The 288,358-nt window shown below is 40.6% G+C and overlaps 11 protein-coding genes, 1 long non-coding RNA gene and 1 other non-coding gene across 31 annotated transcripts in view; 6 read left to right on the top strand and 7 right to left on the bottom strand.

Annotated features, from left to right (window-relative positions):
• Positions 1-48,799, bottom strand: part of LOC101740483 (uncharacterized) — a 50,684-nt gene extending 1,885 nt beyond the window's left edge. The window contains exons 1-43 of one of the 2 annotated variants that reach the window (XM_038013734.2): positions 48,309-48,799; positions 43,542-43,670; positions 42,338-42,473; positions 41,924-41,991; positions 40,982-41,092; positions 40,003-40,079; positions 39,311-39,393; positions 38,661-38,778; positions 37,749-37,885; positions 37,086-37,211; positions 35,932-36,049; positions 34,599-34,665; positions 33,452-33,584; positions 32,162-32,246; positions 31,547-31,619; positions 31,060-31,127; positions 27,386-27,471; positions 26,241-26,517; positions 25,557-25,677; positions 25,338-25,475; positions 24,547-24,641; positions 20,826-23,656; positions 20,237-20,340; positions 19,222-19,320; positions 18,543-18,656; positions 17,576-17,719; positions 16,895-16,966; positions 16,186-16,314; positions 14,127-14,245; positions 13,580-13,715; positions 11,798-11,957; positions 10,942-11,039; positions 10,125-10,229; positions 9,338-9,455; positions 7,954-8,070; positions 6,597-6,736; positions 6,158-6,280; positions 5,812-6,025; positions 4,494-4,669; positions 4,147-4,218; positions 3,367-3,453; positions 2,021-2,129; positions 39-805 (exon numbers count right to left, since the gene is read on the bottom strand). In XM_038013734.2, the coding sequence (XP_037869662.1) occupies positions 39-805; positions 2,021-2,129; positions 3,367-3,453; positions 4,147-4,218; positions 4,494-4,669; positions 5,812-6,025; positions 6,158-6,280; positions 6,597-6,736; positions 7,954-8,070; positions 9,338-9,455; positions 10,125-10,229; positions 10,942-11,039; positions 11,798-11,957; positions 13,580-13,715; positions 14,127-14,245; positions 16,186-16,314; positions 16,895-16,966; positions 17,576-17,719; positions 18,543-18,656; positions 19,222-19,320; positions 20,237-20,340; positions 20,826-23,656; positions 24,547-24,641; positions 25,338-25,475; positions 25,557-25,677; positions 26,241-26,517; positions 27,386-27,471; positions 31,060-31,127; positions 31,547-31,619; positions 32,162-32,246; positions 33,452-33,584; positions 34,599-34,665; positions 35,932-36,049; positions 37,086-37,211; positions 37,749-37,885; positions 38,661-38,778; positions 39,311-39,393; positions 40,003-40,079; positions 40,982-41,092; positions 41,924-41,991; positions 42,338-42,473; positions 43,542-43,670; positions 48,309-48,608 (8,580 nt within the window). In that variant the 5' untranslated portion in view covers positions 48,609-48,799. The remainder of the gene's footprint in view (positions 1-38; positions 806-2,020; positions 2,130-3,366; positions 3,454-4,146; positions 4,219-4,493; positions 4,670-5,811; positions 6,026-6,157; positions 6,281-6,596; positions 6,737-7,953; positions 8,071-9,337; positions 9,456-10,124; positions 10,230-10,941; positions 11,040-11,797; positions 11,958-13,579; positions 13,716-14,126; positions 14,246-16,185; positions 16,315-16,894; positions 16,967-17,575; positions 17,720-18,542; positions 18,657-19,221; positions 19,321-20,236; positions 20,341-20,825; positions 23,657-24,546; positions 24,642-25,337; positions 25,476-25,556; positions 25,678-26,240; positions 26,518-27,385; positions 27,472-31,059; positions 31,128-31,546; positions 31,620-32,161; positions 32,247-33,451; positions 33,585-34,598; positions 34,666-35,931; positions 36,050-37,085; positions 37,212-37,748; positions 37,886-38,660; positions 38,779-39,310; positions 39,394-40,002; positions 40,080-40,981; positions 41,093-41,923; positions 41,992-42,337; positions 42,474-43,541; positions 43,671-48,308) is intronic. The other variant, XM_038013735.2, reaches the window with a different exon arrangement.
• A 1,883-nt stretch (positions 48,800-50,682) lies between these two features.
• On the top strand, positions 50,683-60,990 carry LOC733042 (Erg28-domain containing protein). Of its 3 annotated transcripts, XR_009974149.1 has the most exons (6): positions 50,683-51,106; positions 51,912-52,002; positions 54,237-54,355; positions 55,587-55,819; positions 59,712-59,848; positions 60,771-60,990. XR_009974149.1 is itself a non-coding variant. In NM_001047034.1 (4 exon segments), coding segments are annotated over 4 exon segments (525 nt in total). In that variant the 5' UTR covers positions 50,764-50,964; the 3' UTR covers positions 55,760-56,091.
• LOC101736385 (calmodulin-like protein 4) lies at positions 56,979-62,333 on the bottom strand. 3 transcript variants are annotated; one of them, XR_009974202.1, is made up of 7 exons: positions 62,121-62,333; positions 62,012-62,042; positions 61,092-61,205; positions 60,114-60,205; positions 59,555-59,662; positions 58,423-59,234; positions 56,979-57,763 (listed from the first exon to the last, which is right to left on the bottom strand). XR_009974202.1 is itself a non-coding variant. In XM_004922155.5 (6 exons), exons 1-6 carry the CDS (start codon positions 62,121-62,123, stop codon positions 59,133-59,135), a joined length of 450 nt encoding a protein of 149 aa, XP_004922212.1. In that variant the 5' UTR covers positions 62,124-62,316; the 3' UTR covers positions 56,979-59,132. The 3 variants fall into 3 exon arrangements, 1 of the variants encoding a protein (XP_004922212.1); XR_009974203.1 differs by having other exon boundaries at positions 58,438-59,234; positions 62,121-62,317; XM_004922155.5 differs by having other exon boundaries at positions 56,979-59,234; positions 62,121-62,316.
• Positions 62,334-62,616: 283 nt separating this feature from the next.
• On the top strand, positions 62,617-70,508 carry LOC101736254 (solute carrier family 25 member 44). The gene is made up of 8 exons (XM_004922154.5): positions 62,617-63,178; positions 64,354-64,848; positions 65,103-65,254; positions 65,975-66,064; positions 67,007-67,129; positions 68,034-68,217; positions 68,573-68,700; positions 69,874-70,508. Exons 2-8 carry the CDS (start codon positions 64,680-64,682, stop codon positions 70,066-70,068), a joined length of 1,041 nt encoding a protein of 346 aa, XP_004922211.3. The 5' UTR covers positions 62,617-63,178; positions 64,354-64,679; the 3' UTR covers positions 70,069-70,508.
• Positions 70,509-72,766: 2,258 nt separating this feature from the next.
• Positions 72,767-75,802, bottom strand: LOC101736119 (phosphatidylserine decarboxylase proenzyme, mitochondrial). The gene has a single exon (XM_004922153.5). It carries the CDS (start codon positions 74,138-74,140, stop codon positions 73,004-73,006), a length of 1,137 nt encoding a protein of 378 aa, XP_004922210.1. The 5' UTR covers positions 74,141-75,802; the 3' UTR covers positions 72,767-73,003.
• A 53-nt stretch (positions 75,803-75,855) lies between these two features.
• Positions 75,856-83,125, top strand: LOC101735986 (zinc finger protein 62). Of its 2 annotated transcripts, XM_062670952.1 has the most exons (3): positions 75,867-76,070; positions 76,259-77,407; positions 78,510-83,125. In XM_062670952.1, exons 1-3 carry the CDS (start codon positions 75,996-75,998, stop codon positions 78,924-78,926), a joined length of 1,641 nt encoding a protein of 546 aa, XP_062526936.1. In that variant the 5' UTR covers positions 75,867-75,995; the 3' UTR covers positions 78,927-83,125. The 2 variants fall into 2 exon arrangements, with proteins under 2 accessions (XP_004922209.2, XP_062526936.1); XM_004922152.5 differs by having other exon boundaries at positions 75,856-77,407.
• LOC110385620 (uncharacterized) lies at positions 77,661-79,037 on the bottom strand. Its single transcript, XR_002430862.3, has 2 exons — positions 78,913-79,037; positions 77,661-78,709 (listed from the first exon to the last, which is right to left on the bottom strand). It is a non-coding gene; the product is annotated as an uncharacterized LOC110385620 (long non-coding RNA).
• Positions 83,126-84,135: 1,010 nt separating the features above from the next.
• Positions 84,136-111,279, top strand: LOC101735854 (cytoplasmic FMR1-interacting protein). The gene is made up of 28 exons (XM_038013959.2): positions 84,136-84,549; positions 85,558-85,694; positions 85,948-86,127; positions 88,100-88,281; positions 88,780-88,907; positions 89,459-89,556; positions 89,817-89,921; positions 90,467-90,552; positions 91,060-91,180; positions 92,022-92,213; positions 95,086-95,300; positions 96,253-96,383; positions 96,855-97,025; positions 97,770-97,852; positions 98,567-98,709; positions 98,975-99,148; positions 100,315-100,453; positions 100,935-101,021; positions 101,108-101,307; positions 101,956-102,089; positions 103,420-103,611; positions 104,318-104,442; positions 105,156-105,234; positions 106,489-106,589; positions 107,095-107,267; positions 107,866-107,928; positions 108,657-108,804; positions 109,536-111,279. The coding sequence occupies exons 1-28, from the start codon at positions 84,474-84,476 to the stop codon at positions 109,689-109,691; spliced, it is 3,819 nt and encodes a 1,272-aa protein (XP_037869887.1). The 5' UTR covers positions 84,136-84,473; the 3' UTR covers positions 109,692-111,279.
• A 599-nt stretch (positions 111,280-111,878) lies between these two features.
• LOC101735722 (segmentation protein cap'n'collar) lies at positions 111,879-255,195 on the bottom strand. 12 transcript variants are annotated; one of them, XM_062670948.1, is made up of 23 exons: positions 238,334-238,489; positions 218,417-218,517; positions 216,332-217,797; positions 203,118-203,192; positions 202,608-202,763; positions 201,479-201,524; positions 164,980-165,113; positions 164,492-164,587; positions 138,069-138,193; positions 136,933-137,078; positions 136,128-136,210; positions 135,374-135,476; positions 124,583-124,663; positions 123,786-123,897; positions 123,261-123,360; positions 122,765-122,873; positions 121,849-121,946; positions 121,098-121,206; positions 119,248-119,343; positions 117,419-117,549; positions 115,693-115,866; positions 115,500-115,605; positions 111,879-115,008 (listed from the first exon to the last, which is right to left on the bottom strand). In XM_062670948.1, the coding sequence occupies exons 3-23, from the start codon at positions 217,415-217,417 to the stop codon at positions 114,944-114,946; spliced, it is 3,231 nt and encodes a 1,076-aa protein (XP_062526932.1). In that variant the 5' UTR covers positions 217,418-217,797; positions 218,417-218,517; positions 238,334-238,489; the 3' UTR covers positions 111,879-114,943. The 12 variants fall into 12 exon arrangements, with proteins under 12 accessions (XP_062526932.1, XP_037869944.1, XP_037869936.1 ...); XM_038014016.2 differs by lacking the exons at positions 216,332-217,797; positions 218,417-218,517; positions 238,334-238,489 and adding exons at positions 239,175-239,280; positions 254,716-255,195; XM_038014008.2 differs by lacking the exon at positions 218,417-218,517 and having other exon boundaries at positions 238,191-238,492.
• On the top strand, positions 191,287-191,412 carry Mir3356 (microRNA mir-3356). The gene has a single exon (NR_107634.1). It is a non-coding gene; the product is annotated as a microRNA mir-3356 (primary transcript).
• A 4,458-nt stretch (positions 255,196-259,653) lies between the features above and the next one.
• On the bottom strand, positions 259,654-261,565 carry LOC110385608 (uncharacterized). The gene is made up of 2 exons (XM_038014007.2): positions 261,393-261,565; positions 259,654-259,957 (listed from the first exon to the last, which is right to left on the bottom strand). Exons 1-2 carry the CDS (start codon positions 261,541-261,543, stop codon positions 259,731-259,733), a joined length of 378 nt encoding a protein of 125 aa, XP_037869935.2. The 5' UTR covers positions 261,544-261,565; the 3' UTR covers positions 259,654-259,730.
• An 8,075-nt stretch (positions 261,566-269,640) lies between these two features.
• On the bottom strand, positions 269,641-276,972 carry LOC110385619 (uncharacterized). The gene is made up of 3 exons (XM_021349447.3): positions 274,951-276,972; positions 270,874-271,077; positions 269,641-269,897 (listed from the first exon to the last, which is right to left on the bottom strand). The coding sequence occupies exons 1-3, from the start codon at positions 274,970-274,972 to the stop codon at positions 269,653-269,655; spliced, it is 471 nt and encodes a 156-aa protein (XP_021205122.1). The 5' UTR covers positions 274,973-276,972; the 3' UTR covers positions 269,641-269,652.
• A 4-nt stretch (positions 276,973-276,976) lies between these two features.
• LOC105842013 (uncharacterized) lies at positions 276,977-286,551 on the top strand. Of its 2 annotated transcripts, none has more exons than XM_012692453.4 (4): positions 276,977-277,020; positions 284,804-284,968; positions 285,543-285,759; positions 286,258-286,551. In XM_012692453.4, exons 1-4 carry the CDS (start codon positions 276,990-276,992, stop codon positions 286,448-286,450), a joined length of 606 nt encoding a protein of 201 aa, XP_012547907.2. In that variant the 5' UTR covers positions 276,977-276,989; the 3' UTR covers positions 286,451-286,551. The 2 variants fall into 2 exon arrangements, with proteins under 2 accessions (XP_012547907.2, XP_021205111.1); XM_021349436.2 differs by lacking the exon at positions 276,977-277,020 and adding an exon at positions 281,999-282,136.
• Positions 286,552-288,358: the final 1,807 nt, after the last annotated feature.

Here is a 288,358-nt window from a genome sequence, read left to right as displayed (position 1 = left end):
ACCAGTAAAATAGCTACGAAACTAAATTCAGTACTAACCGGAGTCTTGAAGAACTTGGAATCGCTGACGTGATGAACGGATATTTCGCTGTTCAGCTTCGAGCCGACCCTCAAGCGCTGGAAGTACGGCAGCGAGTCACCGTTGGCCAGGTGGTGCTGTCCGGGGTCGTCCGCCTTGAGGTCGGGCGCGTCCCTCGAGTCCGTGAAGAGGGCGTTCCGGAACAGATTCCCGTCCTCCTGACCGAAGGGCGTGTAGAGTGGGCCGGCGTAGTCCGCCGCGCGCACCGGGTCCGGGCGCTGGTTGGCGAATAGAGACGCACCGTTGGACTCCGGGCGCGTGCCGATCGGGTTGGGGCTCGTCTCTAGCCTGGACTCCGGCCGGGGGAAGCTCCTCAGCCTCCCCTCGTCGTTGCTCCTGAACAGCGAGTACCCCTCGTCGTTGCCCTGGGTGAAGGAGGACAGGCTGAGCATCCTGTCGTGCAGCTGGTCGGGGCGGGGGTGGGGCGCGCGCTGCTGGTGCATCATCGACATGAGCGGGTTCCGGATGGTGTACATCCCGTTGGAGGTGGGCGTGATGGTTGCCTGGCAGGCGGCCGGCGGCATGGGTATGGGCTCCGGTATCCGCAGCTCGCTCTTCTGCTGCTGCGGCTCGGCGCTGATCTGCACGGGCGGCAGGTCCGGGTGGAACATCGGGTTCCTCAGCGTCACCATTTTGGTGCCGTCCCGGGACTCGGGAAGTTCGGTGGCGTTCTTTTTCGCCTTCTTCTTGGACTTCTTCGACTTGGTCGCTTGCGGAGACGGTGCTTCTGGAAACCATAGTATAATATTAATGTTGTACACTGTACCGATGGAGAATGAATTATTTTAATTTTACTGTATACAATCAAACAATACTCAAAGTGACAGCGTGTCTAAATCTTAATTGTAATATCTAACGATTTCCTCACTCTTCAAACTGGAATGCAGGAATGTTTCGTGGTAATTATAGGCAGAACAGGGTTACCTACCCGTGTCGCCCCACGGAATACACTACTATACCAGTGCTATAAAGTGCAATCCGATAATAATGTTGAAATGTGTGTATATAAATATTTTTAATATACCAATAAAAACAAAACAGTAATTTTTGAGTTATTCTTAATAAAGCACATACTTGATACAATTAATTGACTTCACCTACATTGCTGATAATCTCCTATTAAATTTATAGTTATACTAGCTGGCTCGGCAAACGTTATCTTGCCATATAAATTATTTCTAAGAAAGATAAATAACCTAGATACCGACTGCAGCGCCGTCTGACGGACCGATTAGTGAATCTAAGCCATCCAGGGCGCCACACAAATGCATACAAAAAAATCATTCAAAACGGTCCAGCCGTTTAGGAGGAGTTCAGTAAACGTACAGAAAGTAACGTACGTATCAAAGTTTTGTTTGTTATATCGAAGGCTGAAAGGAAAGCTGGATTAAGCGACATTTTTAAAACTTTACATTCAAGTCTTTACTTTATAGAAAAACTTTCTTCAGCTATTTGAACGGAGTAAGCTTAATTGAAGTTCAATTAAAAACCATCGAACTGGAACCATCGTTCTGATACCGAACTGATGCTGATACTGAATAAAACGGATCTTTAATTACAAAGATAAATGTCGCTTATACCAGCCTTTCACCCTTCAATATGTTAGAAAAGTTTTGGATAATCTACGTATAATATACTACGGATAATATATAACTAGCTGTACCCGTCCGCTTCGCTGGGCATTTAAAATTAACATTATTATTTCTCACCCCCGCAAAGATTCTCATCATTAACGCCCCCGCAACTGGTGTAGGGAATCCAACACTCATAAATATTAGCCTATCCATTAAGTACATGTATTTTCTACGTGGATACTAAGTTTCAAGTCAATCGGATGCATGGTTCAGTAGTCATAACGGAACATCCGTAAAAATCACTGTAGATTTATATATTAGTATAGATTTTTATTGGCTCATAGGTCGACACCATTAGGCGTTGTTACCTGGTTGGCTGGTGGAGAACATCATGAGCGAGGGGTCCGCGGTGATGAGGGGCGGCGGGCGGGCGATGGGCGTGGGCGTGGCGGCCAGCTGACTTCCTTTCCACAGCGGCTGGAATTGACAAAGGAAATGCTAACTTAATTGTTTAAATGGGTGGACGAGCTCACAGCCCACCTGATGTTAAGCGGTTACCGGAGCCCGTAGACATCTACAACGTAAATGCCGCCAACCACCTCGAGACATGAGTTCTTAGGTCTCAGTTTTTAAAGTACAACGGCTACCCACCCCAGCTTTCAAAGCGAAACGCATTACTGCTTCACGGCAGAAATAGGCGGGACGGTTATATATTGTAATGTCACTTCTGAGATGCCAATAAAGGAAAGATCTCGCTCTGAGCTGGTAATCATCAGACCATCAGGCATTAGACCGACCGACCATTATTTGAGTATAACAATAGATTGGTTTTAATTAATTTTTCAAACGCGAAACATCCTACTAATATTATAAACGCGAAAGTCTGTAAAAAATATGGATGTCTTTTTCTGTTACCCTCTGCTGGGGTGTAGGGCTGGAATCAAATCCTACCATTTACATCAGTCCTGGACAGTCCGTTTTAACTTCTCCCACGTCATGCCCAAGACGCCCACTTCTTGCTCCAGACACTGTTTTTATTGCCCTTGTAGGCAGACTAGCATACGGCCCACATGACTGTGAGTGGTTACCGTCGTCCATGGACTTCAGCAATGCCAGGAGCAGAGCCAAGCCGCTGCCTACCGCTGACTTTCCACTTGCTCTCTTGGATAAATGGATGTATGTTTGTCATATCTACTGATATAATATCTACTGTGATAAAAACACAGGTGAATAGATTGATACATTCTAATTATTTTTTTAAAAGGATTTTATTACCTGGTAACTAAGACCTTTAGGTCAAGTCTTATTTTAATTTTTAATCTTATTTTTAATGTTTAATGATTAAAAATGATAATATCAGTGGACTTTTTGGAGAGGATCCCGAGAAGTTACGTCCAGCGGCTTTGTTTCATTTTCCCACATTTGTGCACTTTCACAGATATTAAACAGTTAATAAACCACCGTTATTACACATTTAAACCTAAAGAAAAAAAAAGCCGCCAAAAAGTCGATACAGTTTAAGGACTAGGAAGTGATACAGACAATCCTTTATGCTTATACTGCGACATGTCTTCAAGTTAGTGCAGCGGTGGCTTCGTGATGTCTCCGGGCCACATGAGGCCCGCCAAGGCTCACGTCGGGCAGTTATAGTCGAAGAGTATGCTCCGATGTCAGCACGGCAGGCGTCCCGAGTCGGTTCCTTGCGTTGACTCACCACAGATTTGATGGGAGTGGGTTCTCTCTTCTCGCTGGGCTGAACGCGCGTCAGGGTTATGCCGGGAGGGAGCTTCAGATCGGCAACCTGAAATTATATTGTAACGCCGATAAGAGTAACGCCATCTATCGCCGAATAGTCGAACGAATATCGAAGGACCTAGAACGCTCGAAAAGTACAACGCCATCTATTGTCAGATAGCGGAAACTACTACTAGAGATGTGTGAAATATTCTCTATATTTCTAGGAAGGAAGTATCGGCTATAAAAGCGTTGTAGGGATGGCACTTTGTATCGAGCCATTATAATATATTGTACAATTTTTTTTATATTGCTTAGATGGGTGGACGAGCTCACAGCCCACCTGGTGTTAAGTGGTTACTGGAGCCCATAGACATCTACAACGTAAATCCGCCACCCACCTTAAGATATAAGTTCTTATGGTAGGCAGCGGCTTGGCTCTGCCCCTGGGATTGCTGACGTCCATGAGCAACGGTGACCACTTACCATCAGTCGGGCCGTATGCTCGTCTGTCTACAAAGGCAATAAAAAAAATATCTATACAGTTACAATGGCTGCCACATCCTTCAAACCGAAACGCATTACTGCTTCACGGCAGAAATAGGCGTTGTTAAATGTATTATAATCTTATCGGGATTGTCTCGTGCCATTTAGACAATTGAACAAGTATTGGCGCGGTAAAAGGTCATCGCGGCGTTAAGTTCATGGACCGCATCGTGGGTGGGCATCTAATACGTTATCCTGGCCGCGTCCTATTCACCTGCACTCCGCTGCTGAGCTGGTCCATGATGCTGCACGACGGCGGCTTCTCGAGCTCCGACGCAGCCATCACCTGTGGAACAGGACCCATGGTGATAAGCGTAATGCTCATAAATACTCACGTACGTTTTTAGAGTGTATTGACGCTCACGCCATATACAAATGCTAACGTTGACCCAATTAAAAGTTTATTCACATAACGTATATTATGCTCACGAGTGCTCATGGAATATTTAATGAAATACCGACGCTGCTCTGATTAAAACATCCAGCACACGCCCCACATAGTAGCTATGTTCACGACACGTAAATGCTCACGAGTGCTCATGCCATAAAAAAAATACCCACCTTCTTATTAACAGCCTCTATCGTTGTGTGCGCGGTGATGTTGATGACTTGCTGTCTCGGCTGCTGCTGTGTTTGCTGCTCCCTCTTCTTAGCTTCCTTCTTGTTGCTGCCCTGTGGCGCTGGTTGCGTAACGGCCTTCTGCTTGTTGTTGACCTTGGACGGCTGCGGGGCCGGAGCTTCGGAACAAACGCACCACATTCAACGACCCAAGTGAGAACACAAGCAGCACCGATGAGCAACTCCAATAAGCATTTAATCATATGGAGTAGCTACTTCAGAATGAATAAACAATAAAATACTTAATTGAGTTTTCTGTTATACTAGTGTACCCCTAGTAGTCTTGGTTTGAAGGGTGGGGTAGCCGTTGTAACTATACTGAGACCTAAGAACTTATATCTCAAGGTGGGTGGCGCATTTACGTTGTAGATGTCTATGAGCTCCAGTAACCACTTAACACCAGGTGGCCTGTTAGCCCGTCCACACATCTAAGCAATAACAAAAAATCGACTATAATTAATTGAAATTATAACTTTGAACATTACTATGGTTTTATTGTCAAAGACTATTATTATCTATGCTAATAAAAAGAAAAAGATTTGTTTGTTTGTTTGTTTCGAATAGGCTCCGAAACTACTGGACCGATTTAAAAAATTATTTTTCCATTAGAAGCCGACATTGTCCCTGATGAACATAGGCTACTTTTTTTTTTTTTTTTTGTTTCATGTGTGTTTTGATGTTTCCGAAGCGAAGCGAGGGCGGGTCGCTAGTACTTCTATAAACACAGATTTCGCCAAGAATACACTATACCCAAACAATATTAATCAAGCAATACAACAATAAACATTAAACAATGAACTGTATTAATAAACTATACAAATCTGAACTCTCTTTTTTTACTCAATGATATTGAAGAAAAATCTTATAAATAAACTAAAATTTTAAATAATAAAGGTATTTCTTTGCATACATATATGTTGCAAAATCGGTACTTTTTAATTAGGTTCGAACTGGCACACTAGAACTATTTTAGAATGAGAAATAAGATAAATGACAGTCATCGCTTGACATGACGATGTTACACGAGTTTTTTTTTTTTGAAAAATAAAAGATTTTGGTATTAAACTAAAAAGCCACTATATTTCGCCCTACCTCACCAGATATGTATTGAAGTATACAAATCATAAAGATTCAAGTTGAAAGCTCAAATGTACTGTGTGCATAGGCGCGTTTCACCATAAGTGACCACATGGCGGGTGAGCGATCACCAAGCCGCCGCCTACCGCTAGCCTAACAAGAATCTAACTTAAGCTATACTAACTTTTTTCTTGTCTATCTCTATTTTTTTCCGCTTCCCTCTGTTGTTTCTTCTCTTTCTTTTCTTCCTTCTTCTTGACCGGCTCCTGTTTCTTCTCTGGCTTCTTATCCTCGTGCTTGGGCGCTTCAGACTTTCTCGTTTCACCCTTTTTGCTCTTCGCTTCTTTTTGGGCTTGGAGTTGTTTCTGCTGCAGAGCCTTCCTTTCTTCTTCTTCAGCCTGGAAGTCAATATAGAAGGTCGCTTTTATCAACGATTTTGTTGGTACATATGTAGACCTCAGTGGTGGTTGGGTGTCTTATAAGCCCGCACGGGTAGGTTCCACCACCCTGCCTATTTCTACGAGACCCACCTGCTGCTTGGCCAACAGTCTCCTCTGCTTCTTAGAGAGCGGCTGCGTGTCCGCCAGCCTATCGGGTTTCTGTTCTTCCTTCGCCCTCTCCTGTTTGCTCAGCTGAGATTCTTTGCTCTTCTTCTGCAAATAAATTAATAAGTACATAATTGGAATGTTGCTACGTTGCGTATAGCGGTTCATTTGACGCGGTGGACTATTCAACGGCCTGTTCCACCATTTAAACCAGAAAGCGTGACTATATTGCGGCAAAAATGGGCGGGGTCGCGGCACCCACCTGACTTCGAAATAAAGTTCTTAAATGAATTAAGTACGTATTTTATTAATCCTTTGATCGTGAACTCTCTCTCTGTCTCTCTCTCCCTCTCTCCCCTTCCCTCTCTCCATATATCTCTCAGCACTAAATGAGTTGAGCATGATCGCTCGCAAGACTACTTGCCTTCTCCTTGTTGGAGCCCTTGGCCACTTGGTTCATCTGCGCTATGGCCTGCTCCCAGGTCAGCTTGCGATGCCCCTCGGGCTTCGGCGCCGGCTTGGGTTCCGGCGCGCGCCCCGGCGGCTCACCCCGGACCTGCGCAGCTGTGGAGCAGCAAGACTATCAGTTAGTATTCGAACGCGAACTTATTTAATATTTATATACTAGCTGACCCGGCAGACATTGTAGTGCCTCAATTGATAAAAAAAAAGACCTAAGCTTTTGTATAAAATAAACTTAAAACAAACAAAAGGAATCCGTCCAACGGGGACCCATCAAAGGGAAAACAAAATTGTTATTTTTTATTTAATTCCGAGCATTTTCATATTTATCTACCTTTTAAACCTTCTCTGGACTTCCAAAAATAATTCAAGACCAAAATTAGTGAAATTGGTTCAGCCGTTCTCGAGTTTTAGCGAGACTAACGAACAGCAATTCATTTTTATATATAGAGATTTCTATTTTAAAGATGAGAACTCCTGAATGAGTGATATAAAAGACATATATCACTCGCACTAGCTCCGAATGTATCAGTAGCTCAGTTCTAGCCCACTAGATCACTAGCTCATTTGTCTCATGACATTGTTATGTATCGTTAATTAATGAGCGAATGAAAAAAATGAATGAGTGAGATAGACGCATTCTGTGGCCGGCTGACGAGAATGACCGTTCACTACCCGTTAATTTCGTTTCGGAGTTCTCGGAACACAGCGAGCGTTTGATTGATTGCTTCGATCTAAAGATTTTACAAGCAAGGACCAGGGGGGAGTGGTTATAAAGCATATCAGTGTATCCAAATTACGCAGGGACCCCGGGTTGCCAACCACTGTACCGAAAACCACCACAATCAGGCCTCGGGAAAGTACGGAAAACCTTCGTCAAACTCTTACTGGTGAAATTGTATCCTGAACCAGTGGTACAATCATGAGCTAATCAAAAGCTGACCGAGGTGTTATTTCTGATAAACAAGCTCAATGCTCAGCTAATTTTAAGCGGTTGCAGGAGTACACACTCACCCATATTGAGATATGAGTTAAGAGTCTAACTTTTACAACGGCTGCCCCACCCCTCACGGTAGGACCTCTTGTGAGTCCGCACGGGTAGGTACCACCGCCCTTCCTATTTCTGCCGTGAAGCAGTAATGCATTTCGGCTTGAAGGGCGGGGCAGCCGTTGTAACTATACTGAGACTTTAGAACTCGTATCTCAAGGTGGGTGGCGCATTTACGTTGTAGATGTCTATGGGCTCTGGTAACCATTTAACATTAGGTGGGCCGTGAGATCGTCCACCCATATAAGGAATAAAATAAAATATAACCCACGGGTGGTGCGGTGCGGTGCGGAGTGACTGGCGGGCACGGTGAGGGTGACGGCGCCGTCGCCCGGGGACCGCCGCACGCACACCACGCCCCCGGCCCCGCCGACCGCCCCCGCCGCCTCTGCAACATGCCCCGGGGGGGAAGTGTGAGTATGGATCCAACTCTTTCAACAACACTTTAATATATATAGAGAACTATATACTATTTCGATAATATTTTTAATTTCAATTATATAAAAAAAACAAGTCGTATATATATATATATTACTAGCGGCCCGCTCCGGCTCCGCTCGGGACTTTAACAAAAATTTCAACGATATTCGACGGTGTTTTATTTTTTGAAATAAAAGAACAGTTATTGCGGCATAAATATAATAGTTAGAGATACGCTGTCGCGATACTTTTTGTAAATAATAATGTGTTCTACAAAAGTACATTATCTTATTCTATCATCAATAGTTTTCACAGGGCACGCGACGTAAAGAATATTTTAGGTAATTTTTTTACACCTTGGGTTACATTATTGGAGTTTTAATAAGAATCCCTAATTTTTTTCAAAAAAGATTATATCCTATGTCACTTGGGAATAGTGTAACTTCCAAACAGTGAAAGAATTTTTCAAATCGGTGTAAGAGTTTCGGAGCCTATTCAATACAAACAAACAAATCTTTCCTCTTTATAATATTAGTATAGATATAGATGTCATGTCATATCAAGACGTCTAAAGAAGTTTCACTTCCAAAAAAAAAACAACATTCAAATGTGTTTTTTTTACTGATATCATAACGACGCTTGAAAGGCAAACTTGACTAAGGGACAACGCGTGAACTTTACAGTAGACTAATTTAAAGTTGAGATTAATTTAAAATATACATGGAAAATACCTGAAAAAAAAAAAAATTTTAACGAATCTAGCTGTAGGATTGAAATGATTTTAATAGACCTAGAAATATATATTGTTACCGAGTCCAGGCAACCCCCGACCGAGAGTCAGCGCTAAAACTATAAAAACGATCCCTCGCTGCGCCTTTGCCTCTTTTTGGTGCGTGGCGTTCGTGCGTGCGGTTCTTGTTGAAACATGTTTGATTCTTGCGTAATTTTAACAGTTTTCGTTAATAGTAAATTGAAATCATTTTGTTAGAAGTTTTGTTAATTCAGTGAAATATAATTAGGCCAGTTCTGTGTTATTTATTAATTTTTGTTAACTACCTCACTTCTGGTCGATAATAATATGTTTTTGCGCATCGACTATGGTTATTGCCTATCATTTATGTACAAAGCAGTTATTGTCGCTTAGTCACGTTTGTCTTTCAAGCGTCGATATAGTTCCTCTATCGCGGGCACCGATTCGGGTAAAACAGACTCATAGTTTAACGAGATCAGCTCACTGATGTAGGCGTCGTTCTGCTTCTGCTTCTCGCTCATCTGCCTCTCCAGCTCCTTAAGCTGCAGCTGCCTCTCCAGCTGGAGCTGCTGCTGCTTCTGCGCCGCGAGCGTCTCTTCGTCCTGGAAGCAACACACTGCGCTTTTATCGTGACGAATATATGTACAGGCGAAACGAATGAATTTTCGACATTCTTTTTTTTTATGGCTTAAATGGGTGGACGAGCTCACAGCCCACCTGGTGTTAAGTGGTTACTGGGGCCCATAGACATCTACGACGTAAATGCGCCACCCACCTTGAGATTTAAATTCTAAGGTCTCAGTATAGACAACGGCTGCCCCACCCTTCAAGCCGAAACGCATTATTGCTTCACGGCAGAAATAGGCAGGGTGGTCGTACCTACCTGCGCAGACTCACAAGAGGTCCTATCACCAGTAAGCCGGGCGGGTGATATTGCTCGATAGACCGACGGCCCAAAATTCTTCTTCTTCATCATACCCTCACTGCTGAGGATCGCACATGTGATGTTCCACCACTTTTATTATTATTATTTAGACATTAAGAGACGTATGTATATATATATATATATATATATATACATATGTGTGTGTATGTGTGCCCATTATTACAAAATTTTATTTTGCAAATAGTAGAGTAGCAGTGTGCTTAGTTCGAGTATTTTAACATTCTCGATAACGTAAAAGTTAACTCAAACTCGTATGAAGTTAATAGACGGTAGTTGTGAGACGGTAATGGAACGGACGAGTGGAGTGGGGGTTGGGGGGTCGTACCTGGGGCTGTGGGGGCGCGAGGGCCCGCACCTCTGCCAGCTGCCGCTCGCACTGCTCCAGCTTGAGGCTGTACTCCGACATCTTCTTCTCTGCCACGCGCAGCTCCTGCACACACCACACCCGTCATGGATCTCCGTGCGAATACTCCTCTTAAAGAATTCTTTATTCAATCAATAAGAATTGTCGCACAGTTTAAAGGCATTCTTACAGATGTCCATGGACATTACAACGTTAATTCCACCACATATTCCGAGACTCGTATGTATAAATTCATTGTGTAATTATTTTACGAACTGCAGTTAATTCCACGTTTAAATTGCGTGACCTCAAATGACGTCACGCAATGAAGTTGCGCTCAGTCTTATTTTTATTGCCCTCGTAGGCAGACGAGTATACGACCCACCTGATGGTGAGTAGTTACCGCCGGCCATGGACTTCAGCAATGCCAGGGCAGAGCCAAGTCGCTGCCTACCGCTTAATACTCTCCACAAGGCTCGTTTGAAGAAGGACATGTCATAGCGCTCGGGAAACACCGTGGAGGGGAGCTCATTCCAAAGCCGGATGGTACGTGACAAAAAGACCTCTGGAAATGCACTGTCGATGAACGTAGTGGTCCCAGATAATATGGATGAACTCTGCTCCGATGGCGGGAGGTGCGATGATAAAAAGGGGATGAGGAGATCATCTCAAACAATTCCTCAGAGCACTCCCCATATACGGTACAAAATAGTGAGGTAACCGAATTTCCTCCGCAGACCCAGAGGTTCCAACACATGAGGAGGAGCAGTCCCCGCGCAGACCGGTCCCTCGACAGTACCTTGGCAGTCGTGTTCATGACGGTGGTGAGCTCCCCGATTTTTTCAGTGACCAGTTGCATCTTCGCCTGATGCGCCGGATTGATCTTCTGTTTCTTACCTGAAACGTGATGATATAGCTTCAGATTACGTCACAGGATGAGAATACCAGGTGACCTCATCTTGTGACCTTAACTTGTATTAGACGGGAGCAGGTCCTAGAAGAGCACACACCCCAGGGGAAGACCTCCTGGGAGTCTTAAAGCGACTGGAGATTCGAATGGGCGATGGCGTTTTGCGATCGAGCGCGGTTTAGTGTGGTGCTGCTACACGGATGAGTTGAACCCACATAATTCTGCATGAAACAGATCAGTGTTCCAATTCGTAGGGGGGATAACCATTACACAGCGAATTCTCTAAGATACCCTTTAGATCAACAAATAAACTAAACTTGGCATCCAAGAACCCTATTCCTGACCGTCTATTCCTAATCGTCACCTAAGAGTACTGGTGGATATGGTCTCTCGAGACCATCAGTTTAGGTAGAAACAAAAAAGTTAGTTTCACGGGATTGGGTATGTATGAATGCTGTTGTTCAAAACTTGTATACATGCGAGCTCCTCTAAGCGAGATTCAGGCGTTGTGTTCTGTGATGGGTACCCGCCACACAGTGCCATGAGCTCCCCTCCACGGTGTCTCCCGAGCGCTATGACATGTCCTTCTTCAAACGAGGCTTGTGGAGAGTACTTATCGGTAGGCAGAGGCTTGGCTCTGCCCCTGGCATTGCTGAAGTCCATGGGCGAGGGTAACCACTCACCATCAGGTGGGCCGTCTGTCTGGCCGGTCCGCTCGCTAGTGGAGGGTGTGCGGGTCCCGTACCCTTCCTGCGCACGGAGTGGTAGTGCTGCAGGGCGCGGCGCGCGTCGCGCACGTGCTCGGCGGCGGTGGCGAGCGACACGCTGAGCCCGTCGCGCTCGCCGCACGTGTACGAGTACGCGAAGTGCAGCCGGGCCTGCTCCTCCATCAGACGAGTCTCCAACTGAAATTTACAACAAAAAAAAATTATTACTTAAATGGGTAGACGAGCTCACAGCCCGCCTGGTGTTAAGTGGGTACCGGAGACCATGGACATATACAACGTAAATACCGCCGCCCACCTTGAGATATGAGTTGTCTTGGTATAATTACAACGGCTGCCCTTCAAACCGAAATGCGTTACTACTTCACGGTAGAAATAGGCAGGGTGGTGGTACCTACCCGTGCCGACTCACAAGAGGTCCTACCACCAGTAAAACATGTCATTCATACATAGATGTGTGACTTTCTAATGTATCGAAATAGTAGATGGGTATATTTTAAAGCTTTAAAAACTGGTTTTGTTATAAAACATAAATAAATATACAAAAATAAAATAGTAAATAATAAACTACTATTTAAGCAAATTTAAATACAATTACATGTGTTTATGTATGTGTATATGTATATTTAAATGCAATATTTTACTATATATAGGTTTATAACTACGAATTCAAATTTTATAAATATGATACAGCTGTGTCTGGCTTGTTGACCAAAAGAGTCAAATATAGATAACACAATTGTTTTTATTTATAGGCTTGTGTTTGAAAAATGTTTACTTTTTTTTCCTACCTATGCTGATAGCCTTGAGAGGTGTAGGTGAGCTCACGGGGCTCAAACCGGGAGTGTTGCTAACACTGGCCCTAACAAGAGCAGTGCTTCGCAAAGTCTACCACCGGATCGGAAACGCGACCCACTGAGAAGATCCGGCGAGAAACTCAGTGGGCTGTGTCTATGGGATCTTTATCAATTATCACTGTCTAGTTTAGATATTTGAAAAGGCTCACGGGTGATTCTCATGGCCCAACAGGTTCAGTAAGATAAGGCTTGTGGGTGAGCACCGCGGCCTGAATGAACACACTCCAACTTTCATATAGCCTTCAGCGTGTTAAGATAACATTTGCATGAATTACTTTATTATGTGGGCAGTTAGTTTTGATGTTATATACAGATATTATTATTATTATTATTATTATTTTTTATTGCCTTTATAGGCAGACGGGCATACGGCCCACCTGATGGTGAGTGGTTACCGTCGCCCATGGACTTCAGCAATGCCAGGGGCAGAGCCAAGCCGCTGCCTACCGCAAGCCAAGCCGCTGCCTACCGAGCCAAGCCGCTGCCTATTCATCCCTTACTATATAATAAGTACTATTTCGTGAACTAAACATTTCGCGGAAGAACCAGAGTCAAAGAATAGTCAAATAGCCAAAGAACCGCGGGTTATCGACTCTTGGACTAACAGAATACCAACCCGGGACAGCATAGACCAGTGGTCGGGGAACTTTTTTAATTATTACCCCAAAATATTTTTGTGTAAGTTGATATCACCTCATGGCGAAGAACAAAAAAAAACGAAATCGCTTCTTTTTAGTATCTTTCATATTTATAGCTCCCATGATAAATTCGAAAAAAAAAAAAAAATTTTTCGTTACGTTTCATTTCGTTCCATCGAGTTTGAAATCACAAAGATTCTAAAAAAGTTTCACTTCAATATATACTTTTTACTCACAAAAGTTTCATTTTACCCCATTTGGAGTAATTTACCCCGGCTCCCCGACCGCTGGTATAGACCAAAAGTACCTTTTTCGTTTTCTGCCGTTGTTTCTTGGCTCGCTTCTTCCCCCTGTCCACGTTCCTGCTCGGACCCTCGATGTACTGCAGCAGCGCGTCCAGGTCCCGGGTGTCCTCAGGCCGGGACTCGCGCCAGCACGACCCTCTGGAATTCACACAGTATGGCATATACAGGGTGTTTAAATCAAATCCATTTTTTACTGGCGGTAGGACCTATTATGAGTCTGCACGGGTAGGTACCACCGCCCTGCCTATTTCTGCCGTGAAGCAGTAATGCGTTTCGGTTTGAAGGGCGGGGCAGCCGTTGTAACTATACTGAGACCTTAGAACTTGTATCTCAAGGTGGGTGGCGCATTTACGTTGTAGATGTCTATGGGCTCCATTAACCACCTAACACCAGGTGGGCTGTGAGCTCGTCCACCCATCTGAGCAATAAAAAAAAAGCCATGGTGCCACTCAAAGGACCTCTCCTCCTTGCGTCGATAATCCTCAGTGCTGAGGGTCGTAGCCTCCTCTACGGCAAAGCACGGGCTCGGTATAATGGGGAGCAACTCACCCGGAGCAGCCCGAGGACGTGGAGAAGACACTCGTGTCCCGACTGGACAGCGACACGGCGCCGTGCTGCCGCTGCTGCGCCGCGAGCTGCTGCTGCATCTGTAGCTGCTGCTGCTGGAGCTGGACAGGAAACGACAACGGGCCGTCAGGTTTAGAGCACCACATACCTCCCCCCCCCTTGACCGTTTAGCTCAATTTCGATTCACGGATGATGACCGGCGGATTATCCTAGGTATTACACCGGTGAACCATATCGTGGTATTCATACGAATTCATTCCTAAGGATATATTAATGTGGGAAACGGAGCGTTTAGAGCGAAAGTGATGAAGGTACGAGGAAGAAAGGGACGGAAGAGGGATGGTTTTAAGATGGCGATCGGGCATCAGAAGTGCGAACATTTTATGACGTGTGCTTAATATAATAAAGGACAATGCCCAAAAGTGGGCCAACTTTATGTCAAAACTATTTGTACTTGAAAAACTATGCCTTATTTTTTATGTATCAACATTTCTTTCAACCTGGCATTGTTTTACATAAAAATAAATTACTTATTTGATAACATCCCAAAACCGAGTGCCATAGTTTTTAAATTCGCCAATAGGCAAAGGGCTTAGCCCATAAAGCCTTATAGTAAACCTTTAAGCTGCCAAACGAAAGAGTTGTCTGTGACTTGAACAACAAATAAAAAAAAAAAGCTAATGGTTATAATTCAGACTTTTTAGTTTATTTTTGTTCAATTCAATATTTATATATTGTAATAATAATTATTACTTAAAACCATGAATTATTTAATATTTTTAGATATTATTGATTTCATTAGTAAAAATCTTAATGGCCTACCATTACTCTATTCTTATTATATATGATCAGAGAGTTTTGGCAGCAACCCGAGTGAAGCGTCACTTGAAGTTTTATTTTAATGTTTTTTTAATAGTTTATTGTGATGTATAATATCTAAATTGAGTGTTGTTTTGTGTATTAAATGTCAACAATCGTTGTTCACGATTATTAAGGCATTGGAATAAAACTGTGGCTAACATAGCAGTGACTGTTTTTTTTTTTTTTCAAAATAAAAGGTCTGCGGAAATTTTCGCTCACTCAATGTGCTATTCATCGAGTTGACGTCAAAACTCCCAAAAAGCAATAAAAAGAGATACACCAGCTTTTTATTGAAATAAAATTATATATAACTACGACAGACTAGGCTGTATAGGCTACGCTCTTTGCCTGCTTATTGGTGAATTTAAAAACAACAACAACAATATCGTTGCCGGTTTCCGGATTTTCATTTCATTTTATTATTATTATGAGGATATAATAATAATAATAAAATGTACGTAAGGGCTTATTTCTAGCAACATTAACCACAATTAACTTATTTAATACTGTAAATAATGACGAGGGCGATTATTGATTTCGAAGAAAACAATTAACAACTTAATTTTAGCTGCAGAAAAAAACAGATTTCTCTTAAACCTGGGTGAGAATATAAAAATCGTTTCCTGAATATGAAACGATATTTCTTTGTCTATCAAATTAAGTTAAAACCATCATGACCCGACAACTTTTTTTAGGGGCCCAAACGCCCTAAGAAAAAGGGCATTGTCCTTTTGATACTTTTTTTTTTATTGCTTAGTTGGGTGTACGAGCTCACAGCCCACCTGGTGTTAAGCGGTTACTGGAGCCCATAGACATCTACGACGTAAATGCGCCACCCACCTTGAGATATAAGTTCTTAGGTCTCAAGTAAGTTACAACGGCTGCCCCACCCTTCAACCCGAAACGCATTACTGCTTCACGGCAGAAATAGGCGAGGTGGTGGTACCTACCCGCGCGGACTACCACCAGTATTTTTTATTTATTTACTTTGAGCTATTACATTAATATCCGTATTCGGAATTGCAATACACGTAATCACTGTGCAATTGAGACATAAGCCTCAAGCCTCAAGGTGGGTGTCTGCGTGACGCGGTAGACACCTCGATCCCTCGTCTGTGCAAGACCAGATCTGAGCACCCTGGCTCCGACTCCTGTTAACGTTCGAAAATCAAACCGAGACCTGTTGCTGCTGCCGGATCTGCTGCTGCTGCTGCGGGGTCAGCGTTAGCCTGTTGTGTATCGGCAGATCGTAAATGGGCTCCGGCTTGCTCTGCTGCGCTGGCGGGTGCTGGGCGTGCTGCTTCAGTTGCTGTCGATGAGAAATACAAGTTACACTACGAACTGCCTGCCGTTTGCCTGCGTGGCTAAATTATAGAATGTCAAGGAGCTATTTAAACCCCTATTTTGAAATATTCTTTATTGGTGCTCCGCTTGCATTGGTCTTACTGTAATGTTATATAGCCTTATAGCCTTCCCCAATAAATGGGTTATTTAACACTGAAAGAATTTTCAAATCGGACCAGTAGTTCCTGAGATTAGCGCGTTCAAACAAACAAACGCTTCAGCTATAATATTAGTATAGATTATAGATGTCTCTTAACGTCTAAATAATAATAATAAATGTGGTGGAACATAACATATGCGATCCTCAGCAGTGAGGGAACGATGAAGAGGAAGAATGTCGAAAATTCACTCTTTTTTTTTATTGCTTAGATGGGTGGACGAGCTCACAGCCCACCTAGTATTAAGTGGTTACTGGAGCCCATAGACATTTACAACCAGTGTCAAGCAACTAATGCATTGTGATGTCCATGGGCAGCATCGCTTGAGCTCCAGCAGTCTTACTGAAGTCTGTTTGCAGCTTACTTTTAATTACAAGCGTTCCTCACCTGCAATCGGATCTGTTCCATGGCGTTAGGGTTGACCTTTCCTTCCGTGTTTACAGCAATCGGGGGATTCACCTGTGAACATTTAATGTAATCTATGCTAATACATAAATCTACAGTGGTTTTTACGGATGTTCCGTTATAACTACTGAACCTTTCATCCGATTGACTTGAAACTTGGTATCCATGTAGAAAATACATGTACTTAATGGATAGGCTAACATTTATATGAGTGTTGGACTCCCTAATAATAATGGCAATAAATAAAAGTACCCAGCGAAGCGGGCGAGTACGGCTAGTAATAATATACAATCTGCGTCCCATATAATTATAGGATCCCTTACTATGGAAACCAGAGACTGATTTCCACACTTATATATATTTAAATATATACATATACACATAATAAATACTGAAATTTATCTTATATATTAAAATCAAGATCGTAATCCGAAATTAAGCCGCGACCCACACATATTTCTCGACAAAGAATGGTGGTGGTTTTCACAAATTGATAACTAAACACAATCCATGCATGACCCGTCTGATTTTAGACCTTATGTCTAAATTTTAAGTGTCGGCTGTCCTTTCCCTCAAAAGGGAATGCGGTCCAGTCCCCCGGGGGAGACCCATCAGATGTACCATCAATGCTTCGTAGATTCTGTAGAACGGACGCCTATTCACCTTTGGCCTGACCACGGGTTGTTCGTCAACGGTGATCTTCGCCATTTTGTCGGTCAGAGCTTTTTGCTGAGCTTCGACGGCTTGACGCTTTTGCTGTTGAGCTTGTACTGAGGGCAAAGTCGGCGGGAGGGTTTTTGGTAACGCCTGTAAAGAAATATAAAAGTTATACGGCAATGCAATACGAAGTGACAGGAGGTCGTCGACCCGGGCCTCATCAGACTAAGTTGCAATGCTTGTTCTCTATTTTTAACTCCATTTTGTGCTTAACTTAATTAGACATACTTTACAGAAATTTATAAAGTATATTTGAAAAAAAAGAGGACATTTTAAAAAAAATCAACTTAAAAGAAATACAAAAATCAATGCTACAAAATTAACAGCAAAATAATTTTAAATTGGTTAATTAAAAATTAGTTAAATAAGGTTTATTAACTTATAAAAACATACGTGCGCGCGCTAACCATCCGCACAGGTCGACACTTAATACCTAAGTCTAACTTCACAATTGTTAGCGATGCGTTAAATATAAATTTGGAGCTGTGATTGGTATATTTGGTGTATGTTTGTTTGTGTGGTGAATTCGTTTTGTTAAAAGAAGTTAGCAAATTTTTAGCTTAGTTTTAAATTAACAAGATTTGTAAGAGGGAGTGCGCGGGGTTCAACGAGAGGTGAGGGAGCCTCGGACCGGTGACCTGAGGCGAGCGAAGTCAGTGCTGTCACCCAAGCAACGAACGCCGCGCGCTTCCTAACCACTAAAGTTTTGTCATCCGACGCCACTATAGGAAATAAACATTTTTCTCACAAAACACCTCTGTTAGTGCATTCCACGAACCTACGAACCAACATAAATTACAACAATAATATTCCGACGTTCCGCACTTTATATGCATCAACAGAGTCGATATATCGACGGTTCTCGCTAAAATCGTTTGCGACTGCGGTCCGCCTGTGACGGTCTCACACTCACGGGTGGCTTTGGGGTCGGCTGCTGCGCCGGCTTCGCTGGTTTGGGCGCCGCCTGAGTCTCGACCGGCTGCGGCTGACCCGTGACCTGCTTCCTCTCAGGATTGTCCGATTCGCTCTGAAAAACAAACCAACTGTACTCCTCAAGACGTTCACAACAACGATACGGTACCATCTAGCCGCGTTGAACGACGCCTCATAACTTGTCCAGACTCATTATTTTTATCTCCATCCCACCTGTCAATGGGAACAGTCACTTGGATCATCTCAACACATACCCACATTTACCGTTTTATCATTATTTTTAGAAAATCGTTTTCGTTCTATGGAGATGGTAAATGTTACCCACAAAAAAGATCAATCTCAGAAAAAGGACTTAGTTAAAAATTATACAACCCTCTACAGGACCTCTTGTGGGTCCGCACGGGTAGGTACCACCACCCCACCTATTTCTGCCGTGAAGCAAAATGCGTTTCGTTTTGAAGGGTGGAGCAGCTGTTGTAACTATACTGAGACCTTAGAACTCACATCTCGAAGTAAATGGCGGCACTGACATTATAGATGTCTATGGGCTCCTGTAACCACTTAACACCAGCTCGTCCATTCATCTAACTAATAAAAAAAAATGTAATAAAAATAAATTAAATTATATTATTAGGTAACTACCCGCTCGTTCAACTCACGTTATTCGATTTGCATTGCTGTTTCTTCTTGTTCAATATAGAACGAAGCCTTTCTCTGGTTTCATTGAAATTCCGAGGGACCGGAGTCGTCAATGGTGGCTGTAAATAGTTAAGCACGCATTTTACTGATGAAAATTATACAAATATAGTCAAAATACAAAATAACGACTGAATTTGAGAAAACAGAAATTCCATTTTTATTCAATTAAAATTAAATAGAATTTCAAATTTATTGTCAGTTAGTTATATAAATTAAAATCACCATGGTATTGTAAAAGTAATAAAAACAATACATCTTGCTATAATCCGAATACCCGAAGTTTTTGCACCTATAACGAACTAGCAAAGTCGTCAACTGAATTGGATTTTTCTACTCACAAGTTAGAGATGTTTATAAAAAAAATTTTTTTTTTAGGAAAAACGCACAGACGTACTGTAACAAAAATTCTTAAATAAAATTTATCTAGACATTTTTTTCCGATTGGAGGGTCGCTTCGAGGTTGTTTCTCTAAGTGGATGGCGGCACTGAAATGTTCATGTCAAGGACGGATCGTTTGGAACCTCTGGGTCTGCGGAGGGACTTCGGTTCCCTCTGTATTTTGTACCGTATGTTCCATGGGGAGTGCTCTGAGGAATTATTCGAGATGATACCGTCATCTCGTTTTTACCATCGCACCGCCCGCCACCGGAGTAGAGTTCATCCATACTACCTGGACCATCCGGCTATAGAATGAGCTCCCCTCCACGCTCTCCCGAGCGCTATGACATGTCCTTCTTCAAACGAGGCTTGTGGAGAGTATTAAGCGGTAAGCAGCGGTTTGGCTCTGCCCTTGGCATTGCTGAAGTCCATGGGCGACGGTAACCATTCACCATCAGGTGGGTCGTCTGCTCGTCTGCCAGCAAGGTAATAAAAAAAAGGATCGGGTGTCCTGTGACCGGGTGTTCATACGCTCAGACCAACAAGTGATATTTTCTGGGTAACAAGATTCACGTGGGAGCCGCCTCCCGCACTGACCGCGTGCCCGAAGACGGTGCAGTAACAGCACGAGCAGGGCTGGTCCGAGGCCGCGCCCTCGCCGGCGCAGTTCCCGTTTCCGTTTCCGTTCGCGGTGTGGCCAACTGAGAACCGATAAAAAAAAACGAAATTACTTGTGTTCCATTGCGAATGGGAATAGTTCATGATATACTTTTTTTCTTATATTTCAAAACAAACCCGATTATGGCATTTAAGGAGTCATAGTTTATTGTAAATGTCAGTATTCTTATAGTCGGATTTGTTGTGACTGTCTAGTCAGAAGCTGGCACTAGTATACAAAAGCTTCAAGAGCGCTGGTACAGGCCAAGAATAGCACGGCCCATCTGATGGTAAGTGGATACCATGGCTCATGAAAGTCAGCAATGTCAAGCTGCTGTCTACAAATCTTAAAATTATCTTAAATTATACACCCGTATACCGTAATGGCGACAATGGAAGCCGAAGCACACATCTCGGGATAAAATACTGTGATGCCCATGGGCACCAATAACGGCCACTGAGATCCGATCATAGGAACAACCTACACAAACTATACGTGAACATAAAGCTTCACTAGATTAAAGCTCACCTTTACAAACGTGCGACTGTCGGCTCGCCGTCTCGCAGACCTTCGGCTGGGCTTTCGGCGGTTTCGCGACCGGCTTCTTCCCGTATTTGGAAGCGAAGAACTCCTCGACGGACTTCTTGGCTTTCTCGAAGGCCTTCCTACCGGTGTCGTCCAGGGTCGGGCTGCAGGTGTCGCATACGCAGTCGCTCGTCCACTTGCAGTCCGTCCTGGGGGTGTCGCAGGCCTCACCATCAGCTTTCTGCGCGGGTTTGGTCATCGTCTTGAAGGCGACGGCGTTGAGGGTCTGCTTCGCGTTCCTCAGCGCCTGAGCCGAGTACTTGGCCAGCTCCTCAGAGCTCTGAGTCTCGAGGACGATTTGCTCGCCGTCCTCGAAGGCCGCCTTCAGCGTCTCGACCAGTTCGCAGTCCAGCAGCTTGGCGTCGACGTTCGAGCAGATGGCGACCACGTGCTGCTTGTAGCTCTCCGGCACCGGTATACCCTTGCTGATGTACGACTTTATCGTGTTGAAGCTGTCCAGTAGAGCCTTCTCCCCCTTCGTGGTCAGTACGGCTTCGCATTTCGACAGGACCACTTCGTTTCTAGTCTTGTTATCTTCCGTCACTGGTTTCTCTGGTTTCTCTTCTCGCTTCGGTTTGGGCTCGACTTTGCTGGGCGGCTTGGCGCTGGACTTGCCGATTATCTTGCTCAGTCCCCTGGCCGCCACGATTTCCGCCTCGTTACTCTGACTGGGTTTCGTTGGTGGGTTGATTTTCGTGAAGGAATCCTTCATCTTCTCCTCGAAGTTGTCCAGCATGTACAGCATGACGAGCCACTCTTCGCTGGTGATGCTCTCCTTCGGAAGGGACTCCATGTAGGCTCGGTTCAGAGCCTTCAAGCGCTGCAGGAAGTACTGCCTCTTCTTTTTGTTTGTCTGGTTCTTCAGCTCGGGATTGCTGTCCGGCTTCTCGGCTTTCAAATCGGACATGTCCAGGATGATGTTGGCGGCGGTTTCCGGGTCGTTCTGTATCCAGGCAGCGAGCTGAACCGATTCGGAGCACCGTTTTACGACATCGAGATATTTGAATTTTAGACTTTTTACCGCGAAATCCTTCTCGGCCATCTTGGATAGCTTCATTATTAACAAGTCGAACGTGTTGCCGGCAGACGTGCTCAACAGCTTCGTGATCTGCTTGAGGGACTCCTTGGAGGCGGGACAGGAGTCCGGATCCGAGTCCTCGTCCATGTCCGCGTTCCTGCGGTACTCGTCGATTTTCTCGACTATCTTGTCGGCGTCGTTCTCGCATTGCTTCACCGTCAAGTCCTGGATGAAGCCGTAGAACTTGTCCAGAACGCTCTCGATCTCGTGGGCGAGCAGCTCGCTGACCGGTATGCTCTTGACCTTGGTCGCGGCGTACTGCTTCCAGGCGTTGAACCGCGACTTGGCCATTTCGCGCATGAGCTCGTCCATGCTGAGCGCCTCCTTGACTGAATTCCCAAACGGCACCGTCGCTTCCGCCGGCATCTCCGAATTGAAGTACTTCTTCTGGAGCGACAGCAGGTCCCTGCTCTCCTCCAGGCCCCTGGACGGCTCGGGGCTCTTGTTCTGTTTGCTGTCGAATTCGAAGACATTGTTGGCGACGAACTGTGCGGAGACCGACAGCAGCATCTCCTTGTAGTCGTCCCTGCCGCCGCGCTTGAGGCAGGCGACGCCGCCCTCGTCCTTGAGCAGCTGCGTGATGTCGCGGCCGTCCAGCTCGACGGTGAGGGTGCTGACGTCATCGCTCCGGAGTCGACGCGTGGTCTTGCGCTTGGCGGTGTTCTTTGTGACCTTGACGCTGTCCCTTATCTTGTTCAATTTCAATTCGCGTATCTGCTTGAGCGTCTCCGGCGTCAGCTGAGCGTCGCTGCCCAGCTCCGGCAGGCTGCTGACTATGGAGGCCAGGCCGGGTATCTCGAAGGGCGAGTTCGTGAACTCAGACAGTTGGCAGGCTATTGCCGGTGTGTTGGCCAATATTTGCGGCATGCTCTCGACCAGCTGGACGAGCCTCGCGTTGTGGGCGCCGGGATCCTCGCCGGGGCCGCCCGCCGGCTCATCGTTCAGCCTCAGCATGACCTCGCACATTTTCTCCAAGGACACATTATCGTTGCCGGGATCACTCTCGGTGCCCGTGTAGGAGTCTATTATATTCTGACATTCCTCCATGGCCTTCTTGATTTCCTGACCAAAGCTTCCATATTTCCTCTCGCCTTTGTCCGCGTCCTGTTTGGGCTCGGCCTGAGCTACGTCCACGTCCTGTGCGGTCGGAGGAGGCTTTACATCCGCAGCGCTCTCGTTGGCAACGTCCTCTTTAATCTCATTTTTCTGCAGAAACTTATTGACCGGCAGCAGCCTCTGGGTCGACTTCGAGAACACCGGCATGGGGCCCGCCGAGGTGGGCGACGGTTCCTGCAGCGGCGGGCTGACCGAGTCGGGGAACTTGACCTCTGCTTCCTTATCGTTAAGGGCGAAATTGGCGAACTTGGCCAGGCACTCCTTCATGTCCTTGCAGAGCTCCGTCTCCTTCTCGCCTACAACCGTCTCGGTGTCGGTGTTCTCCTCTCTCTCGAGCGGGCACGCGTCGGGCGGCTCGGCTCCCGGCTTGGTGGCTTTGTCGTCATCGTTTTTGAGTTCCATTGCGCGCGGACTTTTGTGCTTCAGCATGTGGAGTATTTTATTCGGTTTCGTGATTGATGGCGAGATCGGCTTCAGTTTGCGTTTCGGCGCGGTGGCCAGGCGCGGCAGCCGGGGGCTGGCCGGGCGGCGCTTGCGACGAGGCACCTCCTCTAGCAGCGTCACGTTGTTCTCTGGTAGACTGTGAGAAACACGTACGAGTTTAATTACATCGTCCACAGTAGCGGGTAGGTACCATAGACCCGGGTTCTGCGGCTAAGCTATAGCCGACGAAATACAACCTGACATTATCTATGGGCAACGATAGCCACTTAACGCTTCGGTGGAGCAACTCAAGTTAACTTTTCAAACTATGGTAAACTCTTATTTATTTATTTAATTAGTTTTACCGACAAAGAGATCATAAATTCAGAACATCGTCAAATCGACAAGAAGGTAACATACGTGGTGAATGTTACTTCAATGATGACAAACAATTATAAAAAACAATGTTGCAATAATTCTAAAATACTAAAAATAGTACCTTGAAATGAAATTACAAAAATTGTAAAATCCATGATAACATACAATTTGCAATTTGAGTATGTCTGATTGGATTAATTTTTATTAGGTTTTATTTGGTTAGATAATCACACCGGAATTTTCCGGTATAAGAGTTTTCCTGTAAGATAATTAGAAAAAAAAAATGTATGCGTGCAGCTTGGTGCAGGTGAAAGAAGTGTAACTTCTTTTGCGGTGTGTAGTATTGTGGTTTTCTTCATTTTTCAATCCTTAAAATCTCTCTTGTAATAGGGAATGCTGTGTATAATAGCTCGCTCTCTCCCTCTCTCCACGGTCGAGCGGTCTGCGAGACGCTCTGTTTATTTTCTTACTCTCGCTCTTCCTAACTTGTATCTTATCTCTCTAGCCATAACGAGTCTGTCGCGAGTTAAGTTTTACTCTAAGCGCGTCTAAAGAAGTTTCACTTCAAAAACACCCACTTCATGGCTTCTCTTATATTTTTAGTAATGAAATTGAATTCTATATTTTTAGGAATGAAATAATTATAACAATAATAAAATGACAACCCACCTCCCCTTCTCCTGTTTGAGCTGGTCCTCCAACCACATCCTCAGCCGGTGGTAGTAAAGCTGCTGATCCCGCATGTGCATCACTTTCCGTCGGACCTGTCCGAGGAATAGCGAACGTTTAGGGGATCAACATTCCAATGCTTCGGATCCACAGTTGACGGCTGTCAAAACTGACAGCAGTCAAATGTGAATTAAAAGGCGGGCCTTATAGTAACGACCTTGAACTAGACTTCAGATCGCGTCATCGGTGAAGTGGATGACGAAACGGAATAACAGCACCCCGCGCCTCTTCCTGTGGGCGTCGTAACGCCACCAAATGATTCGCCACAGCCAACGTCACAGGGAAACAGCGCAGAAACAGAAACACTTTCTGTCCCGCTCTCGCATCGACCATATTCTCCCATCAAAACGGGGATCAGAATGTAATCCTGGCAATCCTGAATACCCGAACCCATCCAAACTAGAACCTCGATATTTAATATTATACCTTACACCGTTCGCAGAATGACGCTAATCGAATGACACTTAAATGTGGAAATCGCTCAAAAGATTTAGACTAAGTAATTTGACAGAGATTTGCGCATACACCCCTCTTTCGACTATCAAGTAATAAATAAAACACCGGTTGGGAATAACTAGTCTGTGCGTTGCAGTTTGGAAGTTGGGCACAACATCACCGGTTCAGTGCAAGAATCGTTCCGACAGCACGCAATGGAATACAATTAATTAACCGGCGTGCGGGTCGTTGACCCTACACGGCCCGCGCCGCTAGATACGTCATAGAACCGGTACCTCTTTGAACCTTTGCAGATGGTACTCGGGGCAGAGCGCGCGGCTGGCGGTGCCGGTGCTGGTGTTGGTGGGGGAGGGCGGGGGCGAGCAGGGCGCGGGGGGCGCGGGCGCGCGGCCTCCCACCAGCTGCATGCACACCTGCAGACGACCAGAACAGATCACGGCCTGCCGACATTTCAGAAAAAAACGAAACGCGCTCTACGTCTAGTGCACGCTTACCGTCGATAGTTTTTTCTGCTTCCTGTACACCTGCAGCTGTCTCCGATGCACCTCGGGCAGCCTCCGGTACATGGCCATCAGCTTCCGGTCGACCTCGGAGAGGCCCAGGTCAACTCGCTTCCTGCATTTAGATTTTCAACTTTTACAACACTTTCCGACACTTTTCAACTTGTCCTTTATACAAGATGGATGCTCCTTAGCTCTACCCTCCATACAGCTTTTTTTTTTAAATTAAATGTTTATTTTTTTACTGTTGGTTTCCCAAATAAATAAATAAAAAATCATTCATTTTACAAACACGCCTTATGACAAAAACATTCTTTGACCGTTCTCTCTGTTCTCTTTACTTCCGCTGACAATGCAAGCTGGCGCCTGATGCTTGCAGTCTACGTCATACATCCCACCTGGAGACGACTATACAGCTCACACACTTTTTTACTAGTTGTAGGACCTCATGTGAGTCTGCAGGGGTAGGTACCACCACCGCGGCTATTTCTGCCGTAAAGCAGTAATGCGTTTCGGCTTGAAGGATGGGGCAGCCGTTGTAACTATACTGAGACCTTATAACTTATATCTCAAGGTGGGTAGCGCATTTACGTTGTAAATGTCTATGGGCTCCAGTAACCACTTAACACCAGGTGGGCTGTGAGCTCGTCCACCCATCTAAGCAATAAAAAAACACACCTGGCCTCCTGGTCGCTCCTGCTGGGCGGCGCCGGCCACTCGTCGCAGTGCTTCAGCACCCGATCCATCAGCCTCTCTATGGAGGCTATCGACCGCATCAGGTGCCTGACGGTGCGGCACAGCTCGCCGGGCGCTTCGCCCTCCGAGCCGCCGGACTCCACGGCGGCGGCGGCGGCCAGCAGCAGCTCCGAGGCGGAGTCCAGCGACGACGAGGTGGAGAGTCCCAGCGACGCGGTCCCGGAGTTCGCGTCCGAATCCGTTACAGTCAGAAATGAACCTGTGACGTAGCACGCGTGAGTCGATAACCTTAATCGCGCTAACAATATTAGAAAGTAATTTTTTTTTTTGCGATTGCTCTTACACTGCAGATGAGTGTTTTTTTTCCTACCTAAGCTGATGATAGCCTTGAGAGGCTATTTCAGCGTAACCTTAACGAGTAGGTGAGCTCACAGCGCTCAAACCTGACGACGTTGCTAACACTGACCCTAGCAAGAGCAGTGCTTCGCAGAATCTACCACCGGATCGGAAACGCGACCCACTGAGATGATCCGGCGAGAAACTCAATGGACTAGACGAGTGTACGGCTCGCCTAATGACTAGTAGTACTACTCACTATATACTACTACTGGCAGACCCGACCACACGTTGCTGTGGCTAAGGTTTTTGTTTCTAAATAACACGTGGCCGGCTATGCTAATACCAAGTAAGAACAATTGGATTTCACTGTATTGCGGTTACTACGAAATAAATTTCACTTATACTTCAGCCTCAGCAACACGTGGTGTTTATGCCATTCAATTGTAGCTTATGTGAAACGTTGGTATTTTTAACACAGCGCCATCTATGAGATATTAATGTCAGACATTATTACAATTGTCTGTAAAAACTGATTTAAGGCGCTATCTGTTTTAGACTTATGAAACTTACAATCAATAACAATAATCAACATAAGAAATCATTTTATTGTTAATTAATAAATATTGCGACCATTAATCGAAATAAAAACCATCCTATGGTCTAAGTTGGAACAAAACACATATTTAAAATTTAAAAAAGTTAAAATAGGTTTAGTAGTTTAGGTGTCTATCGCGGACAAACAACATGACACGTAATTTATATATATTAAGATATATAATTATACTCACTATCGTCTAAATCGATCATATTCGAGTCGCTGCGTTCCGCTTCGTACTCTTTCTCCGAGTGCCTCGCGTCCACGTCACCGGGCGACCTGTCAACAAGACCAAACTCCGCTGAACCCTGATCCGGTCTACCGAGGCTCGATACCGCGGTTCTCCGACAAACAGTCGGTCTGAAACTGAACTGCATTTCGCACGACCGCATTTCGGATCGGATTAGACAAGCCAACCATTGAGAACTCAATGATTACTAACATGTGACGTCACGAGTTGTCTTTAACTTTTGACGTTACCTTACCTACTAATTATGAGTGCGTTCCACTAAGCGCCCACAACGATCAAAATGCTCCTTTAGTCGTTCCACTTAGCGACCGCGGTCGTTGTGGTCGCGGCGAAAACGTCACTTATGACGTCATGCCTTACGCTCACGCGAAGCTCACGACGACCCATCTAAAAAGGTGGGTTGAAGTGATCGTTGAGAAAATTAGCGGAATTTTCAAAACTCAAAGCATCAAAAATGGCGACCCTTAAGCTTACGTTAGATACTATCTGGAGCATTATTGCGATCTCTTACCAAATATCTAAGTGCCGCCGCAAAAAACATTTCAATTACATTTGAACGTAAATTAATTAAATACACCACTAATATTAAACATAAAAAATTAAATTATAAATTTTTTCAATATAAATCGATTTAAACAATAATGAATTAAGTTTATTTTCAAGGCTTACAGATTATAACCTAACCTCTTAAATCTTATTATTAATTCGCCGTTTGTATTTTTTACGTCTGCGCTCATAACGCTCTATAATCCATTCCACTTGAGTTTACGACAGTAACGCTCACAAGCAAGTGGAACGGGAAAAATTGCGGTCGTGAGCGTGATCGTTGTGAACGCTTAGTGGAACGCACCCATGTCTTTATGGGCGCAAACGTCACTATTCGCAGTGATTGGCATGGTGATGTATGGTTTGGTTTATTCTACGTTATTATTTACTTGTTGAAACTGTTATTCTGCCATGTTTCAATGTTTGGCGGACACTGTTTTGGTGTGGGAGTGTTCGGGGTGTGTTTAATGTTTATAAACACAAAGGACTGGATAAATAAATAAGTATTGGTAAAGCATAAATATTAATAATAATTTATCCGGACTATATATGTACAGTGGGGGGTGAAGCTGGTTATAGCTATGGGTGGGAACATGCGGGAGCCGAGCCTGTATGGCCTCTATAAAATGCCCAAAAACCTCCCTGCATAACTTTGGTGGTGAAGTATTCAAGAATGCAGGGACCAGCCAGTCCGATGTGTCCACGTCCCCGTCGTACCCCCTGGAACCTTCTGTGACCGGGCCATGTGCACGTACACCATCCAAGTTCTGATCACAGATGCTAAGGACAAAGGGCGAAAGGCGAGTGGCCGGCGCCTTAAAACCGGTCCGAACTCGGTAGGGACGATACCCGATACATAACGGAGTGAGGTTTCGCACTCAAAAGTGGCAGCCCCACTAGAAACCTAGGGTGCAGAGGGTTAATCACCCACTCATCCAAAAATTAAATGATTATGAAAGGAAAAGTAATATTACCGGACCGGATTTTTTCAAAACGAAATGGCGATGTTAAAACGGCAAACGAATTTAGCTTATGCACATGGAATGTTAGAACTCTCTATAGACCGGCAGCCTTCCAGGTCTTATGCCAGCAACTGACACAACACAGAGCCGATGTCACAGCCTTACAGGAGATTAGATGGGTGGGACAAGGCGTAGTTAAAAGGGCAGACTATACAGCGTACTTGTTTGGAACAGGGTTCGTCGTCGGCAAGCGGCTTCAACCCCTTATCATTGACTTCCAGCCAATTAACGAGCGTATGTGTTCAATTAGAATAAAAGGTAAATTTCAAAACTACACAATTATTAACGTACATGCCCCAACGGAGGAAAGCGCCCCAGAAGAGAAAGAGAAGGGGTACTATGATGTGGAAAGTGTATACTCTAAAGCGCCCAAAGGTGACGTTAAAGTAATAATAGGAGATCTAAATGCGAAAATTGGCCGAGAAGAGGTATACCGCCCAACAATTGGACTACATAGTCTCCACGAAACCTCCAATGATAACGGCACCCGACTTATTGACCTTGCTTCATCTTTGAATATGGCTATTGAAAGCACATGTTTTCCGCACAAGAACATACACAAAGTTACCTGGTTTTCCGCTGACGGGGTTACCCGTAACCAAATTGACCATATTTTGATTGACCATAGACATTACTCAAACCTCCTGGACGTTAGGAGCCACAGAGGTGCCAACATAGATTCGGACCACTATTTAGTCGTTTGCAAAATGAGGGCAAGAATATCGCAATACAAGTACACCAAGACTGTTAGGACAAGAAAGTTTGATACCTCAAAGTTAAAGCGACGGCCAGGGGTGAACTCTGAGTACATTGAGTGTGTGGGCCAAGAACTGGATAAGATAACAGATAATAGAAATAGTAATGTAGATTCTGATGAAATATGGCAACGCCTGAAATATGCAGTTACAACGGCAGCTACGAAAGTTCTTAGACACGAAGAAAAGCGAAAACGGAATGGGTGGTTCGACGATGAATGCCAAAAAGTCACAGATGCGAAGAATAAGGCTCATAAATTATTGCAGCAAAAACTCACTCGGTGTCGTAGAGAGGATTACAGAAACCTTAGGATTAAAGAAAAACAGCTACACAAAAGGAAGAAACGAATGTTTGAAGAGCAACAACTTAAGGAAATTGCAAATAGTTACTCAAAGCAGGAATCCAGGATTTTCTACAAGCAAGTGAATAGCGGAAAGAAGGAATTTAAACCAAGAACCTCAGCCTGTAGAAATAAAGATGGCCAACTGCTTAATGACAGAACAGAAGTCATTAAAAGGTGGGCAGAACACTTCCAAGAACTACTAAACAAACCATCAGTTGCTACTCATATCGATGAAGTCGAAGCTCCACTTAATCATCAGTGGCTAGAAGTGTCCCAACCGTCTCTGGAAGACACCAGAGCTGCCAGCCAAAAACTCAAAAACAATAAAGCTCCAGGGAACGACAACATCCAGGGTGAACTGCTGAAATACGCTGGGTCCCAGTTTGAAGAGGAATTCCATAAACTAGTACTGCAGATATGGAATTCTGAAGTTATGCCTGAGGAATGGAACACAGCGGTTATTTGTCCTCTCTACAAGAAGGGCGATGTTCTCGACTGTCAGAACTATCGAGGCATTTCACTCCTCAATACAGCATATAAGATATTTGCGAACGTTCTCTTTGGCAAATTAAAACCTTTCGTGGAGCCTAGACTAGGAGAATATCAGTGTGGTTTCCGACCTGGCAGATCAACCATCGACCAAATCTTCTCCCTACGACAAATACTTGAAAAAACGATGGGCAGGATGTGGTTCGAATGGAGAGTACCAGAATGCCGAGACAATTGCTCTATGGCAAACCAGAGGGCCGCAGAAGTCGTGGCAGACCCAAACTCCGATGGTTGGATGGCGTGGAGCACGACCTCAAAAATATCGGCGTCAAGAACTGGAAGGAGAAAGCCCTGAACAGAGCAGTCTGGAGAGACATACTGGACCAGGCTAAGGCCCACCCTGGGCTGTAAGGCCTAAGATGATGATGATGATATATGTACAGTATAATCTATCGCCTCACTTGACTTCGATGACGTCTTCGTTCTGCACTTCCCCGCCTCCCGTCTCAGGCGGAACCTCCTTTGGTGTCTGCAAAAAAAAAAAAACTTAACTTCTTATATTTCATTCGTGAATATTTGTCATTTAAGGATGGCAGAACGTCTTATGAGTCCGTACGGGTAGGTACCACCGCCCTTGCCTGTTTCGGCCATGAAGCAGTAATGCCTTTCAGTGTGAAGGCTGGATCAGCCGGTGTACTGTAAAAACTGAAACCTTAAAACTATTATTCCAAGGTGGATTTCGGCATATACGTTGTAGATGTCTATGGGCTCCAGCAACCACTTAAGACGAGGTGGGTTGTGAGCTCGTCCACCCGTCTAAGCCATATAAAAAATAAAACTTCATCCGTGAATGCCAACTCAATACGTGCACACTGCTAATCTTATCTGAGCCACAGACGCTACTTACATTTTTGTATTATTATTATAAAATGAACATCTGACAATTACCTCTAAAACTTCAACATTATCCTTTTCGTTGCTCGCCTCGTCGACAGCCTGCATCATTCCAAAAAACGATATCCTGAAAAAGGACTAAGCTTTAATGAAAGTTTCAAATCTAATGCTAGACACGGAGAGCAATAGTTTGTCACGTCATTTCGGATCCTCCCGATCCACTAACGGTGCTTTTAGGTACCTCAAGCACCGGTCATCGTTCTCGTCGAACCCGTCGCTTGCGACGAGGGGCTCGACGAGTAAATTAACCCACAGAGACAGCCCACTGAGCTTCTCACCGGATCTTCTCAGTGGGTCGCGTTTCCGATCCGGTGGTAGATTCTGCGAATCACGGCTCTTGGTAGGGTTCGTGTTTGCAACGTCGTCAGGTTTGAGTCCCGTGACCTCACCTACTAGTTAAGATTACGCTGAAATAGACTCTCAAGGCTATCAGCTTAGGTAGGAAAAAAAAGTTTGTATAGTGACGTCATAGTTCCCGTAGACATTGCAAAGTAAATTCGAGATGGCACGACGCCTCATCCGTTCAGACCTGGGCCGTACGCCCGTCTGCCAGTACGGCAATTAAAAAAAAATGTATCGAATAATATGGCTAAGAGATTGTTTACTAACTTGAGCAACTGTTTCCTTTGCTGAGCACAGAGCGTCCTTGGCGTTAGGCAGTCACACTTGTGCTTATAACTGGCCCATGCGCTTACTGAAAAAAAGACAATATTAATATAATTACAATGCGAATATAATAAATATAGTCAAAGTCAATTAAATATGCTTTTTTTTTTATAGCCAAGATGAGTGGACGAGCTCACAGCCCACCTAGTGTTAAGTGGTTACTGGAGCCCATAGACATCTACGACGTAAATGCGCCACGCACCTTGAGATATAAGTTCTAAGGTCTCAGTATAGTTACAATGGCTACCCCACCCTTCAAACCGAAACGCATTACTGCTTCACGGCAGAAATAGGCAGGGAGGTGGTACCTACCCGTGCGGACTCACAAGAGGTCCTACCACCAGTAATAACGCAAATTATAATTTTGCGGGTTTGATTTTTATTACACGATGTTATTCCTTCACCGTGGAAGTCAATCGTGAACATTTGTTAAGGACGTATTTCATTAGAAAAATTAGTACCCGCCTGCGGGATTCGAACACCGGTGCATCGCTTCAACACGAATGCACCGAACGTCTTATCCGTTAGGCCACGACGACTTCCTATGCATTATTAAGGACAACCCAACACCTAATGGTCGGGTCTTGATAAGATTTAAAGAGGACCAAATGAGAATCGACAGCCTCAAAGTTATAAAAATGAATCTTGAAAATCGGTTCACACAGAAAAAACTTTAGAGATCGATGCCTTTTATATTTAAAGTACCAACTCCACCATAAAGGATATTTGGAAATATCACCGCTTGGTAGTGCAATAAGAGACAGACGGTTCTGTTGAAGGCAGTTGAAACTTCAAAAAGAACACTCCTAACAAGATGAATGGTGATAAATACGTATGATATACTTTCCACACGATATCTTGTTTAATGCAAGACAGCTTGGGTTGAGAATTTGAATATAAAGTATAATATATGTGAATAAATGTTTATCTGAATAAGATAAGTTTTAATGAATAATGTTAACTTCTTTTTACAATCACCCCGCATCGGAGCAGAGTTTACTTAAAGTACATTTTAAGAATACTTGCCACCTATAGTACGGTGACCTTATACGGTAGGCAGCGACTTGGCTCTGCCCCTGGCATTCCTGAAGTCCATGGGCGACGGTAGCCACTCACCATCAGGTGGGCCGTATGCTCGTCTGCCTACAGAGGTAATAAAAAAAAAGTGAGCGCTCCTCTGCTGTTCTCCTATAACGGAGGCTTATTCGCTATCTTAGTAACAAGTGAACGTACGGTCTTTGGGCTTGGTGGTGGCGGCCATGTGCTGGAGTCGCGCGGCGGCGGCGGCTCGCTGGTGCGGCGCCAGGTAGCGCGCCAGGCGGGCCCGCGCCCCCCGCACCCACCCGCCGCTGCCCAGCACCTCCACCTGCACACACGACACGGCTACACGCTCTAGCCCACATACATGGACATCACCAGCCGACCCTACAGGACAGGGTACTGTTACGGGGTGGGTCTTGGTGGGGTAGGTCTAAATTTTCTCTTCACTACATAGTATAAAACAAAGTCGCTTTCTCTGTCCCTATATCCCTATGCTTAAATCTTTAAAACTATGCAACGGATTTTGATGCGATATTTTTTAATATTGTGATTGAAGAAGAAGGTTTATATGTATGATAAAGTCCATTAAATAGTGGAGAAATCAATAATAAATGACAGTTTCCGAAGCGAAGCAAGGGCGCGTCGCTAGTTTTAAATAAATAATAGTTTAAAAAAACTAACAAAATACGCTTTTGTAGAAAATAAAATAAAAAAATAGAAAATAACTTTTAATAAATTTAAATTAAAAATAGCGTAAGAAAAAATGATTTTATTGTAAAAAAAAAGCGTGGGGTGCATGATATCAGTAGTTATATTTTATGAACAAATTTGAGTAGAAGGGTTATCTTGATAACATCCTGAAAAGCTATTATTATCCTATTATTTATTTTTCATTTTTTAGTTGAATTTAAATTTTTTCAATGTTTAATATTCGAAAACGAAGTCCATATCAGAGGAAAATTGCTATGAAATTTTGAACATAAATATATTATTTACATTTAACAAAAACTGCTTTTATATGAAGCCATGTGAAGTTCTCTTTGTTTATGCGAATACTTTTAAATAAATTATGGAAACTAAATTTTTGAATACATTATATAATAACACTGATATAAAAATTATCATGAAGAAGTCATCTCGCCATACTGCACGTGGTCAATGACCTCTCTCGTCAGCTGTTCCAGTGCGTGTCATTGACCCTCCTCGTCAGCTGATTCCGTGCGGGTCATTGACCCTCCTGATTAGCAGTTCCCCTGCAGGTCATTGACCCTCCTCATCAGCTGTTCCCGTAAAGCCCTACATAATGCTTTGTAAAGCTAATCTCTAAAGCTTTACTCACCTTGAACGCAATTGTGGATGCTATTTTAAAATTTTCTAATATCTTACAGAAACGATCCACTGCATGTCTGGAACATAATAAGATTCGGTTTGCATATTTATTATATCAAAGATTATTAATATTATATAAGACGCACGCGCCAGACGAGACCAGAACATTAGTTGTTATCGTAAGATTATAGATTCCCCCCAAGTAGTCATTCGGTTTGAATTTTAGGGCCAAACAGTCATTATAATATACTCAATTGCAGAGAAACAGACGTCAATTGGCGTTTCACTCCTTCGTTCGTCGCGTTTAACCTGTGAGCTTCGATAATTACTTAACAATAGGAGAGAGTCGCATTCAGCCTATGGGGTTCAATAATCACTTAACAATAGATGAGTTGATTCAACCATGTGCGCAAATAGAACTTATATCAAGGCCATAGGATACCTTTGAATGATTTTTTCATCCATAAAAACAATCGTACCTTCACAGTGTCAGAGAACAATGGGCTGTCTGTGAGTTACGGTGACTACTTACCATCAGGTAAGCCATGTACTTGTTTGCCTGTCAATCGCTTGTCAAGACACGGGTAATCTAATCACACATTTCACTGTTTCTCTTGTCTATACTAATATTATAAAGAGGAAAGATTTGTTTGTTTGTTTGTTTCGAATAGGCTCCGAAACTACTGGACCGATTTGAAAAATTCTTTTTCCATTAGAAGCCGACATTGTCCCTGATGAACATAGGCTACTTTTTTAATTTTTTATTTATTTATTTTTTTTGGTTTCATGTGTGTTTTAATGTTTCCGAAGCGAAGCGAGGGCGGGTCGCTAGTATATTAATAAAATAAACACATTTGACAGTGATAATGTTACTTAACTCTGTTCATACATACAGGTCGTATATTTTTCTAACATGTTGACTTCCGTGTAGGCCACCGGTGCCCTACGCGGCGCACTAAAGTAATTAGGTAGTTAGTATTTAGGTCGATTTCTGTTACTAAGTTCTTCTTTTTTGCTAATATTTTAGTCTTTTAAGCCTCTTAGAAATAGATTCATTCTTAGTATCTTCAGATTCATTTTTCCCAGAGTCTACTAGATATTCCGTGCTTTAGTAACATGATCGAAAAGAGAAACCGATATAATTACTTTAGTGCGCCACGTAGAGCACCAATGACCTACATACATGGCAGTCACCATGTTAACTCTTGTTTTTCAAATCTGGTCCCAGCCTACGTGCGGACCGTGGACCACACTCGAATTCGTAGTATCGTCGCTTCACAATACTCATTAAATTTTCAATAACAATACCATTCCCTGACATACATATATAAATTTATACGCACTCTTTGTCCATTGGCTGATCGTAGCTTCGACACAGACATATCTTGTCGACTATCTGTTCTGTTGTCTTGCTCTCCTTTGCCAGACGTATCAACTGCTCGTACACAATGGTAGCTCCGGCTGGAATTAGACTTTTTTTTTATACACAGCAAAGAGACTAAGACGATTTTCATTTTAAGAAACAACTAAACGATAATCTTATTAGTGAAAATTATTATCACAAAATTGATTTTCATAGGGACGACATTGAAAATAAATGGATTTTTTAATTATTAGTTGAATTATGTATGAATTAATGGCAAATTATATAATATTATAACATCTTGCAAAATACTGACAGTTACGTAACCAAACCCGAAACTAAACATTACCGATATTCACATTTAAAAGCGTTCACTAGTTCCAGTTTGAAGTATGTCACAGTCGCTGAACTATCCAAAGTCGATTGACAGTGACAGTCGAAACAGTGACGTCACAGACGATTAAACACGTCACCCCAGATAAACATACAGACATGCTCGGTCGGTTGCGGCATCAACAATTACTAGCGCACCATTAGACAGGTACGTATAAGCGGTCCAAATCTGACGGTGTTTCGTAACAAATGTATTGAAGTTCTAAGGAGACACACAATACTAACGCCTGTAGAAGTGCCTCGTGCTTCGGCATCCTTCGGCACCCTTCATCCAATATCAATAAGACGTAATACATGATGGTATTTGTACTAAATGTACCCGGCGTAAAATTTATAAGCAAAAAAGTTTTTTTTTTCATTGCTCAGATGGGTGGACGAGCTCACAGCCCACCTGGTGTTAAGTGGTTACTGGAGCCCATAGACATATAAGTTTTAAGGTCTCAAGTATAGTTAAAACGGCTGCCACACCCTTCAAACCGAAATGCATTACTGCTTCACGGCAGAAATTGACAGGGTGGTGGTACCTACCCGTGCGGACTCATAAGAGGTCTTACCACCAGTATCATATACGTTTAATTTTCTCAAGATAAAGAAATATTTGCGTCCGTAAACTGCCAGTAATTGATTACATAGCAGATTTACCGGCGTTGCTCGTGGCTTGAAACAACAAGGATAAGTGTTCAGATGAAAAATCATCAGAAATGTATTTTACACATTTTCAGCCACCTTCAGGTCACTTACCGTCCTCGTGGGACATGAGGACGGCCCTCAGTCTGGGCAGGTCCCAGTGAGCGAGATGGCACGTGGTCTGTCCCGCTTGCACGCCCAGCGACCTGACCACGCCGACCGCAGCAGCGCTCAATCCACCTGGATTCAGATGCATTACAATATTATATTTAAGGTTCAGGTCAGCTAGGTAAGGTAAGGCCATCTGTCAATTAATGTGAAACAAAATAAAATTTATTAGCTTGGGCGTGAGAGTAGAAATTAACTATATATTATCTATATATTATTACATGAAGCAAAAACTGTGTACCCCTTTTTACCAAAATTATGCAGACGGAGGAGTATGTAATTTCCCACACTTATAGAAAATATAGACGAGTGCACAGTGCTAATATTTTTTTAAAAATAATGCATACAAAATAAATTAACCAACAAAGAAAACATTACACAACTAACATGTATTTCTCACACACACACTCTTAAAGACTATTATATTTTGTTTATTGTTAAAGCCTGTGGTCAAGTGGAGAATAGATTAATATTGATTTCTTTAATATTATTTGTTTTAGCGAAATCTGTGATTAAAGAAGTTAAAGTCTTTGACGTCTTATCCTTTAGGCCACGACGACGTCCTAACACCACCAGTAAGACTAGTATATATATATATAGACGGCGTACCGTGCGCCAGCGACCAGACCAGGTCTCGTATGAAGACTGCCAGAGCGGCGCTGTTGTTGGCCGTGCAGAGGCACAGGCGGCAGTGACACCCGAACCTCGCGCGGTACACCCAGTCCTCAGACACTCGCTCCACGGACCTGAAGTACAAAATGTACAAATTTAAGTATCTTAAGACATCTAAGCGATAGGCAGCGGCCTGGCTAGGCCCCTGACATTGCTAAGGTCCATGGACGACAGTAAACACTCACCATCAGGTGGACCGTATACTCGTCTGCCTACAAGGACAATAAAAAAAATTGTGTGACGCCAGAGCTAGAGAGAGATAGCTATATGACAACACGAGATATATGATAGATGCCTGAATCTCGCTTGGGACAATTTTAAGATAGGCTTACATATATACAAGTTCCGAACAACATCATTCGATTAACCCACAGACACAGCCCACTGAGTTTCTCGCCGGATCTTCTCAGTGGGTTGCGTTTCCAATTCTCTGGTAGATTCTGCGAAGCACTGCTCTTGCTAGGGCTAGTGTTAGCAACATCTTCAGGTTAACGCCCCGTGAGCCCACCTACTCGCTCAGTGATGCTGGTATAACCGCTCGAGGTAAGCGGCATAATTAGGAAAGAAGAAAAAATAAAAAACATTCAGACAGTCTGTCTATTGTGCAATCTCACCGGCTCAAAGGAAGATCTTCCTTTCGTCATGAATACTGACAAATCAAATGGAAGTAGCATTGGTCAATAGACTGATTGTTTATTTTTATACTTATCTGTCAAACCTATCTCGACTGAAATAGGCAGAATAGCCCTACAAATATTAACTTAGGAAAATTAGTATACATTAAGATCCGGACGCAGACTTCTCGCTCATGGTCACTGGCCCTGCTACCTACACATGCCGAGTACTCACATGTCGGCACCGATGAGCGTGTAGACCAGGGCGCTGATCTCGCACCAGGAGTGGTAGACCCCGAGCAGCCACTCCGGGACCGGCTCGAACTCGCGCACCGCTACATCCGTTTCCGCTTCTGCAATGTCAGCGCGAGCTTACACTTGAGCACTTAAAGCTTTAATTTAGCGTCCCCCTCCTATTTGCGTTGATAATCCACAATGCTGAGGGTCGTGGCTAATAACTTTCTCCTGGGATATTCTGAGCTAGGCCTGTCTATCATCAGCTGCACGGATGGCATTCTAGACTAAGGGGTACAAAAAAATAGGTATCAACCAGCGCATTGGATTTCTGTCTCAAGGGCCTTCTTCCATGAACGTTTAACATTAATTACATTTAACATCCATAATTAGGTAATTTGAAGATATCCTTTATGACATCAGACATGATACAAACATAGTCTAGCTTTTATGCCGAAAAAATTCTCTCTCATCGAAATCTCATTCACATGTTTCTAATATGTATGCATTCTAGAAACATGTGAATGAGATTTATTTTTCATATATATGCAACATATGTATCATATGTATGATATGTATGTATTCTTATACACGCGTTTGTGTATTTTTATTTATATAGAGAGAGATATTTATATTTATGTATATACAGACCGCATATGTAGTGAAGCAGGGCTGCTTCCTCATCAGGCGACACCGGCGGCTCCTCGAACTCAAACGAATCCATGTGAGACAGACTGTAACGAAAAAAGTGTATAATATGAGTCACAATAGCAAGTCGGACTAAAAAAAAAACAAAAATATTTTATTTTATCTTAGCTGTCTCCTATATTAGGCCAAAGTGATATAATTATTGTGAAGTTATATATTCTTGGTGTGTGTGAAAATTTACAAGTCAATGGGACATCCCGAAGCCGGTGAAAATGAAATACGAAGTTTTTTTTTTTTTTTTTATTGCCCTTGTAGGCAGACGAGCATACGGCCCACCTGATGGTGAGTGGTTACCGTCGCCCATGGACTTCAGCAATGCCAGGGGCAGAGCCAAGCCATATGTATATTCAGTCATATACATAGCTGTGGGATTTATAATCTATCTGAATGGTAGATGAGCATGCTAGATGTATCAGAAAGCAAGAATGAGTTAAGTGATTTGTAATTGGTAGATGGATGTACTGGAACAACTGAAGAAACAAGTGGTATGAGAGCATATTGAGGAATGAACGGTTTAAGAGGCATTTATCTTCGTAATTAAAGGTCCCTTTAATTTGGTATGAGCATCAATTGTTCGACCTTTTTAATTTAAGTTTACTCCCGCACAATAGCATCATAAGGCAAGGAAAACTTACGCATGATGAGGCTGCAAGGGAACTTCGTCAGCTAAAGGATTACTGTCGCGGGCGTTCTCCTCCGCTGAAGCCAGCAACTGGAAGATAAAGAAAAGTTATATTCAAGCATCTTCAGCAACTCAAAAAGGCCGTAGCCGACTGAGATGTTTTTCGTGCAAACTACCGCCTATTTAAAAAAAAAAAAGATTTGTTAACTTTGACCCTTGATATCACATATAACGAACTAATAGTATCTGAAATAGTTTGATACATTTTACATATGGATAAGTTTACATATGGACTTGTTTTTGCCTGAAATAAATAATAAATAAAATAATTAAAAATACTAATAGTTTCTTATCTATCTCCAGTCCATAATGAACAAGCTAAGAAGTATGTTATGCATTTTATTTTCTGTATTTATCAGGATGGTAGGTAATGAAAATGTGTGAACCAACACTACACGCCTGCTTATTCAAAGATCTGACCCGTGCAAGGTAGTAAATTTAGGTAGAAAATCAATAATAGTGTTTTGCGAGTACAACCACCTTTGGTAGTAGTGGAGAGTATTATGAACATGGACTTTTTTTATTGCCTAGATGGGTGGACGAGTTCACAATCCACCTGGTGTTAAGTGGTTATTGGAGCCCATAGATATCTATGACGTAAATGCGCAGAGATAGGCAGGGCGGTGGTACCTACACGCGCAGACTCACAAGAGGTCCTGCCACCAGTAATGACGCAAATTATCATTTTGCGGGTTTGATTTTTATTACACAATATTACTCCTTAACTGTGGAAGTCAATCGTGAACATTTGTTGAGTACGTATTTCGTTAGAAAAATTTGTACCCGTCTGAGATTGCAACACCGGTGCATTGCTCAACACTAATGCACCGCACGTCTTATCTATTACACAACGATCCCGCCTATTTCTGCTATGGTTTAACTACCACCACAGTTAACATGACCACAGTGCTGACACCTATAATGTATATCACCTGCAGTATATCCTCGTGTCTAATCAGGAATCGCTCAGGGGCATTGTTCGCTGATGAGACCTGCTCGCTCAGCAGTGGAAGCAGGTACTGTCCCAGCGCTGGTGCCTCCACCTGAAAAACGTAACAGCGATCTTTGAGCTCATCAAATATAATGCAATTTTTTTTTTTTAAGTGAAACTTCTTTAGAATCGTTGTGGTTTCAAACTCGATGAAACGAAAAAATAAGTCCATAGAGACAGTTTAATACAGCGCCATCTATGAGATTTTTTAATACTAACGTGCGTATGAAACCTCTTGTAATGAATTTTAATTTAGGATTATACGTAAAGTTAAAATATCAATTCACAGAGGGCGCTACCTCATACTATAAAAGATGATTTACAATTATTTACTAATGACAAAATTTTACATATACTTAGACATTTAGGATGATTCTATTTTAATTTTTGAAGGTTTCACTTCTACCACGTGTGAATTGCACACATGTATTTTTATCTTTATTTAAGGAGATTATTCACCTATTGAATATGTAACTCCATTGTGCAACAAAAGAGAGTAACAGAATCATTATATAAAAAAATAAAGGAATCTGTTATCGTCTCTGAAGGCCCACCAAAATGCCCACCTGATGTTAAGTGGTTACTGGAGCCCATGGACATCTACGACGTAAATGCGCCACCCACCTTGAGATATAAGTTCTAAGATCTCAGTATAGTTACAAGTTAGCTGTTTCCTTATTGTTAAATATGTCAACAATTGTTTAAGACTGTATTCAAGTGTATTCATGACTAAGTGTGGGTACACTTTCTACTATAAACACGAGTGACTATTGTCGCACAAAACATTCTGGCTCGAACAGTCGAACGGAGCGGAGCTCTCTGTTGATATGCTGTACACTTGGGTTGCATCTATCATTTAAATAAATTAAAACATTATACATACCCCTTCTTTGTACTCTAAATCAATATTAGTGGGATGTGATTCTGCAACAGATGAACTGTCTGATGAACCTGAAATGATTTTTTTATATTGACAATCTCGCTTTATTTTTATTATGAAATGAAAGAATAGGCTCACAGCCCACCTGGTGTTTAGTGGTTACCAGAGTCCAAGGACAACAACAAGGACATTAAAGCCATCACCCACCTTCAGACATAAGTTCTTTTGTTCGTTATGTTTTAGTCTTTTAGGTCTCTTAGAACTAGATTCGTTATTAGTATCGTTGGGATTCGTCTCTCCCAGAGTCTACTGGATATTCCGGTGCTTTAGTAACATAAATTAGATCAGTGCGCCGCCTAGGGCACCGGTGATCTACAAGACAGTCAACTGTCTTCGAATCAAAGCCGGTTCACTCACATGCATCTTCTAGTTCTGTCCATTGATCGTCGGAGTCCGAGTCGGCGCCGACGTCGGACGCGTCAGAGGCGGGGTCGGCGCCGCGCCGCCTCACGCCAGCCGCGCGGCGCGCCGCTTCGCTGCGGCGACGCGACATCTGCACGACAAGGCCACGACAACGTCACGACAACATTAGACACGGGTTCCCGATATTCAAACGATATTTAAAACGATAAGGAAGGTGTGAAGTGACAGGAATGGGCAAGATAAAGAATGAGTATATCAGAGGAAGTGTGAAAGTAGCCCAGGTGATTGACAAATTAAAGAGCGGACGGTTAGTGTGGTATGGGCATGTGATGCGTAGAGGGGGGATGCATGTGACTAGATGTCTGGCAATGGTAGTGCAAGGTAGAGATCGACCGAAGAAGGCATGGATGGAGTGTATGAATGACAATTTGAGAGAGAAAGGAGTGAGTGTTGAGATGACGGCTGATAGAAAAGAATGGAAGAGAAAAATTAGCTGTGCTGACCCCACCTAGTGGCATAAGGTGGAGAAAAAGAAGACTTAAAATGTGATATTATAAGCCCGTTTAATAGTGTCTGTGTTAACATCGAGAGGTGAAGAAAGGTTGTTTGGTTTAAGCGACTTTTTTTTCTTCCTTTCTAAGCTTGAGCCTTGAGAAACTATGTCAGCGTAACACTAACAAGTAGATAAGTTCACGGGGCTCAAACCTGACGACGTTGCTAACACTAAACCTAGCAAGAGCAGTGCTTCGCAGAATCTACCACCGGATCGGCAACTCGCCGAACCCTTCGTCGCAAGCGACGGGTTCGACGTGAACGATGACCAGTGGTTGGGGTACCAAAAAGCACCGCTAATGGATCGGGAGGATCCTAAACGGCATGTTTATGACGACGTCAGCTGTTTGTTTACCGTTCGGTCCGCAGGATCGGGAATGTTTAAACGACATTTTTGAGAGCGATTTAAAGTTTAAAATTTGGAAAAAAATATCATTAACAAATACACTTCTTTAGCTGGGTATTTGAACAGGGTTAAACTTAATTGAAGTTCAATTGAAAACATCGAATTGCTGATACTGATACTAATAACAAATAAAACGGACCTTTAATTACAAAGATAAATGTCGCGTATTTGGCGAAATGCCGCTTCAACCAAATAACCTTTCACTCCTCAATATGACGTGTTGTACAAATTTCCACTTGCCTCTTTGCCTTTAGCTATAGGTCGGCGCCGGGGTAAGCGTTGCGGCCTCGTGGGGGCTCTCTGTCGGCCTCTGCTGCAAGACCATGATGATGACGAGGACCCACTGCCGGAACCACGATGGCCCATCAGCTGCAAAGTTAAAAAAAACAACGTGTTAGTTTGATAAAACAAACCCTGATCTTAGTGGATAGAACATAACAGCTTCTAGACGCTGCGGACTTCACGTAAACGCCTCAAACAACACAGAAACATATTTAACCGACTTATAAAAAGGAGGTGCTCAAATCGACTCATTTATTTTTAATGGCTGTTAACTTAGAACTAAAAGACGTACACTGACCAGGCGACAAAGTACGAACCGACCGCTCACATGTGTACATGAAATAGATGACAAACGAATGAAACGAAAACTTTTTTACTGGTGGTAGGACCTCTTGTGAGTACGCGCGGGTAGGTACCGCTGCCCTGCCTATTTCTGCCGTGAAGCAGTAATGCGTTTCGGTTTGAAGGGTCGGGCAGCCATTGTAACTATACTGAGAGAACTTAGAACTCATATCTCAAGGTGGGTGGCAGCATTTACGTTGTAGATGTCTATGGGCTCCGGTAACCGCTTAACACCAGGTGGGTCGTGAGCTCCTCTACCACACTAAACAATTAAAAAATAAAATATTTTAAAGCCTGAGTAAGGTTTACGACCTTATCATTAAGTGGCAGTTGACTGATATTGGATTTAACGCTAAACTCCCCACAGTTCTCTTTTTTGTCCAATTTACCAGTAGATTCAAGGGGGTGCTCAGGTGTTATAATTATAATATCAATATTACCGAACGTGTAGGTAAGCTCACAGGCCTGCCTCAGCCTAGTCGACTTTGATAACATCTAAATACAATTTTATTTATTGGTGGTACGACGTCTTGTGAGTCCGCACGGGTAAGTACAACCACCCTGCCTATTTCTGCCGTGAAGCAATAGCGTGTTTCGGTTTCAAAGCGGGTGGCGGTATTTACATCGTTGATAACTATGGGCTCCGGTAACCCGGTTAATACAAGTTTGACCGTGAACTCTTCCAGCCATCGAAGCAAAAAAGAGGTACCAAACTCGAAGCGCTTATAGCAAATTCGTCGTTGATGTTGAGTTGGACGACCACGGGCGCGGTCTGGAGGGATATTGATATTACATCTACGTGCAATGTAAGCGTAGTCTGGATAGAGCTACGGCATGACCTAGGTCATCGGGGCGCCGGGACCACTAGGAAATCGATTCGCAGCCTGACCTCGGGCAAACCGGCGAGGTCAGTCATTTAACAGCAGACAGTTATAGAAAACACATTGCCCGATATATTTTCTCAATTCCATCAGTGCTGCTGTGGCTTTTAAAACAAATCTTTCGCTATGACACACTGAGTTTCTCGCCGGATCTTCAAAGTGGGTTGCGATTTTCCGATCCGGTGGTAGATTCTGCGAACTGTAACTATACTGAGACCTTAGAACTCACATCTCAAGGTGGGTGGCGGCGTTTACGTCGTAGATGTCTATGTAACCACTTAACACCGGGTGGGTCGTGAGCTCGTCTATCCATCTATGCAATAAATAAAAAATACATTTTAATTGACGAAAAAAGAAATCGGATAAGTTTCGTCCTTAAAGAGGTCCTCAAAAATTCTACAAAGCACTGCTCTTGCTAGGGCTAGTGTTAGCAAATTCTCTCAAGTTGAGCCCGTGAGCTCACCTATCTACCTGTCGTAGGTAGAATAGACCGCTAGGCTACCAGCGAATCGATAGGGACACACATTTCGTATAATTAAAACATTCAGCCGCAGATTTCCGAGTAGTTATCGAGCGAGTGCAAGTCTTAGCTTATATAATTATTACGCAGGCGATCTGGGTGAACCTAAGTGCCTGTGTTTTAATAACTAAGATTCCGGAAGTGTGTAGTCATAATATAAAAAACACTAAGCTCACTATTTCGATCGCATTAGATTTTGGGAGAAAGGGGAATCCCCGTGCTTCGTTGCCATATCGTAATATAATCATTATTAAATGCAAAAAACATGATTTTTATGGAATCGTATTTCCAGGTATTAAAATTTATTCAAAATGTAATGTAATATGTAATGTAATGTTTTTTTTAAAGCAGATTGACGAGAAAGCTCTATGCCTCTGACTATTGAGTTTACCATAAGAATGACCTTTAAATCAATCACCTTAAAGCCTAAACTCCAAAGCACTATTTACTGTAAACTTAATATTTATTAATTACGATCTTATTATGATGACATTAGAGACTAAGTTTAATAACCAATTTTGTAAGATTTGTCCTTTAAAAGATTACTACTGTCTCATTTTTCATTAGTGATAATAAGCCGTACTTTATTTACTTGTAACTTGACTGTTAGTTAAGGTGTAGAAAAGCAAAGTATTAAAACATATTTGTGTTGGATAATTAAAGGACCCTATAACCAATACATTTTACAGTATTTTTAATGTTTTCAAGTTTTTTGTTGCATATTATTAAATTATTCATTATTAGTATTATTATCTACTGCAATATTTACTTTTGAATGTGTATTATTTTATGGCTATATCAGCACTTAAACTGGATTACATGATCTCTGCACTGAACTAAGCTGAATAATGTTAGCTATTGTTCTACATCTTACCACATCTATATCCCTATTTACACTTATCCAATAAGTTCGTAACAATACTGTCAAATAGAAAATTGATATATAAAACTGTGTAAAAGAAAATAAACTCCCAACAAATATTTAATTCAGTAAAACAAAGGTAAAGTATCTTACAAACTTAACTGAACCCATCTATGAATATTTCTGCTTTATTCATGGAAAATAATAATTTGTTAGCGATTCAATTTGTTTCCAAAGATATTACTTTTCTATTCTCTTCATTTTTTGTCAATGTTTTTTGACACATATGACGCATAAAGACTCACATTGATAACTTATAAGTTCTAATACCTTAACTTGCACTCGTAGTAAAAACTATCAAGTGTTTTTCAGTAGCTTTCACAGTACTCTGCGGTTGCATAGGTACATATTATTAAGGGCACATATCGTCTTTCCACATTGAAAGTGTTCAATTTCCAAAAATATTCGAAATTGAGTTAATATGCGGAATCATTTGGTATCACCAGTATTTATCTCATAAATACTGTCAAAAGAGCTTAGTTTAATTTTAGCTTTTTTTAGTTTACCTGTTTTGACTACTATTAATAAAATTAATAAATAGTTTTATCTTACTTTAAAAGACAGATAATGTAATTGGTAAATAATAAAAAATAAATGTTGCAAAGATGATAAATATTAAAAATAGCTGACCCGGCAGACATCTTAGTGCCTCAATCGATAAATAAAAGACACATCAAAGGAAAAACAAAATTGTTTGTTTTTATATAACTCTGAGCTTTTTTATATTTTCTCACCTTTTAAACCTTCCCTGGCCTTCCACGAAAAATTCAAGACCAAAATTAGTCAAATCAGTCCAGCCGTTCTAGAGTTTTAGCGAGACTAACAAACAACAATTCATTTTTATATATAGAGATATCACATGTTAAGCCTTTAAAACACTCTCCTGTGAAATTATTAAGTTTTGAGATTATACAGTTTTAATACGAGAAGAAAGATATTTCCCTGAATGTATAATGTATTTCACAATACAGGAGGTCCTATATTACTGCCATCCATGTTGTCAAATGAATATTTGACAACATGGATGGCAGTAATATAGGACCAAAAATATTTTTAAAAACATGTGTCACTAAGCAACTATACTCTTTGATAAATGTACCGAATTTGCAGATTATTTAACTGTGTAAAAGCAATATTATGTAAAACCGTGTAAATAAGGGGGATAGCTTATTGACGTTCACCTCAAATAGAGCTGCAACTCTACTCAGCTAAAGGGAGAAATTTTTTAATGGCTTAATGGTAAATAATCAACAACAATGATGTCAGCAGTGCCCGGCATAAAGTCAATGCCTACTACTGATGACTCTGCAAATCATGTTTGAAGAAAGACCTGTCAGAGCTCTTGATTTTACTGAGACTATCGGAAAGCTTACATATTATTGTCAATGTATGGAAACCAGCTTGTTATTGGAGAACATTTATGTTCATGTCGGAAACAAATATTGTATGTCAACTATTTAGTTTTTTGTATCACTTCTCTGTGACTCCTGCTACTATGAGGATAACAATTATAGGTGTTTTGCATAGCCTGATTTTTTCTGATTTAAGTGGGTGATATTTACCAAATTTTTTCTGTCTATTGTCCTAATTATTTTTCAAATATTAAATAAATTTTTCTTTTAACAAAAGTCACTTGTTCATAGTTTTAGAATTCGTAATTTTACCTTCTGTGTTATTTTCTATTCGATTCTATCCAAAGTGATCATTTTAAATGGTAAATTGCACATTAAATTGTATGCAGGCTTTTGCTGAAATTCAGATTTAAGCAATCAATACATTTTATGAGTGTGCAATACCTGGTGTGTGTATGTATAAAAATACACTGTATATTTTGTTAGGTTTTTCTTTTACCATTTTCGGGAATTCCAAATATAATAGAATAAAAATGAGCTGATTTTAATAGAATAGGAAAATCTATGTAATGTGTTGTATTGATTGTCGCAATAACATCAATTAGCGAATGCCCGAGGTCAATGACTTTGAATAAGAGGCGAAGAGGAGTCAGTAAGGATACATTGTGTGATCTATCGAAGTGGAATAGGCAGCCATGTTGGACTCACAGCTATTTCGTAGAGGGAGGGGAAGTCCTGCTGAGGCTCGTCTGCAAGACCGGCGAGGAGCCCGAGCTCGGCGCTAAGGTCTGCAAGCTCCGCGCCTATGCGGTCCGCACGATCGGCATCACCCAACTCGTCTTTCAAGATGTCACCTATCTCATCAGACACTGCCGCTACAGCAGATGCCACTTCGTCCGTGGGCACACCCTCCTTGCCATTGCCTTCGCCGCCGCCGGCAAACAGCTCCGATTCCTCGGCAATACCAGTCCCGTTGCGCCCTAAGCATTTCTCCACAGAAAACATCATTCACGGTCAAATAAACACAAATTACACGATAAACGAAACATCTAAAGTCACTGTTCTTCGTTTCTAATCACTTGTTTGAAAAGAAATCTGTAAACCGGAGACAAAAAACCATTTTATATCTACACCGATTTATTCCGAAGTTTTTGACAATACCAATATGGCGACGGTATTTTTAGGAATTTGTGACCAGTTGCAGCCGGATAACGTAACATTATTTCTTATAGCAACATTACATGCTGTATTGAAATATAATAAAACAGGCTACAATCAATAAAATATGTGTTTCCAACTCTCTATGAAATGGAATTAGTTTTAAAGAAGCAATTTGAATAAACCAACCAAAACCAAGTGTTCAAGTTAAATTTAAAGTTAAACTGAAGTTCAGCCGAATTTTTATAACAAAAAAAATGTTTTGATCAAATTACCTTTCCAAAATTGAACTTAATAGTTAGTTAAATGAGTATTTTCGTAATGCAGGTTGATGTGACTTTTAAAATACTATCGGGAAAAGTATCGAGAGGAATTTGCAAGAGCGCGAGAAGCAAAGTACTGTGAATTTTTATGTACATTTAATATTTCAACCGGTTTAAACGTATAATAAGGGTAGTTTATTAATTTTTTAACATCTGTCAATGTGTACAAATGTGAGAAAATTAAACGAAGCTGTTGGACATAAATTGTAGAGATTTTTCAAAAAGTCCACTCAAAAGTCTCAGTAAATAACCACCTTTTTATACTGAAACTATACTTCATCCATCCCATATTATCAATTATCAACTCGTTTCGTTTAATTGCATCCCAATTGATTAATGTCTTAAATTAATCAATTTCTTTCAATTTGGCTCCATATTACATATACTTTTATACTTCTATACTAATATTAATACTTAATACTATAATATAATATATATGTCGGCGGCGGTTAATACTATAATATATATAATATTATAAAGAGAAAAGATTTGTTTGTTTGTTTGTATTGAATAAGCTCCGAAACTACTGAACCGATTTGAAAAATTATTTCACTGTTTGGAAGCTACACTATTCCCGAGTGACATAGGATATAACCTTTTTTGAAAAAAAATAAGGATCCTTACTAAAACTCTAATAATGTAACCCTAGGTGTAAAAAAGTATCTAAAATATTCTTTACATCGCGTGCCCTGCGAAAACTATTGATGATAGAATAAAATAATGTACTACAACTTTGTAGAACACATTATTATTTACAAGAAGTGTCGTGACAACATTTGTCTAACTATTATAGTTGTGCTGCAATAAGTGTTCTTTTATTTAAAAAAAAGTGTGTGTGTCCGCTCCGACGCACGACTGGAGTTTACTGGATATAATAAAAAAGTGTGTGTGTCCGCTCCGACGCACGACTGGAGTTTACTGGATATAAAAAATTAAACGAAACAATACGAGAAATAGTTCTATATTACGACAACACGATACACTACAGATTATTAACAAATTAACGAGACACAAAACAAACGACTAACAAATATATGAAAATACAATAATGAGAGAAACGCGCGATCAGTACGAGGCTTTGTGGCGGACTGCCGGCGCAGCAGCCCGGCGTCACCTGCGATAACGCATTTCGTGTGACATGCGCAATCAGGCGCATAACGCATTTCGTGTGACATGCTAGTACGATTTTGGTCCCCATAATTTTCATACCCCGGGCCTATATATGTAAATCGATTCTAAAGGAGTAAACTCCAAAAAATAAAACGACGTTAAATATCGTTGAAATTTTTGTTAAAAACCCGGGCGGAGCCGGAGCGTGCCGCTAGTTTTTCATAAAACAGAATATACAACAGTCCATACATGGTTCTGCGCCATACATAACAATATAAAACAGCTGTATGGTGTGTTACCTTATTTTCTTTTATATTGGCGGTCCTTTTTGATTTCGCCAAAGTCAAGTTGTGTTATCTTATCTTGCCAATGTGATAGCTGTCCAACTGGATATTTGGAAAAATGTAATTTGACTGTAATTTCTACTACTGTCAAAATTGACATTTCTAAATCGACTGACATTGAAGTTTGACGGAGGGTAAAATTTGAAATGTGTGGATTCTGCATAGACCATAGACCTTGGTTTCCTACTTCATTGGGATTCTGCGCGTAACACACCGGAATCATTTTATCGAAATTTCATTATAATTTTAGTATAAAAAACTATAATGCAGGTAAAATGCTGCATTACGAGTCACGTTAGAGGTTTCCGTTTTAATACGGACCAGAAATACAAGTGACTTAATTTAATTAACTCGTAATTTTTAACGTTTTGATGTCACTTTACGAAAGTAAAACTTTAGCTTTTACTTTATATAGTGTTTAACGTTATAATGGCTGTACAGAACAAAGTTTTATACGCTTTCCGGGGATGGATAGCGTTCGTCGCGTTCATGGATTTGGGGACGGCCGGTCGATCGTATATCGAAGGAAGATCATTTCTCAATAACAATGGAGAGACTGAGCACTTAGACGGTAACACACTGTTTATTTATTGGTCATATATTCAGTTTACTTAAAACACACAAATTACATTAAACAGATCTATAAATTTTGACATTATTTTTAATTAAGACTTGTTACTTGACTTGTAATATGTTGCTCTGTAAAAACAAGGAAATCTGATTTAAAATCTATTTATTTTCATAGAAATTCGTTCGCAATTCTATATAGAATTTGATTTTCTAACTTCATATTTTTTCATCTCTGTCACTGGTGTTTTATTGACATACTACATTATTTTGTACTGGTTCTCGACAGCTCAAGCATGGGAAAAGTTAATATTAAAAGGAGTACACTTTCTTCACTTATAGAATAGAATAAATATATTGTACACAACACAACACATATTTGTGCAAATAATATCATGCAATAAAAATTCAACTGTAAATTATATAGAATTCTGTAATTAGGCAGCGGCTTGGCTCTGCCCCTGGCATTGCTGAAGTCCATGGGCGACAGTAACCACTCACCATCAGGTGGGCCGTATACTCGTCAGCTTACAAGGGCAATAAAAAAAAAAGTTAAACTATTTCTACATTTAAGGTCTTATTTTCTATTATTTATTTTTATTGAATAAAAGGATAGTAATCAAAATTAGATTATAAAAATACTATTTTTCAATATTGAGTAGTAAACCCACCAAATGATGTGCATGGGACGTTGTGATTCAGCCTGTCTCAATGATACACCCAGAGCTATATCTAGCTGTCAATGTTGTCATAACATTGTGAATATTCTAGAATACTAGATAACACAGTTCAATTTTGTTGAATTCCAGGTGACTTCACGATATCGAGAATATTAGGAATGTATTCAGTTCTAAAAGCTCTAGCGCTCATACATTGCACCTTATACATACATTACAGACCGTAAGTGAATAAATAATTTTATTTGATTTATTTGAAATGAGAAAGCCCGATACCCACCTATCAAAGAGAGCACTGACCTGGAAAGTTTCTGGCAAAAGGAAGAGAGGCCGCCCCAGAACAACTTGGCATCGCTCGGTGTAGCAGGAGCTAGGGGTCTTGGGCATGACGTGGGAGGAGCTAGAACAGACTGCCCAAGACCGATATAAATGGAAAAATTTGATTCAAGCCCTACACCCCAGCAGAGGGTAATAGGAAAAAATGATGATGATGATGATTTGAAATGTAATGCAACTCTATAACCCTCTTATCCAAACAATTCTTACAACATGCATTTTTCATTCTTTACTTATTTTTTCTCCTTTTTTTTGAAACCATTTATCCCTTATTGAGTAATGAAATCGATAACTTTTGTAAATTACTCTTTAATTAGATCCGACAAGGCACAAATTTGTGCAAAAGAACTGTCAGTATGCTTAGTGTATACATAGACGCAAATGTTTGAACAGTTGTAAGTTGGTTCTTATTTTTGTAGTTTGATGGAAAAGCTCACTGTACCCTTGTATATAAGTTACAATAATATAGCCCTTAGATATCATATTGAGGTGGTTTATGCGACATTTATCTTTGTAGTTACAGGTCCAATTTATTTGGTATAAGCATCAACAGTTCAATGTTTTTAATTGACCTTCAAAAAACTTTTTTTTTGTTATGTTTTTTCCAAATTTTAAACTTGTAAATGGCTCTCTGGTAAAGGGGAATGCCCACTTTCCATAGTGTGCTAGGCCCAAGGTGGACATCAAATATTACTATAAAAATGGACTGATTCAAGTTCTTAAATGTATTAGATATCTAAAAAATATATTAAAATTGACGCCATTATTATAAAAAATATAATAAAAATAAAAAATTCGTTTTGAGGTTAATTTTCTATATAAATACCTCAAGAACTTTTCTTTTTTTAATGTTTAAGATGTTCCTAATGTATTTTTATCCAATTGTAGTTATTAGGGTATAAAAAACACACATACTTCTTTAAATATCTATATTATTCTATTTTTTCTTCATCTTCATACACAATTAGTAAATCATCTAAAAATAGCACAGGAGAGCATATACACGGTTTCAAATCTCGGTCAGGTTAAAACCACAATTCACACAATGGTTTTCAGCCGTAGTATGAAACGTTATTGATAAAAGCAAAATAAATCGAAGAAAAATCAAAACACATCCATTTTGAACGCAAGCACAAGCAGCAAGCGAAGTCCCAATCAGTCAGATTAAAATCAGTGTTGTCAGTATAAAGAAAAATAATTACATGAAATTCATATATCGATCATTTTTTTAAATAACCGATATTGGATTTATTTCTTAATCTTTTTTTTACGAGTATACATTATATTTTATTTTTAATGTTTTTGTTTTAGTTGTACATATTTAAATAACAATACAAGTTAAGTTTTTTTTTATTGCTTAAATGGGTGGACGATCTCACAGCCACCCTGGTGTTAAGTGGTTACTGGAGCCCACAAACATCTACAACGTAAATGCGCCACCCACCTTGAGATATAAGTTCTAAGGTCTCAAGTATAGTAACAAGTTAAAGTCCAATGGGTATGTCTTTGATGTTATTTTATGTGCTTAAAATCGATTAAAATCGATTGATTAATGATAATATTTAAAATGATTTATTTATGTTTTTTTATATACTTAAAATGTTTACTTAATACGTAAAAGGTTTTGAAGCTGGCAATATTTTTCCCGCAAAAATAAAATTCTTGTTTTTTTCAATAGAGTTACTTTTTTTAAACTACTTATTGTAAACTGTAGTGGCGCTTATTTGGAAGAAAGTAAATGCATATTTATTTATGACAAAATTAATGCACTAAGTATTTTTTCTCTAATCTATTGTCCGCTTTGGGCCTGAAATGGGCCGTCCCCTTTGCAAAAATGTCGTTTAAAACAAATAGCTTTTCGCCCCTCAATATTGTGAATTTTCCACTCATGCTCATGGTGATTCATTGTGAATTTGTCACTCCTCCTGATGGGTGAAACTGATTTTATTTGTGTCACAGCTGTTCTACTTTAAGCCATACGCTACCGGGGTCGCCTATGGACTATTTGTGTATACAAGCGAGCGAAATGTGCAGATCTCAAAACTGTGTAATGCCTTCCTCACTCAGAATCAATAAGTAAAACAACATAGCTCTCAATAATATACAATTTAATTTTTTCAGTGTCGTCTCAATGGGTTACTGGTCGTTGATTCTAACGATAATATTGTATTTCACTGAAGCATTTTACTTTAGATCAACGAATCTAAATTTCTATGTGGTGTTTCCGTGCGTTTTGAACAGTAAGTATTATTTTTTCATACATACTCAGTAGAGTATGGTATAATACCATCGAGATTTTGATCTTATGTCTAATTGGTGGTAGGGCCTCTTGTGAGTCCACAAAAGTAGGTACCACCGCCCTTTTTTTTTTTTTTTTTTTTTTTTCGGGTAGAGCGCTGAACCTCCTACGAGGTCCCCGCGCAAAAGGGGCGCGCGGGGTATGTGAGACTCTACGATCTGCATAGTGTTGTGAGCAGACCGCGGGCCCAAGGATTTTAGGGCCCACCCACTAAACGACTCCCCTGCACTCTTACACCCGACGTCCGATCCCCTCCGAGGTCAGAACCCGGATGAGGTAGGGGGGCTACCGCGGTCAACACTACAACCAGACGGCGCGGCTCACCCCAAGGACGCCCAGCCGACGGAGCCTTCGAGGCGAATCGAAGGCTCTGAAACGTCGGCCGTCTCGGTACGGCAGCCCGTCGGGCCGCCCGGACGGTACCGCTGGTGTCCCGGAATACCCCGCTGGACCAGAACCAGCCTGCCGGGTCGGGACGCGATACACCGTCGACCGGTCGCTCTATTTACTCCACGGCAGCGCGCTAGTGCTGGTAGCGCGCCGCGCGGCCTCACCCCCTCAGGTCGCCCCTTGACCTTCACCGGGGGGAGGCCGCTACCTACAGGGGCCGGGACGTACGGGCGTATTCCCGCCTCCGGCCCCCGGCTCGACGGCGACGGATCGGTGCGGAAAGGGAAGAGCTCTCCCTCTCTCGCTCCGCCGCCTCCTTCTGCGAGATGGTGGACTCGCAGAAGTCGAGCATCGCCTTCCAGGACGCGTCGCTGCCGAGCATCGTAGCCACGACGCGCGGCAGCGAGAGGTCCTCTCCTATGACCGCGACGAGGGCGGCACCACCGCCCTGCCTGTTTCTGACATGAAGCAGTAATGCGTTTCGGTTTGAAGAGTGGGGCAGTCGTTGTAATTATGCTGAGACCTTAGAATATCTCAAGGAGGGTGCCGCATTTATGTTGTAGATGTCTATGGGCCCCAGTAACCATTTACCACCAGATGGGCTGTGGGCTCGTCCACACATCTAAGCAATAAAAAAATGAGGTTCTTTTTTCCGTCCCGTCATCAAAGGTGTCGTTAGTATTATCGTCTGTCTTCGTTTTCGGAAGCGGTCTCCTGACACCCAGTATAGCAGAGTAAAAAGAAATTCATACACCAATGAAGTCAATATTTTCATTTTCCAGTTATCACACTTCTGGGTCTCGTGTACTTGCCGAACAAGCTGAGACTGTTTGGAACTGTACCCGGCACATCGGGCATGGACAGGGAGGTCGAAGACGAAAACGTTCAAATATTAAGACAAATGGGCAATTTCCGACGCAGAAAAACTGGCAACACTAAGAACAAACACGTCTAGATTCGCGTGCACTGCCAACACTGAGTCGAAGAGATCTGTCTTACACTTATTCTTTGTTTTGTAAGTAGTTAATCAAAATTTAATACACTGGAAGCTAACATCTGTTTTGCCCTGGATGTGTTAAGATGTTGGTGACGGACAAACATTCATGAAATATAGATGTGTGCTTATCGAGACGAGGTTTGTAAATTGTCATTAGCTAATATGGCCAACGGTTTACCAATGTTCATCAGTGGCTGGAAATACAGATTAGTCAGATAATGGAAGATGAAAAATTAACAGAGAATACAGTCTTATTATAGTAGGATCTCAAGGTCCCCCCAAAATAGTCAGTTATTTATTGCTTCTACATGAGCAAAGGAGCTCTGACTCATCTGAGGTTGAGTGGTCAATAAACATGACCTTGTGATGACCCATGACTTATTCAAAGGAGGCTTGTGGAGAGCACTTAACGGTAGGCAGCGGCTTGGCAGTGCCCCTGGCATTGCTGAAGTCCATGGGCGACTGTAACCACTCACGATCAGGTGGGCCGAATACAAGGGCAAAAAAATACTGCCTACAAGGGCAAAAAAAAACACCATCCGGCTTGTGATCTAACCCAAAGTCTCTCAATTGTATTAGACAACGTTTTTCCCACCCTTTAATTCGGAAAGCTCGACTGCTTTGCGGCAGAAATAGGTAGTACAGTGCCAACTATCCATTTACGTGTTGCCTTTTTTGTTCGGTAGGCCAATGTTCTAAGAGTTCCCCACGCTGCGGCAAGCGCGCCTTATATTTGGGACTGCTATGATGGTAAAGGCCACCAACTAACAACCCCCTGCATTTTAGCTCCAAACAAAGTTATTAAAGATAGGAGGGGTAATCGCAATTAACACTGCAACTAGACATGCAGTTCGAGGTCATAAATATCATAAATATGCCCTATCAATAATATTGGCAACAGAGCAATCTAACACCCAACCTTACCTTTGTAAGGATTTGGTGTTAGATGCATCTCTATGCAATTACCATCTTGTGTAAAGCAGTTGAAACTAAGTCAGTCAGATAACTTCTCATGGCTTGTGGATTCTCAGCCCTGTTAGGTTTAGGTTTACTGATTGAACTTATCAATAATATTTATTGATAACCAAAAAATATAAACGGACCATAAAATGTACCATATCAAGATTAATATGGATTTTTGTTTATAATAAATGAATAAAAGTTATGAATACACTGGTTTTTTTTTTCAAAGATAACAATTTTTATTTCATATAAATAAACAGTTTAGGAAGCATAAACGATAATTAAGTACAAATTAAGAAATGGATGGTCTATAAGGAATGTTGCCATTTATAATAATAACATTGCCACACATATAGTGAGTATAAAAAGATCCCCGTGCCGACTATAAACAATAGAATACAATATTCATTTACTAAACTATACATAAATGCTTGTAATTTTAAAGAGTTCATATTATTATATTTAACGAATCTCTAGTGTACAGCAAAGACAGCAAGCAGTGGTTTCTGAGAGGCCATTGACCCCAGATGACGGCTGAGTCGTTCCCGCGAGGTCATTGACCTCGGATGTCAGCTGGTTAACATTTTTTACTTAGTGCCAGCTGTATCTGGTACTTTCAGTTCTACTTGGCTTGCTTATTGCTGTGACGAACTCAACACATCCTGTTTTAATTTTTTTATCACTCAAAAGTATCAATTGATCTCAACATACTATTTTAAATGGTGACACAATAATAGTAACCCGAAACAGGCTGTCAGATGAATTGTGCAATAACACTTTTATTGACAAAGACCAGTGGTTCTCAACCTTCTTTACTCTGCGATGGGCTAACATAATCTTTACACTTTCGCGACACCCTTACTTACATGCAACATTTATGATAATTAAAGTGAAGGTAGGTACTAGGTACATTTATTAACTTATGCATCGTAGATATGTTGAACATAGTTGTACAGTTAACATCTAGTAAACATTTGTATATACAGTCAAAACCGTTTACTTTGACATCGTTTAATACAACATGCCGGTTATAATAACCAAGAACAAAGGTCCCGGCTGAATGCCATATGACCGCCTTATTAAAAATATTGCTTTCTACGACATTGGTAATAACGACATACCTCATAAAACGACCACTAATATTTCGGAGAATTAGATCTGTTACAACGACCGGCTAAGCTGTATTGTAAACAATTTGAATAGGTATCCACATTTGTCTTCAATGGCTTTTAAAATCAGGAAAGAAAACAATAGGATTTAGTTTAGTGTAGGGTCTTTTCTAATTCTTAGAAACAAAACACGTGCATGCGGTAGTCAAAGCCCGCTTCTTCATATCTCTGCAGTTAGTTTGTTACTTATCTATACACAAGACGCACCAAAACTTTGTGGAGTTATTCGTGAAACTTTCAAAATGTCGCAAAGAAAAAGAAAACAAATTAATATTGAAGAAAAATCGCGTATTATGCAAATATATTTTTCCAATAATTCCCTACCGATTTGTTTGTACTTGCACGATACACATTAAACATCACCGGTTTTTACGACTGAATATGAGCAGTCCCTTCGATGCCGTTATAACAGATTTTGACTGTACAAAAAAAATTGTATATACAAATGTTTCCCATATAAAAATATTGAGTTTGTAAATCTCGGAACACTTTATAGGGGTTTACGACACGGTGGTTGAGAACCGCTGGCACAAAGCTTAAAACGGAATTCAATGGTCTCCATTCTGCATAAAACTGGCAGTCATTTTAGTCTTTACGTCGAGCCGATATCGAGTTTAATTCTAATTATGTATATAGATGCATATCTAGAGGTGAAACTATTAGGTTTGAGCAACATTTATCTTTATAATTAAAGATCCGTTTTATTCGGCATCAGCATCAACAGTTCGATGTTTTTAATTGAACTTCAATTAAGTTTACTCCATTCAAATACATAGCTGAAGTAGTTCTTTTTTTGTCATAATATTTTTTTCTTTCTCCTGTTAAATTGCAAAAGTTTCGCTCAAACCAAATATCCTTTCACCCGTCAATATACATATATAATCGTCATAAATATAAAAATTAATTGCTGTTCGTTAGTCTCGCTAAAACTCGACAACGGCTGGACCGATTTGGCTAATTTTGGTCTTGAATTATTTGTGGAAGTCCAGAGAAGGTTTAAAAGGTAGAGAAAATATGAAAATGCTCGGAATTAAATAAAAATAACAATTCTGTTTTCCTTTTGATGTGTCCCCCATCGGACGGATTCCTTTTGTTTGTTTTAAGTTTATTTTATACAAAAGTTTAAGTCTTTTATTTATCGATTGAGGCACTACGAAGTCTGCCGGGTCAGCTAGTTATATTATATATAAAAAATGTCGTTAATAATAGTCCGGAACTGGGGCGCAGGCGATTTTAACGAAGTCTTCGTAGCGCACCGTAGCACTGTTGGAAACATTCGCTTCGCGGAAAATGTTGTCTACCTGCAAATTCAAACAAAGGTCGGCTGAACTGCTGGTTAGCTGAACCAGTATCTAACAAAGCGATTTCCTTTGTTTTGTATAAAACTTCCGTGTTATCTTACAAGGCTGGCATAATCACTTAGAAAGAGAGAGAGAGAGAATGGGATGGGTGGCGCATTTACGTTGTAGATGTCTATGGGCTCCAGTAACGCCTCAAGACCAGGTGGGCTTTGAGCTCGTCCACTCATCTAAGCAATACAAAAAAAAAACATAAAAAAGTATAAGCATTTTTAATTACATCTTAGAACACGTGAAAACTGATGGTAATACTGTTATCTTACTTCTCTGGCTGAGAGCCCTTCTCCCCATTTCTGCAGAAGCGTCCGCAGTTGCTTAGCCGATATCACTCCGGTCTTGTTCGGATCTCCGGCCTTAAACGCGTTTACTACCTATAAAAAAATCACGAAACTCATTTTTTTTTCTTTATTGCCCTATTAGGCAGACGACCGTATGGCCAGGGACAGAGCCAAGCCGATGCCTAAATTTAAGTACTTCTCCATAAGCCTCGTTTGAAGAAGGACATGTCATAGCGCTCGGGAGACACCGTGGAGGCGAGCCCATTCCAAATCCGGATGGTATGTGGCAAATAAGATGTCTGGAAATGCACTGCGTGAACAATTCCTCAGAGCACTCCCCATGGAACATACGGTACAAAATACAGAGGGAACCGAAGTCCCTCCGCAGACCCAGAGGCTCCATTATATGGCTCATACAAGCGCATTATGCTGGAGTACTCCTACAACGTGTTTCCTGTCACATGGAACCAATCTTACCATGTTATATGGGGTGATTACTGTATTTATAATATTTGTGTGAAATATATAAGACTTGACGGATTACCTCTGACGGAAGATTTTCGGCACGAGAATGTATGTGCATAACTTCAAGGAAATCCGCGAACGACATCTTCCCCCCTTTGCCCTTCAGATAACCTGTTGTTCATTAATAAATGTATAGTTTGATTCTATGTTTGTGTTCGTTCCAGCCACCATTATTATAAGCCTAATTCAGAGATGGAATAAATTATTTATTTATTTATTTATTCTTTATTTGTACACACAGTTAATATAATACAGTAATTGTGATAAGATATAAAAAATGGCAAGCTTAACTCAACAATTGAGTTATCTACCAGCTAACTGTTCTTAAGGAAGGAAAGCTTTACATGAGTGGGTAGATGAGTACAATCTAATCAATTTACTTATTTATACAATACACAATTGCAATAAAAATGATAAAAATAAACACTAATACATAATATTATTATATCAGACTATATACATACACAATTAAACACTTAAATAACATAAACATATACATACACATACATATATAATGAAATACATAAAATATAATTATAATCTGACTGTCTCGTTATTAACTTATAATTTAATTAATTTAAATATCCTTTAGATATGTACCTACTAAATTATGTATACAGAAATTGTTCTGAACATAGAGAGATTGCTAACTAAATAAATTTATGATAACTTTCAGATACTTCATCTTCAGTTCGTACTATGATCATCAATGGAGTCTTATTTACTACAATATTGTAATCGTCCACATATACACAATGTATACCCAAACAATCTGGCTGCCGTCTTGAAAAAACGAAGTTATGGTAAACAGCTCAAGAGAAAAGACGTCATATAGTTCAATGACAAATCTTAAATTTAGAGTAGATGGCTCGCTGGAGTCACGCTCTTACTGACTTAGAAAATTTCAACTCATCTAATAAAAGTACTGGATACTGATTGTAGATAAAAAGAGAAAAAAAATATATACACAATAATTTACCGGTAATAGAAAACTTACCAGCCAACTCCTGGATTGTGGGACTCATGCCTAATGACCTCATGATGACGGTCAACTCATCCAGAGAGGTGATTTGACCAGACCGAGCAAACAAGTAGAAACATTCACGGAATTCTGAAATTAACTTCATATTATTCATAATCAAACTTTTTTATCTGTATATATTACTGATAGTACTCTGTATAGGTACTGCTGAGGTTGATTGGGGTCAGGAGTCATGACTTACTGGTCTTGACAACTTTGGACACTGAGGGAATACCTAGAGAAGCTCAAAGGGGGCTTTTAGATCTCATTCACTACGTAAACAGAATTTTATGACATTGAGGTAATTTTCTGTTTCTATGATTTAGTTTGGATGTGCAATAAAAGGCGACTACAAGTTCCAGAGGAGAACAAGCAACATTCTCCACATATGTAAGGTGTGTTGTGAAACCGCACATGTGGGCACTACCGTCCTAAATATATCTGTCTTAAAGCTGATATAAGTGAGATATCAACCTCAGGTTCTGGATGGGTTTTGGCAATCGCATTGTAATTCGTTTGGACTCCGGTAAATAACAGTAGCCAACCCAAACAATGTCATTCCGTCAATTCGTTTTCCAGATTAATCTTATCAAACATTTTCTTCATTATCATCTTTTATCAATGAGATTCATTATCTATTTCTTTTGACGAATATGACTATTACGCTGTTATTTCGTGTTGAACATGTTATCAAATCCAATATGCAAAGTTCCGTTATTTGTCCTACATATAAATTTTTAGTTTTTGTTATAAACTTCATGCTGTACGATGTATGAAAACTGGATAACGACATTACTTAATTTCATATAAATCATTTGTAATGCGCATCAATACCTATTATCTTTTAATTATTACGAAAATTAAAGTGAACGGCGTGGCTAATGAAAATAATTTACCATCTATATCTTGTTCCTTGAAATAACGCGCCTGTAACAAAATCTGTTATGTTTTAAAATGTTAATTAATAATGAACTTATGGACTTTAATTTAGTTTTTATTACATACCATTTTGATAGGTGGTGCTAAAGTATTTTGATTGGAAACGAAAAGATTTTTAGAAAGACGATTGTATTGTTATCAAAATAAAGTGCAATGTTTTTATTTGCTAACTAATTAGGCAAAGGAAACACAGCCCGTGTATTTGAGATTCTATTGTATTATTTAAAAGAACTCATACCTACAAAAAGTACAATCTAGCAATGAAATAATTTTTATTTTGACATAAGAATAAAAAAAAATGAGAAGGAATCACATAAATAAGATTAACAGATATAATCTTTCAGCACAATTATTATTGTAGAAATCGACAGAAACTTTTATGATCTCAAGATTCAAGAAGCCTTGTTCAATGATCAATGGTTTGTTTCTTTTCTTTACATAAGCACGTCGACAGATATTGAATGCTCAAATTAAATTGACTAAGACAATTTCAATTAACTTTATAGATTAAATTGAAAAAAAATAGATGTTTTATTTTTTAAAACGTTTTTATTTGTATTTCAAAACGTGAAGTTTGTTGACCTTTAATGCATATCACGCTTACTACTTATTAAGTATATGATTCGTTTTATAGTTCGTATTGCTTTGGGTATACTAATAATTGTTTTACAAAATTAATTGACACGTTATTGCATTAACTCAGTGAAACTTGTCTTTTCCCTTAAATTTTTTTTTGTCGTGTTTCAAAAGCCTACTTTATTAGGTATCAAATTAAGAAATGAAAAAAACGTTTTAATTGAATATTTTTTTCCCAAATGAACGCTGTATTATCAACAATATAGCAAAAAATATATAATTGCATTTGTCTGTTTAGGTATGAAGACTTTGTACAAAACGGAACATAACGTCTAACGTCTTTGCAACCGAAAAAATTTACTAATTTAATTTAAAATCAATATGGACGTCCAATCACCTGACAGCTGTGAAGGACCATTCGAACTATTTTTCCATAGTGTAATAAACTAAAACATAAGTAAATTATTACATAAAAGCTTCAATAACGTTCATAGTGTAATCAGTGAAGGTTTCTGTGATAACATCATGAACATTTTATTATTTATCGAGTGAGTAAACCTTTTTTTGTAGAAGTGTTTTGCAAAGGATTCTATTGTGTTAAAATAAATTTCATCAAAACCTTCAAAAATCTATAGCATATCTCTTATTTTATTCAGTTTCTCTTTTAAGACAATTGACCAATGTTAAGTGAGAAGCATAATACATAGTTAACTGTCGATCATCTGGATTTTTGTTGGAATACGACATACCCATAAATTTAGTTTTTTTTTTAAATAACTAATTTAACTGTCTAATCTTAATTTATAAAGAAAATTGATACTATAATATTACTTTTGCATTCCGACATTTGCAGCAAACTTGTAGCTACATAATACCAACCTCTTAAATCTTTTTTTGTTCAAAATTCTTTCACTTATTTATTAAATTATGTAATAAAAGACAATAGGATTAGATTGTAAACTGCCTCGGAATCACTTAAATAGAGTACACATAGATTATCAATATAAAAGAAATCTAACCACAAAAATTATTTTTATCTAAATAGTATGATTCAAATAGATTAAATTATCATATAGACAATCTTAACAATTCTTAAATGCTCACGAATAATTCCTACAATGAAACAGAGAAGTACATAGTTATTGACAACAAGTGTTTTGTTATCAATTTCTCTATTATATGTAATATTTAAAACTAAAATTTCCTATAAATTAAATAAAAGTTTTACGTTATAAATAATTTTTATTATGAGTATTAAATACTGGGCAGTTGGTATCAGCATATATTTACTTTGGGGCCGAAATAGACACTATTGCAATATCGACCTTTTGGCATTCCTGATACTATGTGCCGGCAGTAGAAATACTCATTAATAGACCTGAAGTTATCTAACTTGGTAATATGATCTCTGAAGGATTACATGATGAACTGAATATTGGCACAATAAGACACTGAGGATGAAGTCTGGCTAACAAGAAACCGTCATCTGTTTTTTTTGTGGCCCAGACAGGTGGAGGAGTTCACGATCCACTGTATGTTAAATGGTTACTCGAGCTCATAGTCATCAAAAACGTACATGCTGCCAACCCTGAGACATGAGTTTTAAGTTTCTCTTTAAGGGATTTAATGACCTGGTAACTAAGACCTTTAGGTCATAGTTTTAAGTTTCTGTTTTGTAGAGGACAAGAGCAGAGTTGGGACATTGTATTGTTTTGTTTTTCAGGTACTCTTTGCCAGATCTATTTGATTGAAAAAAAAAACACAATGGAAGTACCAATCGAACACAACCACAACACTATTGTTCACTTCATGATAACATAGTCGAGATCGACTCTAAATTTTTTAAGAAAAACAAATAAAAACCATTAGTTTTGAAGTTCTAGTATCCATATAAAAACTGTTAAATCAATAATTCCAATTTAAATTTTAATATTTTATTTGTATTAGATACAAATTAAAAAGTTTATTTATTTGACAAAATAATTTTTTTTTAAAAAAATAGTTACCAAAGACGTTTGTATTATTAAAATTAATCGACAAGATAAGTTAATGTTGCTAAGCTTATGGGAAGAGGAAAAAGTAGAAAAGACAAAAGGAAAATCCAAGATGGCCGCCACCATGGTTGAAACTCCACCCCCTCAATTGATTACCACTATAGAGTGGAGCATGATGGATAAAAGCAAATTTTTCCCATTATATACCATGAGCAGTTTTACAGGTAATATATAAATAAGTTTCTAAGTAAACTTAGGTTAAAACTTACCACTTTTCTGTAGTCAGGGAGGCGACTAAAATGAATTTAACAACTATACTATCTCAAGGTGGGTGGCGCACTTACGTCGTAGATGTCTATGGGCTCCAGTAACCACCTAACACCAGGTGGGCTGTGAGCTAGTCCACCCATCTAAGCAATAAAAAAAAAAATATATATATAAGGATTTATCATTAATGAAATCACATTGTCGCTTCCAGTACGTTGCGCCCTATATCCGCTTACATTGATAAAGACACAGATACAAGTGCAAAGGAGGAGAGAGGCTTATAAAGGCGTCACAGATGCTTTCACGAAGATATACGCCAGCGAAGGTGTGTCTGGTCTCTATAGGGGTTTCTGGCTGTCTAGTGTAAGTAACAGTTATAACTATTTGTGATATAGTTTGGACTGTGTGTAATGTTAAAGGAAGTCTGAAAGTGGCACCTGTGACAGAGAAGTTGAGATGGTATGGACATGTGATGAGACGAAATGACAGTCAACTTGGTAAGAGAGTTATAACTATAAAAGTGGAAGAGGTAGACTGAAGATAAAATGGATGGATTGCATTAAAGACAATATGTTTAAGAAGGGAGTGAGCGAAGAAATGGTATAAGATAGAGTAGTATGGAAGAAGAAAACATGTTGCGCCGACCTCAGATGACTGGGAGAAGGGCAGGAGAATGATGATGATCTAGTTTGGACTATGGCTGCTGGTGTACCTTTGTGACTAGCGGCTACCAGCTTCGCGTCTATTTGATTTTATCGATGGTTTTTTTTTCTTTTGTAAGAAGCTTTAGTGTTGTTAAGAATGTATGAAAGTGGGGAAGAGGAAAATGCTTTTTAAAAAGACTTGGATGTTGAGTGTGAGGGAGGATATGCCATGAAAAAAAATGTCTTAATGGATAAAGAGGGTACGCCGACCCTCCATGGTGGGATAAGGGTTAGAAAAATAATAATAACGAAAATGTTAACTGCAAATATCAATCAACGAATCTCTATGTCTTGAGGCGTACGGTCGAATTTTGTTCGTTCGGAAAAAAACTACCCGCATATTCATTTCATATATTCTCTAAACAGTTTTCTCCAACAGTTTCAGATAATTTCTGGCGTCTTCTATATATCTACGTACGAAGGAGTGAGATTTGAATTAGGAAAATATGACATTAGCCCAAAATGGAAGGTAGGTAATTATAAATTTTGTATATCTTTTTTTTGTAGCTTACCGTTAAAGTGGAGTCTAATATCATCTTAATTTGATAGGACCAGCGTATAGGACCCCTCTATATGACAGAATACATTACTAGAACACTTTTGGCTCAAAGGTCTCGTAACCAGGGCATAAATTTAAAAAATATATCTATACTAATATTATAAAGCTGAAGAGTTTGTTTGAACGCGCTAATCTCAGGAACTACTGGTCCGATTTGAAAAATTCTTTCAGTGTTAGATAGCACATTTATTGAGGAAGGTTATAGGCTATATAACATCACGCTACGACCAAAACAAGCGGAGCACCAATAGAGAATATTTAAAAATCGGATTTTTTTCCCTTTTGAGAGCTTCCGCTGCGTGCGCTGCAGAAACAGTTAAAGTTTCACTAAAATAATGTATGACAGAATTGTTCCTCTGTAAAATATCTAAAAAAAAGTCCGCGACAGCATATGTCTATATGTTAAGGTTGGCTCACGACAACGTTTTTTATGCTAACCAAATTTGTTCTAAAATACAGTTTTATTTGTGAACTATTCCACGCGGACGAAGTCGCGGACAAAAGCTAGTATATATAATATATCGACGCTTGAAAGGCAAACGTGACTAAGCGACAATAACTGCTTTGTACATAAATGATAGGCAATAACCATATTCGATGCGCAAAAAAATATATTTTTAGGTCTATTAAAATCATTTCAAGCCTACAGCTAGATTCGTTAAAATAGAATTTTTTTCAGGTATTTCAAATTTAAATTATTCTACTATAAAGTTCACGCAATGTCGCTTAGTCACGTTTGCCTTTCAAGCGTCAATATATACATTATATCGACGCTTGATATGTATATATCGACCAGTGAGAGTCTATTTGGCTTGAGACGTCACATCACTTCGGATTCCGCACGCTTTTCAGTCGTTCATCGGCGGCGGATGCGCTTCCATCGTCGGGCAGACGATAATAGTGCCGTTTGACGTGCTGAGCCAGCACCTGATGGTGCTAGGCCTGGTGAAGGGTAGGACCGGCGGCGTGAGCACCGTGAGTATACGCTCAACGAGCCTCAGGGTTAAGGACATGACACGGATTGTGCAGTATTTATTTATTTATTTGGGAAACAAACAGTACAATACAAACATATAATAATTTAAAGAATATAGCTAAAACAATAACCAGATATGTTTCCACAATCAAAATCACATATAAGTAGAAAGTGAACAGATAAGAGAAATTTAGAAATTTAAATTACAAAAAACTAAAGCAAAGCACAATACGCACATTTTTATTTTGTACATCAACTTACACTATAAAACTATAATACTCATCGGACTATATCACCTTATAAATATTTTAAAATAACTTTTTTATATGCTACAAGTTACAAGCAAAAGATGTCAGCATTAGATAACTTAGCATCATACAACCTACAAGATCTACAGACAAAAGAATTACAAGTATATGACAGTTGCTCGACAGAAATTGGCTTATTTTTTAAGTGTATGTGACGGGTGGTTCCATGGTGTTTTTAAAACGATGACGTCACCATCGCTGATGACGTCAGCGACTAATGACGCCACTCTATTCATTGTTGTCATTGACTTTCATACTGACAATAATTAAGACTTAATTTTCCAATGAATTCCATTTATTACATTTCAAGTGTACAGCGATAACAACAGAGAGCTCCGTTCCGTTCGACTGCTCGAGCCATAATGTTTCGTGCGACAATAGGCACTCGTATTTACAGTACATTTACAGTATAAGTAGTTTGTTCATTAATTTTCCTGAATGCCGTCTTTAAACAATTATTATTGTTGACATGCGTTGGACTTACAATAGTTATCCAACAATATTAATATTAAGGAAACAGTTAACTTTATCTAATCATAGTTGACTTAATAGTAAGTAACTTTGCGCGATATATATTTAAATGTATTTATTTCAGACGATAAATCCCCTGGGCATAGATTTAGATAAGCGCAGATCGAAGGCGGCCTTAGCCCGGGAGGTGGCGGTGAGGGTGTACCGGCAGCACGGGCCGCTGGGCTACTACAGGGGTTACACGGCGTCCCTGGCGGCCTACGTGCCCAACTCGGCGCTGTGGTGGGCTCTGTACACGGCGTACCAGGGTGAGCAGGTTGCGGGCCCACTCCTATACTAGTGGTCTCGCAGTACCGTAGATTGGGGGGAATAGGGCCAAATCGGGGATGTCACAATACTTTTGTCGGGTTGTTTGGTAAAACAGGGTACTTGATTTATGGCTATTTTGTTTTGTTTAACACGCGACATTTATCTTTGTAATTAAAGGTCCATTTTATTTGGTATCAGCGTCAACAGTTCGATGCTTATTATTGAACTTCAATTAAGTTTACACCAATTATATTTTCCAAATTTTAAACTTAAGCTCTTCAGTAAAGTTGCAGAAATGTCGCTTAACCAAACAATCTTTTCACCCCTCGCATATGAATTCCATGAATTTTTCAGATGAACTTTTGAAGATATCCCCCGTATGGGTGTCGCATCTGCTAATACAATGCGTGGCCGGCACTCTTGGAGGCTTCACCACAACGATACTGACCAATCCCCTGGACATTGTGAGGGCGAGATTGCAGGTAGCCTTATTTTTTATTAAGATTAAGATTCTAGATTCGCAGAATCAGTAGGTGAGCTCACGGGGCTCAAACCAGATGACAATCTTCTTACTAAAGTGCCGGAATATCTAGTAGACTCTGGGAGAGACAAATCCGAACGATACTGAGAATGAATCTATTTTCAAGAGACTTTAAAGACTAAAACTTACATTAACAAACAAAAGAAGGGGCAATGTTAGTCAATCCAGGCGCCTTAGTAAACATAAATCGACATAATTACTTCAGTGCGCCGCGTAGGGCACCGGTGACCTACACGGCAGTCGAAGGGTTAACATTAGTCCTAATAATTACTAAATAAGAAAATAATATGTAAACAAATAGACCAAAAAATGGTACTTTTTGTTTTCGCCTGTTGGCAATGAAAAGTGTGCTTAGTGCGAGTTTTTTAACGTTCTCGATAGCGTAAAAGTTAACTCATATTTGTATGCAGTTGAAAAGTTTGCCTTCGTTTGCCGCTAGGGGCGCTGTTCCGACTCCATACTTGAGTTAAGTCTTACGCCATCGAGAAATAAAAAAAAACTCGCCCTAAGCACACAATGTTTAATTTGGTGACGAAGTCAACGACCTTGTGTGACGTTGCAACTACCCTCCGGTTAGAGCGCGGGTTAATGAACTTTAGTGAGACAAGTCTTTTGACGGCGTCTATGTGACTTGTGAAGCACAGACAATATCCAATCGGAGACCCGTATCTATATATTTATGTGACGGAATGTTTGAACGTAATTTACGTCGATTTCGAGACGTCCAATTGAGTTGACGAGTCGCGCCCGTGCGTCAAGGATCGATGACGTCATTAACATGTTAGTAGGTATAAAAGAGAACATTTACAAGCCGCTATCGTTTCTATTGCGATGCAGTCAGGTCTTCCGTTTTGAGGGGGACTAGTTCCACATACGACATTGCCGCCACCAGACCTATACTGTACAGTACAGACAGTAACTGTACTGAGACCTTAGAACTTATATTTTTAAGGTGGGTGGTGTACTTGCGTTGTAAATGTCTATGGGCTCCAGTAACCACTTAACACTAGGTGGGCTGTGAGTTCGTCCATGCAACTAAGCAATAACAAAAAAAACAAAAAAAAACACACGGCATGACTGCCATCAGACCTTCCATGACCTCAAACATTTCCAGGTGGAAGGCGTCGGCACGATGAAGCAGGTGTTCAAGCAGCTCTGGGCGGAGGAAGGTCTGTTCGGGCTGTACGCAAAGGGCCTGTCCGCGAGGCTGGTGCAGTCGGCGTGTTTCTCATTCAGCATCATCCTCGGATACGAGAGCATCAAGCGGATGGCTATTAGCGACGAGTATAGGCCGAGAGTGCGTTGGTAGTCATTAAAGAAATGAGAAAAAAAACTCGTGTTTTATTTGTGGTGCTGATTTAAATCCGCCTTACCTGTTTTTTGCATAGCTTTTATCGCGGGCTTTGAGCGCGGCGACATAATCAAGAAATTCCGTAACGAAAATAAAACCTAACACTCCGCCTACCATGTAGCTCGCGTTCAACACATTCACACGTTGCGCTGGTGTAGTGTTTGTGAATAAGCGCGCAGCGTGACGTCGCACTGCATGCGCAACATGAAAAGTCTGCCCATCTCTCTCTCGCGCGGTCTAGCTTATGAGTGTGAAGAGGCCAGTTAATGTTTTGCTTTTGTTAATTTTTATAAATATAGCGTGGTCTTATTTTATAATTGTTTTAATATTAAATTATTATTGTCTAATTATAATTGCAGAGATTGCATTGTCTAATTATAATTGTGGGGAGCATCGAATTTTGTTATTCAATTCTCTTCTATCAGCCGTCATCTCAACACTCACTTCTCTCTCTCTCATATCGTCTTTCACACACTTAATTCATATCTTCTTCGGTCAACCTCTTCCCCCTCTAAATTGCACTACCATTTCCATACATCTCTTAGTCACATGCATTTCCTCTCTACGCGTCGCATGTCCATTAGGAAGATATTCCATTTTTAATTTATCAAACAACAGTTTGATATTTTTAATTTAAGATTAAAAAGATCAAATTGTTGATGCTGATACCAAATAAAAAGGACCTTTAATTACAAAGCTAAATGCCGCGTATTTAAGCGAAATAAATCAAAGAGGTAAATAAATCACCAGGAAAATATATTTAAATACTTTTTGTATGTAACGCAATTTTAAAATATTAACTATTTTTACCAGTGAACATAATTTCTGAATCCAAACAACAGATTTGAAGAAGATATCGAAAGTCATGTTAAAGTTTTTGTAATAACATAAGTAATTCAGTAATCTTTCAGTAAAAAAACTTTAAACAAATTCACACAGCGTCATTTCAAATTAGTTCCTTTGCTGTTCCCCAATTAAAAGGTTAATCGACGGACGAATTTCGGTCAAGAGTTAAATGACGTCACAACAGACGGTTGGGAACCATTTGCGAATAAAATTCATCGTTGTTCTCTGACGTTTATACAAAAATATAGCCAATTTTGAAGTCATCGTGGCTTAGAGGATAAGACGTCCGGTGCATTCGTATCTACCTATGCAACGGTGTTCGAATCCCGCAGACGGGTACCAATTTTTTTAATGAAATACGTACTTGATAAACGTTCACGATTGACTTCCACGGTGAAGGAATAACATCGTGTAATAAAAATCAAACCCGCAAAAATTAAAATTTGCGTAATTACTGCTGGCAGGACCTCTTGTGAGTCCGCGCGGGTAGACCATCCTGCCTACTTCTGCCGTGAAGCAGTAATGCGTCTCGGTTTGAAGGGTGCGGCAGCCGTTGTAACTATACTGTGAGACCTTAGAACTTATATTTTATGTTTCACTTATATTTCAAGGTGGGTGACGCATTTACGTTGTAGATGTCTATGGGCTCCGGTAACCACTTAACACCAGGTGGGTTGTGAGCTCGTCCACCAATCTAGGCAATAAAAATAAAAAAGAGCTATGACAACAGACGTAAAATATCTTCCAAACACGAAGTATGGTCGTCCAAATGCAAAGTCATGAATCCTTTTGTCAAGAATCATGATCTCCTCGAAGCCATCAAAGATTCAAATGGTCTAGAGGTGGATGAAAAACCTCGTCTGAGTAATTTTAATAAATATACATTATATTACCTAGCTGTATAAAGGAAAAAAACGCGAATTGCGTTTAACTCTAGTCATATCCTGTGCATTGTGATTAAAGTAAACACATTGTTAGCTTGTGATTCATAGTACAAATTGATAAATGAACTTAAATAAACATTTCACATGCCATGGCATTCAAACATAAACAACATTCTAAAAAGTTGATCTAATTTTTGAACTCCGAAATCTTAGACTAAATTTCTCTTAGTTTCTTGTTTAAAAAGTTTACTTAGCCTGCCAAATTATGACTTCGCAGGCAGACAGACCTATTACCGTCGGGCGTGGATGTCAGGCCCGACGCCAAAGGCACAGCCAAGCCGCTCATGTAACTTAATCACTGTGCCAGTATGGACACATAGGTGGGGTGGATTGGCTTATATACTTGGTTTCTGGTCATTGAAACCCCTGACTTCTCCGAGGAGCTGGATTAGGGCTTGTGAAGTCTCTCTCACCCTCAACTCTCACCTTCACTGGTGGTAGGACCTCTTGGGAGTCCGCACGGGTAGGTACCACCACCCCGCCTATTTCCGCCGTGAAGCAGTAATGCGTTTCGGTTCGAAGGGTGGGGTAGCCGTTGTAACTATAGTGAGACCTTAGAACATATCTCGAGGTGGGTGGCGCATTTACGTTGTAGATGTCTATGGGCTCCAGTAACCACTTAACATCAGGTGGGCTGTGAGCTCGTCCATCCATCAAAGCAATAAAAAAAAAAAATAACATAGGAACTATTTAGGACACTGAAAATCTCTCCCAGTATTGTAATATTTTTTGAAAAATCTATTATTTTTTTATCTGTGACAAAATATAAAATGTGTCAAATAAATCAGACATGTGAGTTTTTTTTTTAAATTACAAAAATTTACTAAGCATGTTTGTGTTTTGTTCTTGTAAATCAAAACAAATAATCAAACATAAATAAATGCATTTATTTCATCATATATACTAAATGTAAGTTCTGTTAAACAGATTTATGGTGATAAAATTATTATTTTTATGGATAATATCCTTTTTTTCTTCTAGAGATCAACTAAGCACAGGGATACAATCAAGTATAAAGCCTCAAAATAATTTCACAGCAATAGTGTTATCATGATAAAAATCAGTGCACACTGCCCCAAATGAACTAAGTCTATAAAACTAGGTCATCTCGTCATTTGTCTGGTTACTTTCGTTAATGATTGTCCAACTAATACTTTATCTCCAGCAGCCATATCAAATTTGAAGTCCTTTGGGGCCTCAAAGAGCAGTATGATAGTACTTCCCATATTGAACTGACCGAAGAGTTCACCTTTGCTCATGCATACCTGCCCTAATTCGAGTTCGTTCACACGATTCCGTTTACCTTTAGTGTTCGTTCTTAATTCTGGATCTTTGAATATTTCTATAGATCCCACATTTGTCGCTCCGACGGCTGTCATGCTGAAGAAGCCATACTCCCATTCTCCGACGTACACAGCTCTTTCGTTGACAGTGAACAATCCAGGTATTAGTTTCGCCAACCAAGGATTTACAGAGAGCAATTTCCCTGAGAAATGTCTCCTGAATGTAGCAGTCCAATCACAAGGAGCATGAAAGCGGTGATAATCCCCGGGCGCTAAATATATTATGCACTGATGTAATATATTCTCTTTATTCTTTAGTAAGGAGTTGTAATAGCTCTCATCTTTCCTTTTTAGCCATTTGTTTTCACCGAGGAATTCCTCAAGGCTGTATGTCACACCTTTTACCTGTTCAATCTTATCGGTATCAGCTGGGCCACAGTTCAAGACTACTCCGTCACAGGGCGATACGCAGGGCGCTGCTGATATGTATCTCGCGCCATCCCTGAGCGGCCTGGTGAAGAACGCTGATAAGCTTTTGTAGTATTTCAGGTCGGTGACTGCTGCATCATTTAGGTTCACGCTGAACATTCTTATGTACGTGCCGTAGACGAAGCTGCGGAGGGACACCGGGATTTCGCAGGCCGCCATTTTCCCCCACAATCGACTGGTCACCCGGAAGGGGAACATTTCGTAAAATTTAATCTCGACTTTTGAAACTTCATAATCTATGCTAGCGCGAATGTAACACCAACCTACGTACATAACACTCCCTAGAGGCATCCATCTAGTGAATATCGCGCGGAAATTTAACCATTTCGTTTTATTATTGGCGTTCGTATTAAAACTCTTTGTTTGAATTGTGCTCGTTTGTCTGAAGGGCCTGTGTGGACGTAACCGCGGTTTGTACATTTGATTCATGACTGGGAGGCAACTCCTTAAGCGCGTCGGCGGAAACATGGCTCCACAAGGCCGCTATAACGTCCGAGGTTTATTAATAGCGTGCGTGTTTATTGAGTTTATTTGATGTTTCTCTCGCAGTTTTCGTGCGCACCAAACTCACTTTATAGTATAACTGAATGACTTTGACATTGACAGTTGACAGTTTTTGTAGGCTTGATACATCATCGTTACTTTTTGAATTTACATGAACAAAACGGAAAAAAGTTCTGAATGTACTCATAACATTGCGTATAAATAAAATTAATTTTGCTATCTATCGATTTTTTTTATAGCTTATCCACTTAAATTTGTTGAAAAATACTACTGAACATTCAGTAATGACATAATGGGCTTAAATTGAACTAGACGAAATTCGAATCTAAAACAAATAAAACTGCCTATAAATTTAGTCTTGGAATACAATTAATTTGCATTAGTGTACCATGAATGAAAATGAAAATTTTTATTGAAGTTCTGCGCTACCACATTTTACCCGTCAAGAGCAGACTTCTTCCACCAATTTCCTACTGCACTTGCTCACAGAGGTGTTTATTGAATTTTGATCAACGAGAAAGTTGAGAACAATATCTGTGATGTTTAAAATACCTTATCATAAAAAATCTAAATACAAAACAGAAAGGCTTTCTTCCTTTTTCATTCTTTCAAAATCATCTTAAAGTAATATAAGATGGCTTTACTAGTGCCGTGGTCTGTCTTGTGCATTCGTTGATAAAACTGTATAGAGCTACCTTTATTTGGTCGGTCCATCGTAACAGCAATCTGCCGCGTGGTCTTTGTCCGAAGAAAGCGACCCTGAAGTGCCCTGAATGTCGGAGGATAGAGGTTGCTTGATGCCTAGTTCCTGTACAATTGACTGATTCGTTCTGAACCCCGTGTATATATATTATTATTTTTATTACCTTTGTAGGCAAACGAGCACCTGACTACCCACCTGATGGTGAGTGGTTACCGTCGCCTATAGACGTCAGCAATGCCAGGGCCAAAGCCAAGCCTTCTCCAGCACCACATTTCGATAGCATCTATAATTTTTTCTCACTTTCTCTTAAGGTCAGCCATGGACAGACTAAAAAAAATATGGGGGAATCTAATGTCGCTAAAATTAGACTTGTCGTCTATTTCATTTTTATTTACGCTGCTGAGACTTGGACATTTAATTACATGGTACTTATAAAATACTAAGAGAGCTCCGCCTATTAAAAATAAAATAAAAAATAAAAGTAGAGTATTCAGATAGAGGATCATAGTAATATGGTGTTGGCAGGTGGATGTTGCTTATTCCATGGATGGCATGTCCGACCAACTTGTCCATTCTGAACGAGCTCGGTATTGCCACAAGGCTCTCCTCTCCGCTATCTGCTTCCAACGTATTCTCGCGTACTTCATATCACTCGTAGAGACCCCAATAACTTAGAGCTGATGGTAGTTGGTCAGGTTGGCAGGAGAAGATCACGCGGACGCTCACCTACACGCTGATCTGATATAATAATTATCTTCACCGGCTTGCCAATAACCGAAGCCTTAAAGACTGCCGACGACATGAAGACGCTTCCCCACGTCTTGTGTATCGAGTGGTCAACATTTCAAATTAGACACGACCTTCAGCAATGAAGCGGCCGACTCAGAAGAAGAAGAAGAAGAAAGAATTACCTCGTTAGTCGAAAAATGTCATTTTGACAACCAAAGCAGTAAGTAATGTCCTGTCGTTCTCATCTGTATTATCTATGGTTCCCATTAGTATGACAGACAGAGTCCTAGGTATTGTTGACGTTCGTTTTGTTAATTTTTAATAGTATTTTATTTTCGTTTTTTCTTTTTCTCCTTTTATTTCATCGTTCCATGTCTATAAACAGTGATGGAGATTCATTTGAGTGCGTCGAAACGCCAACAGCACTCGATATCGGCTCGAAGTCCAATGAAAGTTTCGCTCGTGAGTCTAATGATTTTTTCCCGCCTGGCCCAGGTTTTAGGGGCTTCGAAAAGGTTCCCATCGTACTGGTGGCTAGAAACGACATAGAATTATACTTAAAACGTATGAACAAAGTAAAATCTGACGGCAATAACGTTAAAAAGCTACACGAAAAAAGAATAACGAGTTTGTGCTGTGTGTTGTTGCAGCGAGAGGATTTTCTGTTATTTAGGAACGCGACACGAGAAAATACGAAACAGGTCGACGACACGTCCAGCTCCGACACGGAAAACGAAATGGTTGATCCGAAAATGGCGGTAAAATGCAACATTTGCGAAAAATCATATCCAACCGAGAAGAAATTGCTGAAACATCAAGACAAAAAGCACATGATCGTATACGAGAGGCCAAAGAAACGCGTCTCGTTCTCCGACCACGTTATAGTTCACGAAGTGAAAGAATATCATAAATGCAGAAAATGCCCTAAAATATTCAAAGAGTACAAATCGTTGAAGGCCCACTCTAAATTACACCACAAAAAGCGTAAATGCTATATATGTAATTACTGTAACAAGAAATTTGTAGATCGGGTGTTTTTTAAAGTTCACATCAAACTGCACTGTGATGTTTGTGGACTTCTCTTTTCAAGTAAACTGAAATATCTTCAGCACAGACATAAAGCTTGTCGCATACAAAAGAAACACCAATGCAGAATATGCAACGAATCATATTTCCGGTACATGGACCTCAAAGATCACAGTCTCGAACACCTAAGGCTGTGTTATGTTTGCGATGTGTGTAAAGAACAGTTTGATACGAAATGTGCAATTGCCCACCATTTAAAATTCTTGCATTCCGGTAGACGCCCCCGGACATTATACAAAATACTCAATATAGGCACCGAAAGACTGTACTTGTGTAGGTTCTGCGACGAAAGCTCTGTAGATAAAAGGTTAATAGAGAAACATACACAGCTGTTACCGGATTTGAGTAATCGAGCTATGACGGGCTACCGAGACTTCTACTTTTGCGATCAATGCATGAGGAAGTTCAGCACAGAGACCGATATGCTACAGCACAAATGGACTCATTTCCTGAAGACTTCTGACAACACGCAGGTGCAACTTCAGAGTGTGCTAGTGAATAAGAAGCCAAAGTTGAAAACGACTTACAAAGTCAATGACGTAATACCGGAACGCTTTAATCCTAAAGTGGTTTTAGAGAAATTAGCAATAGACCCATTTCCAAACTACATGAGCTTTAATTGTAAAAAGTTTGATATTGTTACCGGTGAAATTAAGAAAGCTATAGTAGATCCGAAAAGTAAAAAAACGATAGTATCAAAACATCAATGTCCTGTGAGTAAGCTTCTCGATTTATCGTAGCTCAGTATAGTATATAATATTTTACTTTTCAGGTGAATTATGACCTTCTAGCATATTTTGTCACAAATCACTTGCATTGATTTGTTGAATGGATCAGGTGCTCCATCACAATAGAGCTATGGATCTCATGTCTTGGAGTCTGTTACAGAATTCATGTAATGTCATGCATCATCTGGTATCCATTTAAAAGAAGGGAGCTGTGAGTTCAGGACTTGGAAAACAAAAGTTGCTTTTTAATTTTTCATTTATTACTGGAGCCCATAGACGTCAACAACTAAAGGACGCAATCTGCCTTGAGACATGTGTTTTGAGCCCCCTTTTTGACCCTTCAAAGAGGATAACTGCTTCACATCAGAAATAGGCAAGTGGTGGTATAGGTAATAAGGTTCTAGCTTATCTGTGGGTGCTCACAACATGTCCTACCACCAGTAAAACTTGTAGTCGCTTTTTAATATTCTATAGAAAGGTTGCCACCCTTTTTAGCATAGTTTTTTTTTTGCTTGGAAGTTTGGACGATTTCACAGCTCACCCGGTTATAAAAAAAAAAGATATTTCGTCGCTTTCTTCACTTCTTAAAAGCTAAAAATACAAATAAGTTATTGCGAATGCGAGCATCAGCGAATGTGCAAAGTTATTACAATTATTATTAAATTTTAAAAGCATTTGTAGCTTAATAAGCTGATCTATGTGTTTTCACAATTGGAGATTCAGTCGTGCCTTTTTTTAAGGCATTTGAAATCCAACTGCTGTGTGTGACGACTTAGTAAAGGGCGAGAGAATCTGCTGAATATGAGCTGTGCAAGTCATTGTGATGAACCTTGATGGATGCCTATGTCGTCTACATCTGTGGGCTGATGACGACGATGATGCTAGTTTTACTTAATTTTTTGTTTTCTGCCTATTGTTATCATTTCAGGATTACCAATAGTTAGTCATATTAAGTTAATACAATACTAAACTGTTGATTAACATACAATTAACGATTCATTTAAATAAATCAAATCGAGCCAATTGTCTAGTGCAAAATCACATTTCTAAAAAACGTCCGTTAAAGAATTTGTTCATTAAATTTCAGATATGCGGTAAGTATTACTCAACAAACTACTGCTTGAATCGCCATATTGAATCACAGCACAAAAATTCCGAGAATCTTCACTGCCATGTCTGCGAGGAGACCTTTGTTTGGCCTTCACTCTTGAGGTCGCACAAGTGCCTCCGCCTCAACCACTCCGAACACCCATTCCAGAACTCGAACCCGGAGGCCCCCTTCCATAACTACAGTGAACAAAATGCGTTTGATGATTTTAATATATCATACGATGATGATTATTTGAATAACATTGATTTCGAGATACCTGCTCCGATAGTGGAGCTGACGGAAAGTGAAAATGTGTTTATTCCTAATAACTTGATAGATCAAGACGGGGGTAAAGTGTGCATTTCCCAGAATGGATATAAAGTGGTGGTCCAAGAAGTACCTGTCGAATTTTAGTGCGAAGTGATTATTGTGCACGGTGTTTGGGATATGAGGTTTCGGGACCTACATTTTTTTGTGTACAAGTGAATTGATAAGGAGGATTGAAATTGTTTTAAAAGACCAAATGTAATAGTGACAAATGTCAAAACTGGCAGCTGCCATTGTTTCCAAACTTTCTAACTCTCTCAGGTGTCTAAGGGTCTAGTCACTGGAGGATCTATGTATTCATAATCATACAATTATGCTTTGGGTAAGAAACATCATTCCGTATATGTGAGTAGCCATATAATGCTGCTTCACTTGTGAAAGGCTGGACCTATTTGATTGATTTAATTTTTCAAACTATCATGTCAAGTCAAGTATTGTATTACTATTATTACTTTAAATCCACTGATTAAATTTGTATTCAATTAGCTATAAATAGACATAAATCGGGTATAAATCACATACTGTCATCATGCTCTAAACTAGGATTCAGTGTATCGTGAGAACCGGAGACTTATATACATATTACGTTTAAATATATGTACATATACCCGTAGCTACGTAATGTCTATAAAAGGGCCATTCTTGCCTCAGCAGTAGTGAAGTAGAATTTATAAGTCTACCTAACATCATGTGGTAGATCTTCGGTCAACAAATTCCGTATGTTCCTTTTAGGTCAGGAGAGTGACATAGGCTACCTTTATCCTAAAAAAATATTACACAGGATACAACATTGTTTAGGTATAGTTTAAGAAGTAATAGTATGCAATAATTTAATTTTGTGGTTCTACAGATAAAGTATTGTTATAATTTGTCACTGTTATGAGCTGGAGCTCAGGAAAAATTAAAACTGTTCATTGAAACACTAATTAAAAGTCAATTTAATTATAACGACAATTAAGGGTAGACTTAACGGTCATGCTGGTCTTTGCTCTTCCTCTAGGTGATCATTTGTCGCCTACAATCCATGTCGTCTGTGCCAAGATTTATATTCGCTTCGATTTTGTCCACAATGTTACAGAACATTTAGGACGTGTTCCAGTTGTTTCTATATGCGTTTTTGCTATTTGACGACAGATGCCACTACAGTTACTGGCATAATTTTACCTTTCAATTACTTTTAACACTTTTTCTTTATCTTTAATAATTTTAATACGCAATTCATAACTCAAGCGATCCCCTTTTTTATTTTTTGTATCGACAGCTTGAGTGTGATAAAATATATGTGTTTTAAGAAATAAATAAACTTGAAACATGGGTGTCAGCATATTGCGTGAACCTCTCGATAACTGTCTTGGAAGCTCCTCAATTCTACGACACCAGATTGCAGTAGTCATAAGATTTTTGCAATTTCTTATTTATCATCAGCGCGACAGCGCCCCCCATGTTTCTAACATATTACTTTCTTTTCAAATTACTTATTAATAGTAGCTTTCATGAATTTACACGTGTAAAGTTATTAGTGAGTACTTGTAAATATGATTAAAATTTGATTAAGTTTTTATCCATCTCCGAGATTGCAATTCCCGCCATGCTGCTGTTATAACTTTTTTTTTTATTGTTGTAGATGTTAAAGGGTGCGAAACAATCGAGTCACATTGATATTTCGATTATCTTTTCACTTTATTGTTTTTCGTCAGTGTAATTTGTAAGTAGTGCTGTATTGTTGGCAGTTTAAGTGGCAACGTGGATTTTAAAGTCGAATGTTTTATTTAACGTTCTCGAATGTTCGGCTATATGAAAATGTACATACCTACATTTTTTGTTGTTATAAACTCGCCAGAAATAGTTTAAGGATTTCCTTCGGTTTTCACAAGCTGCAGATATAATTAAAAATTAAGTTTAAGTTTATAAAGATAGCGTTGAAAACAAAAGTGAACTTAAGATTTTATTTTATTTTATTTGAGGGTAGCTCGCAAAGAATATTATAATTTCGACGAACAGCACCCCAGCCTTCCGCGACCACGTTCCTTGTGCAGTGCTCGTAACGTCCGAAATGTTATAAGCGAGACTAAACAGTAAAAGTATTTTCAACGGTATATCGAGGGGTGTGACGTCAATGTTAAAACCGAAAACCGACTTCGACTCGAAATTTAACTGAGAAAAGAAAAGGATCAACTTTCTAATTTAAAAAAAAAAAAAACGAACCATCAAAATTAGTTTTCTCAGAAAAAAAGTTCGGAGGTTAAATATAAAAAAGGAAATCAGTCGAATTGAGAACCTCCCTGCATTTTTTAAGTAGGCTAAAATGAATTATATGGTTACTAGTTCATGAAAAAAGTAAACACCGTGACGTCATTTGGCTCTAAATTGTACTAAGCTAGAATGTTTTATTGTAATAAAAAAAAGGTTGTACATTTTTTTTTTTACGCTAGGGAATGCAGGCATCAAGCCATTTAATATATTTATTTAGTTTTTAATTCCTGTGTTAAGTTAAAAATGTTGTTTTGTTGTTTAGATGTTTTTATAAAACACTAGGCCGTGTGCTTTGTAATTAATCATCACGGACCTTGATGCTTTTATTGAGAAAAATGATAACATCTTGATTTCAGTATTAAGTCGCCTAAAATATGAATGTGATGAATGTGTTAGAAAAACATCAACCAATTCAATTTGAAAATAGCATAAAAAAATTATAAACTATTGAAAAAAGATTGTAAATAAATCTTCATTCAGAATCCTAAAATGTTATTTCTTGTTCCGAAATAAAAGCCTACTCTATAAAGCCAGGTCAGTAAAAATATTCGTCCTGGTCCTCTTGGAGGGCTCGGGTTTGACGCGTCCTGAGACAGTTCGCCATCTCTCTCCGCTCTAGGCCATTCTGTTTTACTCATTTCATGGACTGTGGTCCCGATTTGGTCGGTCCATTGCATTGGAGACTCGCGTGCTCTTGTACCGTCCGCTCTTCCTTTTAAATTAGTATATAAATATTAAATTTGCTAAATTAAGCTACATGACAAATATTATGGGGCTACCAGAAAAAAAAACAAATAATTCCTCAGTTTCGGAATTGGTATTGGATTATTTTCTATCGCAAATGTCAATAGAGTTCAAATTAAAATTAAAATTTCGCGGCTCTTTAACAATAGTTTTAATGCGTGTAGTTTAAGTAAACCATAAGAAAAAAAATTTATGACAGATATCTGTGTAAAAAAATTATGGCAAAAGGAGATTTTAAATATAAAGTCAGAGTTTCTAAGTTTATTGAATGAGGCTTAATTATGGAGGGTAGAAGTAAGCCACACCTTCTCATATAGAGGACAAGTTGAAGAAGTGTTCACTTGTAAACAGCGAATTGTTGTTGGAAGACTCACCGAAATAGCGCTAGTGTAGGAAGTGGAAATGGTATGCATATAGCAGTTTTAAACAGAGTCTAGTGTGCTTTATTGAAAATTTTGAAGTGAAACTTCTTTAGGCGCATGAGGGTAAAATTTTTACAGATGTAACGTCACACAGGTATGCAACGGAAGTGTCGAAAAAGAGAGAGCGATCGAGACCGATTGAGAGAGAGTAAGACAGGGCGACGTAGCATGAAGCAACTAGCCATGGAGTGAGAGTAGGGAGCAAGCAAGTGAGAAAGATCGAGAGAAAAAGTGAGACAGAGCGAACGTCGTATCACGCACAGTGCCATGGAACGAGAGGTGGGAGAGAGCTATAGTGAGAAAGATTGAACGAGAGAGAATAAGGGATATCGAGAAATAATACACGCTATATTGGTTTGTGTATTCGTTATTAGCTGATTATTAGAACTTTAGATGGCAATTCTGTCGCATAACGTCATTTGCAGTAAACGCAGATTTTTTATATTTTTCGTGACTTGTGTATTAAAAAAAAAACAGTATTTAAAACTCAAGTATTTATTTTTATTACTATTTACGTAGGACGTGTTTCTTTCCTTCTTACACGCTTAAACAGCGTCCTACGTTAATAGTTTATTGGCACTGTTTTTAAAATCCTTCCACTTGCTACTATGGCGCCACCTTAATAGGCTCCCTTTCCGCGGACATTTTTATTACACTGAGATGTTCCTCCTCACTTCTACCCTCCATAGTTTTAATATATTTGCATAGATTAATAAGCAATCTACGTGTAATAATGTTTTTAGACTAAGTAACATAATAGTATGTTTATTGTATAAAAATGCTTCGAGGAAAACATGAACATGTATATTATAATGAAAAGTATGCAGTGTTGTACATATAAAATATATAATAGAATTGTGAGAAGAGGTTTTGTGTTTAATTTTTAGTGTCTGTGGTTTTGACTCTTTGGTATATGACACTAAAGTCCCAAAGATAAAAAACGGTGCGCGTGCAACTTGGTTGGTGCACGTGAATGAAGTGAAACTTCTTTTTCGATGTGTAGTATTGTGGTTTTCTTCATTTTTAATCCTTAAATTAGATTGCTCTTGGAATAGGGAATGCTGTGTATAAGAGACGCGACATCTCAACATTTATATTATATATATTTTAAATACTTCATTAAATATTCAACGCTACTCGTTGCTAACGCTCGCGCTGGCCTGTAACAGGTATACTACGCGCATGCGTTCGAGTGCCCAACATTCACTCTCGCTCTGTCTCTTTCTAGTATGGAAGCGTTAAACGTTTAACGCAACTTTGTTGGAAGTCGCATTAGAAGTTTCACTTCAAAAAGGTCTGCCAATTGCGTATTTGCCCATTAGTAGAATCTAATTCCACACAGAGATATCGAACTAACTTATTAGTATTCGAATGAAATCTGGTTAGTTCTTGAGCTACATTTTGATTGTAATTTTTTTAATGCTTAGATGAGTGGACGACTTCAGGACTTATTTGGTGTTAAGTGGTTACCGGAGCCTAAACGCAACGGAAATGCCGCAACTCTCTTTGAGTTCTGAGTCGGTTTATTTTTTTACGTGATAACCTCTTATAACTCGATAAAGACGGGCTGGACACTCGAAAAAGTGTCACATTGCGCTTGAGCAAGAGTGTGCAAGCCTGAGCACGGAACAAGCGACAGTGAGGCACGTTCGGCCCAAGCGTTGGCTTGTAACACATTTATCTCTCCTCTCGCGTGTCAGAACTACTTCAAATAGTTCCGCTACTGACGTTATGACATGTGTAGAACCGACTTTACAGTCAATTTACAGATTTAAAATTTTAATTACTAGACCCAGCGGCTTGTTTTATACTATCTACCTCGTTTAATTTAATTACATTCTATAATTAAATTCATATGCAAAGTTAGTTTCGTTTATGTTTTGTGGTTTAAGTTATGTATTTTTATTCTCTTAAAACAATATTATAGAAAAGACTGCCATTGCCAGTTGGCCAGTGCAGTTTAAAAAAAAAACTAACGCTGTGCTGTCATAGTATTTACCTACTAAATTCAGTATTTACATCGTTCGTCAAGAAATTATCACTTTAATTTTAAGACAAACAACGAGGATTTTGCACTAATGTACAAGAATGAGCAATAATTAATAATACCATACATTCTTTGCATCATAAATTATTACGACAGAATTGACAAAAATCACAGTTTATCTGTGCGTGCTTTGGAATTTTTACAACTTAAATAATTGTGCAAAAAGCAATGTCTGTAAGTGAAAAAGTGTCGTTATCGGATGCTCTGAGCAACGTAGATGTGTTGGATGAGCTGACTTTGCCGGGTAAGTTGTCTTTTTCCATAAAATTGCTAGAGATTGATACATTGATTCAGATATGAAACTAGGTGGGGCCGGAAGCTCGCTGCTTAGCGGTTCAGTTGATATTGATATAAAGGTGAATTCGAAGCTACCCTGATATGTTAGAAGAATGGATAAATAGTATTAGGCATAGTGAAAAACCAAAATTCAATGTTGATATTGGAACATTGTTAAGATTCCAATATAACGAAATTATTATGTTTATATGTTGTTATTTCATTTATTTGTCATTAAATAAGTTATATGGTGTTGTACATTGTGTGAACCTGTCTACACAGTAAAAGCTCAAAGCTTTTTTGTTTAAGTTCTGGAAAATATTGGCATGACACTAATTTTAGTATTGCTTCACTTTTTAACTCACAGGTTTGACTGAGCTAAAGGATTAGACCAAACAACATAATTATGAATTTTATTCACATAGATTTGAAATTATGAAATGATAAATAAGTACAAATTAACTTTATTTAACTTTATTGTTAAGGCAATGACTTTTACTATAATCAACAAATTAACACATATATTGTAACTAATTAATGCCAGATGTACTGTGCCAGTTCACTTAGTAATATGCAGGTACTAATTCCATGGAATTCATACCAGCACATAAAATCCTTAATGTTGGGAAGAGGTGTGAAGATATCGAAACTGGTGATAAAACCAATATGAAAAGATAATATTGACCTATCATCTATATATAAAATTAGCTTCTCTACTAATTAGTTCTGAGCAAACCTGTAATTTCATTTTTATAGTTTATAAAAATAACAATATATACTTCTAAATTATAAGAAGTTTCATGTCATTAGTTTTAACAATGGATTTTTTTGTATTCATTAGTGTATCATTTGATAAGAGTTCTACTGTGAATTTTACTCCCTCCTTTATTAGTGATAATTTCTTCATATGAAATTTAGAATTTAAGGTTTGAACCATCCCTTTCCGTTCAAAACGACTCGGTATTTGTTTTTCAAGATGAACAGCCATGTATCGAAGCAGCACCTTGCTCGATCCTGTATCAAGCTAATTTCGATACTAACTTTGAAGACCGCAATGGGTTCATCACCGGTATCGCAAAGTACATAGAGGAAGCGACCGTCCACGCCAACTTGGTGAGTAATTATACCTTGGTACATATTATTATTGTTATACAGCCTCAAGCTGTCGATTGCGAGACCTACGTTTTTGTCATAATGATCAGTTCTATGCTATCGGCATACCGTGCATTCCTGCAACATTCGACAGGTCATTGGTCTGACTTGTGGGAGATCTATTAACCCTATGAGTAATGTGTCCTGCCCACTGCCACTTGAATCTTATTACTTTGGGACATATGTCAATTTCATTGATCATATCGGTTTCTAGAACGAGCTCCTGGAAGAAGGGAACGCCCACGCTGTCATGCTGTACACGTGGCGTTGCTGCAGCCGTGCCATACCTCAGCCCAGGTCCAATGAACAACCAGACCGGGTTCACATATACGAGAGGACCGTTCAAGTGCTGGCTCCTGAGGTTGATAAGCTCTTGCAGTTCATGTATTTCCAGGTTAGTAAGATGACAGACCTCATGTTTAATGTATCTAAGCTTTATACCGGACATCAGCAAAAGCATTAGTGTGCTTTAAGTAACAAAGGCCTGATCCACAAGGTCACTGCTGCAGACCATGTTGACTCAAATAATCAGTTTAATGATAGTTTTTTACAGTGCACGATTTAATGAGGAAAATCACCTCTAGTCAACTGGGCTCAAAGTCATCAATCACTGATGGCTTGAGTCGTACACACAGCTACCTATGGCGTTCTATGTACAGTGTACAGTTCTATGTATAGTGGTTTTTATTATGATTTATATATTCATTACACATTTTTGTATATAAGTGTACATCTTTAAACGAGGCTGGGGGGGGAGAGTATTAAGCAGTAGGTAGCGGCTTGGTTCTGCCTCTGGCATTGCTGAAGTCCATGGGTGACAGTAACCACCTACCATCAGGTGGACCGTATTCTCGTCTGCCTACAAAGGCAATAAAAAAAAATAACAAAAAAAAGCAGAGCAATTCCTTAATAAATGTGTTCAAAGGTTTAATAAATTATAGTAAATATACCTATTAAACATATTTAAAAATCATAAGATATAATATTTATTATATATTATTATAATATACTATACTAATATAAAATATTACCGAAAAGGAATCATGTTACTGGCTTCAAGCCTATCCATCGTCCAATACAGGCACGTTGTTGGACAACGACGCTCTCTCGCTAGCTATTGGCTTACGGTTGGGGGCCTATATTAACGTACCACATTTCTGTGTCTGTGGCGAGTATGTCAATGAGCTTGGACATCACGGACTCTCGTGCCAGAAAAGCGCTGGGCGCATTCCAAGACACGCGTCTTTAAATGATATGATAAGAAGGGCGCTCACTACAGTCAATGTTCCGGCTGTCTTGGAACCCATCGGAATTTTGAGGTCAGATGGGAAAAGGCCCGATGGAGTCACGCTGATTCCATGGTCAGTTGGTAGGTGCCTGGTATGGGATGCTACTTGTGTGGATACTGTGGCTCCCTGTCATTTAGATGGTACTTCGTCCCGCCCCGGTTCAGCTGCAGCTTCAGCAGAAATTACAAAAAAGCGGAAGTATTCGGGTTTGGGGTCTTCTTATTCTTTTTTGCCTTTCGCGGTTGAGACGATGGGCCCTTGGGGCCCTGAAGCAAAAAAATTTTTAACAGAAATCTCCAAACGCTTGAAGGAGGTTACACATGATGCTAAGGCTGGCTGGTAATTTGCACAGAGAGTGAGTCTGGCTGTCCAACGAGGCAACGTAGCCAGTATCTTGGGGACTGTGCCTCCTTCAAGCGCGTTGGAAGATCTGTTCTACTGTGTGGGTTGAGTTATGTTCAATTATTTTGATTTGACTTTTTGTTAATAAAAGATATAAAATATAAAAAAAAAAAAAACAATAAAAAAAATATTAATATATACTAATAAATGTACTAAAAAGATTAGATATAAATTTAATAATACACACATTACGTATTTGGGGATGACAACGAAAGAAAAATGTTCCGTTTCTTTTTTCCGTACTTATTTGCTGGTAGACTAAGGGGCTTCTTTTTTGGGCTGGGGGCCGAACCTCCTACGAGAGCCTAAGGGGTTATCCCAACTTTTGAAGCGTTCAAAGATCATCAGACACCACAGACATCAATCATGTTAATGCCACTGCCCACCTTGAGACATGACTTCTAAGTTTCAGTTTCACAGTACACCAGCTGCTCCAGCCTTCAAACCGAAACGCAGTACTGCTTCACGGCAGAAACAGGGAAGGTACCTACCACTTACCACCAGCAGAGGATAAATCAAAACTTAAAAAACCTTTTTTTTGTTTTTATTGCCCTTGTAGGCAGACGAGCACATGGTCCACCTGACGATGAAGGGTTACCGTCGCCCATGGACTTCAGCAATGCCAGGGGCAGAGCCAAGCCGCTGCCTACCGCTGACTTCGATTCTTTGTTTCAGCGCAAGGCCATAGAAAGGTTCTGTGCTGAAGTGCGTCGGCTGTGCCACGCGGAGAAGAGGAGGGACTTCGTCTCCGAAGCCTACCTCCTGACCCTCGGCAAGTTCGTGAACATGTTCGCGGTCCTCGACGAGCTGAAGAACATGAAGAGTTCGGTCAAGAATGATTACTCGACTTACAGAAGGTGGGGGATATGTTTTTTTTTTTGTTATTGCTTAGATGGGTGGACGAGCTCACAGCCCACCTGGTGCTAAGTGGTTACGAAAACCCATAGGCATCTTAACGTAAATGCCGCACCCCTACCTTGAGATGTGAGTTCTAAGGTCTCAGTATAGTTACAACGGCTGTCCCGCCCGAAACGCATTACTGCTTCACGGCAGAAATAGGCAGGGTGGCGGTACCTACCCGCGCGGCACACAAGACGTACCTACCACCAGTAATTACGCAAATTATAATTTTGCGGGTTTGATTTTTTTTAATTACATCCACGTTATGTTATTCCTTCACCGTGGAAGTTAATCGTGAACATTAGTTAAGTACGTATTTCATTAGAAAAATTGGTACCCGCCTGCGGGATTCGAACACTGGTGCATCGCTACACACGAATGCACCGGACGTCTTATCCTTTAGGCCACGACGACTTCGAAAACGTAACTTCAGCAGGATACGTATACGTTCCCAGGGCGGCGCAATTCCTGAAGGTGATGTCCGACAGTCAGAGCCTGCAGGAGTCTCAGAACCTGTCCATGTTCCTCGCGACCCAGAACAAGATCAGAGACACGGTCAAGGATGCCCTAGAGAAAATTAACGGTATGTTTTTTTTTTTAATTGCTAGATGGGTGGACGAGCTCACAGCCCACCTGGTGTTAAGTGGTTACTGGAGCCCATAGACATCTACGACGTAAATGCGCCACCCACCTTGAGATATAAGTTCTAAGGTCTCAATTATAGTTACAACGGCTACCTCACCCTTCAAACCGAAACGCATTACTGCTTCACGGCAGAAATAAGCAGGGCGGTGGTACCTACCCGCGGTGACTCACAAGAGGTCCTACCACCAGTAAATGTGTGTAGTAATTCTTTCGAAAAGACGATGGACAGATTTATAGGATGTACTGATAGTACTGCCGCGCACCTCAAGGCTTGAGGTCGTATCAGAAAGCCTGGTTTCTTCGGGTCGGTGCACACGATACGGTCAACCACCACTGAATGTTTAATCGCAATTCTAAAAAAGTTGATTATTTCTGAACAATCAATGTAAAGGGAATTCGGAATGAGGTCATCGACCCGTCAAACATATCGTTTATATTTGTAATACATTGCGTTCATTGTTTGATGTTTTTTTTTTTATCGATTTTTAGGTTACGAAGACTTGTTGGCTGATGTGGTCAATATATGCGTGCACATGTTCGAGACAAGAATGTATTTGACTCCATGCGAGAAACACATGCTCGTGAAGGTAAGGACACCTGTTTGGTTGCAGGGCTTTTTTTATAGTTTTTTATTGCATAGCACCTGGTGTTAGTGTTTACCGAAGCCCATAGACATCTACAACGTAAATGTCGCCACCCACATTGAGATTTTTTTTTATTGCCCTTGTAGGCATACGAGCATACGGCCCACCTGATGGTGAGTGCTCACCGTCGCTCACGGATGGCAACAATCCCAGGGGCAGAGCCAAGCCGCTGCCTACCGTTTTTACCTGACTTTATTTTTCAGGTTATGGGCTTCGGACTCTTCCTCATGGACTCAGAGGTGTGCAACATCAATCGTTTGGATCAGAAGAAGAAGATACGTCTGGACCGCATCGACAGGATCTTCAAGGTACTCATTATTATCCGCCAGCGACGCTAACTTAGCGAGGAGCTCACAGCTTATCCACATGTTAAGCACATGTTAAGTGTTCACGGGGGTGATGAAAAAGAAGGATAAAAAGCTATTTACTTTAAGCGTCATATTTGCCACTTTGAGGAGAGCCGTTTAAAATTTTGGAAAAAATGTTCATACAACACACAAAAATACTTCTTCAGCTATTCGAATGGAGTAAACTTAATTGATGTTCAATTAAAACCATCGAACTGTTCAAAGCCCTGCTGGCTCGAGCAGCCGAACAGAGCGGAGCTCTCTTTTGATATCGCTGTACACTTGAAATGTAATAAATGGAATTCATTAGAAAAGTGAGTCTTAATTACTGTCACTATAGAATGCTGACGTCATCATTTTAAAAACACCCCTTAATCGTATATAAGTATGTATGTCAGTCTCTGGTGCCCATAACACAGGGGATCCTAAATCGAGGGATCGTGCGTGATTTCTTCATCCTTATTTTTAATTTGTTATTTTTTTGTAATTTTCTTTTTCTCTTTCAGAACCTCGAAGTGGTTCCACTGTTTGGCGACATGCAAATAGCTCCTTTCAATTACATCAAGAGATCGAAACACTATGATCCGAATAAGTGAGTTTTATCTTTAAATTTATTTTTTTCACATTTTGAAAATGAAAATTTTCTTCTTATACGTTTTAAAATAATAACAAAACGTAAAGCATAGAACTGATAAAAAACGGATATAGAAACACCAAAAAGTAGGAACAGAAGGTTCTTACATATAGCACATCGCAGTTACTAAAAGTGAGTCTTAATTACTATCACCATGGAAGGCAATGATCATGATGAAGAGAAAGGCGTCAGCGATGCTGATGTCATCATTTTAAATATCCCATGGAACCAGCCAGCCCGCTCCGTCATATACCCCTTCAGTTCACTTAACTCTTTAGGTAATTTATATGCAAGTCAAAACATCAGACACATTCCAACACATTCATAGTGATAATTCTATATTTTTTTAAGTATTCGTGAGTTTTGATCTAAACCTACGGCCGTTAGCTTGGGTAACCACTTAACATCAGTGAGCCAGTCCACCCATAAGAATATAATCTGAACGTGAACTCTTCGTTGCCGCAGGTGGCCCCTGTCCTCGAGCCCCAACCCGCCCTCGCCGCAGGCCGACCTGATGGTCCACCTGCCCCAGATCCGGGAGGAGCACCAGAACTACATATCCGAGCTGGCCCGGTACAGCAACGAGGTATCGTGTGGAGATATTGCACCTCAGGAGATTAAGCTGTCTTATCAGTAGAGATCTGAGTAGGTAGATTGATTTAAGGTCGTTGACGTCAAACGTAGAGGATAATATGGATATGCCCCCAAAATACCGGAACTTCATATTTATTCTGATATTTGTTCCGGAATTTTGAAATTAGCATGAATCTGTGTTTAAGGTGAAAAACGTATTAATAATATTAATCTGCACTACCAGTGCTAGCTAATGGTGAAAGAAATCAGTAATTTATTTTATACAAAAACACCTTGGAATATTTACCGTATTTTGTCCCTTTCCGTTGAATTAGAAATGACGCTTGTCAATATGAGACAAAACTTAGACACGGCTTTTTGTTACTTTATCTCATAAATACACGAATTGTATCCGATGAGGATTATTTTTTTTTTATTTTTAGTTTTATATATAATCATTATAGATAAAATGGCATGTCCATATTATAATATCTTGACGCAAGTATATAAAATCAATATACCTACACCGACCACTGCTTATCAGTGAGGCCGGTCATCATTCTCGTCGAACCCGTCGCTTGCGACGAAGGGCTCGACGAGTAAATTAACCCTCAGACACAGCACACTGAATTTCTCGCCGGATCTTCTCAGTGGGTTGCATTTCCGAGCCGGTGGTAGATTCTGCGAAGCACGGCTCTTGCTAGGGTTCGTGTTAGGAACGTCATTAGGTTTGAGCCCCGTGAGCTCACCTACTAGTTAAGGCAACGCTGATATAGCCTATCAAGGCTATCAGCTTAGGTAGGAAAAAAAAAACAGTGAGGCAACAAGAACATTCCCATGTCTGCGTGTTCCAGGTGACGACCACTTTCAAAGAGGCGGGTTCGGACTCCGAGAACAAGGCGGTGACGGAGCTCTGTCTGCGCGGCCTGCAGCTGCTGTCCTCCTGGTGCTCGGTGCTCACGGAGCTGTGCTCGTGGAAGCTGCTCCACCCGACGGACCACACCATCAACGCGCGGTGTCCCCCCGAAGCCGAGGAGTACGAGAGGGTGCGTTCTGTCCGTCCGTCCAATAGAGACGAAACGTTGCTTATATTATACTAAGTTATACTAATACTATATTATACCGGCACTATATTATACCGGCACTATATTATACCGGCACTATATTATACCGGCACTATATTATACCGGCACTATATTATACCGGCACTATATTATACTGGCACTATATTATTCAGCACTATATTATGCCAGTACTATATTATACCGGCACTATATTATACCGGCACTATATTATGCCAGCACTATATTATACCGGCACTATATTATACCGGCACTATATTATACCGGCACTATATTATACCGGCACTATATTATACCGGCACTATATTATACCGGCACTATATTATACCGGCACTATATTATACCGGCACTATATTATACCGGCACTATATTATACCGGCACTATATTATACCGGCACTATATTATACCGGCACTATATTATACCGGCACTATATTATACCGGCACTATATTATACCGGCACTATATTATACCGGCACTATATTATACCGGCACTATATTATACTGGCACTATATTATGCCAGCACTATATTATGCCAGTACTATATTATACCGGCACTATATTATACCGGCACTATATTATGCCAGCACTATATTATACCGGCACTATATTATACCGGCACTATATTATACCGGCACTATATTATACCGGCACTATATTATACCGGCACTATATTATACCGGCACTATATTATACCGGCACTATATTATACCGGCACTATATTATACCGGCACTATATTATACCGGCACTATATTATACCGGCACTATATTATACCGGCACTATATTATACCGGCACTATATTATACCGGCACTATATTATACCGGCACTATATTATACCGGCACTATATTATACTGGCACTATATTATGCCAGCACTATATTATGCCAGTACTATATTATACCGGCACTATATTATACCGGCACTATATTATGCCAGCACTATATTATACCGGCACTATATTATACCGGCACTATATTATACCGGCACTATATTATACCGGCACTATATTATACCGGCACTATATTATACCGGCACTATATTATACCGGCACTATATTATACCGGCACTATATTATACCGGCACTATATTATACCGGCACTATATTATACCGGCACTATATTATACTGGCACTATATTATGCCAGCACTATATTATGCCAGTACTATATTATACCGGCACTATATTATACCGGCACTATATTATGCCAGCACTATATTATACCAGCACTATATTATACCGGCACTATATTATACCGGCACTATATTATACCGGCACTATATTATACTGGCACTATATTATGCCAGCACTATATTATACTGGCACTATATTATGCCAGCACTATATTATGCCAGTACTATATTATACCGGCACTATATTATACTGGCACTATATTATGCCAGCACTATATTATACCAGCACTATATTATGCCAGCACTATATTATGCCAGTACTATATTATATCGGCACTATATTATACCGGCACTATAATAATACTATACCGGCACTATATCCTGGAGTATCCCTGCAACCTTCCGAGAGTATTGGGATACTTGGGGTCGACATTTCGAGCGATGTCCAATTTCGGAGTCATTTGGAAGGCAAAGCCAAGTTGGCGTCCAAAATGCTGGGAGTCCTCAACAGAGCGAAGCGGTACTTCACGTCTGGACAAAGGCTTTTGCTTTATAAAGCACAAGTCCGGCCTCGCGTGGAGTACTGCTCCCATCTCTGGGCCGGGGCTCCCAAATACCAGCTTCTTCCATTTGACTCCATACAGAGGAGGGCCGTTCGGATTGTCGATAATCCCGGTCTCACGGATCATTTGGAATCTCTGGGTCTGCGGAGGGACTTCGGTTCCCTCTGTATTTTGTACCGTATGTTCCATGGGGAGTGTTCTGAGGAATTGTTCGAGATGATACCGGCATCTCGTTTTTACCATCGCACCGCCCGCCACCGGAGTAGAGTTCATCCATACTACCTGGAGCCACTGCGGTCATCCACAGTGCATTTCCAGAGGTCTTTTTTGCCACGTACCATCCGGCTCTGGAATGAGCTCCCCTCCACGGTGTTTCCCGAGCGCTATGACATGTCCTTCTTCAAACGAGCCTTGTGGAGAGTATTAAGCGGTAGGCAGCGGCTTGGCTCTGCCCCTGGCATTGCTGAAGTCCATGGGCGACGGTAACCACTCACCATCAGGTGGGCCGTATGCTCGTCTGCCTACAAGGGCAATAAAAAAAAAATATTATACCGGCACCCTATTATACCGGCACTACTTTATACCGGCACTATATTATGCTAGCACTATATCTCATCAACACTATAAAATACTAATACCATGTTATATACATATATGACTTTGCCCAAGGCATGTCATTTATCATGATAAAGTAATCGTGCTATTTCAGGTTATTCAAGAATATTACAGCATTTTATCTTAAAACGTAGCATTCACTTCTGATGTCCATGGTCATCGGTAGTGATGACGCAACCGAATTCTAAGATCTTGGATTTAAGTACAGAATAGTACATAGAATTGAAATTTAGAACTCTTATCTCAATGTGGTTGACGGTATTCACGTTGACGATGTCCACGGGCCCCGGTACCCACTTATGCGACCTCAATATTGATGGTAGTAGGTAATATTACTGGTGGTAGGACCACCAGGTAGGTGGTAGGTTTAAAGGGTGGGGCGGCCGTTGTAACCATACTGAGATCTTTAGAACTTATATCTCATGTTGGGTGGCGCATTTACGTTGTAGATGTCCACGGGCCCCGGTACCCATTTAGGGGATCTCAATATTGAGTCGTCCCTGACCTCAAACCGTGTGTTCACAGGCGACGCGTTACAACTACACGTCCGAGGAGAAGTTCGCCATGATCGAGGTGATCGCGATGATAAAGGGCCTCCAGGTCCTGATGGCGCGGATGGAGACCGTGTTCGCGGACGCGGCCAGGAGGTCCATATACGCGGAGCTGCAGGACTTCGTGCAGCTCGTCCTGCGGGAGCCCCTGAGGAAGGCCATCAAGAACAAGAAGGACCTCATCCGGAGGTACCCCATTTGAAGTCCAATTGAGCGTAACGGATTGGCTTGTCATTGTCTTCTAAGTGGGTCGCGTTTCCGATCTGGTGGTAGATTCAGCGAAGCACTGCTCTTGCCAGGGCCAGTGTTAGCATCACTCCGGTTTGAGCCCCGTGAGCTCACCTACTATAGTAGAATTATTTTGTCCGTGCAGTTTGGGTCATGAAAAATCGGAGCGGTGAAGCGAATATTTCGCTCTCTCTTCCACTCACGAGCCTTATGGACGGGCATAGTGATGCGCATTACTGTTGTCGATAAGCGTTATCGATAGTGTATTTAGTTTTGTCATTTTGTGGGTTAGTGATAAAAATGAAAGAAAAAATCACTAATCAAACACTTACACCACATATCGCCGCAGCAAGTTAACGAGAACGGCAGAAATTAACACTTTGTAACTTTTCGGGATCTATTCTTATTTCAGTTAAAAATTTTAACACATTGTTGACAACAACACGTGCAAATATTATTTTGAATAAATCCTGCCGTTTTGATACAAAACAAAGGAGTAGCCATTGTGTCACTAAAGAAATTCAGAGAACGAATGCATAAAAACATATTTCTCTTCTACATAATGTACTATAATTTGCAGGTTTAGTACAAATGGCTCTTAACATAACAATGTCTCACCAGCCTTCGTATACCACCCCGCCGCCACCTGCCTTCGATGACTCATTTGTTTTTATCGATAATGGCGTTGCGCCCGCGCAACATGCTCACCGCCCTAGCCGGGCTGTGTTTTATGACCCAAACTGCACGGAAAAAATAATTCTACTATAGTTAAGGTTACGCTGAAATAGCCTCTCAACGCTATCAGCATAGATAGAGAAAAATAATATTAATAATAATAATAACATCTGTCAAACGGGACTTCTTAATTGGAATGGAGTATAGGTATGGAAACACAGTTATAAGTCTTCCACAGCATAATAGTGTCGGTTCGGGAGACGTGTGGTGACTGGGCGCGCGGCTGCGAGCCTCAGCAGGACCCGGCGCTCAAGGGGAAGAAGGACGGCGAAGCCAGCTTCACCATCAAGGTGCCCAGAAGGAATGTCGGTAAGGGGGGACCGGGGGACAGTGCTAAGCAAAATTTAATTGCAAGGTATAATTAAAACTAACAATTGATTTATTGTTAATTGTGACGTTTCAGTACTACTGGTTCAGTTTTACTGGTGGTAGGACCTCTTGTGAGTCCGCTTCGGTTTGAAGGGTGGGGCAGCCGTTGTAACTATACTTGAGACCTTAGAACTTATATCTCAAGGTGGGTGGCGCATTTGGTGAAACGCATTACTGCTTCACGGCAGAAATAGGCGGGGCGGTGGTACCTACCCGTGCGGACTCACAAGAGGTCTTACCACTGGTAAAAAATTTCGCATATAATATTAGTGAGATGTCGTGAATGCCTTGAGGCATGAGTCTTCGCAGTTGTGTCAACTTTCCAAAAAGGCAAGGACGACAGCTTCGCGGCAGAAGTAGGCAGAGTGCTGGTACTCATGCTGATACTCACCAATAATTAAATCTTCGAAGGTCCCTCATCGACCCAGCTCTACATGGTGAGAACGCAGCTTGAGGCCCTCATATCGGACAAGTCCGGAGGCCGGCGGACTCTTCGGAAAGACCTGGACGCAGCCACCCTGCATCAGATCGAAAGCTTCCACAGAACCAGCTTTTATTGGTCCTACCTGCTGAACTTACCTGGTGAGTCTAAATTGAGTATTTCTAGGATGGCGCCATTTTGTGATACGTCATTTGTGTGTTTAAAATTGTATAGCGTAGTTGGTCCAAAAATTTTGCAAAATTATGGATATCTATATGTAACTATACTGAAATTTTAGAACTTATATCTCAAGGTGGGTGAAGCATTTATTTTGTAGATGTCTATGGGCTCCAGTAACCACTTTACACCAGGTGGGCTGTGAGCTCGTTCGCCCATCTAAGCAATAAAAAAAAAACTTCGTTCGAGTTTAAATTTAAATTTAATCTAAACTATAGTCATTTTTAGGATATATTCAAGTAATAATGAAATCTACCGGCGCGTTTCCAAGATCTACTTACCGCTGGAACAGTAAATTAGAATTATTATAAATAAAATAATAAACAACTGGAAACAAATCACGCACTGTGATTCCGATTCCAATTTATGGGTATCAGAGACTGACATACATATTGAGTCAGACATTATTGACTATAATAAATTATGTTCCTTTATTGATCCGGATACTAATAAACTGAACACAAACAGCCCGCAATGTAAGCGGACTAACGCGAGGTCGTCGACCCCGCGTGTGTTCACCTATATTTGCATTACATTACTTGCTGCGTGAAAACATCACTAAGTTATACGTTCTACGGTGATTCTGTTGAATGTGTGTCGCCGTTTTCGAGGGCGGATCGCTTACAGTCGTATGTGTACCGCGCTTGATATTCATTGTGTCCTCGCAGATTCCCTGCAGAAGTGCTGCGATCTGTCTCAACTCTGGTATAGAGAGTTTTATCTCGAAATGACAATGGGAAAGAAAGTTAATGTGAGTATTAGTATTTATGTACCTACCCTACTTTGTTGCTGTTTTTTTTTAATTACTCTTATAGGCAGACGAGTATAGAGTCCACATGACGATAAGTGGCTACTGTCGCTCTTGGACCTCAGCAATGCCAGGGGCACAGCTAAGCCAGATAGGCTAAGGCAAAAAAGATCTCTGGAAACGCAATGTGGGTGAACGCAGTGGCTTTAGGTGGTATGGATGAACTCTGCATCTGGTAGGAGCACCTGTGATGGAAACAGGTGATGCGAGGGATCATCTCAAATAATCCTCAGAGCACTGTCCATGGTACCCACGGTACAGAACACAAAAATGAATCCGAAGGCCCTTCGTTAGACCTAGACTTTTCAAACAGGGCTATCGTCAATCTGTAGGATCCTCTTCTGGATGTCAAATGGAAACAGCTGAATTCAGCTGACGCTTGGGAGCCTCTGTCCTCAGATGGGAGTAGTACTCCATGCGAGGCTGGTTCTGTGCTTTGTAAAGTAAATATCTTTGAACAAACGTGAAGTACCGCTTCATTCTGTTGAGTTTTCTGAGTAAACAGCCGATCTGGTTTTAAGTGACTACCGCGGTCCATGGACCAAACTTGTTATACTGCCACCCTAACAGTTGCCTTTCGTTAATTCGCCATATAGGATTAGGAAGGACAATAAAGTATGAATTAAAATTTTAAAAAAAATCTATCTACCCTCACAGAAATGCATGGTGCGTCATCAGCACAACGAGGAGTGCAACGACCTGGTCACGATGGAGAAGCGGATACAGTTCCCCATCGAGATGTCCATGCCATGGATATTGACCGAGCACATATTAAGGACCAAAGAACCGGCGATGATGGAGTTAGTGGTCTTTCAATGTATCTTTTTATGTATTGTAGTTTAGTGTATATTTTTAATTATTTTAGTGAATCTTTTTGAAGTAGTTCTGTTTTTAACTTTACCTTTTTTATGTATTATTTTTGATTACTTTAATGTATCTTTTTATGTAGCTCTTTAATTTTTTTAACTTTCCTTTTATCTTTTCAAAGTGGAATATTTTATAAAAAAAAATTGTCACCAAAAAAAATGGTACCCCAATAAAAACATTAATGTGTAATATCCTCAGATACGTCCTGTACCCGCTGGACCTGTACAACGACTCGGCCCAGTACGCGCTGACCGTCTTCAAGAAGCAGTTCCTCTACGACGAGGTGGAGGCGGAAGTCAACCTCTGCTTCGATCAGTTCGTGTACAAGCTCTCCGAGCAGGTCTACGCGTACTACAAGCAGCTGGCCGCGAGGTCAGTGCGGGGACCGGGGGGGGGTGGACCCCCGTGGTTGGGTTACGTCATTTGTGGTCAAAACTTAGGAGCTAAACATAAGATATATATATTTTTAATACGTTTTAATTAGCTTTAGATGTACGTTAGTATGTAACTGAATTTTTTAACATGATTTCGACTACCTTCAAAATGTCGTATTAACTCGAAATTTGGTATACTTATTAGGGATCGATGACAATTCAATATTTAAAAAAAATATGAAAAAAAAAATATTGAAAAAATTGAAATTCAACTAAAAAATGAAAAATAAATAATAGTAAAAAAAAACTAACAAAATACGCTTTTATAGAAAATCCAACTAAAAAATAGAAAATAAATTTTAATAAATTTGAATTAAAAATTGTGTAAGAAAATATGATTTTATTGTAAAAAAGTGTAGGGTGCTTTTCAGGATATTATCAAAATAACCCTTCTACTCATATCTGTTCATAAAATATTTATAACTACTGATACCATGCACCCCACGCTTTTTTACAATAAAATCATTATTTCTTACACTATTTTTAATTTAAATTTATTAAAATATTTTCTATTTTTTAGTTGGATTTTGTATAAAAACGTATTTTGCTAATTTTTTTAAACTATTATTTATTTTCAAGTGTTTTTGTAATGGTTAAACTGAATTATATTTTAATGACATGTATCATAATAAATTGAAGACATGAGCGGTTGAAGGTAGATATAATACGATTTGTTGATTTTGAGAAAACGGGCAACAAATTTTTGTTACGTAACTACCCTCATCCACTCATGTCTTCAATTATAAATGAAAAAAATATGCAAACAAAATCTCATATGTACTGATCTGATTCGTTTATAATGCTTTTCGAACGTTTTTTAATTGCATACTCGGGTGAACAAGCTCACGGCTCACTTTGTATTAAGTGGTTACTGAAGCCCATGAAGTCATGAAGACATGAACAATGTGAACACTGCCATGTGCTATCAGACCGTTAGAGCTGATTAAATCTGTCCTAATATTTTTTATTGCGTTACCCGCAATGAATGATGAAGTGGCGGAGGTCAATGCTCTCGCGTTGCCACACGCAAGCCGGCTTCTCTTTACATTGCGTGTTCGAAGATCGCTCGACTTTCGTCGCGTTTATTTCGGGTTTTGTCCTCAGCATGCTGCTGGATAAGCGCTACCGTGCCGAGTGCTTGTCGCGAGGCGCGGGCGTCGGTGTCGGTCCAGGCCGGTACGCCTCCTTACTCAAGCAGAGGCACGTGGCTCTACTGGGACGGCACGTCGACCTCTGCGCGCTGGTAACTAAACTAAACCCGCAAATACACTAATTTGCGTAATTACTGCTGGTAGGACGTCTTGTGAGTCCACGCGGGTAGGCACCACTGCCCTGCCTGCAGCGGCTTCGTTCTGTCCCTGGCATTGCTGAAGTCCATGGGCGACGGTAACCTCTCACCATCAGGGGGCCGTATGCTCGTCTGCCTACAAGGGCAATAAAAAAAAACTATTCTGAGACCTTAGAACTAATATCCCTTAGAACTAATATCTCAAGGTGGGTAGCGCATTTACATTGTAGATGTCTATGGGCTCCAGTAATCATTTAACACCAGGTTGCTTAGTGCAATAGATAGATAGCAATAAAAAATAAATAACACGTTTCGTATGATGATTTGTTTGTATTACCCGCGCGTCATCTATCGTACCTTGACGTACATTGCTTCATCCATTTTGAGACACGAGTGGGCGACCTCAAACTTCATGTGAAATTCTGAATGTCCCCAGGTGGCGCAGCGTATCAACTCGGACATGCACCGCGCTCTGGACGCGGCCATCGCGAAGTTCGAGGCCGGGGACATCACCGGCGTGGTGGTGAGTCGCGGCCCCCTGACGTCACACCTGTCCCACCCCCCAACCCCCCTCGCATGTACTGACCGCCGCACGCCCCTCGCCCTCAGGAGCTGGAGGGGCTGATCGCGGTGAACCGTCTCTGCCACAAGCTGCTCAGCCGCTACCTGACCTTGGACGACTTCGAGGCGGTGCTGCGGGAGTCGGACCACGGCGTGCTGGCCCCGTACGGCAGGGTCACGCTGCACGTCTTCTGGGAGCTCAACTACGACTTCCTGCCGAACTACTGCTACAACGCTGCGACAGCGCGGTGAGCCAGTGTTATGTCAAGTGCCTAATTGAGCCCATGGGCAGCAGCAACGTAAATGCCGCGATCACCTCGAGATATGAGTTGTAAGGTCTCTATATAGTTACAACGGTTGTGCCGCCCTTCAAACTGAAACGCGTTACTGCTTCACGGCAGAAATAGCCGGGCCGGTGGTACCTACCCGTGCGGACTCACAAGAGGTCTTACCACCAGTATATTGCAACTTGTAATATAAAAAAGAATGTGTGGTGTCGTGGGACATCGGATAGGAACGAAGTTCCTTATTATAAAGATATTCATTTTAAGTTCTATTCGAGGTATAAAGAAAATAAAACTGGAGGCTTCGCAACAACCCACGCTCATTCGGTAACGTGCGAACTTATTGTGGTACACTTCATTCTCGGTTGCTTGCATAAGAGTTAGTGTATTGCGCAAACGAACGCTCTGAGATCGTGGTCAATGAATGATAAAAATAAGATGTTATTACAAAGTTAAGTCGCACACTGTGTGCATTACTAATAAAAATCTTACGTTACGGACGTTTTTTCCCCGGTTAGGGTACCCCTCCGCATCGTCTCATAAGGAACTTCATTCCAAAAAGAAAGTGGGTAAGGAAGTTACAGCGGTCCCCCGCGACGGATTCCCTTGCAGGTTCGTGAAGTGTCGCGGGATCCAGTTCGCGGCCAACGTGCAGCGGGAGCGCCCGCAACAGTACGGGCACGCGCTGCTGTGGGGCTCCAAGCAGCTCAGCCTCGTGTACTCCGCGCAGTACACGCAGTACAACGGTGGGTAAGGGGGGACCGGTGGGGGACCGAGAGGGACTTGTACACGTGCAAGCATTGACATTGTCCTGGGCAAGATTGAGGCATCTGTCATGTATCTATCAACAACAGACTCGACAAGGTGAAATCGTTCGGTAGACGGACGCTTCGGAACTTGGGTGTACATGGAGATATCGGTAGTGCGATTCAGGTCTTCAGTTAAATTTCCAGGTTGCTCAGTGCAAATTTTTTAAATTTTTTATTGCTTAGATGTGTGGACGAGCTCACAGTCCACCTGGTGTTAAGTGGTTACTGGAGCCCATAGAAGTCTATAACGTAAATGCGCCACCCACCTTGAGACATAAGTAATAAGATCTCAGTATAGTTACAACGGCTGCCCCACCCTTCAAACCGAAACGCATTACTGCTTCACGGCAGAAATAGGCAGGGCGGTGGTACCTACCCGCGCGGACTCACAAGAGGTCCTACCACCAGTAATTTAGCAAATTATAATTTTGCGGGTTTGATTTTTATTACACGATGTTATTCCTTCACCGTGGAAGTCAATCGTGAACATTTGCTGAGTACGTAATTCATTAGAAAAATTGGTACCCGCCGGCGGGATTCGAACACCGGTGCATCGCTCAACACGAATGCACCGGACGTCTTATCTCTTAGGCCACGACGACTTCAGCAAGTTTTTGAGTTTTTGTAACGTTCTCGATAGCGTTAAAGTTAACTCGAATTTGTTTGGAGTTTTAACAGCGCCCCTAGCGGTAAATGTAGGAACGTTATTTTAACTCCATACCCGTTTTCCTCATTGCTAACTCCGGGTCGTGACTCGCCCGCTGCATCAACCTCTCTTATACGGTCGTTCTCCATCTGCTGCGATCCTTGGCCTCGTGGAGTGCTTCGTGGAGCTTAATGTCCAGACAAAACCGAATTTGGTCCGACCGTCCCGTGGGACTGCTTCCTCTGGGACGTTTGCCGTCACCATAAGCTGCTCAAGACTGTGACCCTCCTTTTGAGCAAAAAACTCCAATACCTTACGAATGCATATTGTGGAGGGGCTCGTTTTAACATTAAACTCCTTCAGTATTGACACATTGGTGCGTAAAAGCAGTGCGGTAGGCAGCGGCTTGGCTCTACTCCTGGCATTGCTGAAGTCCATGGGCGACCGTAACCACTCACCATTAGGTGGGCTGTGTGCTCGTCTGCCTGCAAGTGCAATAAAAACAGAAATCAGTTAACTTTAACGCGATCGAGAACGTCACGAAAATTCGCGTTAAGCACCCTGTATCCAGAAAGACTTATCGGAGTTCAAGCTCACGGAGGAGATTGTCGCGCTGAGCAGGGTTCGTGGGGGCGGCGCACCTGCACGCGCTGGTCCGGCTGCTGGGCTACCAGGGCGTGGCCGTGGTCGTGGGCGAGCTGCTGGGTGTGGCCCGTGGACTGCTGCACGGCTCGCTGGCGCAGTTCACGCGGGCCCTGCTCGCCGCGCTGCCGCGACACTGCCGCCTGCCCAGATACGACTACGGCTCCAATGGTACGTGGAGACACACTATGCCCCTGCTAACATCAGGTGGGCCCTGTGCTCGTCTGTCTACATGGGCAATTTTTTTTTATTGCATGGATCGGTGGATGAGCTCACAACCCATCTGGTGTTGAGTGGTTACTGGAGCCCATAGACATCTACAAAGTAAATGCCGCTACCCACCTTGAGATATGAGTTTTAATGTCTCAGTATGATTACAACGGCTGCCCCACCTTTCAAACCGAAACGCGTTACTGCTTCACGGCAGAAATATACGGGGTATTAGTACCTACCCGTGCGGAGTCACAAGAGGTCCTACCACCAGTAAATCGCTACAGAAACACATAGCACACCTTACACCCCTCCTCTTTTGCCTCGATAAACCTCAACGCTGAGGGTCGTGGCCTCGTGAGGCTTTCCTTGGGAAATTGGAAACGGCAGTGTTTTCGGAAGAGATTTAACTCTTTGAGGCCGCTGAAGCCTTATTTGGGTGTGGCTAATTGACCGTCGTCCGACATTCGGAGCTGATGTTACGGTGGAAAGGATAAACTCCAGCTCAACCCGCCTCTTTTCTCATTTGGGCTTGGGACCGGCATTGGCAGAGTTAACACATTACATACGCATCACACATGGACATACAAACCTTAGTCCGTTGCCTAACCCCACGTGCCTCGACGTGGTCCCTCCTGCCCCCCCACTAAGTCCGTGCGGTCGGCAGGCGTGCTGGGCTACTACCACGCGCAGCTGACGGACATCGTGCAGTACCCCGACGCGAAGACGGAACTCTTCCACGCCTTCAGGGAGCTCGGGAACATCATCCTGTTCTGCATGCTGATCGAGCAGGTCAGTGGAGCCGGCAAGCTTTTAGGCGAGCCAGTCGACCAGCTCAACTGGTGGTAGGAGGTCTGAGTCCGCGCGGGTAGGTACCACCACCCCGCCTATTTCTGCCGTGAAGCAGTCATGCGGATTGAAGGGTGGAGCAGCCGTTGTAACTATACTGAGACCTTAGAACTTATATCTCAAGGTGGGTGGCGTATTTGCGTTGTAAATGTCTATGGGCTCCAGTAACCACTTAACACCAGGTGGGCTGTGAGCTCGTCCACCCATCTAAGCAATAAAAAAACAAAGAGCTTACAACGTAAAGTTGTGTCAGGCCATAGACATGACGACGTCAGTATGGGATTAATGGATACCTCGTCCTACAAACCGGAATGCGTTACTGCTCCGCAGCAGAAATAGGCAGGGCAGTGGTACCACTTAATATAGTAGTAGTCACCAAGTAATATATATTTTTTACGGCTTATATTGACGAAAGGATCTTATTGCGTCGATAATCCTCAATGCTGAGGGTCGTGGCCTCTTTTAATATTTTTTTCCGAAACTATCCTGCGCCAGTCCTTACTGGGCTGTGCGAATGGCACCCTGGACTCAAGAGCTGAGAGTAGAGCATACCTGGTCTGGTCAGTGCATTAGACCACTACCTCTGGGCCTTCTCCCGCATATTTTACATGATACCAGCAGCTTCTAAGCTGTCACCTCTCTGACAATCTTTACAGGCTTTAAGCCAAGAGGAGGTGACGGATCTGCTCCACGCGGCGCCCTTCCAGAACATTCTGCCGCGTCCCTACAGCACAGGTAGGTAGGGGGGCAGGGACTCGTCATTCTTGAGGTCGTGGTCTCTGGACCGCAGAGGGTCCAGAGCGCGGCATATCAGCAGCTCTGTTACGTGCGAGATGGACTGTTCGATTTCCAACACACCTTATTACTAGCGACCCTTCGGAGACATAAAATTTTATAATGGATAGGCGAAGCCCGCCATTTTGCGCGCGGTACGACAATAACTGCGGGTGACGCCGCGGGGCAAAGCTAGTCTAAAAAAAGTAGCCTTAGTTACTCCTTATATCATCAGCTACCTATTAGTTAAAGTCTCATAAAAATCGGTCCAGCCGTTGCCGAGATTAGCCGGAACAAACAGACAGACAGACAAAAATTGTAAAAAATATTACTTTGGTGTATGTACGGTACATATATTCATATTATGCATGTGGTAAAAAGCGGTTATTTCAATACTACAAACAGACACTCTAATTTTATTTATATGTATAAATATGTTTGGGATGTATAGAATAGCACCCCTCATTTCTCGATGGAGAATCGATGTTAGGGTAGATAGTGGGCACGCACGGGTCGGTATCACCGTCTGGGCTATTTCTACCGCAAACACACACGCGTTACATATTGAAGTAAAAATGTAAATAAGACAATAAGGACTTTGCTGAGCTGATGATGAATAGGTTGCTTTGGTCTTTTTCTGTACATCTTATGTCTATATATGTATATATATTTAAAAGTACTGTTATACCCTTATGCTGATCGCTACCAGATGGTCCGGGTAAAAGCTTAGACCGGGTAAACCAGTCATTCAGTCCACTCAGATCCTTTATAAAGAGCTGTTACCCTAACATATTGCGTGTAAAATAAACTTTCTCTTAAAACTCCCATTTCATTTCACGGTCTAACAGCACATAAGTATATTCGACTTTCGATACACTTTCGGAGCTTATAAGCTCTCCAAGCACCGGTCATTGTTCTCCGTGAAACTTTAACCCATAGACACAGCCCACTGAATTTCTCGCCTGATCTTCTCAGTGGGTCGCGTTTCCGATCCGGTGGTAGATTCTGCGAAGCACGGCTCTTGTTAAGTCTGGTGTTAGCAAGTCCTCTCAAGTCGAGCTGGTAAGCTCATCCATCACTCACAAAGAAGACCCACCACTTGAGGCTACTAGGGGATGTATAGGCATAGAAACATCAGTTTCTCTTAATTTGGAGCTAGAGTTAATTGGTCGTGATGTCCATGGACTCCGGTGATCGCTAGACCCCTGTTTTTAGTTGCAGACGGTGATAAGCCCGAATCAAAACAAAAACGTCTGGAGGCCAAGTACGCGTCCCTACAGATCGTCCATAATGTCGACAAGTACGGCACCGCCAAGGTGAGTTTAGGCCGCATGAGGTCGACCTCAAAACCGACCTCAATAACATGCAAATAATACAAAAACAATTTATTGAATTAAATTAGAAATCCAACTCGCAAAATTATAATCTGCATAATTATTGGTAGTAGGACCTCTTGTGAGTCCGCGCGGGTAGGTACCACCACCCTGCCTATTTCTGCCGTGAAGTGGTAATGCGTTTCGGTTTGAAGGGTAAGGCAGCCGTTGTAACTATACTGAAACCTTAGAACTCATGTTTCAAGGTGGACCGTGAGCTCGTCCAACCAGTTAAGGAATTTACAATAAGTACTAAGGTCTCAAGTATAGTTACAACGGCTGCCCTGCCCTTCAAACTGAAACGCATTACTGCTTCACGGCAGAAATAAGCAGGATGTTGGTACCTACCCGTGCGGCCTCACAAAAGGTCCTACCACCAGTAAAAATCATCCAACCAGTTAAGCAATTAAAAAAAAGAAGTGTATCTACCCGCGTCCCATGTGTCCAGCAAGGTCAGCTGTCCCGCGAGGGCGACCTGCTGACCCGCGAGCGGCTGTGCTGCGGCCTGTCGCTGTTCGGCGTGGTGCTGCGGCGGCTGCGCACCTGCCTCGCCGCGCCCGCCTGGCCCGCGCCCCCCGCCGCGCACCACGCGCACACCGACGACACCAACGAGTTCCACAGGTACCGGGGGGCGACAGGGGGAACTCACAATCGACAGTTGTCTAAGACGTAGACTCCTCGCGAGCGTAGGTCGCGTTACACAGGAGAAGTGTTACACAGGGGGTATGCATTCTATCTAGCCAAGGCCAAACGCGAGGCGTTACACCGGGGATATATTTTCTAACTAAGCCCAAAGTTAAAACTTGTTACTCAGAGGAATGATGTCACACAGGGGATATACCGTGTAGCCAAACCGAAACGTAAGACTAGTTACTCAGGGTATATACCTTCCAGCCAAAATAAAACGTAAGACGTTACACAGGGGAGCACGGCTACACAGGAGATATACATTCTAGCCAAGGTCAAGCGTAATACTGGTTACACAGAGGAATATTGTTACACAAGGGATATGCCTTCTAGTGCAGACAAAACGTAAGACGCGTTACACAGGGGAATATTCTTACACAAAGGATCTGCGTTCTACCCAAAGCCATTCGCGACCGGAAGCTGCGTAACAGCATAGCTGATACTTCACACGCTTTCAACGCCGTCTTTCGTTGCTGTCCACGCACCGACAGACCCTCAACAGTCGACTACAGTATTCATCTCCCTATTGCAGATTGTGGTCAGCCCTGCAGTTCCTGTACTGCATTCCGGTCGGCGACACCCAGTTTACCGTCGAGTGAGTACTGTTGATAGGTGGACGAGCTCACAGCCCCCGGCTGCTAAGTGGTTACCGGAGCCCATAACTTCTACAGCATAAATGCCGCCACCCACCTTGAGACATAAGTTCTAAGATCTCAGTATAGTTACAACGGCTGCCCCACGCTGCAAACCGAAACGCATTACTGCTTCACGGCAGAAATAGGCGGGGCGGTGGTACCTACCCGTCCTACCACCAATATAGAGTTTGCCAAGTTATGATGACAGAGGAAGATCATACCCTCGTCGTAGAGTAAATAAGTGCGTAGGCGTTCACTGTATTTTAGCAATTTAATAATACCCTCTTAATACACAGCAGCTCAGTTGTCTTCCAAATCTCTCTTGTAATAGGGAATGCTGTGTATAAAGGAGACGACCTATCTCGCTTTGTCCTCTCCCTCTCTCGACGGTCGAGTGGTTCGCGAGACGCTCTGTCTATTCTCTCACTCTCGCTCTTCCTAACTTGTATCTTAACTCTCTTGCCGTAACGAAACTGTCGCGAGTTTAATTTTACTCTCAACGCGCCTAAAGAAGTTTCACTTCAAAAATGCGACAGTCTTAAAAGTACTTAAATGTAGGTAGGTTCTCACTCTCGTTATTTCCAAATCGTATCTTTTGCCTCTAGCCGTAACGAATATGTCGCAAGTTAAATTTTACCCTCAACGCCCTTAAAGAAGTTGCACTTCATCTATAATGTTGAACTGTCAGGGAACTGTTCGGCGAGGGTCTCCATTGGGCCGGCTGCACCATCATCGCTCTCCTGGGGCAGCAGAGGAGGTTCGAGGCGCTGGACTTCTGCTACCACATCCTGAGGGTGCAGAGGGTCGACGGAAAGGATGAACTGGTCAAAGGCATTGTGAGTGCGCCGCCATATAACAAAACTTTAGTAATACTATAGTGGTCTTCCCTCAGTAGTCGAAATACTTGAAATTATAAGTTTGAACATTATTATGGTTCTATTGTCAAAGACTATTTATTATACTTCTATAATCAGAGATTTCGCCAAGACTACAACTATAGACAAATAATATTAATCTATTCTCAATTTGACCACACACTTTTATTTATTGTTTATTGTCAAACTTTTGTTATTGTTCAAAGTCTGTGTAAAATTGTAAAAACAAAGTAATTTCAATAAATTATATTTGTATTTCGACTACTGGGGGACCACTAGTTTATATTAAATTACAAACACTTTATTGAAATTAATATTTCTTCCAAAAATAAATTTAAACTTTAAATGGCTCTCCGGTAAAGTTACAAAAATGTCGCTTAAACCAAATAGTCTTTCTCCCCTCGTTATATATATGTATACTAGCTGTACCCGTCCGCTTCGCTGGGCATTTAAAATTAACATTATTACTTCTCAACCCCACAAAGATTCTCATCATTAACGCCCCCGCAACCGGTGTAGGGAGTCCAAAACTCATATAAATATTAGCCTATCCATTAAGTACATGTATTTTTTACATGAATACCAAGTTACAAGTCAATCGGATGCACGGTTCTGTAGTTATAACGGAACATCCGTAAAACCACTGTAGATTGATATACTAGTATAGATTTATGTATTACCTGTGTCCGCAGCCCCTCAAGCGGATGGTGGACCGCATCAGGCGGTTCCAAGTGCTGAACTCGCAGATCTTCGGCGTGCTGTCCAGGCAGCTGTCCGCGGACGACGCGGCCGGCGTCGAGCACGTGCGCTGCTTCCCGCCCCCGCAGGCGCCGCTTACGCTCAACTGAGCCGCCGCGCGACCAGAACTCGACGAAAATTCCATTTTTTTTTATTACTTAGATCAGCCTTTCCCAAAGTGGGTGATAACGCCCCCTTATGGGCGCTGAAGGCCTAAAGGGGGCGGTAAGAGACCCAGAAAAAAATTGGGGGCGCTGTGTAGAGGTTTGGGAGGCAATTTGTAATTTTATCTAGAAGGACTCTTAGACACCGACTGAGCTCTCTCGCTATAGAGGTCTTGAAGTAGGTGATAAAATGGGGGCGCTAAAAAATAATTTATTCTCAAAGTGGGCAGTAGACAAAATAAGTTTGGGAACCCCTGGTTTAGATGGTTGGACGAGCTCACAGCCCAGCTGTTAAGTGGTTACTGGAGCCCATTGACATCTACAATGTAAATGCGCCACCCACCTTGAGACTAAGGTCTCAGTATAGTTACAACGGCTGCTCCATCCTTCAAACCGAAACGCATTACTGCTTCACGGCAGAAATAGGCAGGGTGGTGGTACCTACCCGCACGGATTCACAAGAGGTCCTACTACCAGTAATTGTAATTATACTTTTAACGTCTATTAGCCTTCAGTAATTTCAATTCCATTTGAATTTTATGTTGTTTGGCTGTTTTGTTGATGTCCATGAGCCACGGTGACCTCATGTGGGTCATATACCTACAAAGTTCATAAAGGGCCAACAATATCGATTTGTGATTACACGGTGTGCCAAAAAAGTGCTTCACAGAGCTTTATCTCTGAGCCCCTCAACTTACCATCAGTTGGGCCGTATGCTCGCCAACCTACAGTAGCGATTGGAGAGAATCTGAGATATTAATGTCCTTAATATCAAAGCTCGCGATGCCTTAATGGTGTAGGAACTAAACATTTTGTAACACCCTGTATAATTGTTACTATGATATAATTAAAACTAAGCCATTCCTATGACGTACACGTGGGGACGCTTATGATCGTCTGAGCAGCGTTCTAGACGCGCATGTCACTTGTAATTGTAATAATATTAGTTTTTTTTTAAGAATATCTTTAGAGGCATTAAGACGGACAAAAACTAAAAAATATTTTGGTATATGTACTGTGGTATACATACTTACGCATTTAGACAGACAGACACTCCAATTTTATTTATTTGTGTAGATATATAAATGAGGATTTTTGTAAAATTATTTCGAACTCAAGACAAATAGTATTAGAAAGTAATTATTTGAAGCGATTTGATTTTTACTACTAATATTAGACTTTTTGGCTCGATTTTTTTGTTATATTGTATTAAATGTACTAAAATCATTGTCTAATATAGTAATTATATTTGTAATGTTTTTATAATTGTCGGAGAATTGAGAAGCGAAATGTTTTGTACGCTATACATTGCATGCTCATGATACTCTTTGTATTTATTACTGATACATTGAACGTTTAAATTTTATGTTTAGATAGCCGTCTCGTCTTCTCCATTTTTAATATATCGACAACACATTGACATTGTCAATAGTAAAGTGCGCGTATGCCAATCTTGCAGCACTCAATACTTGTGTTGTTTCTCAATACAATTTTATTATTAAATATAAATTAAATCAAAGCTATGATAAATAAATTGTGTTTTATTTTGTAATTTAGTTAGTCGCTGGATAAAATAATTTTAGTATATTTTAATGATGACAACGAAGCATAAAGTTCTCCTTGGATGTTCGAAGGTTACTGCAATGATTTTTTATATAATTTTTTTATTGCCCTATTATTAAGTATATATTAAGTAGAGGGGGAAGAGGTCGACCCAAGAAGACATGGATGGAGTGTGTGAATGACGATATGAGAGAGAGAGGAGTGAGTGTTGAGATGACGGCTGATAGAAGAGAATGGAAGAGAAAAATTCGCTGTACCGACCCCACCTAGTGGGATAAGGTGAAGAAAAAGAAGATTTTTATTCCCCTATTAGGCGGTGGAGCGTACGGCCCACCTGATGGTGAGTGGTTACCGTCGCTCATGGATCAACAATGCCAGGGACAGAGCCGAACAGCTGCCTACCGTAATCTCCACAATCTCTTCAGAATCAAGTTAAATGCCTCATGTCTCAAGGCGAACGGGTCAAACCCGTACTATATGTGTCTCAAATCTTCAACCGTCACACATGTATTGGCCGAACAGGTAACTGACTACACGAAATAAAGAATTCAAATAAAAATCCACACAAAATTCAATTTCGCCATCTTTTATTAAATTACCTTAATTTCTATTTTACTTCTAAATGTTAAAAATTTAAAAGGAAATCCTTACATAATTATTTATATTATACAAAAAAAAAATATATGTATACATATATCTATTTTTATTTTAAATATATACCTTAATTTTAGCTATTTACAAAACTGCTTCATTCTCTACTCTAAGGCGCTTGTCAAGAGGCTGTCATCTTGACATCTGTCAAAGTGACAGATCGATGCCCTTTCGAAGTGTGTGTGAAACTATCCGATTTTAACTACTGTGGATTGATGTGAGCTGATTGAAGTGGAAATTTAGCCTTTTAACAAGTTCCAAAGAGTAATTGACCGACTTGAGAAATCATTGTTAGTAGCATCGACGTACGCGGTAAAAGCGAGCTCGTGCTAATTACAAAAATATCTCGATAAATTAAATTTAATATTTACGAAAAACAAGAAAAAAAAACAAAAAAAAAACTGTTTTCATTACGAAAATCACTTAAAGAAAAAAGAAAAAAACACTTTTTTCTTTCATTTATTCCGTCTATCAGTTACGCCAACTTTGATAGTTTTTTAGCCATTTTGAATTAGTTATTCATAATAACTTAAATATATATTAGAAGCGGTCCTTCAGGGTAAAGGTGTGGTCCAGGATAACTTGCATCGGCTTAATATACGTCTCATTAGATTAGCAGTGTGTTCAGTGCGAGTTTTTTAACGTTCTCGATAGCGTAAAAGTAAACTCAAATTTGTATGCAGTCGACACGAGACCTTCAATTGCATTTAAAAAAAAACAAAAAAAAAAATTCACTGTCCTTATATTTGTTCAACATAATTATTATACGACAAAAAAAATATATAATTATTTTTAATTCGGGGTTGTATTTTTATATTATTGTTTTTTTTTTAAAAGATTTTGTTTCTTTTTTTCTTAATATTATTATTATTATAGTTAATATATTTTTTACAAAATCACCTTATTCAGATTTCATTAAAATAATAAATAGTGCTATTTACATTGTGTTCTTCGACGAACATTACTGTTGCACAGCGCGTCGAGAAGTTCCCATGGACATTGTCATCGACATTGACATGGTAACGCGGTGCCGGGTTGGCCGAAAATAACTCTAAATTAGCTGTGAAATTTCCTTTCACGCTGGCAACATTGCATTTCTACATTTTGTACTTGCGTCTGCGAACGTGGCAACACCGACCCGTCAAAACCGACGGACTGTGTTTTAAAAAAAAGCAAAACCACCTAAAACCCTTCAATTTACAATACTAATTACTATTACAAATAAATACAATATATACTTATATATTTATATTTTACAAAATTAATAATATTATTATAACAATAATTAAGCTAGTTTTTTTTATTACTATTATTATTATATATTTTTATTAAATTTAAGTTTACTTATTGCAATTCGATCGATGTCGGAGACATCTATTATTGTTTTTTTTTTGTTTTGTTAATATTAGTCTATGGTTTTTTTTTTAATTTAGAATATTCAGTCGTTACAAGTTTCCTTTCTAGTTTCTTAATAAATTTTAATAATGCATCTACTTTTAAATACAATGCAATCAACGTACTATGCCCGAATGTCTTAAAGTTCAACACTTTGATGCATAAGTAAAAAAAAACCAAAAAGAAAAATACATCAAAATACCTCCAAACAAAAAAAAAATAACGAAAAATTCCTAATGAGATATAAAATAACTAAAGAAAAAATGGAATACACGTTTTATCACATTTCCTTTTTTTGAAAAAAAAAAAAAAAACAAACAAATTTACTTTAGCGATGACGTCATCACGTATGAACGATGTCCTTCTGCCGTGACGTCTGTCAGTTTTGACAGCTGTCAACGTCGACACGCGAGTCGTCTCGGGTCCCGAGTAACAAACTTAAAAACAAACTTAATTCGGATTAAGTTTGTCTTAAAATTATGCGTAAACATAATCGAGGGATGAAAGGCTGCTTAGTTAAAGCGACATTTCGCTTATCAAGCGACATTTATCTTTGTAATTAGAGGCCCGTTTTATTCGGTTATTACAGCATCAACAGTTCGATGTTTTTAATTGAGCTTCAATTAAGTTTACCCCCTTCGAATAGCTGAAGTAGGTTTTTTTTGTTATGATATTTTTTCCAAATTTTTAATCTTTAAATGACTCTTCTGTGATGTTGCAAAACTGTCCCTTAAATTAAATAGGCCTTTCGCCTTTAAATAGTTCGTGCGCCCCTGACATATACAGTTCAGGGAGACTATAGCGGTTAGTTAACGCGCAATGAAAAGCGAATCCTATGAGGTCGTTCACCCCGTCAGTCGAGTTTGTATTGCATTGCGCCGTGCATCGCTTCTGCTACAAATACAACCCGTGTTGCTCGCACACAAAGCTCAATTTAATATGTATACTAAAATCGTCGGAATTTACCGAATGAATAAGACTTATATCGCCATCCCTTTCCCTCGCATAATAATTTCAACAAACAAAGGTTGCATCCCAAAATCTAATTTGGCAGTAATATCATTGAGAGCATATAATTTACATTGTGTAATGTAATAAGCTGATGAAGATAAAGCATGATGAAATTTTCTCATCTGTTTTTCAAATACTTTTCTATTTCATAATGACGTGGGTATCAACAATAAAAATAATCAGACTTTTTTTTAAGCACATAATAATATGTTATATTAGAAATGAATAGGAAGCGAATCATAAAATTAATTGTACAACGTTAAACCAATTTGTTACTTGTGCCTTAATGCTTAAGGTCGATATTAGGTCGCATCAAAAACCTACGCTTCCAATAATAGTGGTGGAGGGTGGTGTAGGTGCGAGAGGGACGGCGATACGTCCCGCGAAACCGATCTATATATACAAAATGACGTATGTACTAAATTACCCTTTGCCCGTCCGCGCCTTAATACTACGGTTGACAGCTGTCAATTTTGGCAGGTGTCTTTTAGATAGTTCTGTCAGTCAGATAATTCTGGCCGCACTTAAGAGTAGACCCCTCGCTGGGAGGCAGCGGCGCGGCGGAGCGCGGCCATGTGTCACTGGTCGTAGTGCTTGGCTTTCCTCTCCATCTCATCATCCGAAGTCCTGTTCATCGGGTGATCTGAGGGACAACAGCGCTCATTATACAAACGGAGTAGCTAGAGCCCGGGGACATCAATGCGTGAAGGCCGATTGGCTTTGCAATCATGGGATTTACTCGGACGCCACCTTGTGGTGCGTCTATGGAACTACAACCCTCTTGAAATGTCAGTGACAGACGTTAAGGCCACTGCAGCGGTTTTTTTTAAGCTCACAGCCCACCTGATGTTAAGTGGTTACTGGAGCCCATAGACATGTACAAGGTAAATGCGCCAACCACCTTGAGATATAAGTTCTCAGTTCTCAGTATAGTTACAACGGCTGCCACGCCCTTCAAACCGATACGCTTCACGGCAGAAATAGGCGGGGTGGTGGTACCTACCCGTGCGGACTCACAAGAGGTCCTACCACCAGTAAGTCTAAGTTTCTAATTGTTGTTTACATGGGGGGTCCCGCCAGCGTGACGGTCCCCCGCCCCGGTCCCCCCAGTACAAAGTCACCGGCTACACTCACCTTGGTGTTGAGGCATCTTCGGCACGAGGACCACGTTGCCGTCAGCCGCCTGCTGCAGCGAGTACTGGCCCGAGGACAGCGGCCTCCCTTCGGGGTCGCGGAGGTTCTGCACGAAGCGAAACGAAGCGTTTAGTATCGGTCATTGAGCTGAGCGTTTAGGCTCCCACAGACCCCCCCCTCGAATGAGTGTTACCTGGAAAACGTGTCGGTATAGGGCCGCAAACCTCTCCTTGAGCCTCTGCCTCTCGGCCAGCAGACTGTGGTGGTCCCTCTGGGTCCTCAGCTTCCTGTCCCGGACGGTCCTGACCTCGTCCGCGAGCGAGGTTATCTGGTCCAGTTTCCGTTTCCGGCAGTTCTGTGCTGCCACCTGGTGGAGGATGGGCGGAATTAGAGTACGAATGTTGTGTGTCTGCACGTACGCGTTCTTGTCTGATTGTGACGGAACTCGATGCAATTGTTATTCGGGCTCTAGGGAAGGTTTCTATCGTAGTTACATTGAAGTACGACAGGGGGCGCCCGTGTAGTTTCAATATATAATAATCACGCACGGTCATTCGGTCCCCCAAATTAGGATTCCCTATGTTACTTGTACCAGACACTGACATACATACTGATATACGTTTAAATGTATACATATATAGATAATGAACATCCAGACAATGAACAAACAAGCGTGTTCGTTGCACGAACGATTGCCTGATGCGGAAATCGAACCTGCGACCCTCGGCGTGTCAACAACGGCTTTGCTTATTAATATTTTTTAAAGATTATTATATAAAGCTTAGCTTAATAAAAAAGATTTATATTTGTACTGGCTCCTAGTCCCAGTCATATAACACGGTTTCGCACAACACGCGTCTTTGTACGAATGTATCTACCGCGTTATGTAAGGGGATCATCTGTACGTATCTACCGCGTTATATAGGGGGATCACCTGAACGTATCTACCGCGTTGTATACGGGGATCATCTGAACGTATCTACCACGTTATATAGGGGGATTACCTGAACGTATCTACCGCGTTATATAGGGGGATTACCTGAACGTATCTACCGCGTTATATAGGGGGATTACCTGAACGTATCTACCGCGTTATATAGGGGGATTACCTGAACGTATCTACCGCGTTATATAGGGGCATTACCTGAACGTATCTACCGCGTTATATAGGGGGATTACCTGAACGTATCTACCGCGTTATATAGGGGGATCACCTGAACGCATCTACCGCGTTATATAGGGGGATCACCTGAACGCATCTACCGCGTTATATAGGGGGATCACCTGAACGCATCTACCGCGCTATATAGGGGGATCACCTGAACGCATCTACCGCGTTATATAGGGGGATCACCTGAACGCATCTACCGCGTTATATAGGGGGATCACCTGAACGCATCTACCGCGCTATATAGGGGGATCACCTGAACGCATCTACCGCGTTATATAGGGGGATCACCTGAACGCATCTACCGCGTTATATAGGGGGATCACCTGAACGCATCTACCGCGCTATATAGGGGGATCACCTGAACGCATCTACCGCGTTATATAGGAGGATCACCTGAACGCATCTACCGCGTTATATAGGGGGATCACCTGAACGCATCTACCGCGCTATATAGGGGGATCACCTGAACGCATCTACCGCGTTATATAGGGGGATCACCTGAACGCATCTACCGCGCTATATAGGGGGATCACCTGAACGCATCTACCGCGTTATATAGGGGGATCACCTGAACGCATCTACCGCGTTATATAGGGGGATCACCTGAACGCATCTACCGCGTTATATAGGGGGATCACCTGAACGCATCTACCGCGCTATATAGGGGGATCACCTGAACGTATCTACCGCGTTATATAGGGGGATCACCTGTATACGTAAAGTATCAAGCTCTATTGGCGTTACTTACTTTGTTCTTGCCCCGCCTCCTGATGTCCCGGATCAGCGACAACTGCGCCTCGCTGAGGTCGTGCTTCGACAGTCTCTCGTTGAACTCGTCCATGGGCAGATTAATGATGTCCTGGACTTCGAGGGGGATACCTTGGGGGACGGAAGGGGTCATGATTTATCATCACAGCGACAGAGACAGAGACAGAAAACATTATTAGGGACACAAAGACATCCTCACTAAAACAGTTTGCATATCGTCGTTGTTAAGCCCAAAATCTGCTATGTCCACTTTTTGAGATTTTTTTATTGCTTAGACGGATGGACGAGCTCAAAGGTCAGCTGGTGTTAAGTGGTTACTGGAGCCCATACACATCTACAACGTAAATGCGCCCCCCACCTTGAGATATAAGTTCTAAAGTCTCAATTTAGTTACAACGGCTGCCACGCCCTTCAAACCGATTAAGCTTCACGGCAGAAATAGGCGGGGTGGTGGTACCTACCACGCCTAATCTGATGGTAAATAGTTCGAGAAACCCATAGACACTCACAGCGGACGCGTGCTTCAAGGCAAAATTAGGAGCGCTAGTAGTAGTAGTAGTAGCTAGTAATAGTATCTATGCGTGCTAACTCACAATAAACCCTATAAGTATTCAATAAAATTTAAATTTTGTTTTATCGCGATAAAAAAAAATACTCCCCCGCCCCCAGTTGAGAATCACTGGATTACCTATTCACTTTGAGAATCACCGGCCCGGCATCTTCATTTTTCGAAGAAAATCGTTTGGGCAAACAGACAAGACGGAGGTACTCAAATTTTTTTCACTTTTTAAAAAAAATCCATTATGTTATATTCATTAGAACAGGTACGTCTCGAAACTGACCCTCGATTGAGTTAACAACTGTTTGGTGCATTAAAACCAGAACACACGCCGTGACTGCTTCACGGCAGAAATGAGCAAAAATGGGCAACAATGAGGAAAAAAATGCATTCCCATTTAAACGGCGGGACATCTGAAGTCCAAATTGAGATTCCGACCGTGTCTCTCTTGTGATCTCTTGCGAGATCCCCGCGCCTGGGGGGCGTGTGGGGTCTCTGACACTGGACGGTCCCTAGATGTTGGGAGCGAATCGCCGGCCCAAGAAAACTGTATTTAGCGCCCTATCAATTAAACGTTTTACGTCTTATAAATCGATGAGCACCGGCCGCATGCACGAAAAAGTGTCACGTTCCGCCCGAGCCTGAGCGTGCGAGCGAGAGCGCGGAACAAGCGACAGAAAGGCACGATGGGCCAAAGCGTTGGCTTGTGACACATTCGTCTCTCTTCTCGCGTGTCGTCAGAGCTAGCAGTTCGCATAGTTCCGTTGCTGACGTCATCACGTAAGACTATCGTCCGTAAACTGACTTTACAGAAAGCCAATTAGTTTTTTTGTTAGATTTAGATATGTTTAATCAATGTTACCATGCATGCACAGAAACGATTAATTATCAAAAATGTTTCGTGTAACGTTATCGCGAATTTGTAAAGAGTATGTTAGTGCTTTTTTGTCCTACCTAAGCTGAGAACCTTGAGAGGCTATGTCAGCGTAACCTTAACTAGTAGGTAGGAGCTCACGGGGCTCAAACCTGACGACGTTGCTAACACTGGCCCTAGCAAGAGCCGTGCTTCGCAGAATCTACCACCGGATTGGAAACGCGACCCACTGATAAGATCTGGTGAGAAACTCAATGGGCTGTGTCTGAGGGATGTTAGTGCGTTGCGGATTGAAAAACTGTTGAGTACCGCTGGCCCAGACGACTGAACACACGGACTAATCCTGTGGTGAGAAGATACTGAAACACATCATTACCTAATGCCTTGGCCCGTTTCTCGTCTCGGGACAGATGCTGCGCGCTGGTGCATGATGAGCCCCCGTCCGAAGCGCTACCGTCGGTGAGTCGGCGAACTGTTGACGACACGACCAGTTAATAACAAATCTGTAACGCTATGCGCTGAATGAGCGGACCCAGAGGCCTCTCCAATTTTACCAGGACAGAGGGGGGGGGGGGGGGGGGGGCGAACAAAGGCTCAGCCAGGAGGGGTGGGATTTGCTAACAGCCGTCCGAGCGCCTCACAACTCAAGAGCAGCTGCTTCGCTGAATCTACTATCGGATCGGAATCGCGACCCGCTGAGAAGATCCGGCGAGAAACTCAGCGGGCTGATGTTTAACTTGATTTAAACATCAGTCCGCTGAGTTTCTCGAATTTGATTGGAATCAAATCAAATCAAAATCTCTTTATTCAACATAAATGAAAGTACAAACTTGTTGAACGTCAAAAAGAACTACGGCCAATTCACAAAAACCAGCCTCCGCCCTGAGAAGAACTGGCAAGAAACTCAGCGGGCTTGTCTTTTTTTTTATATTTAGGTTAGGTTGCACGTCGAACTCTTTGCCGAGTTCGACGAGTACGGTCGCCGAGGTCCTAGTGTTAGAGCTGAAGGCGTCTAATGTAATGGTTATTGGATCTAAGCACCAAAGGACATGTCCAGGGCGTCTACGGTGACTGGCTCCTGCGTGATCAGGATTCGCGATTTGGTATTAGCTTCAGGAATTACTGCTGTCCCTGAGCGACGGTGACAACTCACTGTCAGCACACGGCACATTTAGGCAAGGTATAAAAAAAGCGATAAATTCCATTAAACTTGAGGCCATGCTAAAACGGTTTTAGCTCTTCGACAGCAGTGTAGGTCACCGGTGCCCTACGCGGCGCACTCAAGTAATTATGTTGATTTCCGTTACTAAGGCGCCTGGATTGTCTAACTTCGCCTTTAGATATTTGATACCGAATAAATTAGAGCAAAGATTAGAGGTGTTTCAGAGTTATGTGGGTACTTCAAAATTTAATGAATACGCAAGTACAGTATACTGGGTGTTAGGAGACCGCTTCCGAAAACGAAGACAGACGATAGTACTAATGACGCATTTGATGATTAGACATTTGTGCGATTGCGAGAGTCTGCGCCGCGCCGTGCCCCCCCGTTTATACATATATTTTTTGTTTTTATTTTACAGAATATCTCTGAGTTCAGTATGTAGGCCTTCTCTAGCATCTCCCATCGTTGTCTATATTTAGCAGGCTTAAAGAATATAGCGTATGAAAAAATAGCACGTTATTTCCGACACATAACAAAACGAGCGTTATTGAATTCATAACAAATAGAATGCTTTTTTTTCTCAACAAATATCGCGCGCTGTATAGGACTAGATTCCCGCCGAGATAAAAAAAAATGGTGCCCGTGCAGCTTGACCGACGTAAAAGAAGTGAAACTTCACGTAAAAGAAGTGAAACTTCTTTTGCGGTGTGTAGTAATGTGGTTTTCTTCATTTTTCATCCTTAAATCAAGTTTCTCTTGTAATAAAGGGATGCTGTGTATAAGAGAGACGACCTAGCTCGCTTTGTTCTCTCCCTCTCTCGACGGTCGAGTGGTTCGCGAGACGCTCTGTCTATTCTCTCACTCTCGTTCATCATAAATTGTATCTTTTCTCTCTAGCTGTAACGAATATGTCGCGAGTTAAATTTTACTCTCAACGCGTCTAAAGAAGTTTCACTTCAAAATAGATAGCGTGCTATATAAATATAACGAATATCACGTGCTATATAATCATAACGGATATAGTTTGTTACGAATGGAGATAGAGTGTAGTAGTCGTCACTTACCCCTTTTGTCGCGCACGGTGGGGGCGTGCGGGGGCGCGGCGAGGGGCGCGCTGTACGTGTGGTTGTGCCGCACGCGCTCCGGGACTCCGAACCCCGGCCCCACGGCGCCCTGCAATACAAACGGACGGTTTAGCTGGAGCCCATCGGTGTAAGATACTGGAAGAGACATGTACCAAGTCGCTTTCAGATCTAGATAAGAGATATTCTTCGAGAAAAAAAACAAGAAGACTAACTTCTTCAAACAAGGCATGTGCAGAGTACTTAATGACTTAATGCTTAGCGATTCGGCTCTGTCCCTGGCATAGCTAACATCCTCGGGCGACGGTAACCACTCACCATCAGGTATACTCGTCTGTCTGTGAGAATTACGGTCCGCCTGGCGTTAAGTGGTTACTGGGGGCCGCAGACATGGGTAGACTGCGGTTCGACTATGTCCCTGGCATTGTTGACGTCCTTGGACGACGGTAACCACTCACCATCAGGTGGGCTGTACGCTCATCTGTCTACAAGAGCGACGGTCCACCTGCTATTAAGTGATTACCGGGGATCCGTAGACAAACCGTCACGCACTTTGAGACATGAGTTCTAAGTTTCAGTACAGTAACTCGGCTGTCCCCCACCCTTCTAACTGGAACTCTTTAGTGGTTCGCACTAGATCTAGGCAGAGCGGTGGTCCGTGGGGGCTCATGGGACGCCTCCCTCCCCCTTCATACCGCCCCCCCCCTGGTCCCCGGGGCTCGTCGCCGCTTACCTGGAGCAGGGCGTGGCTGGAGTGGGGCGCGTTCAGCTCTAACGCCGGCTGCAGACCCGCCACGTGGGGCGGAGCGACCTGGTGCCGCCCTCCGAAATCTGTACGAAAATAAATGACAAGAAAAATTTAATGTCTTTTCTAATGTCAGATCTTAAGATATTATTAATTCGAGGTGACAAAATTATTGTGACGTCATCGGTTCAGTGATTATTAATTGCATTTGTAGCTTTTCTCATTTGTTTAAGAAAGAAAAAAAAGCTGCTTGTAAATTTTTTATTTTATTTACAACACCACTTAAAAAGAGACTAGGAAATATTGTTCTATCTTTGCCTATTTTATACATACACACATACACACACATATTTTTAATAATAAATAAATTAATGATTGGCCTCAAATTAGACCTCAAATTCACTGTGTTATGGGTAACAGACTTAGTAGATACGTTTATAAATATCTATAGAAATAAATATAATTGGAGTGTCTGTTTGTAATAATAAAATAACTACTTTTTACTAAATGCGTAAGTATGTATACCATAGAAAAATTACCAAAAAATGTTTTTGTAATTTTTTTGTCTGTCTGTCTATCTGTTTGTTCCGGCTAATCTCTGGAACGGCTGGACCGATTTTGACGTGACTTTCACTGATAGGTAGCTGATGATATAAAGAGTCACTTAGGCTACTTTTTTTGGACTAGCTTCGCCCCGCGGCGTCGCCAGCGGTACGACAATAAGCAAGGTGAGGGCGGGTCACTAGTATACATATATAGATGATAAACACCTAGATAACGAGCGAACAAAGCTGTTTTAATATTTGCCCAATGCGAGAATCGAACCCGCGAGCCTCAGCGCACCAGTCAAAGCTGCTAACCACTGCGCCACTGGGTTAGTCACATCGCATAGTTTAACACGTACCGTTGTGCATGTGCAGGCCCTCGTGGTGGTAAGCCTGCTCCGGACACTCGTACTTGACGGGAGTAGGTCGCTGCGTCTGCACCGGCTCCATGGGAGGCGGCGGCTGCTCCTGGGAGATGAGATCGACTGTTACATAACTACAGTCCGTCCGCTAAACGGATGTGCCGATGACGATATGGCTTTAGACCAGGGGCTCTCATTTTTTCCCCCATTTTTTCACCTCCTTAAAAACCACTCTAGCGAGAGCTCAGCCGGTTTCTAAGAGTCCTTCTAAATGAAATTACAAATCGTCTCCAAAGCTTCTACTCAACGCCCCCTTTCTTTTTGTCTCTTACCGCTCCCTTTTTTTTTAGAGTCTCTTACGCCTGCAGCGTCTACAACTACGCGTCTACTTCTTACCCATTATTGTCGGAGTCATCATCATTACTGATACCAGTTGGTTGTAGTTACGGCCAACTCAAGCAGCAGCTAAAGTCTGGTCAACAGTTGAACTTACCTGAAAGCATCTCTTCCCAAACATGTGGTGCTTCTTCTGGGGCTGGTGGGAGGCGGAGCGCTCTCTGCCGTAAGAGCTTTCGAATGGGCGGAATTTGGAACTGGAAAAAAGGACACTTTCTTAAATATCGTCTATTCCGCTTGCCTATATCTGGCGCGAGGGGCAAAAACCGGCTAACCTTAAGGTTTTTTTTTATTGCTCATATGCGCGGACGAGCTCACAGCCCACCTGGTGTTAAGTGGTTACTGGAGCCCATAGACATCTACAAAGTAAATGTTCTAAGCTCTCAGTATAGTTACAACGGCTGGCCCGTCCTTCAAACCGAAACGCATTACAGCTTCATGGCAGAAATAGGCAGGGCGGTGGTGCCTACCCGTGCGGACTCACAAAAGGTCCTACCACCAGTAATATTCTGGCGTGAGGGGGCAAAAACCAGTCTACTTTAAGGGCCGCCCAACGAACGTTGGTACAATTGAGACGTGGACCTAAGTCTCAAAGCAAGGTATGGTTTCAAACGCAACTCACCTGTGGAACTCTTGGGCGGAATCGCTACCGTCGCACCATTCGCCGTCCGAAAGCGAAGGCACGCGTTCGGAGCCCATCGAGGAGACGGCACTGTCTGATGCGGAATCACGCTCTGACGACAAGAACAAGGCACTAATTAAACACACCCCTAATCTTTCTTCAACGATCCATTGATATTGTTACGCCGGTAAGAGTAACGCCATCTATCGCCGAATAGCCGAACTAATATCGAAGGACCTAGAACCCTCGAGAATGACAACGCCATCTATTGTCAGATAGCGGAAACACAATTCTCGAAATGTGTGGAGTATTCTCGATAATTCTAGGGATGTGGTGTCGGCTATAAAAGCATTGCAGAGATGGCACGCAGTAATCGGAACTACTTGAAGCGAAACAGCGAACGGATCACCTGAAGTGAAGCGGAAGAACTGAATTGAGAGTTTTAAAAGGTTTGTTGAGTGTTTTAAGTGTTCTAAGTGTTGAATACGGTGTTGTAATTCTTGTAATTCGGTAGTATTTTTATTTATCCCGGACCCCAGCGTGTAACAATATCATCGGGACACAGTAAAACGTCTTAAGTAGCATATTACAGTGGAGATATTTCAAAGGTGTGATCTGATCTGTGGTGGATCAAGTCAAATCCCCTAATGATTCTTTGTATCAGCTTTGGGGGAACTTCCGCTTCTTTACCAGAGTAGGTATGCCTCAGGATTCCCATCTCTCTCATATTCAAGCAACATCAAAGAGCTCCTGTTTGGATAGCGAAACGAAAGCCGTATAGGATTCAAGGACCTCACCTGGCACCATCATGTGGGAGTGGTTGTGGTGGGGGCCGTGGTGGGAGCTCGCCCCGTCCAGCATTCGCATTGTGTACATTCCTGGTAATTGAAAAATCATAATTAAAGTTTTGCGTTGACTCTCGAACCTATTTACGAAGAGTCTGATGATTGAAAGAATTTGAACGAATTGAATGAATGAAACTGATGATTGAAAGAATTAAAAGAATTTTTCGGGACGTTTACCTTGCTGATGTCCATGGGCTCCGAAGGCCACTTAACAGCATTGAGGGATGCTGCTAGACCACGCGCACAGTATAATAAGGTTGCGATTTCGTTAACCAAAGAAAAAATATATATGTTACTAGTACATGTTTGTGAAATTTCGGTTTCAGATTGTGGCAAATTGTTTAAATTCAGCTTTGCGATAAAATTAATCTAAGCCTTAAGGCACCCGCGAATACGGGCGAATTTCGTTCAGCTTGTAAACGCATATACGATGTTATATGAACACACAACACACACACACACACACCTGTGACGAAAGATAACGCGGTATCTCTATACACACCGGATGTGATAGGCGTGATGATATCAATAAAGAATAAAATAAAAAGATAAAACCATTATAATGAGTCATAATAATTGTAATAATTACGAGATAATTTTGAGTGCTATTTTTGCACCAGTTTAAAATGTTAAATTACAAACAAAACTTGTCACAATTGAAGTTTTTTTTTGGAACGAAGTTCCTTATGGGCGATGCGGAGGGGTACCCTAACCGGGAAAAAACGTCCGTAACGTAAGATTTTATTAGTAATGCACATAATGTACGACTTAACTTTGTAATAACGTACAAATTAGTAATGCACACATTGTGCGACTTAACTTTGTAACAACCTACAAAAAATAGCATTTTTATCATTCATTGACCACGATCTCAGAGCGTTCGTTTGCGCAATACACTAACTCTTATGTAAACAACCGTGAATGAAGTGTACCACAATAAGTTCGCACGTTACCGAATGACCGTGGGTTGTTGCGATGCTTCCAGTTTTATTTTATTTATACCTCGAATAGAACTTAAAATTAATATTTTTATAATAAGGAACATCGTTCCTATCCGGTGTCCCACGATACCACACATCTTTTTTAAGTAATGTTGTATCACTGGTGGTCCGAAGGTCTTTCCGGTTTCACCAGGACAGGTGCCAGAGTCAAAGAGCCTGCATGTGCGTCCCTGATCTGGATAGTTAAGGAGATATAGGAACGGAAAGCCATCCAAGTTTAGACGTGAACCAACCTTGAGAATTACGCGGCAGATTTCCATGATTATATATATTCACCTGAGACAAATAACTAATTCTTTGCGGCAAATTTCCATAGCTATATATCTACCCGTGCGTACCCACATAGTGGTGTGGCAATTCGATTATTTATTTAATCGATCAATCGATTATACGATCGGAGGGTAATCGATAATTAATCGATTAGGTTTGATTATTACTTCGAAATAAAAATTGTTACAGCTTCTCCAGATTATTAAAAAAAACAGAACGTAATCACTGATTTATTGAAAAAAAAAAAACATGTTTATATTAAAAATAAATAAATTTCCAATAAGAGTCCAGTTAGCATTTAAAAAAATTATGTAATCGAGATAACATAATTTTTCTAAATTAGATCTAGCTTTTTTTCCTACCTATGCTGATAGCCTTGAGAGGTTATTTCAGCTTTACCCTAATGTGTGTAGGTGGGCTCACGGGGCTCAAACCGAAGTGTTGCTAACACTGACACTAACAAGAGCCGTGCTTCGCAGAATCTACCACCGGATCGGAAACGCGACCCACTGAGAAGATCCGGCGAGAAACTCAGTGGGCTGTGGCTATGGGTTAATTCGCTCGTCGAGACCTTCGTCGCAAGCGACGGGTGCGACGAGGACGGTGACCGATGCTTGAGGTACCTAAAAGCACCGTTAATGGATCGGGCGGGGGTAGCTGCGATACACGAGTATTTTGAATATAATTTGTACAGATAAAAGTTATTTGTTTTTAATGCTCTTCCAATATTGTAGAGAATTTTTTGTTCTTGCAATTAAAGGCAATTAATTCCAAGTATTGTCGTAATGTTATAATACTCCAATTGAAGATGCAGATGTTGTGTTAAAATTTGATTTCTCCTGATCAAAATGGTCCCAAATCGACCAGGGTTATCATAACTTAAATGTTTTTCTCTCAATAATCGATTTTATAAAAGAAAATCGATTGCAAATGATTATTGTGATAATCGATTATTGATAATCGATTTCGCACACCACTAGACCCACATTAGAGCTTGGCGGCAAATTGCAATGGCTTTATCTACCCGTGTTCAATCACTAATTCTTTACGGCAAATTGGGATGGCTATATCTAGCTATATCTACCCGTGCGGCCTCATAGCGGCTTGGCGGCAAATTGGCATGGTGGCGAGCTAAACACGACTCCAAAAAACAAACAAAAAAAAAATCCACTGCACCATTTATACGACAAAGTCTAAAGTCCATTCAATAAAAAAAAAAAAATCGTATACATAACAATCGCAATTGCAATCGCAATCGCAATCGCAATCGTTATCGCTAACGTAACCAACCGTATCCAATGAATGTATCTCTATCCAAAACGAAATTATTCGTGTGCCATCATCATCTATCAGGCTTATCAGCGAGCGATCCTCCGCTATCAGATAATTCCTAGCAGGTTTTACCAGTCACGGTGAATGGAAAATTCTCATTATCACATTGTCATGCTAAATTGGCAGAAAACAAACAATAATAGGTCTGTTTTTCAAATTCAAAATTCAAATTCAAAATCATTTATTTCAACTTACATGTCAGTATGACACACTTGTTGAATGTCAAAATAAAAATAACAATGTTAACTCTACCACCGGTTCCAAAAAAAGCCACAGTCCTGAGAAGAACCGGCGAAACAAACTCAGCGGGCTTTTTTTTTTGTTTTTTGTTTTTTCTCAAAACATTTCCTTTTTTTTTAAAAAATAAAAATATTTACAATAAAGGAAAAAACAAGTCAAAAATACAATTAAAATAATAATAATAATAATAAAAAATGCGAGCGCCTCATTCCCACGTAGTGCCATCTAGTAAATAATCCATAACTTTATAATATGCCTTGTTGCACAAACGTTCCTTGACAGTTTTCTTAAATCTATGAACAGGTAGTAATTGAATTCGTTCGTATGGATTTTAATGGTAGGCAGCGGCTTGACTTTGCCCCCGGAGTTGCTGAGGTCCATAGGCGACAATGGCTATTCACCATCAAGTATGCTCCGCATGATGTATGCCTACAAAAGTGATTTAAAAAAAAAAACACATATTTTATTGTTTAATTCGCGAAAACAAATTTAATAAAAAAAAACATGCGATATTAAACCGTCAAAATCGTTGTAATTATATTTTGTTATTATTATTTTTATTATTTATTTATTAAAGCCAAACTAGGACTCGTAATGTTAATAGATATCTTAAAATTATGTTCTTATCAAAATGCATAGCCATTATCTAAACTGTTGCCTGGAAGAGATCGCTTTTAGCGATAAGATGCGCTTTTTGAAGTCGTCGTGGCCTAAATGATAAGACGTCCGATGCATTGGTATGTAGCGATGCACGCAATGGAACGCAATTACAAATCACGACTCGCGATCTCTTTTTTTAAGCTATTGCATAGATTTTATCGCGGGCCTTGAGCGCGGCTTGAGAGCGGAATCGTGAAATTCCGTAACGAAAAAAACCTTCCACCCCTCACTACGCCTGTAGCTCGCGTTTGCTGGAGTGGCATTAAAAATAAACTAGCTAAACCGTTGATTCTGGGCGAATGAGAGTTAGAACTAGCATCCAAAGGCGTGTCTCTATCCCATGTGAGGCGCCTTCTAGTGAGTGCGCGGTCAAAATAGAATACTCACAATGTAGCAGATTCATTGAAAGTTAGCCCACTGAGTTTCTCGCCGGATCTTATTTTATTGTTGTTTTAATATTAAATTATTCTTGTCGATAAAAAATGCTATGCAATAGCTTTACCGCGGCAGTCTCCGAGTGCCACACGTCTTTTTTTTAAGGGATTTTATGACCTGGTAACTAAGACCTTTAAGTCATGTCTTATTTTAATTTATATCCTTATTTTTATGAAAAAAGATAATATAAAGTGAAATAAAATGAAACGAAGATGATTAATTTGAGACATTGATCAACTGGGATGAAATGAGATGAGATGATACGGGATGAAATATAATCTCAGTAAAACGGTGGTCATTTACTGAGACTTTTTCAGTGGACTTTTTGGAAGATCCCGAGAAGTTACGTCCAGCGGCTTTGTTTAATTTTCCCACGTTTGTGCACTCTCACAGATATATCACACAACTTCAATCCTCGCGTTCCCGCCAAGCAGTGCCTAGCGATCTCTCGGAAGTGATTGCCAACTGACTTCGCTTTACATTGCGCGTACACGAATTAGCTACTGGCGGTAGGACCGCTTGTGAGTCTGCGCGGGTGGGTACCACCACCCTGCCTATTTCTGCCGTGAAGCAGTAATGCGTTTCGGTTTGAAGGGCGGGGTAGCCGTTGTAACTATACTTGAGACCTTAGAACTTATATCTCAAGATGGGTGGCGCATTTACGTTGTAGATGTCTATGGGCTCCAGTAACCACTTAACACCAGGTGGGCTGTGAGCTCGTTCACCCATCTAAGCAATAAAAAAAAAGAAGCTTATTATCGTGAATTATTTAGTTTCCTCACACTAACCATTGGTAAACCGAATGGTAAGCAGTCGACGTCGCCCAAAACATGTCATTTCGGATCCTACCGATCCACTAACGGTGCTTTTAGGCACCTCAAGCACCGGTCATCGTTCTCGTCGAACCCGTCGCTTGCGACGAAGGGCTCGGCGAGTAAATTAACCCACTGAGTATCTCACGGGATCTTCTCAGTGGGTCGCGTTTCCGATCCGGTGGTAGATTCAGCGAAGCACTGCTCTTGCTAGGGTTCGTGTTAGCAACAACGTCAGGTTTGAGCCCCGTGAGCTCATCTACTTGTTAGGGTTACGCTGACATAGCCTCTCAAGGCTACCAGCTTAGGTAGGAACAATAAAAAAGCGCTAAAAGTAACTTCACTTTGTCATGTCTATTCGAAACTCAATCAGATATCTGATACACTTGAAGAATGATTAAAATTAAAGAATAAAAACGGGGCGAGCTATTTCTAGCTGCTAATATGGAGTTGCTTAGTTTATTTGTGGTATCTCTCCATTCCTGATCCTGCCCCCATCCTCTAATTTTGCTACCCCTACCCGACGGAATAGTAAGGATTACGAACAAACATTATGGTGCATACCTATTGTGGTTTTCTTAATTTTTCAGCTTTAAATCAAATCTCTCTTGTAACAGGGAATGCTGTGTATAAGAGAAACGACCTATCTCGCTTTCTCTCTCTCTCCACGGTCGAGTGGTTCGCGAGACGCTCTATTTTCTCACTCTCGCTCTTCCTAAATCGTATCTTTTCTCTCTAGCCGTAACGAATCTATTCGCGAGTTAAAATTTACTCTCAAAGCGCGTTAACAAGTTTCACTTAAAAAAAATGAAAATAAAATAAAACAAACTTTATATCTTACCATCGTATAGCTTGTAGTAGGACCTTAGATATTCCGGATCGTATATAACGGAGGTCCCGTAATATGGCGTCACGCAATAATAGGGATGCGACGCGTAAGCGTAACTATGCAAATTAATGACGCTCAAATCCATCTTCTTTTTTTACTGTCTCTAAATCTAGCTTTATCCCTTCGATCCCGAGCTTTTTTCTAAAGCTCTCGCTTCAGTAAGGCTTTTAAGCGTACTACGCGGCCCAGCGAGCGTATATTTCGATGGTTAAGCCCGCGGAAGACCCGCTTAATGATAGGTTTAGATCGCACAACGCGTTATCTAAGTACAACAGCCGGTCGATAATATCGGTTTTTGTTTTACTGTAATTTTTTTCTACTTATCTCCTATCTCTTTTCTTATGTATCGTGCTGTCTCTGTCACTCGGCGGTGACGCGAACAAAATTTTTTTAGTGACGCGTAAATTCAAATTCAGAAGTATTATTCTCCTTTGTTTTTTGATTCAGCGTAAAAAAAAAAATTAGAAAATAATTTATTCAAATCTGTCTTAATCGATTTTCGTTTTGAATGTTGCCAGCGCCGTCGGTGTTCTCGTCTCGTCACGTTGTCATCATTGACTTTGTTTTTTTTTTAATTCTTTTATTATGTGTTTTTCCACAGCCACCACGCAGTTTATGAGCGTTAGGAAAATTTCTGTGACGTCACAGACTCGAATAGATCCCAGCGCAAATACTAGAATTTTCTCGTCTCTGATATCTAATAATTTAAATCAAACAAACAACGCTGTCTCCATTATTGTCTTATCTCTCGGCAAACACGGCTGCGCGCGTTGACTCCCAGTCGCATTCAAATCGAAGAACTGTCTATACTTGAAGGACCATAGACAGAAGTTGTATCGCTTGAGAACCGAAACTGGGACCCTGGTTAGGGAGTCGCAGGTCGTGCGAACGCGGCGCAGAGAGCGGCAGTATTTGCAAAGGCATATGCCACCTTCTGTATGCGCCTTAACACTCTTGCTTACACGCAAACGCAGGTAGAATGGCATATGTAGGCTTTTGTCTTGACGTATAGCACAGAAAAAAAAAAAAAAACTTCGCGCCAAACAGTTTTTTTATATTTCGAACGCACCACAAATATGTATAACCGCTTCTAAACTAATTAATGACACTAGTTCGATTTTCGAAATGAATCGAACGCCAAAATGTCTGCCGCGTTTTATTTCGCGCGCTCTCACCGTATTCAGCACGCGACAACGAAACTCTGCATTATGAAGAGCCGGTAAATGTACGATTTCGATTCCATGATGGAATTTTGAAATTAAAAAAAAAAACTATCTCATCACTCGAGTCTCTGGAGAACGGGGCAAGAAAAAAAAAACTTCAAAAAAGTAAATTCAAAACAAAAAAAATTCTAGACCAACTGTTTTCGCTAACGTAACGACGCGGTATGCGAAGTGAAGCTAGAAGAAGCCTTATTCTGTACGATGTATAAATGCGACAATGAACACACACATACACATAAGTCGCTCTTATCGTCTTAATAATACAATAATATATTATTTGCACAGAACCAGATAAAACGTGAAGCCTAAACAAATATTTAAAAGTTCAAATTTAGAAGTGGCGATTAACAATTTGAATTCTTTTGTTGTTTGTGCGAAGCGATTTGAATTTTAGGTAATTTTCCCTCCAACGCGACGCGACGCGATCGCGCGCCAGCGGGAACGCTTTTTTTTTTCTTTTTTTTTAAATTCGATTCACACGTGTTTTTGAAATTCGAATTTAGAAGTTTTTAATGCGTTCTTTATTTGCATTCTTTATTTAGTCTTCGATTTTAGAAAGATTCTAATTCTTTTTTAATCATCTGGCGTTCGAATTAAAAAAATTTGATGTTTATAGAACGCGCATTCTAGAACTATTAAGTATTTTTATGTATATAATTTTATTATTAGGTATGTTGTTTTATTTATATGTATTATATGTTTATTAAAATAAAACTTCAATGTGTTGCTCCGAAAGAACAAAGAAACGACATTTAAAGTTTATTTTATAATCTTGTAACTATCTAAATAGAAATAATTTTTTATAAAATTTTACACAATGACATATTGTTTATCTGTCAAGGCTTCTCGAGTTTACAGCACATGCGCGGACGTTCCGGCACATGTCGACAGCGCATGCGTGACATAATTCAAATTAAAGAAAGGAATAACTTTCTTTACATGTATACAGCAATCTATACTAATATTATAAAGAGGAAAGATTTGTTTGTTTGTTTGTTTCGAATAGGCTCCGAAACTACTGGACCGATTTGAAAAATTCTTTTTCCATTAGAAGCCGACATTGTCCCTGATGAACATAGGCTACTTTTTTTAAAAAAAAATATATTTTATTTTTTTGGTTTCATGTGTGTTTGAATGTTTCCGAAGCGAAGCGAGGGCGGGTCGCTAGTACTATTATAAATATATATTGAGGGATGAAAAACTATTTATTTTAAGCGCAATTTATCTTTGTAATTAAAGGTTCGTTTTATTCGGTATCAGCGTCAACAGTTCGATGTTTCGGCTCTCCTGTAAGTTTTTTTTTATTGTCCTTTTAGGCAGACGAGCCACCTGATGATGAGTGGTTACCGTTGCCCATGGACTTCAGCAATGCCAGGGGCAGAGCCAAGCTGCTGCCTACCGCTTAATACTCTCCACAAGTCTCGTTTGAAGAAGGACATGTCAGTTACAAAAAGTAAAGTAAGTAAGTGAGTTACAAAAAGTCACTTAAACCAAATACCCTTTCACCCCTCCATATAAATTATCTATAATATAAAAATGAATTGCTGTTCGTTAGTCTCGCTAAAACTCGAGAACGGCTGGACCGATTTGGCTAATTTTGGTGTTGAATTATTTCTGGAAGTCCAGAGAAGGTTTAAAAGGTAGATAAATATCAAAATGCACGGAATGAAATAAAAATAACAATTTTGTTTTCCCTTTGATGTGTCCCCCGTCGGACGGATTCCTTTTGTTTGTTTTATGTTTATTTTATACAAAAGTTTAGGTCTTTTATTTATCGATTGAGGCACTACGAAGTCTGCCGGGTCAGCTAGTACCAAATAATAATTGTGACTTAGATATAATGTGTCAAGTCGGAAGGCGGCATAAGTCTATGGATACTGGTAACCGCTTAATGCGAGGCGGGCCGTGAGCTAGCTACATAGTCTAATAAACAAATGTAAAATAAATAAAAAAACGATGTATCAAGGCCCGACGATAATAATATCATTATAATTAAAAAGGATTAAAAAATCAATGTGCAATTTTGAATTTAATTTATCTTTTGGTACAAGATAAAAACGAAAAAAAGCGGACCCTTATCTAAAAGAATTCAGCGTAAAACACAATCGACTTTAATGTTTCCGGGGTCGAATTATCGAGATTAATAAATAAAATAATTTATTTTTTTCATTGTCATTACCTACGCACAGAACATTCGATAGTGTCGTAAAGAAATTCCGAAGCGTCGATAAATCGACTCCCTATTGATGCCACTAAAATGCGGAGCGTCGGAATACTGACTATTGCCCAGTTCGATTAGAGGTATTAAGTATCAACCTGTACGGACGTTTCTTTATTTCTCTCTATGCTGATAGCCTTGAGAGGCTATTTCACCTTCACCCTAACGTGTGAAGGTGAGCTCACGGGGCTCAAACCGGAGTGGTGCTAAAACTGACCCTAGCAAGAGCAGAATCTACCACCGGATCGGAAAGCGCCTGAGGAGATCAGGCGAGAAGGTGTCTTAGAGCGTATAACGTTTTTAATGAGTTAATAGTAACATTTATAATTAATCATTTAAATTTTATTTCGCTATGAATAATTTAGCGTTGATTTTTAAGCTATAGCTTCTATCGCGGGCCTTGAGCGCGGCGACTGAATCGAGAAATTCCGTAACGTAAATAACCTGACACCCCCACTACGCCTACTATGTAGGTCGCGATCAACAAATTCACACGTTGCGCTGGTGTAGTGTTTGTGAATAAGCGCGCGGCGTGACGTCGCACTGCATGAGCATCATGAAAAGTCTGCCCATCTCTCTCTCGCGCGGTCTAGCTTATGAGTGTGAAGGGGACAGTTAATGTTTTGCTTTTGTTAATGTTTATAAATATAGCGTGGTCTTATTTTTATTATTGTTTTAATATTAAATTATTATTGTCTAATTGTAATTGCATAAGTTGATAAAAATGCTTTGCAATAGCTTTACCGCGGCAGTCCCCGAGTGCCACACGTCTTTTTTTTTAAATTAAAGCCTTTTATAAGGTACAAATTTATTTTTCTTCAAAAATCATTAAGGAATTTCTGTAAAATAGATGAAAATAATTTCCTACAATATTTAACGTATCGTGCCAAAATGGCGTTCGGAACGTTTTCAATTTTGCCGCGTAAAACTTTCGGTGCGGTGTAACTACTAATCAGAGAAAAAAAAAATGTAGATTTAATCACATTCATATATCTTTTTGTAACATCAGACGAGTCCAACAAAATTAACATAAAAAAAACACTAACCGTATTAAACCAAAAAGATACATACAAATTAATAAAGTTATTGAAACCGTTCGCTGTTGACATTTTGACGACAGCGCCATCTGTGACCAAATAGTGGAAGCCCGAATCGATATTGTATTTTATATATTGGCGCCATCTATACGTCGCCAACCTAAAACGTGAGACACGTTTCTGGTCTTTTGTGCTAGATGGCGCATTCAGTCTAAAAAATTAATTCTTCATCAGCGCCAAGAAAGTTGATTTTGGATTTTTAAAATCTAATTCACTATGATTGATACGGTGGTGCATTAGTTAATGGTTTAACTGTTGACGCGTCGTGGGTCGTTAGTTCGATTCTCGCATCGGGCAAACATTGTATCTATACTGATAGTAGAAACTCTTGTGAGTCCGCACGGGTAGGTACCACCGCCCTGCCTATTTCTGCCGTGAAGCAGTAATGCGTTTCGGTTTGAAGGGCGGGGCAGCCGTTGTAACTATACTGAGAACTTATACCTCAAGGTGGGTGGCGCGTTTACGTCGTAGATGTCTATGGGCTCCAGTAACCACTTAACACCAGGTGGGCTGTGAGCTCGTCCAACCATCTATGCAATAAGCAATAAAAGTGCAAGTTGCCTGACCTTCGTTCATCGCCATATCCATCAGCTGCAGGTCCTCGTCGTTGAGGATCGACTGGAGGAAGCCGTCCTGGTTGACTGGCCCCGGCATCTCGGCGGGCGTGTTCTGAAACCAAGCGAAGTTATCAGGGTTTCTCTCGCAGCGGATCCCCCCATGACCCCATCTGATCCTCCTGCTGACACCAATAAGGACCGTCATCTATTTACGAATTTTGCGGATATTTTTCTGGACCGATTTAAAAAAAAAGAGGCACTCGATTGTGTTTTTTAATACGCTTTTATTAGCTTGAGACGTATGTATGTTAGTAGTATGTAACGGAATCTTGGAGCATGATTTTGAGCCCCTTAAAAACGTCGGATTAACTCGAAATTTGGTATACTTATTAGAGATCGATGACAATTCAATATTGAAAAAATTTAAATTCAACTAAAAAATTAAATATAAATAATAGTTTAAAAAAAACTAACAAAATACGCTTTTATAGAAAATCCAATTAGAAAATAGAAAATAAATAATAATAAATTTGAATTGAAAAAAGTGCAAGAAAAAATTATTTTATTGTAAATTTGAATGAAATTTTCTGTGTACCTTCAGGTGGATTCGAGAATGGTTTAGATTTAAAGATCAGCCGTCAGACGGCGCTGCAGTCGATATCTAGGTTATTTATCTTTCCTAGAAATAATTTATGTCGCAAAACAACGTTTGCCGGGTCAGCTAGTCTATACATATATATAATTATAATTATATTCTCGTTACCTGATAATAAACTCCATCCTGCTGTTGCGAGGGATGAGTACTCTCAACTTTGTACCCCCCTTCTATGGGAGCAGTTGCCCCTACTGGGAATCAAAGAAAAAAAAAACTTTTTTTTTGTATTTCTGCAAAGGGCTCATGTGCCTGACTTTGAAGGGTGGACCTAATGGTGTACTGTAAAATGTGACCTTAGAGCTTCCGTCTCGAGGTGGGTGGTGGCATTTACGTCGTAGATGTCTATGGGCTCGGGCTACCACTCAATACTAGGGGTGGGGGACGTCGTCCCCGGGTACCCCGGTCCCCGTCGGGTAGCATGGATGATCCTTTGCTAACAATAAGAGTAGGACCATCTTTCTACCACACTTTCCCTCGTCAAGGCAGAGTCATTGTTAGCGCTGTCATAAGCCAGTCTACCACCTAAAGGTCTAGAGGTCCTACCACCAATACAAAAAACTGGTGGTAGGACCTCTTGTGAGTCCGCACGGATAGGCACCACCGCCCCGCCTATTTCTGTCGTGAAGCAGTAATGCGTTTCGGTTTGAAGGGTGGGACAGCCGTTGTAACTATACTGAGACCTCAGAACTTATATCTCAAGTGGGTGGTGCATTTACGTCGTAGATGTCTATGGGCTCCAGTAACTACTTAACACCAGGTGGGCTGTGAGCTCGTCCACCTATCTATGCAACAAAAAAAAACACGTTTTAAATCTAGAATGAAATCCTCTAAACTTTGACTCACCCTTCTAAAAACGAAGAGAGAATCCTCTGCAGTAACAATGTTCCGACATGACTCACCATCAGCAACTTACCGTACGCATCCGGATGTTTATCGGCCACCGGAGCCGGGAGGGGTGCGTGCGGCGCGTGCGGCACGTGAGCAGCGTGAGGTCCGTGAGGTCCGTGGGGTCCGTGAGGTCCGTGGTAGTTCGGAGCATAGCCGGCCGCTCCATGGGCGCTGTAATGTAACTCTCAGATGTTTACACAGATACATGTGATATTGAGTTCCCCAGGGACCGAACCTCGCCATCCCCACTGGTGTAATATGGTTTTTGAGGACATCGCCCGGTGCAAAGTGGTTATTGACCTGGAGAAATGAGGTCTAAGTCTGTCTCGTCCAGTCACGAGAAAGGCAATGTCGAAGGTAATGTTTGTAGGTAGTTATTGACCTGGCGAAATGAGGTCTGTTTTGTCCAATCACGAGAAAGGCAATGGCAAAGGTAATGTTTGTAGGTGGTTATTGACCTGGCGAAATCAGGTCTGTCTCGTCCAGTCACGAGAAAGACAATGGCGAAGGTAATGTTTGTTGGTATCCATCCCCACGCGATCGAATCTATGATGAGGAGTTTCGTACGATAGCCACGGCAACCGTTATAGCGCCCGAAGGATTGTTATGTTGAAATTGGATTGATGATAGAGTTTCTTGTTAGTCCGCACGGGTAGGTGCCACCACCCGACCTATTGTTGCCGTTACGCAGTAATGCGTTTCGGTTTGAAAGCTGAGGCAGCTCGTGTGCTCTAAAACTAAGACTTGGAACTCATGTCTCAAGGGTGACGTAATCAAGTTGTTGGTGTCTATCGCCTTGTTTACCAATGGTAATTTTATTTTTATTTTTTATTGCTTAATTGGGTGGACGTTCTCACGGCCTATCTGGTGTTAAGTGGTTACTGGAGCCCATAGACATCTACAACGTAAATACCGCTACCTACCTTGAGATATAAGTTCTAAGGTCTATAGTTAGAACGGCTGCCCCACCCTTCAAACCGAAAAGCATTACTGCTTCACGGCAGAAATAGGCAGGGCGGTGGTACCTACCCGTGCGGACTCACAAGAGGTCCTACCACCAGTAATATACGCAAATTATAATTTTGCGGCGAACTCTGCTTTGGCGGGGATGGTGAGTATTCTTTCGGCTGGTGTTTCAAGCGTTCGAAGCGGTATCGTCACCTGATGTTGTGCGGGTGCTGGTGGTGATGGTGGTAGTGTTGGTACTGCTCCGGTGGCGGCGGGATGGTCAGCAGAGAGGCGAGGTCCTGCCAGCGTTGCTCCACCGACATCGACCGCATCAACGACTGCCGACAAGGAGACGAGGGATAAGCGACGCATACTCTGACCGATGACTATAAGACCTCCGATATCAGGACGTGAATATCTAATTTGGACATGAGCTTGAAGTCTCAACTGATGCTGAACAGCAACTATTCCGTCTGGAACGCATGGGCGCTTTGCGAAAATCATATTTTTGCTTTCAGTCGACGATTCGACTTTAATTATTGACACATGACACGATTATAGTCATTTCTTTCCCCTTTAAGGTCGGGAAAAGGCTCCCAACTTCTCTACCTTTCATACTGCTCCTTTTATTCTCTACCTAATCGTTGGTATCCTGAGAGCCTTTACAGCTTCGGGTAGGTGAGCTCACGGGCTCAACTTAAGAGAATTGAAACTGGCCCTGGCAAGAGCAGGGTTGAATCTACTGCCGGATCGGAATTGCGATCCGCGGAAAGGATCTTATCTAAGAAGTCTATAGCTAGTTTACACGTCGAAATCTCTCTAGTCGATGAGTTCGACGAGGACGGTGACCGGTAAGTTATTTTTTTCCTTACCCGTGCTGATAAGTCTTGAGAGGCTATATCAGCTTCTCCTTGACGTGGAGTTGAGCTCACGGGGCCCAAGCCGGGTGTGTTGCTAACACTGGCCCTAGCAAGAGCAGTGCTTCGCAGAATCTACCACTGGATCGGAAACGCGACCCACTGAAAAGATCCGGCGAGAAACTCAGTGGGCTATGTCTATGGATTAATTCACTCGTCGAGCCTTTGGTCGCAAGCGACGGGTTCGGAGAGGACGGTGACTGGTGCTTGTGGTTCCTAAGAGCACCGTTAGTGGATCGGGAGGATCCGTTAAGACGTGTTTAGGACGACGTCGAACCGGTAAGTTCTGCTCCATTATCCGTCCTACTCCTCAGCGCCCAATCATCGCTGGCTCAATGACATTCGAAAACCTATAAAACCATAGACAGCTTCGAACGTTGGCGCGAAATCACAGAACAAACATGGCACCTTTCGCGCCATCCAAAATAAATATTAGTTTTGTGTTATTTTTTTTTTGTTTATCGTTCACGACAGAACGACGCTATTTAACGGAGAAATTATTATTTTAAACGTTAAAAATCGCGTAACGCTGTTAATTCGCTATTCGCGTTAACGCTACCGATACGTTAGAGACACGCAGCGTTTCCTCACGACGCAACCGCTTTCCAGAACGTTCTAGAGTGTTCTGGAACGTTCGATAGACGGGCCGATCGGTTCTGTGTTAAGTCTTCGTGATGTAAATGAAGAAACGCCTAGAATGGCACCCGCTTTTCTGAACGCGCACTGTTCATTGCATTGATCGATAAACTATGGCCCTTCTTTTTCACCCAACCGCAAGATATTAGTCGTGGTCCCAATTGCTTCGACCAGAACCGATGGAAGACTCAAAATTTCTCCCCACCATTACGCACATATCCCTTTGTACCAGCTCAATACTCGGAGAACTTTACTAGCAGTCTCAAAGTCATATAGCTACCACAGTCGTTATCCTACGCGATTGGGACTTGGATGTCGCGTCTGAGAATGAGTGGCGGCATTTACGTTTTAGATGTCTATGGGCCCCGATAACTACTTAACACCAGGTGGGCCGTGAGCTCGTCCACTGGTCAAAGCAATAAAAAAAAACTATAAAGACAAATCAGTATAAGAGATCGCGGGCACCATTCTAAGTCAAAAATCGGTCATCGTCCTCGTCGAACCCATCGCTTGCGACGAAGGGCTCGACGAGTAGGTAAATTAACCCACTGAGTTTCTCGCCGGATCTTCTCAGTGGGTCGCGTTTCCGATCCGGTGGTAGATTCTGCGAAGCACTGCTCTTGCTAGGGTTCGTGTTAGCAACGTCGTCAGGTTTGAGCCCCGTAAGCTCCTACCTACTAGTTAAGGTTAAAATAGAATAAATGCTGAAATAGCCTCTCAAGGCTATCAGTTTAGGTAGTAAAAAGAAAAAAAAAGAAATCTAAGCCAACGAACAGACATCAAGTGTAATAACAGTTCGCGCGAAAGTCGCCCAAAATGAGGAGTACCAACAAAAAACCGAGCGCAGACAAGTGTCTCTTGTAACAGTTCTCCAGTGGAATACGGACGGATCGAATGTTGGTCGACCACTTGTGTGACGACAAACATGACTGCTCCATATGGCGGTGTTTGCTTATGGGCACGCGAGTCACGAGAGACGGACTTGAGTTTGAAAACAAAAAATAAAACTAATATGGTATGTCGGAGGCGGTCATTATTTTGGTAGCTAAACGAAACGCAGCACGATTCCCGAGAGATGGCAGCACGATTGCGGTATCGTCGGAACTCGGCTAACTTCGTACGACAGAGCCTAGCCGATGGAGGCGCGTAGACGCCATCACACTTACCAACCAGCCTTCTTGAAGAGCGGTGCCTCCGTCCTAAGAACTGTCATTCGTTTTCGTTTGCTAACGTCAAGAGAAGATTTCTAAATTCTTCTAAGACAACAAACATGATTGGTGTACTCAATATTTCTCTTAGCTGAGAAAACCTTCCCTTTGTCGTCGTCCCTGGTGTTAAGCTGTTACCGGAGCCCATAGACATATACAATGCCGCCGCCGTCTTAGTTTTCATAGTACAATGGCTGCCCCGCCCTTCAGACCGAAACGCGTTACTGCTTCACGGCAGAAATAGGCAGGGCGATGGCCCTACCCGTGCGGACTCACAAGACGTCCTACCACCAGTCCTACCACCGTATACCCCCAAACCCACACTCGTGCACTAAACACGGACGCTAAACCGTTAATAAGCCACCGGTTACTACACCTTAATAAACACTAACCTGACAAACAATAAAACAATTCACACACAACTTCGCTGTTCGCGCTTCTCTCGTTAAGTACGACTTATTGGCTGGTCATTAGCAGCGGCAAAAGCCCGAATTTCGGCACATTTTAGACAAATCGACGAGCATCTTCGAACGCAATCGTGTTTAATGTTTTTATGGTCCGCCATAAATGCGTCTCTGTTTGAGGATGCTACCGACTAAACGTAACTGAGATAATTTTGATAAAACGTGTGAAAGTAAGTATGTAATCTTTAAATTAATACGCGAAGCAAAAACTTTGTACCGGCTTGTTACGAAAATTGCGTGGACGGAGGAGTATGAAATTTCCCACACTTATAGTAGGTATATAGATAAATGTCAGGGACCGGGAACTGCGGTACTTTAAGACATTTTTTTTGTTGTATGGAAACTAGCGACATCTTGTAGCGGTTGCCCCTAAACTTATATGTTGTTAAAGTTAAGACATTTAATTATTAGATAACTAAAGATCTATTATCTATGGGTGAAGCTGGGGATTTTATCATCATCATTCTCCTGCCCTGCTCCCAGTCACCTGGGGTCGGCGCAACATGTTTTCTCCTTCCATACTCCTCTATCTTATATAATTTCATCGCTCACTCCCCTCTTACACATATCGTCTTTCACGCAATCCATCCATTTCTTCTTCAGTCTACCTCTTCCTCTATATCCTTCCACATTCATAGTTAACACTCTCTTACCAACCTCATTTTCATTTCGTCTCATCACATGTCCATACCATCCCAAACGCGCACTTTTCAGCTTCTCTATCACAGGTGCCACTTTCAGACTTCCTCTAACATATTCATTCCGTATTCTATCCATTCTCGTTACTCCACACATCCATCGCAATATTCCCATCTCTGCTGAATGCAATCGCCTTAAAAACTTCTTATGTTTTGAATAAATTGCAATATATATAAATACGAATATGAAGGGCTAGGCCATTTTTGGCGCTGACCGGCTCGTTATTAAACATCTATACGCCGGCGTTAAGTTAATCGCGTCTGTCGACCAGTCGTGACGAACAGTGTGCTTAGTGCGAGTTTTTTTACGCTCTCGACAACCTAAAAGTTAACTCACATTTGTATGCAGTTGGGACAGTGTCCCTAGCGGCAAACGTAGGCAAACTTTCCAGCTCCATACAAATTAGAGCTAACTTTTACGCTATCGAGATCGTTAAAAAACTCGCACTAAGCACACAGATCGAGGCACGGTCCTCGCGTGACGCGCAATTATCTCCACGTGGTCTCGATTACGGAGTGCCGATCGCGTGTTGGAAATAGCCATACGCGGAGGCGGCAACACCGCAATTCTGAGGCACCTTGAGACTTTTCAAGGTTCCACGTTGTACTCTATTGAAGACTGGAGGGCTTTTGTGTAACGACACCCAATCACTAGTGAACTAGGGACTTATTGAAGTTTTTTTTTCTTTTCTTGCTTTGATGGGTGGACGAACCTGGTGTTAAGTGGTTACTGGAGCCCATGGATATCTATAACGTAAATGCGCCACCCACCTTGAGATATAAGTTCTAAGGTCTCAAGTGTAGTTACAAACCGAAACGCATTACTGCTTCACGGCAGAAAATAGGGCGGTGGTACCTACCCGTGCGGACTCACAAGAGGTCCTAGCACCAGTAATTACGCAAATTATAATTTTGCGGGTTTGATTTTTAATACATGTTATGTTATTAATTCACCGTGGAAGTCAATCGTGAACATTTGTTTAGTACGTATTTCAAAAAAAGATCTTCGAATTAAGTGAATCTGATGAAGTGAAAGAGTAAAATTAAACTTGCGACAGTTCGTTACGGCTAGAGAGAAAAGATACAATTTGGGAAGAGCAAGAGTGAGAGAATAGACAGAGCGTCTCGCGAACCACTCGATCGTCGAGAGAGAGAGAGGACAAAGCGAGCTAGATCGTTTCTCTTATACGCAGCATTCCCTGTTACAAGAGAAACTTGATTTATGGATGAAAACCACAATACTACACACTGCAAAAGAAGTATCGCTACTTTCACGCGCACCATTTTAAAAAGTCTATCTTAACGCGCTTTCATTAGTCCTCTATCTATTTATCTATGTGACCCACTAAGTTTATAGCAGGACCTTCTTAGATTCAGCGAAGCACTGCTCTTGCTAGGGCTCGCCTTAGCGAATTTTCTCAGGTTGAGCCCGTGAGCACGCCTACACGTCAAGGAGAAGCTGAAATACCCTTTCAAAGCTGTCAGCGTAGGTAGGCAGAAAAAAAAACCACATTCGGACCGTCGGTTTACCGAATAATATTTAACCAGCCCGGTGGAAGATCTTTCCTTTCGTCGTAAACCTACAGCTTGCATAAAATTACACTGGTACTAAAATTATATTTTCCAGAAAAGAATTATCTTATCTATTCTATCTATATATTAATACGTGAAGCAAAAACTTTGTATCCCTTTTTACGAAAATTTCGCGGACAGAGGAGTATGAAATTTCCCACACTTATAGAAAATATAGAGAAGGAGTGCACAATGCTAATATTTTTTAATATAATGCATAAAAAATACATTAAACCAATAAAGAAAACATTACGCACACTAAAATGTATTTGACACACACACCCACACGTATACCTACTATTTTGTTTATTGTTAAATTCTGAGATCAAGTTGAGAATAGATTAATATTGTTTTTCTTTAATATTATTTGTCTATGGTGTAGCCTTGGCGAAATCTGTGATTATAGGTCTTTGACAATAGAACCATGATAATGTTCAAACTTATAATTTAAATTAATAATTATAGTCGAGTTTCGACTACCGGGCGACCGCTAGTATGTATAAAAATGAATTGCTGTTCGTTAGTCTCGCTAAAACTCGAGAACGGCTGGACCGATTTGGCTAATTTTGGTCTTGAATTATTTTTGAAAGTCCAGAGAAGGTTTAAAAGGTAGATAAATAAATTAAAATGCTCGGAATTAAATAAAAATAACAATTTTCTTTTTCCTTTGATGTGTCCCCCGTCGGACGGATTCCTTTTGTTTGTTTTAAGTTTATTTTATACAAAAGTTTAGGTCTTTTATTTATCGATTGAGGCACTACGAAGTCTGCCAAGTCAGCTAGTCAATTATAAAAATAATACATATTAATTATCCAGTAATTTTTTGTTTTGCGGACCTACTGTCCCCCCTTTGTGAGTAGCGCCGGGGCATGATGTCCCTTCTTGCCCCCTCATTCACTACCCCACTGAGTTTACACTATTACTGTGCAATAAGGTCGATATTCGCATATCACCATTCACTTCTGGACATCCACAAAGGCTCCCTAGATCGAACGCGAAGCGGCGTAATGACACTTATCAACGAAGCAACAAAAAAGACCAAACGAAACTAATAGTATAATGACATGAAATTAAAACAGAGATAGATACTTTGACGAGCCGGCCGTCTCAAGGTCGTGGGGCCGGATACCAACAATGGCCTCCGCGTAATAGGAAACCGATTTGAATATTTGTCGCCGAGACCAAGAGATGAAAATGAAGATCCGTCCCTATATGTATGGCACGTTCTGCAATGCAACAGATTGATGACGGCAGTAAAGCCATCAGCGCGATTAGCAGCGCCCTGCGATGGCCAACCCGCATACCCAGCGTAGCAATTATGGCCAAGCTCTCCTAATAGTCCCGCAAGAGTATGCGCGGGCAAAAGCGTGCCGCCACCACCACTTATTCGCGGCGTTGGCGGGGCTGAGCTAGGAACTGTCCTATGCCCAGGGCAATTGCGCTGCTAAACGAATTTCTGTCGGAAATCCAGGACGCTGACGTGTTTGCCAATAGTTGGGGAATACTTTTTTTCAAAATAATGTATTTTTAGCATAATAATAGTACTTAATAATTTTAATAATGTTTTTTGTGTTCGAGTCAGGCGTTTTGGTGTAAACCTGACTTTGTATTGAATGGAATAAATAAATAAATAATAAATAGATGACGAGCTCACAGCCCACCTGGTGTTAAGTGATTACTAAAGCCCATAGACATCTACAACGTAAATGCGCCACCCACCTTGAGATATGAGTTCTAAAGTCTCAGTATAGTTACAACGGCTGCCCCGCCCTTCAAGCCGAAACGCATTACTGCTTCACGGCAGAAGTAGGCAGGGCGGTGGTACCTACCCGTGCGGACTCACAAGAGGTCCTACCACCAGTAAGTCTCAGTTATGTGATGGTTATTTACCGAAACTTTTTCGGTGGGATTTTTGGGAGAACCCGTAAAGCTTGCTCCAGCGCGGTAATTCCCCCACGCTCGTGCACTAAACACGGACATTAAGACGTTAATAAGCGACCGGTTACTATACCAAATTGACAAACAATTCAAATAACTTCGCTGTTCGCGTTCGAGCCAGAAAGCGCCATGTTATAATATCTAATAATGCTTCTTAATCAACCCTCTCTAACTTAGGTTCTTGTGAATCCATTCTTAAGCATTGACATTATGTTTTTTGTTAAGCTGGTGGACTTAGAGGGCTATGCCAGTGTAACCAAGCGAGTAGGTGACCTCACGAGGTTCTAAACCTGAGGACGTTGCTAACACTGGCTCTAGCAAGGGCAGTACTTCGCTGAATTTAGCGCCGGATCGAAAACGCGACCCGCTGAGAAGATCCGGCGAGAAACTCAGTGGGTAAGCATTGACGAACATGCCACGGTGCCAGGAAAATCATTGTGGGATATGATAAAATATAAAAAAACCATTTAATCTTGTATGGCTCCAAAAACTCAATACAATCGAAGCGCGTGATGGCTTCGCGGCCTGTATAGCCAGCACGCCGTACCCAAAGCATACCAGTTCGAAGACGGCCATTATACAAAATTAACGTGAGATTTTCATTTCGTTTACCCCAAGGCGGGTAGCGCGTCCTATACACGTCTAAGACTTTGTTCGGAGGCTGATCTGATTCAATATTGACATGTGTCAGATTTGACAGCTGTCATTTTCAAAATTTGTCTGCCACTTCATTAGTGTAATTGCAAAGGGCCGAAGACCTGTCCACCCTGTGGACTATTTTGGAGCTATGTTTCATGACGTAAAGCTCGTGAAATAGGAGCTTATTCAGGTCATTTTGGACGTGGCAAAAATGATCACTCGTAGCGGCTGTCAGTGAGAGTTCATTTACTATCAAACACTCACCTGATATTCGTGTAAATCCATAATCACAAACTAATTTAAAGATATAACAAATAAATAGTAGACTAAGTAAAAACTAACTAAAAATATTGCACTTATAATCAGACTGTCCACTGACGTGGTTAATATTGCACGAGTTTACTAAATCAGGTACCTAACGGTTTTTAGTATTATTTAAAAAAAAAAGTCACATTATTCAATCACATTTTTCTTCCAAACAATCCGTACGTCTTTGCCGAATTAAAACAAAAAAAAACAGTCTCATAGTTGAATTAAAAAAAAAAAAACAGCATAACAAAAAAAAAACTTGTATTTGAATTCGCGCGACGAACTCAAATCGCGAGGACGCATAATTCGAAATTTGAAAATAAAAAAATTATTATTATTCCACTCTTGATGCCTGATGCTTTTATTCGTTCAGCCGAAAAGGGCGTTCGATTTTTGAAATATTATTCTTTCGGAATGTCGCGTAGACGGTTCGCGCGCGCTTCGCCTTCATGTTTTTGCGCGCGACTGTACCTACTTCGTTAGTCGGGCGAGCGCTTCCGGCGCTGGTCCGACGCGACTGTCCGAGAGAGGTACTGTACTGTACCGTTGGCGCAATAATGAAAAAAAAAAAAAACGATTATACACACATACACGCACACAGCATCGAAGCGATCATGGCTGTTTGTGCGTTGAAGTATCTGAAGTACAAATTTAAATTCTTTTTTTGAGATTTTCGACCGGATTTCGTTGATGCGGGCATTTGGGACGACATTCGTCTAACGTGCGGTTAGCTTAGGCGCATATTGCGCGCGATTGCCGGTTTGTTCGCATATATGTATATATATAAAATTTCTAACTTGTGAGCTGTATATTTTATTAATATTTCGAATTGTGTCTGTCTGAATAAACAAATTAAATTAAGATTATTTTTTATATTTATCTTATCTATACTGGTCAACATATTAAGGCGAAGTTATGATATTATTGTATCTTGGAGTCTAAAAGGCTAAAAGGCTATATAGGGTTTGAGCGATATTTCGTTTAACACGCGACATTTATTTTTGTAATTAAAGGTCCGTTTTATTTGGTATCAGCATCAACAGGGTACTACATTCAAATAGTTATATTTTTTTTGTTTATGAATTTTTAAATCGCTCTCTTGTATGATTTTGCAAAAATGTCGCTAACACCAAATAGCCTTTTATTTCTACAATTTTTTTATTTTTTTATATGGAAACGAGCAAAGTCGCGCTCTCCCTCTAGCGTATATAATACATCGGTGTGAAATCGCCGGAGTGATGCTTGTAACAGCGCTCTGCAGTCATTTCCTAACGGTAAGTCTGTAAACGAGGCTTCGAGAGTCGCCCGTTGACTTTCTTCAAAAGCCCCCACACCGTTAGGGATGGCGCGCACTGTAAATTTAATAAGGTTGTTTTGAAAGAAAGAAAAAAAAATCGGTTTACGTATGGTAGTTTTACGTGATGACGTCAGCAGCGAACCTATTCGAGCTCTGACGTCACGCGAGAAGAGAGACGAATGTGTCACAAGCCGATCGTGCCTCTCTATCGCTTGTTCCGCGCTCTCGCTTCCACACTCAGGCGGAACGTGACACTTTTACGTGCGTGCATAGGGTGTTTATCGATTTAACCGGTCATCGTTCTCGTGGAACCCGTCGCTTGCGACGAAGGGCTCGACGAGTAAATAAACCCACAGACACAGCCCACTGAGTTTTTCGCCGGATCTTCTCAATGGGTCGCGTTTCCGATCCGGTGGTAGATTCTGGGAAGCACTGCTCTTGTTAGGGTTCGTATTAGCAACAACGTCAGGTTTAAGCCCCGTGAGCTCACCTACTCGTCCGGTTACGCTGATATACCCTCTCAAGGCTATCAGCATAGGATGGAGAAAAAACATCGATTCATAAGACGTTATCCCGTTAAAAAAAAAGTATTCTTGATCAATGTATCTTAGAAAACGGCCAAGAGCCCCTGAACCGGATCTGATCATCAGCGTCGTCAGCACTCCCCAAATCGGACTCCCAGGCGGACGCGTAGATACCTCAATACTGGCCTTACTAACGCGAATCATACCCTTCATTCCAAAGCTCTCCAAGTCTTCCCTTAAGTTTCGTGATGCAAAAACTCGGATATTCCCAACGAAGTATATATTGGTAAATTAAAAAACAAAAGAAAATTATTATAATAGTATTCACATTTACAACGGTTCAAATATTTTATTTATCATTAGAGAATTTATTAGAAAAAAAAAAAAACCTTAAACTAATCCTTTTAAGAAATACGAATCATTAAGAGAATCCAAATTTAAAAATAAATCATTGTACCATCAAAGATCGATCATGCGGACGAAAGTGTAAATTCAAAATGAGAATTAAAAAAAAAAACTATCAAATTCGAAATTCGAATTCTTTTCCTACCATGTTTCAGATTTTTCGTCTTCAATCAAAGTAATGTATCTTCTATTAATTTAAAAATAATAATAAGGAATAAATACATTCTCTTTTCGAATTTCAAATCGAGAACGAGACGATAGTTCACACAGCTCTGCCATAATTAGAAAACGTACAAATCAAATCTATAGATACAAATACGTAAGGTCATAACATCCAATCAGTGATAGGAATATGATCATTACGCGCACGATTTTAATGTCATTTTCCTATTCAACACGATTTACGGGCGATTCGTTGCATCGACAGCCGCGTGATCGTATATTTCGCTTTTGTATTACACTAATTTAGCTTTTATTAACAAGCGCTTAGAGTTTATTTTACTCCGCACTTATGTTTCATGTAGGTCTGTCCGTTTTGGTAATCCCGGAATTTCTATTCTATTCATAGTGTAATGCTAGGCGAATGTGATTGATATAATATTTTCAATTTTCATTGTATAAGTCAGTCGGTATCTGCGATTGACAGCGCCATTTTTTTATTTTCGTCATATTCACCGTTAAAAAGATAATTTATATGAATTTAAACGGGATAAAGACGGTGTGCGGTGTACTAAGTGCGAGTTTTTTAACGTTCTCGATAGCGTAAAAGTTAACTCAAGTTTGTATGGAGTTAGAACAGCGCCCCTAGCGGCAAACGTAGGCAAACGTTCCAGCTCCATACAAATTCGAGTTAACTTTTACGCTATCGAGAACGTTAAAAAACTCGCACTAAGCACAGTGGTATATAAAAGTATTGAACCCTTCGACTGCCGTGTAGGTCACCGGTGTCCTACGCGGCGCACTGAAGTAATTATGTCGATTTCTGTTACTAAGGCGAATGGATTGACTTAACTTGCCTTCTTTTGTTTTTAAGCTATTGCATAGATTTTATCGCGGGCTTTGAGCGCGGCGACTGAATCAAGAAATTCCGTAACGAAAATAACCTGACACTCCCACTACGCCTACTACGTAGCTCGCGTTCAACACAGTCACACGTTGCGCTTGTGTAGTGTTTGTGAAAAAGCGTGTGGCGTGACGTCACACCGCATGCGCATCATGAAAAGTCTGCCCATCTCTCTCTCGCGCGGTCTAGTTTATGAGTGTGAAGGGGACAGTTAATGTTTTGCTTTTATTAATGTTTAATATAGCGTGGTCTTGTTTTATTATTGTTTTAATATTAAATTATCATTGTCTAATTATAATTGCATAAGTTGATAAAAAATGCTATGCAATAGCTTTACCGCGGCAGTTCCCGAGTGCCACACGTTTGTTTGTTTTTCTATAAAAATATATATCGAGGGATGAAAGGCTATTTGGTTTAAGCGACATTTCGCTTAACAAGCGACATTTATCTTTGCAATTAAAGATTCGTTTTATTCGGTATCAGCATCAACGGTTCGATGTTTTTAATTGAACTTCAATTGTTTTTACCGCATTCCTCAATAGTTGAATAATTATTTTTTTTGATACCTATTTGATATTTTTTCCAAATTTTAAACTCTTCAATGGCTCTCCTGTTGAGTTGCAAAAATTTCGCTTAAGCCAAATAGCCCCTCAATATATTTATGTTAATAACTCGGAAGTTTGGGCAGTTGGTTTAAGCTTAGCTAGGACTTTATGGCGGGCATCCGGATAGACGTAAATGCCGCCACCCACCTTGAGTTATGAGTTCTAAGATCTCAGTATGGTTACAACGGCTGCCCCGCCCTTCAAACCGAAACGCATTACTGCTTCACGGCAGAAATAGGCGGGGCGGTGGTACCTACCCGCGCGGACTCACAAGACTTCCTACCACCAGTAAGCTGTAACGTGGGCGTGCTCATTCAAAGCTCCTACACTATATTCCACTCTAGTTAAAGAATCGCGCTTAAATTATAATTAGTTCTAAAGGTATCCTGAGTGAATATAGGAGCGAACGAGCTCACAGCCCGCCCGATGTTAAGTGAAGCTTGTAGATATCACGCGAATGCCTCGTAAGCTACAGCATTAAAGGTTGAATCTCCATTAATAAGGCATAATTGCAAACGACTTTTCCCGTTAGCTTTGCGCAGAGCATCCGAGAGCTTTCACTATCGCGTGTAAAGCACAACACAAAGCAGCTTTCGTACACCGTTACAGACGATGACCGAATGCGTGGAGTATGTTGTCCGTGGACAACAGCAGTCCAGGTACATGGAATTTTATTGCTTAGATGGGTGGACGAGCTCACAGCCCGCCTGGTGTTAAGTGGTTACTGGAGCCCATAGACACCTACAACGTACATGCGTCACCCACCTTGAGATATAAGTTCTAAGATCTCAGTATAGTTACAACGGCTGCCCTACCCTTCAAACCGAAACGCATTACTGCTTCACGGCAGACATAGGCGGAGTGGTGCTACCTACCCGCGCGGACTCACAAGACGTCCTACCACCAGTAAAAGTCGCCGGGTGATGGTACAATAATGATTCGCTCTTTCCATCTTGCCTTGGCACGAGTCGGAGCTGCGAACTATAGGTCAATCACGTTCTATTCAACTGCGAACCGAAGTCATCGTGTCGCGGACCAGATTAAACATCGGACATTTACAGAAATGACTAAGCTTCAATAACCACGTCGACCGACCATCTTGAGACACGAGTTCTAAGATCTCAGTATAGTTACAACGTCTGCCCCGCCCTTCAAACCGAAACGCGTTACTGCCTCACAACAGAAATAGGCAGGGCGGTGGTACCTACTCGCGTGGACCCGCGCTCCGCTTCGGAAACATTAAATTTTATTATTGAATAGTTGAGTCCCGCGATGTTACCCGCGGTTATTGTTGCATCGCGGGTGACGCTGCGGGGCGAAGCTAGTCTAAAAAAGCCTAGCCTAAGTTACTCTTTATATCATCACCTACCTGTCAGTGAAATTCCCGTCTAAATCGGTCCAGCCGTTCCAGAGATTAGCCGGAACAAACAGACAGACAAACAAAAATTGTAAAAAATGTTATTTTTGTGTATGTACCGTATAAGTAAGTATATATTCATATGCATGTAGTAAAAAGCGGTTATTTCAATATGACAAACAGACACTCCAACTTTATTTATATGTATAGATATATACATACATATCTGTGCGTACTGCGTACCCGCAAATAAGTCTACAGTTATTTCAATAAAATCCAAAAGTCGACCTGATCAGCGACATGGGTTACCTACCGCGTTATTTTTTTTCATCTAACTTTCTTCTCGATATCTAAATACATTCCTATTGTGTGTTAGACGGGTATTGTCGCGAACTATGTATACATATATAGATATATACAATTAAATTATTAGTAAATAATTTTAGTTGAATAGATTTCACCTGTGTACTGGTTTTTTTTTTCATACCTAAGCTGATGGTCTTGACAGACCTCATCAGCGTCACCGGGCGAGTATGTGAGCTCACGGGGCTCAAACCTGACGTTTTTGCTAACACGAACCCTAGCAAGAGCAGCGCTTCGCAGAATCTACCACCGAATCGGAAACGCGACCCGCTGAGAAGATCCGGCGAGAAAAAATAAATGGGCTGTGTCTGTGGTTTGAATTTAATCAATCCCTTTATATCCTACGACGATATCACTCGTAATATTTGCCGTGGTCATAGACATGTCTTTTCGGATCCTCCCGATCCTTTCTCGGTGATTCCGAAGTATTCCAAGCACTGATCATGTGGAATACGATTTATATTTCGACGGGCAACTTAACCCATAGACACAGCCCACTGAGTTTCTCGTTGATCATCTCATTGAGTCGCAATTCCGATCCGGTGGTAGATTCAGCGAAGCACTGCTCTTGTTAGGGCTAGTGTTAGCAAATTCTCTCAGGTCGAGCCCGTGAGCTCACTTACCCGTCCACGCATAGCTAGAATAGTCCCTTAGACTACCAGCAAATAGGCAGAGAAAAGACGAAGAAATAACCCTATCCCGCACTCAACATATGAATATTAATCATGATTTAAAAACCGAATCACCCAGCAGAGTTCATGCAGAAAAGAACAATGAAATAGTAATTAGTTTAATAGTAATTATTAACATAATCGTTGTACGGTCTGACGAACATTATTCGATTCAATTCCAATGAATAGCTTTCGGTGAAATAATTTCTTTTTCTATTAATTTTTCCCGAAATTTCGGCAGTTTTTTTTTATTCGTTGTCATGGCAACGCCTTGTCAGTTGAACGAGTAATGCAAATATCGGCCTAAAGGATAAGACGGCCGGTGCGTTCGTATCGATCGACGCGACTTTGCCAAGGTTCGAATCCCGCAGGCGGATACAAATTTTTCCACAAAGTAGGTAACGCCATCCCGCCCATTTTTTCCGAAAAACAGTTTATAAGTTACGAAATTTAAATGAGATGAGAATTTAAACAAAAAAATTTGCATTCTGCACGCCTTTTTTTTTTTTTTTTTTTTTTTTTATGATTGAAGAATTACTGGTGGCCCGGAGGCCTTTCCAGTTTCACCAGGACAGGTGGGCGAGCAAAGGCTCAGCCAGGAGGGGTGGGATTTGCTAACAGCTGCCCGAGCGCCTCCGAAGGAGACCTAACAACTCAAGAGTAGCTGCTTCGCGAATGAATCTACTACCGGATCGGAATCGCGACCCGCTGAGAAGATCCGGCGAGAAACTCAGCGAGCTGATTCATGGGTTAGGTTGCACGGCGAACTCTTTGTCGAGTTCGACGAGTACGGTTACCGAGGTCCCTAAGCCTGCTCCTAGTGTTAGAGCTGAAGGCGTCTAATGCAAAGGTTATTGGATCTGATGGATCCGTAAGAACGTGTCTAGGGCGTCGACGGTGACTGGCTCCTGCGTGATCAGGATTCGGGGAGTAGTCAGCGGCGGCAACGATAAGGCGATTATCATGACGCATAGCCTTATCGAAGTACCGTTCCGACGCTGACTTCATGTATTTCTGAATAGATTCGAGGCCCAGGTCGTCGTGTAGGTCAACGTTCCTCACGAACCACGGAGCTCCGACGGCTAACCTGCAAAAGCGGGATTGTAGAGATTGAAGGGTGTCTATGTTTGTGCGGGCCGCGTGAGCGAACACCACACTCGCGTAAGTCATGACGGGGCACTCCTTCTCTATATTCTATATAAGTGTGGGAAAATTCGTACTCCTCCGTCCGCGCGATTTTCGTAAAAAGGGAGTACAAAGGTTCTGCTTCACGTATTAATATATAAGATATAGATTAGTTTTCGAAAGATTCAGCATTTAACACAAGTTTGGCTGTGGGTCTGCTGCTGGCTTAGTTTAAGACGTAAAAATTGGATCAGAGCTGTAATACCGAAGGATAAAAGGGTATTTAGTATAAGCGACATTTCGCCCAACACGCGAAATTTATCTTTGTAATTAAAGGTCCGTTTTATTTAGTATCAGCATCAACAGTTCGATGTTTTTGATTGACTTCAATTAAGTTTACCCCATTCAAATAGCTGAAGAAGTGTTTTTTTTATGATATTTTTTAATAAATTCGTCATTCTCCTGCCCTTCTCCCAATCAGCACTCCTCTATCATATACCATTTCTTCGCTCACTCCCCTCATACACATATTATTATCGTCTTTCACGCAATCCACCCATTTCTTCTTAGGTCTACCTCTTCCTCTATATCCTTCCACATTCATAGTTAACACTCTCTTACCTCAACCTCATTTTCATTTCGTCTCATCACATATCCATACCATCACATTTTTTACCAAATTATAAACATTAAATGGTTCTCCTGTAAAGTAACAAAAATGTCGGTAAAACAAAATAGCCTTACACTCCCATGATAATATAGTCTTTGATCTTCGCAAGTAGTAATAAAAATTGAGATTACTACGTTCTCCACCAGGACAACCTTAGCTTTTCAACTTTACATTATCTATTGCTAAGATGTACGGACTGGTTCACGATCCGCCTAGTGTGAAGTGGTCACCGGAGCCCATAGACATCTACAACGTTAATGCCGTCGCCTACCTTGAAATAATAGTTCTAAGGTCTCAATTTTTACAGTACAAAGGCCTCCCCATCAAACCGAAACGCATTACTGCTTCGCGGCAGAAATAGCTAAAACAGTGTTACCTACCCTCGCGGACTCACAATACCACAAGTAGAACTGTAAAGGATTCGCAACGAGACATCAAACCGTATGTTTAGTTTCTGGTCTCCCTCTCTCACTCTCTCTCTCTCTCTCTCTCTGTCTGCCTTAAATCGAGACAGCCGCCGTGATCCTCGAGCACTTGACAAATGGTCCGTTGACAGTAGCTTGACAGGTACGTAGGTAACATTTTTTTTTCACTCGCCCGCCGAGCAAAGGGCCGTGTTTATATTGTCCCTCTAATTCTCTTGTAGACACTTTGGGTTAACCGCTAATGCGAGTTTTAGTGGATCTCGTCAGTCTTTCGAAAAAAAAAAAAAAAAAAGCGTATACAGTTTTTCGTCCCAATTAATCCGCTGCTCAACTGCTGTAGATAAGTATGTTATTGCGTTTTAAAGGCAAACATCCGCTTAAATACACGACCTAGTATTTTGAGGTCCATGGGCACTGGTAGGCGATTACCAATAAACGACCCGAAATCTCGTCGAGCCTTCGCGATTACTAAATATTTCAATTGGTTTAGCGTAAATTTACAAAAAAATAAATTATGTCACTTCTAAAAACCAGCAACACTGTGGCATCGTTTCGACGTGTCTTTGACAAATGACTTGTAAACAGGTGGGGACCACCTGCGTGACGTACGGACTGACAAATCGTTTTATTAGTGGATAGACGAAAAAAAAATTTTGAGGTTTGAGGCTAAACTGTTGCGACAGCTGCACAGAACACGAGGGCCTTACAGCATTATCTTCGGTAATGGCGTCATTTCAGATCCTCCCGATCCACTAACACCGGTCATCGTTCTCGTCGTACCCTCCGACACAACCCGCTGAGTTTCTCGCCGGATCTTCTCAGTGGGTCGCGATTGCGCTCCGGTGTTAGATTCAGCGAAGCACTGGTCTTGCTAGGACCAGCATTAGAGCAGCATACCTCAGGCTGAGCCGCGTGAGCTCTCCTACTTGTCAGGTGACAGGTTGACCAGTCTTTTGTTGCTTAGGTTTGTGGACGATCTCAGCCCACCTGGTGTAAAGTGGTTACTGGAGCCCATAGACATCTACAACGTAAATACCGCCACCCACCTTGAGAAATGAGGTCTAAGGCCTCAGTATAGTTAGTTCCGATTCTCGTTCTCGGCTTAGAACATTTAGAAGTTCCGTAATTAGAGTAATTTGTGCTTATTATCTGGGTCGCATACTTCAAAATCTTCGCCACGTTGCTCTGCTATTTCAACGAGAACCATGACCGGTGCTTGGAGACCCTAAAAGCACCGAAAGTGGATCGAATAGATCCGATACGACATATTTTTTGGGACTTGGGTTACCCCCTCTATATTTCAACCCAGGTCCTCCCAATGCTAAGTGTAGATAGCTTCAGATCCCATTCGTCTTATCCCCTCGCCTGGTTCCAATATATCGAGTGGTCAAAGGCTAAGCGACATTTTTGCAACTTTACAGGAGAGCAAAGTTTAAAATTTGGAAAAATATCATTAAAAAAAGAAAACTTCTTCAGCTATTCGAATGAGGTAAACTTAATTGAAGTTCAATTAGAAACAACGAACCGTTGATGCTGATACCGAATAAAACGGATCTTTAATTGCAAAGATAAATGTCGCGTGATTCTTGTCCACCTAATGGTTGTCTGGAAGAGATCGCTCTTAACGATAAGACCGCCAATTGTACTTTTTTGTGTTTAATGTATCGCACTGTTTATTTGTTTTTTGGTGTACAATAAAGAATACTCTCTCTCTCTCTCGCGTGTTAAGCGAAATTTCGCTTATACTAAATAGCTTTTCACTCTACGATATAGCCAGACACAGCTTTGTTATAAACATACGTACTAAACGAATGAATTCTTATTAAAAATACTCCAATCGTTACGATTTAATGACCATAATTACCATATTATTCTTTAGGTAAATGCGTTCTTGTGACGCGAAAATGGTAGGTACACTAAGGTAATTATTATAATTGTAGACGACACTTAAGTCAAAGCATATGGAAAAATACGTTAAGATTCGAAAAATTACACGTCCGTGTGTTTTTTTATTAATTTACTACTAGCTTTTGCCCGCGACTTCATCCGTGTGGAAGTTAGTTTGGGATAAAGCTAAGTTTTACCCGCAACTTCATTTACATAGAAGGAACTAAATAATTTTAATGAATAACGTGTTTATTTGGACAGATTAATATAATTGGATGGATTAATATCCTCTTTATAAAAACAGCTTCACAAATAAGCTTTATTTAGAAAAAAATTGGTTAGCATAAAAAAGATTAATAGTGAGCCAACCTTAAAATATCAAAATTTGCTGTCGTGGACTTTTTTTAGAACTTTTAAAGGGGAACAATTCCGTCATACATTATTTTAGCGAAACTTTAAGCATTTCCACAGCGCACGCAGCGGAAGCTCTCAAAAGGAAAAAAACTCCGATTTTGAAACAATTTTTATTGGTGCTCCGCTTGTATTGGTCTTGCCGTGATCTTATATAGCCTATAGATTTCCTCGGTAAATGCGCTATCTAACACTGAAAGAATTTTTCGGATCAATCAGACCAGTAGTTCCTGTGATTAGCGCGTTCAACCAAACAAACAAACAAACTCTTTAGCTTTATAATATGAATATAGATTTTTATTGCCCTTATCGGCAGACTATCATACGGCCCACCCGATGGTGTGTGGTTACCGTCGCCCATGGACTTTAGACAATGCCAGGGGCAGAACCAAGCCGCCGCCTACAGTTAAATACTGTCCACACGCCTCGTTTGAAGAAGGACATGTCATAGTTGACAGTAAACAACTAAAAAAAACGTATTAACACGAATGAACCTACCGCTGCCGCCATCTGTTATTTAAGGGCTATTACTAAATATAAACCAGGTTCGCTTTGTTGGATTATCCTTCTTTTTTTTTTCGTCTTCCGTTTATTGTTACTAACTATTACCTAGATATTGTACTTATAATATGTACAAAAATGCGCTTAGCTAAAAACACTAAAGATTTTGCAGGTATTGAAAATCTAAATTTTACCGAAAATGTTTATTACAACATCGTGTAATAAAAATCAAACCCGCAAAAATTATAATTTGCGTAATTACTGATGGTAGAACGTTTTGTGAGTCCGCACGGGTAGGCACCACCGCCCTGCCTATTTCTGCCGTGAAGCAGTAACGCGTTTTGGCATGAAGGGCGGCGCAGCCGTTGTAACTATACTGAGAACTCAGATCTCAAGGTGGGTTCTGTGTGGCATTTACATTGTAGATGTCTATGAGCATGGTAAACAATTAATATCAGGTGGGCCGTGAGCTCGTCCAACCATCTAAATACACTTAAAATTTTTTTAAGAAAGAAAGATTTTGTAAGTTTTCAGAAACCACAAATTGATAAAATTTAATCAATTTGTCTGTAACAAATAAATATTTGTATGATTTATTATTTTTTAACATTCTGTGTTTAATATATAAGTTTAGGGGCATCGGCTACAAGATGTCGCTAGTTTCCATATAAAAAAAATTTTTTGTCTTAAAGTATCGCAGTTTGAGGGCCCTGGCCTTATTTGAAGAAGGATATTGTTATAGCGCTCCGAAAACACTGGAGGGTAGTTTCTAGCCAAAGACCTCTTCGTCTTGAGGTCGCATTTTGACGTTAACACGACCTCAATGCGTTCATTTATTCGAACACACATCTCGAACCGTTCTCATCAATGTTAATGCTAAATCCTGCAAATCATTCCGTCCACATTGACAGGATAAAAGCCGATATCGATTCTGATGTATCGATACGAGAACGATTGCGATTTTCATAATCGATATTTCGAATCGACAGCCGGACAGCAAAGGGCGTGGGCTTGAATTATAAAAGGATACGAACGCGCTTAGTCACGATCCTTCGAGAATATTCCACTTTGCGATTCGTGAAAGGGCTTTTAAAATGGCGTATGATTATAAAGTCCTTTTTTTTAGAATTCTAATTATGTGTTAGCCTAATGGATGAGACGACCGGTGTGCTTGAGGGAAGCGACCGTGCCAGGGTTCGAATTCCGCAGACAGGTACCAAAATTGTCATCGTGGAACGAATTACATCATGTACCCGCAAAAATAGTAATATGCGTGGTTATAATTCTGTACAATTCAGACCTCAAGTCTTGAGGTCGATGACGGCGTTCTTGTTGTTGTCTATGGGCTCTACCAACCACTTAACATTAAGCGGGTCGTGAGTTCTTTTATTCGACTATGCAATGTAAATGCGCCTTCGCGGTAAGGCTGACAGATGTCATTGATATTATTTTGTAGAGATATAGATGTATGGAGGATAGTTTACGACAGGAAATTCATGTGACGTAATGAAAAATAAAATGTTATTAATACACTGGTGGTAATTAATATACTGGTGGTAGGACCCCTTGTAAGTCCGCTCCGGTAGGTACCACCACCCCACCTATTTCTGCCGTGAAGCAGTAATGTGTTTCGGTTTGAAGGGTGGGGCAGCCGTTGTAACTATACTGAGACCTTAGAACTTATCTCAAGGTGGGTGGCGCATTTACGTTATAGATGTCTATGGGCTCCAGTAACCACTTAACACCAGGTGGGCTGTGAGCTCGTCCACACATGTAAGCAATAAAAAAAAACATATTATTAAAAAACAGTCGCTTAAAGACTGTATATCGAAGAGCGAAATGCTATTCAGTTTTTCAGTGTCAAGCGACATTTCGCTTAACACGCAACATTTATCTTTGTAATTAAAGGTCCGTTTTATTCGGTATCAGCATCAACAGTTCGATGTTTTTAATTGAACTTCAATCACCTATACTCCATTCGAATAGCTGAGGTTTTTTTCCAAATTTCCAAATTTTAAACTTTAAAAAGTAAAGTTTCTTGTAAAGTAGCAAAAATGTCGCTGAAGCCAAATAAAATTTCACTCTTCGTCGCCACGTCATCAATCGATTTTACGTGAAACTATACGTATATATATATATTATAACTAACGTGTTTCACATCAAAAGAACCATAATATTGTGGTAAGGACCTGATTGCTGACTGAAGGCGGATGAGAGGCGATTGCATTCAGCAGAGATGCGAATGTTGCGATGTATGTGTGGATTAACGAGAATGGATAGAATACGGAATGAATATGTTAGAGGAAATCTGAAGGTGGCACCTGTGACTGAGAAGCTGAGAAATGCGCGTTTGGGATGGTATGGACATGTGATGAGACGAAATGAAAATGAGGTTGGTAAGAAAATAGTAACTATGAATGTGGAAGGATATAGAGGAAGAGGTAGACCTAAGGAGAAACAGATGGATTGCGTGGAAGTCGATATGTGTAAGAGGGGAGTGAGCGAAGAAATGGTATATGATTGAGGAGTATGGAAGGAGAAAACATGTTGCGCCGACCATAGGTGACTGGGAGAAGGGAAGGAGAATGATGATTGTGGTAAGGACCTTCGAATTTTAATTAATTTTCCTAATAGAGTTGATATTAGCTCGCGCGTACAGGCAGCGCTATCCTTTTTTTTATTGCTTAGATGGGTGGACAAGCTCACAGCCCACCTGATGTTAAGTGGTTACTGGAACCCATAGACATCTACAACGTAAATGCGCCACCCACCTTGAGATATAAGTTCTAAGATCTCCGTATAGTTACAACGGCTGCCCCCACCCTTCAAACCGAAACGCATTACTGCTTCACGGCAGAAATAGGCAAGGCGGTGGTACCTACCCGTCCGGACTCACAAGAGGTTCTACCACCAGTACCTAATTACGCAAATTATAATTTTGCGGGTTTGATTTTTATTACACGATGTTATTCCTTCACCGTGGAAGTCAATTGTAAACATTTGTTAAGTATGTATTTCATTAGAAAAATTGGTACCCGCCTGCGGGATTCGAGCATCGGTGCATCGCTCAACACGAATGCACCGGACGTCTTATCCTTTAGGCCACGACGACTTTCTGATCCTGCCTATTACATCTGAGGCAATCCTGCCCCATCCCGAAATATAGCTCCGAAGGCATTCCGAAGGTGGCGTCAGACCCAAAAGCGAACCAACAAAAAATTAATAAAATACAAATCGAAAACTTAAATGAGCTTTTTAAAATTCCGTAGCGATACACAAGACGCGCATCGTCAGGTAAGAAGAATATTTTAATTGTAACATGAACATTTTGAGGTGTCGATCAGTCGTCGGACCTAACTAAACACTTCGTAGCTCCCGAGTGTCGAAGATCAAAAGGATTTGTTTAGCTTCATAATATTGCGGGGAGTACGTGACGTGCTCCGAACCATTCCGATCGAATTTTAGGGTTAAGTGTTTTGTTATCAAAATTACTTTTGCATTAATTCTTTTTCCCAACTATTCACTGGTAGCTTGAGGGGTTATTTCAGTTACGCGCCGGTAGGTGAGTTCGCGGGTTCGACCTGAATATGCTAACACTAGGCCTAGCAAGTGGTAGGATCTCTTGTGAGTGAGAGTCGGCATGGGTTCCTACCACCACCCCTCTTATTTCTGCCGTTAAGCAGTAATGCGTTTCGGTTTGAAGGGTGGGGCAGCCGTTCTAACTATACTTGAGACCTTAGAACTTATATCTCAAGGTGGGTGGCGCATTTGCGTTGTAGATGTCTATGGGCTCCAGTAACCGCTTAACACCCGGTGAGCTGTGAGCTCGTCCGCCCATCTATGCAATACATAAAAAAATCATAAAAACTATAAAAATTGAACGCCTACGATGGGCAGGACGTGTTGTTCGAATAGAGGAGACCAGAATGCCAAGACAACTACTATGTGGAAAATCAGAGATGTTAGATGGCGACCTCAATGTTACCGGTGTCAGGAACTACAAGGAGAATGCCGTCAACAGAGCAGTCTGGAGAGAGATACTAGACCAGGCTAAGGCCCTCCCTGGCCTGTAAGGCCTCAAATTATGATGATGATGCGTTATGGGGACCTGAGATGACATACCTACTTATATTAACTTTTAATATGAACATAATATAGATAATGAATATCCAGACAAAGAGAGACAGAGACAAACAACGCTCATCAAACGAATGTTTGCCCGATGCGGGAATCGAACTCGCGACCCTCGGCGCTAAGTACTGCATCATCGAGTCAGGCAAATTTGGGAAGCACTGGCCCCCGTGGTAGTAGTATATGGAATATGGATCATCTATCCCGTGCTAACGGATAACGCTTCGACACTTAACCCAATAAATGAGCAATTAGTCAAGAATTAACACTAAAAAGATTGATGCTGCGACTTATGCGGGAACACGGCGGATCCGTCGTTGGTCCAAGTTAAAAGCTTTAGCGATTTATTTACATATTATTTTTTGTTTCCCTTGTAGGCAAATAAACATACAGCCCACCCGATATTGAGTGGCTACCGTCTCCCGTGGACTTTATCAATGCCAGGGACAGAGCCAAACCGCTTCCTACCGTCTATTTATTTATTATTACAACAGGTATTGCTACAGTTTGTGAACGACGGCTACTGACCCTCGCATGAGCATGAGCTCATCTGGTTATAGCGTAATCAAATAGAAAGTCAGATGACCCAGCATATAATGCATGTCGGAGAAGCCACATCTATTAACACCATCGTCAGACATCGTAGGAGCGAATAGGGTGATCGAGCTAAGAGTAATATTGAGTACACCAATCACTTTTGCTGTCTTAGAACAATTTAGAAATCTTCTCTTGACGTTAGCAAACGAAAACGAATGACGGTTCTTAGGACGGAGGCACCGCTCTTCAAGGAGGCTGGTTGGTAAGTGTGATGGCGTCTACGGGCATCCATCGGCTAGGTTCTGTCGTGGCACGAAGTTAGCCGAGTTCCGACGATACCGCAATCGTTTTTTTTTTTATTGCCTTTGTAGGCAGACGAGCATACGGTCCACCTGATGGTGAGTGGTTACCGTCGCCCATAGACTTCAGCAATGCCAAGGGCAGAGCCAAGCCGCTGCCTACCGCTAATCGTGCCGCCATCTCGCGGAAATCGTGCTGCGTTTCGTTTAGTTACCAAACTAGTGGCCGTCTCCGCCAAGCATTTCAATGGCTTTTAGTTGTGATATATATAGAGTTTAAGTTCAATGTTTGTCTTCCAAATAAAATAAAATAAAAAAGACTGCTGGTGTTAATCGCTTGAGACATGAGGTGGAATTTTTGATTATTTTCCTTACCTATTCACTGATAGCCTAAGGGGCTATTCAGACTATGCGCGGACAGGTAGGTGAGCTCACGGGCTCGAACTGAGAGAATTTGCTAACATCAGCCCTAACAAAATCAGTGTTACGCATCGTTATCGCGGGATCGAAATCGCGACCCACTGAGAAGATCCGACAAGAAACTCAATGGGCTTTGTCTGTGGGGACCCATACTTCAAATCGGAACGCCAAACTCCTCCGCCACGCGACAGCTCATGCTCCGGACCGCATCCCAACCCCGCACTCTTCGTGTGCGGTAAAAACGACCCGCGTGTCACTAAATCATTTATCAACGTGTCATTTTGAGGGATTTTTTCACTATTCGATTCAACTATTCAAGCCGCCGTGTATTTGAATCCCATTATAACTCATTGGCTGTTTGAAACTGTGCCGGCTCCTTGTTAATACTGGTGCTTTATTAATGGTGGAAGGACCGCTTGTGAGTCCGTACGGGTAGGTACCACCACCCCGCCTATTTCTGCCTCCAATTGATCTCCAGTGCAGTCGGTCATTTGCCCAATGCATCCAAGATGACCCAGCGATTTTTACTAGGACCATCTGGTAGGTAGCCGTCCCAGATGTACTAGTCTCGTGTTACTTATCATACTCATCGAGTGTTTTACACTTCGACGCGCAACTTAACCCATAGACTCAACCCACTGAGTTCCTCGCCGGATCTTCTCAGTGGATCGCGATTCCGATCCAATGATACTGCAGCTCTTTGACTCTTTAAATCGATCTCTTCTTCTTTTTCTCTACCTTATCCCACTAGGTGTGGTCGGTACAGCTAATTTTCTCTTCCATCCTGTTCTATCAGACGTTATCTCAACACTCACTCCTCTCTCTCTCATATCGTCATTCACACACTCCATCCATGTCTTCTTCGGTCGACCTCTTCCCCCTCTACCGTGCACTACCATTTCCATACATCTCCTAGACTCTTTAAATCGATCGTAAGCTTAAATGATAAGACGGCTGGTATGCTCCTAAGAAGGAACGCGACTTTGCCCGCGTTTGAATCCCGCATGCGCCGATTTCTCTAACAATATACCTAACTCATAGTCCGGAATTACTTATGGAATACGAATAAATCATCGTCCAATAATAATCAGACCCGTAAAATGTATTAATTTGCGTAGGCAAGTTTGAAGAGTAGAAGCAACTCTTACACAACACAGTAGCTTACTTCGAAGTCACCCTTTTCATCCCTCAATGTGCTCATAATAAAAATATCCACTGAGTATTATTAAGTTTTACAGTGTAAGTTGATGTAAATAATAATATGTACGTATTGTGTTGTTATTGTCTTTTTGTTTATGTAAACTTAAATTTCTATATTTCTCTTTTTTTGCTTTCCCTAGTTCACTCTCTACTTATACGTGATTTTGAAGGTGGAAACAGGTTATTGTTTTAGCTATTTTTTTAAATATTTCATTAGTTTGTTTTGTACTGTCGGTTTCTCAAATAAATATTGGCTGCGACGTAATCTCGCTGTTCTGATATAAAAAGCCGTTGATTCGATTGACCCAACTCTTCGAGGTTGGTGCTGTCCAAAAGCCCTGCTGATAGTACAAAATCCACGTACCTGGTTGTGGTAATGGGCGAGGGGGTGGTGCGGGACATGCCGCATGGCAGGGTGCAACATGGTGCTCCTGCGATCGGTGCTACTCCCTTCTACCGCCTGCCGAAAAAAGAAAAAAGTGGCTACCATAAGAGTCATCTTCCCTCTCAGCTAAGAGTAACTAACCTGATCATCCCAATCACATAAAGTGATGGATAGAAGAAGTATTAATGAAACGAAGACTACATTACTTGATGGATCAGTATCTACATACGATCTTGTTACATTAATACCCGTTCGGAACCCGTGCTAGCTTATTTATTGGTGGTAGGACGTCTTGTGAGGCCGCACGGGTAGGTACCGCCACCCTGCCTATTTCTGCCGCGAAGCAGTAATGCGTTTCGGTTTGAATGGTGGGGCAGCCACCTAAGGTTACGCTGAAATAGCCTCTCAAGGCTATCAGCTTAGGTAGGAAAAAAAATATGAAGACGCGTTGATAGTCCACTATTTACCTCAGTGGGTTCATCTTTGGCTTCAGCGCCGTCTCCGAGTTCCACCAGCTGAAGCGCCTCCTCCAGCAAATCGAAGCGCGACTCCTCGCCGCTCACCAGCTCCCTGGGCAGTTCTCCTTGGATCACGTATTCGCCTGCACGACAAAACAAACAAAAATCAAATCCGATACATCATTGATAAAACTAGGCAGATGTTTAGCTATCCTTTCCACCATCGTACCTACTTCTAGAAGTATAACCTATCTCTCATCGGCGGAGAGATCTCCTCTATAGGAGATAGAGGAGATCTCTAGAGGATAGGAGAGAAAGTACAGCCCTTAGTAGATTTTTTTATAAAGGATTTTTTTTATTGCTTATATGGGTGAACGAGCTCACAGGCCACCTGTTATTAAGTGGTTACTGGAGCCCATAGACATCTACAACGTAAATGCGCCACCCACCTTGAGATATAAGCTCTAAGGTCTCAAGTATAATTACAACGGCTGCCCCGCCCTTCAAACCGAAACGCATTACTGCTTCACGACAGAAATAGGCAGGGCGGTGGTACCTACCCACGCGGACTCACAAGAGGTCCTACCACAAGTAATTACACCGCCAGTAATTACATCATCATTTTATAAGCCTTTAGTAACTTGAATAGATATCTATACTCCCTTAAGATGACTAAGGCATTCCAGTATACATACAATAGAACAGAAAAGGGGTAGTTAGCTAGTGAACAGTCCAAGATCACAAGGCAGCGATTACAAGCCTGTGTATCTATCGCTTCTGTCGGATTCACATTTCATCTATGGGATCTGCTGATGAGGCCAAAGAACAAAAGCAATCCATGCTAATATTATAAAGGTTTTTTTTTTATGATTGAAGCATTACTGGTGACCCGGAGGCCTTTCCAGTTTCACCAGGACAGGTGGGCGAGCAAAGGCTCAGTCTGGGGAGGTGGGATTTGCTAACAGCTGCCCGAGCGCTTCCGAAGGATACCTAACAACTCAAGAGCAGCTGCTTCGCGAATGAATCTACTACCGGATCGGAATCGCGACTCGCTGAGAAGATCCGGTGAGAGACTCAGCGGGCTGATGCATGGGTTAGGTTGCACGTCAAACTCTTTGTCGAGTTCGACGAGTACGGTTACCGAGTTATAAAGGTGAAACTTGGAGTAAATTGCGCTCTATGGTGGTTCTCGAGCGCTATGACATGTCCTTCCTCTACGAATAGTAATTGTATTATTTATAGTAATACTTTGTTTGTTTGTGTGTTTTTTTGTATGTTTGTCTGCACTTATTTCACATATAAACCAGGCAGGACACTATCCGTATCTCTTGAAAAAACATCACATTACCATGGCAAAAACTGTTTATACTTTTTAGAAAAATTAATGGATAATTTCCTTGACCGTGCGACCGAAGCCACGGCCAATAACCAGTATCCTGTATACAGAAGCATACATGTATAATTTATGTTTCGACATGAAAAAATTGAGGCGTCATCACGCATCCTAATGGTCTATATATAGAATCTGTATTAAATATATCATTTAAGCGGAAAGTGGTCGCAAAAACATATCTACATACAGAACTAGCCCCTGATTGGTCAAGCGTGAAGGACAAGCCGACATGGCGCACGCTAAAATGGCGCGGCTTTTTTTTTGGCGCGAAACAATATGCCACGTTTTTTTTATCTCTCTCTCGTATTTACAATGCCGGACGGAAAACTGCTAAATCGATTGACTATGGTTAAGGTTTTTTGCAACGTGTGTACCTAAATGAAGGGGAAAACTAAGGTTTTTACGAATAACGCGTCACGTTCGTTAGTTTTTTTGTTTGCTGTTCATATATGTATTGTATGTTGAATATAGAGAAAGAATGTTTTGATATCACTTAGACGCAGGGTTATCCTAGGTGGATCTTGTTTGTGGGTCGTGATTTCAATCTGGTGGTAATTTAGCGAAGCACTACCCTTGTTAGAGCCAGTATTAGCAACCTCTCTCAGGGTGAGCCCCGTGAGGTCGCCAACTTGTCAGCCAGAAGCCAAAATAGCCCCTTAGACTACTTGGACCCCTTAGACTAGAAAGATATGTTAGGCAGCGGCTTGCTTTTGCCCCTAACATTGCTGAAGTCCATGGGCACCATCAAGTGGGCCGTATACTCGTCTGCCTACAAGGGCAATAAAAAAATAAAAACAAAAAGCGGGAAAGCGCTTCGGATTATATTGGACTGGACGTATTATCAAAGGGATAGCGCTTCGGATTATATTGGACTGGACGTATTATCAAAGGGATAGCGCTTCGGATTATATTGGACTGGATGTATTATCAAAGGGATAGCGCTTCGGATTATATTGGACTGGATGTATTATCAAAGGAATAGGTAAGTCGCTCATCAAAATACTCCGGTGACCGTTTTTCATCAATCGAACTTAGCATAGAAATAGGCACACCCAACACACTTCTCCTTGCCATTATCTCCCATCGCGTAGGGACCTGGCACGATTAGAAAATATTTATAAATATTACCAGCTGACCCGGCAGATTTCGTAGTGCCTCTATCGATAAATAAAAGACCTAAACCTTTGTATAAAATAAACTTAAAACAAACAAAAGGAATCCGTCCGACGGAGGACACATAAAAGGGAAAACAAAATTGTTATTTTATTTAATTCTGAGCATTTTCATATTTATCTACCTTTTAAGCCTTCTCTGGATTTCCAGAAGTAATTCAAGACCAAAATTAGCCAAATCGGTCCAGCTGTTCTCGAGTTTTAGCGAGACTAATGAACAGCAATTCATTTTTATTTATATAGATAGATTATGAAACGCACTCTCAACGGTGACGCCTAGAAAACACCACAATCCGTAGACACAAAATCGTGTGAATTCCGTAAGCATTTTAATAAAAAAAACCTTCGCACTGCCTCTACAGTTACGTGGAGCAAAAAATTGACACCCTGGCACCGAGCAACGCACACAAAGGAAGGATTAACGCCCGAAATTCGCATTGTTTGTCCGGCAATTGTCGAATTACCCTCATTATATGGCGTCCGTGTGTTTTTTTTTGGTTCAAGTGTTAAGCGGCTTAACGTAAACTCGGAGTCGCCTCTTGAAAGGCAATTCGATCCTTAGCATTACCGCAAAATACCAAACTCGGAAGCCAAGCCGTTCGCGAAAAAACTGCGCAATAATTCCTCAACAGTAGGCAGCGGCTTGGCTCTGCCCCTGGCATTGCTGAAGTCCATGGGCGATGGCAACCACTCATCATCAGGTGGGCCGTATGCTCGTCTGCCTACAAGGGCAATAAAAAACACACTAGCTTGCGACATCAGCTCGCAACAAGACCTAATCAAATCTAACCAAGAAAGGAGGAATCCTGGAGATCAGTAATAATGGTCTTCGAATCTAGTATAGACTTCACCTCTTTCAAAGCCAAACAAAACAATTTTTTCCGCTCATTTGTATTTAGGTTACACCTTTAAGAGGGTAAATAAATATTACTAGTAGTCCTCCAGTAGTCGAAATTCGACTAGGTATAATTAATTGAAATTACAGGTTTAAAACATTATTATGCTTCTATTGTCCAACACTATTTTACTTCTTTAATATAAACAGAGATTTCGCCAAAACAACATCATAGATAAATAATATTAAAGACAAACAAAATTAATCTATTCTCAATTTGACCAGAAAAGCTTTGTATCCCTTTTTACGAAAATTGCGCGGACGGAGGAGTATGAAATTTTCCACACGTATAGAGAATATAGAGAAAGAGTGCAGAATGTTAATATTTTTTTAATTATGCCTAAAAAATGCATTAAATCAATAAAAAAAGACACTACACACACTACCATGTATTTGACGCACACACGCATCTATACTATTTATTTATTGTAAAATTTTTGTTCTTGACGTCTGTGGTCAAATTGAGAATAGATTAAATATGGTTATTTTTTCTATAGTGTAGTCTTAGCGAAATTTGTGATATAGAAGTATAATAGTCTCTGAAAATTGAATCATAATAGTGTACAAGCTTTTAATTTCAATTAATTATAGTCGAATTTCGACTACCCGGCGACCACTAGTATACTTATAATTATAAAAAAAAAGGGACCTTGAGACATTGCCACGATTTAAATGAAACTTAATTTAAATGCGGGTTTAAAAATGCAGGAAAACAAAGAGGAGAGAAATGTTTATAAATATTTTATGTTTTACATACGCCACTCCTTCGACACTCCTTCCTTAGAGCTTAAATTTAATCCTTATTCGACAAGGATCCATCCGTAAGAGAGCCTTACAATATCAGTTAATATGAATCAGTTTGGTTTATAACAGCATCTGTTATAGCCTCAAAGAGTCTGTGGGCGTAAGCAAGAGCGACGTTATTCGATCGTGAGCCAATAAAATACACTTCCAATATTAATTTTGTTTTTTTTTTATGATTGAAAGATTACTGGTGGCCCGGAGGCCTTTTCAGCTTCATCAGGACAGGTGGGCGAGCAAAGGCTCAGCCAGGAGGTTTGGGATTTGCTAACAACTGCCCGAGCACCTCCGAAGGATACCTAACAACTCAAGAGCAATTTCTTCGCGAATGAATCTACTACCGGATCGAAATCGCGACCCACTGAGAAGATCCGGCGAGAAACTCAGCGGGCTGATGCATGGGTTAGGTTGCACGTCGACCTCTTTGTCGAGTTCGACGAGTAAGTTTACCGGCGACCAGTACGGTTACCGAATTAATTTTGTATTCACGAATGAAACATTATAGGCAAAAGTTATTCTCAGCTTAACCAGTTAGATTCATTTTTTGGTTCGATTTCCGTGAATTCTGTTGATTGGCTCGGTGGCGCAGTGGTTAGCGCTGCTCACTGTTGCGCCGAAGGTCGTGGATTCGATTGGAAAGTCGGGCAAACATTGTGCAATGAACATAAATTGTTTCCTTTTGTCTGGGTGTTTATCACCTATACAGGGCTACCTGAAATTCGATACATTCCCTTGGAGGGGTAAAAGTAGAGCTTATTTGCAATAGAATAGCTTTTATCTTTAAATACCGATTTTGGGCAAAAAAAACTTGAATATCTCAAAGAGTAATCAATATCGACTAGGGTCTACAAAGACAAAATCTATTGCAAATAAGCTCTACTTTTACCCCTCCAAGAGAATCGAATTTCAGGTAATCCTGTATATCTATATATTTAAACATATTTAAGTATGTTTCTCAATGGTAAAAGATCTCGTGGACAAAACCGGATGCGCTGGACTAATCAAGTAAAAGACCTTACCAAAAACCCCCACTTAACGAGTAGGTGCGCCAAGCCTCAGTTTGTGGACTACGGAGAACATCTGTCAAGGGTTTAATAAAAAAAGATTTCATATGACCACAAGTGCTCTGCCAAGAGCAACCGACTATGATGATGAAGTATGTTTATCAGTCTCTGGTACCCATAACACAGAGAATCCTAAGTTGGGACCGTATGACAGTGCGTTGTTTGTTCCAGATTACTATTATTTCTACTATTCAGATTCAAAATGAATATTTGGTGACAAGCGGCGCCAAGACTCTTCCACTGCTCTGTTGGCGTCAGGAGACTTCAAATCAACTTAACACACTCCGAAGACAATACAAAAAAATCATCAATGCCCAATGGATGCAGTAACCAATCGATTTATTTCTATTTTCAGATACTAAATTGAAGGATTAATTAAAGACGAATCGGCATCACGCGGCCTTGAATCCGCCGGAACTTAACCCACCGCGGATTTCGCATCGTCCGCATTAAAAATTAACTTAGAACAAGTCGATTTTCGCGTAAACAATCAGACGGACCAGACTCGCAAAAAAACCACGAACATTAGCACGGTTTTTCGGATGCATTAGCCAAAAACGATTTGTATAGGCGATAGAGTCGACCAAAGCCCGACCGCAAGACAAAAGGGCTTTTTTGTTTCACTCGACAATCCTTTCTCCGGCTACCGTATTCATCGATTTATGATTTACAATTCCCGAACAGTGGACCGAGCTTCGAGTCCCTTGATTCCCTTAACCGGCTTATGGTCGAGTCAATGGTCTAAAAGGATTTTCTGGTCGGGTACATTGTTGTAGCTATGAGATAGACACGATTCACAATTTGTCGCTTTTGTTCGACGGGTGCCCGTTAACTGTTTATTGCGGTTGGGTCGTGCCGAATTCAGCTTCGAGAATTAAGATGAAAGGGTTGTGTAGGAGGCTTTTGTTTTTGTATCGCGAATCTTCATTTGTTACAAGCCTTTTTTGGAATATCGGGTACAATGCGGGCAGAAACTGAAGGATTGTAAATATGCCGTTAATGTTACTAGAAATGGTGCGTTCTACATGATTTATAATCTTTACTAATATATAAATCTACAGTGGTTTTTACGGATGTTCCGTTATAACTACTGAAACATGCATCCGATTGACTTGAAACTGGGTATCCGTGTAGAAAATACATGTACTTAATGGATAGGCTAATATTTATATGGTTGTTGGAGTTCTTAATAATAATGTTAATTTTAAATTTCCAGCAAAGCGGGCGAGTACGGCTAGTTAATTTATGTAAGTAATTTATACAGCCACGAGAAAAAGTATCTATTTGTAAGGAACGAGGTAGGTAAATGGCCTCAGCAGCATAGACTTCAGCAGGACAAGGATCCAGGTGTCCTTTTAAATTGACATCAAAGTAAAAATAATTGTATTATCGCCAAAACTCTTTGAAAATCTTTTTTTTTTTGTGAACACGTGTCGTAAGCCCCGAAATCATGGTGCAATGGACGGTTTCGTTCGAACTGAGAAATACAGAGCCTCTTTGGGATACGACTGAGCTCTAGGTGCGCGTGGTGTGCTGGTCACATGACGACTCTAAGCCAGTCCGCAGTGACCCCGCAAAGTCATGACAAATGATACATATAGACGTAAATAAGTCCACGCTGGCGAAATTCCCTGGAACCAGATCATAATCCTATACAACTCTTTATGTTTTGTAGACGCCATTGAGAAAAAAGCCATACCGTTACCGGTACCCGAAAATTCACACTTTTTTAGTGCTTAGATGGGTGGACGAGCTCATAGCCCACCTGGTGTTAAGTGGTTACTGGAGCCCATTGACATCTACAACGTAAATGCGTCACCCACCTTGAGATATAAGTTCTAAGGTCTCAGTACAGTTACAACGGCTGCTCCGCCCTTTAAACCGAAACGCATAACTGCTTCACGGCAAAAATAGGCGGGGTGGTGGTACCTACCCGTGCGGACTCCCAAGAGGTCCTACCACCAGTAATTGCGCATTACTGCTACCTCGATTCATATTCGCGAACCGATCCAGTGTAAACAATCAACAAACAAAAACAACCTGCGTCCTTCGCGATACATTTGTAAAGTGCAGAATCGGCAATCGAATCTCGTCGGATTCGAAGCATTGTTATCGACTAGCGTTCGACATCAATCCGAGACGCATTGTCATTGTCAAGGCAACGTTTACGCAATTCGTTTTTGAGCGAAACTCCGTAGCCTTCCGCGAAGGTTTTCATTGAACTTCGAGTGTTCGTCCAGGTTGGGATCAGGGTATAAATCCTGCTATCTCCCTCTTTTCACGCGTCTCCGAGTGGAACGAGATAGGGACGGCTGTAGTTCGGACCTACGTCTGTTTATAGCCCACTGAGTTTCGCGCCAGATCTTCTCAACGGTTGGCGATTCTGATCTAGCAGTACATTCAACGAAGCACTGCTCTTGCTAGGGCCAGTGTTAGCAAATTCTCTGAGGTTGAGCCCGTGTGCAGTCGGAACAGCGCCCCCTAGCGGCAAACGTAGGCAAACGTTCCAACTCCGTACAAATTCGAGTTAACTTTTACGCTATCGAGAACGTTAAAAAACTCGAACTAAGCACAATGCTTTAGCTAGGGTTAGTGTTAGCAAATTCTCCCAGGTTGAGTCCGTGAGCTCACCTACCCGTCCAGAGGCAACCGGCATAGACATCTAAGCGAATAGGCAAGAATAATTCATTCGGGTGTTTGTCTGTGCGCCTGTACAACAAAATCCCACAAGATGTTCAGAACCTACATATACATAGGTTTAAGAAAACTATCGAAGAACATCTGTGCAATAAAGCTTACTATAAAGTCAATGATTATCTAGAAGATTGCACAAAGTGGGAATGAGTTGCTCGCTCCGGGCATTTCAATATTGTAAAATTTTTATCTTATAACTACTTATTGTAAAAATCAATATTTAAAAAAATCTAATATTAAAAAAAATAATCTAATGTTTAAAAAAAAAAAAAGACATGCCCGCTGAATTTCTTGCCAATTCTTCTCAGGACGGAGGCTAATTCTTGTGAACTGACGGTAGTTCTTTTGACGTTCATTAAGTATGTACTTTCATTTATGTTGAATAAAACTTTTTTGATTTGATTTGATTTAATAAGCACACGTCTATGCGAAAAGTAGGGCCAAAGACCCGATGTTGTTTTTTTTTATGACAATCAAAATTGATAGCATCAGTTATGGGCATCCTCACATCTGAAGCACCTAGGACTGCCGAAGATAGAGACTCGTGGAAGGCAGTTGTGCAATGAGTGATGAGAGAGCAGAAATCAAACAGTATTTTTATACATAGTTAGTAATTTTTCTAATGAAATACGTACTCAACAAATGTTCACGATTGACTTCCACGGTGAAGGAATAACATCTTGTAAGAAAAATCAAACCCGCAAAATTATAATTTGCGTAATTAATGGTGGTAGGACCTCTTGTGAGTCCGCACGGGTAGGTACCACCACTCTGCCTATTTCTGCCGTGAAGCAGTAATGCGTTTCGGTTTGAAGGGCGGGGCAGCCGTTGTAACCATACTTGAGACCTTAGAACTTATATCTCAAGGTGGGTGGCGCATTTACGTTGTAGATGTTTTTGGGCTCCAGTAACCACTTAACACCCGGTGGGCTGTGAGCTCGTCCACCCATCTAAGCAATAAAAAAAAAGTATTTTAGAAAAAGTCCAGTTAAATTATCTAGATCTAGTATTTTATACGGCTCCTCGCCTCTTTTGTTGATGTCCGCGAACCAGACGAACATGCCCCTCAATCATCAACAACAAAAGAGCCGGCCAATGGTCGACATTGTACATTATTAGACACAATTGTTCCCAATCTAAGTTCATTAAGACGCCGCCATCTTGATAACAGCTCTACCAATGTTATAATATACTAACGGATTTATTTGGAACTAAATGTTTTTCGTTCGAATTGCCGAGCACAGTGGCGCCGGCGTGACGGCAAATGTAACTTTGTAACGAACATCGGGCCCGGTCGCATACCAATTTCATATTGGATTCTCCCCGTCTGACTTTAACGAAGGCATTGTGAGAGAGATGCAAGCTTTTTTTTTTTTTAAATTACCGCCGACCGGTCCTTTTCGTTGGAACGGGTTTTTTTTTTTGTTCTTTTTTTTCGTCTCTCTCTCTCCATCGATTGTGTTTCGATTCGCCGCCGATTAATTTTTGTAATATGTAATTTATTTTACCGGTTTTCCTCCTTTTTTTTTTATTTTACAAAATTCATCCTAGGTATATGTATGTATAGAACAAAAAATCAAGTGCCCTTTTGTTAATGTATTTCATATATATAAACAGGTACGCGATTAACACACACAGACATATTGAAGTCGTCGTGGCCTGAAGGATAAGACGTCCGGTGCATTCGTATGTAGCGATGCACTAGTGTTCGAATCCCGCAGACGGGTACCAATTTTTCTAATGAAATACGTACTTCACAAATGTTCACAGTTAACTTCCACGGTGAAGGAATAACATCGTGTAATAAAAATCAAACCCGCAAAATTATAATTTGCGTTATTACTGGTGGTAGGACCTCTTGTGAGTCCGCACGGGTAGGTACCACCGCCCTGCCTATTTCTGCCGTGAAGCAGTAATGCGTTTCGGTTTGAAGGGTGGGGCAGCCGTTGTAACTATACTTGAGACCTTAGCACTTATAGCTCAAGGTGGGGGGCGCATATACGTTATAGCTGTCTATGGGCTCCAGTAACCACTTAACACCAAGTGGGCTGTGAGCTCGTCCAACCATCAGCACCATCAGCATTTGTTGAAATCGTCTACCCTAACTTCATTAATCGAAACAATAAACCAAGACCCTTAACAGCCCTCAGTCCGGATGAATCCAATCGTATCCTAGAGGCAAAGCAATCATGGATTTGGTCACAATACCAAAGCCGTTTTCAAATCGTGCTTTTTCCTTCGGTAACCCGGTCATGTTGATCTTTTTTTTTTATTGCCCTTGTAGGCAGACGAGGATACGGTCCACCTGATGGTGAGCGGTTACCGTCGCCCATGCACTTCAGCAATGCCAGGGGCAGAGCTAAGCCGCTGCCTCCCAAAATCTCTCTGAATATTATTGAAGGGGACTCCTTGAAGAATTTATTAACAAAACCATCGGTCCCCACTGAGTTTCTCGCCGGATCTTCTCAGTGGGTCGCGTTTCCGATCCGGTGCTAGATTCTGCGAAGCACGGCTCTTGCTAGGGCCAGTGTTAGCAACGTCATCAGGTTTGAGCACCGTGAGCTCACTTACATGTTAGGGCGAAGCTAAAATAGCCTCTCAAGGCTATCGAGATAGGTAGGGAAAAAAACCCACCGGGGATCGCCCCCCGCATTTATTTTTTGTAACAAAAAGCTCAGGTCCGTGCCTCTTGAGAGCCCTCCTCGAAAACACGTGGGTTAAGGCTTCGGCGGCGCGATACTCTTTTATTTTGGGTAAGTCACTTCAATTTATATTCTGTATGGGAATGTTATTGTGTTGTCAACAAAAGGATATGTCCGTTGGCTTTGAATATATCTATATATTAATACGTGAAGCAAAAACTTTGTATCCCTTTTTACGAAAATTGCGCGGACGGAGGAGTATGAAATTTTCCACACTTATAGAGAACATAGAGAAGAAGTGCACAATGCTAATATTTTTTAAAAATAATGCATAAAAGATACATTAAATCAATAAAGAAAACATTACACACACTACCATGTATTTGACACACACACACTCACAGATAAATACTCTTTGTTTATTGTCAAACTTTTGTTATTGCTTAAAGTCTGTTGTCAAATTGAGAATAGATTAATATTGTTTATCTTTAATATTATTTGTCTATAGTGTAGTCTTGACAAAATCTAGGATTATAGAAGTTAAGTCTTTGACAATAGAATCATAATACTGTTTAAAATTATGATTTCAATTAATTATAGTCGAATTTCGACTACTGCGGGACCACTAGTATTTATAAATATATATTTTGTTCTAAGCGTTGCAGAGTCGGTTTGCTGTTGCGGCCCGTGGACAGCATACGTGTAACTGTAGGATTAAAAGACTGCACGAAATCTTGAGCGATCCGGTAGTGGGTTCGTCTCATGGAAGCTGCAATGAGATCAGCCTCTTTGCGGAAACAACGATAAGATGAACCTCTTTTATAGTATAGACAGGTAGACGAGGTAGAGACCCGCCAGGGATAAGTGATTACCGAGTCCTACGGATATAGCATTTTTTTTTTTTTTTTTTTTTTTTTTCGGGCCGGGGGCCGAACCTCCTACGAGGTCCCCGCGCCTAGGGGGCGCGCGGGGTATGTGAGACTCAACGATCTGCAGATGTTGAGAGCAGATCGCGGGCCCAAGGATTTTAGGGCCCACCCACTAAACGACTCCCCTGCACTCTTACACCCGACGTCCGATCTCCGTCCGGGGTCAGAACCCGTTCAGAGTAGGGGGGTTCCCGCGGTCAACACTACAACCAGACACGCGGCGCCACCCCGAGGACGCCCGACTGACGGGTCGTCGAGGCGATAGTCGACGACCAACGACGTCAGTCTCCGCGGTACGGCGGCCCTACCAGGCCGCCCGGGCGGTGCCGCTGGTGTTCCGGGATACCCCGCTGGGCCAGAACCAGCCTGCCGGGTCGGAACGCGATACACCGCCGACCGGGTTGCTCTTCAACAGTATGTTCGGCGACGACAGCGACGACGAAAATGCGGACCGCATCGCAGTCCGCAGCCGCCGACGCGCCGTCCCGTCCTCCTGGTGCCAGCGCGCTAGAGTGACGGTAGCGTGCGGCGCAGCCTCAACCCCCTTAGGTCGCCCCGTGACCATCACCGGGAGGAGACTGCCTCCTCATAGGGGCTGGAGCTGGACAAACGCCCTCCTCCGGCCCCCGGCCCGACGGCGGCGGCACGGCGCCGAGAGGGAAGAAGAGCTCTCCCTCTCCCGTTCCGCCGCTTCCTTCTGCGAGATGGTGGACTCGCAGAAGTCGAGCATCGCCTGCCAGGACTCGTCGCTGCCGAGCATCGTAGCCACGACGGTCGGAAGCGACAATATAGCGGATACAGCGGATATAGCATAGTACATCCCACCACACTGACATGTGACATATGAAATTCCGCCCAACCCACCGAGTTTATCGCGTCAGATCTGGTCAATGGGTGATTCCGATCCGGCGGTAGATTCTGTGAAGCGCTGCTCTTGCTGGGGCCAGTGTAATTGTATTAGATTGAACCCGTGAGCTCACCTACTGGTCCGCGCGTAGCTGTAATAGCCTTTTAGGCTTCCAACGTTTAGTTTAGAACGATTAGGGAAATAAAAATAAAAGAAATGAAATTCCATTACCGCTGTCAGATAACCGAATGAAATGCTTTGCAGGATTTTTATGCTTAGATGGGTGGACGAGCTCACAGCTCACCTGATGTTAAGTGGTTACTGGAGCCCATAGACATCTACAACGTAAATGCGCCAACCACCTTGAGATATAAGTTCTAAGGTCTCAGTATAGTTACAACGCCCCGCCCTTCAAACCGAAACGCATTACTGCTTCACGGCAGAAATAGGCGGGGTGGTGGTACCTAGCCATGCGGAATCACAAGAGGTCCTACTACCAGTAAATCTAGTAGATCTGGCACGACGACGGCAACTACATAACTTGGAACGAGGGTCAAAAGAAAGACAAGGTGACTGGTTACTAATGGTACGGAAAGCTTACGTGTCTCGATCCAGTCATCCTTTCTGATATGAACGCCGATACAGACGTGTAATATCACTGACTCTCTTCTCCGAATCTCAAGGTTCACACTAGTTTGACGGAAAACCTGATGAAGCGCCTCCATCAAAACACTTTAACTGAGCGAATCGATTGCGATACATCGGTTGCACCACAATTGGTAATCCCCGTTCGACATTGACATTGACATTGACATCGCGTTATGTCACGATCGATCAACTTTGACGGATTGTCGGTCACAATATTGAATGCCGGAATACGACAAAAAAAACCCACCAACTACACGCGGGATCGCGATTTTGCATGGTCCTCGATCCTTAAGGCTAATAACAAAGCCGCAAATGTATGTGATAGTTATAATGACCTGGGAAAATCACACGCGATGATCTGGCCCCCAATAAGAGTACCCGGTACTATGAGATATGGAGATGGATGGATGGATGGATACTTACATATACTAGTGGTCCCCGATAGTCGAAATTCGACTATAATTAATTGAAATTATAAATTTGTAGGTACACTATTATGATTCTATTCTCAAAGACTAATAATATACTTCTATAATCACAGATTTCGCCAAGACTACACTTTAGACAAATATTAATAAAGACAAACAATATTTAATCTATTCTCAATTTGACCACAGACTTTAGGCAATAGGAAAAGTCTGACAATAAACACTTTGATATGTGTTGTATCAAATACAGGGTAGTGTGGGTAATGTTTTTTTTTTTAAATAGATTTAATGTATTTTTTAAGATTAATTTTAAAAAATATTAACATTCTGCACTCCTTCTCTATATTCTCTATAAGTGTGGGAAATTTCATACTCCTCCGTCCGCGCAATTTTCATAAAAAGGGGTACAAAGTTTTTGCTTCACGTATTAATATATAGATGTACAGTGCTTTCCTCTGCCTATTCTACCTACGCCCGGACGGGTATGTGAGCTCACGGGCTCAACCTGAGAGAATTTGCTAACACTAGCCCTAGCAAGAGCAGTGCTTCGCTGAATTTACCGCCGGATCGGAATCGCGACCCATTGAGAAGATCCAGCGATGATTTTAGCGGGCCTCAATTCAGTCTAACAATGTTATCGTATTAAAAGTTCGGATCCGTGTGGTTAGTGCGATTTTTTTTAAGTTTTAAGTAATAAGTAAAAAAATAATAAAAAAAATAAAGTTTTAAGTTAAGATCCGGCGAGCTACTCAGTGGGCTATCCTATATGTCTTTGACGCGTTACACGCTCCAATTATAAGAGACAGCCGATTGGTGCTGGTCCTAAGTGCCCTCGTGTAAGCACAGAAAGGAATCTGTGAATCATACCATACTAATGGTCTTCATAGTTCCTATTACCATATTTACAGTGGTTTTTCTGCAATAAAATCACCAGAAAAACCAGTTCAGAAGTCGTCGTAGCCTAAAGGATAAGACGTCCGGTGCATTCGTATGTAGCGATGCACCGGTGTTCGAATCCCGCAGGCGGGTACCAATTTTTCTAATGAAATACGTACTTAACAAATGTTCACGATTGACTTCCACGATGAAGGAATAACATCGTGTAATAAAAATCAAACCCGCAAAATTATAATTTGCGTAATTACTAGTGGTAGGACCTCTTGTGAGTCCGCACGGGTAGGTACCACCGCCCCGCCTATTTCAGCCGTGAAGCAGTAATGCGTTTCGGTTTGAAGGGTGGGGTAGTCGTTGTAACTGTACTGAGACCTTAGAACTTATATCTTAAGGTGCGTGGCGTATTTACGTTGTAGATGTCTATGGGCTCCAGTGACCACTTAACACCGGGTGGGCCGTGAGCTCGTTCACTCATCTAAGCAATAAAATAAAAAAAAGATCGCTGTCTAAAGAAAAGGTATTTTGAAGTTTCATCCCATTATCGTGGTTTATAAGCGAACAATGTACCTACTATAAGAGCCGGGTCTCTTTGTCTAAAGCAGGATATTTGATGGTTTCATCATCGCTACGAAGAAATTGTCTTACCTCTTTGATTTGCCGAGGACACAAAAATTTACGGAGGCGTTTAGTAGGAAATCAGAGGAATTGGATATGATCTTCAGACATGAACAAAGCGATCATGAATATGGAGCAATCACTGGTATGGCAGTTAAAGGGTTTTTCGGGTATTTAAGGGTTGTTTTTACTTAAACAGTTGGACGAGCTCATAACCGACCCGACGTTAAATTTTTACCAGAGCCCATACATATTAACAAAGCAAATGCTGCCTTGAAACATGAGTCTAAGTCTCAGATTTTATAGTACAACAGCCGCTCCAGCCTTCAAAGGAAACGCATTACTGCTTCGTGACAGAAATAGGCAGGATGGTGGTATCCACCCGTGTCGACTCACAAACCCTAAATCGAGCTTACTGTTACATTACGACCCGACACCGATCCGTGAGGAACTTAAAAGCTCAAAACCGTGACTTTTAGACGAGAGAAGCTAATTTATCTTGGTTTTACTGAACTAGATCAATCAAAAAGCTCAAAGCCTGGTTTTAGATGTCTTTTGGAGCCCATGGACATCAAAGTCGATGCCGCAGTCCGCCTCTAATTTTCAACTAACCGTATACCTAACTGTTTCGCGGTAAAAGTAGGCAGAGTGATGGTACCTTATCCTGCGATGACACTTATCATAGCCAGACTAATCTCGTGCTCAATTTATATAAGACGATAGACAGACAGACGAGCATACGGCCCACCTGATGGTGATTGTTTACCGTCGCCCATGAACCTCAGCAATGTCAGGGGTAGAGCCAAGCCGCTGCCTACCGCTTAATACTCTCCACAAGCCTCTATTGAAGAAGGACAATTCATAGCGCTCGGGAGACACCGTGGAGGGGAGCTCATTCCATAGCCGGATGGTACGTGGCAAAAAGATCTCTGGAAACGCACTGTGGACGACCGCAGTGGCTCCAGATAGTATGAATGAACTCTACTCCGGTGGCGGGCGGTGCGATGGTAAAAACGAGATGATGGTATCATCTCAAACAATTTCTCAGAGCACTGATATAATAAGAAAACAACATTTAGAGCCCTTAATCTCTTTTTAAAATTAATATTAAAAATTAAACAGTGAACTGTATTAATGAACTATACAAAACTGAACTCTCTTTTTACTGAATGACACTGAAGAAAAATCCTTTTTAAAAACTAGAGCTTTAAATAGTATTAAAGGTTGTTCTTTACATATATACTAGAGGTCCCGCAGTAGTCGAAATTCGACTATAATTAATTGGAATTGTAAGTTTGTACACTATTATGATTGTATTTTATACTTCTATAATCACAAATTTCGCGAAGACTACACTATAAAAAATTATAACAAAGACAAACCATATTCTATTCTCAATTTGACAACAGACGTCAAGAACAAAAGTTTGACAATAAATAGTATGCATGCGTGTGTGCGTCAAATACATGGTATGTAGTGTGTGCAATGTTTTCTTTATTGATTTAATGTATCTTTTATGCATTATTTTAAAAAAATATTAGCTTTGTGTGCACAAAGTGTGTGCGTTCTTCTCTATATTCTGTATAAGTGTGGAAAATATCATACTCCTCCGTCCGCGCAATTTTCATAAAAAGGGATACAAAGTTTTTGCTTCACGTATTAATATATAGATATTTATTTTTTGCCTTATCTAGTTATGGAGAACTACATACCGTATTAAAAAACACCCGCCAAAGTTTTCACTTTGTCACTGCACTGGCCACTGAATGTAATTCTTGAATTAATTAAAGTTTACACTTCCCTATTCAATATTTGTATTTATCAAAAACTTTCTTTTGCGAAGTGAATAATTTATATTATTATAAAAAAAAACCAAATTCGAAATAAACAATTCGAGCGTAAATTAAAACGTTCTATTTTCGAATTCACTTCAGGAAAAACAATAATTTCATTTATTTATTCGTCACTATGCCCATTTTTATTCCGTTCACAAAATGTGTTCTTATTTTAAAACTTCAAAACTTTAAAATGTATTTTTTTTAAATAGTTTATTATTATTTTTATTATTCTTTTACCACAGTACCGCCTGCGGCGAAATTTAGACTGCAATGACGTATGCAAAAAATTCATACGCACTGTATGGAAATTTTAATTTAATTTTTTTTTTTGTTGTTACGCCCGAGCAAAGGATAACGCTCCTTACTGCCACGTCCGCGTTTACAATCTGGAGTCTTTTTGTCCCTACGATCTCATTGTTGCCGAGACGACCTGAGCAACGCCTCTAGGCGGAGTTAGCTCTGTTCACCGACGCACGATGTCTATAAAGCCGTCCCCTTCGCGCACATGTGTAGCGTGTGTGTTGGAACGAGACGACCAGATGTAGTTCGGGTGAGTTGTTTTATTGTAAAGGACGCCAAAGGTCCTGCGTATTGATTTTCTGGTTGCGTTCTCAAACGAGATTAATTTATTGTGTACATATTTTTATTACCCCCTAATATGTACAGTCGTGGTCAACTAATTAGGGACAATCTCTAGTTAAGCCAAATTGTGATTTTATTTTTTATTTTCCAACGAGTCTTAGCAATATTTCATATCTTTTACATGTAAGTGTAATTAGTCATTTATGTGCGCGATTATACAAACAATAACAACTTCTTAAACATTAAACCTCTTTACAGTATAGCTGATACAATATCATAGTGCTATTGGTTCAAAGAATGCTGGCTGGCCATTTAATTAGGGACACTGAGGTATTGCGTTCTAATTTCAAAATTGGAATTTTAATACTTTTTTGTTTCTTTTGTTATTGTTTAGTGGTCGTTTTGGCGGCAATCCAGATTTTTTATTTTAAGTTTTGAGCATTATTTTGAAGAAAAATGGGCTAAAATAAAAGTTGCGATCCAACACTACGAAAAATTATCATGAAGTTTGTCGAGCGTGGTTGGTCATACCGAAGGATAGCACAACATTTAAATTGTTCAAACACTATGGTATGCAATGCAGTGCAACATTTCAAGCGCTATAACACGGCTTTAAATGTGTCCAGAACAAAAAGATCGAGAAAAACGACTCCGCAAGAAGATAGAATGATAACCAGGTTAGCTAAGAAAGATCCGTTTCTAGGCACTATTTTAATTAAACACGAAGTGTTTGGGGCAAACGAAAGAGCCGGTGTATCTGCGAGGGCCGTTCGACGACGTTTGGTAGAAGCAGGGTTGTTCGGAAGAGTGGCTCGCAAAGTACCGTTGTTGAAGAAAGAACATTGAAATGCTTGTTTGGCATTTGCACGTAAATATGGACATTGGACCTACGCCCAATGGCAACATGTACTTTTCTCTGACGAGACCAAGGTTAATTTGATTTCTTCAGATGGAAGGCAATATGTACGGCGTCCTGTAAAAGCGAAAATGAATCCAAGATTCACAAAAAAACAGGTGAAACATGGCGGTGGAAACATTAAAATATGGGGTTCAGTTTCTGGACGTGGAGTGGGACCTGTGAGGAAAGTTCAGGGTAACTTAGACCAACATCAATACAAGGCAATATTGGAAGAAACTATGCTTCCCTATGCTGAGGAGCATCTCCCTATTATATGGACGTTTCAGCAGGGTAACGACCCGAAACATACCGCCCATTCAGTCAAGTCGTTTCTTACCAGTCAGTTTGTATCGGTGCTAGATTGGCCAGCAAATAGCCCGGACCTCAACCCAATTGAGCACCTTTGGCACGAAATCAAGAAAAAAGTTGCCACTTATCGTAATACAAATTTGGATGAACTTCATGAAGCTTTTTGTGAGGCATGGGCAAACATTCCTGTCGAAACATGTCAGAAACTGATAATGTCTATGCCACATCGGTGTCAAGCGGTAATTACTAACAAAGGTTTTGCTACTGGGTACTGATTTTACACGTAATAAAATGGGGCTGTTAAAGATATTATAACACTGAAGATTATAAGTTTTGTATAACTGTATTTTTCATTATACTTTACTGTCCTTAATTAAATGTCCACTACAGAATTGTACCTTAATATTGAATACATGTTTAATCTTTGATATTAAATACTTTTTCTATTTATTAAATCTTTTATTTACAGCCATTTATAGCATAATAATCGGACCACATTATGCAAATAATAGGTGCTGAGAAATCAATAGGGTTTTATATTTAAATGTACATAACCGGTTATAGCCCTTCGCTATCTTGAATGTCCCTAATTAGTTGACCACGACTGTATATGTACACGGTATGTGTAGGTACATACATATCTACGGATCAAAGGCAGTTATAATTGTTCTTTTTGGGCATAGTATTTACTTAATACTGAAAAGTATACATATTTTTTTTATGGCTTATATGATTGGTCGAGCTCACGACCTACCTGGTATTAAGTGGTTACCGGAGCCCATAGACATTTGCAACATAAATGCTGCCACCTACCTTGAACTACCTTTACTGGTGGTAGGACCTCTTGAGAGTCCGCGCGGGTAGGTATCACCCTGCCTATTTCTGGCGTGAAGCAGTAATGCGTTTCTGTTTGAAGGGTGGGGCAGCCGTTGTAACTATACTTGAGACCTTAGAACTTATATCTCAAGGTGGGTGGCGCATTTACGCTGTGGGCTCCAGTAACCACTTAACACCAGGTGGGCTGTGAGCTCGTCAACCCATGTAAGTAATAAAAAAAAAACATATAAGTCCTACCTATACATTTTTAATTTTAACTCGTTGATTATTATTTTAAAATATATAATAATATAACTATTGTGACGTGTGATGTCCCACAATTCTGAAGAGAAATCAAATTACACTCCATTCTATAGTATAAGTGTAATAGATGCAATATTCTTTCGTCTCAGTGACCCTTGCTTTATTAACTCATTTAACAATAACCCCAAAAAGCAACAGCGCATGCGCGACAAATATACCTACACACCTAAAAGAAAATTTTGTTTTTCCTACCTATACCTACTGATAGCCTTGAGAGGCTATTTCAGCTTCTCTTTGACGTGTTGGTGAAGTTCACGGTCTCAATCTGAAGGAATCGCTAACACTAGCCTTAGCAAGAGCATTGCGTCGATCTTCGTGGCACTTATGGACACCGAATTACATTTTTTTTTGTTTTATTGCCTTTGTAGGCAGACGGGCATACGGCCCGCCTGATGGTGAGTGGTTACCGTCGCCCACGGACTTCAGCAATGCCAGGGGCAGAGCCAAGCCGCTGCCTACCGCTAAATACTCTCCACAAGCCTCGTTTGAAGAAGGACATGTCATAGCGCTCGGAAAACACCGTGGAGGGGAGCTCATTCCATAGCCGGATGGTACGTGGCAAAAAAGATCTCTGGAAACGCACTGTGGATGACCGCAGTGGCTCCAGGTAGTATGGATGAACTCTACTCCGGTGGCGGGCGGTGCGATGGTACAAACGAGATGCCGGTATCATCTCGAACAATTCCTCAGAGCACTCTCCATGGAACATGCGGTACAAAATACAGAGGGAACCGAAGTCCCTCCGCAGACCCAGAGCTTCCAAACGATCAACACATAAAATCTCTGAACGATTGTGTCAATTATTTATTATTATTTTATTTTTTATTTTTTTATTAAATAAATAAATATTTACTAACAGTCACGCCACGTTAACTGGTCCCGTGATAAGTTCGTAAAGAACTTGTGTTACAGGTACCAGATAACGGAAATAAATATAAGAATTTTATTATACACATACACATATTTAATATACATCCATAACCCTGGAAAAGACATTTATATTTATCATACAAATATCTTTCCTTGGCGGGATTCGAACCCGCGACCCCCTTGTGTAGTGACCATGTCACTTACCACTACACCAGGCGGCCGTTTATTGAATTGAAATCGAAAGCTTTCTATTCATATACTACTCACAAGGGCTCTTAAAATGCCGTTTCACTGTAGAGAGTAATAAACAAAGCTCACTGTTAGCTTACGCGTGTCTGATTCGTTCGGAAAATTTACCGGTTTATTTTCCCTACCTATTCGCTGACCTGGAAAGTGTCTGGCAAAAGAGAGGTCGCCCCAGAACAACTTGGCGTCGCTCGGTGGAGCAGGAGCTAGGGGTCTTGGACGTGACGTGGGAGGAGCTAGAACAGACTGCCCAAGACCGATATAAATGGAAAAATTTGATTCGAGCCCTACACCCCAGCAGAGGGTAATAGGAAAGAATGATGATGATGATGATTCGCTGGTAGCTTTAACTATGCTTTAGTCATGCAACGCGAGTCCTCGGACCTCATGCCTCAAGGCCTGTGGGTTGTAGTAATGACCCGTCTCTAGATGGGCTGTCGCTTTTCCAGTATTTGGAATTGCATTAAATGCTGTCTTTAACTTAGTAAGAGGTAAGGTAAGTTTTAACTATGAATTTGGAACGATATAGAGGAAGAGGTAGACCTAAGAAGAAATGGATGGATTGCGTGAAAGACGATATGTGTATGAGGGGAGTGAGCGAAGAAATGGTATATGATAGAGGAGTATGGAAGGAGAAAACATGTTGCACCGACGCACCGACCCCGGGTGACTGGGAGAAGGGAAGGAGAATGATGATTCGCTGGTGGTAGGCTAGTAAACTGGTTTTGATGGACGCGTTTCATCGTGTCAGGTTTTCCATTGAACTAGCATGAACCTTGAGATCCGGAGAAGACAGTCAGCGATATTACTCGTCTGTTTCGGCGTTCAGATCAGAGAGGATGATTGTGTCGGAGCCTACACCTTCTCCTTCTTTTGACCCTCATTTCAAGTTATGTAGTTGCCATCGTCGTGCCCAATCCTGGCGCAATGCAGTACATTCGGTTTTCGGACAGTATGATAGAACAATCGTTGGTAGCCTAAGAGGCTATTCCAGCTACGCTATGACCGATAGATGAACTCACGGGCTCGACCTGAGAGTTTTCTAACACTGGCCCTAGCAAGAGCAGTGCTGCGCTGAATCTACCACCTACTAATCAATTTTAAACTATTACTAGAGGCATTTGAAGACCTGCCCCAGTTGAATACCGTCCGAAGACACGATTTGCATTTCCGTATTCACTACAACCGTCAACAAGCGCGCGATGAGTTGAAAAAAATCGAAAAATAAACACTTTCACTGACTCCGTTCGTTAACCGGAAGCTCCGACATTTTCTAGTCATCGTGACGCACGACAAGATGGCCGCCAGTCATCGCACATCAGCGGTTTCGCGTTCACAAAACACTTTTTAGTTAACGATCTTCTTAGGGTATATCTTGTAAAGTTTAACGTTTAAATCAATGCAATGTTCGGTTGGATGTCTCTGCATAACATTCGGGTTTTACTGCGCTCAGGTTCGTCTAAGTAAAGCATGAAAGAGGTGTGCATGCGGCCGAGATGCGAATGTTGAGATGGATGTGTCGAGTGACAAGAATGGACAAAATAAGGAATGAGTATATCAGAGGAAGTGGGAAAGTAGTCCCGGTGATTGACCAATTAAAGAGCGGACGGTTAGCGTGGTATGGGTATGTGATGCGTATAGAGGAGATGCATGTGACTAGGAGATGTATGGAAATGGTAATGCAAGGTAGAGGGCGAAGAGGTCGACCGAAAAAGACATGGATGGAGTGTGTGCTTGATGATATGAGAGAGAGAGAGAGAGAGAGAGAGGAGTGAGTGTTGAGATGCCGGCTGATAGAAGAGAATGGAAGAGAAAAATTAGCTGTGCCGACCCCACCTAGTGGGATAAGGTGGAACAAAAGAAGAATACAACGTTTAAGAGCTATCCAATCAACTTCAAGGCGTGTCAAAGTGACAGCGCAAGAAGTGCGCCATCTGTTTTCTTTAACAATACAACATTTACGAAGCTAAGACTATCAGGGTAACATAACTCATCCGGTGGACCGAATGGTAAACAGGCGACGCCGCCCTAAGCACGTCATTACGGCTCCTCCCAATCCACTAACGGTGCTTTTAGGTTTTAGGACCACAAGGACCGGTCACCGTCCTCGTCGAACCCGTCGCTTGCGACGCAGGGCTCGGCGAGTAAATTAGCCCACTGAGTTTTTCGCCGGATTTTCTCAGTAGGTCGCGTTTCCGATCCGGTGGTAGATTCTGAGAAGCACTGCTCTTATTAGGGCCAGTGTTAGCAACACTCCCGGCTTGAGCCCCGTGAGCTCACCTACACGTCAAGGAGAAGCTGAAATAGCCTCTGAAGGCTATCAGCATAAATAGGGGAAAAAAAACGAGAGGAGCACAGTCCGGTCGGTGTGACGTCATCGCTAACACGTCATCAAACATCAGCGGTTTCGATTGACGCATAGTTGGCTTGCAAACGAACTGACCTAACATTAAGGACTCGGTTTGGAAGGGGACGCGTCATGAGCGCTCGGTCAACACTGCAGTGAAGGGAGGAGAGGGAGGGGGGCGGGATATTTCAAAGCCGAGAATGACAACGGACTATTGCTCTTGTAGGCAGACGAGCATACGGCCCGCCTGATGGTGAGTGGTCACCGACGCCCATGGACTTCAGCGATGCCAGGGGCAGAGCCAAGCCGCTGCCTACCAATTATTTTTTTTTTTTTGTTTTATTGCTTAGACGTGTGGACGAGCTCAAAGCCCATAGACATCTACTACGTAAATGCGCCACACACCTTGAGATATAAGTTCTAAGGTCTCAGCATAGTCACAACGGCTGCCCCACCCTTCAAACCGAAACGCATTACTGCTTCACGACAGAAATAGGCGGGGCGGTGGTACCTACCCGTGCGGACTCACAAGAGGTCCTACCACCATTAATTACGCAAATTATAATTTTGCGGGTTTGATTTTTATTACACGATGTTATTCCTTCACCGTGGAAGTCAATCGTAAACATTTGTTAAGTACGTGTATTTCATTACAAAAATTGGTACTCGCCTGCGGGATTCGAACACCAGTGCATCGCTCGATACGAATGCACCGGACGTCTTATCCTTTAGGCCATGACGACTTCAAAAATACTCTCCACGAGCCTCGTTTGGAGAAGGACATGTCATAGCGCTCGGGAAACACCGTGGAGGGGAGCTCACTCCATAGCCGGATGGTACGTGGCAAAAAAGACCTCTGGAAACGCACTGCCGATGCCGTCGCTTGCCCATATATGTCCAAGAGGTTGTGATGCAGTTGTTGCTTCGATAAAGCGGCGCCAATAGTTAAGCCTTATCGTGGACGTCGCAAGGTCGCAAATTGCGTACACCCTGAACTAAGACCTAGACCAGGCAATGGATGGTCGCCTGGACACGTAATTCCGGTTCCTCTCGATCCAGTCTCGATGCTCCTAAGCCGTTCTCGATTGCGACCAAAAGTTCAACGCGCTCCCTTAACCCATAGATTCATTCCACTGACATTCTCTCTGGGTATTCTCAGTGGGTCGCGATTCCGATCCGGTGTGTGGGAGGCTTAAACGACGAAAGGAAGATTTTCCAGCGAGTGATATTTGCTCGGTAGACCGACGCTCCGAATGTTGTTGTTCGGAACTTGTATATTATATGCGAGCTTATCTTGAAAATGTTAGCGATGATAAATGTTTTTGGTTTAACCGATATTTATGTTTGTAATTAAAGATCCGTTTTATTCGGTATCAGCATCAGCAGTCCGATGTTTTTAATTGAACTTCAATATAGCTGAAGAAGTTTTTTTGTTATAATATTTTTTCTAAATTATCTATATATTAATACGTGAAGCAAAAATTTTGTAGCCCTTTTTACGAAAATTGCGCGGACGGAGGAGTATGAAATTTTCCACACTCATAGAGAATATAGAGAAGGAGTGTAGACTGCTAATATCTTTTTAAAATTATCCTAAAAATACATTAAATCAATAACTAAAACATTACACACGCTACCATGTATTTACACACACAGATACACGCATATATACTCTTTTCTTTATTGTTAAAGTCTGTGGTCAAATTGAGAATAGATTTATATTGTTGGTTTTTAATATTATGTATTTGTCTATAGTGTAGCCTTGGCGATACGTGATTATAAAAGTAAAGTGTTTGACAATAGAACCATAATAATGTCCAAACTTATAATTTCAGTTAATTATAGTCGAATTTCGACTACCAGGGGACCACCAGTAAATTTTAAATGGCTCTCCCTGTAAAGCTGCAAAAATGTCGCTCAAGACTTAAACCTTTATCCCTCAATGTTTATGGTATAACGATTCGCAATTATGAAGTCGTCGTGGCCTAACGGATAAGACGTCCGGTGCATTCGTATGTAGCGATGCACCGGTGTTCGAATCCCGCAGGCGGGTACCAATTTTTCTAATAAAATACGTACTCAACAAATGTTCACAATTGATTTCCACGGTGAAGGAATAACATCGTGTAATAAAAATGAAACCCGCAAAATTATAATTCGCGTAATTACTGGTGGTAGGACCTCTTGTGAGTCCGCACGGGTAGGTACCACCACCCTACCTATTTCTGCCGTGAAGCAGTAATGCGTTTCGGTTTGAAGGGTGGGGCAGCCGTTGTAACTATAATTGAGACCCTTAGAACTTATATCTCAAGATGGGTGGCGCATTTACGTTGTCTATGGGCTCCAGTAACCACTTAACACCAGGTGGGCTGTGAGCTCGTCCACTCATCTAAGCAACAATAAAAAAATAAAAAATTCCTGCGGTTCGATTCGCTAACCACCTCACCGCCGAGTCAGTGAAAACGTAAAAGCTCCCTAAAGCACACGAGACGCTTGCGAATAAAGCCGAAATGAAAAAACCAATCTTAACACAACCCATTAACGGCCATTTGTGATGTTAAACGATGATTATCTTAAAGTTCCGCAGCTTTTTTTTTCCGTTCGAGCTTCCGAACAGGCAGGTAGAGCTTTTTGCTGCAAGCTCGATCGAAGCGGTCTAAATGCGACGACGTATTAATTGTGTATCGGCGAATGTGGTATTTTTTGAAGTACCTACCCGCGTCAATAATGGGAAATTCTGAAAGCTACGACACGTATTGTGGAGATTAAAGAATTTTTCTTGGTAAGCACTTATAACACAGATTGAGAGGTAAAAGGCTATTTGGTTTAAGCGACATTTTTGCAAATTTACAGGAGAGCTAGTTTGAAAAAATATCGTAACAAAATACACTTCTTCAGATATTCGAATGTAGTAAACTTAATTGAAGTTCAATTAGAAACATCGAACTGTTGATGCTGATACCGAATGAGACGGACCTTTAATCACAAAGATAAATGTCGCTTAAACCAAAGAGCTTTTAACCCTTCGATATTATGTAAGTACAAAATAAAAATTCGAAAAAAATATTGTTTTTTTTTTCTTCTATAATCGAACCCGCAAAAATTGAAATTAGCGTAAAATCAAACCCGCAAAATATTAATGTTTTAAGCTTTCACCGGTGGGTTCCGTGTTGAAGAAAGAAAGGACGGCTTAGGAGAGCCATTTAAAGTTTAAAATTTGGATAAAAAATAATTACCAAAAACACTTCTTCAGCTATTTGAATGGAGTAAACTTAATTTTGTTTTTGATTGCTTTGATAGGTGAACGAGCCCACGGCCCACCTGATGTTAAGTGTTTACCGGAGCCCATAGACATCTACAACGTAAATGCGCCACCCATCTTGAGATATGGGTTCTAAGGTCTCAGTATAGTTAAAACGGCTGACCCACTCTTTGAACCGAAACGCATTACTGCTTCACGGCAGAAATAGGCGGAAATAATAAATAGATATAGGAATTGTAATTCTAATTTTAGAAAGAAAAAAACATACATTTTGTATTTCTGTATTTTTTTTAATTGACAACACCAAATTTTCAACATTAGTCACTAAGCAAAACAATAGAGCTTTGTAGATAGTTTAAAAATGAAACAATTATCGCTAATACAGCAAAATTTCATTTTTTGTTTTCTTTATCATGTCGATACCGGTCAGGATATTAAAGCGTCTAGATAATGTTTATGGGTTCAGTAATCTATCAGTAACCACTTAACACCAGGCGAACTGTGAGCTCATCCACCCATCTAACCAATAAAAAAAATATTCGAGAAAACGTAATGAATAAAATGTATACAAAATTTTGGAGCTATGGTAACACCTACCATGGTCATAAAATATTTTTAAAATCGTGCCTATCTCTACCTTTTGTTGCTTCTAGATTCCCTGACCGCTTCGACCTTCAAGCAGACTTATGGGTTCCTAGCGATTCTAACGTCGAACCCTGAACGCTATATACGAGTCGAAACTTAGAACCAGTTCCCATTAATTTCCATCGGCCTTCTCAAAGTCGAAAACGGCTCGAAAGCTAAACGCGACACTTACGACCTTACGCAACCGAAGCGTCGTCTATCGATTCGAAAGGGAGCCGACCAATCGCGTGTCGAGTTAGCACAAGATGGCCGCCAGGGGTAGGTCACCCCGGTCGAAAGAAACCAATTTATTACCGGGCCCGGTACCGTCAGACATTAATCTTTTTCTGGGTAGGCTTTTATTAATGGTCTCATTGTTCATCGATGTTTTATTTTAATGAAATTCTTTGCTTCGGCGGTTTTTATTTCGCGCGCGTTTTCCCTTCACCCGTACCTACCTAGGCGCCATCTTGATTATTGCAATCAAAAAGTTTCTAGACGATTTTGAAATTGGAATTTTCTGACGGGTCCAATTCGGGTTTTTTTTCTTTTTCTTTTCTCAACGGAATTATGTGTCGGCTCGTCTGAAGTAATTATGGATTCGGTTTTTTTTTTTAAAGCGCCCCTATTAGCTGTCCCTATATCTATTTATATATAGCAGTGGTCCCTCAGCAGTCCAAATTCGACTATAATTAATTGAAATTATAAGTTTGAACATTAATATGATTCTATTGTCGAAGACTATACTTCTATAATCACAGATTGCGCCAAAACTACACTATAGACAAATAATATTAGAGACAAACAATATTAATTTATTCTCAATTCGACCACAGACTTTTACAAAAAACAACAGAGTATATTTGCGTGTTTGTGTTAAATACATGGTAGTGTGTGTAATGTTTTATTTATTGATTTATTGTATTTTTGATGCATAATTAAAAAAAAAATCACTCTCCACTCCTTCTCTATATTCTCTATAAGTGTGGGAAATTCCATACCTACTCCTCCGTCTGCTCGATTTCGTAAAAAGGGGTACAAAGTTTTTGCTTCACGTATTTAATATATAGATAATGGAACCTTTCAAAGTAATCTTCAGTGACTTGGAGACATCGTTTTAACTTGAGAATTCACAGGCGCATAAAGCACTGATGACGTCACAATAAGCTTATTGCTTTGCTCTGATTATCACGGTCTATTTAAAAGAACCTGAATCAAAAGCGGTCTTAAGTTCGACTTGATATTGTAGCGTGAGCATTTGTTAGCGAACGAGATCACTTTGCGTGTACCTAAGAACGACCCACTGAGTTTCGCGCCGGATCTTCTCAGCGGGTCGCGATTCCGATCCGGGGGTAGATTCTGCGAAGCACTGCTCTTGCTAGGGCCAGTGTTAGCAACTCCCGCCTTGAACCCCGTGAGCTCACCTACTAGCTCACCGAATCTAGATAGCCCCTCGAGGTTACTAGAATAGGCACGAAAGAAAAAACGGGTAGGTACCACCACCCTGCCCATTTCTGCCGTGAGGCAGTAATGCGTTTCGGTTTGAAGGGTGGGGCAGGCGTTGTAGCTATACTGAGACCTTAGAACTCATGTCTCGAAGTACGTAGCGGCATTTATGTTGTAGATGTCTATGTGACCAACTAACATCAGGTAGGCCGTGAATTCGTCCACTCAGCTAAACAATAAAAAAACCATATATGACGTCATATGTGGCCAATCGTTGCGTATTAGCGTGTGACCTTAGTTTACCTCGTAGCCTCAAATGACGTCACACGCGATGCCTACGTACACCCGTGTTTCGTAGTCAGCGCGACAATTCTACCGAGACCCGCACCGTTGGCTGTTTCTTTTAAAATTTTCATTACAACGTCCCATCGATACCAGGTCCACACGCTGGTTACTGTTCTCCGGCATTCCGATTCCGTCAAGTCACGATATCGGCTTCCTTTGATTCTGTTGCGTTTTAATGATCCCTAAATTCGAAGGATGGGCCGACTGTCACAGAGAAACAGACCTCACTTCGCAGCGATAAGACTGATAATTGAAGATCAACCGAAATAGTTCGATTAATGGAATATGTAGTGCAGTTCTGTGAGGGTCACAATGCGTTGCCAAGGCACATTCCACGTGCCCCAACCGGTGCTCGAGTTAGGTCCGCTTCTTCCGTGAGTCCTTGACTTAGCCCGTGCCCCTCTGCTGCTGACCACTCACGGCCATGCATTTATCACGCGGACGCGGACCTACCCGCTGGTCAGATTTATTTATTTACTAGCGACCCGCCCTCGCTTCGCTTCGGAAATATTAAATTTTATTATTGATAGTTGAGTCCCGCGATGTTACCCGCGGTTTTTGTCGAACCGCGGCTGACGCCGCGGGGCGAAGCTACTCTAAAAAAAGTAGCCTTAGTTACTCCTTATATCATCAGCTACCTGATGAAAGTCCCGTCAAAATCGGTCTAGCCGTTCCAGAGATTAGCCGGAACAAACAGACAGACAGACAAAAATTGTAAAAAATGTTTGGTATATGTACCGTATATATATTCATATGCATGTAGTAAAAAGCGGTTATTTCAATATTACAAACAGACACTCCAATTTTATTTATATGTATAGATTTATTTATTTGGGAAACAAACAGTACAGTACAAACATATAATATTTAAAAAAAATAGCTAAACCAATAACCGAATTGGATGCTAACATAGTAAATTAGCGATCCTGTCCTGTTTACCGCCAATATTTTAGAAAGGAGAAGGTGGATTGATGTACCAGCCTGGAGGGGTCATTCAGGCTTGACCAGTAGGTGAGCTCCCGGGGCCCAGTCAGATCTGATAAAGATGCTGATCCGCCTGCCTATAGAGACCGCCGAGGACAGGAAGAAGTGGAGGAGCACAGTGCGTAGTGCAACACTTCAAGTTAGACACGACCTTCAAAAATGAAGGGATCCACTAAGATGTTTCGTAAGGACTTATTTTTAATTGTCCTTTATGACGACGCTTGCAGCTGAAAGTAAGTATTGTACTTTTTGACGAAGCATGTTGCTGATAGCTCTATTTCTGTAATCTGACGAAGCGTGTTGCGGATAATAACATGTACTGTTAGGTTAGGAATATTATGTTCTTTTTTTTATAATAAATTTAATAGAAACTAAATAAAACATTTACGAGGTACTGTTGAATGATGACGTTACTGTACAAATACACTCTAGTGCAGCAAAAGAATTTGATTTTACTTTCGTTAACTTAAACAGCCAGAGATTGGATAGTGGAAGATGTATATTAAGGTAGTAATGGTTTAAAGATTGATTAATAAAAAATTGTGCATTGTCCTTATAGACAGACTTTTTTCCTGTATCTGTATTTGCTAGTAGCCTAAGAGGTTATTCCAGCTACGTGCCGGTAGGTGAGCTCACGGGCTCAACCTGAGGGAATTTGTTAACACTAGCCCTAGCTAGGGCAGTGCAGAATCTACCACAGGCTCGCAATCGCGACCCATTGAGAAGATCCGGCGAGAAACTCAGTGGGCAGTGTCTGAGGGTTAATTTACTCGTCGAGCCCTTCGTCGCAAGCGACGGGTTCGACGGGAACGATGACCGCTGCTTGTGGTACCTAAAAGCACCGTTAATGGATCGGGAGGATCCGTGATGACGTGAAATCGTGATATTTGTCGTCTTCCGGTCCTGATGAAGAATAGCATATGCAACTCAGAGTAAGACGTCGTCTCAAACCCAAACTCAAACAGCCCAAAGAAAAATCATCAAATTGTCAAGAAGAAACAAAAAATATACATTTTTTTTTCTTTTATTCTGTTTAATTCGTTCGCATTATCCTTTCCACGAACGAAAAAGGAAGAAAGCAGCAATACAAATACACGATTTATGAATAATAAACTAAAAATGCAGCCGGATGACTCTTTGATAGGTAGGACAGCGGCTCTCAAACTTTTTTATAATAACATAACAAAAAAATGTTAAGCATATTTACGTCGAAAATATGAGAACAAACGTGCGTTTGTTTACTTTTTTTATTGGTGTTGAATTGGCATGCGGCACAGCGACGGCGAGTCGCGGTATAAAATAGCCCCCACCTCCCTCTCTTTCCGTTCCCCTCGTGAAAAGCGACTTAGCTCACAAGGCTAGTCTCACATAACACGATTTGGCACAACCTGCGACTTTGTAAGTGTAGGTTGGTTACTGGTGGTAGGACCTCTTGTGAGTCCGCGCGGGTAGGTACCACCGCCCTGCCTATTTCTCCCGTGAAGCAGTAATGCGTTTCGGTTTGAAGGGTGGGGCAGCTGTTGTAAATATACCGAGACCTTAGAACTTATATCTCAAGGTGGGTGACGGCATTTACGTTGTTGATGTCTATGGGCTCCGGCGGGCCGTGAGCAGGTCCACCCACCAATAAGAAGAAGAAAAAAGAACGTATCTACCGTGTTTATAGGAGGGCTACCTATGCACCAGTCGTCTCAGACCACTATTCCATATTATGCGTAAGTATTTTTAAAATTTGAGAACCACTGACCTCTCCTGCTACAATATCGAGAGCGTTAGCTGCCCATGAAAAGATTTTAATACAACAATAAGAGTTATTAATGATCATATTTCCCCAACGGAATTGAGACGTTCAGTGGAATGCATTAATCATAAATTTTGTGACAATGTACCTATCCGAAATGTACAATGCACTATATATATGTATATATATATATATATATATATAACGTATGGACCATTTGTCTGTGTCTAACAATGATGTTATGTAAAACTTAGGTTTATATCAACGGAGATATAATGGTTCCGAATCAGACAGCTGTCACCATCTCGACGGTAAGCCGTCCTTTCTTTCTACAAAACGGAACCCACCGGTGAAGGCTTAAACATTAAAATTTTGCGGGTTTGATTTTACGCTAATTACAATTTTGCGGGTTCGATTTTAGAAGAAAAAAAAACAATATTTTTTTCGAATTAAAATTATGTTATGTAGAACTTAGGTTTGTATCAGTGGAGATGTAATGGTTCCGTATCAGACAGATGTCACCGTCACGACGGTAAGCCGTCCATTCTTTCTTCAAAACGGAACCCACCGCTGAAAGCTTAAAACATTAAAATCCCTAACATGAGTGATCACGTAAATTACAATATTTGCGGGTTTGTTTTTACGTTAATTACAATTTTTGTGGGTTCGATTATAGAAGTAAAAAAAACAATAATTTTTATATTTCGAATTAATTTTTTTGTACTTACATATCGAGGGGTGAAATTTTGGTTTAACGACATTTATCGTTGTACTTGTGTATTTAAAGGGTTATTTTATTTGGCATCAGCATCAACAGTTCGATGTTTTTAATTGATCTTCAATTAAGTTTAATCCATTCGTATAGTTGAAGAAATGTATTTTGTTACGATATTTTTTTCAAATTTTTCAAACTAGCTGTCCTGTAAAGTGGCAAAAATGTCGCTTAAACCAAATAGCTTTTCACCCCTCGATATAACAAATGTGAAAATGTGATTTTGTGTGTTTGTTTGTGTGTTTGCTTGAACTTCTACGGCGTCGCAACGGCTCGGCATGATTTATTTTAAAACTGATATAGAATTAGGTCAGTAGAGTGATATTGGCTAACTTTTATCCCGAAAAAAAAAAACTTCTCTTTCTCACAGCAAACTACACTGACATTTTATTTGATAACGTGGGCGAAGCCGAGTGTCACAGCTAGTAATTCATGGTTTAAGTTTTAATTAAAACTATATAAATTACATTAGTATGTAAGTATATTGGTATATAAACCAAACTATAGTGATTTCATGTTACATATAAACGGCATAAATCTATTTATTGTATTTATGTATTTTCTATAATAATGTATTATTAATAGTACACGGCAAAATACCGTTTTTTTTATTTTTTATTGCCGTATAGGCAGACGAGCATACGGCCCACCTGATGGTGAGTGGTTACCGTCGCTCATGGACGTCAGCAATGCCAGGGGCAGAGCCAAGCCGCTGCCTAGAATATATATAATACCTGCTGTATCATTATATTTTCTAGAATTTCTGTAAATCAAACGGTTGTCTGGAAGCACGGAATAGATAAATAAGGTTAAATAACCTTATTTATCTATTCCGTGTCTGGAAGAGATCGCTTTTACCGATAATACCGCCTATTGTACAAATGTATTTTTTTTAATTTTTTTTATTGCTTATATGGGTGGACGAGCTCACAGCCCACCTGGTGTTAAGTGGTTACTGGAGCCCATAGATATCCACAACGTAAATGCGCCACCCACCTTGAGATATAAGTTCTAAGGTCTCAAGTATAGTTACAACGGCTGCCCCACCCTTCAAACCGAAACGCATTACTGCTTCACGGCAGAAATAGGCAGGGTGGTGGCACCCAACCGCGCGGACTCACAAGAGGTCCCACCACCATTAAGTATTTGCTTGTTGACTGTTTTCTAATGTTAATTGTGTTTTGATTTGCAATAAAGTAAATATATTCTCTATCTCTCTCTCTCTCTCTAAAATATAATAAAAGCTGCTTATTCGCTTGGTTATATGTTCCGTAAATACGCCGCGAATACAGAAACACGTGAATGTGGAATGGTCATTTACATATATGGGATTATAGGCGATACGTTCCGTACGTGACAATATAAAAACATACTTCAGAAACAGTTGTAATAAGGTCTATTTTACTTTGTTATTAATTCATTTGACGACGCGTTGACAAAGATATTCGGTGCTTCCCGAACGCTATGACATGTCCTTCTTCAAACGAGGCTTGTGGAGAGTATTAAGCAGTAGGCAGCGGCTTGGCTCTGCTCCTGGAATTGCTGAAGTCCATGGGCGACGGTAACCACTTACCATCAGGTGGGCCGTACGCTCGTCTGCCTACAAAGGCAATAAAAATAATAATAATAATAATTTGAAGCCCTACATATTGGAATCCTTATTATCAATGTGTATGTACCGATTAGATTGGCGAATCAAGAAATATTTAGCTGCGAACGTAGGAATTATCGCGGCAATTTGCAGCAGCTTGTCTCTGCCCCTAGCATTGCTGAAGTCCATGGGCGACGTTAACCACTCACCATCAGGTGGGCCGTACGCTCGTTTGCCTACTAGGGCAATATTTTTTTTTATGAGGCTTCGTTCACACATCAGTCACAAAACGGAACATAAAAACGTATTCTAAGAGAGAAAATTTTTTTACTAAGAAATAATCGAATTTTAATATTAATGTCTGTGCGTCCGTTACAATTTGGACTTCAAATGCAGCCGAACGTTTGTTTCGATTCCCCGGGGGCGTCTCTGCCTGCCCCCCTCGGGCGCACCATTATGAAGATGACGAAGCAACTTTGGCTCCAACATACCCTTAAAAATATACGGTCTTTTGTTTTTTAAGAACATGCTTTAGGCTGCTGCTTAGTGGCTCGCGGACCGTCCGACGGTAAGCCATCGAAAGTATCGTACGAGGTGAAACTATAATTTGATGGTTCTTTTGGTTTTGGTGAGGTAGAGTAGGAGATATGATTCCGTACTTAAACCCCTCGCGCTTCACCGGGCTTCCCATCATTCGCGTCATTCCGTCTAACCGTATTTGTATCGTGTACTAGCTAATGATTCAGCCAGATGTCTATGGGCTCCAGTAACCACTTAACACCAGGTGGGCTGTGAGCTCGTCCACCCATCTAAGCCATAAAAAAAAAAGCTTCAAGTGGCAGCTGAAGTCATCAAGGTGCATGCCACGACTCAGCACGAGACAGGAGTCTAAGTCTGACTGCACGAACCACGACTGCACCAATGCTTCGAAACCAGATTGACTGCCGCCAGTACACAGCGATTTTACAATACTACTTACCATTTACCACTAGGAAATGATCGCAGCGCACTGGTTTAATGCTCAGAGAAACCGGCTGTCCAATCTCCCATGACTCCCTCAGTCATCTACCGCATCCACTTATTTATTTATTTATTGCTTAGATAGTTGGTCGAGCTTACAGCCTACCTGGTGTTAAGTGGTTACTAGAGCCCATAGACATCTACGACGTAAATGCGCCACCCACCTTGAGATACAAGTTCTAAGGTCTCAAGTACAGTTACAACGGCTGCCCCACCCTTCCAACCGAAACGCATTACTGTTTCACGGCAGAAATAGGCAGGGTGGTGGTACCTACAAGTGCGGACTCACAAGAGGTCCTACCACCAGTATAAAGTGGGAGAGACTGTTGCTATTACAGACTTACAACACCTAAAGCACCCAGGAAAGGCGGTAACCGAACTCGGTAAAGAGTTCGACGTGCAACCAAACCTATGCATCAGCTGGGTTTCGATCCGGTAGTAGATTCATTCGCGAAGCAGCTGCTCTTGAGGTCTCTTTCGGAGGCGGGCAGCTGTTAGCTAATCCCACCCCTCCTGCCTGAGCTTTTGCTCGCCTACACGTCCTACCGAATCAGGGAAGGCCTCCAGGCCACCAGTGCTTTTTCAATCATATAAAAAAACCCACAAAAGCGCAACAAAAATATCGGAACATAAATTTGCCACTTGAAAGCGCCCCTCATGTGAATCCACCCCTCTGTAACACATAAGGCTGATAAACCGAACCCTTATTTATTGGCGCTATCAATGCCCCTGGCACCGAACCCTTATTTAATACCGTTGGGGGAGAATCGGGGAGGTTTCCGTGTATGACATATTTATATAACGAAACTGGTTTTAGCTTGTGATAATTTAAACTTAAGGCTCATGTCGTGAAGAGTGGAAGGGGGTATTTAGAGACCGCTCGGGTTGATACCACCGTTCTGCCTATTAGGCATTTACGTTGCTAATGTCTACGGGCTCCTGTTACCACTTCATATAACAGAAGGGCAGTTTGTTCAGCTAAATAATAAACAACAGACTAAGCCCACTGAGTTTCTCGCCGGATCTTCTCAGTGATTCAAATCCAGTAGTAGATTCAGCGAAGCACTGCTCTTGCTAAGGCTAGTATCGGCAAATTCACTCAGGCTAAGCCCCGTGAGCTCGCCTACGAGTTAAGTCGAAGTCAGAACAAATGCTCGAGTAATATCCACATTCACCTAATACTCATCATCACACATGACAACGAACCGAACCCATAGACACAGCCCACTGAGTTTCTCGCCGGATCTTCTCAGTGGGTCGCGTTTCCAATCCGGTCGTAGATTCTGCGAAGCACTGCTCTTGCTAAGGCCAGTGTTAGCAATACACCCGGTTTGAGCCCCGTGAGCTCACCTACACGTCAAGGAGAAGCTGATATAGCCTCACAAGGCTATCAGCATAGGTAGGAAAAAAAATGAATACAAAATAACCACATCAACATACATTTTCAATTCAATACAAATAAATCACTCACCGGTTTCCGTGTCGACGGTGTAGGATAGGCCAGCCCAGGGATCATCCTACGGAGAAAATAATAGGCGATATCAGATCTGGTCTTCGTTATGCTTGTATCGAACGACGCGATTTTTACTTAAAAGAGTCTTTGTAGATCAAGTATCACCCGTATTACCCTAGTGTGACCTAGTATACGCGCGGTCACAATGGAACAAGTCCATTTAGAGCAGGGGCTCTCAAACTTAGTTTTTCTACTGCCCACTTTGAGAATAAACAATTTTTTAGCGCTCCCATTTTTTCACCTACTTCAAAAAACACTATAGCGAGAACTCAGTCGGTTTCTAAGAGCCCTCCTAGATGAAATTACAAATCGCCTCCCAAGCCTCTACACAACGCCTCCTTTTTTTTCTGGGTCTCTTACCGCCCTCCTTTAGGCCTGCAGCGCCCAGAAGAGGGCGTTATCGCCCACTTTGGGAAAGGCTGATTTAGAGTACTGTGGCTGACGCTCCTGAAGGCCCTACCCCGCACCACAGTTTAGCTCGCGTTAACGAACCGCTCAACTTACTAGGACCTCTTGTGAGTCCGCGCGGCTAGGTACCACCACCCCGCCTATTTCTGCCGTGAAGCAGTAACGCGTTTCGGTCTGAAGGGCGGCGCAGCCGCTGTAACTATACTTGAGACCTTAGAACTGATATCTCAAGGTGGGTGGCGCATTTACGTCGTAAATGTCTATGCGCTCCAGTAACCACTTAACACCAGGTGGTCTTTGAGCTCGTTCACCCACCTAAGCAATAAAAAAATTGGTTGTCTGTAAAGTCGGTTTACTGACGATAGTTGAACGTGACAAAGTCATAAGAAAATACTGATGGAATGGTTTCATTTTTCAAAAGAAAATTTTAATTTTATTTGTTTGATAGATATATATGTAAATGTATTATTGTATAGCAGCTGTCCACGCGGATGCATCGCTCACTCAAGTAGGAGAGAGACAGATGTCGAACGCTGCCGAACGCGGAGGCCGATTGTGCCTCTTTGTCGCTCGTTGCGCGCTCTCGCTTGTACGTCAAGCCTTAAATGGAACGCCTCAGAGCGAGGTAACGTCGCCTGAGTCATGTTTTCTCGTGCATGCAGCCGGAAAAAAAACTCACCTCTTTGACTTCGGGATCCAACAACGAAGCCTTGACCTTCTCTATCTCAACCTTCTTCAGCTCTTCATCTTCATAGTTCTTCTGGATCCTATCTTTGGCCTTCAGCAGTTCCTTGTCGATTTCCTCCCCCAATACCTTCGTGGCTTGCGGACCTTCCTAAAAGTTCAGGTAAATATTAAAGAGATAAGTGCCTTGGATGTAGCAGTAATTTTGTGTAACATTTTTAAAGATCACACTTCGATATAACCATCATATAACGCGGTATTTTACAACACGGTTCCAGCTTAACACGAAGAGTAAAATTCCCCTTTTTTTTCGTACCTATTCTAGTAACATCGAAGGGTTATTCTAGATTCAGCGAGCTAGTAGAGCTAGCAAGAACCATGCTTCGCAGAATCTACCACCGGATCGGAAACGTGACCCACTGAGGAGATCCGGCGAGAAACTCCAATGAACACAATCTCCAATGACCAGGTTAATGCAGTGGCATCAGTGCTGATAAGTACTAACCGGCTGTATTGGATCTTCGAGCGAGAATCCCATGTCCACGTCCTGCTTCCAGAGCACCTCGATGAGATCCATGTCCTGGGAAAGAAAAAGAAAAAAGTTCTTTAAACAAATCAAATGAAAATTACTTTTACAATTACAATTACAATTTATTAAGATGAAATTCTTTGTTAAGTGAATTTATTAATACCAGTGGACTCTTGGTAGTCGACATTCGACTATAATTAATTGAAATTATAAGTTTGAACATTATTAAGGTTCTGTTGTAAAAGACTATTATTTATTATACTTCTATAATTACAGATTTCGCCAAGACTAGACTTTAGACTAATATTAATAAAGACAAACATTATTAATCTATTCTCAATTTGACCACAGACTTAAAGCAATAAAAAAAGTTTGACAATAAACAAATAGTAGATGTGCATGCGTGTGTCAAAAAATACACGGTAGTGTGTGTAATAATAATAATAATAATAAAAATCATTTATTGCCTTTCACATCACAGAAAATAAAATGAAATACAAATAAAGAAAAGAAAATAAAAAGAGAAAAAGGCAAAAGGAGGTGGCTCAGCTATTGCTGTTCGAGGTTGATAAATCGAACAGCGCTGATTTTCAGTCACCCCCGTTTCCCCTTGGTTCTTAGCGGGAATGAAGGATAATTACGTGTGTACATACTTAGAAAATGGTATAAATTAGTAAATCTAGTAAATAATAAAAAATTAAGAAAAAAAACAAAACAAAAATCAAATTAAATTGTGAACCCGAATACATACATATATAACATAATAAGCACACAGTAACAACACCCCGTAGGCAGCCCACAACGAAACAACAAATAAAATAAAATAAAGCACGATAATACTATTACTAATACTAATACTGGCTAATACTGGCTAATAATGTTTTTTTTTATATTGATTGAATGTATTTTTATGCATTATTTTAAAAAATATTAACATTCTGCACTCCTTCTCTATATTCTCTATAAGTTTTGGGAAATTTCATACTCCTCCGTCCGCGCAAATTTCGTAAAAAGGGGTACAAAGTGTTTGCTTCACGTATTAATATATAGATGACAAACATAATAATAACTGATTACCTTTGTTTATTTATTTATCATTTATTATTATTATAATCTATCATCTCTATATATAGGTATATAAAAATGAATTGCTGTTCGTTAGTCTCGCTAAAACTCGAGAACGGCTGGATCGATTTGGCTAATTTTGGTCTTGAATTATTTGTGGAAGTTCAGAGAAGGTTTAAAAGCTAGATAAATAGAAATAAATGCTCGGAATTAAATCAAAATAACAATTGTGTTTTTTTGTTATTGCTTATTATTTAAGTTTATTTTATACAAAAGTTTAGGTCTTTTATTTATCGATTGAGGCACTACGAAGTCTGCCAGGTCAGCTAGTTAGTTATATACAGGCAACTTTTCTTTCTACTACTTATTCACTGGTACCCTTAAGTGGTTATTTCAGCTACGCGCGGACGAAAAGGTGAGCTCACGGGCTCGACTTGAGAGAATTTGCCAACACTAGCCCTAGCAAGAGCAGTGCTTCGCTGAATCTACCACTGGATCGTAATCGAGATCCACTAAGAAGATCCGGCGAGGAATTTAGCGGGCTTCAATTGAGTCTAATAATGCTATCGTATTAAAAAGTCCGACTCCGTGTGTTTAGTGCGAGTTTTTTAACGCTCTCGATAGCGTAAAAGTTAACTCAAATTTGTATGCAGTTGGAACAGCGCCTCTAGCGGCAAACGTAAGTAAAAGTTCCAACTTCATACAAAATTGAGTTAACTTTTACGCTATCGGGAACGTTAAAAAACTCGCACTAACCACACAGATTTATTGTTTTATTATCCGATGCCGTTAGCACCTCCCGATTTGAATCGCATTTTGTGTTTTGGACTTACTGGTGTCCGCGTACATCACTACGTGAGCACCACGTTGAGATTTGAGTTCTAAATCACTATACAAACCAGAGGAACCTACCCCGTACAAATATTTCTTTTTAATGAAATTCCATCGAAGGATAATAATAATAATAATTATTATTATTTATTTATTTATCTCTTAAAGGTATAGTATATATATACAAATGGAAATTAACCTTATAATTTATTTTGTAAGCCTTTGAAAGAGCTGAAGTCTGTACTAGGTTCAAAGACCTGTATTGCAGATCTCCAGGCTCCCTCCTTCTTAAGATAGATTAGGTTAGGTTAAGTCGAAGGAAGAAAGACTGTTTGGTTAAAGCGACATTTCTTTGTAATTAAAGGTCCGTTTTATTTGGTATCAGCATCAACGGTTCGATGTTTTTGATTGAACTTCAATTAATGTTTATAACATTAAAATAGCTAAAGATGTTTTTTTTTTGTTACAATTTTTTTTCTAAATTTTTTACCTTTAGATGGCTCTCTTGTACAGTTCCTTTAAACTTCAACATGAATTCATTTAAATTTGATTGTGCTTAAAAACAATCACACAATGGAGCGATATTATTACAAAATATCATCACACAAAATTAATTATAAATAAATATTAATTCATTTAATTTTTATCTAAAAGCGGCCATTTTTAATTGACTCAAACACGTATTAATAACACGTTCGATGCTAGGAATCGTTCGTGAAAGATACAAAAAAAAAGAAACAATACAAAATAAATGTGAGCCTTATTCTTTTATAAATAAAAACTAAATCTCTCTAACATTTCACCATCGAATTCGTTTCGGAATTCAAATATTGGAATTAGCGTTCGGATTGAATTGCGAACGGTCGTAAGCGACAGTCAAGTTTTATGGTAATTCGCTACTTATTGCCTTAGAGTTTGGGGTGGGTTTCGGGTGGAGCGTTTTAATTTATTTCCGGCGCTCCCCCACTAGGGGGCACTGCGTTGAGCTCAGTGGGGCATCGTTATCTAATTCTTGATATAGCATGGCGCGCATTTTAATTAGTAGTTTTTTTTTAAGTCTATTTACTTTTATATAACGATATTGGATTTTTTTTTCAATGTTATTTATCGAAGACTATGTGATTATACTAAGTGATCAAAAAAACGTGCGTTCGAGAATCTTCTCGCCCTAAAAACTGTTTTAATGTGGAGGTAATGCACCTATTGTGACGTCACTTTGAGACGCGTGCAAATTTTTATATCTTTGTAGCCGCTGAATATTACGTTCAAAGATTCCGTTGTATACTTAGACATTATATTTTTTATATCGAGGGGCGAAAGGCCCTAGAGGTTAATAAATTGATTTAAACGACATTTTTGCAACTTCACAAAAGAAGAGCCATTTAAAGTTTAAAATTTTGAAAAAAATCTCGTATAAAATACTTCTTCAATTATTCGAATGGAGTAAACTTAATTGAAGTTCAATTAGAAACATCGAACTGTTGATGCTGATACCGAATAAAACGGACCTTTAATTACAAAGATAAATATGGCGTGTTAAGTGAAATGTCGCTTTAACCAAATATCCTTTGACTCCTGGATATTTGTCTAGATGCCGGACGAGGGCGTTAATAAATAGGGTAGAAGAAATATTTGAGTTCCTTTTCCTTCTAATAGATAAACGGGTTTGATTGGTATCAATTGTAACTATAGGTACTGAGACCTTGGAACTTATATCTCAAGGTGGGTGGCGCATTTACATTGTAGATCTCTATGGGCTCCGGTAACCGCTTAGCACCAGATGAGCTGTGAGCTCGTCCATCCATCTAAGCAATAAAAAAAAACAATAAAAAAATACAAATTTTACATACAACAACCAAAAGAGAATAAGTACTACATACATAAAATGATTCAAATCTTGTGGAATCATTGAATAAAGTCGAATTTCGAATGGTCGGGCTAACACTAATTTAAAGAAATGGAAGAATTGTGCCAGCTGTTCTCAAACTATGCGTTTAGAAACAAAGAGTCACATTAAAATTGCCTTTAAGAATAACAATTTTGGCCGAACACGAGAATTTTGATAGCTATTGTAATTACCTAAGGTCGATTTTGGATTGACTAATTATTGCTTACGGCCTGGCCACGGGGATCGGCGGTGCGAACAGCGAAGCGGTGGACGAAGCGACCATTCGCGCAGCACCGTTTGCAGGCCACGGGTACTCACGTTCGCCGCCGCGACTAGTAAGGAAGTCCGACAGCGAAATGTCTATATCGAAATTATCTCGATATTGCTTACAAATTAATAGTTTTTTTTTTCAGGACCTATTATTTGGAAAAGATTGTGAAGTACATGATTTGAATAAGAATCGGAGTATACCTATAGATGGAGAATTCCACAAGAAGTACGAGAAATACTTTGGGTGGCTAGACTTCCAAATAGCTGGTCTAGCTAGTATTTCAGCTATTTTTTTATTTATTGCTTAGATGGGTGGACGAGCTCACAGCCCACCTTGTGTTAAGTGGTTACTGGAGCCCATAGACATCCACAACGTAAATGCGCCACCCACCTTGAGATATAAGTTCTAAGGTCTCAAGTATAGTTATAATGGCTGCCTCACCCTTCAAACCGAAACGCATTACTACTTCACGGCAGAAATAGGCAGGGTGGTAGTACCCACCCGTGTGGACTCACAAGAGGTCCTACCACCAGTAATTACGCAAATTATAATTTTGAGGATTTCATTTTTATGACACGATGTTATTCCTTCACCGTGGAAATCAATCGTGAACATTTGTTGAGTACGTATTTCATTACAAAAATTGGTACCCGCCTGATATTCGAACACCGGTGCATCGCTCAACACGATTGCACCGGACGTCCGTTAGGCCACGACGACTTTAAAAATATAAAATAAAAAATAAATAAAAAATATAAAAATTTCGGCGTTAATTTTTCGCGGCGAAAACAACTAAACTCATTTAATCACTGTACTATTCGCCGCGACTACCGCTCGACTCCGTGGCTCGCGCCGTCCGTATTCATGCATTTGTTTTGCTCGCCCGCCGCATCGCGCGATTCGCTCGGTACATTTCGCCGGTCGCTTCGCCGGTCGCCGGTGCGCGTGGCTTGTTAGGTACATTTCTATGCGCTTATTTTATTCGCTAGACGCTTCGCCGTTCGCACCGCGCGAATATTCGTCTCGGCGAATGTCCCGTGGCCAGGCTGTTAGACCAGAGGTCACCAAACTTTTCAATGTCTATTATTATTAATTATTTTAAGCTTTTTAACATTTAATTTTCGATGTCTTATTTTTAGGGGTCGACCAAATTAAAACTGCAGTGGGAGGTCCCCTAAATGAGTGCAGTAGAATGGCCTCGAGCAGGGAAAGATGGCGTGACATCGTGAGACGCATCAAGTCTGCCCCTTCCAACACTACATGACGATCACGACCACTCTGTCAAGAGTGACACGACTGAGAAGAAGAAGAAGAAATTTTAATAGGGCGGGATAGCGGTGTGGTTAAATCTGACCAGGGTAGATACTACCAGTGTGATTAGTGCGAGTTTTTTAAAGTTTTCGATATCGTCAAAAAGTTGGAACAGCGCCCCTAGCGGCAAACGTAGGCAAACGTTCCAACTCCATACAAACTTAAGTTAACTTTTACGCTATCGAGAACGTTAGAAAATACGCACTAAGCACACAGGGTACCTATTTCAGCCACTGAGCATCCATGCGTTGCGTTTTGAAGCATGCGACAGCCGTAATAAAATTGAGACTTAAGTTCTACAACATAAGGTCGTATTCACATTGTGACGCACATATGCTTCGATAGGCAATTAACTTCACTAACCCGAGACAAACTCGTCGGCGTGATTATACATTCCTATAATATTTAATCGACCGACAGAAACACGAGAATGAATAAAATTGCTATGCTGTAGACACGAACTTATTTAATTTAGTACAGCAAAAAAAATAACAACTGCTTCGTAAATAAATTCAAACTTGTCAAACCGTAACCACACACTGCCATCTGTTGAGCCACAAAAGAAACTTACCATACACCGCCATCTAGCGGGCACATTAGAAATATACAAGAATTATCACAGCGTTATCTAGATTGGCTATTCATTACTAGATGGCGCTGATTGTAATATATTTATCTAGGTACGTTGGCCGTGAAATAATTCTGTACACAACGTGATTTATTTAAGCCCTTATCTATGATAGTAAAACAAAAAAAAAAAAACAAAAAATATTTTAGTTTCATTTCGGAACAAATCTACGCCATTACCGCAACAGATGGCGTTGAATTTTCTATTAATAATCCGAAAACGTTCTAGAAAACACGCGAATTACGTGGAAACAATCGACTTTGTGCAAATAGAAGCATCTAAACATCGCGTAATGCACGCCATCCACGTGACAACAAGCAACTTTGTTTTAGCAAAATTGTGGGATTGGTGTGAACGAAACCAGCGTGGAACGATGCGTTAAGGTGTGAGCGAGAGAAAACGGTAAGAAAGGGAAAAAAGAATGACAGGAAAGAGCAAGATGGCGATGACGATTGAATGAGCGTAAAAAATTGTCAGTTTTTATTAACATCGGAGAATTTCGGAAGGGAACAATAAAAGTTTAAAAGTGGTATAGTTTTTTGTATTATGCGCCACAATTGTAATTTTACAAAACTAATAATAAAACACGCGTATCATGCAACTGTTTTAATTTTACCGATTGAGAATAATTATGTAGGTACGAATAATCTATACTTTAATAATATTATAAAGAGGAAAGATTTATTTGTTTGTTTGTATTGAATAGGCTCCGAAACTACTGAACCGATTTGAAAAATTCTTTCACTATTTGGAAGCTACACTATTCCCAAGTGACATAGGCAATAAAATCTTTTTTGAAAAAAATTAGGAATCTTTACTAAAACTCCAATAAATAATGTAACTCAAGGTGTAAAAAAAATACCTAAAATATTCTTTACATCGCGTGCCCTGCGAAAACTATTGATGGTAGAATAAAATAATGTACTACGACTAAGTAGAACACATTATTAATATATTTATAAAAAGTGTCGCGACAGCATATGTCTAACTGTTATAGTTATGCCGTAATAAGTGTTCCTTCATTTAAAAAATTAAAACAACGTCAAATATCGTTGAAATTTTTGTTAAAGACCCGAGCGGAGCCGGAGCGGACCGCTTGTTAGTAATAAAGCTTCATTGGGAAAACGCGAATCGGGAAGAAGCGTTTGGCGCGTAATTTTAAAAATCGAATCTTGTGTGAAATTTTCTTCGACAAGAGCGCGGAATTTAATTACATAAAAATATTATAACAATATCGAGGGCCTTTTTAGTTTAAGCGGCATTTATCTTTGTAATTTAAGGGGCATTTTATTCGGTATCAGCATCCAACAGTTCGAAGTTTTTAATTGAACTTCAATTAAGTTTGCAGTTACTAAACATGTTGCTGATAACTCTCTTTCTGTAATCTGACGAAGCGTGTTGCGGATAATAATATGTACTTTTAGGTTATTAAAATAATATTTTGTGTAAATGTTTGGAAATAAATTAAGTTTACTCCATTCAAATAGCCCGAGAAGTTTTTTTGTTGTGATATTTTTTCCAAATGTTAAACTTTAAATGGCTCTCCTGTAAAATTGCAAAAGTGTCGTTTAAACCAAATAGCCTTTCACCCATCGTTACATATATATATAATTTACGATTTTTGTTATTTTTCTAAGCAGAATATATTAGAATTACTACACCAATTGAAATCAGTTTTATTTTTAATTTTTCTTATTTTAAAATTATGCTTATTGGTTTTTTGACTAGAAAAATTCACGAAGTTTTGGCGCGTCAATAAGCAGAAAAAAAAAACACGTAAAAAGTTTGAATGCTCCATAGAACAATGGATGGTAATGTTTTTTTATTATTACTTGAAAAACGAATCCACTCACTTAGCTATTATTACTGAAGTTAACACGTCATTTCGGTTCCTCCCGAACCACCAGCGGTGCTTTTAGATACCTCAAGCACCGGTCATCGTTCTCGTCGAACCCGTCGCTTGCGACCAAAGGCTCGACGAGTGAATTAACCCATAGACATAGCCCACTGAGTTTCTCGCCGGATCTTTTCAGTGGGTCGCGTTTCCGATCCAGTGGTAGATTCTGCGAAGCACTGCTCTTGCTAGGGCCAGTGTTAGCAACACACCCGGCTTGGGCCCCGTGAGCTCAACTCCACGTCAAGGAGAAGCTGATATAGCCTCTAAAGGCTCTCAGCTTAGGTAGGAAAAAAAACTGAAGTTAACACATACAGCTACATTAAGAAAACTGCTCTCTCCCTTGACGATAAGGTTGATTTTAGTTAGTCCTAAAACATTTAAAGCATTTATGACTTGAACACCCAGAGTTTGAGCTATGTATTTATATAATTAAAAATATATATTGTATTACTTTAGAATCAATATTATTTATCTATATTATTATAAATCTATTAATAGAGTATTATTAATTTTATTACTAACAAAATAATATTTTACGAAACTTTCTTCTGTTCATATATTTGTTAATGTTCATAAAAAAAAATTTTTTTTTGCTGTTTTTTTTAACTATATTGTGCGTCCTCAGAAAAATACATATAGGTACTGCCACTTATTAGCCCGCAGATATTGGTACTACCACCCCGCCTATTTCTGCCGCTTCAAGAGGAAGTGGAACTGGGACTTTTAGCTCACATGTCGAGATGGGTATTGGCATTTACGTTGTTGATGTCCATGCGCTCCTTTCAGGTAGGCCGTGATCTCGTCCATTTGTCTATTATATATCTATTCAACTTCATATCGAGGGGTGTAAGGCTGTTTGGTTTAAGCGACATTTTTGCAACTAACTTATTTACGCGCCAAAACTTACGTGAATTTTTCTAGTCAAAAATACCAATAAGCAAAATTTTAAATTAGAAAGATTTAAAATAAATCTGATTTCAGTTGGTACAATTCTAATCTATACTAATAGTATAAAGAGGAAAGATTTGTTTGTTTGTTTGTATTGAATGGGCTCCGAAACTACTGAACCGATTTGAAAAATTCTTTCACTGTTTCGAAGCTACACTATTTCCGAGTGGCATAGGATATAATCTTTTTTTTTTTAAATTAGGGATCCTTACTAAAATTTCAATAATGTAACCCAAGTGTAAAAAAAATACCTAAAATATTCTTTACATCGCGTGCCCTGCGAAAACTATTGGTGATAAAATAAAATAATGTACTACGACTTTGTAGAACACATTATCATTTACAAAAAGTGTCGCGACAGCATATGTCTAACTATTATAGTTGTACCGCAATAAGTGTTATATTATTTAAAAAAATAAAACAACGTCATTGAATATCATTGAAATTTTTGTTAAAGACCCGAGAGGAGCCGGAGCTGACCGCTAGTATTATTATATTCTGCTTAGACGGAAAATAACGGAAATCGTAAATATATAACAAGAGGTAAAGGCTATTTGGTTTAAGCGACGTTTTTGCAACTTTAAGGAGAGAGCCATTTAAAGTTTGAAATTTGCAAAAAATGTCGTAAACCAAAAAAACTTCTTCAGCTATTCGAACGGAGTAAACTTAATTGAAGTTCAATTAAAAACATCGAGCTGTTACGATGCTGATACCGAATAAAACGGACCTTTAATTACAAAGATAAATGTCGCTTAAACCAATTAGCATTTCAGCCCTTGTTATAATACTTCATTCTAATACTTCCTTCAGTAATCAGTCATTTGTGTAAATAGGAAATTAACGAAGCAGTTAATTCACTTGTATACAAAGAACGAACGCGTGTGAGGAAATCTATTTAACACGTGAAGCAAAAACTTTGTATCCCTTTTTATGAAAATCGCGCGGACGGAGGAGTATGAAATTTCCCACACTTGTAGAGAATATAGAGAAGGAGTGCAGAGTAATATATTTTTTTAAATATTGCATAAAAAATTCATTAAATCAATTTCAAAAAAAACCTTACACACACTACCATGTATTTGACACACACACTCATGCATACTATTTGTTTAATGTCAAACTTTTTTAATTGCTTCAAGTCTGTAGTCAAATTGTGAATAGATAAAATATTGTTTGTCTATAATAAAATTTGTCTATAGTGTAGTCTTGGCGAAATCTGTGATTATAGAAGTATATTATAGAAGTCTTTGACAATAGAATCATAATAGTGTACAAACTTATAACTTCAATTAATTATAGTCGAATTTCGTCTACTGCGGGACCACTAGTAGAAATTAAATACGAACATTTCAATTATAACTATGGCCGACCTGGTGGTAACTGGTCACCTGAGCCCATGGACATCAATAAGACACGACTTCTAAATCTCATTTTTACGGTGCAACGAGTGCCCCTTGGAACCAGAAGACGTTCGCGGCAGAAATAGGCGGGGCGTGTTCAAAAGAACGACAATAAATAAAAATTCGACATTAAACCATAGATGGATTCCGAAATCGTTTGCCAGTATGAAGGGAAGTCAAAAAAAAAAACTTTAAATTATTTATTAGCACCGCGGACGAGGTCAGTGACACCATTCGCGAATCGGTTCAGCGACCTCGCATTTTAAGCTTATTCGTGTGAAATAAGGCCTTAAATCTTTTACGTTTTAATATATTGTGTGTATATTTAAGTCAAGAATATACTAGACAGGGATTTTACGGATAGTTTCTGCCCCGAAACGGTAATTCGGTTTAGTCATGTATTCATGTTGCCGATGTCCATGGGCTCCGGTAGCCACTTAGCACAAGTTGGGCCTTGAGGTACGTGTACTGTTGGATGGAAGGAAAAAAAAAATCTGTTTTAGATGGGTGGACGAGCTCACAGTCCACCTGGTGTTAAGTGGTTACTGAAGCCCATAGACATCTACAACGTAAATGCGGCACCCACCTTGAGATATAAGTTCTCAAGTAGGTATAGTTACAACGGCTGACCCACCCTTTAAACCAAACCGCATTACTGCTTCACCGCAGAAATGGGCGGGGTGGTGGTACCTACTCATGCGGACTCACAAGAGGTCCTACCACCAGTTGCGCGATCCAGACTATTGCTGGATCTCTATGCTATGAGGGCCAGCTGTTATCGTGGTAGCATCATCCTCTTCCTTCCACACCGAGAAACTTAGCTCAGACCGAGCGGGATCAACGACTTACGTTCCCCAATAGGACGTCAGGTCATTTGCAGTCTCGGGAATCTAGACTTTTCGAAGGTCATTCCTGGATCGATAAAATGTTTAGCAGCGCGTTCATTGTGTGTGACGTCATCATTCCACTAGACCGCCGCGAGGGTTGAGATGTTTATAATTTTAGCAGCGAATGTGGGTACGTTTATTTTTTCTCTTGTAACTCCTAAACTATCTATGGTGCTTAGCAGTGGCACGCTTCATCTCCTTCCTCAAACAAGGCTTTTGGTAACAGTAGGCAGCGGCTAGGCCCTGCCCTTGGCATTGCTGATGCTGATGATGCCACGGTAACCACTCACCATTAGGTGGGACTATAAGGTCGTCTGCCTATAAGGGCATTAAGCAACTCCGACCTTGGCTATACTGGTAAACAGGTCCTTGAAAGACCTCTGACGAGAGCATGTAAGGGATGAACGAGGGAAGGTCTTCGATTGACAACAAGGCTCTGAAGGGACTGACATCAGTTTGAATGTCCAGAGCTTGTATATACGCAATGTTGTCTCGAAATGACTAGAACAATCTGGGTTTCTGCTGGTTTTCTTCAGCTTTGCTCTAGATGCGAGCCGTAATTCAAGGTTGCTCGGGGTCGCAAGCCGGTTTCCGATAACGCGACAAGTGTGAATGAACGATAATACGATTCGATAAGGAGTTAAGGTCGAAACTTTGGTGCCGCAAATCGCTTTCTTAATCGGAAGCGGTCCTTGGACCATATTCGAGATTTACGATGGCCGTATGCCTATAAATATGGTCCTTTCAGATGCGTATGGGTCCGATACGATCCGTTTAGAAGGAGACTCTTCGCCATTTCCTTGCAATTATCCCACTATGTCCTCTTTTTCCATTCAGACCTAACAAACTTAATCTCTGCACTCATACCCTTTACTCCCACATCCTCTTATAGACAGTCCAATCCAAGATCCTTTTAAGATGCCTCCTCAAATCACTATCTACTTTCATACCCAGAGTCTTTTTGTAGGAGGCCTTTTAGAAGAAGACTATTTCCTACAACTTTCAATATAGGCAATTTTCTTTCGATGACTGTATAGCCCGCAAACATCAGCGTGAATAACCCCCCCCCCCCCAAACCAGGCATGTTGACGGATTTTATAGCGCAACTGCCGTTCTTCCGGTTCTTCAAGCCGAAACGTCAACTTGATAGAATTAGACCGGCCAGAATATGGAATCTAAACGCAAATTGCCCTTACTACACGAAATAAAACATACATTTTAATACACATAAATTCAAAACGACGCCACAATGATACAAATGCAAAGTTCCTTCAAACCCACAATCGAAGACAAGCTTCATCGGAATTGTAAATGGATTGACATTTGACATCGCACCAACATTACGCATGTATAAACAATTCAAAACTGACTGACGTAACACACACCGAACACGGACTCCAAACCACAGGTTGTGTGCCCGCACGGGTAGGTAGATACCAGTTACCTGTCGCGACGCAGTTAGGGTTTCAAGCTCACATCTCAATGGTACGGGTGGCCACATCGTGACGTCTACGGGTTCTGGTATTTCAAGTAGATCGTCAGCTAGTACACCCACTTGAAACCTTGGGACATATTGGTGTACGTACCATATCACCTGATTCTGCTGTGAGGCTGATATATAGAAGCGGTATATACAAAAATGCCCAAATATTATTGTCTCTAAATAGGCGAAGTTGACATTGAAACATTTGTCTATACATTAAAGCTTTCTCTGAATCACCGACTTCTGACCTTAGAACCGAACTGTCTCACATTCAAATGCGGAAATAGAGCCTAGTTTTAAGACGATTTAGCAGAGCCAGAGGGACAGACAGCTGTTTGCTGCTGAAGACTCCTCAAAACTTCAAAGCGCGTAACAGTGTACGTACTTACGCAATGTGAAGGCCTTTATTTCCCACTAGAGTTAACCAAGGTCGTCTATAAGAAGTCTCAGTATCCCCATATGGTAGTGGTGGGGCTTATTGTCTGAACCAGCCCGTATAGAACCACCATTGCGCCTATTAAGATACAAGGAGGCTCGTATGTGAGCGATATTTACTTAATAAACAATAATAAGGACCTTACCTCTTGCGTCAGTTCATCTCCAGTATGGTTCCCCTCATCAGGCTCGACCTTGACGTCATTATAGTCCAACGGCTCGGTTTTGACGTCGGATATGTCCATCTCGCTCACGCCACTCGAACTGGCCGACGTGAAACTAGTGCTAGCTCTTTCCCTCTTAACGTCCAACACCAGTTCCTCTTCAAACATTGGAGCCAATTCATAGACCTCCGCTTCCAAAGGAGTGTTCTCAAGGAGATACTGTTCCAAGTTCTCCTGCTGTTGTTTTATGTCTAGTTCCAGGTCGTGTTTGAGGTCCGGATCGTCGGTGAAGACGTCCCCATAATCTTGAAGGTCGGCCATATTCTGGTGATATAAATTAGGCTCCTCCACCTCGATCTTCTCGGATCTTGCAGCAAAATAAGTCGCAAAGTCGATAGCGTTGTCACTGTAAAAGTCATCGGTGTTCGATTCGTTGACCTTGAGGTCGAAAGCCTCGTCCTGTTCCTTTTTAATTTGCATATTGTCCTGCTGCACCAGGAACTCGGTCACGTCGAAGGTTCTGGAAGCGATCTCCGGAAATATATCCGATTCGGTGCGATTGTGGAGGAAGTTGTCCGACACCGTCACCGTGGACTCGCGACTTTGGTCTTGGGCGTCCTCGTCGGTCACTTTGACCTCCTGGGCGACGTTGTCGTCCGCCGAGACGGCGTCCTGGTCGGTTGCGACCGACTGGGCCGCTGACACGGGTTCGACTGCGCCAGTTGCGACATCGTTCAATAAATATGTATGAAGAATCGGGCCACGGTTCTGCCACATCCGGGCATTATGTGCGCTTGGACCGTACCGGCCCAAGGAGTTGAGCTCTTCAAACAGCTGCCTCTCGTAGTTCACGAGGATGTTGTCCAGGGACTTGGGGTGGACGAACCTCGGCCGTATCAGCGTCCGGGCCTCCTGTTCCGGGGACAGGTCGGAACCGTTCGCGATGTGCAGACCGGCCAGCAACTGGGTCTCCCGTTCGAGGTAGTCGTCTGGGTCGATCCTGAGCAAACTCAAAACCAGAGCCAGGCGAAGTAGCTCGTCGCCATATAGTTTCTTCAGGGCGATCATTTTCGATGTATCAAAATTGTATTAGAATAAACTAATATTGAGCACTAAGATATTTTGAGATCAGATATATTTATTTATAATATGTATATGATATTTGGGGCTTTTATATACGAGTCCTTATTTTGTTACTAAAATGAATTTCCTCTCCGATCCTCCTTTTGCGTTTATCGGGAGACATCTTGGTTCTTTGTCACTTTCGCCCCGAAAAGTACCATTTCAGCGTAAACGTATACATTTTGATGCACACTACTGAGTCAGTTGGGATAGAGCCAAAAAAGTTTTTTTTTTTTATTTCAATTTGTTTATTCACTTTTATTTTTCACTTGACTTTTCTAATCACTTCTAGTACTGTGGCAGTTTGCGTTATAAATTTCTTTCAACTATAATAAAAGAAAATCTGTTACTAATACAATACAATTATTATCATCATAAATGACTAGAGACATTCACAGTTTTTTAAGGTAAACAATGCTTTATTTCATTACAGTTAAAATTCAATTTATTTTTTCGTTTTCCTAAGCGACACGCGCGTAATGCAAAATTTAAAACTTTCTAAATTTAAAATTACTCTGTTCTTTATTCTAAAAGAAATCGTCCGAATTCTATTTTTTCAAAAATGAATTCATTACAGTCGTCATTCAATATTACGATTTACTTGATACGCGTTTAGTGTTTACCGGTGACATTAACAATGTTAATGATTATTATAAACTTTAATCGTCTAAGAAAGAGATAAGTTTACGTTACAAATCACACGGTTTTTTCAAGAGCAGAATTTGCAGTCTTTTGTTTACCAATAATAAATCTATCATTCACGGAATGCAGCGCGACTGATAAACATTGTCAATTTTAAAATTAGAAATTCATGTTCGCAAAACGCCATATTGTTTTTGTTTACGATCGAAGCCCGATTATGATAGTGATAGTAATTTTGTTCAAGATAATAAACAGCAACACAATATCATAATTTGAAATAATACAAAAACATCCGTAACGAACCTTTGTCAAAAAGAAATTTTACAATTTAAGTTTCAAATTACGAACGCTTACAAAAAAAAAAATTCTTCAATTTTTTTTTTCTTTCGATACGTAAGAAACAGCTGATATTTTACATAAAAAAACTATTATTAATGTTTTAAACAGATTTTCACTATTCAACAGGTCGATTTTAGTCTTTTTTTCCGATTCAGAAACGAAAGAAATATTTACGCGGAAACAATGCCTTTGTTTACATGCGAAACGACGCGGGCCGCGCCGTCAGTCTTCATTGGCGCGAAAAACCGAACTGCGACTTCGGAGTTCGAACGCGAGTCGCGAACGTGGCGTCGCGCTGCCCGTTCAACGACCACAAAGTCACGACCCACCCGTCTACAATTATAAACAAACATTGCCAAACATCTGATAGATCAATGTAAACTGGTAGTTTTGCACGCGATACCTAACCAGTTTATCGTGAGCTTATCTTTTTAAGGCGCGTTGAGTAGAGACGGCTCTCTGCACACTGGACGTTGAACTTAGGTCATTTTGCTAGTTTTAGATCTCTCATTCTGTACAAGCCATAGTGACCTTTAATCGTATACGATTTAAAGGTGACTTTGGAATGTCACCGAAGAAATTACGCGCCAACACGTACATTGCACATGGCGCTAATTTTGTGGCAATATTCGATGAAAGATACAACTTTTACTTTTTTTTTTAAATGCATGATTCAGTCTTAACCTAGGTAACATTTTCTATTTAGTCAAATTGACGATTTCCGGCAAAAATAATAATATTATTTTACGGTCTCCGTTTTCAACAGCAATTATGATAATATCGCCTACAGATAAATAAGCATAGACAGTAAACATTTTCCATGTGAATCATTATCATCAAAGTATTTTGAGTCTGACGCAAACGTACTATAGTCTTATAATATGAGTCACTCAAATGAAGTCAGAAATTTAAAAAGTAATAAAAAAAAATATCGCAAATTTTGTTGTATCTGTGGTTTCACTTCCTATGAAGTGTTTTTTTTTAGTTTTATTATTATTTGTATACTGATAAGTGAACAAACGGTTTTAAACCCTACGCCATAGGAAATGATAACAGTTTGTTCTGTCACCGCGTGTCCATGGTATGCAGATAAAAAAAAAAACAAGCATTAATAGGAAGTTCAATTAAAAATCAACAAATAGTTCTCTATCGGTGGGGTTTTGGTCAAGAAATCTGACCAACAGTAATAAAATGAAGTGGTCTTGGCCTAAACAATAAGACGGCCGCCCGGCCGGTGCGTTCGTATCGAGCGACGCCACTGTGCCAAGGTTCGATTCCCGCAGGCGGGTACAATATTTGTAACGAAATACATACTTAAGAAATTCTCACGATTGACTTCCATGGCGAAGGAATAACATAACGTGTAATAGAAATCAAACCCGCAAAATTATAATGCGTAATTACTAGTGGTAGGACCTCTTGTGAGTCCGCGCGGGTAGGTACCAGCACCCCGCCTATTTCTGCCGTGAAGCAGTAACGCGTTGCGGTTTGAAGGGCGGGGCAGCTGTTGTAACTATACTGAGCATTACGCATTTACGTTGTAGACGTCTATGGGCTCCAGTAACCATTTAACACCAGGTGTACTGTGACCTCGTCCAAATAGCAATAAAAAAATGGTTGACTGTCTAACGAGGACTAGCCTACACCATAACAGCTGTGCCACTCTTCAAAACGGGCATCTGCTCAATGATTATCTAGAAGATTGCACAAAGTGGGAATGAGTTGCTCGCTCCGGGCATTTCAATATTGCAATAATTGTTACGTTATAATACTCATTATAAAAAATGAATATTTAAAAAAAAAGACATGCCCGCTGAGTTTCTTGCCAGTTCTTCTCAGGACGGAGGCTACTTTTTGTGAATTGGCGGTAGTTTCTTTTTGACGTTCAACATACCTATGTACTTTCATTTATGTTGGATAATTTTTTTTATTGGATTTGCTACGCTAAGGGCTGAATACATTCTACACCCTAGTGCGTCCAGAATGAGTCCTAAGTTGTTTTTCAGGAAGATCGCACAGGGCCGTCCACGAAAACATAGTCAAACGGGTCCTTTGGCACCATAATCAGATACGTGCAGTCTGTATTTGGTCTGGTCGGAGTGGTTTACCTTGTCGGCCAGTCATGCCTGAAACGGCAGTATGGATCGCCCGACCAAGGCAGATAAGGATATCGGAGAACATTCTTACGTTCCGCTCGTGGACTGAAGGATAAGACGACCGGTGTTCGAATCCTACCTATTCTATGCACACAGAGGACACAGGAATCACCCAAAGCTCGCCACAACGACCGCTTTTGCACTACTATCCCGCGACCCACAGCAGGTCATCAGTCCTACTCTAAATAGCCAAGTACCAAATGTCCCAAGATAATATATAGGTACCTGTGGCGGGTATCAATCACAGAACACAAGATATTTGACAGATGCCTGAATCTCGCTTACGACATTATCAAGATAAGCTTGCAATTACACCAGTTCGATGGAAGATCCTCTTTCCCTTTGTCATTAAATCCCCCAAATACTTAACACGTGGTCACGAATGCTTTCCCCGATGAGCGAATATCGTGTAACAAAAATTAAACCGGTATTAAATGTGATAGCGTAATTACTGGCATTATATATTATGTATTCTGCGGCAGAGCATTGAGATCCTATTTGAGGAGTAGGGCAGGCGCAGAATCGAGACTTCCGTAACAACTAGGTTTTTTTTATTGCTTACATGGTTGGACGAGCTTACGTGATTACTGAAGCCCATAGACATCTACAACGTAAATGCGCCAACCCACCTTGAGATATAAGTTCTAAGGCCTCAAGTATACAGTAGTACAACGGCTACCCCACCCTTCAAACCGAAGCGCATTATTGCTTCACGGCAGAAATAGGCAAGGTGGTGGTACCTACCCGTGCGGACTCACAAGAGATACTACCACCAGTAAAAAATCCCGTAAGTAGATTCCCATTAAATACCCGAACGAAGAGCAAACAAATATAATCATCAGACAATCTATGCCCGATATTCAAATCGGCGACCCTCGGCGGAATAATCAGCGCTAACCACTGCACTAGTCAGTTAGATTATTAGGGGAATCAATTAAATACTAGTGGTCTCCCGGTAGTCGAAATTCGGCTGTAATTAATTGAAATAATAAGTTTGTACACTATTTTGATTCTATTGTCAAACTTATAAACTTCTATAATCACAGATTTCGCCAAGACTAGGTAGTCTTTAGACAAATATTATAAACAATATTTAATCTATTCTCAATTTAACCACAGACTATAAGCAATAAGAAAAGTTTGACCATAAACAAATAGTATGCATGCGTGTGTGTGTCAAATACATGGTAGCGTGTGTTATGTTTTTTTTATTGATTTAATGTTTTTATTATGCATAATAAAAAAAAAAATAGCATTCTGCACTCCTTCTCTATATTCTCTACTAGCGACCCGCCCTCGCTTCGCTTCGGAAACATTAAAACACACATGAAACCAAAAAAAAATTAAAAAAGAAGCCTATGTTCATCAAGGACAATGTCGGCTTCTAATGGAAAAAGAATTTTTCAAATCGGTCCAGTAGTTTCGGAGCCTATTCGAAACAAACAAACAAACAAATCTTTCCTCTTTATAATATTAGTATAGATAGTATAGATATAGATAAGTGTGGGAAATTTCATACTCCTCAGTCCGAGCAATTTTCGTAAAAAGGGGTACAAAGTTTTTGCTTCACGTATTAATAAATAGATAACAATAGTAGGTGGCACCATTAATCGCTGCGAATATCTAAAATCCGCTGTTGGGCGCTACCAGCGAGGGGCATCACTTTCTCCGAATCATACTTAATTTGTGGGCCTCTTAAAGAATTCGCGCGCTTTCTGAGTTTCTGTTTTCGCGAGAGATTCTATCTAAACTTTCGTAATTCGATCGGTCGGGTACAGCGTTGCCGCGCAAACTTTCGCTGGATTAGGCGCGTGTGTGACGTCATTTGTGGCCACGCATGTGTCATTTCGGATGCGTGTAACGTGACAGAACTGCGTGCGTTTTTTTTTATTACAGGATGTTATTCCTTCACCGTGGAAGTCAATCGAGAACATTTATTGAGTACGTATTTTAGAAAAAATTGTACCCGCCTGAGATTCGAACATCGGTGCATCGCTCAACACGAATGCACCGGACGTCTTATCCCTTAGGCCACGACGACTTACTAATCAAAGAAGTAGATCAAAAAGCAACAACGATTCGCTACGTGTGACGTCATATGTCAGTTTGCGGAAAGGCTGGTCATTGCGGTGAAACTTGGGTTAGGCCTATGTCCAGCACTGTGGTCTGATGATGATGACGTCATTTGTGGGCTTTAAGTTTTTTTACATTTCAAAGATACAACAAAAAAATATGGAGGTATACAAAATGAAATTTATTGATTAACATAAGGACAAACAAAATTTTATCCAATTCCTTTTTCGATACATTGCGAAGGTAGTCGATAATAGTATGTGGCGGGTAGCTAACATAGAAGGCAAGATATTTGAGAGATGCCTGAAACTCGCTTACGACATTTTCAAGATAAGCTCGCATATATACAAGTTCCGAACAACCACATTCGGAGCATCGGTCTACCGAGGAATATCACTCGCTCGGTGGAAGATCTACACATCACATGGTGGAATATCTAACTATTATAGTTATGCCGCAATAAGTGTTCTTTTATTTAAAAAAATAATACGTCAAATATCGTTGAAATTTTTGTCAAAGACCCGAGCGGAGCCGGAGCGGGCCGCTTGTTTTATAATATTATGATTGTCTTTTACATTTTCCCAGAATTGAGGGGCGAAATGATATATTTTTAAGTGACATTCAGCTTAACACGCGACATTTATCTTTATTGTGAGTAAAGGTTCGTTTTATTCGGTACCAGCATCAATAGTTCGATGTTTTTAATTGAACTTCAATTAAGTTTACTCCGTTCATATAGCCAAAAAAGTTTTTTTGTTAAACTTTAAAAGGGCTCTTCTGTAAAATTCCAAAAATGTCGCTGAAACCCAATAGCCTTTCTTCACCCCTCGAATTTTTTTATTATTTTTAAATCGACCTTTGCCTAACACCGTTTACTTGCAGAGACGGATTTTTCACCACTTTTGACGTCATCAGATACGTCAACCGACGCAGAAGTTGGCCCAAGAGTTGTCCAAACGGCGCACAAAAGTCCCCTATTCAATTTTACCTCTTGTTTAAAACAATGTACTCGAACAATGACCTGCGGAATATTCCTTTTCGAAGGCCCGCACCGTTCCAGAGAACAACAGAACGAAGCCATACAAAACGGCGAGTTGGGCACAAAGCACGCGAATACAATTTCCTATGGCAAAACAAGCCAGTTCTGCGGTCTTTTATTGCCCTTGTATGCGTAAATACGGCTCACCTTATGAGTGGTTCGGTCACACACGGACATCAGCAATGCCAGGGACAGGGCCGAGCTGCTGCCTACCGTTACCAAAAGCCTCGTTTGGAGAACGAGATGAAACTTACCACTGCTAAGCACCATATATAATTTAGGAGTTATAAGAGAACAAATAAACATACCCGCAAAATTATAAACATCTCATCCCTCACTGCGGTCTAGTGGAATACTGACGTCACACACAGTGAACGCGCTGCTAAACATTTTATCGATTCAGGAATGACCTTCGAAAAGTTACAGTTAAGTACTCTCCACAAGGCTCGTTTGAAGAAGGACATGTCTAGCGCTCGGGGAACACCGTAAGGGAAGCTCATTGCAAAGCCGGCTCTAGTGGCAGAGTGCACAACACACAAAACACAGTGGTTCTAGGTAGCATGGATGAACTCTGCTTCGGTGGCGGGCGGTGCGATGGTAAAAATGACATGATGGGCTCATCTCAAACAATTCCTCAAAGCACTCTCCAAGTAGAAAAACAGAGAGAACCGAAATCCCTCCGCGGACCCAGAGATCCCAAGCGATACCTGAAAATTATCGGGTAACTACGCGACTCAATCGTGTCGTTGTATAGAGAGAGAAAGAGATGACACCGAAAAACCCAAAACATCAGAACACTAAGTTTCCCGCTGGATCTACTCAGCGGGTCGATCTGATAGTGAATGTATTTGCCAAGCAGTCAATCTCGAGCTCTCAGATCTCCCTCAAAGGCTCTCGGGCGGCTGTTAACTAATCCTACCGCTCCCAACTAACCCCCACCTCACCCCCATGACCTGGTAAAACTAAAGAGACCGTATGGCCACCGGTGACCCTTTTTCCTAATAAAAAGGACAAGAGACAGTCGAGCGCGGCTTTTAATTCGCCAAGTACTCACGACCTGACAATGAGGGTAGTGACGTCATAATTCCTGACGTCACTACTTTCAATAACTCGGCCATCGCATTCGGCGACCAAGCTACGAAGTCCAAGCCTACAGAACCCTCAACCGTGTCCCGACGCGGACTTTGCAATTTTTTTATCTGCATAATTCTCACATGCTAGCGCCTACCGTATATGGCTTAGCATCTCAGCTAGACCGGGCGCCCTCGGTGACTCATTCGACACACTATTGGAACTCGCAAGGTTCGATGCCGACTATTTAGGGCGTGGAACGCGCTAGAAAAGGACAGCGAACCTACAGAGTCCGTAAAGGTTTTTGTTCTATTTATAACATGGATATGTGATTCGGAGGGCCCTCGTCTGCGTGGAGCCAAACGGAGAGCGCTGGTGTATTGGAATTTCGGTCCAGAGATGTGAGCGGAGGCTGCGTGGTGGTCTGGGATGGCTACAAACCATCTCTTCCCTTTGATGTATTAAGGCAACTTAAGGATTCAGCGGATATAATGCAGTAGCGCTCTCTGGTGTTTTCTGGCCTATTGAACCTACACAAGTAGGTACCACAATCCTGCCTATTGCCGCGAAGCATACGTTCCCCTTTGAAGAATTCTTGGAGGAATCCACAAAGGGAGGGTTTTGCACTAAGCGTGTGAAATTTCTTGGTAGACCGACATGCGACAGTCCGAATGTAATTGTTTGGAGCTCTTATATATCCAAACTTAAGACAGAAAAGCGTATGTTACTGAATGTTCATAGCTATTTGGTTTAAGCGATTTTTTTTCAATATTACAGGACAGCTATTTAAAGTTTAAAATTTTGGAAAATATCATATCAATCATATTTTATGTATATAATGTCGTTTCTTTGTTTTCAGAGCAACGCCATGTTTATTGCAAGTTGCAAATCCTAGTAAATTAAATAGAAAAAGTGATATGTATGGCACTGTTTGTCCATGCTGATCGTGACAGTAATAAACCAGTACGCGCTCAGAACGGTTGTTTGTTTTCCTAGTCACATACTTCTCACTGGCGACGAGTCGTATTAATTTACCCACGCGTAAAATAAAAATTAAAAAATGTCTTATTTGGGAAATTTACCAATTTACGATCATAAAACATGTGAATGGTCTATTTTCAAGAGTCGTTTAACACAGTTTTTAAAAGTAAATGACGTATCGGAAGAAAAGAAAAGTGCTATCCTCATTACGCACCTCTCCGATGAGGCGTACCGTCTAGTGCGAAATTTAGCATACCCCAAAGATGCTGATTCATTTTCGTATGTGGAGCTGGTTTCATTACTCGATAATCATTTTAAGCCAAAGAAGTGTTCATATACCGACAAGGCTCGTTTTTATGGGGCTACGAGAACCCCAGGCGAATCATTAGGAGACTGGGCGGCGCGACTTAGGGGGTTGGCAAGTTATTGCGAATTCGGCGCGGCTTTGGAAACGAACCTTACGGATCGTTTTGTCCTAGGCCTGGGCTCAGGTCCAGCACGAGATAAGCTGTACGAGCAGGACCCATCAAAAATGAAAATCGATCGAGCGTTAGAAATAGCCCAGCAGGCAGAGAGTGCGAGGGAGGCTAAGTTCATGGAAGTTAGTGTTAAGGAAGAACCTGTGTACCGTGCCTCCTTCACGCTCGACGATAGACGTGAAGCTAATCGACGAGCGCGGACGAGTGAGCCAAGCAGTGGTTATTCAGGGCAGCGGCAGCGGTCCCACCTTGGTGATGGTCAATCAGTTCGCGGGCAGCAACCACGTCGTGACTTCCCAAGGTGCTCGGTTTGCGGGTTAAGAAACCACGACGAAGAGAAGTGCCGTTACAAGGGCTATCGCTGTCAGAAGTGCGGTGAAAAGGGACATTTAAAAAAAGTGTGTGACAAAAATGTGCAGATCAATAATATTTGTGATGACCACGATAAAGGTGTCGGCCACATTCCGGATCCTGACCATTGTGAGGAATGTCATAATTATAGTTTAAAGTACGTGTCTGATAAGCCGATTAATTTAAAATTATTGCTAGGTGGCAAGAGCATAACAATGGAGTTAGATTCTGGTTCTGGGACATCAGTGATATCAAAATCATTATACGATACATTGTTTTCGAAGTACAAGTTAAATAAATGTAACATCAAAATGTGCCTTTATAACGGACATAAAATTTCACCGGAAGGGTATTTTGATATCGAGGCAAAATTTAATCAACAACAAAAAAACTTAAAATTATTTGTTATTAAAAACGGTGGCCCTCCACTTCTCGGTCGAGATTTTATGTCCGCCTTCGGTGTAACGTTTACCACTGGTCTTCATAACATTTGTTATACCGATAAAGATGTTCAAAGTTTGCTAGAACAATTTCCAGATCTGTGGCGTGACGAATTAGGGTCATTCACAAAATTTCAGGTCGATTTAAAATTAAAAGAGGATGCTGTACCAAAGTTTTTCAAACCTCGAACGGTACCATTCGCGCTCAAAGCTAAGGTAGAAGCCGAGTTGGATAGGTTAGTGCGCTTGGGGATATTAGTTCCTATTAATCATTCGAAATACGCCACCCCCATAGTGCCAATTCTCAAAAATAATGGTACAGTTAAAATAGCCGGCGATTACTCAATTACTTTAAATAAAGACCTTCTTATTGATAAGTACCCATTGCCTAGAATAGAAGAGGTTTTTGCGAAGCTAGGTGGGGGGGTTCAGTATTCTAAAATTGACCTAAAAAATGCATATAATCAATTTATTCTAAGTGAGTCATCACAAGAGCTAACTACAATAAATACGCCAAAAGGTCTGTTCAAATACACTCGATTAGTCTATGGCTTAGCGAACGCTCCAGCAATTTTCCAAAAAACAATGGAAACACTTCTAGCGGGCATAGAGGGCGTGAGTTGTTGGTATGATGATATATGTGTAACAGCCCCCGATAGATATACTAATTTATGTAGGTTACGTGAAGTATTAACTAGGCTTAATGATTCTGGTTTACGCTTACAAAAAGAAAAGTGTGAGTTTTTTAAGGATAGTGTAACCTACCTAGGCTATGTTATCAATAAACATGGTTTACGTACATCCCACGATAAGGTTCAAGCAATTTTACATGCTGCGGAACCCACCAGTGTTACAGAATTAAAAAGGTTCCTTGGCGTTGTAAATTATTACAGAAATTTTATTCCCAACGCATCATGTATTATGAGTCCACTTCACGAGTTACTCCGCAACGGCGCGCAGTGGGAATGGACGGAGCGGCAACGTCGCGCGGTGCATCAGGTAAAGACCGAGTTGGCATCGGAGCGCGTCCTTGCCCACTTCGAGCACGACGCTCAGCTGATTCTGACCGTAGATGCGGGCCCAGGCGGCCTCGGCGCGGTGCTGGCCCAGAGGTGCGGCGCCGACGCAACCGAGCGCCCTCTAGCATACGCGTCGAGATCGTTAACGGCTAGCGAACGCAACTATAGCCAAATTCAAAAGGAGGCTACAGCGATCGTTTTCGGAGTTAAAAAGTTCCACCAGTATCTCTATGGTCGCGATGAGCCGTTTATTTTGAAAACTGATCACCGGCCATTAGTTTCTATTTTTAATCAAAAAAACGGCATCTCTGTAACGACGGCTTTACGATTGCAAAGATATGCAATCATTCTGTCCGCTTACAACTATGTGGTTCAATATACTACTGGCGGTAATAATGTAGTCGCTGATTTTTTTTCGCGTGCCCCCTTGAAACTATCGCAGAGCGAAACTGATCCCGAAAACGATGCTGTATATACCTTGAAATTTTTAGATACTACACTGCCGGCAGTTGTAGTCAGTGACATTAAAAAAGCCACTGAAACCGACAAAAACTTACAAATGGTGATTAAATACATGAACCGTGGTTGGCCACGAAAAATAAAATGTAACCTAATACTACCATTTTTCCATTGCAAATCTGATCTTCAATATGAAAACGGACTCATACTGCGCGGACATAGGGTTGTTATTCCAACAACGTTGCAGGATCGTATGTTGCGTGAGCTTCATAGTACACACCTAGGTATAGTGAAGACTAAGAGTAGTGCCAGAGGTAGGATGTGGTGGCCAGGCATCGACGCCGATATAGAACACTGGATAGGCGCGTGCGACTCCTGCGTGCAGTTGCGCGTTGCGCCACCTCGCGCGCCGCCTGCGCCGTGGCCCCGTGCCCCCGCCCCGTGGAATCGCATACACTTGGATTACATGTCAATAGGGCAACGAATTTACTTAATAATCGTGGACGCATTCACCAAGTGGCTTGAATGTTTATATATGCAAAACGGAACTACTACCTTAGCCTTGATAAATAAATTAAAGTATATTTTTTCTATTTTCGGTATACCTAACGTTATTGTTTCCGATAACGATGTCAAAATAAATTCTTATGAATTTAATGAATTTTGTTCTAGCAACGGAATTAAGTACTTAACGAGTCCTATTTATCACCCATGTAGTAATGGCCAAGCCGAAAACTCAGTACGAACATGTAAAAAAATGATCAAATCAGTAATTATTAATGAAAATTTATCACAACATGCTATTCATGAAAAGCTTTTGGGGTGTTTATTTGACTACAGAAATACCGAGCACTGCACCACGGGGCAAACACCTGCAAAATTAATGTTCGGCCGAAATTTACGAACTAGACTTGATCTTATTGTGCCAGAAAAAAAGGACATAGATAACATTTACGGTTCTGGAAAAAGGGAATTTCAACCCGGTGAAATTGTATGGGTCCGGTGGTACAGTTTTCGGAAAGTAAGCTGGGAAAAGGGGGAAATAAAAAGAAAAATAGGATTAAGGATGTATGAAATTTATATTTTTAAAAATGAAACAACATGTTTTAGGCATATCGATCAGATTCTTAGAAGTAAGGAAGATTTTGAAAAAAAGAGTTGTATTACTAGTACGTCGCCTCCATTTTCCAACACAACAATTTTAGCAAAACCTAACAAAACCAATTATAGCGATGGTTCGATTATGACTTCTGTAGCTCAACAGGCTGTGGGAATGGAAAGTGGAGACGGACGTAACGAGCAAGAAAATGTAGTAACCGATATTGGTGACATTGTCCAGCCAACTGACGAGATCTGGGGTGATTGCGAAGAAGTTGACCTTGAACGGGAGAACCTAGTTCCTGGCAGTTCAGCCGAGCCTCCGGCGCCGCCGCTGGCGTTGTCGTCACCAGTCGCGTCTAAACGTACCTCACCTGTTTCTGATCCACATCAGCCCGGACCCTCGTCCTTAACTTATTCCCCACCGCTCACACGTCGCAAGAAGAGAGTTGATTACAAGCAATTCTATTATTGATTATATTTAATTTCTATTGTTGTCAGGTTCCAAAATTAGTGTGGAGGAATGATATGTATGGCACTGTTTGTCCATGCTGATCGTGACAGTAATAAACCAGTACGCGCTCAGAACGGTTGTTTGTTTTCCTAGTCACATACTTCTCAAAAAGTCTTATAAAACGACATTCAAAGTCCACCAATCTCAATTCCTTTTTATTCTTCCTATTTAATTACTTTTTTTTTAATAATAATAAATAAATAAATATTTACTAACAATCACGCCACGTTAACTGGTCCCGTGATAAGTTCGTAAAGAACTTGTGTTACAGGTACCAGAAAACGGATATAAATGTAAGATTTTTATTATAAACATACATATATTTAATATAAATCTATAACCCTGGAAAAGACATTTTATCTTTATCATACAATATCTTCCCTTGGCAGGATTCGAACCTACGACCCCCTTGTGTAGTGACCATGTCACTTACCGCTACACCAGACGGCAGTTTATTATTTATTAACTAGCTGACTCGGCAGACAAAAAAAAAAAAAGCTTCGTAGTGCCTCAATCGATAAATAAAAGACCTAAACTTTTGTATAAAATAAACTTAAAACAAACAAAAGGAATCCGTCCGACGGGGACACATCAAGGGGAAAACAAAACTGTTATTTTTATTTAATTCCGAGCATTTTCATATTTATCTATCTTTTAAACTTCTCTGGACTTCCACAAATAATTCAGGACCAAAATTAGCCGAATCGGTCCAGGCGTTCTCAAGTTTTAGCGAGACTAACGAACAGCAATTCATTTTTATATATATATAGATAGAAGATAGATAGATAGATATAGATTAACAATATGCACGAACATGGCAGATGTCATCTCCTTCAACATCAATGTATGTCACCATTATCGAAAGCGTCTCCTCTATGATTACATAGGAGCTATAGAACGCTGTACAAATGCAGGTACTATAAATAAATAGTTTCTTTACATATATTCATAAAGTCACACCCTGTATCTGTACATACCTAAGAGATGTCCGTTTACCTATTTTCATTGTATTTAGAACGGACAACGTCAGCCAAGAACTTAAACAATTGTGACAAGGTCGCCTATCAACGAGGATCCGCGAGCAGGAAATTTAATTTGACGTCTTTAATAATTTCTATATACACACAGACTATTTTTTACCGTGATTTTTATCACTACATAGTATAAAACAATGTCGCTTTCTCTGTCCCTATATCCCTATGTATGCTTAAATCTTTAAAACTACGCAACGGATTTTGATGCGGTTTTTTTTAATAGATAGAGTGATTGAAGAGGAAGGTTTATATGTATAATAACATCCATTAAATAGTGGAGAAATCAATAATAAATTACAGTTTCCGAAGCGAAGCAAGGGCGGGTCGCTAGTGTTTAATAATCCCCAAAAAAGGAGTTTACTCAAAGTGGTCGTAAGAAACTAGATTGAGTTAAACTCAAAACCTTTACATGCAGTTACCAGAGGGAGTACTAAAGAGTTACTAGGGAGCTTGGGTAATATAAAGCTTTAGACAATGTGATGGCTTCGAGATATCAAGCGAATGCCCGGTCATCGTTCTCGCCGAACCCGTCGCTTGCGACGAAGGGCTCGGCGAGTAAATTAACCCTCAGACATAGCCCACTGAGTTTCTCGCCGGATCTTCTCAGTGGGTCGCGTTTCCGATCCGGTGGTAGATTCTTTTTTTTTTATGACTGTAAAATTACTGGAGGCCTTTCCAGTTTCACCAGGACAGGTGGGCGAGCAAAGGTTCAGCCAGGAGATCCGGCGAGAAACTCAGCGAGCTGATGCATGAGTTAGGTTGCATGTCGACCTCTTTGTCGAGTTCGACGAGTACGGTTACCGGGGTCCCTAAAGGCGAATTTACATTATATTACGAAATAAGTGGCATGAAATTAATTTCGTGACATTAGTTTTGCCAACAGTTTCACGTGTAATTTAATACTTTCATGATGCATGCATTAATTTCATGCATGCAAATTAGTTTCGTGCCCTGCGCGATTTTTTGGTGAAATTAGTGTCATGCAACTAATTTCATAGTGTAGACGCGACGTAAGCCTGCTTCTACAGTTAGAGCTGAAGGTTTATAATGCTAGAGTAATTGGATCTGATGGATCCGTAAAGAGTTGCCTAGGGCGTTCTTAGTTCTTCGTGGCTTCTGCGTGATCAGGATTTGGGTTAAAATAGTACACGAGAGTTCATCGAACCCGCAAATTGTTTGTTATACATTACGTGCATAATTTTATTCTTTTCTTTAATTAATTTCTCTTGTATTATCGCGTCAAGTTCACTGCGTCCTCTTTAATAATTCGCATACCTAAATACGTATGCGCGTTCGCCTTGGCCCAACCTTGCATGCATCATGCAAGAAAGCGAAACAAATGTTATTAACAACAGAAATTATATTCTCGGAAGAATATCAATCTAGTAACGCGACCTCATTACGTCCGAAGATTTCATTATCATGAGACAAATATAACGTGTCCCCTCTAATTATTCAAGTTACTAATGTCACTATAGAGGATGTTTGTATGTAACGCAAAAGAGACAGATAGGGTTTTAAATATCTAGTTTATTACCCGGATTTAAATATAGGTAACTCGGTAATTTACATGACCCGGATAACGCCAGGTATTTTTTTTTATTGCCTTAATGGGTGGCCGAGCTCTCGGCCCACCTGGGGTTAAGTAGTTAACGGAGCCCGGGTTCGACGTGTAAATTAACCCACAGACACAGCCCACTGAGTTTCTCGCCGTATCTTCTCGGTGGGTTGCATTTCCGATCCGGTGGTACATTCTGCGAAGTACGGCTCTTGCTAGGATTCGTGTTAGCAATATCGTCAGGTTGGAGTCCCGTGAGCTTCATCTACTAGTTAAGGTTACGCTGATATGGCATCTCTAGACCATCAGCTTAGGTAGGAAAGAAAAAGGCTTCAAAATTTAGAAAGGCAAAACCTTTGCAGCATGAGAAGAGCACATGCTGCGCTTATCCCACCTAATATGGAATAAGGGCGAGAATTCCTTAAGGATATGGATGGTTTCAAGGTGGTTGGCGCATTTACGTTGTAGATGTCTATGGGCTCCAGTAACCATTTAACACCAAGTGGGCTGTGAGCTCGTCGACTCATCTAAGCAATAAAAAAAAAACCACTTCGAAACAATATATTATTATTAAGGTATTTTTTGGACATTTTCACGGCCCTGATACGTAAACACACTGGATTCAGTTATATTTCCGTAAACTAACCATATATTTAGTTCAGGAAATGCGGCCGTTGCCAGAATCCAATCTGATGTTATGTAGATTAAACATTAAACTCGATTTTATATCTTTGTCTGCAACGTTCCATCGTCAGAATAATTTACATGGATACTACTGGTAGGATCTCTTGTGAGTCCGCGCGGGTAGATACCACAGCCCTGCCTATTTCTGCCGTGAAGCAGTAATGCGTTTCAGTTTGAAGGGTGGGGCAGCCGTTGTATCTATACATGAGACCTTAGAACTTATATCTCAAGGTGGGTGCGCATTTACGTTGTAGATGTCTATGGGCTCCAGTAACCACTTAACACCAGGTGGGCTGTGAGCTATGAGGTACTGGTGCATTAACGTAGAAGCTTGGAGTTTTTTTTTAATTATTGATCAATGACGTCATATTATGAACATCCCCCCCCATACGTGTGGTCAAAATCTAAATTGTGAACGTATCAAGTCACACCACTCAGTCTGAAGGACGGGTTGCGACCGAACGTAACCAAGAATTCTATGTAAGCTCACATAGCCACCATCAATTTAAAGGACGTATTACAACCGAACGTAATCAAGAATTTAATGTGAGCTCATGTAACCACACCTCTACTCAAAGGACGGGTTACAACCGAACGTAACCAAGAATTTAACGTGAGCTCATGTAATCACACCTCCCAATGTAAAGGACAGGTTGCGACTGAATGCAACCAAGAATTCTACGTGAGCTCATGTATCCTCACTTCTCAGTCTAAAGGACGGGTCACAACCGAACGTAATTAGGAATTTAACGTGAGCTCATATAACCCACTTCTCAATGTAAAGGACAGGTTGCGACTGAATGCAACCAAGAATTCTACGTGAGCTCATGTAACCAGACCTCTCAATGTAAAGGACGGGTTGCGACTGAACGTAACCAAGAATTTAACGTGAGCTCATGTAACCACACCTCTCAATTTGAAGGACGGGTTACAACCGAACGTAACCAAGAATTTAAAGTGAGCTCATGTAACCAGACCTCTCAGTGTAAAGGACGGGTTGCGACTGAATGCAACCAAGAATTCTACGCAAGTTCATTTGCCCTTCTATGTCCAGCTAATGTTTTCTTTGTTCTCATGAGGCCAAGATCTTCACTCCCACGCCCCATTATGTCCTTCCACAGAGAACATTGACTTCGTTTTGATGATCCAATAAAAAAACGCGTAGGCGAACTTTGAGGTTAAAGTTTTGACGTGAAAGCTTCAAATCTACCGCGGCAACTTAACCCGAGCGCTATGAGATCTTCTTCAACCGGGGCTTGTGCAGAGTACTTAAAGGAAGGCAGCGGCTGCGCTCTGTTCTTGGCATTGCTGACGTCTATGAGCGACGGTAACCACTCACCATCAGGTCTGTCTACAAGGGTAATAAAAAAAATTACAAAAAACCACTGGTATAAGTTGTAATTTGCGTTAAAATTGTTTCCTAGTAATTCTTGTCTACCTGATGACTGGTCTGGAAGAGATCGCTTCGCGAGTGTATCCTCGTCTTATTTTGTTGTAGACTGATATTCATGTTTATAAATATAAAATTTTATTTTATTAACGTATTAAATGATACTGGTATCTATGTGTCCTTTTTTATGAAGGAAGGACTACTGGTGGCTCTTAGGGCTTTCCAGTTTCACCAGTGGCGTAGGCGTTACGTTCTTCGGAGCTATATTATAAAAAAATCACACCATAAAATAATGATGGATTCTCTCTTTCTCTCTCTTTGTTTAAGTCTTTATCGATTTTGGCAACGGCTAACGGTTATAAACTTCTTCTAAACACAATAGGACAGAATATTTACATTAAATTCGAATCTTTGTGTGACATGTCAAATGTTTTCTCTTAAATATAAAGTTCATAGACTTTTTAGTTAATATAAAAATAATTAGCGACTCGATGAAAGTTTACTTGACTTAATAAAATCCCTAAAACAATGAATTTTAATAATTGAGGCGTCACTTGTATTTTTTTGTTTATCAATATCAATAATACATATTTTTAGGTATTACATCAAATCAAACAGCCACAAGACGTTTGCGGTACAACGACCCGGCGCGTCCGAACGCCGGTGCAAGGTCGGTCTAAATTTAAAAAAAAAAAGTTTAAATCTCTAGTTGTACGTAATGGCGCGCGAAAATATTTTGTTTTCGCTTCACTTTTCGAAAGATCGTTAAAATTGGCACAGGTCATGGATGTTTAATGCGTTTTTGTGTGTTTTCGATTATATACATTATATATTTTGCATTATATATATTACGACTGACTCGTGCGGCGCGTAGGATGCCTGTATTCGGAATCAGAATTTCGGACCAACAGGTTTGTTTGCTGTTTGTTTCTTTAAATACCTATTTAAAAGTATGTACACCAGTCTCAGGTTGTGTGTGTGACTTCGACCCGGTTATTGTTGTATTTCTATACTAACTGTTCCCGCGGCTTCGGACGCGTTGTCGAAAAAAATAATGTGTATTTTTGCAAAAATAATAAAACAGTTGCTCACGGGAACATATTATTAATTATTTTTCGGGGTAAAAGTCACAGCAGAAAAACATCTCAATGTTGCGTTTTAAGCGAGAGAAGAACAAACAAATACACTTTCACATTTATAATATTATATTAGTATTCGTTTTATTGCTTCTCCGCCAAGTTAATTAATACTGACTGATTTTTCGAATCATTTAATATTTTTTATTTCGTTGACTCAATGACGCCGTAGTTAGAGCGCTTCTAACAACTACGCTAGGGTTGTGAATTCGATACCCGCAATGGGCAAATTATCATTTGACAAGTTTGTTTGCCCACGGGCAGCAAATATAAGTTTATAGATATACCTATATTTAAAAATATAGATGTATGTTTAGCAGTCTCCCGTTCCCATATTATAGTTTTTTTAAAAGGATATTATGACCCGGTAACTAAGACCTTTAGGTCAAGTCTTATTTTAATTGTAACGATATTTTTTTTATATCAAAAATGATATTATGAAATGAAATGAAGTTGATTAATATGAAACATGGCATGAAATGAAATGAAAACGAAATATAATGAAATGAAATGAGATGAGATTATATGGGATGTAAATAATCTCAGTAAAATGGTGGTCATTTACTGAGACTTTTTCAGTGGACTTTTTGGAGGATCCCGCGAAGTTACGTTCAGCGGCTTTGTTTCATTTTCCCACATTTGTGTAATTTCACAGATACTAAACAATGACTAAACCACTGTTATTAAACATTTAAACCTGAAGAAACACTAAATTGACAACATAAAACAAATCACACATCTTCACTCCTCGCGTTCCTGCCAAAAAATCCCATAGTATAGAGAATCTTAGTTTAGGTTCAGATGACCGGGTGTTACTTGTCCCCGGTTACTTTTATTATTAATATGTACCGGACCATAAGAATTCGACTTAATACCAGGTGAGCGGTGAGGTCGTAACTTGGCAACGTTGAATGTGTAACATTTTAAAAAAGGACAAAGGGTATAAACTATTGCCTACATACATTTATATTTCCATTGTGCATCTTTGTAAAACAGTCTTCGGTCCCAAGCAACAGGAAGGCTATCCTAAGCCTAATAATATAATATGTAAATAATGAGTTTCCGCAGTGGGCATATATGGTCACGTTCCATCAAATTAAACAGGCAGAGCTGTCACAATATCGGTAAAGATAATATCGTATTCCAATAATAATGAAGCCAATCAAAATTATAATTTATTTTATGTACAGATTGAGTAGTAATAGTAGTTTTATTTTTCCAACTGGAAAGGCAACGGTGTCATACAGCCAAATTTTTTTTTTCATGAAAAATGATATTATGATGTGAAATGAAATGTAAAGACCGAATTAAACCCAAGATATGTCAAAATGCTAATGATTCGGTATTATCACATTGCATTTACCTAAAAACAATCGAATTGTCCTTTGACAGCTGTCAAGTCTGACTTGTGTCATTTACAGTAAACTATCTAGATTTTTTATTTATAGAAAGAATAATATTATGCATTATATTAACGACTGATTCATGTAGTCTTATATGTAAAGTTTGATAAGTTTATATTATTATGTATAGTTTTTCTTTGGTCATATTAGTCAATAACATTAAAAGAATTCAAAATTAGAACGTATTTAGAATTAATATATTTTTTTACTATATATTTACTATACAGAGTATATATAAAAGTGTAGACGGAATATGTTCTAACTAGAACTAGTAATAACAAGTATCTTTGTACATGGACTAGCTCTACCTTGACCTGCTTTGCTGTTTCATAGTTACTGTAGCTAACTGAGCCGGTAACATAATCAAGAAAAATCAATAAAAACATAATGAATTCTACAAATACGTCATTGTAACATTATAGCATTGATTTCATAGTGTTTTTTTTTTCTGTTCATTATCATAAAATTTAAATTTTGCTCTAATCTGACTTTTAAAGTTATTTTTAATGTTCGTTAAACATTAACATTAGGGTATATTCGTGTGAATATAATATTGTTTTTTTTTTCTAGCCAAGAACAAACTTTTGTTTGTACAACACTAAAATTCCACTAAAATCAGGGTACTGATAAGAAAGCATTATTTCTTATTTGGACAGTTTCTAACTAAAATCCCTTATCTAATAAAGAGTTAAACATTTCGCCAATAAAATTAAATTATATGTGCCGGGTTTTTGAGCACACTCACACGAATATGAATCGTTCGGAAAACAGACTTAAAAGTTTTTTGTTGTCATTAGCAAGGTCGCCGTTAGGTTAAGAATTATTTAGGTGTTTCTTTTTAATGAATATTTACGTGACTGCCACAGTACGTATAGAGGTTACGGACCGCTACCTCCGAAAGCGGTTTGTTACAAACGAAATAATGGTAAAAAGCACTGTAATAATTAACTAGCACTGTCTAATTTCGTCTCCGTAAACACTTAAAACTTCACGTACACTCGTCTAGGCGAATTTCACTTTGTAATGCAACACTAAAGTTAATAAACTAAACTTTGGACCCGTCGATTGTATTTTTATTTTCAATTCTCGTTAATTGTTTTAAATTATCAAAATACAAGTTATATCTTCGACCGTGTCGTTTTGTTACTGACTTCATATCGGATACGGGCATGTGGTGAACACGTCATAATGAAGTTTAGAAAGAGATAAGCTTATACGTTGGAAAGGAATAGCAGATTTTGATTCGTAATTCTAATGATAATAGCCTATTTATTGTTCGACAATCTACAACCAGGTTCAGAAATTAAATCAGCATTTAATTTGATTTCAATTTATATGTAATGTATGTTTTTTTTTTGTATTATCCGAATTTTTTCTAAATAAAATTTCACTAGCACAGCGTCATCTTTTGTCGAGTGGAGGATATACGAAATTATGGCTGATGGCTATTTAATTACCTCACCACTTTCAATACCACGTGAATCAGTAAGAACTTCTGTTTTTATAGACGTTTTGTATTATGATATAATATTTACGATTGTGGTGTAATGATAGTAATATAAGATGATGTCATTTTTGTTAGAAAGAGACAAAACACATGCTTCATTCGTCAGGCGAGATGAAAAAGTGCTTAATTTGGGTAAATACATCATCGATATTGGTGTATACTTGTAAAAACATAATGAAAACACGATAATACGTACTAGAAAAAAATTATTAACCTGTTAGCTGAACATTAATAATACAATTATCTTGATGTACTTATTAAAGTATATTTTTTTAATACAGCGCCATCTAGTTTACTTAACGAAAGTTTTTAAAATAACTATTTCGTCACCTGGATTGTGTTTTTTCTTGTTATCACACCTATGTCTTCCGGATCTGGACTAAGACTCCTCATCGTTGGCATAATTTCTTCTAACATTTCGGGCCACGATTTTTACCTGTAAAAAAAAACCTTATTAAACTTAAACGAATTGTCGTAAAGCATAGCATCACTGCATACTCATCACCGCATAGCATCACTCATACCCCCTGGGTATCGGAAGGCGATTCATGAAATTCCACTAGCAGAGTGGTGGTAGAACGAATGGTGAGGCTGTACGACTGAAGAAGATTCCCAATTTTTTTTCTTTTTTTTTTCCTACCTAATCTAATGGCCTTAAGAGGCTATTTTTTTTTTGTTGTTTAGATGGGTGGATGAGCTCACGGCCCACCCGATATTAAGTGGTTACTGGAGCTCATAGAGATTTACAAAGTAAATGCCGCCACCTACCTTGAGACATGAGTTCTAAGATCTACAGGTCTAAGGTTTTACAGTACAACGGCTATCCTAACCTTAAACCGAAACGGGTTTCATTTTTATTACACGTTATGTTATTCCTTCACCATGAAAGTCAATCGTAAACATTTGTTAAGTACGTATTTCATCAGAAAATTTGGTACTTGCCAGCGGGATTCGAACACCGTTGCGTCGCTACATACGAATGCACTGGAAGTCTTCTCCTTTAGGCCACGATGACTTCTGATGCGATATTCAGATGTTAGATATCAGCGTAACCGTAACAAGTAAGTGAGCTCACGGTGCTCAAACCTGACGACGTTGCTAACACTAACCCTAGTAAGAGCAGTGCTTCGTAGAATCTACCACCGGATCGGAAAGGCGATCCACTGAGAAGATCCGGCGAGAAACTCAGTGGGATGTGTCTGTGGGTTAATTTACTCGCAGAGCCCTTCGTCGCAAGCGACGGGTTCGACGAGGACGATGACCGGAGATTTCCGAGTCACTGCTTGAAGGAATAATACAGCAGCTATTTCGGTGTTGTCAAGAATTTGAATTAACGTCTCAAGTTTGACGCGATTACTGTGGAAATTGTGGACTTTTTAATAGGCTAATTCCGCTGTAAGCTGCGCCATAAGACCATGGTAAGGAAAACATATTTGCGCGCCATCTATGTTGGAATAGTCGAACTAAAACGCGATTTTTTTAGAAGCAGTAAAATATGTGGTTCCCAATAATAACGTCTAATTATTAGTATGGCGTATTATTTTTTTGTATTCAACAACTACATAAGGTAGATACATTCACGTCGTTCGTGAACAAAACCATGATTACTCACAGAGGCAATTATTGTTGACGTTATTTATCGGAACCGCGATGAATTTACACAGCACGACACGACACGCGGATCGAAATCGTTTCCGACTAAATACAACATTAATTTTCAATAGGTATTATACTAAAGATAAATAATAGGTTGGAGAAAAAGTTTCTTCGCATTTTTTAAAGAGAAATCACAACATTTTTTAATATAGTTTATTTACATTTAACTAAATTATGTAGGTACCATTTTGTTCGATAACTTTTTGCCATCTTGTAGGTAGATCCCATTGCTATAAAAATTTTGGGGCTTTTGATCAAAATACAGTGACAATTGGTTTTGGCAGTCCTCTCGTGATGTTAACTTGACACTGCCTCAAGAATTTTGAAGAGACCGAAACAGGTGGAAATCTGAAGGTGCAAGGTCAGGACTATACGGCGGATGCAGTTACACCTCCCAGCCTAGCTCTCTTAATTTTTGCTGAGTGGCTAAAGATGTGTGAGGTCTAGCGTTATCATGATGAAAAACCACACCCCTTCTGTTGATTAATTCCGGCCGCTTTCCCTCAACTTCTAGCTTTAATCTCATCAGTTGTTCGCAGTAGAGTTCAGAATCGATGGGCCTGCTTGGTGGTAACAGATCATAATGAATAATGTCCTTCCAATCCAACCACACACGTAGCATCACCTTGTTGCGAGTTAACCCGGGTTTCGCCACAGTCTGTGAAGCCTGATCGGTCTATGACCACGACCTTTTTCGCACGTTCTTGTCGTACGTGATCCACTTTTCATCACCAGTTATCAGCTTCTTCAAAAATGGTTCGGTTTCATTACGTCGTAATAAGGAATCAGAAATGATGAGTACACGGTTCATTAGGTTTCTTTCAGTGAGCTCGTGAGGTACCCAAATATCGAGCTTTTTTGTGTACCCAGTTTTTTTCAAATGTGCCAAAACTGTATTGTGGTCAATTCCTAGTTCTTCAGCTACATCGTAATTACTGATATGCCGATCTTGCTCTACTTTTTCAAGAATGGCATCCATTTTATCCGTAACAGGGCGACCAGAGCGACGTGCATCTTTGACATCAAAATTTCCGGATTGAAAACGCTTAAACCAAATTTGTGCTACTCTCTCAGACACTGCACTAGGTCCATAAATATTGCCAATTTTTTTTGCGGCTTGCGTTGCATTTTTACCTTTTTTGTCGTAAAATTTTAAAATGTATCGAATTTCTTCATTAGATTCACTCATCTTGATAGTACGAAAAATTAATAAAAATCACACATTTTCCTAATTTTAATTTGGAATTATCTAATTGGAATTATTTAACATTTAAACTTTTAATGATACCAAAACCGGCTAGATACAAATAGTATATAGCCAAAGAGATTTTATTACAAGTTCATACATACTGCACACATCACACGCGATACAAAAATTATACAAAAATCCACGCGAATATTGAAAAAGAAATACGAAATAGTTCTAATAATACAACTATTAACATATTAAACTATTAATATATGTTAATTTCCTGTTAGGTCTCACGAGTATATACGGGTAAATAATTTTTTTACTGACGGTAGGACCTCTTGTGAGTCCGCTTGGATACCACCACCCTGCCTATTTCTGCCGTGAAGCAGTAACGCGTTTCGGTTTGAAGGGTGGGGCAGCTGTTGTAACTATACTGAGACCTTAGAACTTATATCTCAAGGTGGGTGGCGCATTTACGTAGTAGATGTCTACAGGCTCTAGTAACTACTTAGCACCAGGTGAGCTCATCCACCCATCTATATATATAAAAATGAATTGCTGTTCGTTAGTCTCGCTAAAATTGGAGCACGGCTGAACTGATTTGACTAATTTTGGTCTTGAATTATTTGTGGAAGTCCACAGAAGGTTTAAAATGTAGATAAATATGAAAATGTTCGGAATTAAATAAAAATAACAGTTTTGTTTTCTCCGTCGGACGGATTCCTTTTGTTTGATTCAAGTTTATTTTATACAAAAGCTTAGGTCTTTTATTTATAGATTGAGGCACTACGAAGTCTGCCGGGTCAGCTAGTCTAAGCATTAAAAAAAACATGTATGCAAAATCAGAAGTAAATCAAATTAATAAAAATTAAATGTCAAATTAAACAGGTTTAAATCTTATTAGAGAGAATGATCTTAATAAAGCTTTTTATAAAAAAATAATGAAATTCCTTATTTTTCTCTACCTGAGCGTTGCCATTTCACGCGGATCGGTAGAGCTCACGGTCTCAATCTGAGAGAATTTGCTAACACTAGCCTTAGCAAGAGCAGTGCTTCGCTGAATCTACCACCGGATCGGAATCGCGATCCACTGAGAAGATCCGGCGAGAAACTCAGTGGGTATTTTTTTCTCTTTTAAACGTTCTTAAATACACGGATAATATTGAACTATCTAGAAATGTAACTATGTAACTATACTGAGACCTTAGAACTCATATCTCAAAGTGGGTGGCGGCATTTACGTTGTAGATGTCTATGGGCTCCGGTAACCACATAACATCAGGTGGGCCGTGATCTCGTTCACACGCCTAAGCAATAAAAAAAAAGTGACAACATCTGTCAAGGACGGCAGTTAAAACGTCCTAAAATTCGTGTCACGCAATTTACGGACGGTCCCTAATGATAGCATTGTGTAATTGCGCAATTATTTTAAGAAGGCATCTGTTTAAAAAAAATTCAATCAAGGTTGATTGTTTACGTCATCGGTGTTAGTAGCCCTACGTGAAATCGCGGTGCCGCACGCTAAATGCTAGGGGAGGGCGTGGCGAGTGGAGCTATATCGATTCGATCGATTTTAAAATCGATTTTGCTAGGCTCATCTTGTGGTGACACAAAAGAATAAGACGGTCGATGTAGGCAATCGCATCGAGAGTTGCGACTGCGTAATGCGAATACGAATATGCGAATGCGAATGCGAATACGAATTTCCGAATGCGAATAGGAATTTGCGAATACGAATACGAATTTGCGAATGCGAATACGATTTTGCGAATGCGAATACGAATTTGCGAATGTGAATACGAATTTGCGAATGCGAATATGGATTTGTAGGATCGGATGCGTATAGCCGAAGATCGGGTTCAGTGGCGAGCTTTGGGGGAGGCCTATGTCAAGCAGTGGACTGCCGCAGGCTGATGATGATAGGAAAGCTTCATTTATGCTGGTGGTAGGGCGTCATGTGCTCTTACACGGCATTACGGTTTGAAGGGCGGGGCAGTCGTTGTACTGTAATAATTGAGATGGGATGTCTCAAAGTTGGTCACGGAATTTACGTTGTTGAGTTCTATACGCTTTCGAATAATCACTTAACATCAGGTGCGCCCTAAATTCTTCCACCTATATCAGCAAGAACAAAAAAAATCGTTCAACGGATACATCAATGGCATTCATAAAATACGACAGAGAGGCTGGTTCCATCGTGTTTTAAAAATGATGACGTCAGAGCCTCTGACCTCATTCTCTTCATCATTATCATTGCCTTCCACAGTGACAGTAATTAAGACTCACTTTTCTAATGAATTCCATTTATTACATTTCAAGTGTATAGCGATAATAGCAAAGAGCTCCGCTCCGTTCGACTGTTCGAGCCAGAATGTTTTGTGCGACAATAATCACCCGTGTTTATAGTAGAACAGTGGGGGTAGCTTAGAATAAATTATTTTGAATACCGGCTTAAGTAATTTTTGGCATGCATTTTTTTTATTTTTTTATTGCTTAGATGGATGGACGAGCTCACAGCCCACCTGGTGTTAAGTGGTTACTGGAGCCCATAGACATCTACAACGTAAATGCGCCACCCACCTCCTGATATAAGTTCTAAAATCTCAGTGTAGTTACATTTACAGTTAACATTAAGGAAACAGTTAACTTTAACTAATCTTAGTTAACCAAATAGTGACGTTGCTCTGACATACATAATATTAATATTAGTTTTGTTCAAGTTTGAGTCAATGATTATTGCATTTTAAAACTAAATGACAACGAGGGGTGAAAGGCTAGGTTTAAGAGACATTTTTACAACTTTACAGGAGACCCATTTAAAGTTTAAAATTTGGAAGAAATATCATTACAAAAAACACTTCTTCAGCTATTTGAATGAGGCTAAACATAATTGAAGTTCAATTAAAAGCACCGAACTGTTGTCTGCTATAATACCAAGTAAAAATCTACAAAGATAAATGTCGCGTATTTTTTTTTTTTTTTTTTATTGCTTAGATGAGTGGACGAGCTCACAGCCCACCTGGTGTTAAGTGGTTACTGGAGCCCATAGACATCTACAACGTAAATGCGCCACCCATCTTGAGATATAAGTTCTAAGTTCTCAATTATAGTTACAACGGCTGCCCCACCCTTCAAACCGAAACGCATTACTGCTTCACGGCAGAAATAGGCAGGGTGGTGGTACCTACCCGTGCGGACTCACAAGAGGTCCTACCACCAGTAATTACGCAAATTATAATTTTGCGGGTTTCATTTTTATTACACTATGTTATTCCTTCACCGTGGAAATCAATCGTGAACATTTGTTGAGTACGTATTTCATTATAAAAATTGGTACCCGCCTGCGGGATTCGAACACCGGTGCGTCGCTCAACACGAATGCACCGGACGTCTTATCCGTTAGGCCACGACGACTTCACAAAAGAATGCGAATGTTAAGCGAAATGTCCCTTAAATTAAATAGCCTATCACCCCTCGATATGTCTTCATCATTTCTATATCCTTATTATCATGGTCAGGATAAAGATTGAACTAATAAACTTAATATGACATCATCGGTCTGCTTGCAAGTCGTCAAGTCAATCGGACATCTTCAAGTCTGTGAAAATTACTTTCAAAGATTCCTTCACATACATCAGGGGCTCCCAAACCTATTTAGTCTATTGCCCACTTTGAGAATAAATTATTTTTTAGCGCCCCCATTTTTTCACCTACTTCAAAAACCACTATAGCGAGAGGTCAGTCGGTATCTAAGAGTTCTCCTAGATGAAATTACAAATCGCCTCCCAAGCCTCTACACAACGCGGCCATTTTTTTCTGAGTCTCTCTTACCGCCCCCCTTTAGATCTGCAGCTCCCACAAGGGGGCGTTATGGCCCACTTTGGGAAAGGCTGACATACATGAAAGACGATATGTGTAAGAAGGGAGTGAGCGAAGAAATGGTATATGATAGAGGAGTATGGATGTTGCGCTGACACCGGGTGACTGAGAAAAGGGCAGGAGAATGATGAGCCCTTCACATACATACAAAGATACAGGAAGTGTCAATGAAGGCGTGTTAATTAATAAAATAAAAAACAACAAAAACAGACTGTGTGTATCTTTTGTAATTTTTGATTAGATATCATATCGGCAAGACTTGATTTTTTGGGTATAAAATTAATCAATAATGTATAATTGTCTTCTATCTTACATTCGATCAGAACGTGGCAGACATTTAGCAGTAGGTACCACCAGTATACGAAGAATACCAGATGTAAATTAACCCTTTGATTGTCATGTAGGTCACCGGTGCCCTACGCGGCCCACTCAGGTAATTAAGACGATTTCTGTTGTTACTAAGGCACCAGAGTATCTAGTAGACTTTGGGGAAAGACGCATCTGAAGAAACTGAGAATTAATCTGATTCTAAGAGACATAAAAGATTAAAAAGTACATTAACGAACAAAAGAAGGCAAAGTTAGGCAATCTATCACCCCCGGTGAAGGTCAAGGGGCGACCTAAGGGGGTTGAGGCCACGCGGCGCGCTACCATCCCTCTAGCGCGCTGCCAGATAAAAGAGCAACCGGTTGGCGGTGTATCACGTCCCGACTCGGCAGGCTGGTTCTGGTCCAGCCGGGTATTCTGGGACACTGTCTGGGCAGCCCGACGGGATGCCGTACTGACACTGCCGATGTTTCAAAACCTTCGATTCACCTCGATCCGTCAGCCGGGCGTCCTTGCGGTGAGCTTCGCCGTCTGGTTGTAGTGTTGACCGCGGTAGCCCCCTGAACTCATCCGGGTTCTAACCTCGAAAGGGATCGGACGGTTGGGCGAAGAGTGCAGGGGAGTAGTTTATTGGGTAAGGTCCTGAATACATCTTTGGGCCCGCGGTTTTTCAGTTGTAGACCAGTCCCACATGCCTCACGCGTCGCCTTGTCGCGGGGACATCGCAGGAGGTTCAGCCCCGGTCCGAAAACAAAATAAAAGCTATCCAGCACCGGTGACCTACCTGGCAGTCAAAGGGTTAAGCTTTAAATCAGCATTAATACCAGAATACGGAAACTAGTGATGTGCATATTTGTTTATATTTGCGGATGCAACAAACAGCAAATTATGTAAATCGCGCCTAGGTGCTGATTAGTTAAATTCAGAATAAATTTATTTGATAGTTTGCTTATTGATTGCCAATGTGCAGCCGTCTTCCGCGTCTTCGAGGAAACGCTTTGATGTCAATTACCTTCAAAAGGCACTGAGCCAATTTAGGGTAGGTACTGCTATATAATCGCAAATAACATACGATAATTTGAAATTGTCGTGGCCTAATGGATAAGACGGTCGGCACATTAGTATCGGGCGACGCGACATACAGTGCCCAAGTTCGAATCCTGAAGAGATCCGGTTATCGTTCTCGTCGAACCCGTCGATGGCAACGAAGGGCTCGACGAGTAAATTAACCCATAGACACAGCCCACTGTGTTTCTCGCCGGATCTTCTCAGTGGATCGCGTATCCGATCCGGAGGTAGATTTTGCGAAGCACTGCTCTTGCTAGGGTTAGTGTTAGCAACGACGTCAGGTTTGAGCTCCGTGAGCTCACCTACTTGTTAAGGATACGTTGAAATGGTTTATGTAGTAAAAAAAACCGCAGACATGTACCCTAATTTTTCCAATTAAATACCCAACTTGAATTACTATTAAATACGAAAAAAAAAATATCAATAGTGTAACAATTGATTATTAATTCACGCTACAGTTGTAATTTTCGTAATTACTGTATTCCAAAACTAAACATCATTCATCTTTCAAATCAAACGGCATTCCCGTTGTGATGCATGGCTCTATATACCTCAATTACCACTTTAAATAATGCGTGTCTAAGTAAAACGAAAAAAAAGCTGAACGTGCGTGTGCAAATTTGTGAACGTGAAAGAAGTGAAACTTCTCTATTTGAAAGAAGTGAAACTTCTCTATTTGAAAGAAGTGAAACTTCTCTATTTGAAAGAAGTGGAACTTCTTTCTTTGTGTGTAGTATTGTGGTTTTCTTCATTTTTCATTCTTAAATCAAAATTTTCTTGTAGAGAATGCTGTTTATAAGCGATCTTCTCTCCGCGGTCGAGTGGTTCGCGAGACGTTCTATCTATTCTCACTCTCGCTCTTCCTAAAGTGTATCTTTTGTTGCTGTAACGAATCTGTCGCGAGTTAAATTGTACCCTCAACGCGCCTAGAGAAGTTTAACTTCAAATATATGCAATCAGTTGCGTATATAACTAAAAAAGAGGATTAGCCGAGCCTGGATTTCTGCCACGAAGTGATTGAATGACAATTAATTGTTTCTGGGAATTACAGTTATCCCCCGATAATACGGTACTCTTATAACGCTTTTAGATATTACGCGACTTCAAGCTCTCGTATAACACGGATATTCACTGCTATAGCGCGGAAATTACACAAGTAATATTTCTGTACTACTATGAATTTTATAATGGTTTGTACAGTCCTTAATTTCGCGTACCTGTTCACATTATGCCGATCGTGCTGTTGTAAAATTTAATAATCTTATTAAAAATGTTGGTCCTAGTTTTTGAATTGTAAAAACTTTATTATATTGTATTATGTGTGTATATATATATATATATTATACTAGCGACCCGCTCTCGCTTCGCTTCGGAAACATTAAATTTTATTATTGATAGTTGAGTTGAGTTATTGTCGTACCGCGGGTGACTCCGCGGGGCGAAGCTAGTCTAAAAAAATTTACTCCTTATATCATCAGCTACTTGTCAATGAAAGTCCCGTCAAAATCAGTCCAGCCGTTCCAGAGATTAGCCGGAACAAACATACATACAGACAAAAATTGTAAAAAATGTTATTTTGGTGTATGTACCGTATATAACTAGTCAGGTCATAAGTATTGTCACACAGTAAAAACTTTTCTTTTAGAATGCTGGCCACAAAAAAGTTTATTGAATTCGAATTTCTAATTGTTCATGAAAATAAAAATGTATACTTTTAGAATTTTACTCATTTTTAAATATGGAGTGGACGCTTAAAGAAGACCGTGTTGCAGTTATTGCGTTGCATCGTTGCGGTTACGCGCCAATTCAAATTTTTAACATACTGAAAAATTTGAATATAACCAAAAGATTCGTTTATCGTACCATCAAACGATACAATGAAGACTCTAGTGTAGATGACAGGTCAAGAAGTGGTCGCCCTCGGTCTGTTAGGACTCCAGCAGTGATAAAAGCTGTGAAGGCGCGAATTCAAAGAAATCCCAAACGTAAGCAGAAACTGTTGGCCCTTCAGATGGGGTTAAGCAGAACCACGGTGAAAAGGGTGTTAAATGAAGACTTAGGGCTTCGGGCATATCGAAGAAAAACAGAACATCGTTTGAATGCTCGTCTAATGGACCTGAGACTGAAGAGATGCCGCGCTTTGTTGAAGCGGTACGCGGGAAATTTTATTCGGGAAATTCTTTTTTCGGATGAAAAAATTTTTACCGTAGAAGAGAACTACAACAAACAAAATGATAAGGTGTACGCACACAGTAGTGAAGAAGCGAGCAACCGTATTCCACGTGTCCAACGAGGTCATTTTCCATCCTCGCTCATGGTATGGTTGGGAGTTTCTTATTGGGGCTTAACAGAGGTACATTTTTGTGAGAAAGGTGTAAAAACGAATGCAGTTGTGTATCAAAATACAGTCCTGACGAACCTTGTGGAACCTGTTTCTCATACCATGTTCAATAACAGGCACTGGGTATTCCAACAAGATTCGGCGACAGCTCATAGAGCGAAGAGCACACAAGACTGGCTGGCGGCGCGTGAAATCGACTTTATCCGGCACGAAGACTGGCCCTCCTCCAGTCCAGATTTGAATCCGTTAGATTACAAGATATAGCAACACTTGGAGGAAAAGGCGTGCTCAAAGCCTCATCCCAATTTGGAGTCACTCAAGACATCCTTGATTAAGGCAGCCGCCGATATTGACATGGACCTCGTTCGTGCTGCGATAGACGACTGGCCGCGCAGATTGAAGGCCTGTATTCAAAATCACGGAGGTCATTTTGAATAAACTTTAGTGTCATAAGAATCTATGTTTTGTTAAGTTCATTTTGGTATATGAATGGTTACATAATAAATAAACTTGTTTCAATTATTTTACATTAAACATGTGACAGAATTTATGACCTGACTAGTATAAACGGATCCTCAGGGTGGCGGCGACAATTGAGACAATTTACATCCACACGAAATAATATATTCTCTTTAGTACACGTTACGGTGGGTAGAATACGAATGCCATAGAGATATGCTAACCGTCGGTATTTATACAATCATCTTGACCTATTTTAATACAAACTGAGTAGGTAATATTAAACATTGTTCATCTTAATTATTCTGCTGATTATTTACGTACAATTATTATTTAATAATATCGAATTATGTAACAAATAACATTAAGACTTATTGCGCCGGAAGCTGTCAAGCGGAAGGCGCCAATAAAATATTATAAGTATAAAGAAATATGAATGAACTATTTACTTGATTATGAAATTACTAATTATATTATAAGAATAATAAGTTCTATATATTTCCTAAGTTCGTAAATAATTTATTATGTGAGGCCGGAAGTGTTGCTCGATAACATTCGGCCATCCTGTATATGCCGTGTCCCACGGCGATCAGCGCTGCTATTGGCGCCTGGTTTGTCGCTGGTGTATGGCACCTGAAATTGACATGTTTAAGCAGTAATTATATCTTGTATTATCTAATTCATACGACACACCTTTTATTTAACATAGATCACACACACCTTTTATTTGTTGTACATCATACACCTTTTATTTGTTGTACATCATACACCTTTTATTTGTTGTACATCATACACCTTTTATTTGTTGTACATCATACACCTTTTATTTGTTGTACATCATACACCTTTATTTGTTGTATATCACACAGCTTTTATTTGTTGTATATCACACAGCTTTTATTTGTTGTATATCACACAGCTTTTATTTGTTGTATATCACACAGCTTTTATTTGTTGTATATCACACAGCTTTTATTTGTTGTATATCACACAGCTTTTATTTGTTGTATATCACACAGCTTTTATTTGTTGTATATCACACAGCTTTTATTTGTTGTATATCACACAGCTTTTATTTGTTGTATATCACACAGCTTTTATTTGTTGTATATCACACAGCTTTTATTTGTTGTATATCACACAGCTTTTATTTGTTGTATATCACATAGCTTTTATTTGTTGTATATCACACAGCTTTTATTTGTTGTATATCACACAGCTTTTATTTGTTGTATATCACACAGCTTTTATTTGTTGTATATCACACAGCTTTTATTTGTTGTATATCACACAGCTTTTATTTGTTGTATATCACACAGCTTTTATTTGTTGTATATCACACAGCTTTTATTTGTTGTATATCACACAGCTTTTATTTGTTGTATATCACACAGCTTTTATTTGTTGTATATAACACAGCTTTTATTTGTTGTATATCACACAGCTTTTATTTGTTGTATATAACACAGCTTTTATTTTTTTGTACATCACACAGCTTTTATTTGTTGTATATAACACAGCTTTTATTTTTTTGTACATCACACAGATATTATTTGTACAGCTTTTATTTGTTGTATATCACACAGCTTTTATTTTTCGTATATAACAGCTTTTATTTTTCGTACATCACACAGCTTTTATTGTTAACTGATGCAGCCTCTATCCTGAAATAGTTTGATTTTGTTTTATCAGTTACTTGCAATTCTGAGTCAGATTGGTCAAGTATCATAACGTTCATACTACTTTGTAGACTCATTTTTATTAGTAATAATTTCCACGCGTGCTTATTAATCAATTATGTTTCCATTCAATGATTTTGTCTCAGATATTAATTATTTTTAAAAAGCAATCTTTCGACCTTACAAGTCCACCCAAAAGTACATAGGACATACAGCCCAGCTCAAAATATACAGAATTCATAAGAAATGTTTCATTAGTGTTAATATTGAGGTAAACTTGTACCAAAGCAGCACTTTACTGTGATATTATACAGCTGTGTCCTAAATACATCGGACAAGTCTGTCTGTAATTTTATTTCACTAAGAGTACTATTAAAAGTTTCACTACTACCCACGAATTTAACAGAATTTTGTGATATTGATATTAATCATTGATTCTCCGATTATTAAATCTATATCAGCGATGTCGTAATTCGTTATTTCCACAAAGCCACAATAATGTTGTCTATATGAACATTCACGGGGATGTTCCTAAAGAGGTCGACGAGTATGAGCCTCCAAAACCTCTCATTGTAACCACGGAAGACAATCTTTAATTTTTTAACTTATCAGCATATGCCACACAGAATATTTAATTTGCTGCCCATGTCTATGTATGCAATGAGACTAGAGCCATTAATTAACATTATTTTTTTTTTGCAAATCTATGCATACGCTGTATGTTGTAAATAAGATATTACTCACTTTTGGGTGTGAAGAGCTGGCCGCATACCATCAGCTGACCGACGTGTGTCCCAGGCGATGGCACACCTCGCAGCGCGGCTCTTTGCAGTTCTTTGTTTCATGACCTTCTCTTCGGCAGGCGTAACATTTCTTTGGTTGGAAGTCGGTCCCTCTTGCAACTGGAGCAACAGCACCTTCTCTTCTCCATGTGGTAGCCATTCGCGGATGTGTAGTATAGTTGCGGTGGTGTATCGCACAATTCCTAGCCGACCCACGAAGACATATCTGCATGATGAACTGGCAGTCTTTGTTGTCCCATCCATATACGTGATCCAACTGGTCGATCTTGTGCAGCCATCCCTTGACGTTGCTAGATTTTTCATCCGGCCGGAACGTTGGAATAACCTCCGCATCGGTTTGGGTGACACGTCGCATTTTGTATCGCCTGTGTTTCTCAGTGGTCTCAAATTCGTCAATGTATGGGCCTGGCATAATCCCGCTTCTGAAGTATAAACGGATCCTCAGGGTGGCGGCGACAATTGAGACAATTTACATCCACACGAAATAATATATTCTCTTTAGTACACGTTACGGTGGGTAGAATACGAATGCCATAGAGATATGCTAACCGTCGGTATTTATACAATCATCTTGACCTATTTTAATACAAACTGAGTAGGTAATATTAAACATTGTTCATCTTAATTATTCTGCTGATTATTTACGTACAATTATTATTTAATAATATCGAATTATGTAACAAATAACATTAAGACTTATTGCGCCGGAAGCTGTCAAGCGGAAGGCGCCAATAAAATATTATAAGTATAAAGAAATATGAATGAACTATTTACTTGATTATGAAATTACTAATTATATTATAAGAATAATAAGTTCTATATATTTCCTAAGTTCGTAAATAATTTATTATGTGAGGCCGGAAGTGTTGCTCGATAACACTAGGTATATTCATATGTATGTAGTAAAAAGCGGTTATTACAATATTACAAACAGACACTTCAATTTTATTTATATGTATATATTTGTACATAACGCGTTATACAAGAATAATCCTACAACGCGTTTACTATAACGCGATACCAATCTACCGTGTTATAAGGAGGATTACAGCTTATGTTGAATCTGATCTGCGATCTTATTCGACACGGTACCGATAATAAGGTACCAAGGAAGGATCGATATCTATAGGCTCTTATCACACAGTCTCATGTTTCGAATATAGATTACCATAAATGACTTGAATTTAATGTTTGCTTACTAAATACGTAGCAGAGATATAAATACGTGGAGTACTAAAAGGTAGCAGTGGCTTTGCTCTGCCCCTGACATTGCTGAAGTCCATGGGCGACGGTAACCATAGATAATATACAACGGTAACCACTCACCATCAGGTGGGTCGTATACTCGTCTGCCTACAAGGGCAATAAAAAAAAACTAATACTTTGCATCTCTACTTAGGTTTTCCAACAAATAATATACTCTGAACAATTATTCTTCAAAGTGTAATAATTGGTTATTAGCATTTGTGCTAATTTTATTACAAGAGTATACAGCATTTATAGAAATACTTAATAAACTAACACCGATTAAAGATCAAGCAAATCATAGATATATAATATAATCCTAATATCTATGATTTGCTGATCATCAATCATAATCATAGATATATATAATCATAATGCATAAAAATATAAAACACGCAATGTAACGCGGACGCATGTGGCAGCAGCGAGGTCGTCGACCTTGGTCAGTAGATTGTGATCCATTGCGTGCTTTACAGAAACATTAAAAAAAATCCATAGTTTCATTTCAGCGGTATCTTTTACGGGTAAGTAAGGTAAGTTCATCTTGAACTAATATTTAAGAGTTCTGATTGAAAAATCGATAAAATAATAAACCCAAATACATTTGCGGGTAGCGTTTGCGTGAGTCCGCACCAGTAGCTACCATTATCCTGCCATTTCCATCGCGAAGCAGTAATGTATTCTAGTTTGAAGACCGGAACAGCCTTTATACTATAGAACTGAGATTTAGACCTCATGCCTCAAAGGACACTGTACCAATCAATCCATCTCAATAATGAAAATTACAATTATTCCGTCGCACACCGCAAAGTTACACCAAAATATGTCCTTATCTTTAAATTTAATCGAAAGAGTTATCTTAGGCATTGAATACAAAACTAGAATTATCTAAGACTTACAGGTTATTCGCAATACTCGTATTGGCCGAATCAAAACGAAAATCGATTATCTAAATCGATCCTCATAGAACACGCGCAACACTATTTCTGCGAATAGACGGAATCAGACGGATAATATTGTCAAAGTTCGTTACAACACTCAAGAGGCCTTTTTGTCTTAAACACGATAATATAAACCATATCTAATTTAAAGAAACGTAAATCTTTGATTATTAATATAAAACTTTAGTTTAAAACTAGACTTTAATTCGCGGGTTCGTCTGTGCATCGCGAAAACGGCATAAGGAAAAATGTGAATTAAAACTAAATATCTAATAACTTACCGGTTTGGATCGAGGAAGTAATCCGTAAAAACATACACAGCACAGCACAAAAAGAAACAAGTTTTTAACACTTCGACACTAGTAAAGTAAATAGCTGAGAAAAACCCGCCAACGAACGCGTGATTGGAAAGAGATAAAGCGGATGACGTATTTTACGCGCGTCCCGCGGTCGCCACCAGACTGCGTATTAAGTAAGACTTTGATTTGACAATGGCGTTACGGCACCTACAAATATTTAATAATAAAAGTCGTAATGCCAGCGATAATGTGTGATAACTTATCTCCGAGCAGACTCAAATCGAAACAAGTTTTTTTTTTCTGTCCTTATCTATAACGACAGCTTATTTTTTAAGTCAACAGTGACGTAATGTTCAGGAACGCGCACCCGATTTTAGATATAACCGGCGAATAAAACATATAGAATTTGGATCTTAAAGCGTGAGCATTAAGGACTGCCTCGAGCGCGTGGGAGTCGAAAGCTTCTGAGCGATTTCTTTGAAATGTTTGCGTTTGACTTATGCCTTTTTTGCAATTAGGCCGACGAATTTTTCTAATCAAATTCAGTTCCGGCAACTCGACAACAGATGTCGCTCGTTGTCGAGATCGTTTTCGCGGTGTTATATTTAAGTCTTAACCTTCGAAACTATTGTACATGATAACAAAAGATATGCGATAAAAAGATATGCGATAAATAAAAATCGAATGGAAGATTTTAGAGACGTTACTGTTTCCGTAAACAGCAAAGGCTTTTTTTTTTTTATTGCTCAGATGAGGCTGAGGCTCGTGAGGTAACTGTTATATTATTTTATAACTAATTTCTACCGGCAGTTTGGCCTGCGTGATCAGGGAGAGATGTGACGTAATTTTTTTAAAGATAATACATTTTTCTCTAACGTTTTTCCGTTTAATTGAGATGTTTTATTTTCGGCTTAAAAGGCATCGTACCACGTCACTTAAAAATCAAATCGGGGGGTGAAAGGTTATGTTTAAGTGACATTTCGCTTAACACGTGACATTTATCTTTGTAATTAAAGGTCCGTTTTATTCGGTATCAGCACCAACAGCTCGATGTTTTTAATTGAACTTCAATTATGTTTACCTCATTTGAATAGCTGAAGAAGTTTTTTTTTTTTCGGTTTTGATATTTTTTCCAAATTTTTAACTTTAAATGGCTCTCCTGTGAAGTTGCAAAAATGTCGCTTAAACCAAATATTGTTAGTTAGTTGGTTACTTCGTTTAGTCGTTTGAAAGAAGGACAAACAAACAAACACACTCATGTTTATAATTTTACCAAGTATAAAGAAGATTCTTAAATTTTATGCGTATTATTTCTAAGGACGATTGAGCGAGCAATGTATACACACACAAAAGGTGTCAATTAATTTTTAGTTACGATCATACGGATGTTGTGATATGAGAACAATAAAAAAAATGTGTGCGTGTACTAGTGTACACACGTAAGAAGTGAAACTTCTTTATGGCCTTATTTTTCGAAAAATGATCTACATGCAACTTTCTAGAAATTGGTTAAATAAAGTTAAATTAGATAAAGTTTAAACAAAAGGATTTTATTATCATAGACATGAATACAAAAAAGTTAAATTAGATAAAGTTTAAACAAAAGGATTTTATTATCATAGACATGAATACAAAACAGATGGCGCGTAACGGAAAAAAGTGACGCGTAACCGAAAAATGTGACGGTAAATTTTTTTCCAACGCCGATAAGGAAGTTTCACTTCAATTATTATACAATCTAATGAGTAAGTTTTATTTTATTTGCCACGAACCCAACGCTAAATTACGGTACACTATTTAAACGTAATTTTCTTTATTAATAAAAGATATAATATTAAAACAAATAAGACTTTTTGGCGGGAACGCGAGGAGTGATGTTGTTTGATTTTATTTTATCTATTTAGTGTTTCTTCAGGTTTAAATGTGTAATAACGGTGGTCTATTAACTGTTTAATATCTGTGAAAGTGCACAAATGTGGGAAAATGAAACAAAAGCCGCTGGACGTAACTTCTCGGGATCCTCCAAAAAGTCCACTGAAAAAGTCTCAGTAAATGACCACTATTTTACTGAGATTATATTTTATCCCATATCATCTCATCTCATTTCATTTAATTTGATCCCATATCATCTCATCTCATCTATATATTAATACGTGAAGCAAAAACTTTGTATCCCTTTTTACGAAAATTGCGCGGACGGAGGAGTATGAAATTTTTCACACTTATAGAGAATATAGAGAAGAAGTGCACAATGCTAATAATTTTTTAAAATAATGCATAAAAGATACATTAAATCAATAAAGAACACATTACACACACTACATACCGTGTATTTGACGCACACACGCATGCATACTATTTATTGTCAAACTTTTGTTCTTGACGTCTGTTGTCAAATTGAGAATAGATTAAATATTGTTTGTCTTTGTTAATATTTTTTATAGTGTAATCTTGGCAAAATTTGTGATTATAGAAGTATAAAATACAATCATAATGTGTAGTGTACAAACTTACAATTCCAATTAATTATAGTCGAATTTCGACTACTGCGGGACCTCTAGTATTTATAATTTTACAAAGTATGAAGACGATTCTTAAATATTATGTGTATTATTTCTAAGGAAGTTTTTTTTTTTTTTTTTAATGCTTAGATGTGTGGACGAGCTCACAGCCCACCTAGTGTTAAGTGGTTACTGGAGCCCATAGACATCTACAACGTAACAGCCTGGCCACGGGACATTCGCCGATACGAATATTCGCGCGGTGCGAACGGCGAAGCGTCTAGCAACTAAAATAAGAGCATAGAAATGTACCTAACAAGCCACGCGCACCGGCGACCGGCGAAGCGACCGGCGAAATGTACCGAGCGAATCGCGCGGGCGACTTACGATGTGGCGGGCGAGCAAAACAAATGCATGAATAAGGACGGCGCAAGCCACGGAGTCGAGCGGTAGTCGCGGCGAATAGTGCATTGATTAAATGAGTTTAGTTGTTTTCGCCGCGAAAAATGAACGCCGAAATTTTTATATTTTATATTTTTGGAGTTTACTCCTTTAGAATCGATTTACATATATAGGCCCGGGGTATGAAAATTATGGGGACCAAAATCGTACTAGCATGTCACACGAAATGCGTTATGCGCCTGATTGCGCATGTCACACGAAATGCGCGCCGGGCTGCTGCGCCGGCAGTCCGCCACAAAGCCTCGTACTGATCGCGCGTTTCTCTCATTATTGTATTTTCATATATTTGTTAGTCGTTTGTTTTGTGTCTCGTTAATTTGTTAATAATCTGTAGTGTATCGTGTTGTCGTAATATAGAACTATTTCTCGTATTGTTTCGTTTAATTTTTTATATCCAGTAAACTCCAGTCGTGCGTCGGAGCGGACACACACACTTTTTTTATAATTTTTTTTTTTTATATTTTTAAACTCGTAGTGGCCGAACGGATAAGACGTCCGGTGTTGAGCGATGCACCGGTAGTCGAATATCAGGCGGGTACCAATTTTTGTAATGAAATACGTACTCAACAAATTTTAATGTTCACGATTGATTTCCACGGTGAAGGAATAACATCGTGTAATAAAAATGAAACCCTCAAAATTATAATTTGCGTAATTACTGGGGGTAGGACCTCTTGTGAGTCCGCGCGGGTGGGTACCACCACCCTGCCTGTTTCTGCCGTGAAGTAGTAATGCGTTTCGGTTCGAAGGGTGGGGTAGCCGTTGTAACTATACTGAGACCTTAGAACTTATATCTCGAGGTGGGTGGCGCATTTACATTGTAGGTGTCTATGGGTTCCAGTAACCACTTAACATCAGGTGGGCTGTGAGCTCGTCCATCCATCTAAGCAATAAAAAAAAAAAAAAGGAAAGATATAATATTAACAATAATTATTACCAATACCAACCCTGACTAGTTATGTTGATTGATTGATAGATAGGTATATTGTAGCCAATAAGCCTGATTTCCTGTGATAAACCCGCAAAATTATAATTTGCGTAATTACTGGTGGTAGGACCGTTTGTGAGTCCGCGCAGGTAGGTACCACTCTCTGCCTATTTCTGCCGTGAAACAGTAATGCGTATCGGTTTGAAGGGCGGAGCAGCCGTTGTAACTGTACTGAGACCTTAGAACTTACATCTCAGAATGGGTGGCGCATTTACGTTGTAAATGTCCACGGGCTCCAGTAACCACTTAACACCGGTGGGCTGTGAGCTCGTCCATCTAAGCAATAAAAAAAAATTAGATCACATGCTAGTTGGTGTCACCGTTCCTCATGACAAGAACCTCGTGAAGGCAGAAAAGGACAAATCAATAAAATATTTAGACCTGGCCCACGAGACTACCGCCATGTTGCATGTTGATTCAGCAATCATAGTTCCAATAGTTGTGTCGGTACACGGTTTGATAGCAAAAAACTTCAATCAACATCGATTTTATTATTGTATTAATATTAAATTATTATTGTCGTTTTAATTAATTAATAATTACAATTATTAATTATGCAAGTCGTCGTGGCCTAACGGATAAGACGTCCGGTGCATTCGTGTTGAGCGATGCACCGGTGTTCGAATCCCGCAGGCGGGTACCAATTTTTCTAATGAAATACGTACTCAACAAATGTTCACGATTGATTTCCACGGTGAAGGAATAACATCGTGTAATAAAAATGAAACCCGCAAAATTATAATTTGCGTAATTACTGGTGGTAGGACCTCTTGTGAGTCCGCGCGGGTAAGTACCACCACTCTGCCTATTTCTGCCGTGAAGCAGTAATAATGCGTTTCGGTTTGAAGGGTGGGGCAGCCGTTGTAACCATACTTGAGACCTTAGAACTTATATCTCAAGGTGGGTGGCGCATTTACGTTGTGGATGTCTATGGGCTCCAGTAACCACTTTACACCAGGTGGGCTGTGAGCTAGTCCACCCATATAAGCAATAAAAAAAAAATTGTTACTTATAGACATATATTTATTGATAGTCAATTTATGCATTCACCAATCTTCTATGGACCAGCCGTAATCGAGGTCCCAATATTTTTTAATGAACGTTTTTGTCGTACGAACTGACGTGAGATATTGGAACCGTCCTTTGTGTAACATTTTCATTCTCTTCTTCCTTTCCCTCTCCAATCGTTTGAGCATTTTAATTCTTCTCTTCTTGTAAGCTTCTATATCTGCTTTTATATCGTTGATCGTTCGATTAGCTTTCTTCGCGTCCGCTGTACAGATAAAAAATATATTAACAGATACACATTTAGTTCTATGCTACACTGCAGCTCTGTACTGATCCTGAGCTCTTCTCGTACACAAACAGACACAGATCCGACCTACATCCAGCCGAGAGTCCTATACTACACTACTGTAGACACAGTCCTCTGCAGCTCTGTACTGATCCCGAGCTCTTCTCGTGCACAAACAGACATAGATCCGACCTACATCCAGCCGAGAGTCCTATACTACACTACTATAGACACAGTCCTCTGCAGCTCTGTACTGATCCCGAGCTCTTCTCGTGCACAAACAGACACAGATCCTATCTACATCCAGCCGAGAGTCCTATACTACACTACTATAGACACAGTCCTCTGCAGCTCTGTACTGATCCCGAGCTCTTCTCGTGCACAAACAGACACAGATCCTATCTACATCCAGCCGAGAGTCCTATACTACACTACTATAGACACAGTCCTCTGCAGCTCTGTACTGATCCCGAGCTCTTCTCGTGCACAAACAGACACAGATCCTATCTACATCCAGCCGAGAGTCCTATACTACACTACTATAGACACAGTCCTCTGCAGCTCTGTACTGATCCCGAGCTCTTCTCGTGCACAAACAGACACAGATCCGACCTACATCCAGCCGAGAGTCCTATACTACACTACTATAGACACAGTCCTCTGCAGCTCTGTACTGATCCCGAGCTCTTCTCGTGCACAAACAGACACAGATCCTATCTACATCCAGCCGAGAGTCCTATACTACACTACTATAGACACAGTCCTCTGCAGCTCTGTACTGATCCCGAGCTCTTCTCGTACACAAACAAACACAGATCCTATCTACATCCAGCCGAGAGTCCTATACTACACTACTATATACACAGTCCTCTGCTGCTCTGTACTGATCCCGAGCTCTTCTCGTACACAAACAGACACAGATCCTATCTACATCCAGCCGAGAGTCCTATACTACACTACTATATACACAGTCCTCTGCTGCTCTGTACTGATCCCGAGCTCTTCTCGTACACAAACAAACACAGATCCTATCTACATCCAGCCGAGAGTCCTATACTACACTACTATATACACAGTCCTCTGCTGCTCTGTACTGATCCCGAGCTCTTCTCGTACACAAACAAACACAGATCCTATCTACATCCAGCCGAGAGTCCTATACTACACTACTATATACACAGTCCTCTGCTGCTCTGTACTGATCCCGAGCTCTTCTCGTACACAAACAAACACAGATCCTATCTACATCCAGCCGAGAGTCCTATACTACACTACTATAGACACAGTCCTCTGCAGCTCTGTACTGATCCCGAGCTCTTCTCGTACACAAACAAACACAGATCCTATCTACATCCAGCCGAGAGTCCTATACTACACTACTATAGATACAGTCTCACTCTTTCAACAGACTCACCTTCGCTTTTCTCCTTAGAATTATAAAACACTCCTAGATCGGTGTTATGTTCATATTTCTTCTCTATCTCGTGTAGCATGTTGCAAAGATGTATAATATCGGTGCTTTGGTGTAAAATGTTCGTATACATATACAACATATATGATGGCATCGCGAAGTCCCTCTCAGGGTGCCGTTCATACCTTAAAACGGAGCGTCTCATAAAAATATAACTATTAAATTATCTCGTCTGGACAACCCTGTTAGGAAATAGATGTTATACGTTCTGAATATTTATGTGACGTAATTTGTAAGTATTTCGCTTGGTTGCTTTAGTTTTAATTTTTATTGCCCTTGTAGGCACACGATCATACGGCCTACCTTACGGTGAGTGCTTACTGTCGCCCATGGACTTCAGCAATGCCAGGGGCAGAGCCAAGCCGCTGCCTACCGCTTAACAACTCTACAAGCCTTTTTTTAAGAAGGACATGTCATAGCGCTCGGGAAACACCGTGGAGGGGAGCTCGTTCCAAAGCTGGATGGTACGTGGCAAAAAAGATCTCTGGAAACGCACTGTTTGTTTACTTACACTAATAAAAATAATAACTGGGAACATATCACAAACAGTCATCCGTCCCCAATTTAGGATTCCCTGTGTTATGGGTACCAGAGACTGACAAACATAATTATATATGTTTAAATATATACATATATAGATAATAAACACCCAGACAAAGAGCAAACAAACCAGTTTAGCGCAAGAACGTTTGCCCGATGCGAGAATCGAACCCGCGACCCTAGGCGCACCGATCAGGACCGCTAACTACAGCACCACTCACTCAAAATGTTTAATAAGAAAAACAAAAACAAAACACGTGTGGCACTCGGGGACTGCCGTGGTAAAGCTATTGCAAAGCATTTTTTATCAACTTATGCAATTACAATTAGACAATAAAAAATTAATATTAAAACAACAATAAAAATAAGACCACGCAATATTTATAAACATTAACAAAAGCAAAACATGAACTGTCCCCTTCACACTCATAAGCTAGACCCCGTGAGAGAGAGATGGGCAGACTTTTCATGATGCTCATGCAGTGCGACGTCACGCCGCGCGCTTATTCACAAACACTACACCAGCGCAACGTGTGAATGTGTTAAACGCGAGCTACATAGTAGGCGTAGTGGGGGTGTCAGGTTATTTTCGTTACGGAATTTCTTGATTCAGTCGCCGCGCTCAAAGCCCGCGATAAAAGCTATGCAATCGTTTAAAAACAAGACATAGTTACATACTTCTTTTGTATTATTTGAAATAGCTCCAAAACGATTTGGTATTTGTAAATTATCTCGTGAGTTAAATAACCGATTTCATATTCTTTGTTGTTAACGTACAAATATCTGATGTAGAAGTATTTACGGATATCTTGAACCCTGGAATAGTGAAAATTGGAATTATTGTGAATTATTTTAAAACACTTAACATCTTACGCTCAGAGAGAGGTACGCTAAGTCGTCGTGGCCTAAAGGATAAGACGTCCGGTACATTCGTGTTGAAGCGATGCACCGGTGTTCGAATCCCGCAGGCGGGTACCAATTTTTCTAATGAAATACGTACTTAATATGGTCACGATTGACTTCCACGGTGAAGGATTAACGTAACGTGTAATAAAAATCAGACCCTCGAAATTATAATTTGCGTAATGAATGGAGGTAGGACGTCTTGTGAGTCCGCGCGGGTAGATACCACCGCCCCGCCTATTTCTGCCGTGAAGCAGTAATGCGTTTCGGTTGTAAGGGCGGGGCAGCCGTTGCAACTATACTGAGACCTTACAACTCATATCTCAAGATTTACGTTAAATACGTTTAGGGGCTCCGGGAACTACTTAACATCAGGTGGGCCGTGAGCTCGTTCACCGATCTAAGAAATATCTTCATCGGCCATTGCGCGTTTAAATTTTCCAGTTACGTTGTAGATGTTTATGGGCTCCAGTAACCACTTAACACCAGGTGGGCTGTGAGCTCGTCCAACCATCTAAGCAATAAACAAAAAAAAGGTAGGAAAAAAAGGCTGAATCTACCATCGCATCGGAATTACGATCCCCGAAAATGTTTTTGGGCATCCAGGGAGGAACTCATTAATTTACTAAAACCTTTGGATACTCACGCATTTTTGTATGTGGTGGCCAGATAAAAACAGACCCTCATGAAGGAGTTGAAGTCACCAAAGTTCCTGATGTCGAAGGTCCACTCCCACGTGATAAAGCTCGACTGTATCTTATTGTTCTTGTAGATGTCCGCCGCGGAATAGTTGTGTGAAACTGAAATTAATTCAAGTAGTAGCGTATAAAATAATAGTCGCCCGATAGTCGAAATTCGACTATAATTAATTTAAATTATCAGTTCGTACATTATTAAGGTTCTATTGTCAAACACTATACTTCTATGATCACAGATTTCGCCAAGAACTACTCTGTAGATAAATAATAATAAAGACAATCAATATTAATCTATTCTCAATTTGACCACAGACTTTAAGCAATAAACAAAAGAGTATAATGTATGCGTGTGTTTGCCAAATACATGGTAGTGTGAGTAATGTTTTTTGAAGTGAAAACTTCTTTAGAATCGTTGTGATTTCAAACCGGGTGCAACGGAAAAAACGACAGGTAAGCGACACAAATACCAAAATGTGTAGGATGAAGCCAGCAAAGAATGAGACAGAAATATACATACTATTTAATACAGCGCCATCTGTGAGATTTTTTAATACTAACGTGTGTATAAAACCTCTTTTAGTGAATTTTAATTTAGGATTATACGTGAAATTAAAATATCAATTCACAGAGGGCGCTACCTTACAATTATTTACTAATGACAAAATTTAACATATTATACTTAAGACGTTTAGGATAATTGTATTTTAATTTTGGAAGGTTTCACTTCTACCACGTGTGAATTGCACACATTTTGTTTTTTTTTATTGATTTAATGTATTAACAATTAAAATATTAACATTCTACACTCCTTCTCTATATTCTCTATAAGTGTGGGAAAATTCATACTCCTCCGTCCGCGCAATTTTCGTAAAAAGGGATACAAAGTTTTACGTCCTACCGGGCTCTTTAGACATCATTGTGCAAACGAACCTTTAGTCTTGTTCAGGAGATTGGCAATGGCATCCGGGGACAGCTCCTTTTCAAGATCTTCTGGTCCAGTTTTGGAATTAGTAGAGTCAGTAGCAGGCGATACGTCCGGACCTATAAGACCAGAAAATATACAACGTCAATCAGCACGTGTTTGGAGAGGGACTTGGAAGTCCCGTAGTTACAGTGGGGGCGGATCATTACAGAGCTAATTCGTGAAGAAACTGGAAAAGCCGCTGAATCTTCTCAATGGGTCGCGATTCCGATCCGGTGGTAGATTCAGCGAAGCACTGCCCTTGCTTTTTATTTTCTTTATCTATTGCTTATGTGGGTGGACGAACTCACAGCACACCTGGTGTTAAATGGTTACCGGAGCCCATAGACATCTACAACGTAAATGCCGCCACCCATGTTGAGATAGGTTGTTTTCCGTACCTATGCTGAAGAAAGCCTTGAGAGGCTATTTCAGCTTCACCCTAGCGTGTAGGTGAGCTCACGGGGCTCAAACCGGAAGTGTCTCTAACATTGGCCCTAGCAAGAGCAGTGCTTCGCAGAATCTACCACCGGATCGGAAATAGGCAAGATAAAACCATTGCTTGGACTAATGTTAGCAAATTCTCTCAAGTCGAGCCCGTGAGCTCACATACCTACCTAGCTGGAATAACGCTTACGTATAGGCAGGTGGAAAAATACACTATTATTTTAACATCACACGTACGTACGATCGGTACCCGGCGTTGTCCAATTCGAGAAATGCGGATGGGTGTCTGACTCCGTCCTAGGCGGTCTCGACTTCGCCGTGGATGAGCCCTTATGATCCGCCTCGACTTTCGAACTACTCATCGAGGACATTAATTTGTGATCTTCGGTCACATTCAAACTAACTCCAGGTTTCGTCGGAGCGTAGGCTAAGTTAAAATTTAACACTGAAACAATAGTCGATTTATTCAACGACATTTGTTCACGCATTTGCAATGCTGAGAATGGAAATGAAATTTTGGGGATATACCAGCTGATACCAGCATCTCGTTTTTACCATCGCACCGCCCGCCACCGGAGTAGAGTTCATCCATACTACCTGGAGCCGTTGCGGTCATCCACAGTGCGTTTCCAGAGATCTTTTTTGCCACGTACCATCCGGCTATGGAATGAGCTCCCCTCCACGGTGTTTCCCGAGCGCTATGACATGTCCTTCTTCAAACGAGGCTTGTGGAGAGTATTAAGCGGTAGGCAGCGGCTTGGCTCTGCCCCTGGCATTGCTGAAGTCCATGGGCGACGGTAACCACTCACCATCAGGTGGGCCGTATGCTCGTCTGCCTACAAAGGCAATAAAAATATATATATATATATATATATACGACAAAGGGAAGATGTTCCACCGAGCGGATGATAGTGCTCGGTAGACCGACGGTCCGAATGTTGTAGTTCGGAACTTGTATATATGCGAGCTTAACTTGAAAATGTCGTAAGCGAGATTCAGGCATCTGTCAAATATCTTGTGTTTTGTGATGGCTACCGCCACAAAATTATTGTATCTGTATTTTGTTAATTATCATATTGGTATTATTGTATACATTTTCGCGACCAATTATAATCGAGCTGTGTGCGATGCTAGAAACGTGTTTTTTATTGCTTAGATGGGTGGACGAGCTCACAGCCTACCTGGTGTTAAGTGGTTACTGGAGCCCATTAGACATCTACAACGTAAATGCGCCACCCACCTTGAGATATAAGTTCTAAGATCTCAGTATAGTTACAACGGCTGCCCCACCCCTCAAACCGAAACGCGTTACTGCTTCACGGCAGAAATAGGCAGGGTGGTGTTACCTACCCCCGCGGACTCACAAGAGGTCCTACCATCAGTGCGATTGCTATTGGATAAGTATGTTGTTCCCTGACCCCACTATCCTATAAAACTGTAAGATTGCTAATTCAGAATACACACGATAACTGGTATCTCAAACAATAGCTTTTAATTACACCGAAACAAACCTTAAATCAAAACAATCAAAATTCGGCGGGCTGCTAAAAGGAGGGCGGTGGCGTCTACGTTGTAGATGTCTATGGGTTCTGGCAATAAATAAAAAATAGTCAAGAGAAAAATATATACAGAAAACAAAAACCCACAAAACACGAATCCAAAATTGATTCTCATCCTAAAATCAATCTTGATTTAGTTCGCTGCATTCCACAGAAACATCTGAATGCACCTGTAACAAAATTACATAATGATAAATAGATAAATGCTTTAACAAAAACCGACTCGAAATAGAAAAAAATATATACCTATATATTCCAAAACAAATTAATATACACTAAAAACAATAATCATCGAAATTGGTTGGCGTGATAATATTGACTTATCGAGTTATTCATCTATTTGTCGCGCACGTACTTAATGCAAATTTAAGACTTATATGGTTTTCTTATGGATACCATTATCAGAACCGGACTAAAATGGGACCACACGGGAAGCGTCAGCTTTCTAATAAAAAAGAATCATCAAAATCGATTCACCCAGTCAAAGGTTATGAGGAAACTAACATAAAAAAAATTACACACAGTCGAATTGAGAACCTCCACCTTTTTTGAAGTCGGTTAAAAATAGATATAACCAAGAAAAAATTAAAATAGATATATCTCAAAGGGTGTAAGCCTATTTATTCAAGCGACAGTTTTGTAATTTGACATGAGACTCATTTATTCGTAGCTTGAAATTTGGATGAAATATCATGACAAATAACTAGAGCAAGAGCCCGTGAACCCCAGACCTTCGTTATTTTATAAAAGCTGAAAGTTTGTCAGCGCATGCTCCCAACACAGGTATGAACGATGGACTATTATGAAGTTTGGGTTACCGTGGCTTTGGCAGGTAAACGGTAACTAAAGGTGTGTAAAATACCGATCTAAATTCATCAAATAATAAAGTGTGCTTTTTTGGTATTACCTTCAGAATATTATTAAAAATCACGTTATTGATTAAACATTATAATAATATGTCGGCGCAAATATGACTATTTACCTACCTATTGTAAAAATAATAATGATTCAATGTGATAATCGGATCATCTGGTCATCAACTAATTACTCTGTGTTTGTTAAGATGAGAAATTAATGTTAAACAGTCCCTTTTATTGTAATTTCAATACTTTAAAAACTTGTAAACACGCTGACGTGTGCCAAGCCCTATAAATACGGCCGTGCTATCTAGCGCTTATTCCACTTCGATAAAGCGGCACGACACGAGAACCCTCTCATCGTGGCCGCCGGTAACTACATTCCCGATCCTGCGGACAGAATGGAAAGCAGTCGACGTCGCCCAAAACACGTCATCTCGGATCCTCCTGATCCACTAACGGTGCATTTAGGTACTTCAAGCACCGGTCACCGTTCTCGTCGAACCCGTCGCTTGCGACGAAGGGCTCGACGAGTAAATTAACTCTCAGACACAGCCCACTGAGTTTCTCGCCGGATCTTCTCAGTGGGTCGCGTTTCCGATCCGGTGGTAGATTCTGCGAAGCACGGCTCTTGCTAGGGTTCGTGTTAGCAACATCGTCAGGTTTGAGCCCCGTGAGCTCACCTACTAAAGTTAGGGTTACGCTGACATAGCCGCTAGGGCTATCAGCTTAGGTAGGAAAAAAAAAAAAAAAAAAAAGCGCTTATTCATTCGTGTCCGAGCCGTAGTACAGTTCGGATCTCTCTGTAACGTTGGTATGCTTCTCGTGCAATATACGCAGTTCTCGTGAAGTTTTGTTTTGGAAGCCCAAACATGAGTCATTCGTCGAGAACATAATAACCGTGACGTCAGCAGTACTGACGTCACACTTTTTAAAGACATTTCGTCGAGAATCGTTTCTACTCCGTCAAATATATTATTAAACTTCTTCTACCTAAATTAATCCCAAGAGAAATCAATTTATTTATTCACAACGAAAAACAAAATAACTAACATTTTCAAGATACATAAATAGTTAGGGGTCACATACGTTCACAGTACCGCTGCCGTGCGCGGGAGAGAAAGAGACGCCAGACAGACTGGCGCCGTAACGCGTTACGTAACGAAGCGTCTTACCCTCCCATAAGAAGTTATCACTTAAAAAAAACAGTACAAATTAAATACCTTTACCGATTCATTGTAAGCGCAGAATTTAAAATAATCATTATTTTGCTCGTAAATAAACACTGCAGGTACCTACGATTTTTCTTTTTTTAATTAGCCCATCAAATGCTCAATTGCTATGACGGATTTTAATTGCATTAACGCAGATATTCGTTGAGTTTGATCGTTCGCCACCTCTTTTGCAAACGTCCGATCGAATTCACGGCTTACCTTGTGATAAGTGGTTACCAGAATCACCAGGGTCGTGATCCTCAGCAGTGAGGGAAGGATGAAGAAGAAGAGCCTGTTGGCATCAACAATGTAAATCCCACCGCCAAGCTTTAGACATGAGTTCTAAGGTCTCAGTTTTTACAGTACATTTTTTTATTGCCCTAGTATGCAGACGAGCGTAAGGCCCACCTGATGGTGATTGGTTACCGTCGCCCATGGACTTCAGCAATGCCAGGGGCAGAGCCATGCCGCTCACTACCGTTAAGTACTCTCCACAAACTCGTTTGAACAAGGACATGTCATAGCGCTCGGGAAACATCGTGGAGGGGAAGCTCATTCTAAAGCCGGATGGTACGTGGCAAAAAAGATTCCTGAAAACGCACTGTCGATGGACGCAGTGGCTTCAGGTAGTATGGATGAACTCTACTCCAGAACGGCTGCTCAGCCCTTCAAACTGCATTACTGCTTCACGGGAGAAATAGGCATGACGGTTGTACCTACCCGTGCAGCCACAAACGCCACTGAATTTGGAGGTATTTTTTTGCCTAGATTAGTCGACGAGCTGACTGCCCACCTAGTGTAAAGTGGTTACCGGAGCCCATAGACATCTACTACGTAAATGCGCCACCGACCTCGAGATATAAGTTCTAAGGTCTCAGTGTAGTTACAACGGCTACCCCGCCCTTTAAACCGAAACACATTACTGCTTCTCGGCTGAATTAGGCAGAGTGGTGGTACCTACCCGTGCGGACTCACAAGACGTCGTACCACCAGTAAAACAAAAAAGACTAAATTTTGACAAGCTTTATTTCCAATCAGCACCGAAATCAAAGTTCCCAGCTTCGAAAGCTCCGCCGTCCCTCCACAACGCCGGTTTTCTGTTTCCGAGTCTGCGACCTCTCCCGCCGCCCCCTTCGAAGCCGAGCGAGCCCCTCATCTTATCCAGCTGCTTCTTCCTCAGCTTCTCCAGCTTCCGTTTCTCACCCTCGTGCTTCGCCAGCACCTCATAGAATAGATTTTGCTCCACTTTGATCTCATTGTAATCGCTTTCTAAAAAAAACAATTTATTTGGTTGCGGTTCGTTCATTAATGTTATATTATTTTTTATTGTTGGTAGGACCTTTTATGAGTCCGCGCGGGTAGGTACAACACCCTGCCTATTTTTGCCGTGAAGCAGTAATGCGTTTCGGTTTGAAGGGCGGGGCAGCCGTTGTAACTATACTGAGATCTTAGAACGTATATCTCAAGGTGGGTGGCGCATTTACGTTGTAGATGTCAATGGTTTTTTTTTTTTTTTTCCAATAACAATTTAACACCAGGTGGGCTGTGAGCTCGTCCACCCATTATAGCAATAAAAAAAAAACATTTTTCAAAAAATATTTATATAAAAAAAAACAGAGATTGCTTTTATGGACACCTGATTGGAACGGAGTTCTTTTGGCAATATATTTTATGTGTTTATTTAAATATAATTTAATGAAAACATCGTAAAAATGTAAAAATCAATTATTAAACTTATAATTGTTAAATTAATTAAAAAAGAAACAGAAACACACACATTATTTATATTGCATCAAAGCTACTTTTACGACGATATTAGGTATGTTTATAGATCATGAATTTGTTTTGGAACAGTTGTTTTTTTTTTCTTCACGAATAATATTCTATAAGCTAAAAAGCTATTTATTATCTGCAATAACAAATTTTATTCGCATTTGTTCACATTTTAGGATGGATACGTCATCATCATCATCATCTCAGCCTGTCCATTGCCCACTGCTGAACATAGGCCTCTCCAAGTGATCTCCAGTGCGGCCGGTCCGTTGCCACCTGCATCCAACGTGACCCAGCGGTTCTTACCAGGTCGTCGGTCCATCTCGTAGGCCGTCCCACACTGCGCTTGCCAGTACGTGGTCTCCACTCGAGAATCTTTCCGCCCCATCGGCCGTCCGATCTTCGCACTATGTGGCCTGCCCACTGCCACTTGCACACGGATGGATACGTAATATAACTTAAATTCACTCACGCAGAACGTGATACGCGTTCAGGCTGTCATAAATTGTGAAGTTCACCGCCATATGCAACGTGACATTCGAATAAATCCTGTATATCTCCAGCATGTGTCTATATTTGTCTTGGATGCCGGCGGCTATAGTGCCTAATTCGTATGTCACTGAATTCTTGTACTGGGACTGGATTTTATCAGCGTGCCTCACTTTTAAATCCGCATCTGCGAATATAAAATGTTTTTTTCTACTACCTACGCCGAAAGTTCGGTTTTCCTCCCGCTGTACAGGGAATAGAGCAAGAGCCCGCGACAGCCAGACCTTCGTTATTTTATAAAAGCTGAAAGTTTCTCTGTGTATGTCTCCAACACAGGTAAGAATGACCCGCGATTATAGAGTTTCGACTGTGGTTACTTGGGCAGGTAACAGGCAGTAAAGGTATATAAAATAGTACCTTAAATTCGTTAAAGTATAAAGGTTTTTTTTTTAATATTTACTCCAGAATATCTTTAGAAATCACGATATCCGTTGCCGGACACTTTTTCCAGTTGTTACCCCCTGCCAGACACCCCTAAACTTTAATAAATTTTAATTATACTTTCGTTATACTAAAATATACATATATAAAAGCTAAATTTTATATATGTTACTTAGGGACTTATAAAAATATGTTACCCCAATAGCCGGACAGTTTTAATGGTTCTTACATCTTGCCAGACACATTGAGAGCCCGCTGTAGGTGCGAGCGCGAGGTAGCAACTGTTCAAGCGAGTGTGAGCGAGATAGAGTGCTTAGTCTATTGTGATCTTTTACTGCACATCAGCTGTCGTTTATAGGATTTATCCGTTCTAAGCAGTGATATCGAGGCGCTACTCGGCATGGGGAGTTCTGTCATTCTGGCGGGCGAGCTAAATTGTAAACACATCAAGTGGAACTCACACACCACAACCCCTAATGGCAGGCGGCTCGACGCGTTAGTCGATGATCTCGCCTTCGATATCATCGCTCCGCTAACCCCGACTCACTACCCGCTAAATATCGCGCATCGCCCGGATAAGTGCCATATTTTGTTTAATATTGATTTTTTATATAATTCTAACAAAATTAAAAAAAAAATTGTATCTCTTTAGTAAGAATAATAAACAAACTTTCTGTAAAAAAAAATTTTTTCATTTAAAGTCTTTTATTTTTTAAAATACAGGTGAATCAAGTTAAGAATCCCACTAAAAGGCTGACTACTGGGTGTTTTACCCTACTCGACATAGCGTTATTAAAAAACGTAACTCTGCGCTTACACTCGATCGAAGTAGTTTTAGAGTTAGATTCAGACCACCGCCCCGTCATTATGAAGCTCGGTCGCGCTCCCGATTCCGTTCCCGTCACGAGGACTGTGGTGGATTGGCACACGCTGGGCATTAGCCTGGCTGAATCTGATCCACCATCGCTCCCGTTTAGCCCGGACTCTACCCCGTCTCCTCAGGATACCGCTGAAGCCATAGACATCGTAACGTCACACATCACCTCGACATTAGATAGGTCATCGAAGCAAGTTATGGCGGAGGACTTCCTTCACCGCTTCAAATTGCCTGACGATATTAGGGAACTCCTTAGAGCTAAGAACGCTTCGATCCGCGCCTACGATAGGTATCCTACAGTGGAAAATCGTACTCGAATGCGTGCCCTACAACGCGACGTAAAGTCTCGCATCGCCGAAGTCCGAGATGCCAGATGGTCTGATTTCTTAGAAGGACTCGCGCCCTCTCAAAGGTCTTACTACCGCTTAGCTCGTACTCTCAAATGCCCCCCCTCGTAGGCCCCTCAGGCCGACTCGACTGAATAAGGCGATATTGATATCGCCTTATTCATCAGTTCAATATCGACGACAATGAGGAAAATTATAAGAACGATTAAATATTTTTCTTTGACATGTAATATTTTGTTTGTACTTTATAATATTAAAATAACATTTTTTATTTTCTATAATATTGCTATGAACGTAATAAAATAATTTTTTTATTGGATATCTTAAAAGATCACAATAGACTAAGCACTCTATCTCGCTCACACTCGCTTGAACAGTTGCTACCTCGCGCTCGCACCTACAGCGGGCTCTCAATGTGTCTGGCAAGATGTAAGAACCATTAAAACTGTCCGGCTATTGGGGTAACATATTTTTATAAGTCCCTAAGTAACATATATAAAATTTAGCTTTTATATATGTATATTTTAGTATAACGAAAGTATAATTAAAATTTATTAAAGTTTAGGGGTGTCTGGCAGGGGGTAACAACTGGAAAAAGTGTCCGGCAACGGATATCGTGATTTCTAAAGATATTCTGGAGTAAATATTAAAAAAAAACCTTTATACTTTAACGAATTTAAGGTACTATTTTATATACCTTTACTGCCTGTTACCTGCCCAAGTAACCACAGTCGAAACTCTATAATCGCGGGTCGTTCTTACCTGTGTTGGAGACATACACAGAGAAACTTTCAGCTATTATAAAATAACGAAGGTCTGGCTGTCGCGGGCTCTTGGGCTAGAAGAAAGTCTAACTTTTTCTCCCTGGATACTGACAAGTGTGCATGCGCGTTATAAGTGTATGCGTCTGCTCTCACGCACCTAAAATTCTCCGCCATTGTTGTGCTCGGGTAATTTGCAATATTGTGTTTAGTTTAAAAGTGAAATAAACAAAAGGCAATAAAATTTAATAGTGAAGTATTAAACACGGATGAGTTCATCAGACAGTTCTTATTCAATTAGTAGTAGTTTATTTAAAAATTCGCCTTCGGCTCGGCTTCGGTAATTTTACACGCGGGAGGAAATGTCCAACTTTTCTCCCTTGGTGCACAATGCACTATTCTTTTGTTCGATTAGTCGTAACGACGTGTTTTCTTTTCCTTACCTATGCGCTGGTAGCCTAAGGGGCTATTCAAGGTACGCCCGGACGGTACGTGAGCTCATGGGCTCGACATGAGAGAATTTGCTAACACTAGCCCTAGCAAGAGCAGTGCTTCGCAGAATCTACCACCGGATCGAAATCGCGACCCACTGAGAAGTTCCGGCGAGAAACTCAGTGGGCTGTGTCTGTGGGTTAATCTTTGTAGCAATCGACGAGGACGGTGACCGGGGCTTGAAGAGCTTAAAAGCCCCGAAAGGGGATCCGGGTATCTTTGTCTATTAAAATCGTTTCTCGACTTTTAAGCTCTGGCAGTTTTCTGGGATTTTCAGGAGCCGTCAGACCACGAAGCATTTGTAACGTCGGAAATAATTTAACGACAGTAATAAATGCGATGGAGGAGCAATGCTCTTAAGTTCGGGTCGCTGGAAAGAGCTGGACGGGAGAAGCTGAGGATTGTGCTCAGTGGTGTGCCAGGCCTATACCCAGTGAAGTGCCATAGACTGATGCTATGATATTCAAGATTAAGGTACAAAAAAGAAAGTTAAATCGTACATTTATACATGGATCTTTTGGTTTTTAATACGCTTTTATTAGCTTCAGACGTATGTATGCTCGTAAAGGAATCTTTGAACATGACTTTGACCCCTTTAAAACGACGGATTAACTCGAAATTTGGTATGCATATTAAGGATCGATGAAAATTCAATAAAAATAAAAAAATAAAAAAATTTAAATTCAACTATAAAATGAAAAATAAATTATAGTTTAAAAAAACTAACAAAATACGCTTTTATAGAAAATCCAACAAAAAAAAATTTTTTTTTTAATAAATTTGAATAAAATGAGTAAGAAAAAATGATTTTATTGTAAAAAAGCGTGGGGTGCTTTTCGGGATATTATCAAAATAAACCCTTCTACTCATATCTGTTCATAAAATCTTTATAACTACTGATATCATGCACCCCACGCATTTTTATAATAAAATCATTTTTGATTACACAATTTTATTCAAATTTATTTTCTATTTTTTAGTTGGATTTTTTTTAGAGCAGGAAATGGGCGTATTGGGCATGACGTGGGAGGAGCTAGAACAGACTGCCCAACACCGATGCAAATGTGAGAATTTGATTCGAACCCTACACCCCAGCAGGTAATAGGAAAGAAAGAAAAAAGAAGAGACCAGTACGCACGTACCTCTGATTAGTTCTGCTGTCATGTTTATAAGATGAATGGCTATCAGCTGGTCCGCCCAGGTCTTCCAGGGCAGCGGGCGCGGCGGCCATCCCGTGTGGTTGGATACGCAGGGATCGATGACTTATTTAGGAAAAATTTAATTATTCTCAATGATATATCTTGGCGCAACATCACTATTAAAACTAAAAACAGTTAAAGTTAACTGTTTCCTTAATGTTACGCATGTCAACAACTGTTTAAGACTAATTTATTACTAAGCTACCCACACACTTTCTACTATAAATACGAGTGACTATTGTCGCTCAAAACATTCAGACTCGAGCAGCCGAAAGGAGCGGAGCTCTCTGTTGTTAACGTTGTACTCTAGAAATGTAATAAAGGAATACATTGGAATAGTGAATCGTAATTACTGTCACCATGAAAGGCAATAATAATGATGAAGCGAATGGCGTCAGGTTTAACAGTATAACGGCTGCTTCACATTTCAAACGGAAACGCATTACTGATTCACGTCAAGTCACGGCAGGGCGGTGGTACCTACCCGTGCAGACTCACAATACGTCCTACCATCACCAGCTATTACGAAAATTATAATTTTGCGGATATGATTTTTATTACACGCTATGTTATTCCTTTACCGTGGAATCGTGGACATTTGTTAAATACGTATTTCATTAAAAAAATAAGTACCCGCCTGCGGGATTCGAACCTTGGCACGGTTGCGTCATTCAATACCGGCTGTCTTATCTATTAGGCTACGATGACTTCGGCTGGTTCTAGCAGTCGACTACAACTTACTATCCTACACAAATCCAAGTCCTTTATCAATATAAAACTAATACTTACACAGAATAGACAGTAATATAGCTATCATGATTTACTCATTGTTCAGATCACGAGATAAGTCGCGCCATAAATCGTTAATATTTCAAACACACACGATTATAATTTAACAAAAAAAAATTACGGTATTAATAATGACAATAAAAAATGTTAGATTAAAAACAGTATGTAACGCTAGCCTTAATTGCGTCTGACTCGCGAATCACGTAAAGAAAAATATTAAAAGTTTTTGTTTTTCAGTTAAATTCTGTGAAAAGCTCAGAAGTGCATTACGAAGTTGATGATTGTGATATGACGTATACAAATAATACGTAAACGAATAGATTAATTAAAAGTTCGCATCAATTTTTGTAATTACCTCGTAAAATGCACTGTGTTATTTAGAGTTTATATCGATTTTGCGTCTACTATTTAATATCTCTACTATCGAAATTTGTTTGTCTGTCTGAAGTGATGTACAAATTGTATTCCAGTTGCGCTAAGGATTATACTTTCCGGTCAAAGATTTACAGGAGAATCAAGACAGTTTTAAAACAACGTGCTATCTATCTTGGTAATAACCTAGATTCAGCATATTGCTGATTCAAGCTGTGTTCCGTATCGGCTCGCAGAATGAGGTTATATGACAATTGAGACGTCGACCTCATATCTCAAGGTGTGTCACGGTGTTCACGTTGCGTCACGTCACGTTCACGTGCTCGTCTGTCTAGTCTAAATAAATAATCGGCCAAAAACACAAAGTGTCTGGTCTCAAACTAACCATAGCTTACACATAACTATGTAGTAATTAATGCCTTTATCATGAAAACCGACGACTAATATACATATATTTAATATTGTTACGCCGGTAACAGTAACGCCATCTATCGCCGAATAGCTGAACGAATATCGAAGGATCTAGCAGCATCTAGAACGCTCGAGAAGTACAACGCCATCTATTATCAGAAAGCGGAAAAACAAAATACTCGAGTTGTGTGAAATATACTCGACAATTCTAGAGATTTCGTCTCGACAAGCTTGTTAAATAAAATAATGTAAAATCCGCGTGATGGTACTAGTTAAAAAACATTAACACTTTATTAACTGAGATTGCAAAGAATAGTACAGACTCTAATGTTTTTATTTCCCTTTGCGTAGCCCGGCTGTCAAAACTGACAGATTGTAATCCGTGCATGTCAGCAAAAAAAAAAAAGAAAATGAACTCTCTATTAATCTTATTGTTTATACGTAAGTGTTTTATGTTATATTTTATGAATTGTTTTCATGTTGCGATCATGGCTTGCTGGTAGGAACGCCGAAATATGGGGAACACTTCAGTATTCTCCAGTCATAGGCATTATTAAAACTATATTGTGACTAAAAAGGCCACTATCAGTCAAAGGCCATTATTCAACCTATTTGAAGGAAGTCGCAAAAGAAAAGGAAAAAATGACAGATGACAAGGACAAAAGAGACGGGAAATTAATAAAACATGAAGGTTTTAAAAAAAAAGATTGTGACGTTAATATAAAGACTATACAAATAGATGCCCACTGAGTTTCTCGCCGGATCTTCTCAGTGTTTTCGCGTTTCCGATTCGGTGGTAGATTCTGCTCTAAGGCTACCTAAAGATTAGGTTTAAAATGGAAACAAGTTCCATACAGACTTCGACATAGCTGGACCATTTTCAACTTCGATCAACAATAGTAACTAGATTTCGGGTCGGTGCATAAAATCCGTCTCGTCAAATAACAGCGCACTTGAAATGTGAGCTCTTATTTTGTTTAGTTCACTTCAAACACAGCCAATGTCAACCCGTCTCACAATACCGCAGTGTGTATTCAAAAGTTGCAAGAATAAGGCCCGAAAAAGCAATTTAACGGCCGGAGTATCATACTTTCGGTAAGTACATGAAGTATAAACTATATTGTAAGCTTTAAACTTATAAATAATATTAAATTTTGAACAAAATTACCGATTTTTAACCACCGCTACAAATGTTGGCCAAGGCTCGGCCAACACATGGACAAACTTTTGCTTAACAGAACAGTAAATGCATGGAGTAGATTTGTGTTGTAATAATTTTTTAAAATTTGTTAGCAGCACTTCAAAATTAGTTGGTTAAATTTGGTTAATGCTGCTTTTGTGTCTGTTTGTTGGACTCTCATTAGATACTTAGCTTTCCATTTTTATTTTAGCTTTCCTAGCAATCACGTGTGCAGAATGGATCTCGATTGTCGCCAGAGAAACAAGAGATGACTTTTATAAGCCAGCTAAGAACTCCGCTTATTGACACTGGACATCTTTGCCTTCCGTGCTCACGGCTACTAAAATGTGGCCGAAACATTGTAATAAAAATACCACGCTTGAAACCGTTTAAACGTTGTTTTATTATGTGCACTGGTCGCGAAAACTTAAAAATATATATTACACAAAAACGTAACGCTAATAAAATAATAAGTAATGTATAGATACTAACAAACATACATTTCCAAAACATAAAAGGAAATAACTAAACTTTTACTTTAATTCATTAATAAATTATTTTAGTGTTAAGCGCGACTCCCTTACCTCCTGTAGTAAATAGAAATCGGCATTTCAAAAAGCAAAAATAAATAAAGCAAAACGATGTTAGTTCTCTGAGCAATTAAGGGAAAAGTTACTTTATTTGTTGCGCCTTAAGATTGATTTAACATTAAAAGTTGTTTAAAATATGTCTTTTTATTGGTAAGTGACAGGAGAAATTTATTGCTTTGCTCGTTTTATGTGACGAATGATTGTAAGTATTAGATAATGTTTTGGAGATTTGTGACTTTATTACTAGGTGCCATAGTTGTTATTAGTTTGAAAGTAAAAGTGTTTCAAAACTTTTTTCTCCGTTTGTTAGTAAACGAATGTAGCTATATAAGTATATATTCACGCGGACAGTTTTTGCTTTAATTTTGTACGTATCCCTTTATCTAGTTACTATTGTTGATCGAAGATTTTCAATGATGTTTTGACGTTTAAGCTATTTGACGTTCAATCGCGGAAGTGTTCGATCGCGTTGTTCGCGTGTTTTGTGCGACAGAGACAGCGCTATACGAAGCCGGAATTAACCTCTTTCTAAAGACCGATGGGCGGCATCTCTCGCCGGGTACTGTACGCTCTCTAGCCCTCTCGAACGCACGTAAGTAAAAACTTTGGACTTGTCACAATTATTGTTTCATTGAATTCTCACGCGGCCATAAGCGGTTACCGAATGCCCACGAAAAAGTGAAACTCAATACCTTAATCTTTTTAGGTAGTGGCTTAACACAGACCTCGGAAAAAACGGAGAAGATAAAGTTGGAAGGTGCCGATCTGTTTTCAGCCCTGTTGATTATAAACACAACGTCGGATATAATACAGGACACCAATCAAAGGTTGTCTGAACTGCAGTACATTAGACAGGTAAGCTGAGGTCTTTGGGTCTGTCAGAGATGAACCTAGTTAAATTTCCAATGCTCGTCCCGGATGGATGAGAGAAAACTGAACCAAAGCAGGCGTCCACTGTAAGAAGACTAAGCATCATGGGCCCAGCCATGCAGACGTTATATTTATTGTAAATATGTATTTTCTTAATTCATATGCGTAATTGCTTGGTCTACCTTGATAGACCACTCTGTATATTCTTAATAGTACAACGCAACGCGTCTACTGTATCTTTTTGGCTGTTTTTGATGTTAATTGTGTTTTAATGCGCAATGAATTATATTCTCCCTCTCTTTCTTTTTCTCTCTTGTCTGTAACCCGGACGCTATTATGCAAGATGGTTAAAGAACAGTTCGGATATTGTCATCTAAGACATGGCCACACTTGACTAGTTTATTGTCAATGTTTGCGACGTCAGAACCTCTCCCGTCCCATGGGGACAGAGCGAGCGCGTCCAAGCCGCAGATAATTCTAGAAGGCTACCGAACTGTCCAGCTCCTGAACGTGTTATTAAAGCATTCCAATGACCTAATAGATAACTGATGATGATTGTTTTTTAATTTTTTTTATTGCTTAGTAAATGCCGCCACCTACCTTGAGATATGAGTTGTAAGGTCTCAGTATAGTTACAACGGCTGCCCCACCCTTCAAACCGAAACGCATCACTGCTTCACGGCAGAAATAGGTGGGGTAGTGGTGGTACCTACCCATGCGGACTCACAAGAAGCTCTACCACCAGTATTTACGCAAATTATAATTTTGAGCGTTTGATTTTCTAACACGTTATGTTATTCCTTAGCCGTGGAAATCAATCGTGAACTTAGTACGTATTTCATAAGAAAAATTCGTAGGTACTTGCCAGAGGGATTCGAACGCCGGTGCATCGCTACATACGAATGCACCGGACGTCTTATCCTTTAGGCCAAGACGACTAACTAACTTGTCCTCTACGGCTGCAGGATAACGTAAACACTCCACCTTTCGAAGTCGGCTACATTACCTACGTGATACAGGAGAAATATCGCAAGATGGTCGATAAATATAACACCAGTTCCTACATGAGGACCAAGCTGTATCTGATGGAGCTTGTGCTGTATTTGGAGGAGATCGAAAGACACTACTGGCAGATCGAGCATCTGGCTAATATGCTGCACGAGATTGAGAATAAATACGCCGTGCCCTATGGCTTCGGCAGTCCATACAATGACGCGGTGACGAAGCAACACTTCAGCATTAATTATCCGACTATGAGGTGAGTGAGGTTTCGTCTAGAATGTTCTGTCCCGTTTTACGAAAATTGCGTGTGGACGGAGGAGTATGAAATTTTCCACACTTATAGAGAATATAGAGAAGGAGTGCAGAATGTTAATGTATTTTTTAATTATCTATATATTAATACGTGAAGCAAAAACTTTGTATCCCTTTTTACGAAAATTGCATGGACGGAGTAGTATGAAATTTTCCACACTTATAGAGAATATAGAGAAGGAGTGCAGAATGTTAATGTATTTTTTAATTATATATATATATATTAATACGTGAAGCAAAAACTTTGTATCCCTTTTTACGAAAATTGCGCGTGGACGGAGGAGTATGAAATTTCCCACACTTATAGAGAATATAGAGAAGGAGTGCAGAATGTTAATGTATTTTTTAATTATCTATATATTAATACGTGAAGCAAAAACTTTGTATCCCTTTTTACGAAAATTGCATGGACGGAGGAGTATGAAATTTCCCACACTTATAGAGAATATAGAGAAGAAGTGCACAATGCTAATATTTTTTTTAAAATAATGCATAAAAGATACATTAAATCAATAAAGAAAACATTACACACACTACATACCATGTATTTGACGCACACACGCATGCATACTATTTATTGTCAAACTTTTGTTCTTGACGTCTGTGGTCAAATTGAGATTAAATATTGTTTGCCTTTATTAATATTTTTATAGTGTAGTCTTGGCGAAATTTGTGATTATAGAAGTATAAAATACAATCATAATAGTGTACAAACTTACAATTCCAATTAATTATAGTCGAATTTCGACTACTGCGGGACCTCTAGTGATAAAAAATACATGATATAAATAATAAAAAAAAACATTACACACACTACCATGCATACTCGCTGTGTTTATTGTCAATTGTCAAACTTTTGTTATTGTTTAAAGTCTGTGGTCAAATTGAGCATAGATTAATATTGTTCGTCTTTAATACTATTTGTCTTTAGAACCATAATAATGTTCAAAGTTTTAATTTCAATTAATTATAATCGAACTTTGACTATTGAGGGACCACTAGTTATTATTATTCTACTATATATATTTAAAAGCTTATTAACCTTACCAGTGGTTAGGAGTCCAGAGTGAGAAACCTCCTCACAATACGCGCAGTATCGAGGATAATTGCCTTCTGTATCAGGCCCTTAACCCAGCTGGATAACGAAAGTTTCTTTTTTACTGGTGGTAGGACCTCTTGTGAGTCCGCACGGGTAGGTACCACCACCCCGCCTATTTCTGCCGTGAAGCAGTAATGCGTTTAGGTTTGAAAGGCGATGCAGCCGTTGTAACTACACTAAGACCTTAGAACTTATATCTCAAGGTGGGTGGCGCATTTACGTTGTAGATGTCTATGGGCTCCAGTAACCACTTAACACTAGGTGGGCTGTGAGCTCGTCCAATGAACTAAGCAATAAAATAAAAAAAATCTTAAGGTGTTGATCGATACTCTTCGCTAACCAGCGTACGTTGTCTGCATTTAGATCCACTAAGAAGAGGAAGATGTTCAACATGAAGAGGTTCTGGAAGAACAGGAATAAGACGCTGTATGGACCCACGAAAAAACCGAAGCACCCCAAGAAAATGTGGGACTTGGATTACGGATGGGAAATCGATTATTATTGGTAGACTTGATTAGTGAATTTGAGAATACCGTCTTAATTATTATAATATTAATATTCTTGACTGACAGCGTTCTTTTATTGCCGAATTTTTAGATCTTCGGTTATAGAAATTCCTTTTTTTTTTATTGCTTAGTTGGGTGGCTTTGTTCAGTTGCCTTGAGTAAGTTGTATTCTTGGGGTAACTATGACAAGTAACTTTTTTTAATTTATTGCTTGGATAGGTGAACGAGCTCACGGCCCACCTGGTTGTTAAGTGGTTACTGGAGCCCATAGAAATCTACAGCGTAAATGTGCCACCCGCCTTGAGATATAAGTTCTAAGGTCTCAATATGGTTACAACGGCTGCCCCGCCCTTCAAACCGAAACCCATTATTGCTTCACGACAGAAATAGGCAGGGTGGTGGTGGTACCTACCCGCGCGGACTCACAAGACGTCCTGCCACCAGTAATTACGCAAATTATAAATTTGCGGGTTTGATTTTTATTACACGATGTTTTTTATTCCTTCCCCGTGGAAGTCAATCGTAAGCATTTGTTAAGTACGTATTTCATTAGAAATATTGGTACCCGCCTGCGGGATTCGAACACCGGTGCATCGCTACATACGAATGCACCGGACATCTTATCCTTTAGGCCACGACGACTATAATACTTTCGCCAAATGCGAAGCTCGGCAAGTATGAAAAGCTTTCTGAATTCGAAAGCTTATTACATTGACTGTCATATAGGGCATATATGCCCTACGCGGCACACTGCAGTAATTATGTCGATTTCTCTCTTCTATCTCCTTAAGGCACCGGAATATCTAGTAGATTCTGGGAGAGACGAATCCGAACGATACTGAGAATTAACCTATTTACAAGAGATTTAAAAGAGCAAAGTTAGTCAATCCAGGCGCCTTAATAACAGAAATCGTCATAATTACTTCAGTGCGCCGCGTAGGGCACCGGTGACCTACACAACAGTTAATGTGTTAATACGCATTCGAATCAAGAGGATTTTACTCTAACAGGCCTTAATTAAAACATATTTTACCGTCACACATTATAATATCATTATAACGTTACTAAACAAAGCAAGCTAGTCACACGTATGTGAAACCATACACGTCATTACGGATCCTCCCGATTCACTAACGGTGCTATAAGGTACCTCAAGCACCGGTCATCGTCCTCGCCAAACCCGTCGCTTGCGACGAAGGTCTCGGCGAGTAAATTAGACACAACCCACTGAGTTTTTCGCCGGATCTTCTCAGTGGGTCGTTTCCGATCCGGTGGTAGATTCTGCGAAGCACGGCTCTTGCTAGGGTTCGTGTTAGCAGTGTCCTCAGGTTAGAGCCTCGTGAGCTCACCTACTTGCCTATAAAGCTATCGCCTTAGTTAGAAAAAAAAACAGTCCATGAAAATAAGACAAAAACACGCTAATCTTGATCCTAAGAACCCTTGGACCCTGGATACTATTAACGCGAAGATAAAAACAAATCTAAAGAACCGACAGACTTCAATATGCTGGTTCATTTTGTGTGAAATGAAACTTAAAAGCTTAGAAATGTTTTTTATTAAAAAATAGACGGTAGTCAACAAAATATTCAAACTTCGATGAATAAAACATATGCGATCATGAAAACTGTGAAGTACCTATTCGAAGCTTTTGGTAGGCAGCGGCTTGGCTCTGCCCCTGGCATTGCTGACGTCCATGGGCGACGGTAACCAGTCACCATCAGATGGGCCGTGCTCGTCTGCCTACAAGGGCAATAAAAGCCGGAGCCGGAGAAAATACCGACTTCAGCGGCTATTCCGTTTTTCGCACGGCAATTGTTTCGGCATTCTGGGGTAACCTGAGAATATCCTTGTGGAATATTTACTGGTTTTGGGGGCGTATTGCCCGCACGGGTAGGTACCACCACCCTGCCTATTTCTGTCGTGAAGCAGTAATGTGTTTCGGTTCGAAGGGCGGGGCAGCCGTTGTAACTATACTGAGACCTTAGAACTGATGTCTCGAGACGGGCAGTGACATTACCTGCTTGATGTCCATCATTACCATAAAAAATAGGTATAGAGTACAGTAGAAGTTACCTTACTTATTCGCGGCGTTGGCGGGGCTGAGGACCCGTAGAGCTAGGAAATGTCCTATGGCCAGGACAATTGCGCTTTTAAACGAATTTCTGTCCGAAATCCAGGATGCTGATGTGTTTGCCGATAGATGGGGAATACTTTTGTCAAAAATAATGTTATTTTTAGCATAATACATAATCTTATATCTTTAAACGAGCAATTCTTGTATATAAATGTATACTAATATATAAATCTACCGTGGTTTTTACGGATGTTCCGTTATAACTACTGAACCATGCATCCGATTGACTTGAAACTTGGTATCCATGTAGAAAATACATGTGCTTAATGGATAGGCTGATATTTATATGAGTATTGGACTCCCTACACCAGGTGCGGGGTCGTTAATGATGAGAATCTTTGTGGGGGTGAGAAATAATAATGTTCATTTTAAATGCCCAGCGAAGCGGACGGGTACAGCTAGTACTTAATAATTTTAGTAATGTAATTCATTTTAATGCTTTGGTACAAACTGTAAACCTGACTTTGTATTGAATTGAATAAATAAAATAAATAGAGACTTATATTGATAACACGCCCAATCATTTTCTAGATGCAACGCTAGCCACCAATGTAACCAAACTCCAGGAGAAAATCCTTAACGACCTCTCTTGGAATGTGAAGTTGAAACTCCTGAACGAGTATCCGTCTTCGAAGCCGTCTGGAGGCTCACCGGTGCTCAGGAACGCGATCAGTGATGCTCTAATGAAGAAACAAGGTTTCTTATTTCTTTATAGATATTTATCATAATAACATTTATATAGATATGTTATTTTTTCAATCGAAAAATATATTTTTTGTATTTATTGCTTAAATGAGTGGACGAGCTCACAGCCCACCCGGTGTTAAGTGGTTACTGGAGCCCATAGACATCTACGACGTAAATGCGCCACCCACCTTGAGATATAAGTTCTAAGGTATAGTATAGTTACAACGGCTGCCCCGCCCTTCAAACCGAAACGCATTACTGCTTCACAGCAGAAATAGGCCGCGCGGACTCACAAGAGGTCCTACATCAATAAAACCGCGACTTTTCCTAGATTATTCTTGTCTACCCCAAAGGCGTCCGTGAGTGATGCGTCTGATGGTAGTAGTGGTGGTGGTAGTAGTGGTGGTGGAAGTAGTAGTAGTAGCAGTAGTAGTGGTGGTAGTAGTAATAGTAAGGTATCTCGCTCGTACATACGGCCCTCACATGACACAGAAATTAACATAATCACTTCAGTGCGCCGCGTAGGGCACTGGTGACGTACATAGCAGCCAACCTTTTCATGAACATTGTTAAATATTCAAAGGTCCAAACGTGATAGACAGGCGAGTCGGCATCGCCGCGCTGATCCAAAGGAGACAGGACGAAGGAACTCAACATCCTGATCCGGAGTCGGACGAGAACACAATGCGTTTGAAACTATTCAGGCTGATGTATGAAACGGTCCGAGATAGCGACATGAAAGCGAACAAAGCCGTGCAGATCCGACAGCAGTATCAGAACTCGACGCCCTTCGAAGTTGGGTGAGTGTTCAGCGTATGGGCGGGCGTCAGCATCGCGTATCCCGCTGACGACGGCCGGTAGGTTAATACCTTGGCTGCGGCAAAATTGTAAACCTTCATCTGGTAGGTCTTATTCGACTAGCACTAAAGTAAATTATAACGCTATAACTTTTCGAAAACATACTGTTTATATATATATCGGGCGCAGCACTGTTATTTACTTGAATAAGATTAGTTAAGTTGACCGTTTCCGTAATGTTAAAAAGAATAATTAAGCATAATAAGTCCAACGCGTGTAGTTAAACAATTATTTAAGAGAACTCCTGAACAAACAACCCCCACTGTTCTACTGTAAATACGAGTGGTTATTGTCGCGCCACACACACATTGCTGACGTCCATGGGCGAACGGTAAACACTCACCATCAGGTTGGCCGTATGCTCCTCAGCCTATGCAAGCAATAAAAAAAAATGCTTATCTACGCCCAAAAATTATACTCATACTGATCTTCCTTCGCAGATACCTAATAGGCGATATTACAGATAAATACAATGTAATGATCGACATAGCGGCTACTTTAAAACGATTGTATAGGGAGTGGAAACCGCTCGAGCATATAAATGCATACGAACAGATAGCCAGTCAAGCGATCGAGATAAGCCATCTAATTGACATGGCCAAATACGTGAGCAAGCGTAAGCAACGGCTTTAAGCGTCAGCAATTCGTGCCCATGGTCGGCGGTCAGCAATCGATTTAAATTGAATTGTATCTGAATAAATAAAACCCAAAATCACAATTGAGATTTTATTGAAGCTTTTAAGCGTTTTTTTTCTCGCTACGTGTGAGGAGTTGCCAGGGTATACGAAGTATTTTACAAGCAAAGAAGTATGTTTCTTATTTATTTTTTATTGCTTAGTTGGGTGGACGAGTTTACAGTCCACCTGGTGTTAAGTGGTTACTGAAGCCCATAGACATCTACAACGTAAATGCGCCACCTACCTTGAGATATAAGTTCTAAGGTCTCAAGTATAGTTATAACGGCTGCCCCACTTTTCAAACCGAAGACGTCCTACCACCAGTAATTACGCAAATTATAATTTTGCGGGTTTGATTTTTATTACACGATGCTATTCCTGCACCGTGGAAGTCAATCGTGAACATTTGTTAAGTACGCATTACGTATCTATCTCAAATACATTCTGTATTTACACAAGAACATTTTCTGTCCCTACATATTTATATACGCTTCTTCTTCTTCTTCGTCGTTTTCTTCATTGCTGAAGGTCGTGTCCTTGAAACTTGACCGTTGCCTGTCTCGTGAGCTGTTTCCATCTCGTCCGGTCCTCAGCTGCTCGAATGGCGGTTGCGACTGGCAACCCAGTTAGAGCGGTTACTTGATCACACCAACGGCTAGGTAATCGGCGGGGTCTCTTTCTACTTTGCCCGTCACAATCACTTTGCCCAAGTTATCTGACTGTCGGCGGGCAATATGGCCGAAGTAGCTGAGGATCCTCTGGTAACAGATTGAGAGCCTGACTCGAATGCGAAGCTGATCGAGGATAGATTTATTTGTCGTCTTGGCCGTCCACGGAATTCGGAGCATTCGTCCGAATTCCGTGGACGACGTTAAGCGTATATATTAAGCATATATGAGTCGTCTATTATCAAAGCCGGCAATGTGACTTTTGGACAATTATTGGTAAATCTGAAAAACGAATTATTGACTTTGTATTCCATTGGCAGTCACAAAACTCTTCTGAACGACATCTTAGATAAATAACAGGTTAACTATTAACCTTTATTTAATGCAGGTTTTGAACCATATTCTTTGAAGGAGACGATTATATTCAAATAAATCTGTATTGACATATCAATAACATTTTTTTGTCCAAATGCACAGATTGCCACCTTTGATAACAGACGACTCATATACGCTTAATAGATCAGGTAACTACGCTCACTGGACTCTCTGTTGCGACCGCCCTGAGAGAAGCCGAAACCCGAAGGAAACGGAAGCTGATGGTACAAAGAACCACGAAGGGCTTTCAGGGACACGACCTTCAGCAATGAAGTATACGACTAAGAGGAAGAAGAATAGAAACAAATGCATCTTAATATTAGCTACGTTCTAATTTACAATGCGAAAGTTAAGCTTTCGTTTCCCATCAGACCCAACATCTTCATGGTATACTGCTCACGGTATTTACTCTTCAGCTCCTCCTCCTGTCTCCGAAGCGCCAGGTACGCAGAGTCTAAAGAAACAATTGAAAAATAATTTACATTAAGATTTTCTGGGTGACTCCAAAAAAAGAGAGATTTTTTTGACGTGACAGCGTCTTATAATTCGATAGAGCCGGCTGCACGCACGAAAAAACATGACTCATTGAGGCGTTACTTCGCTCTGAGGTAACGCCGCATGGTAACGCTCGTCAATTGTTTGTAGCAACGATAATTGCGGCGATAAAGGTATGATTCTTTCGATATTAAATACTAGCGACCCGCCCTCGCTTCGCTTCGGAAACATTAAAACACACATGAAACCAAAAAAATAAAATAATTTTTTTTTTTAAAAAAGTAGCCTATGTTCATCAGGGACAATGTCGACTTCTAATGGAAAAA

This window comes from Bombyx mori, chromosome 11 (assembly GCF_030269925.1).
Source record: "Bombyx mori chromosome 11, ASM3026992v2".
NCBI classification, from domain to species: domain Eukaryota; kingdom Metazoa; phylum Arthropoda; class Insecta; order Lepidoptera; family Bombycidae; genus Bombyx; species Bombyx mori.
This window is presented reverse-complemented; position numbering and strand designations above follow the sequence as displayed.

Bases quoted from the DNA above. Each gene is read 5' to 3' on its own strand.
- LOC101735986 (XM_004922152.5), top strand. From the start codon at position 75,980: ATGTCTATAAACAGTGATGGAGATTCATTTGAGTGCGTCGAAACGCCA. The intron at 77,408-78,509 runs GTGAGTAAGCTT...ATTAAATTTCAG, and splicing joins TATCAAAACATCAATGTCCT to ATATGCGGTAAGTATTACTC.
- LOC101736119 (XM_004922153.5), bottom strand. From the start codon at position 74,140: ATGTTTCCGCCGACGCGCTTAAGGAGTTGCCTCCCAGTCATGAATCAA.
- LOC105842013 (XM_021349436.2), top strand. From the start codon at position 282,061: ATGGACCCACGAAAAAACCGAAGCACCCCAAGAAAATGTGGGACTTGG. The intron at 284,969-285,542 runs GTTTCTTATTTC...AAATATTCAAAG, and splicing joins TGCTCTAATGAAGAAACAAG to GTCCAAACGTGATAGACAGG. The intron at 285,760-286,257 runs GTGAGTGTTCAG...CTTCCTTCGCAG, and splicing joins TCGACGCCCTTCGAAGTTGG to ATACCTAATAGGCGATATTA.
- LOC101735854 (XM_038013959.2), top strand. From the start codon at position 84,474: ATGTCTGTAAGTGAAAAAGTGTCGTTATCGGATGCTCTGAGCAACGTA. The intron at 90,553-91,059 runs GTGAGTTTTATC...TCGTTGCCGCAG, and splicing joins AAACACTATGATCCGAATAA to GTGGCCCCTGTCCTCGAGCC. The intron at 101,308-101,955 runs GTGAGCCAGTGT...ATTCCCTTGCAG, and splicing joins TACAACGCTGCGACAGCGCG to GTTCGTGAAGTGTCGCGGGA.
- LOC101736385 (XM_004922155.5), bottom strand. The intron at 59,663-60,113 runs GTAATCCGTCAA...ATTTTTTTATAG, and splicing joins CCGAAAATCTTCCGTCAGAG to GTAGTAAACGCGTTTAAGGC. The intron at 59,235-59,554 runs GTAAGATAACAG...TTGAATTTGCAG, and splicing joins AAGGGCTCTCAGCCAGAGAA to GTAGACAACATTTTCCGCGA.
- LOC110385608 (XM_038014007.2), bottom strand. From the start codon at position 261,543: ATGCCATCATATATGTTGTATATGTATACGAACATTTTACACCAAAGC. The intron at 259,958-261,392 runs GTGAGTCTGTTG...TTATCTGTACAG, and splicing joins TTCTAAGGAGAAAAGCGAAG to CGGACGCGAAGAAAGCTAAT.
- LOC101736254 (XM_004922154.5), top strand. From the start codon at position 64,680: ATGTTGCTAAGCTTATGGGAAGAGGAAAAAGTAGAAAAGACAAAAGGA. The intron at 64,849-65,102 runs GTAATATATAAA...TGTCGCTTCCAG, and splicing joins TACCATGAGCAGTTTTACAG to TACGTTGCGCCCTATATCCG. The intron at 65,255-65,974 runs GTAAGTAACAGT...TTTCTCCAACAG, and splicing joins GGGGTTTCTGGCTGTCTAGT to TTTCAGATAATTTCTGGCGT.
- LOC110385619 (XM_021349447.3), bottom strand. From the start codon at position 274,972: ATGACAGCAGAACTAATCAGAG. The intron at 271,078-274,950 runs GTACGTGCGTAC...TTATATTCGCAG, and splicing joins GACAGCAGAACTAATCAGAG to ATGCGGATTTAAAAGTGAGG. The intron at 269,898-270,873 runs GTGAGTGAATTT...TGTTTTTTTTAG, and splicing joins GAACGCGTATCACGTTCTGC to AAAGCGATTACAATGAGATC.
- LOC101735722 (XM_038014008.2), bottom strand. From the start codon at position 217,417: ATGATCGCCCTGAAGAAACTATATGGCGACGAGCTACTTCGCCTGGCT. The intron at 164,588-164,979 runs GTAAATAGTGGA...TTTTTTCGGCAG, and splicing joins CCAAAGATGAACCCACTGAG to GCGGTAGAAGGGAGTAGCAC. The intron at 137,079-138,068 runs GTGACGATACCG...GTTACATTACAG, and splicing joins CAGCACCCGCACAACATCAG to CGCCCATGGAGCGGCCGGCT.